This window comes from Amblyomma mixtum, chromosome 1 (genome assembly GCF_055824585.1).
Source record: "Amblyomma mixtum isolate Tamu chromosome 1, ASM5582458v1, whole genome shotgun sequence".
Classification (NCBI taxonomy): Eukaryota; Metazoa; Arthropoda; class Arachnida; order Ixodida; family Ixodidae; genus Amblyomma; species Amblyomma mixtum.
The window spans coordinates 90683914-90909204 of NC_143012.1; the positions used below are offsets into that span (position 1 = coordinate 90683914).

The 225291-nt window shown below is 49.9% G+C and overlaps 3 protein-coding genes across 3 annotated transcripts; 1 reads left to right on the forward strand and 2 right to left on the reverse strand.

Annotated features, from left to right (window-relative positions):
* Positions 1-9882: 9882 nt before the first annotated feature.
* Positions 9883-117295, forward strand: LOC149367177 (solute carrier family 4 member 11-like). The gene is made up of 14 exons (XM_089566730.1): positions 9883-10210; positions 76365-76405; positions 85701-85835; positions 89576-89645; positions 90989-91073; positions 93647-93971; positions 97662-97746; positions 100714-100836; positions 108707-108820; positions 109706-109838; positions 110498-110886; positions 111600-112091; positions 115137-115350; positions 116255-117295. The coding sequence occupies exons 1-14, from the start codon at positions 10048-10050 to the stop codon at positions 116319-116321; spliced, it is 2436 nt and encodes an 811-aa protein (XP_089422856.1). The 5' UTR covers positions 9883-10047; the 3' UTR covers positions 116322-117295.
* Positions 117296-124199: 6904 nt separating this feature from the next.
* Positions 124200-127461, reverse strand: LOC149367178 (endothelin-converting enzyme 2-like). The gene is made up of 2 exons (XM_089572995.1): positions 125671-127461; positions 124200-124667 (listed from the first exon to the last, which is right to left on the reverse strand). The coding sequence occupies exons 1-2, from the start codon at positions 127459-127461 to the stop codon at positions 124200-124202; spliced, it is 2259 nt and encodes a 752-aa protein (XP_089429121.1).
* A 64445-nt stretch (positions 127462-191906) lies between these two features.
* LOC149367179 (membrane metallo-endopeptidase-like 1) lies at positions 191907-203700 on the reverse strand. The gene is made up of 5 exons (XM_089573000.1): positions 203561-203700; positions 198862-199085; positions 196580-196644; positions 193380-195065; positions 191907-192374 (listed from the first exon to the last, which is right to left on the reverse strand). The coding sequence occupies exons 1-5, from the start codon at positions 203698-203700 to the stop codon at positions 191907-191909; spliced, it is 2583 nt and encodes an 860-aa protein (XP_089429126.1).
* Between the last annotated feature and the right edge of the window lie 21591 nt (positions 203701-225291).

The following is a 225291-nucleotide window of genomic DNA, read 5'->3' on the forward strand; positions in this document are numbered from 1 at the left end:
TTCTCTGTTAGCGTTGACCTTCTTGAAGGATTATTGGTTATGAGCAAACGAAAGCGAGAGTATTTTTTTCCTGATAGGGGTCCGCGAGGAATCAATAGCCAGTAGTAGAAAAGTGCTACCTGTACTTTTGGTCAAATGTTTAGGGGAATCCCTCAAGGTGGAGTAGATTTGTATTAAGGGAGTAATTACTCATTGGCATCCACCCAAGCGCAGTCATGCGGCTAACGCTCCGGTGTAGCGGTGGTCCCGGGTTCGGACCCCGGACCAGGACGAGTTTTTCTTTAACTGCGATGTTTCTGAGAAAGCTGTATAGCTTTTGTAGCCTCATGGCTGCGCTTGGGTGGATGACAATGAGTAATTACTCCCTTAATACCTGTACTTTTCTAGCTATGCATCTTTCAGTGCCAGCGCTCTAAGCTTGAACCTACGATAGTGTTCGCAACGAACTCCGCTTATTGGACGTTTCATTATATTCCCGCCTCATCGGCTCTCGCAGCTTGCGCGCACCATCAACGCGCTCACGGTTCTGCTCAGCGAAGACATGACCCAGACACCGTGGAATCCGACGTCGTCCGCTGTCGACCCTGGCGAAGGGAGCACCCACAACATCGGCTCTCCCGGGCGAGCTCTGTGGGAGCTGGGAAGGTGCTCGGCCAACGTCACTTCCGCCGGCAACGTCACGGCGCTCTTCCCCCTCCTTCCGGCGCTGAAGATTGCGCACGCGGCCTACCTCCACTTCCGCAGCGAAGATCGGGACCTGCGGCTTCGAGGCCTGGAGGAGTACAGCGCAGAACAGGTCTTCTTCCTCACGGCCTGTCACGTGACCTGCTGGGAGAGAAGCGACCGCCGCCGCATGTCGCCCGAATGCACCGAAGCCATGCGAAACTTCGAGCCGTTCGCCAAGGCCTTCAGCTGCCCCGCGGGGTCACCCATGAACCCGGAGCACAAGTGTGCCTTCCTGTGAGGGCGCGGCCGTTGATGTCAAGTGGGACACATACGTTACATTTTTGCAGTATCACTGATCCGACCCGCATTTCGTGTGCCTAACGTTTTCTCTACAGTGTATTATTTCGAGACTTTCGTGAAGCGAGCTTTGTTTGAGCAGCTTTCTTTTCCACAAACTCAGTGGTAGTCAGTCCCGTTTTCCTTAACTTGAAGAACAAAGCCCCTAGGGACTTTTGACCAAACTATTTGTTCAAAGGGGCTTGCAGATTATGGACGCGTTTGGAACTTTGGCGTCAGATTATTTGCGTCGTAATGCTTCAATTGCCTGCTATAGAGATTTGCCTACTGCTTATGTTGAAACCTTTGTTTATATTGTTTTTACTCTTTGTCGCAGACTTTAACGGCATACTGATATTTTTCATTGCTTATTTGTTTTGGTAATGAGCAATGCTACCAACACAGCGGGAGCCTTCTTTTCGCCGCTAGTGTTCCCGTTGCTAATTCAGATGCGCAAGAAAAGAACAGGCACCATCGTGTGAGTTGGCTTAGAAAAGGGTGCGGCGATGCTTTGTGTACCGCCTTTTAAAGCGTGCTCTAAACCTGACCCAGGTTTCACATCGATGCGTAGAATGGTGTTTATTTCATCGGCTGTGAAGACAGATTGCTTGAAGCTACCTAGGTTTATTTTCTTATTGAGCATGATTCCTTGTAATGGTGGCGTGGAGAATCCTGGATGTGGTTCAACTGTTTTTTTTCCTGTTATCAAGTTTGCCTGCACGTTCTTCCTGTCTTGGAGTCACTTGGAATGACAACTGAAGTATTATCTCCCTGTGAATAGGACTGCCCGCACAGAAATAATCAAGTTATCGAAAAAGGAAAATGAGTCCGGGTTCTGACATCATGTTCGCAGTTTTGTTGTCTGAGCGCAGTCCGTCAGTGTTCCGTTTGTAAGCTGGTCTACTCTTTACTCCGCACATTTCTGAGTAAGCGAATTGATGGAGCCAGCGCCCGAGTATGCAGAAAACGTTGAAAACATGCTGCCGGGTTACCCGGAGTTAAATGCCAGAAAAGACTGTGTTGTTAAATTCAGACGGTACAAATTTTGCGTGAGCGGGTTGCTAGCGTATCCTGCGTTCCTCGGCTTGATTGACAGTGATGACGTCATGCCCTATGAGCTGGCATGAGAGTGAGGGTGCGGAACACAATAACAGCAACAACATTGTATCTGTGGACAAAAGAGAGAGTAAAGGCTCAGGCGGAGAAGAGAACTGCAGCGTTGTGCACATACGCAGGCGTTATGCCACGGACTAATATCGGGGTTTAATCTGCGCGCATGTGATGAACTTTTGCGTGTTCGTTTCCACTGGACATTCTGCTGTGAGAACTGTGCTCGCCAAGGTAGCTGCAACTGTCTCGCTTTCATGTCTTGTTACTTTGCACCAGAATGAGTTTTATCATGGTTGAATTTTAGAGAATATAACGTTTAAGGTTTGCTGAATAGAAATTAGACTCATGATTTGTGCGCAGTGGAATGGAATTCCCTCACGTGAAACGACAGTTTGCCCGTGTGTGCTGTTGTAACGCGATTCAACCAAGCAGGTCTGGGTGCCGTAGCCTTCAACTCTTAGCTTCCACCCCAAATTTTTTAGACGTGCATTGATTGTGTTGTCTTCGTTTCCCTGCCAGGTAAAAGTGTACCGGATGTATTCAGAGATTAAGAGAATATATGCATGAGCTAATAAAATATCTTCAAACATATGCCGGCAGAATTTGTGAAGTGCGCCCTTTGAGGAAAGCATCTAAGCTTGTTTTCCCGCATGTGTTGCTAGGATCACTTGGCGACAGTGAGCGATTTCAGCGATCTGTGTGGTGTTCTCCTACGTTACAGAAACAAGAAATCGCAGAAAAATAAGTTCGACCGGTCGAATTTAAAGCCAAGAATTTCTCGTGGGAAGGAGGTAAGGAACCTCAGAGGTACGACGAGTTTTTTTATTTCCTGTCCACGGTCAAAAAGGTTAGAACAGCAACAGAGCGAAATAACAATACAATTATATTCGAAGTGTCATGCGCATCTGATGCTGCGCTGTGATTCAAAAGCGTTAAAAGTTTACCAGTCCACTCAACACTGGCATACATTCAAGTTGCTCACTCTAGCATTGTACAGTTCTTTTTGATAGGTCACCCTTTTTTTAAATACTCCCTTGCTCAGCGCGCATTCATATCAGCGTGTTTCATATAGTCACTCTTGTTTTCCATACTCTGTGGAAGCAGAGCAACAAGTCGTACTTCATGCTTAATGCTAAATACTTTCAAGCACTCTCTTCATTATCACCTTACACCTGATGGCGTGACTGGCCGGTCGTTTTTTAAAGTCCGCTCCAAGATGTCCTAGAGAAATTCGCGTCCCAGCAGTCAAGAAAAATGCGATCTATGGTTTCCAGTTTACGGCATAATAGGCAGTCAACCGACCATGGCACAATCAAGCCTTTTTCTCTCAACCATGGTTTATAACAGGACGAAGCGCTTCGTCCTGTCACCTACTATATGTCTTGTCTGTTTTTTGCGCTATAAAACTTTATTCATTTATTTTATTTATTTTGATGCTTCGTCCTGTCACCTACCTATTTGTCTTGTCTGTTTATTGCGCCGTAAAACTATTTAATTATGAACCAAAACCAACTAGCCCAGCAGCAAGTGCTCTTAAACCATGGTTTAATAGGAAATTTTCCGTCTGACAGACGGACTAGCATACTTTAACCCTGTTTTAAGACCACCATACCTTCCCCTCCACAGTATAAGGAACGATAAACGGAACCGGCAACATGACATCAGGGAAGTCTCTGCCGATTTGTTTTCGGGTCACAGAACTTAGGTTTTCCAGTGAGAATCTAACCTTTAAAATATTAAAAACCTCTACAACTTCGCGAATACACCTGCTAAGCCTTCTGCATTTGATGTTTACAGTCGCGGTACAACAAAATCAGGTAACTGATGACACAGTATACACCTGCTAAGCCTTCTGCATTTGATGTTTACAGTCGCGGTACAACAAAATCAGGTAACTGATGACACAGTCGAACTTCTTTTGAGAACTGTACGGAGAAAAGAATCACTTTGATAACGCAAGAACATGAAACTGGACATTATTTGCGGCAAAAATAAATGGGCCAACCTAGCCCTTCACCTTTCAAATAACGAAACACATTAGTTCGACTGGCTCCCAAACCGAACCCCACACAAATACCGCGAGTGAATGTGCATTTTTGTAGCAAAAGCAACATTGGCCACGAACTTGCGATTTCGCTGTGGCGGTGCTCCAAGGAGGCACAGAGACTGACCTTGAGCCGTTGCCTAGCAGCCGTCGCAGCTGGCGGACGCCGCGTGCTCGCCGTGCCATCTAGCGTGACGTCACACCGCGCGCCTCACCGCGGAGCCGCCGCCGCCGTTTGGTGTGACGTCACACCGCTTGCCTCGTCGTTGTGCTCGCCTCAGCTCGCTTCGCCAGCCGAAATGCGTCGTCAACTGGCACACTTCGCTGAAGGGCTGTATCTTACTCCTTGGCGCGTAGTGCTATCAGGTGTGTCTTCCTGCGAACGCTTAGGCTTAGCGACCGCATTTCCATTTGACACGTCCATGCGCTTGTGGTCTTCGTCAACATGAGACGTTGCATCAGCATTGCTCTTATCCACTGCCAGTATGGCAATGCTTCAAGTTCTGTTGTCAAGTCGGGCGGGGGGGGGGGGGGAGTGAGTAGGCTGAACTGCACAGCTTTTTCAGCAATGCGTGCTTGTGCCTGAGCCGCGTTCGACACCAGGGTCTACAGGCCTGGCGTGTCTGATTCTTCCGCGTCGGCCTCGTCAATGAAAAGCTCCGGCGAGTCATCGCCGCTCACGGGCCCTGTGATGCTTTCATAACTGCGTAACTGCCCGAAGCGGCGACAGTCCTTCTGAATGTGTTCGGTATTGCAGCTTCGCAGGCACAGCGGCACAACCATTAGGGGCAGCTCTCCAGCCACAAGGAGTGCCGTGTTACTTGATGGATAGAGGCGAACATAATCTGTGCACCAGGGCAGCAGCGGTGGCGGCGGAACATTACATGACGTCATCCTAGGTGGCGTGAGCGAACAGAATTTTGGTTAGGTATACAAAAGAACTGCAGATAGGGCGAGTTGGTAACAATTCATGATGATTCAATAGCGCAAACAAAAGAAGGTCCTTTCTGGGTGTGCCGTTCTGTGTGTACCTTCTTTTACTCTGTCCTGTTTGTTTCCGCTCTTGAATCATCATGAGGTATGCAAAATCCGCCTCTGTTGACGTCATGAAAAGCTACGGCGCGATCGCCTATACAAAACCTCCGCTTGTCGCCCAGTCGAATCGGCCTCCAGTCAAATACAGATCTGACAAAATGGGCAATGCCTTGAAGTGCCTTCAAAAGTGTTTTAAGCACGCCACTGTTGCGAACAAAAGCAACAACAGAAACACAGTGTTGCGGTGAGAACAACACGGTGGTCGCAGTAGTTCAGCAGAAGTTAGGAGGGAATAAAAGAAAGTGTTTTGCCATGGCCAACGAAAGTTATTCGCAGTGGTTTGAAAAATAGCCAAGCAGTCGTTAGTGTGGTCAACTGCCTGCTAGCGCATTCAACATTACCTTGCCTTTGCAGAGCATGAGTTCTCATTTTTTTGGCTAGCAGGTTGATGATATTAATAGAAATTTTTTAAAGAATACTGTAAAATCGTACAGCACACGCAAATCTTTTGGTTTTCGCCTGGATCAAAACCTCGGCCGAGATTGGTAATATAGTTATAGCATATCGATCGTTACTACTGTACATACGCTACCCTTTACCAGGTAAGGTTACACTTGCGCATGTTAGGCCATTACCGGGGTGCGAGCACATCACTGAAGGAGGAGGAAAATTTAATTTAAAAAGGGTGACTAGGAGATTGGTCCCCATGGGCTGGGTCCTCTGTCCACCGCCCAGGAGTCCAGGACTCCGATAGTTTTGGCTGTTCTGCAGGGCCGCGCAATCAGCCGCTCGCTGCTGATTGCCCAGACTACAGCTGGCTCGAGCAGTCTCCCATGAGGAGGCAGTGTGGTCGGGAATAGGTGGTTTCTGGCGGGGATGGGGAGCGGTATAAGGAAGCGTGGCATAATACAACTAATTTATTTATTTATTTATTTATTTACAGGATACTGCCAGCCTCAGTTTGAGGCCTTAGGCAGGAGTGGGCATATCAATAATACATCAGAAAACTAACATAACAAAAAAACAAAAAAAAACATCGCAAGAATTTAAGTGAGAATAAGAGACGAGATCCAGCAGTAATAATAGGAAAAGTAAAGCGCGACAAAAACAACAAGGCGTGTACACAGCAGCATGACACAACCACGCATGCTCAGTCACTTGAGCAAGAAACGAAATGTACAAACAATGAAAACAATCATGCATATGAAGCACTCAAGGCATTGCGCATAACGACACGATGGTAATTCTATTTTGATTCAATACTGTTAAGCATGCCGCAGAATGACTGGACCGTCGGGCATTCCACTGTACTCGAGGTGAGCGCATTCCACTCACTTACTGTCCGTGGAAAAAATGAGTTTTTAAACACGTTAGTCCTGCAAGAAAATTCTTTTAATTTTTTCGAATGATTAGATCGTGTTGGGCGCTTAGAAACTAAATTAATGTACACATCCTTATCTATTCCCAGCATATCATGATATAGTAGGTACATATATTTCAGTCTGTCCATATACCGTCTCAATTTTAATGGCTCTAAGAGTGTCTTTATGTAATTACATGAGTACAGCGGTGAGCAGCCTTGTCTAGAGCGCTCGGGCGGTGCACTTCCTTGCAAACAAATCCAGATTTTGTGGCAGCCTCTGGGGTCCAGCTGCAACGCTTGCACGGAAGTAGCGCCAGATAGCCTCGTAAATAAAGCAGGCACGAAAACTTTGCCCTGTAATGAGGGGCTGCTCTCTAATTTCGGTTTTTGTTACCAAGTGCGCACTGCTCAAGCGCTCTAGACAAGGCTGCTCACCACTGTACTTTGAAATAAAGCAAGCAAGAAAGAAAGAGATGAAAGAAAGAAAGAAGGTGAGCTTTTGGTGATGGTTCGGGAAGGAGTTCGTCTCGAGCTCATCTCTCTAAGCGTTGCGGAGAGTTAGCTCTAAGGCCGTTGTACGATCGTTCTTCGGCCGCATCCGCAAGCGTGCGGTTTGCACGTGACGTCCGCAGACGGGTGTGGGGCGAAGAAGAGCAAGTTGTGTTCTGTCCCAATTCGTCACATAGATATCTTCTGCAGACACAGGTTGGCCCAAGCCGGCAGGAAAAAAAGAAATGACGACGCTGCCAAACAGACATTCGCACTGCACACCAATTGTTCTACACAGGTTACACAACGCCACCGGCCTGTCATAATCCGAGCTCCCATTATCACAAAATATGCTGTATTGAGCGCCAAGGCACAAAGGTGAAGAAGGTGCTTTTTCCGCGGCAGAAGACAGTCCGGCAGACGTGCAGCCAAGACCGCGTCACATCGCACACACGGCAATTTTGAAGCACAGTGCCCCACACGAACAGCGGTGGAAATAAGTAACGGATACGTAACAGATACAATGTGTACGCGCTTCGGTCGGGATCACTGCACCCATCGCAACGAACGCTAACAGCTGCACAGCGCGAATTGTGTTTCAGAATTCGTAGGGCGTACGCAGCGAGCTTTCGCAGGAGCACATCTCGCCAGCGACCTTGACGATCGAAGCCCACGTTCCAACCGCAATCACTTTCACTAAGCGACACCTGCCACTGGGATGTGCAGCTTATGCACTCAAAGGAAAATCACCGTGGTCAGCTGTTAATCGCCGCTGGCCATGGTGACCATGGCAGGAATTAGGAGCGCTTGCAACCACCACAAACGGTTCCAAATAAACGCTTTGTGTCCCCGGCAGCGCGTAGCTCTTGTGTAGGTTTGAAGACCTTTATCGTAAAACTCTCAAGAGGCACAAAAATACCAAAAAATGTGAGAGGAAGCCTGGCACCAAACCAGAAGTTATCCCGGATGTGTAGCAGTTCATGGGTGTGCCAGTTTGCCCGGAATTGTTTGTCTGAAAAGCTGAACACTGAAACCACCTGAGTCAAAAAGAGCCATAGACGGATTGAACCTTGAGAGCCTGCGTAATTGACGCTGAAATTTGACATTATACATCGCTGACTAATCCTAATCTTCTTTGTTCTTTAAACGAACTGAGAACCGACCAGTAAAAGAAAGCGAATGCCATGGCTGAACGAAAACCTTTACGAAAATGCTCTGTTACGCTATAGTCACATCCGAAACACCCTAAAAGAACTTAAGCCCCCAGAACACCGTGATCTTTGATTTGACGACATGAACACGCTGCATGCCACGGTCTCAATTCACATTTCATCCCTCTATCCTAGTAGAAATCAACAGGAAGAAATGGGCTCGTGCGGAACATGTAATGCGAAGGCAAGATAACCGATCGATCTTCGATCTTCATTTTTCATTACTTCTGTGGTGTCGGCCGCCGCAGTGGCTCAGTGGTTACGACGCTCGGCTGCTGACCCGAAAGACGCGGGTTCGATCCCGGCCCCGACGGTCGAATTTCGATGGAGGCGAAATTCTAGAGGCCCGTGTACTGCGCGATGTCAGTGCACGCTAAAGAACCCCCAGGTGGTCGATATTTCCGCAGCCCTTCACTACGGCGTCCCTCATATACTGAGCCGCTTTGGTACGCTAAAGCCTCCATAAAACCATACTTTTGTGCTGTTGGTTAACAGCAGATTAATAGCGCAGTTATTTTATCGGTGACATATGTTTGATAATAAAATAAAAAAAAAGACACATGCCACCGGTGGGACCCGAACTCATGACCTCCGAGCACCGGACGTGACTTTCGGAGGTCGTGGATTCAAATCCCACCGTGTGGAGTGTGATTGTTAGTTCTTTTGCGCTCTAATCAGTTAACTTTTAGCAATAAAATAATTTCATGGTTAATATTCTGTGGATCAACGCCATACATTTTTAAAAATTCGACAGAGACACTTAGAACTTCTTACATATGGCAATGCGAAAGCACTGAAATGGCGCGCCACAGGCAGTGAGCTGTAATGTCTGCGCCGTTTCCGGTGGTGCGATGTATGACGCCACCCATAACGCTGTACGACGAGTGGCTGCATCACAGTTTTGACACAAAAGTTCTGGGATGGCTTACAGTTGAAGGTGCATATGTTGCTGATTCGAATCCCTGTCGCACTCTCAAGGAAGCCTCCATAATGTGCGTGTACACGTGTGCGTGTCCATGTGTGCGTGTACACGCACACACACGCACACACACACGCACGCACACGAACACACAGGCGAGCATGCATAGGATCTGAAGTGGCGGTGCTCGGCTGTCTGTGTACGTCATACGGCCGCTTGATGACGTCATCCTATTTCTCTTCCCATCGCTGGCATTTTCCGTACCATCTGCAATACACACACACAAGGACACGTACACACACACACATGCACAGCGCCAGCTTTTCTCGGAGTAGGACAAGTATTGCTTTCGCATTAAAAAAAAAGACACATTTTCCACTCAGCATCGTTCTTTGCATTGAATATGTGTGTGCTCCTGTTCTGTGTGAAGCCTGCGATTTGATGCTGCATGCAGCTAAGCCCCCGAACTTCAAACGTGCTGAGTCATTGAGCTGTTCTGTGACCCCTCGCAACTGCGCACAGTGCTATAGACGACGCTCAATCGCGACGTCAGCGACGCATCTTGAAGCGCGCATCGGAGCTCTCCCCCTTTTTCTAGCGTTGGCTTTCCGGCAACTAGATGTCAGCAAAGCGTCGTTACGCGCGCGGATCCAACAGCGCGCTTTGCTGTCGACATCTGCAGCTTGTGTTGCCGAGAGGAGTCGCTTAGCGTGAGCCGGCCGCGCCGCAGTCTGCTCGCTGCCTCGTTGTTGGCGTGAGGCGTGTTTGAAAACGCCTGTCCGTGAGTTGGGGAAGTGTTTCGGCAACGCGGATTGTTACTCCGTTGTTCCTGACTGCTAGCGTCGTTGGTGGCGTTAACAGCGACTGCAGCGTCATGAGCGTCCGCGGAGTGCGCTGGACTTTCCGTGAGTCGACGACTCCTCGCCGGGCCACTTTGGATGGCACTGTCGGTGTGGTTTCTCCGCCTTCAGAACCGGAGCCCGGGGAGCGTGCTTTCCGGTGGTGCTACCGCAGTGACCGATGGCACCTTGAAAACAGTGAGTTGATGCTTGCTTACTCAGCAGATGGGTCTGCAGTCTTGTTTTACGAATACTGTAAGCCTTGACATGCTCTTACAGGAGTCGGAACAAAACAAAAAAATAACTCCGGTACTCACCTATGGGGCAAAACGTGTAGGCTAACAGAGGGGGTTCATTAAGTTAAGGACAACGCAGTGAGCTATGGAAAGGAAAACGATGGGTGTAACGTTAAGAGATCGGAAGCGGGCGGAGTGGGTGAGGGGACAAACGCGGGTTAATGACATCCTAGTTGAGATCAAGAGGAAGAAGTGTGCTTGGGCAGGGCATGTTAGTCAAAGGCATGATAACCGCTGGTCCTTGAGGGTAACGGAGTGGGTTCCAAGAGATGGCAAGCGTAGCGGGGGCGGCAGAAAGTTAGATGGGCGGATGAGATTAAGAAGTTTGCGGGGATACGGTGGCCGCTACTGGCGAAGGAGAGGGTTAATTGGAGAGACATGGGAGAGGCCTTTGCCCTGCAGTGGGCGTAGTCAGGCTGCTGATGATGATGGTGACATACTATCAGGAAACCGTAAGCATCAGGCACGTCATGTTTGGAACATGAACTGAGAGCACCGCATGTATAAAAAAGGCAATCCGTGAAGTACAGCGGTTTTGTGCCGCCAGCCGTGAAGGACGTTTCCCGCAACGGCGCAACTTGTTGCTGAAAAACTTGTCCTCGTCTCGACTGCAAATGCGCCTGCAGGATGCGAGTTGACAAAGTCGCGTGACAGCTGATTCCATAGTTCTATGATTGACGGGAAGAGGAATAGTTCAGTCTGTTACAGCGGAAGGTAAATCTCCTCAAACTGTGGGTGGGTGTTTGGTCTGGCCGAGAGTTGGTATGTTGGTCTTGGGTACTCGAGTTTATTGATACGAGAGGCCTTATGATAAAGGAGGTAAAGAACCTTTAAGGAAGAAACGTGTCTCCGGATCGTCAAAGTTTGAATGTTTGCCCTTCTGCGTAGTGCGTTTATGCTGAAGTCACGTGAATACTGCAAATCTACATGCCGAAGAGCTTTATTTTGAGCCGCCGCGGTGGCTAAGTGGTTATGGTGCTCGACTGCTGGCCCAAAAGACGCGGGTTCGATCCCGGCCGCGGCGGCTAGAATTTCTTTGGAGGAGAAATTCTAGAGGCCCGTGTGCCGTGCGATGTCAGCGTACGTTAAAGAACCCCAGGTGGTCGAAATTTCCGGAGCCCTCCGAAATTTCCGGAGTCGCTTTGGGACGTTAAACCCCATAAACCAACCAAGCTTTATTTTGAATACCAATTGATTAACAAGGTAAGTTGGTTAACAAGGTAGTACGGCTGTGCTCAAGGACTGGTCGTACAAGGACCTTATAACTTGCTAGACTAATGTTGGCAGGTGTCAGTGCGTTTCTTGCGTAGGTATCCGAGCTGCCTATATGCCTTTGTGCACGTGTCATTGATGGCATTTGAGTATGTTTGGGAAGTATTTAACCGCTTCGGCTCCTAAGCTGCCGCGGTGGCTTAGTGTTTATGGTGCTTGGCTGCTGACCCGAAAGAGGGGGGCTTTGATCCCGGCCGCGCGGTCGAATTTCGATGGAGGCAAAATTCTAGGGGCCCGTGTGCTGTGCGATGTCAGGTGCACGTTAAAGAACTCCAGGTGGTCGAAATTTCCGGAGCCCTCAACTACGGCGTCCCTCATAGCCTGAGTCGCTTTGGGACGGTAAACTCCATAAACCGCAGCGAAAGAAAGCATTCTGTGTCATTCACACAACGCGTCTGCGACGGGCTGAAATGTACGCGCATATGCCCGAGGCTTATCCGCATGGGATCCCGCTCGCGTATTCTCTTTCGTTTTGGTTTCTAGTGCATTATCCGTTCGAAAAGTAAATGGACCGCAGCTCCTGTGGTTGGAGCGGCTGCTGGGCCGCATAGCGGCTCTTCGGTCCCGCAGCCGCTCCAACCGCCGGAACCGTGGTCCATTTACTTTTCCGGCTCTTAATACAGTCATCCATGAACGAAATTCCACAGTGCAATTGCATATCACGCGAGAAAGTAAGAAATAAAATACCTGCGCCGTGGGAGAGCGCACTTGCCCCCGGGGGAACTGCGTGAGCGGCGCATGCGTTGATAGACCTCTCAGTCGAGAACATCGGAAAGTAGCGTTTCGTTTGCTGGATGTAAATGCCTGACTCATAGGATACAAAGAACTGTAAGTCAGTCGCGCTAGGTGATCGATGCGGCAGATTTCTTAATCCCTTTAAAGAGAAACTGGATAGGTTTTAGAAATCAACTAGCTTAAGAGGGTCGAATGTGCGAAACTTGCAGGCAAAACATGCGAAATCTTTTTGGGCTAGGACTTGAAATAGTGAAGTAATCGCCGACTAAAATCCGGACGACCTTCAAGCTTTTCTTCAGCGCACAACGCCAAGCGGGGGGCGCATGATGACGTCATCGAAGGTATCGGTAGATTTCCAACGCACAAACGCCTGCTTTGAAGTAAAAAACCAACGCCACCGAATGCAAACCCTGCCGAGAGTTGTTTGACAGCGTCTAACGAGTCAGGGCAGGGTGTTGCTGACGACAGCGCTAATTTGAATTCATACCTTCCGTGACGTCACGCTGAACTTCCCTGCACTCCTCCGGTGCATTAAGGAGAAGCGCAAAATTCAATCGTCGATTACTGCAATGCCCCGCCGCGGTGGCTCAGTGGTTACGGCGCTCGGCTGCTGACCCGAAAGACGCGGGTTCGATCCCGGCCGCGGCGGTGAAATTTCGATGGAGGCGAGATTCTAGAGGCCCGTGTGCTGTGCGATGTTAGTGCACGTTAAAGAAACCCAGGTGGTCGAAATTTCCGGAGCCCTTCACTACGGCGTCCCTAATAGCCTTAGTTGCTTTGGGACGTTAAACCCCAATAAACCAACCAAACCAAACTAATTTAAGTGCTGGTGCAAAACAGTTTGCATGTTTTACCTACAGCCTATATAGATGTAAATCCTTGAATATTGCGAAATTCTCAAAAAAGTTCTGCAGTTGCCCTTTAACGCGACACCGTCAGTGCCTCCATGTCGGAAATGACTGTCCCGAATCGGCGTGGGCAGCCGTTTGAAGCCTGGCAGCCGGAGCTATCTGCCACTCCCGCAACCCAGGTGGGCCACCTTGGTCATGTGACCTCGTTGAGTCATTACGAACTGCCCACCGGATTGTGAGTGGGCTGACCAGTTACAGGTGGCAGTTAAATTAATGACTGGCCGTAAGAGGTTTCTCGGGAAGAGCAATCTAGGTCTCACAAGCACCATCGGTTGAAGCAAGTTCCTGAATAACAGCGCGAACTTGGACGAGGACTGAAGGAAGACACATGGACGGGCGCTGACTTTCAACTGAAATTTTTATTGCTTGGACAGTGAAAATAAATGGGTGGCCACCAAACAATGAAGAAAAACAACACACTCAATCGTACACACTCATCATGCATACACACTCAGTCATGATATTCAAGGAGCCATACGCTATATCACTTGCATGTCGTTAAAAAGTGCAATTCTTTAGATGAAAGGGCCAAAGAGGGGCTGCTGACACAAGATTCTGCTGACCGGGTGATTTGTTCGGCTTCAGTGATTTCACGCGTTAGCTGATTTTTGTGCTCACTTCTCACCTTGGTGTTCTTTAAGACTGGCTGGCAATTTCCGCTTTCACAATCTTTGCAATGAATGCCTAGATGCCCTTTCACGGTGTTATGCCCGTTGTTGTTATGTTCTTTGAGCCGTTCGTTTAGGCATCACACCGTGAAAGGGCATCTAGGCATTCACTTCAAAGATTGTGAGAGCGGAAATTGCCAGCCAGACTTCAAGAAAACCAAGGTGAGAAGTGAACACAAAAATCAGCTAACGCGTGAAATCACTGAAGCCGAAGAAACCACCCGGCTAGCAGAATCTTGTGTCAGCAGCTCCTCTTTGGCACCTTCATCTAAAGAATTGTGCTTTTTAACCACGCGCAAGTGACATAGCGATAGGCTGCTTCTATGTCATGATTGAATGTGTCTGTTGTTTCTTTTTGTTGTTTGGTGGCCACCTATTTATTTTCACAGTCCAAGCAATGAAAATTCCAGTTGCAAGTCAGCGCCCGTCTGCGTGTCTTAAGCCCCAACTCCAACGACACTTCCTGGGCGTATGCGCTCAACGTCGGCGCTCTTGGAGTACGCCGGAACGGGCGTCGAAAAGGGGAATGCATCTCCATGTCCCTGGTGCTGGCTCGCTCTCCCTCTCGAGTCGAGGGAAAGAACTAAAAGTCGTGAAGAAAAGGGGTTGGGTGGCGCTGAAAGGACCAATTAAACCGCGAAAAAAAGTTCAGGGAACCTGAAGGAGGCTCAAGTCATGAAGAGTCACCGAGACTACGGCGGTCTACCGATTGTTGTAAACCGGACCCCGCTTCCGACGAGTACGCGAGCGCCCGTGTGCTGGTGCCGATATCTAGCATGGACAGATATCGGCGCCTCACCGAGGTTCGCTGGCGTCTTCTGCAGTGCGCATGCGTAGACCGGTTCTGCAGTACGCCAAGGGCGCCGACGCTGGGCGCGCACGCCCAGGAAGGGCCCTTGGAGTTGGCTCTTTACTTCAGTCCTTGTCCAAGTTTGCGCTGTTATTCAGGAAAAAGTCTTACGTACTCGCCCAAGCTTCCGATTTAACGTCTTTGAAGCAAGTGCCATCGCAGGGCAGTGGCGCTTCGCTAAACCTCTGCACCCCTGCGCTGCAGGAGTGCTATGAAGACACCCGACGTTATAGGAATGTGAAGCAGAAAATTGTCAATTCCGCACATAAGGGCATTGACCCAATAACGCTATCGCTTCATACCCCTAAGGCGGAGCTTAATGGGGTCCTGAAACACATTTTCAGTGCATTGTTTTGCCTGCTGGTTGCATAGAATGAGTTATAGTTACGCTATTAGCATCGATCGTACGACGTATATTCTGGTTTACCATGCCAGCGCCTTGTGCCAAATACGCCAAATACGAGCATTCTCATCTTCGGCTTTTTCTTTTCTTTTTCAAAAAGTGTTGAAAAATCTGCTACGGTGGTCTCGTCCTGCGATCATATTTTTTCAAATCAATACTAATGTCGAGGATAGCTTGCAGCACATTAAAATAACAAAAAAAGCATTGCTTTGGCAGAAAAAAATGATGTAGAAATGCTTCCCTTTTTTCATCAGCGTCTAAAAAGTGAAAGTGCAGCAGATAAAACTATGCTGTGCAAACTATGCCCTGCAAACTATGCTGCGCTAAAGTATGCTGCTCGAAACGACTCTACGCTAGCTTAACGAGAACAGCAGCTTGGGCTTTTTGGTTATTCATCTTCAAGTAACAGCGCAAAAACACAGAAGGGACACATAGGACGAGAACACACACCGAGAGCTGACTTTCAACAAGTTTATTTCGAGGACTGCATTGCTTTATAAGCTGTTGCTAAAAAACGAGACACAGGAACGTGACTTCTGCCACACGTATCATCACTTCCACGAGAATCATCGTACATCCAACAGCTCCAGTTCTTTTTTGTCACAAGTACAGATGGTTTGCTGATGCAATGATCTCCAAGCTTTGCTATCTCGGTTGCCTCAACTATCTCGCGAGCCAGCTGCTAAGCGTGTTTTTTTGCGAAAGCAATACTACTCCCAAGACCAGCCTTTCGCGTAGCGGCGGTCACTTGGCATGGTTGACCTTTAGAATAACCCATGACGTCATACCATGCCTAGTGACGTCGCAGCGTGACGTCATACCAGGAGCGAGAGACGGGCTACCAACTCGGCTCGTCGGGTAACGGCGGCCGCTTGGCACGGCGCGCCGCGCTCTTCCCACTTCTGCGTATGCAGTATAAAGCACCTGCTTTCGCAACCTACCAGGCTTAACCAAAGCTAAGCCCCGCCAATTTTATTGATCACTTTACACGCCGAGCAGCTGGTTCGCGAGATATTTGATGCCGCCGAGATAGCGAAGCTTGGAGATGATTGCATAGCAAACCATCTGTACTTGTGACAAAAAAAGGACTGGAGCTGTTGAATGTACGATTATTCTCGTGGAAGTGATGATACGTGTGGCAGAAGTCACGTGTCTGTGTCTCGTTTTTTTCGCAACAGTGTATAAAGCAATGCATGCCTCGAAATAAACTTGTTGAAAGTCAGCGCTAGTTGTGTGTTCTCGTTCTAGCTTAGGTACCCTACTATGCTAGGCTCTGCTATGCAAGACAATGTACTGCGCAACGCTGCATTACACTAGGATGCAAACATTACTCTGGACAACAAGAAGGCATGTTTAGGGTACGTAGTACGAAGGCAAGGAAACTAAATACGAAGTTTCAGGGGCTTTAAAACTATTACATGGTTCTTTGAGGTAGTGGACTGGATTCCAAACGAGAGTAAGCATAAAAATAAACACCGCCGTCAGGTAAGGTCGATGAGAATAGGAACTTTCCGGGAATCTGGCAGCAGCTGGCACAAGACAGGCTAATTGGAGATTTTTTCGAGTGGCCGTTGTCCTGCAGCGCACGTAGTTTGGCTAAAGATAATGTTGACACTGCGATGCGCTGCACTACGCTGCACAATGCTACGCTGAACTACACTTCACTGCTCTGCGCTCCACTGCATGACAATACGCTACACTTAACTAAGCGTACTCTACGCTGTTAGCCGGTACTGCACTACACTACGCTGCACTACGCTACAAGGCACTATGCTACAGTGCACTATACTTCGCGGCGCTATGCCTCTCTACGCTGCACTTTACTTGCCTACTCTACGCTGGAAAATTCCACACTGCGCTGCGTCACTTTGCTAAGTGGCGGTACTGTGTGCATGCTGCGCAGCGCTGCTCTATGACATACTTGCTACACTATGCTAAACTCTGCTACATTCTGCTGTACTATGCTACGCTATACTTCAGTATACGACGCTATGATTGCAAATTGTGAGATGTAATATTTAGAAGTGAAACGCGAGCTATGAGAGACGCCGTAGTGGAGGGCTCCAGATAATTTTAGACCACCTGACGTTCTTTCAAATTCGCTCACATCACACAGCACACGGGAGTTTTTCAATCTCGCTTCCATCGAAATACAGCCACCGTGGCCGCAATTCAACGCGAGAACTTGGGACCAGCAGCCGAACGGCAAAGCCACTATGACTTTACAGCACACTACACTGCACGACACTATACTACACAGCACTACACCACGCTGCACCACGATTGAGGACACTACATTCACTTCAGTGTTTCCTCCTGTAGTAGGAATCTTCATTCATTGCTCAGGCGGGAAGGACCCTTTATTGTAAAACCGTACTTATTTGTGCAGTTAACTGATGTACAGCTTCAACCTGCAAGGTGTTTACAGCTATGATTTTGCTCGCATGAAGCCGGCAGCAACGCACGTGTCTGGGACAGAAGGTAATTGAAAAACAAACTGTAGCACACTACGGTAGGGCAAGATGATACAAGAAACACTCCGCTTGCAGACTAAACTGAGTTTCATTATTAGCGTTGGAAGGATGTTCTCGCGTAGCTTGAACCCCGCAACCGACAAAATAGCTTATCACGTACCTGTCCTGTCTGGCTGTCCCTAGGAATGACATGTATGCGACCATCAAATGAGGCAAGTTCAACGCATTCTCGGTAGATTATTTCCAGTAGGAAATCGGGTGCGTACACACAATGCGTTCTCGTCTGCCTAGCTGCCTCTTTGTACGGTTGTTCTGACGGCTGTGACGGATAGCGTCCGGTTTAGCGCACACACGTGCAAGAGCCAAAAAAAAAAAAAGAACGGTTGGGCACGTTGTACTCGGGTCGCTACATCCCCTGAGCGAAAGCAGATCAACTTGACATGGATTTCATTTTGACTGGCTATTCATGATTGCCGTCCGTGCACGCAGACTATGCGCATATTCTAGATGCACGGGTGCAGTGCATGTTCGGTGCGCTGTAGAGTGCAGTGGGGTGCGCTGTAAAGAATGCACCACATATAAGCTTAGCAAACAGATCAGAGCAGTGTACAGTGCACAGTAAAGCTCATTTGGCGTCCCTCAACAGCACACCGTATTAGTATACTTATCGGTTTGTTGGTGTTTAACGTCCCAAAGCAACTCAGGCTTTGAGGTACGCCGTAGTGAAGGGCTCCGGAGATTTCGACCACCTGGGGTTCTTTAACGTGCACTGACATCGCACAGTACACGGGCCTCTAGAATTTCGCCTCCAAAGAAATTCGGCCGCAGGCGGCCGGGATCGAACACGTGTCTTTCGGGTCAGCAGCCGAACGCTATAACCACTAAGCCACCGCGACGGCAGTATAGTATAGTATAGTATAGTATAGTATAGTATAGTATAGTATAGTATAGTATAGTATAGTATAGTATAGTATAGTATAGTATAGTATAGTGTACATTTAGCATAACGCGCAACGCTAGCGCTTATCGCGTACCACGCCCCGCCCTAGGCACGCGCTGATTGGTTACGACGCGCCAAGCTTTCACGCTATTGACAGGAATGTGGCGCCATCTGTCGCCCTAGTGCGATCTGCGCATGCTCATTGGCGGGGCGCGGTACGCGGTAAGCGCTAACGGTAGGCGCTATGCTAAAATTTTTGGTTTGGTTTGGTTTATGGGGTTTAACGTCCCAAAGCGACTAAGGCTATGAGAGACGCCGTAGTGGAGGGCTCCGGAAATTTCCACCACCTGGGGTTCTTTAACGTGCACTGACATCGCTATGCTAAAAGTATCTAATCACAAGGGGAAACGGCATATGGCAACCGCTAGTGCGCTACAGAGACAACGCTGTAGTGCAGTTCAGCGAGGTCTGCTGATAAGTCACAAAGACCCCTCGACGTTCAGGACATTTGGCCTCACATGCTCTCCTTTCCAGCGCCGCGCACTGCTCGTTCATCCGCAGAGAAGCGGCTGAAGCGGTTTCAGTGTACGGTAGGCTGTTTAATTTTTTTTTAATATCACAGTGGAAAACCTTGCGTGGATGCACACACGACTATGTGGAGTGCAAAAGGAGGTCAAATTCATAATCATGATTGGAGTCCGCTGCGGAATGCAGCCTTTCCCAAGGGCACGTCTCTCGTGAGCACTGTGTGGTGTCACTATTCCGCACAATTCGCTGGGAGCCCGTGGCTCTGTACATGACGCTGTGCTTGCTCGGTTGTTTCTCTTATTCATTCACAGAAGACTGCTGGCTTTATTGCAAAGCCTTAAGCAGGAGTGGGTTTTAAAGTACACTTTGTCAAAAAGAAAACCGCTTTGTAGTACACGCAACTCAGTACACAAAAATTCAAGGGGCGCTTTGTTGACCTAAAGTGCGGAGGGGCGAAAGCCTTAAGCGCGGTGTTGCTGCTAGTGTCACTGATGTGTGGTTACGATGTTAAGCTTCGCTCTGAGTGTGAAACGCAATAGCGTCTTGCAACGCTGCCAGGGAATCCACAGAATGCTGTCGCCCGTTCGGCTCTACGTCTTACTTGGTAAATTAGTTTTTGAGGAAAGGAAATGTTTGTGTCTGGCATATCTCGGTGGACACCTGAACGTCACCGTAAGGGAAGGGAGGAAGATGGGAGTGAACGAAGTCACCGTATTCACTAGACGCGCCTTTGTTCATTCCAAACCAACGAGCTGGCATGGAGGAGTGGTTACCGTGCTCGTCTCGCACTCCGGATACCGTGCTTCGATTCCCGAACTCGACGGAATTCCTTCTCGGTTTTATTTATTTATCTGGTCTGACTAGAAAGCTTAATTAGGCTAATTGGTTAATTAAGCAGTGAACTAAACTCAGTCCCACTTAGTTGGTTGCATGGTTACTAGCCAAAGTACAATTGGCCCCGTTTGAAACTCGCACACTGTGACGTCACGACCATTTCGACCAATTGAAAAGCGTGACATTTCTGTCGACAACTCCTGCTTACAACAATGAGGCATTAAAGGCTTCCGCCTTAATACCGAAGAAATGAACGAGGAAAAGAAACGACATTACACAATATTAGACGACACCTTGCGTCAGAATGAGCACTGCAGGCGGAAAGAAGAAGAAAAAAAAATGTTGAATGGTGCAAAAATTGTTATGAATTCTTAAGCAAAGCCGTAAACGACTCCACAGTAGAAGCCTCTACAATATTTGCTTTCAGGACATTCCATTCACGCACAGTACGGGGAAAAAAAAGAATTCTTATATGTTTCAGTGCGGCATGAGCACTCTTTCTCTTTTAAGGAATGATAGGGTTGTGTTGAACGACGCGGGATGAGCTCAATGTACTTGCAGCTGTTAATTCCCAACCTGTTGTGAACAATCATAAACATTTATTTAAGTTTCTCGTGGTATCTCCTGAGGTGCAAAGACTCCAAATTTCCTTTTTCAAGTAGCATGGTAGCATGCCAGCTGTATGAACTATAAATAAATCGCACTGACTTTCTTTGAATATTTTCGAGTGTTTTAATGTTTTCCTTAGAATAAGGGCCCCACGCAACAGAGGCGTATTCTAAAACAGGTCGGATAAAGTTTTGTATGCTAATAACTTAATTTCCTGCGTGGAGTACCGGAGAGACCTTCTTAAATAGCCAAGTTTTTTCATAGCTTTTTTTGAATACTAGAAATGTGTTTGTTCCACCGTAGATCAGAGCTAATCGCTAATCCCAAGTACTTGTAGCCGTCCATGGTAGATAGAGGACGACTATTAATAATATAGGCAAAACATAATGGCTGCTTCTTCCGCGTGATAGACATTGAAACTGTTTCTTTAGTATCTTTGCTGATCTGCCATGCTGAGCACCAATTATGAATTTAGCCAAGGCGTCATTAAGAAAGAGCTGGTCAGCAGGAGTTCGTATTTCATGATATAATACACAGTCGTCGGCAAACAGCTTGATTTTGACAGGAATTTCTTTAGGAATGTCATTTATAAAAATTAAAAAGAACAATGGCCCGAGTATTGAGCCTTGTGGGATACCGGAGCTTACCAAAGCTGGGCTCGTACATGCATTGCCGATTGATATGGACTGAGATCGAGACGATAGGTACGCTTTACCCACACCAACAGTAAATCGGTTTTCAAGATATTCTTTAGTTTTAGCAAGAACTTTATGTGAGAGACGCGGTCAAACGCTTTTTCAAAATCTAAAAAGACATCAATTTGACACTGATTATCAATGGCTGGGGCAAAGTCCTGAATCGTCTCCAAAAGTTGGGACACTGTAGAAAAGCTCTTGCAAAAAACCGTGTTGCCGGTCGTCAATTACGTTATTGGTTTACAGGAAAGATGATATATGCCCAAAAAGTATATGTTCAAGTATTTTTGAAGAAGTACACACTAAACATATTGACCTATATTAGCTAAGTAGAGATGAGTTTTCAGTTTTGGGAATGGGAATGGGAATAATTTTCACGTGCTTCCAGTCCTCTGGGAGCTCGGCGCTTAACAGAGACCTCTTAAATATGAGCGTTAGGTACTTGGAACGCCATTCGGCATATCTCACAGGAGGAGGAGGAGGAAAAACTTTTATTAAGCAACCCTTAAAAGGAAGCCAGTGAGGGTGGGGATAAGGATAAGGGGTTTGCAGGAACAGGTGGGCCCTCGCGGTCGCGCTATAGCCGAGGCAGAGGTTTGGGCAGCTTTACAGCAGCTCAGGACCACTTCAGCACCAGGTGCAGATCAAGTCACCAATAAGGCTCTGAGAAATCTGGATGGCAAAACTGTCGCGGCCTTCACAGAATTTATGAATCAGCATTGGGAAGCTGGCACGCTCCCAGAACAGTGGAAGCATGCCAGAATTACCTTTATACCTAAACCAGGCAAACCGCTAGACCTGCAAAATCTTCGGCCCATATCTCTAACTTCATGTGCGGGCAAGCTCATGGAGCATGTTGTCCTAAACCGTCTCATCCGACACATGGAAGAGAACAACATCTACCCCCATACCATGTTCGGTTTCAGATCCCACCTTTCAACACAGGATGTCATGCTACAGATCAAGGAAGACATACTTGATCCTTCGATTCCTCACCTCACCAAAGCACTTCTTGCTTTAGATTTAACCAAAGCATTCGATAATGTGCAACATTCAGCCATTTTACAAGCTTTGAGCTCCCTGCACGTGGGAGAACGCACCTATGCATATGTGAGAGCTTTCCTTACGGGCAGGACCGCGGAGTTCCAAATCGGATCACTCACATCTCCTACCTTCCCACTAGGCAGCCGTGGTACGCCACAAGGTGCAGTTCTCTCACCATTTTTGTTCAACATCACGCTCATCCCTCTTGCTCAAATCTTGTCTAAAATTCCCCACCTCTATCACTCCATCTATGCGGATGATATCACCGTCTGGACGAGCGCAGGAAACTGCGGTGAAATAGAGGAAACATTATAAAATGCAACAAACGCGGTCCAACAATATGCACAAAGTATAGGCCTGGCATGTTCCTCTGCCAAATCAGAACTCCTTCTAATCAGACCCCGATACCCGGATCCTGATCCGCCACAAATTGTTATCAAACTTGAAGACATTCCAATTCCAATTAAACCCGTCATTAGGGTTTTGGGTATGCTCATCACGAATGACGGCTTCAACACGACCACCATTAAATCACTCCGCCACACTGTACAGAATACGACTGCGATCATTCGTAGAATTAATAATAAACACCGAGGCATGAGGGAGGCAGACACGCGACGTCTCGTTCAAGCCTTCTGTATCAGCAAACTCATTTATACTCTCCCCTATCTGTATCTCACTCGGACAGAGCAGGAGCAGATAGATAGAATGATCAGGGGTATATATAAGGCTGCCCTTCACCTCCCGAATTCAACCCCCACCAGCAAATTCCTCAAACTAGGCGTGCATAACACCCTGGCAGAACTAATTGAAGCCCACCTCACGGGGCAATACTATCGCCTATCTCGAACACCTACCGGACAGAATCTTCTGAAAAGACTCAAAATCACCCTCAACGACCAAATTTCGGATCAGCATAACATTTCTCTAGACCTTGCAAAAAATCTTTATATTCCACCTCTGCCTAGAAACACTCATCCTGAGCATGACAAAGATCGTCGCACAGCTCGGGCAAGAGCCCTACATAAGCACTACGCTAGGGATCGAGCAGTCACATACGTAGATGCTGCAGAATATTCTACCACCTCAGCTTATGCAATCACGGTACTTAACTGCAATCATAATCCTTGCTCATCCCTTACTCTCAATCGCGTTCAACATCCCGTCGAGGCTGAAGAAGCAGCTATAGCCCTGGCCATTACTCAAACAAATGCCAAATACATATTCTCGGATTCTAAATCAGCCATACGAAATTTCGCCAAACAACGGGTTCACACGCCAGCACATCGCATTCTGAACAGTGTTGTACCACCGAGTCGGCTCATCACACTCATCTGGGTTCCTGCGCATTGCGGACACCTGGGGAATACGGCTGCACACAATCACGCCCGAGGACTCGTCAACCGGGCGGTGGACGGCCTCCCCTCCTTCCGCAGTGCTAGGGAACGCATGATGACGTACCATGAAGTCACGCTTCACTACCGGGGTTCCCGACTAGTTTACTCCCCTCCCCATAAATCGCTAAATAAGGCCGAGCAAGTCGTTTGGCGACGGATTCAGACAGACACTTTTCCGAACCCTTACCTGTATTCCCTCATGCACCCAGGGGACTACCATCCGTCCTGCAAATTATGCCAACACCCTAAGGCGGATGTTCATCACATACTTAGGGCTTGCCCTAATACTCCAACTCCCCCTTTTCTGAGACTCGACGACCAGGAGAGATGGGAGGCCGTGCTGCACAGCTCACAGCCGGAGGTTCAGCTCCGGATGGTGACCTGGGCCACAGAGGTCGCCAGGCATATCTCACAAAAAACGTATTTAGTGTGTCACCAATTTCCGGCGTCTTTTTTGCGTCACAACTAAGAAGCAGAGAGAAAACACCTTCTTCAGTTATAGAAACATCAATATTAGGTGGACAAGCCGAGTTAAAGTAAGGCTTTCTACCATGATCGTGCGTAAACACAGTACAAAAGAAACGGTTGAAAGACGGAGCAATTTGTGTCGCACCAGTAATCAGTTCACCGTCAACGACGACGCTGTACGCAGGTTTCTTTTTTTTTTTTTTGATAACTGCCGCCAGAACTTTGCAGGGGACGAAACAAGAAAGTTATTTATGGGTACGCTAAAGTGATGCTCTTTTGCTTTTTTGATGTTTTGTTTTAAGTTCAAGTACATATCAGACAGTTTAGCTGCATCAACTGCTGCCTGGCTTCGTCGCGTAGAATAATTACCCGGGTAGGCATGAAACATGAAATTCAATTCAGAACAATTCAGAACAGGATTCTTAAAGAAAACCTTGAGATTTTCTACTGAGCGGTCGCTCAGCCCGCTAGTGCAGGCCCAGGGCAGGCAACCGCTAAAGAGGACAAAAACGGTTGTGACTAATGCGCGAGACCTGTCTGTTGAACCGCCTTTTTGAACTAACTGGACGTCGTGCTGACGCTGCCTTGCCGCTGCTTTCTCGTCTTCGCCCGGATCCCCCTAGCCCCCTTACATTTGGTGGAGGTGCTGGGTGCCCAGTATCCAGTATGTCAGTCAAAGACGATAACTTCTCACTGCTGCGATAAATCTTTTATTCCTTCTTAATCCCGGGTAATGTCCTCCACTCGCGTCTCTAGTGTACCACAGGCTGTTCCAAAAGCAATTACACCTCTGGTAATGAGGACGATCAGCGTCAGCTGGTACTCATTGCGTTCTAAGATTGTTGCAATTTCCTTAATTCCCGCTGTCACGCATGAGTAAGCCCGTTGTATAAACCCAGTAACACTGGCTGGGACTCCTTTTTTTTTAAAATCTTTTTCTTAGTTCGAAAATAATTTTTTTTGGTCATGCATGAGTGTGTGACGATCGTATTTTTGTTTTGGGAGGATTGCAACGAGTGGTACTTGCAGGTGGACGTGTTGCTGATTATTCAGGAAAGACACATGAGAGCAAACATGCGAACACAGATGACAGCACTCGACCCGCCGCGGTGGCACAGTGGCTACTGCACTCGGCTACTGGCCCGAAAGACGCGGGTTTGATTTCGGCCGGGGTGGCTGAATTTCGATGGCGGCGAAATTCTTAAGGCATCTACCGAGCCGGAGTACCCGGGTTCAAACCCGACCACGGCGGCCGCGTTTCGTTAAAGGCGAAACTCAAAAGGCGCCCGTGTGCTGGGCGATGTCAGTGCACGTTAAAGATCCCCAGGTGGTGGAAATTATTCCGGAGGCCTCCACTACGGCACCTTCTCCCGGAAACGAGGCCGCCAACCGTTTAGCCCGAGGTTCTTTAAACCGGGCTCAGGTGGCCTCGGATCGGGGATTCACGAAGGAGCGCACGCACTGATTCAGCGAGCTGACGCAGGCCTACAGAGCCTCTCGCCAGCTCTACCCCCCGCCCCACCTCTCCCTAGATAACAAACACGCAACACTCTGGTGCAGACTACAGACACACACTCTCCCCTCATCCCTTAACCTAGCCCACTATCATCCCTCCTTGCCCACTCCGGCATGCACTCTATGCCCAGAACCCTTCGCCTCTTCCCTCCACATCCTTTCCCTCTGCCCGGCGGACCCTCCCCCGCGGGACCTAGAGAACCTCAAGACCTGGGAGGACTGGGAGACTCTGCTGCGCTCGGAGGACCCGGCCGTGCAGACCATCGCCTCCGGCCGGGCTGCCTGTGTTATGGACCTTAGGAACATAAACACTTGAGTGCAGTGGGGTCGTGCGGGTACCCTGGGGTGTGCCCCGAATTCCTGCTACAATAAAGTTTTTATGCGAAGCATACTACTTTAGCTACCACTTCAGCCCTTCACTGTGGTTATGCGCCTCCAAATCACGTGATACATGACGTCACACCACGTGACACGATGACGTCACGACAGTAGAGAAACGGGGGCCCACCGCGCGCCGTCGCTGTGGTTGTGCGCCTCCAAATTACGTGACACGATGATGCCACACCACGTGACACGATGACGTCACGACAGTGGAGAAACGGGGGCCCACCTCGCGCCGTCGCTGTGGTTGTGCGCCTCCAAATCACGTGATACATGACGTCACACCACGTGACACGATGACGTCACGACAGTGGAGAAACGTGGGCCCACCTCGCGCCGTCGCTGTGGTTGTGCGCCTCCAAATTACGCGACACGATGATGCTTCGCATTCTCCAGGCTTAACCAAGTTAAGCCTCAGCCATTTTTTTCTCTCTCTCTCACTATTTCTTCTTTCACTCCCACCTTCCTCCCTTCCCTTACGGCGCGGTTCAAGTGTCCGCCGATATATGTGAGACAGATATTGCGCCATTTCATTTCCTCAAAAACTATTTACCAAGTTACCAATTTTAAATTCTAGAGGCCCGTGCACTGTACGGTGTCAGTGCACGTTAAAGAACCCAAGGTGGTCCATATTTCCGTAGCCCTTCTTTATGACGTCCCTTATAGCCTGCGTCGCTTTGGGACGTTAAACCCCAATAAATAAAATCAGATGACAGCACTCCTCCCGTTCCCTCACTACATCCGTATCTGCACGTTTGTGCTCCTCTTTCTTTCCTGAATTTTGCAACGTGTGCTTCGTAGTGTTACAAATCTTTTGGCACGAGTTTTCTCTTCGTGCAGCGCGTTTGTAAGCAGCGCCGTGCGACCGTTAGTCCTCTGTTCGACCCGCCGCATGTTTGTGGTTGTAGCATTTCGCATACTCGCTGCGTTCAGAGCCCGGAGCAACCACTTGGGCTGGCTCCAAGGCGCTCCCGGTCCATGTTTCAAGCCGCCACTGGAGGCTTGATCACAACAGAGGCAGGTGCTACTGCGAACTCGTGCAAGATGCCACGTCATCTAGTAATTTCAGGATGTTTTCTTCAGTGGCGTTTCAAGGTGCAGTTAGAAGCCGCCGCGGTGGCTCAGCGGTTATGGTGCTCGGCTGCTGACCCAAAAGACGCGGGTTCGATCCCGGCCGCGGCGGCTAGAATTTCTTTGGAGGAGAAATTCTAGAGACCCGTGTACTGTGCGATGTCAGTGTACGTTAAAGAACCCCAGGTGGTCGAAATTTCCGGAGCCCTCCACTACGGCGTCTCTCATAGTCTTAGTCGCTTTGGGACGTTAAACCCCACAAACCAAACCAAACCAAGGTGCAGTTAGCGTGAGGCCGCGGACTGTAAGCATGGAGGGGTGAAGAGATCGGGGAAGCTTTGGCAACAACCTTCTTGCCCTCCAGAAACTACGGCTCGTGAGCGAGCAAGTCGCCAGGATGATCGCCAGGATAACGACGCGCAAATCGGGGATGCGAGAAGACGATACTCTGCGACTGGTGCAGGCTTTCGTTGTAAGCCGCGTCGTCTACGTAGCGCCCTACCTCCGCCTTAAGAAGCGTGACATCAAAAACCTCGACATCATAATCAGAACTGCCTACAAGAAGGCCCTGGGACTCCCTCTTGCGACATCGACGGACCGGCTCTTGCGACTGGGTGTGCACAACACGATCGATGAGCTGATAGAGGCACACCTTACGGCGCAGGTGGTACGGCTCTCCACAACTCGAACTGGCCGACAAGTCCTGAGTGATTTAAACATCAATTGCCCCCGACAGCTAGACACCAAAACCGACATCCCAGCCTCATGGAGAGGACAACTCAAGGCAGCTCCACTACCCAGGAATATGCACCCTGATTTTCACCAGTCAAGACGACAAGCACGAGCCGAAGCCATGAAAAGACACTACGGCGGGCGCGAGGGCGTGTTCTATAGTGTACTAGATTAGGTGTAGTGGGCCGAGGGAAGGCCCTGGTAGGCTGCGCGCGTGAAGCTCAAATCCCAGAAATCTCAAGCGGCCGCGAGGTGGCGCAGCTGCGCCTTTCACCTGGGGATTCCGGCGCGGCGCAGCGGCTGCTTGCCGGCTTGCCTGTCTCGACGTGCTTCTTGTGTGTTGACGCTTCGCTGTGCTCCGATGTTCGTGGTGTACTGTGTTTTTTCTTCACGATGAAGCCTCGACGCAGGAACTACTGCTTCGCCAAAACTTTCTTTGTTTGGAGTCCCCGATGACGAATGCAAGCGCCGGATTTGGGAGCGCAACCTTCATCGCGCTGACAAGGCTTTAGAAGTGACTGACGCTCTTTGTGAGTTGCACTTCGAGGATAAGTACATTTTGAGAGACTATGTGCATGTAATTGATGGAAAAGAGGTGCGCCTTCCGCGTGGAAAGCCATCGCTTTCACCGGACGCCGTGCCCACTATACTGCCGAACCTTCCGAAGTATCTTTCGAAGAAGCCCACTCGAGATCGACAGCCACCGAAGAGGCGGTGTGAAGAAGCAACGAAAGATGACGGAACAAAGAAATTCTGTGATGAAGACATACACGACTGCTGTGCAACGCCGCAACCCAGCGAACCGGACGAATGTGTGGAGCCAGCCATTCCATTTGACATTGAAAATGTTCCCAAACCGACCAATCAGTGGGCTATGCACAAATTTCCAAATTATGCTGGTGCTGCATACGTGCAGGCCTCGTACGACAGCGAAGCTCAGTCTGTCGTCATCGAGAAGACTGTTTTTGTGAACTGTGGTTGCAATCCGGGTGAAGTAATTTGTAGAACATATTGCCGGGGGACCCTTATCTCTGAGAAAGTCTGCCGCGATATGGATGAAGCGAAATGTGTGCTGGATGACGCCGAGTCCCTATACATCTGCAAGGGAGTGGGTAAACCAGCAGACTTCGTGGCTGTGTCCCTAACAAAAGGACTGGAGAAGCAATTGATTCATGCCGACGGACTCGTCCTTAGCACGAAATGCAGAGGAAGTGTGATATCAAAAGGTGAGAATCGGGGTTTTCATTCAGGTATCGTGAATTCTTCGATGTTTAATGACGAACTGCATTACTGCGTATTTTCTCCTATTGCGGTTTGCATGTTTTGAATGTGCTATTTATGAATTAATTTATCGTTGGTGAGAATAAAGTCCTGTACACAGATTTTCATTGAGTTTTTCTTGTTACAGCAACAGCCTGCATATCTTGCAAGTACCTGAGGAAGGCCTTGCTCACAAGGCTGAGTGAGGTGAAACGGAGAAGGCTACGCAGTACGCCTGCAGCCAAAGTGCGACTTCTTAGCCAAAAGAATCGTCGTGCTACCGACAGATTAGTCTCCCTGACTGGGCGACTTGAAGAAATGAGGAAGCAAAATGCAAGCATTGATAAAGAAGTATTAGAGAAAAATATTTCATGCTTGCCGCTCAAGCAACAGCTAAGTGTACGTCAGTGTTTTGCAGCATCAAAAAGGTCCAGCAGGAAAGGTATGCACTACAGTCAAGAGTGGATACTCGAGTGCATACTTATGAAGCTAAAGAGCCCTAGACTCTACCACCATATCAGGAAGCATGATATCTTAGTTTTGCCAAGCAAAACCACGCTCAAGAAGTACATGAGGTCGTACAAGTCATCATATGGCTTCAACTCTAAAGTTGTAGATATTTTAAAGAGGAAGACCTCCAGCATGTCAGTCTTCCAGAGGCACGGCGGACTTCTTGTGGACGAGATAAAGCTGTCCGAAAACTTCAGTGTGACATCATCGGGACAAATTCAAGGCTTTGTTGACCTCGGCACATTTACAAGACCAGAAGATAAACATCTGCAATGTGACCATGGCATGATTGTTATGTTTGTTCCATTTACTGGAAAGTGGAAACAAATAATTGGAGTTTTTGCTACCAAAGGTAACATAAAAGGTGACATTCTGTTCAAAATAATGATTGAAGCGGTCATCGTTGCTGAGAAAGCAGGTCTGTTTGTGGATCACATTACATGTGATGGAGCGGCATGGAACCGCAAGATGTGGAGATTGGCCGGAGTGTGTGCATCGGCAACTAATATTGTCTGCAAAATGGAGCACCCTGTGGACAATGAGAGAAACTTACATTTTATCTCAGATTTCCCCCACCTTATTAAGTGCCTGCGGAATTCCCTGCTGAAGACTGGCTTCACTACACCAGAGGGAAAAGTATGTCATTTGTTTGGTGAAGGTTGCATTTCTACTGAAACTAATATTTCCTCCTCTTTATGCTGTTGCTTCTAGGTATCTGTACGGCCACTCCGAGAGGCATTTCTCCGTGACAACAACGTGAGGACACTGAAGGTGATGCCTGGTTTGACAGAGGCACACCTTGATCCGAACTCATTTGAGAAAATGAGAGTGTCTTATGCCTTTCAACTTTTTGGATCAAATGTCTTGAGAGGAATGATGTTCTACAAACGTGATATTGAGAGAAAATGTGGCAGCATCACTGCAACTCAGGAGTTCTTTACGTGAGTAGGCATTTAGCAGTTTTTTCTGCATATTTGAAAGCATGATTTACATTTCTGCTGTTTGCTTTTGCAGAAGGATTGAGAAGCTGATTAATCTCATGACATCCCGGTATGCAGCTCAGGCATTGAGGCGGATGCAGCCGCCCTTATGGACTTCCTGGATTATTTAAAGAGATGGGAAGCATGTAAGGGTGGTTTTGTTAGTGAATCGACATCAACGGGACTCAGAGTCACTATCATGAGTACACTTTCGCTGTTGCAGTACCTGACTCAGACTATTGGGTTCAAATACATGATGACGTCACGGCTTAGCACTGACCCTCTTGAAAACCTCTTTGGCATTGTTCGTCAGTCAAGTGGCTGCAATGCCCACCCCTCACCAGAGCAGTTCTTGATTACAGTTAATTGCCTTTCCTTTTATAACCTAGCCAGAAGCGTTGATGGCGCTAATGCTGAGCCTGACATTGTTAGTGCACTGATTAGTGTTGATGACCGGGAATGCTCACAGCCTGGGCCAAAAAGGATTGATGAGATGCTTGCTCAAGGCAAACTCGAGGAAGCAGAAATTTCTTTAAAAACAATCCCTCGCAGCAGTGCTCAACACTTCTCACTTGTGATTGAGAGAAGCGATGCACGCCTTATATACTACACTGCTGGATATGTAGCACGAAAATGCGTGCTCAGCCTCAACTGTGCGTCGTGTAAGAAGATACTACTAGTTGAGCCAGCAGCAGCAGCTTCTGACCGCCTGCCTTCTAGCTTTACTGAGCAATGTGACTGGGGTGGACTGTTGTACCCATCAAAAGTGCTGTACAACTTCATGCTTGCACTCGAAAATATATTCACTAAATGTTTTAGTGTAACAGAGCTGCATGCCAACAGCATCTGTGATGTTGCGTCACAAGTAAAAGCGAACTTTTTGAGCTCTAACAGTGTTGGTTGCGATCAGCACAGGGAACAAGTGAGTGTAAAAATTGTTTCATTTTACATACTCACGCGCTTGCACTTCCTTATTAAGGGCCTGAATAGCTCAAATGCCACAAAACGGCAGCGAGCTAAACATCTTAAGCTCAGCAGGAGCACGTGAACTGCGGTTTCTCAGTACTTTTTCCTTCAGTGCTGTATATTTTTGAATAAAATAAATGCTGTTCTGTGTGTGGTAAAAGGTTCCTTGTTTTTATCGCAGTCTCCGCATAGCCCTACTTGTAAGCAGTATATGTAGTGTTGCATGCTTTCTTTCTTTTAAGCGTCCATAGAATTAGCGTTGAATCGACTTCATAAAATACATTCGATGCGCGCGCCAGAACGCCGCTTGAGTGGGAGCATGCGGGAGTGCGGACGATGACCCAGGTGAAAGGTACTGCAGCGCCACCTAAGCGTGTCTGGGATTATAGCTTCACAGCGTCTCCAGTCCTCGCCCCACTACACCTAATCTAGTACACTATAGCGTGTTCTATGTCGATGCTGCGGGTCCCGAGCAGGGAATGACGGCCGTCGCGGTAGTGCACCAAAATACAACAGTCGACGGACTAGTACTGGCTAGCCAGGACATACTGGCTGCGGAAGAAGTGGTGATTGCTCTAGCTGCAACACACACTAGCTCAATATACATTCTCACAGATTCACAGACAGCGTATCGCAATTACCTCAGGGGCAGCGTCGCACCGCTAGCAGCTAAAATCCTGCAAGATAGCTACATCCGTGGCTACCAACCCACACACAAACACTTAATATGGGTACCAGGTCACCAGGGCATCCCAGGGAACGAGAGCGCACATGCCTCAGCCCGAGCATTTCTCCCCCGGGCACCCAGTGCGGATGCCGTGGAACCTCCTACCCCACTACTAACTTACAATGACATACTTCAGCACTTAAGATTATCCCGTCGGGTCTACCCTCCGCCGGCTAAGACACTAGATAAAGGGGAGGAACAACACCTCCGAAAGCTACAGACCAACACTTACAACAACCCACGAAGACTACATGCCATAGACCCGGAGTCATTTGACTCACAATGCAAATTCTGCGGGGAGAAGGCGGACCTGTACTATATGATATGGGCCATGCCAACGAAATCAGGCGATCACTGTTAATAACCAGCCAACGCAGGAGGGGTGGGAGGCAGCTCTGTCCAGCTCGGACGAAAAGAGTCAAAAGCAACTCATCGAAAGAGCCCGGACAGCAGCCTACGCCAATGGGGTTCCGGACTGAGAGCTCCAACCACGGCTACAACCTCCTAAACCATTTCATTAAAATATTTTCACCACCACCACCGGGGAAGCTTTATTTAGTCTTTGTTGAAGGATTCCTGCAGCGCTTGAAAACATTATTGCTTAGGGGGACGTAAAACAAAATCAAGTATTACAAGTGCCGTAGATGGTGACAGTACTCGAACATCACATGGAGCAGACATAGACACAACAAAAACACGCATTCGCGTACATGGAATTATGCAGTCTTAGGGTAAAGTAAATTTATATACCTACGTATGTGCCCGAATAACACTATCTGCCGGGCTAGTTGGTTGCGATCAATATGTATCAGCAGCGCAATACATATGCGATATTCATTATGTACCAGCAGCGCTATATTCCACCTTCCTGTTTTCCATTCGCGCTGCTGATACATATGTCTGCACCAACCTTTTCTTTATTAACTGTACCGCTGTCGACAGCGAGAACTGCGCAAGTGTTCATTGAGTTTTAAGGCGAAAGCCTTTAATGCCTCATCGTTGCAAGCAGCAGTTGTCGACAGAAAATGTCCCGCTTTTCAATTGGTCGAAACGGCCGTGACGTCACAATTGTACTTCGCCTAGTAACCATGCAACCAATTGAAGGGATCGAATAGTGATGCTATAAGTAAGTGGGACTGAGCTTAGTTAAATGCTTACTTAACCAATTAGCCTAATTAACCTTTCTAGTCAGACCAGATAAACAAGTAAAAACGAGTAGGAAACTGGTAGAGCTCGGGAATCGAACCCCGGTCTTCGGCGTGCGAGACGAGCATGCTATCCACTCCGCCATGCCAGCTCGATGGTTTGGAATGAACTAAGGCGCGTCTAGAGAATACGGTGTGTTCGCTCACTCTCATCCTCCTCCCTTCCCTTCCGGCGAGGTTTAGGTGTCCACCAAGATATGAGAGAGAGATACATTTCCTTTCCTCAAAAACCAATTTACCGACGAGCGAGGCGTAGAATCGAATGCGCGATGGCGTTCTATGGACTCCCTGGCAGCGTTGCAAGACGCTGTCGCGTTCCACTCTTAGAGCCGAAGCTTAACATCTTAACCACACATCAGTGACCACAATTAAATTAAAAAAAGTGCCCCCTTGAATTTTGACGGGTGTCCACCGAGATATGTGAGACAGTTCTTTCCTCAAATACAATTTTCATTTCCTTCATTACGGGCCCTCTTTGTCTTCTTTCACTCCCACTTCCTCCCTTCCTCTACGGTGCTGTTCAGGTGTCCACCGAGATGACACAATTTCTGCGCCATTTCCTTTCCTCAAAAAGCGTTGCCTTCAAAGGGCAAGGCGCCGAACAGGTGGTGGCGTTCCGTGTACTCCCTGCCAGCGCTACAACACGCTGTCGCGTTCCACACCTAAAGGCGAAGCTTGAGCGTTATTAATTAGCACTTAATTAGTATTCAGGCATTAATCAGTAATTAACCATTAATTCGTGATTTGTAATCACAGTAATTAGTACTCAATTATATGTGACGCCACCAGTTCCACTGAAGCAGTCAAAGTGGTGCGGAAAACGCTTTCGCCTCTACGCACTTTAGACAGCCAAAGTGCCCCCTGAATTTTTTTATTGCAGTTGCAGTGTTTCATTAATTACTGCTGTTTTACTTGACGATGTAGGAGGTCCCAGTACAGTCACTGACTGCGGGACCTCCTTTTGTATAAATTTGTCTACATTGTATATTACATCATCATCATCATCATCATCAGCCTGACTACACCCACTGCAGGGCAAAGGCCTCTCCCATGTCTCTCCAATTATTATTAATAATAATAATAATAATAATAATAATATTAATAATGTTTATTTCCATCGGTATGATGGAGGAGATTGTATGATGATGGAGGTATGATGGAGGAGCTTGACAAAGGCCCACAGCCCCCCTCTACAGGGCAACAGCAGCAAGGCATGGAACAACATAAATATACACATCTAAACTCTTCGCGATTTAGCAGAGCCAAAATAAAATACAGTAGAAAGAAAAAAAGAAGAAAAAAACAACAACAATGCAATAAATACAGAGGGCACAAAGAGGTACAATAAACAAAAGATTAAATATACATATCATAGGAACACAGGTACAGTTTTTAGGAGTGTATGCAGTGAAGCTGCCGTAATTCGCGTTTAGATACATTAAACAGGTCAGTCCCGGATTTTTTATAGTTATTTAATAGTGTTGGAAGGGTGAAGGATAATTTTTCCATTGCATAGTTGGTTCTAGGAGTTGGTACAATCCACTCCTCTTCATGACGGGTAGGGTAACAAACAGTTCTTTTTTCCAGTAAAGACAACTCATGCAAAGATTCAAGATGATTTTTTAATTCGCGCTGGAATGCAAGTGTTAGCTTATAATTGTATAGATTGAATACTGGTATTATGTTTGCTTTTGGGAAAAGACCTTGCGAGTGACTGTTGTATGATTGATTGAAAAGTATTCTGATAAGTTTTTTTTGAAGTATGAAGATCTTTTGCAAATTTGTATACGTGGTTGTGCCCCAGATTAAAAAACAGTAATTAAGATGAGAGTAAAACAGGGAATTATAAAGCAGAATCTTTACTTGATACGGAAGAAAAGCTCTGTAACGGGAAATAATGCCAACTGCTCGAGATAACTTGGTTAAAACAGCATCAATGTGACCATCCCATAGCATACTCTGAGAAAATGTAACACCCAGAATTTTGATATTATTTATGATTTCTATTGGTGCTCCACTATAAATTAAGCTTACATGAAAATTTAACTGCCTACATTTAGGTCTAAATATTACAGCTTTCGTCTTACTAACATTTATGCTTAAATGGTTCGCTATTGACCACGTTTTAAGCTTGGTAAGGAGAGTGTTCGCGTCGCTGTGTAAGATGTGGCAACCTGGAGCAGAAAGAAATATGCTAGCGTCGTCGGCATATAAAACATACTTAGGCTCAGTAGAGAGGTTAGTGAGATCATTGATGTAAATGTTAAAAAGAAGCGGACCAAGAATGCTGCCCTGAGGAACACCTTTGATTATGGATTTTAATTCAGAACGATACTGTTCAATTTGGACGAACTGCTGCCGAAAACTGAGATATGATTTAATAAGTTCGAGAAAATGTCCTCGGATTCCATATATTTCCAGTTTCTTCAGCAAAGTTAAGTAATGAATACAATCGAATGCTTTAGAAAAGTCGACATAAATACCAAGTATAAAGTTCTTTTTTTCAAATTCGGACAAAATAAACTCTTTCTGTTCCAGCAAAGCTAATTCGGTCGATTTATTCTTCCTAAATCCATATTGAGCATCTGAAATTAGTTTGTGTACATCAAAGAACGAGCAGAGCTGATTATGGATAAGCTTCTCCAAGCCTTTCGAAAATATGGGTAAGACGGATATGGGTCGGTAATTATTCATATCATTGGGATCACCCTTTTTAAAGAGCATAGTTACTTTGGCGATTTGCATTCGTTTTGGAAAACATGCACTTGTCAAGCAAAGGTTAAAAATATGAGTTAAATATGGACATAAGACATCCAGCACATATTTCACCGGACGTGTCTGAACTCCTTCAGCATCGCAACTTGAACTATTATTTAAAGAAGAAAAAACTGATGTAACTTGATCTTCTGTTACAGGGCTTAGGAAAGCAGAGGAATTATTTCTAACTGGCATAAAATTGTAAATATCTTCAAGTATACCATGATCAGAATAATGAAGTAAATGCTCATTGAAAGATTCTGCTAGGGCGCAACCAGACACTTCACAGTCATTTAGTGACAACTTCTCGATCCTAGGTGACAGTTTCGTGCGTTTGAAAATAGTGTTAAACTTTTTCCATACGAGGTCACTTTTCTTTAGGCAACTCTGGAATTCAGAGTAAATGTAACTAGATCTGCTTATTTTAACCTCCTTGTTTAACTTATTTCGGTACGTCTTAAATTTCTTTAAGGTATCAGGATCTTTTGTTTTGATAAACTGGTGGTAAAGCCTATTTTTTTCGTTTATCTTTCGGCGCAGGGTGGGAGTTATCCAAGGCTTTCGGATTTTTTTACCTAGCTTAAAAGTTTTTATTGGAAAATGTCGCTTGTAAATTTCCAGGAATTGGTTCATAAACCTCTCGTACCCTTCATCGGCATTCTTTATCTCCATTACCCATGTAAAATCTGACTTCAGTACTTCAGTTTTGAAGCTGTCTAAATTTGACATAGTGATAGGCTGAAAAAAAAATGGTTGGTCGGCTTTTGCACCCTCCTAAATTCTGCTTCTTTACCATAACAAATATCGGAAGATGGTCGCTAAGACTGCATGATATAGCTCCCGCTGTGATGTTTGTGTTGTCAAAATTTGTCACAAAAAGGTCTAGTAGTGTTTTATTGTCTTTCGTAATTCGAGTTGGTAATGTGATTGCATTATCGAAACCGTTTGATGTAATAAGCATTTGCATGCTTTTTTGTTCGTTAGTGTTAGCCAACATATCTATATTAAAGTCGCCGGCCGAGGTGACAAAGTAACTATTTGCAGAAATAAAATCGAGAAACTGCCCGTAAAATGAGAAAAAGCTTGACACACTTCCATCTGGGGGCCGATAACAAACCGAAAACACGTGCTTATTTACACGAACTGATAATATTTCAAAATCATCACATAGCACACAAAAAGAAGGAAGCAGTTCACAGTTTACATTCGGTTTCATCAACAGCATGACTCCACCACCAGGACGATTTTTTCGATTTAAGCCGAAGGATTGATAACAGGAAAACCGAAAGTTGTCTTGATCGTCTTTACACCAAGTTTCAGTTAACATGACAGCGTCAAACAAAAAGGAAAAACTAGAGATAAAACAATCCATTTCTGCCTCTTTGTTGGAAAGTGAGCGAACGTTTAAATGAAGGCATTTTAGTGAACTTTGGTGGTGGTTCGTTGCAACTACGTTTACATCCTTTGGAAGAAAGTAACTATCATTAGCCATTTCCACTATCATTAACCCTGTCCTTTGTCAGTTGCCGCCACTGTATCCCCGCAAACTTCTTAATATCATCCGCCCACCTAACTTTCTGCCGTCCCCTGCTACGTTTGCTTTCTCTTGGAATCCACTCCGTTACCCTTAAGGACCAGCGGTTATCTTGCCTTCGCATTACATTACATTCCCTGCCCAAGCCCATTTCTTCCTCTTGATTTCAACTAAGATGTCATTAACCCGCGTTTGTTCCCTCACCCACTCCGCCCGCTTTCGATCTCTTAACGTTACACCTATCATTTTCCTTTCCATAGCTCGCTGCGTTGTCCTTAACTTAAGCTGAACCCTCTTTGTTAGCCTCCACGTTTCTGCCCCATAGGTGAGTACCAGTAGGATACAGCTGTTGTATGCTTTTCTCTTCAGGGATATTGGTAAGCTACCATTCATGATCTGAGAGAACCTCAGATCATGAATATTTCACAGATATTCCACAGATTGTATATTCCACAGATGTGCAATCAACCATGTTTTCAGGAAGTTTGTTCCACATAGATATGACATGCGGAAACAAGGAATTCTGATAAGCTTTAGTTCGACATCGGATTTCCTGCACCATGAAAGCGTGATCACGACGTGCAGATACAAAATGAGCAGGAGAACTTACAGATATATATCAATGACGGTTTTGTAGAAATAGATGGGGTAGAACATTTCCAATTTGCTGCCAGGCGCCTAGCACCAAGAAGTTCCCAACCAAATTACTACTTTATTCCTGAAACGCTGCGTTGAAAAAATTAGTCATTGGCGACAAAGCGGACTGCACGGATCAGTACACGTTCTAAAAGATCTTATAAGTCAGGCATACGTGGATCCCACACCACGCTGTCATATTCAAGAATGGGTCTAAGTGTACGAAAGAAGATGTGCAAGAAAAAAAGCACTTAGAGTCATCTATAACGCTTACGGTAGAAGCATGTTTCAAGCCTTAGAATACGAGCTGGGCTGCCGTCAATAAATGATTCCACCACCACCACCCGACACTCGAAGTGCGCTGTAAACTACACCACCTACAAATGATATACAACATTGTCAATAACCATGTGAAAATTAAATTTCACGCTTACTTGCATTTTAACGAATGCAGGAAAACGAGAGGCAAGCACAGCAGGACAATTATAAGGCCGCAGGTTAAAACTGACGCCTACCGCTTTTCATTCTTTCCGCCTCGCCGCGGTGGCTCAGTGGTTATGGCGCTCGACTGCTGACCCGAAAGACTTGGGTTCGATCCCGGCCGCGGCGGCCGAATTTCGATCGAGTCGAAATTCTAGAGGCCCCTGTACTGTGCGATATCAGTGCACGTTAGAGAACCCCAGGTGGTCGAAATTTCCGGAGCCCTTCACTGCAGCGTCCCTCATAGCCTGAGTTGCTTTGGGACGTTAAACCCCAATAAACCAAACCAGAACCACATCCGAGTGGAACGCCTTACTGAATGAAGTTGCTAACATGCCCTCTGTTGAATCTTTTGTAACAACCGTGTCACCTTATCTATGATGCAGCAAGTATTTCTTTGCGACGCTTTTTGCTTTGCGGTCGGCCTTTCTAAGCGCTGATCCTTTCTCTCTTTGTTGATTGTCCACATTCCCCGTTGCTTATTGTCAGTCACACGTTTTTTTTGTTTCCTTGCCGCTGTTAAATGAAACTCGGCAGTGTTTCAAAAACAATGTGTCCACTCCTGCTTTTACTGCCAAGAGGCAGTTGGCAGTAATAAATAAATAAATATGTGTGAGGTACAGCAGTTCTTTTACATTTGCCGCCGACACCATCGCTCAGCATGAAGACGGGGGAATTTCGCTTCATCAGCTAGAGCGGTAAAAATTTGCGAGGACACTTTGGCAACAAATCCGACGTTTTTCCGACCATTCTGTGAAAATTTTCACTATGCCGTGACGTCTTCTGGTGGATGTGACGTCACACCGTGGCCATGGCTATATCAACGTCTGCGCTATTTCGACGCAATTTCGACATTTTTACCTATAATTAATTAAATAATTAATCTACAGTCATGAAACCTGGCTTCTAGGTTCATTTTGTCCTCCTCTATCTGATGCAATATTTTCTTCTATCTTTTTTAGTTCCCGAGTTAAACGCGTGTGACCCGCTTTGTTAACGGACAGACGACAGTATACGCCATTGAAGGCTTTCGCTTTAATACTCGCTTTATACGGTTCTAGCTTTCAGAGCAATGTCGGGTGCAACCTTGTAGTCTGACGTCAAGTGAACCCGTACTCTTTTATGACGTCGACATCACGTGTCCCGAGGTTCGTGGTGCGCGGCTTGCGAACACGCCGTCACTCAGACGCTGGCTACCGTGACAGACAATATGTTTCGAGCAGCACTATACTCTATATGATGAACTTTGCGAACGTCACCGCGGCCGCAAGCGCATGCGACGGCAGCGTGAAAGTGAGGAGCGGAAGCGTCAACGGCGAGGGGATCTCCGTTGTGCCAACCCGGAATGCGGAGACGAGGAGAGAATGACGCAAGGGCCAGGAAGCGCGAGCCCGTGAAGCCGAAGTCGACGGAAGCGACAGGCAGGCGAACCCGGATGGTTCCACTCGGGCTTCTGAGCGTCAGTTCGATGTCAACCTGTTAGGTCTTCCGTGTTCGCTCAGTGACTGTCAATGAAGCTGGGGGTTTCACCGTTAGCTGTGTATACAACGGTTTTGTCGAACGGTTTTTTGTTCTGGCAACACTGCGATTTAGCCCAAGGACACTTTATTTATTTTATTTATTTATTTATTTATACATACTGCAGCCCTATTGGGCTATTGCAGGGGTGGGTGTGAACAACAGTTTAGGAAAACATGGAGCACAACAATGGCAAACATCCGAAACAGTATGAGTGAAAACAAGAAAAACGAAAAAACTATTCAATAGCCGCTAAAAACAGCTCTAAAGGAAGAGAGCGAGTAGAACCGGGTAAACAATTCCAATATTCGATTGCACGCGGAAAAAAACTGTATTTAAAGGTGTCCGTGCGGGCAGAATAAGGCGTGATGTTTAGGCTGTGGTGACTTCTAGTTTTAGATGGTATAGCAGGGGTTAGGTAATCATTTGCAGAGGTCCGGCAGAAAGAGTTAATAATGCAATACAAAAATTTTAAAGACTCAGTCCTTCGTCGAGATGAGAGTGGTTTGAACGAAAGCTGTTTCATTCAAACGAAAGCTGTTTGAACGAAACACTGCATGAAATTCTTCGCTTGCCCCTCTGCCTTGCCAAAACCAGCGATACACGCGTCGTCTGCATCAGCGCTTTTGAAGCGAAAAGCTTCACTAGGCTAGTCAACACCGGGTCTGGCGTGCGCCATCATCAATTTTAGCCACAGCTGCGCATGCGCCAGTTCGCCGCGTGACGTCACTGGAGAGGCGCAGATGGTCGGCGGAGCCGCCGCCGTGCGCGGCTCCACCGGTCGACCTTCACCGTCGTTCGCGCGCTCTGCGCGTGTTTACCGAGTGTGCATCGGCGCGCGCTCGGCTTCCTCGTTTGACGCTACTTGCAGCCGCGTGTTTACCACAGTTACTACGCATGTGGAAGGAGGGCTATATAACGCGCTTGCCTACACCGTTATCGCGGTGCTCCCAGTGTACTGTGCACGAACTGCTACAGCCATGACGTCAAACAAAGCATAACTGCAGCTTTTCGCTTGTACACCGAGGCTTAACCAGAGCTAAGTCACGGCCAATTTTTTCGACTGCTGCGCGACACGCGTCGTCTGCACCGGCGCAAACCTTTAAACATTTTAAAACGCCCCACCATTGATACCGGAAGCGCTTTGGGGATAGTATCACCATCAGCACTCACGTTTGTTTACAAAACAACAAAACCGTGTATACGCTAACTGCCGCGTCCATCAATAACATCACAGGGAGGTTGGGTTGCGACCAGCTGAGGCTATTGTAGTCGAGGGTTCTTCGGCATACCGTCTGGTTAGGAATCATGGCCTGATGAGATTCACTGTTCACTGGCCACGGTCAAATACAAATGACGTTTCGGGAGCGCTACGGCTCCCTTGTTCACAATCCTTGGGCTTAAAACAAGCACACTGAACTACGGAAAACAAATTAAAAGTTTCGACGTTAAGAGCATAGGCGACCATCAATAGCGTCAGCTCGATGAGATTCACTGGTCACTGGCCACGGTCAAACACAAATGACGCTTCGGGAGCGCTACGGCTCCCATGTTCACAATCCTTGTCCAAAAAGAAAAGGAGCGAAAGAATCCGACTCGAGGCATGCGAATATAGTACGGGATTCGAGAACTCAACAGATAAAAAATAAACAAAACAAATTGAATGAAGCAGAAAAATGTCACTATCCGACAGCGTTATTGGAACAAAAGAAGGTGTAAGCAATACACACAAAAAAACCGTCCACTAATTCTAAAAATGTAGGTGCACCGAAGGCAGGGAAGTAGGTACTGACCACTCTTTTCACGGGTGCTAAAATTATTTTGAAATAGCTTAACGTAGACTTAAAAAAAAAAACAATTGTTAAGAGACTGCTTAACGCAAAGAACTAAGGAAAAAGCTGTCTACGCGGCAACGTTCCCGCTGCTGTTTGACATGTCCAGTATTCTCGGGCAAAAATTTAGAAAATTGTAAAATTGTAAGCTATTCTTATGGAAATATTGAAGGTAATGGTGCATTCTTGCGATAAGCAGCAAAATATTTCTTTTAAAGTGCTTCGATCGATCGCATCGAAGAGTCAAAACTTCCATAGAAACTCAATAAAGAACGCTGTTCACGATAGCAAAAAAATCAATAAAAAATTTTAAGACTTCCATCGGTTGATATGCGGATATATTGAATGTTGTAATGAAAAAATTGCGTTCATAAAGGGTTTCCCACTCAAAACTGCTTTTGTCCAGAATTATTGGTTATGGACTGTTAGCACGCTGTTCAGCCATTTGCGCAAGTTTAGTTGGCAGCGAATCCTAGTTGAAATCAAGAGGAAGAAGTGGGCTTGGGCAGGGCATGTAATGCGAAGTCAAGATAACCGCTGGTCATTAGGGGTAACGGAGTGGATTCCAAGAGAAGGCATGCGTAGCAGGGGGTGGCAGAAAGTTAGGTGGGCGGATGAGATCAAGAAGTTTGCGGGGACACGGTGGCCGCAGCTGGCGAAGGACAGGGTTAATTGGAGAGACATAGGAGAGGCCTTTGCCCTGCAGTGGGCGTAGTCAAGCTGATGATGATATGAACATTATGATGATTCCGTCCACGATCCGGGCATGACCAAGGGGGCAGCTTGTCCCGATACTTCTCTCTTGTACTTTTGACACTCCGGAACATAAGCTGCGTCCACCTGGCAACGTTAATCGGTTCGACGGGGAAGCCTAGCAATTTCGCGTCCCGCTTCACGTACAGCTGTATCTTGTCGTTGCCGTTGCTTCCTCTCACGCGTATGCGAAATTTCGGCTGCTGACTGGGGCTGGTAGGATGGTCCCGCGTCTGCCATAGAAGGAGCTGCACGCCCTATGCGACCAAGCTTTGAACCGCAAAGCCAGGGAGGTCAACCCTTTGTTGAACACCGTGAGGTGCCCACACGGAATACCTGTCGACTTCAAAGCGGAGTTTCGTCACTGGCATTATCGAAGAGCTATGGGCTCAGCCCGCCACCTTGCATAGCATTAGCATCGGCCAGCAGGTGATGATGATGGAGTTTTTGGGCGCAATGGCAGTTATGACCAAAAAACTAAAATAAAAAAACGAGGTTGATGGTCGGCAGAAGATTTATTGCGATAGCATTATGAGGACCATAAAGACGAAAACTGTCCGGTGTCGGCGTCTGTTTGAAGCCTGCACCTTCTAACCGTGGCGGGTGTCAGGCGGTATTTAGAGGGATATCTCTGGCTACTACTCAAAACCATCTCCATCTGCACCTATCTCTTTTCAGGAGAGAGGACGGAGATACCGGACTAAGAATAACTCAGCAAAAATGAAAATGACTTAGAAGAAAATGACTCCGACAACGACCGGCTGCATGCCTAATGCATGCTCAACAGGCGAGCATGTCCAAAGCATGCTCGCCTCGCTGCCCAGCGCCAGGCGCTGCGAGTCGGAGCTTTCGGGTCTCCATCTTTCGAGCGAGCCCATCTCGGGAAGCCATTATGCTTTCGGCTGTAGTGGCGTACCTTCGTACTGACATGCAAATAGTGTACATAAAGCCTGCTTCGTTTTCTCTGACGCCATTTTGCTTCGCCTGGTCTTCCCCAATCGAAGATGCACCTCTCACAACAAGACCTCCGTGCGAAATATACAGCCTCCCCAAGAACTCTCTTCAAAAAGAAGGCTTAAGGTGTACGGGAGCTATGCCTTCTCCGCATTACTCGGAAAGAGCAACCTGAGTCTGATAAGTCCAACCGGCGGCTGTGTTCGAAACAGTCCCCTGCATCGCTTATGAAATGCCTCGGGACGGTGGAAAAGTTCATGTTTTACGCACAAACTGTATTTTTAGTTCAAGCAGCGACACGACACGTTAGTTGACCTTGCTAGGAAAGACCTATGCCTTATCTTAGCTTTCGACTAATCTCTGCGATTGCAGCGAAGGGAAAGAGAAAAGGTAAGGGACCTACGTAGGCTGGTTACCGGCACGCTTTTGCAGGGTAACCAAACCTCAATCAAACGCCGTGGTAGTTCAGTGGCTCTGAAATTCGGCAGCTAATGTCAAGGTTGAGGGTTCGATCCCGGCCGTTGAGGCCGCATTTTGGTGGACGCGAAATGCTGTAATGCCCGCGTACTGTGCTATGTCAAAGCACGGAAACAACTCTAGGTGATCAAAATTAATTTGAAACCTTCCAGTACGGCATCCCTCATAGCCAAGGCATCGCTTCAGGTTGTCAAGCCTCACAATTCTTTATTTGTTCAAGTTAATTATTATACCTCGAGGGTGCAAAGGGTAGGTCCCAAGGTGCGACTTAATCTAATACTCAAATTAACGATACCCCTTAAAAATGCTAAAAGGTAAAAATGCATGGGTGTGAGCAAGACGTGCCAGGTTTGTCCGGAGACCTCATTGCACACGGTTTTCAGAGCGGCGAGGTTCTGTGCGCACGTCAGGCTGAGGTGAAAGCTCGAGCTTCTGGTTATAAAATACTACGCCGACGACGTGTATCTACAGAGAAGCCGCTAATACATCTGTAGTTTCACGCCCTGAAGAAATCTGATCATCATCATCATCAGCCTGACTACCCTCACTGCAGGACCAAGGCCTCTTCCTGACCTTTGACAGCTGCAGACACCGTATCCCCGCAAACTTCTTAATCTTATCCGCCTCCCTAACTTTTTGGCGCCTCCTTCACTACGTCGTGCCTCATAGCTTGAATCGCTTTGGGACGTTAAACAGCCATAAACTAGACAGCTCGCGTAAATGATTCATAGGGCTGTGTGCCTCTATATCCGCAAGGACATAGTGCGTGAACAATTGACGGTGCGATTGCTGCTGGTAAAAGCATCAATCAAATTGAGTTGCTGAAATGATTCTCTTCCTTCTTTGCTATTACTTCATTTATGTACGCCGGAGGAACGCCGACTGAAATTCCCAAGCTGATCTATTTCTAGGGTCGGCATACTACGCAGCGTCTACTGCGGCTGGTGGTCGACACCGCGAGCAGGATTCCTAGGGCGCTGTGATGCATCTGGGGCTGTCACTTCGAAGCTGGGGAGGTTGAACGGTCTTGGAGTTTAGCGTTCGATGTAAGCGCGCGGAACCACATGCCGTTTCAATGCACATTGTGATGTCGGCCTGCTGGATGAGTGATTCGGCCCTTATAGACCTGGCGGTGGCGCTGGCGTTAACCCCGAAAGAGGCCTATATAGGCGCAGGCGCTCCGACAACGCGCCATTGAAATAAACGGCGTGGTGGGCTGTAAACTTTTGCAACAGACGGTACATGCGCTGCGACAAGTGAGGGTGGAAAGGCCGCCTGCATTCTTTCTGAACAGATGAGGTCAATGTACAGAGAACGTGCGTCACAGACGCAGCGAGAGTCACCGCCAAGTGGAATGAACGTTGCAATCTCTACATGCCTTTTCACGTGCTTTGACAAGGGCTTACCCAAAGGTCAAAATAAGATTTTTTAAGAGCGTTAGATCTTACATTTGTCAAGGACGTGTCAGTCTGCAATGAAGGTCAAATGGAGAGAAACTGTTAGCACGTGGCCATAGCTAGAGTGGGCGCGTAGTGCCTCGATATACACTTATACTTTCGATCATTATACAGGGTGGCCCCGCCGCGGTGGCTCAGGATTACGGCGCTCGGCTGCTGGCCCGAAAGACGCGGGTTCGATCCCGGCCGCGAAATTCTAGAGGCCGTGTGCTGTGCGGAGCCCTTCCGGAGCCCTTCACTACGGAGTCCCTCATAGCCTGAGTTGCTTCGGGACGTTAAACCCCATTAAACCATTATACAGGGCGTCCCAGCTAACTTGGACCAAGGTATAGAAAAAAAACCTAAGCGGTCTTCAAAACTGAAGTCGCGTGAATGATGTTAGGGTTTATCTAAAGTTACGGTACCATTTTTTCGCTCGTACTATTTGCATAATTAGTCGAGATAAATAAATTAACTTTTTAAATATAGCTTGAAACGTTCAGGCGTGAACTTATGAGATTGTCATCGTTCCTCCGGTTGCATTATGCTAACGTGAGGGCGCAATTATCGCCGCAGAAACGGAGCAGCGCCTTCTTTCAACTGCCGCCCGAACCTACTGGCGCCTATCTTGGAACCAAGCGCACCGCGAAGCTCTTTCTTGGGCAGCACGAAAGGCGCGAAGCGAGTGACGCTTTTTACAAAGCACGGATGGGAGCGCTGTAGTCGCGGCGCATCCAGGCGCACGGAGCGCGCTGTCATTTTTTACGGTCTATCTCGTTGGAAGTGCATGGGTTGGACAATATTTGTGGAGCTCCACAACATTCCTATTGACTCCTGAACGTTTCAAGCTATATTTAAAAAGTTAATTTATCTCGGCTAAGTATTCAAATAGGACGAGCGAAAAAAATGGTACTGCAACTTTAGATAAACCCTAACAACATCCACGTGATTTCAGTTCTGAAGAACGCTGAGGTTTTTTTTAAAATCTTCGTCCAAGTTAGCTGGGAATTCGTGTATAACTGCCAGTACAGCGGCCATCAAAGCCAAACACCCCCGGGACCACCCTTTGCATGAAGTTATGGGGCCACCCGTTTGACACAGAATGTTCCAAGTGGTGTCAAAAGAGTTGGCATGTTTCTGAGGATAAAATTACTAATTAAGATGAAGCCCAAAATTTATGTGGGATTCGCACCGACGACCTTTCCGTCCCCAAACCGTGCATTCCGAGGGCCTTTAGATGGCCATTACAGCCTGACCGTTTGTCGCAGGAGGTTCCGGATGGTGTCAAACGATTCGCCGTGTTGTGATGCCCACGTTTATAAAATATATTAGCTGATATAACGAAGGAATGTACCGGATATAGCGAAGGTGGCTGTAAATCTCAATAGTAGTGCAAAATCTGAGGTATATGGTGCTGCTTGTGTCTGAGAAGGGATGTTTCCGGTTAAGGAAACGTCCGCGGATGTTTGGATTTCGTCTTCTGCACGTTTGCTGAGCACAGTGATGTAAACACTTGGAGCTCCCGTAGCTGACGCTCTTAAGTCGAACACTGAGGCAATGTTGGCGGAGAATTTTTCTTTTGTGTAGCTCATGATTATGGGACTGTAGAGCAGGGCGTTTTGAAGCCGCTTATGGCTGAAAGCACTTTCCGGCTCTAATCTTAGCGTTGCTTGTTTCATTTTCTCATTTAATCCTCCTGTGGCTCTTCTGACTTCAGCGTATCGACTGAGAGGCCTCGGAATATAAAACCGATGCATTTAGGGCCCTCGGTGTGCGGTCATCTGTGCAACGTTTTCAAAACCTCGCATGGCTTTCAGGCATGAAGAAGGTGGCTGAAACGTTTATTGAAACACTGAAATGGTTTGGGCAAGGGAGATGAGGATGGTTGTTGCGCTGGATGGCCGTGTCTATTCCGGGACGCCATTGGTCGGCACCGGTACCCGAGCTCTCTGAATCAGGGGCTGCCGGGCCTCTAGGTCCGAGCTGGACAGGGCCGCCTCCCAACCATCTGCCTCTGTTTGTATTAACGCCTATATTTGCATTACACTGGAAGGCCCACACCATGCAGTGTATATATGTCAGCATACTACCCGCAAAATTTGCACCTGCCCGTGAATGTCGGGTCCACGTGCTCTAGTGTGGCGGGATTTAGGAAAGGCCAGGTTTGGAGCCGTCTAAGGTGGCACTCCTCGGTTCTGTCGAGACCCTTGGCGGGTCCCGGGAGTACCCTCCTGCAGACGCGTAAATGGTTTGTAATCTCTCCGCGTTGGAGATTAGCGGGATTGGAACGAGGGCCGCGGCAGAACCGGGAGTTGCGTGGAACTCCGGGGAAGGAATGATCGGGCTGCCGCATCAGCGGCCTCGTTCCGGGCACCTATATTGTCTGTTTTTATTGCGAAAGCAATACTACGCCAGGTCTAACCGCTCGTCGCGTGGTCCGTGGACCCCCAGCTCCTCGAGGAGTCTCCGCCGCACCTAACAGATGGTGAACAGATGGTGTGACGTCAGCCTCTCCGTTGCTATGGCGACGCGTGACGTCAGATTGCTCTCTCCACCGCAGCCAGGAGGAGCCGGTCGTGCCGCGCTCCTCGAGGAGTCTCGCCACGGAAGTCACCGACGAAGAGTCTATACCTGAATCTAGTTGCTCCACTGCTTCTGAACAGTTTAACTCTAAGGCGACAGCCAAGCAAGCTAGGAAGAATGCAAAAAAGAGGTTACAACGTGCTCAAGAGACGAAAGAACAACGAGAAGAACGACTGCCGAAACGACGAGAAGCCGAAGCAGCTAAACGAGCTGTATGGATTTCAGAAGCTGGGATTAGGCAAGCTAAACGGAATGAAGCCAAGCGGTTGTGACCAAGCATAACATTATATTGCTTTCGGAACCAACCAGGTTTAACCAGAGCTAAACCACACCAATTTCTTTTACTTATAGCCGAATCGGAATTGCTCCCATTTTCTAATTATATTCTGTTAGCATATTCTGTTAGCAATAATAATTCTATAAGCATAGACAGGGAAGACCATATTGCGTGATTAAGTGTTTATGTAAACACTAAACAATTTTTTCGCAATTATTTACCATTGTAAGGCACATCGTGCATGCATTAAATTGCATTCACTAAAATAATGATCCCTCTGTATTGCGTGAACAGTATGCACGAAATGATATGCTGAAAATGCCAGCTGCGCCGTTTGAGGTAAACTTACCACCTCTTCTGCGTCGACGCACATTATGTGTACTGTACGGAATGCTGCAATACAGACATATAGTGTACGTTGACAAATATCTCTCATATGCTGGAAGTAACGGGAAAGATATGTGTGAATAAAACCATAGAAAATATGGTCTCTATTCTGCATACATTTGCTCAGCGCTGCGGTCAACATTGCTGATCAGCAGCGCAATCAATTTTAACATTCCACAACAGCAAAGAAATGGTGTACGAAAACCCAAGTAAAGCGCAGCTCGCGACTGCGCACAAGGCAGGCGGACAATGGTACATCCACCCACCTCCCCTAGCGGGCCATATTTTGGACCAGACCGCGCGTAAAGCAGATGCCATGAGAACACCCCTCCTGTTCCCCCCCGCTCACGTCACATATTTCGGTCGTCCGTTGTCATGGAGACAACTCGTGCACCATTCGCTATGACCCTTAAAGGGTCAGTCTACTCACCGAGATGAGTGTATAAATAATGGCATATTCTGGTAGTTGGCACCCTATAACATCAATAACGAGGGATCTGCGCCCGGTTTAGGCAGGAATTTATATTTTATTTCGGCGTTAAAAGTCGCGTAAAAAAGCATGGTGGCGACCCCAAACGTTCATTTTGTTCAAGAAAGTGGTAGTCTTTTTTTGTAGAAGCATAAGTGAATATACTACGTACCATTTGTATGCCCCAATGTCAGAGAAACGCACGTTTTGTTCTAGTAAACTGTAGAAGGCGTACCGCTCGCTTTTTCTGTAAATCACATGAATATTTATAGTTACACGTACGCAAAACGCAGGCACATTCCCACTTTTAGTTCAGCGTATGCTAGCAGAGACGCAAAAATAAACTCAGCCTATAGTGGCGCCACCTGGTCGTCAGGACGGGAACCATTGCTGTAAACAAACCGACTCTCCACTTAAGCCTAGGAGCGGCAGAATCGTCACTCTAATTTTTAAAATAAAGCAAATTTATCTCTTATATGTTTTCTTATAGGCGAGATGAGACGAAGCGAAAGACAGGCGCCCCATTTATGGCCAGTGAACGCACTGAAAAAGGCAGCAACAACGAGAATTCAGTCCGAAGCGAGAGGTCCGGCTTCGACGGGCGCCGCCATGTTTGTCGCCGCGCGGCGGAAATCCAGATGGTTGCCAGATGAGACTACCATCTCATACAGATGTCTTCCCACATTAATAAATTCTATTTTAAAATGTTCTACCGCGCTCCTTGGCACCACAGCTGGCTAAACGGTAATTTGAGTAAAGAGCTATCGGTTGCCGCAAAGAAAATATGGTCGATAAAATTCAGTAGACTGACCCTTTAAATGAAGGAGGAACTGGCGCTACTATCTGTAATTCGTGGCTGCTGGGAGGTATAGGATGTTTCACCCACCTGTCGTTAGTCTCAAACCGCAGATTTTACAGCTGGCTGCAGTTGCTGTTGACAGCACCAGTTGTCAGGAAAGCCTTACAGAGGTAGGATACAGCTCGATCACATAGATAAAGAAACGAAACATACAGTATAAAAACAGACGTACCTGCCTGTGACATACCGGCGGCCTTCAGTTGATAACGAACAAAATGCAACAGAAAACCCTGACATCGTTTGTGAGGAATGCGTTGATGGAAAAATGCTACACGTGCCGAGGACGGCGGGATTTTTACGCGTCGTTCGTCAACGTTACGCAGGGACGCTCTCTGCTGTTTCGCACCGACCAGCGTTCACCCATGTGGGCTTTCCCCACACAGCTGTATGTAAAATTGCTTCTCGGAAAACAGCGGCTGCATCAACGTCGAGCTTATTGTGCTTGCTTTCATCGTATTGTACCATAGGTTATCGGTGCCTACGCTGTGAATAAGAGGGTTCGGCCTTGCTGTATCCCGCAAAGAACCAGAAGCCTGTAAAAAAAGCCCTTACTGTGCAATACCGGAAACCTGGAAAGCAGTCAGCACTCTTTAGTATAGTTATATGCCAATATCACTAACCAGCTGCCTCGCCACATAATTTGCACAGGTTAACCTCTTAGATCTGGGGAAAGGCATATGACATGACATGGAGGTTCGGGATCCTCCGCGACATAGGAGTCCTAGGCATCTTCCGCAGGATGTTGAAGTGTCTGAATGAATTCTTGTTGAACCACTTCTTTCATGAACGCCTGGCCTCAATCCGCTCAAGGAACTTCGTTCAGGAGAAAGGAGTTCCTCAGGGGGTATTTTGAAGCGCAACACTCTTTGTCATGAAAATAAATTCCATTAGCAAATAATCACAAACTCTATTACGTATTCAGTCTGTTTTGATGATATTCAGATAGCATGTATATCTAAAGCAGCCCTGGTGGCTCAGTGGTTACTATGCTCGGATGCTGACTCCTAAGGACGTGGATTCGACCCCGGCCGTGGCGGCCGGATTTCGATGGAGGCGAAATGCTAGAGGTCCGTGTACTGTGCGATATGAGTACACGTTAAAGAACACCAGGTAGTCGAAATTTCCGGAGTCCTTCACTACGGCGTCACTCATAGCCTGAGTCGCTTTGGGAGTTAAAACCACATAAACCTAAACCTAACCCTTAAATGTTCCAAAATATCAACGTGCGAGTGGTAAATAGAATTGGCAATAAATAAACTAGCGATATGGTTGGACAGAAATTAATTCCAATTCCTCGCAGACGAAATAGTGGCTGCTATGTTCTCCCTCAAACTAGGCTTACAGACTGATCGCGCACCACGCCTAAATGAAAGCGAGCTAGGAGTAAAAATAGAGCACGGATTTTTAGGTATAAGTTTCGACAAAATCACACACTCCTTCGACACGTAAACAACCTGAAGAAGAAAGCCTCTCGATCCTTAAATGTCCTAAAGGTGCTTTAACGAAAACGGTGGGGGTCCCAGAGGACACGCTTTCTGCACATTTATCAATCAATCAATCAATCAATCAATCAATCAATCAATCAATCAATCAATCAATCAATCAATCAATCAATCAATCAATCAATCAATCAATCAATCAATCAATCAATCAATCAATCAATCAATCAATCAATCAATCAATCAATCAATCAATCAATCAATCAATCAATCAATCAATCAATCAATCAATCATTTTTTATTCAAGACAATAATACAAAACTATTGTCTTGGGGGACGTGACAAAAGGCGGAAAAGTGCCTGACGAGGTCACGCCACCCTGTGGCAAGCAGCGGTTTGACACTCATGCAGAGTTTCAACAGAGTTTACATGCAGAGAAATGTCTTAGATGAAACTGTATCCCCCAACCCCCTTATTATATTTTTTTACAGTGCAAGAATATGTACAGGAAACGGAGTACAAGAATAAGTGCAGCAACTTCTACTAGCAATGCATGTTAACAAAACACTTCCAAACATAAAATACATGTAAACTATCGAACTTGAAGCACATGGAACATAAAATTGAAAACAAGAAGAAAAACATGAACATAACACACTAGTCTTCCTTTAAGAATAATCCCTTCAGTGTTTTCTTAAACCTGCTTAATGAAAGATTTTCGGTTAATAGGGCATGAATGACGGGATAGCTGTTTAATAAATCTGCTATCTGACAGCTTAATCTTTGATGTCCATAGTTTGTTCGAGCTCGGGGCTTGACTATGATGCTCTTTCTTAAATCGTACACACTTCTTTTCTCCTGGTATCTTGTTTCAAATGTAGATTTATCCAACCGGTATTGGCGGTAAACTTCCAGGCTTAGTCTGTATTTGTAGAACTGAGGCATTTGGAGTATTCCATGCGATCTATAGTAGGGCGCACAACTAGAGGACAGCTCTAAGTTACTGATAGCGCGTATTGCTCTTTTTTGTATTGATAGTAGGGAATCTAAATTTGTTTTCGTCGTGGTTTGCCACACAAGAGAGCAATAGCTAAAACGTGAATGTATAAGGGAATAGTACACCAGTCGTTTGATAGAAGCTGGGAGGTAACACCTCAGTCTGTTTAAGATGCCTAAGGCACGAGAGAGATCAGTTCTAAGGGTGTGGATGTGAGCATTCCATAAGAGATTTTCGTGGAATGTCACACCTAGAAATCTGGTAGTAGAAGACTGTTGTATGTCCAGGCCATTAAATTTTAAACATGGAATTGAATACATTTCAGTACCTTTGGAGCGAAAGAGTACATACTTTGTTTTGTTTATGTTTAATGCGAGCCGGTTACTTCCCAGCCATGAGGTTAAGCCCAACATCCAATTGTTTGCCTCCCTGAACAGCACATCTAAATCCCTACCCGAAAAGAACACATTGGTGTCGTCCGCATATAAAACCAAATTCGAGGCACCCGGTATATTTACAATATCATTGATATAGATGAGAAATAAGACTGGCCCTAGGATGGACCCTTGTGGTACACCATACAACAGAGTGTTTGTCTCTGAGCATACACCATTGATGACAGTATACTGCTCACGTGAAGTTAAATAACTCATGAGGAGAGTACCAGCTATACCCCTGACACCGTAATGCTGAAGCTTTTTTATTAGTATATCATGTTGTACACTGTCGAACGCTTTTCTAAAATCGAGGAATATACCCAGAGTTAGTGCCTTGTTTTCGATATTGTGCAGAATTTCATCTTTTATTCCAAGTAGTGCTGTTTCTGGCGATTTGTTTTTCTGGAAGCCGAACTGTTGCCTGACGATAATATTTTCCGAGGTTAGAAATCCAACAAGCCTTTTGTTTATGATATGCTCAGCTATTTTCGAAAATACAGAAAGCACAGCTATTTCCAGCTATGCTATTTCCTAGATTACGGGTTCATAGAGGATGATGCTGCTACGCCGTCCTGCCTAAAGAGATTAGACCCCGTGTATAACTCAGGTGGCGAAGTGGGGAATACAAGACATCTCCCATAACCAGTCTTCATGTAGAATGCAACGAACCACCCCTTGCAGGTAGAACTGTGCTGACATACTCATACATGTATGCCTTATAAAACCGCTCACTACCAAAGCATCTGCTGTTCTATCGTTGTGAAGCGCCCATCCGAACAGCTGTTCAACAAAAATTCGAAGTAATCAGACCCTCTTCCTACGCTTTGAAGAAAAAGGCAAGATTGCGGTATTCTGAACACAACTCCCGATTTTGGCCGGAGACCCTCTCCACTTCACTTTGGTCCACCTTGACTACAGTGTGCGCATTCACACCGAGACATATTCACAAAAAGCAAACACGACAAGAATATATACTAGGAGTTTTTGTAGTAAAGGAAAAGTATTAGAATTACAGATTTTTCTACAGGTGGTTCCAAAGCGGTACTCTACGTCGGGAGTGCGGTAATACAAGAGAAAAAAGGAAAAAATATCAGGCTACCTCAGTGCGCATCAGGTTTTACGGCAGAAAGTTGCGGCATTGCTGTAGCTGTAGAACAAATAATAAAGAAAAAGATTCAAAGCAGTGTTATCTACATTGACTCCGAGTGCAGTCACATTACTGCGCACCAGAAACGCATTTCAACCCTGTAATTGGGGACGTAAAGTATAATAAAATATCAGCTGAAGCGGAGCCGCGCTCGGCGGCGGCTCCGCCGACCACGTGCGACTCTCCAGTGACGTCGCGCGGTGAACTCGCGCATGCGCCGCTGTGGCTAAAATTGATCACGGCGCACGCCAGACCCGGTGTTGACTAGCCTATTGTAGCGTTTCGCTTTAAAAAAACTGGCTGTGGTTTAGCTCTGGTTAAACCTGGAGTCACGCGATAGATATAGCTGGCCGAGTTCGAATTGCAAAGTCAGTCTTACGCCGCTGCGTTTCGCTGGGCGTTCCTTAGGCGTTCCAGCAGCTGGGGCGGAGAAGTTTTATTGCGAAAGCAATACTACGCTAGGATTTGAGCCGTCAGCGTGGTCCCGGCGGTAACTACGCTTGACCTTTAGACGACCCCTGTAGTGACGTCACACCGAGCGGAGGAAAAACTGGAGTCTAGCTCGGCTCGTCGGCGCGGTCCCAGGGTAACCACGGCGCGCCGCGCACCTGTGCTGCTTGCCGCAGCCGCGAGGAGGCGGTCGCTGTGGTGACGTCACACCAAGCGGAGAGAAAACTGGAGACCAGCTCGGCTCGTCGGCGCGGTCCCAGGGTAACCACGCCGCTGCTGCTCTCTCTCTCTCCTTCCCTTCCTCTCCCTCAGAGAAGATTACGTGTGGATGTGTATATATAAGGTGTTTCGACCAAGGCCTCGTTTGCTTTCGCAACCTACCGGGCTTAACCAAGCTAAGCCTCTGCCAATTTTTTCGTTCCACCCCCTCCAAATTACGGAGATTGCAGCCGTGGGCAGGTTCGCCCGATTAGTCATAATTTCGGCGCCATCCAACCATTCCAGCTAGTCCCAATATCATGACAGCCGTGCAGTTTGTTTTTCTGGATACTGAACAGAGACAGTGTGGCCAGAGGTAGTCGTTAATTTCAAACATCAGATTTTACAGCTGTCTGCAGTTCCAGTTGAAAACACCACTTGTAACGGCAGCCTTACAGAGGCCAGGACACGGCTGGAACTCGTAAATAAAAAAAAGAAAAGCATGCAATGGAAAAACAGACGAACCTGCCTTTGACGTGCCTGCGGCCTTCGGCTGAAAGCGAAAAAAATTCAATAGGGCCGCGACATCGTTTGCGAAGAATGCGTTCATGAAAAAATAGCCCACGTGCCGAGGACAGCCGGCTTTTTACGCGTCGTATGTCAGTGTTAAGCGGGGACACTGACTGACGTTTCGTTCCGACAAACGTGAACCGATGTGTGTTTCACACTGACAGCTGCATGTAAAATTGCTTCTGGGGAAACGGCGGCCGCATCAGCGTCATGCTTATCTCCGTTGCTTTGACCACAAAGTACCGAACCATTGATTATCGGTGTCTAAGGTCGTGATTAAGACGGTATAGCATTACTGTATCGTGAAAAGTCGGCGGTATACTTTTAAATATCACAAATGCGCCTTTAACGGTTGTAACCGAGAATATCTGTCAGCAAAAACTTGAGGATGGATGTCTTGTCCGCTGAGTTCCGTGGATGAATTTTGCTCTGAATTTTTGTGTACAGATTCTTTTCCGTAATGGGTGCACTGGAGGAGCGAGGCTAGAGAGGGAGGCGGCGGGGGGGGGGGGGGGGGGGGGGGCAGCGTGTCTGATAGGCAGCAAATAAGTTGGTGCTCTGAAGCGATACAGCTTATATAGTGTCGTTGACATCAAAAATCTTTAGTAGTGTAAATCATCTGCTGAGCCGGAGTACCCTGGTTCGAACCCGAGCGGGGCAGCCGCTTTTCGATGGAGGCGAAACGCAGAATGGCGCCCGTGTGCTGTGAGATGTCAGTGCAGGTTGAAGATCCCCAGATCGCCGAAATTAATCCGAAGCTCTCCAGTACGGCACCCTTTTCTTTGTTTATTCTTTCACTCCCTTCTTCATCCCTTCCTTATGGCGCAGTTCGGGTGTTCATCGAGATATGTGATACAGTTACGACGTCATTTCCTTCCGACAAAACCAATCTTCAAAACATATTTTAGTGCAAATAAAAATAAATTGGCACTCTGCTTTTCTGTTGCTCAGTATGGACTTAATATGGAGCGTATAACCTGTCCACTAAGTTCCTGCTTAACAGGTTAAGCCCGATGTTGCGATTATTGATTTTAATGCTTTGCAACTAACGATTCAAAACCGATTCTCCGTTGCTCGTTGCATATACTATGATTTCGGTAAGTATTGTCGTCCAAAGAAACCAATTTTTGCACATCAAAAGTTTCCCCATAGGTTAACTTCGGAGAGAAGTGAATAAATGCTAGTAATGTTATGTCCGTGGTTGTGGTGAGGTCCTTTGTTGGTTGGATGACTCGGTGACTTTGCGGCACTTACGACTGGGAGTGCACAACACGATAGACCAGCTAATAGAGGCACACCTCACGGCGCAGGTGGTACGGCTTTCGACTAGTCGGACTGGCCGACAAGTCCTCACTGATTTAAACATCAATTGCCCCCGACAGCTAGACGCTGTTGTCCTGTCCACCTTTCTTTGGAAGCGCGTTGTCCTGTCCACCTTTCTTGTGAGTGTCGTGTTTTGCGCTAACTTTTGTACGAAGAATAATGCACCAACTAGCCCAGCAACAAGTGTTACGTGAGTATCGCAATTACCTCAGGGGCAGGATCGCACCACTAGCAGCTAAAATCCTGCTCAGTAGCTACACCCGTGGCTAGCTACCCCCACAAAAACATTTCATATGGGTACCAGGACATCCCAGGGAACGCGAGCGCACATGCCTCAGCCCGAGCATTTCTCCCCCGGGCGCCCAGTACGTATGCCGTGGAACCTCCTACCCCACTACTAACTTACACCGACATATTTCAGCACTTAAGAATACCCCGTGGGGTCTACCCTCTGCCGGCTAAGACGCTGGACGAATGGGAGGAACTACACCTCAGAAAGCTGCAGACCAACACTTACAACAACCCACGAAGACTACAGGCCATAGACCCAGAGTCATTTGACTCACAATGCAAATTCATCGGAGAGAAGGCGGACCTGAACCATATTGTATGGGCCTGCCAACGAAATCAGTAATAACCAGGCAACGCAGGAAGGGTTGGGAGGCAGCTCTGACCAGCTCGGACGAAACGAGTCAAAAAGAACTCATCAAAAGAGCCCGGACTGAAACTGAGATCTCCAACCGCCGCTACAACCTCCTAAACAATTTCATTAAAATATTTTCACCACCACCACCATACTTCGCGGCAAGTGGAGAGGGCGACACTTCATTTAAACTGTGCCCGTTTATTTACACTTATTTACTTACACTGGCCGCACCTGACGACCATATGAGAACTTTCAAGAGCTGGCGACATGTACAGACGTCCACACACTAGTGATGCAAAACTATCGATAGCACTATCGATACTATCGATAGTTGAGTCACTATCGAAATATCGGTGGTAAAAAAGACTATCGATAGTACTATCGACAGCGCGCTATCGATAGTACTATCGATAGTAGTATCGATAGTACCATCGATAGTACTATCGATACTCGTATCGATACTACTTGTTATATATAGTACTATCGATGCTATAAAATCAACTACGCATACCCACTGCATCCTAAACTTGGTTTCCCGAGTGTGTGGTATGGAGGTGATAGTATGAGTAACGGACAGGACTCGCCCGTTTTCGCTGCCTACGCGTCACCGAGCTGTGCAGACGTTCCCTACCTAAAGTTGCTGGATAAAATGTTAGCGTGCGAGTGTCCTAGTTGCGAAACATGTGTGCGAAAACCATTTCTGCAGCGGTGGCGTCAGCAAGTCAGCATAAGGGCTTTTGCATCATCGGATGCAGTTCCAGGTATTTTTCCTAACTCTCCTAGTGCTTAGTCTTTCATCGGATGTAGTTCCAGGTATTTTTCTTGCACGTTAAAGAACCACAGCTGGTCGAAATTTACCCGGAGACCTCTACTACGGCTTCAATCATAGCTTTAGTCTCTTTGGGACATTAAGCCACATGAGAACGTCAAACAAATCAGGTATCGCAAATCTTTTGGTTATATCGCTGGCCAACAAATGCATAATATCAGTATTGTATACTATCAATAATCTTGTCATCGACATTTTCACTATCGATAGTCTTGCTATCGATAGCGGTTCTATCGCTAGTAGTACTATCGATCGCGGTTATATCGCTAGTAGTACTATCGATAGCAACACTATCGATAGTATTATCGATAGTCTACTATCGACAGTATTCCCATCGATAGTAGAATCGGTAGTATTACTATCGATAGTTCTACTATCGATAGTAGACTATCGATAGTAGGCTATCGATCGATAGTAGACTATCGATAGTAGAACTATCGATAGTTTTTTACACTATCGATAGTTTCAAAAAAGCTATCGATACTATCGATAGTCAATTTTCCGATAGTTTTGCATCACTACCACACACCTGTCTGGAGCACTCGATTAGCGCAGCGGATATTACACCGGCGTCTTTACAAGTGGTATAGGGTTCGCAGCAACATATTATCGTGCACGCACATCCTTATGGAGTGTGCTTAACTTCGCATATGTTTCCAGCAGGTATATTTGGCCCGAACAAGGCGCGCCGGCGGCGTTTCTATGGAGCCGAAACTGAAAAGGCGCCTGTGTGCTGTGCGATATCAGTGCACGTTAGGTCCCTAGCTGGTCGCAATTATACAGGAGACTTCCACTATGGTACCTCTTTCTTCCTTTCTTCCTTTACTCCCTCCTTCATCTCTTCGCTTATGGCGCAGTTCGGGTCCCCATAGAGGTATGTGAGACAGTTACTGCGCCATTTCCTTTCCTCAAAATCAATTTTCATTTTCTTCTTTAAAAACAGATACCCAGTCCCCCTGAACCCAAGGAGGTCGAAATTATAGTAGCTAAAGCAGCATTTGTCACGAACTTGCGATTTCGCTGTGGCGGTGCTCCGAGGAGGCACAAAGACTTACCTTTGAGAGACAACAAGGCTCACGACCCGGTGTATACTATGTAGACGTAGCAGGGCCATCTCCCACGGGATTTTGCAAGGCCACTGTCGTTCACCAGGAAATGCACGTTGATGGACTCTCCTTTCGAGCCCCGAATTCAATGCGAGCCGAGGAAGTAGCGATAGCGCTTGCTGCCGCCCACGCCAATTCGAGAATCATCATCACGGACTCCCGAAAAGCATGTGATCATTACTTGGCAGGGGAGATCTCCCCCTTAGCTGCTTGCATTCTAAGACGGACTGCCACTGATCCAACACCGAAAATAATCATTTGGGCTCCTGGCCACCAGAGCTTATGAGGTAATGAGGCCGCTGACGCGGCTGCCCGAACGCTGACTCACCGGGCTCGTCGTCCCAGCTCTTCTGACTCGGAGACTAACCAGCCGCTGCTGCGATTCAGGGAAATAATAACGCATTATAGCGAGAACCGCCGCCTTTTCCCGGCCCCTGCAAAAGGGCTGAGTAAGACGGAGGAGCGAACTTTAAGGCGCCTGCAGACGGGTACTCTACTCTGTTCTGCAATAATAAAACATTACGATCCTAACACGGATGGGCGATGCCCACACTGTGGGGAGACCTGTGATATCTTCCACATGGTGTGGGCATGTACTCAAGAGAGGCATGGGAGGCTGCCCTCTTCAACTGCTCCTCGCTTGAGTCCCAAAGGGCTCTTGTGGAACGGGCGAGAGACGGGGCCTCGTCATGCGGTGTCCCGGACTAGGGACGCTGACCATGTAGCGGGGCCACTCTGTGGCTCCCAAACTCTCACCAAATAAAAGTTTCCACCACCACCACCTTGTGCCGTTGCCTAGCAACCGCCGCCGCTGGCAGACGCCGCGCGCCATCTGGCATGACGTCACACCACGCGCCTCGCCGCAGAGGGTATAACGTCACACCGCTTGCCTCGTCATAGCGCTCGCCTTCGCTCGCTTCGCCAGCTGTGTCGCATGCCTGATAACATGTCGGAAGATTGAAAAGGCAGAAGTTGTTTATGAGCTTCTGAGTCAGGAGAGCTGGGATGAGGAGCCCGGTGTGTGAGCGCTCGGGCGGCCGCATCAGCGGCCTCATTGCCTCGTAGACCCTGGTCGCCAGGAGATCAGATTACGTGAGTGGGAGTTGGATCGGCGGGAGCCCGTCTTAGAATTTGAGAAGCAAGAGGTGATATTTCCCCTGCAAGATAGTGTTCACAGAATGGGCGAGAGTCTGTGATAACCGTTCTCGAGTTTGGATCGGCGGCAGCGAGAGCTATTGAAACTTTCTCGGCTCGCGTTGAATTTGGGGCCCGAAAAGATAGCCCATCGACATTCATTCCCCGGTGGACTATGGCAGCCGTATAGAATCCCGCGGGCGACGGCCCTGTGATGTCGACGTAGTAGACGCCTTGTTTAGATCCAAATTGCCTCTCAAGCGTGCGAACCCGCGCGTGTCGTCTGCCTTCGTGGGAAGTCATGTCCATGTAACGCGGGAGTGGAGCGACCCAGAGCATATGGCGCCACAACCCTGGGATGCTCTCCCTCCCCTTTGGTATGCATATGTGTTGGTTGTGTAATCTACACTGACATCGCACAGTACACGAGCCTCTAGAATTTCGCCTGCATGGAATTTACCCGCAAGGGCACCTTGTGTAACGAGGTGTTGGTGCTTGGCGCCACCACGGACCCTTAGCCCCCATACCGAAGGTGTCATCCGTACCGTGGCGATAGGTTGAAAGGTGGAGGGAAGAAACCTTGAACGGTGGCGGTCGAGGAAGTGGTCAATCCTCGGCCGATGGGCTCCTCGTCTGTCTACCAGGCGGGGAGTCCCGGGACCTTCCTCTGTGTATAAGGGTGAATCAGAGGCGACAAAGTATTGGGAACCCTCAGTCAGTACATGCCGTATGGAAAAATCTGCAAAAAAATCTGATCGGCCCCCGAAAAGGGGTCGCACCGATGTGAAGAAACTAAGTCCACAGAAGCCAGAAGCGTTTGCGAAGTTTTTTATGCTTTACTCAAACACTGATGTACCGGTAGCCAACCTATCTGCATTTGTCATCGCCAACACCCTAAAAAGTTGTGTAGGCAAAGACTACAAAGCAAAAAAGCAACGAACCGGAGACCTCCTTGTAGAAGTAAACACAAAAGAACAAAGTATCAAACTGATGTCATTACAGAATCTTGGAGAAATGAGCGTACAGGTAACCCCGCACCGCACCCTGAACCACTCGAAGGGAGTCATATCTGAATATGAGCTCCTACAGAGTACCGATGCGGAAATGGAAGAAGAACTAGCTCAACAAGGAGTAATAGCAGCCCGAAGAATAACCATCCGGAGAAACAATGCAGAAATCAAGACAAAACACATTGTCTTAACCTTCAATACCACAACCCTGCCTGACTCAATCCACGCCGCATACCTCCATTGCAAAGTCCGCCCATACATACCAAATCCGAGACGATGTTTTAAGTGCCAGCGCTTTGGACACAGCATGTTGGCTTGCCGCGGTAAACCCACTTGTGTCACATGCGCAGAAGATGCACATACAGAAGAAAGATGCGAACGCACAGCAAAATGCGTCAACTGCAATGGCGCACATGGCGCGTACTCCAGGTCGTGCCCAGTCTGGAAAACAGAAAAACAAATTATAACTTTGAAGACCACAGAAAACCTGTCCTACCTTGAAGCAAAAAAACGCGTCTCTTTCCAACAGAAAGGGACATACTCTGAAGCGGTGACGCGGGGACGGCCGCCGCCTTCAGTTTCTGTCGGCACACAGGTCTATCCGGTGGACCTGGTGTCGACACCCAAGTCCCCACCACAGAAGTCGGTGGTACAGTCCACAGGGCTGAAACTTTCGCGAGAAGACCACGCGATCCTCGCTGGAGGCGCTCAGGCCCCACTTTCAGCAGCGGCATCCTCGGCGACAGACACCCAGAACAGCTCAGCTGAACTGGACCTGTCGCCCCACCCCTCTAAGAAGGCACCTGCTGGCCCAAAAGACTCTGCCGCTGGAGCAGGGCCTGGTTCAGCGGTGCCAACAAAAAAGACGAATGCGAAGGCCACAGGCCATCGCAACCAAGAAGCATCCCCCACGTCCACCGTGGAGGATATGGATGTCGGCGAAAGTCCGCCGACATCTAAAGCACACACATCCGCGGCGTCTCCGCGGAAATCCGGCGCCACGAAAGTGGCGATGGATACAACTCCTGGTTCGCCACCGCTGCAGCGGCGGCGAGACTCCCTAGAGAAGAAAGGGAAACCACGAATCACTGCTCCTGAGAATAAGTAACTTTCCCCAATCCCCAACTTATCACAATGGCGTATCTAGTACAATGGAACTGTAGAGGCCTACAGAGAAACTACACAGACATAACCGATATGCTCAAAACAATGGCACCTACAGCTGTGTGCCTGCAAGAAACGAACCTTGGGCCACAGCACACAAACATCTTTAAAAAATATAATATTTTCCGGAAAGACCGAGTACAAGCTAGCCGACTCTCAGGAGGCATCGCTATCATTACGCAAAGCGATGTCCCTGCAAGAGAGGTATCATTAAAGACGAACTTAGAAGCGGTCGCAGTAAACATCATTAGCCATAAAACAATAACAATATGTTCTGTGTACATACCACCACACAACACAATTACCATGCATGACCTAGAAGAACTTCTGGGACAGTTGCCTGAGCCGTATGTCATAATTGGGGATTTTAACGCACACTCCTCATTCTGGGGAAGTGAGCATACTGATTCCAGGGGTCAGCTCATCGAGGATTTTATTCTTTCACATAGCATATGTTTAATGAACACAGGAAAAGCAACGTACTGCTGCCCCAGCTCTGGAAAAATGACCTGCCTAGATTTAGCGTTTGCATCACCGTCGGTTTTTAATGATTTTATTTGGGATGTTTTAGACGACCCTCGGGGAAGTGATCACTTACCTACGGTTTTAAAGCTAACATCAGCTACCTCCATCCTCCCTACTAAGCCGCGGCGATGGAAAATTCACCTCGCCGATTGGGCACTTTTCAGAACGAAGGCCACACTAGAAAAAGAATATGCCGAAACCCTTACGATAGAAGAAATAAATGAAAAATTTTTGACATGCTTAACATCTGCAGCAATAGAAGCAATCCCACAAACATCTGAAATTGCACGAAAAACACATAAAGTCTGGTGGTCAAATGAATGCACATTAGCTAAAAAGCAGCAAAACAAGGCTTGGGGCAACCTTCGCAGATATCCCACTGCAGGGAACTTGCTCACCTTCAAAAGGGCTAGAGCCAAAGCACGATACATTAGACGCAACGCAGAAAGGACATCATGGCAACAGTACATATCCTCCATAAACAGCTCAATAACATCAAAAAAAAAAAATGTGGGAGCAGGTGCGGAAATTCACTGGAAATTTTACTCCTTTCACATTTCCAATGCTAACAACACCCGGTACTCAAACAACATTAGAAGAGCAGGCCAACATATTGGGTGAGCATTTTGCTACAGTATCAAGCTCATCCAACTACACACACTCCTTTCAAAAACACAAAACAATAGTAGAAAAACAAGAACTTCCCTTCAGAACATGCATACATGAAGACTACAATCACCTTATTACCATGCACGAACTAAACACAGTACTAACATCCGGTAAAAAGACAGCACCAGGCCCAGACAATATACAATATGCCATGCTTGCTCACCTCTCGGAGACTGCCAAGGAGGCTGTCTTAAAATTTTTCAATAAAATATGGATGAATGGAGAAATTCCCTATGCATGGAAAGAAGCAATCATAGTACCCTTCCTAAAACCTGGCAAACCACCAACTAGTCCCACTAGTTACAGGCCAATAGCACTCACTAGCTGCGTAGCAAAATCATTCGAAAGCATTCTAAACATCAGACTAACCTTCATACTTCAGTCCCAGCAACTTTTAGATATACACCAGTGCGGTTTTAAAAAGACATGTTCCACAACCGATCACCTTGTACGCTTTGAGAACACAGTGCGGGAAGCGTTCATCCACAACCAACACTGTATCGGGGTCTTCTTCGACCTGGAGAAGGCTTACGATACCACGTGGAGGTTCGGTATCCTCCGTGACCTAGCGGATCTAGGTATCCGCGGCAGGATGCTGAGCTGTTTGAGCGACTTCCTGACCAATCGAACGTTCAGAGTCCGCCTAGGCGCAACCTTCTCCAAGACTTTTATCCAAGAAACTGGTGTGCCCCAAGGGTGCATCCTCAGCACGACCTTATTTGTCATCAAAATGAACTCCATAGGAAAAGTAATCCCAAAATCCATAATGTACTCAGTTTACGTAGACGACCTCCAAATAGCATGCACGTCTTCCAGCATACCTACTTGTGAGCGGCAAATACAAATAACAATAAATAAACTGGCTACCTGGGCAGATAGAAACTGATTTAGATTTTCCCCTCAGAAAACAGTAGCGGTTCTGTTCTCTTTGAGACGAGGCCTACAGGCCGACCCCACACTATATTTAAACCAAACCCCATTACCGTTCAAACAAGAGCACAAATTTCTAGGGATAACTTTCAATAAAAAACTCACCTTCTTGCCACATATAAACAGCTTAAAGAAAAAAGCTGGCCAAGCCCTCAATGTGCTGAAAAAAAATTCAGGGGGCACTTTGACTGTCTAAAGTGGGTAGAGGCGGAAGCGTTTTCCGCACCACCTTCGCTGTTTCTGTGGCACTCGTGGCGTCACATATAATTGAGTACTAATTACTAAGTGATGGCAAATCACTAATTAATTGTTAATTACTGATTAATGCCTGGATACTAATTAACTGCTAATTAATGACGCTTAAGCTCCGCCTTTAGGAGTGGAACGCGACAGCGCGTTGTAGCGCTGCCAGGGAGTCCACGGAACGCCACCACCTGTTCGGCGCGATGCCTTGCCCTTTGAACGCAACGCTTTTTGAGGAAAGGAAATGGCGCAGTAATTCTCTGTCATCTCGGTGGATACCTGAACCGCACCGTAGAGGAAGGGAGGAAGTGGGAGTGAAAGATGATAGATAAAGAGGAGCCGTAATGAAGAAAATGAAAATTGTATTTGAGGAAAGGAAATTACGCAGTAACTGTCTCACATATCTCGGTGGACACCCATCAAAATTCAGGGGGCCACTTTTTTGACCTAAAGTGTGGTCACTGATGTGTGGTTAAGATGTTAAGCTTCGCCTCTGAGAGTGGAACGCGACAGCGTCTTGCAACGCTGCCAGGGAGTCCATAGAACGCCATCGCCCATTCGGTTCTACGCGTCGCTCGTCGGTAAATTGGGTTTTGAGGAAAGGAAATGTATCTGTCTCTCATTTGTCGGTGGACACCTAAACCTCGCCGGAAGGGAATGGAAGACGATGAGAGTGAGTGAAGACACCGTATTCACTAGACGCGCCTTTGTTCATTCCAAACCATCGAGGTGGCATGGCGGAATGGATAGCATGCTCGTCTCTCACGCCGAAGACCGGGGTTCGATTCTTGAGCTCGACCAATTTCTTAATCGGTTTTATTTATTTATATGGCCTGACTAGTAAAGCTAATTCGGCTAATTGGGTAATTAAGCAATTAACTAAGCTCAGTCCAACTTACTTGGAGCATCACTATACGATCCCTTCAATTGGTTGCATCGTTACTAGCCAAAGTGCAATTGGCCCCGTTTGAAATTCGCGCACTGTGACGTCACGACCGTTTCCACCAATTGAAAAGCGTGACATTTTCTGTCGACAACTGCTGCTTACAACGATGAGACATTAAAGGCTTCCGCCTTAATACTATCAAGAAAACGCTGGGGGTCTGATAGAGCTTCCCTGTTACATATATATCGTTTTCTGGTTCGCTCTAAGTTAGACTATGGGTCCATAGTATATGGCTCAGCAAGACCGTCCTACATAAAACGGCTCGATCCTGTCCACAATCTTGGTTTAAGGCTGTCTTCCGGTGCTTACAGAACTTCCCCAATAGCAAGTCTGTATGTGGAAACTAATGAACCTTCCTTAGGAGATCGAAGAACTGCACTAACTTGTACATACATCCTAAAAATCCTTTCACAGCCCAAACATCTCTGTTACCCAATTGTCACGAAATGCCCATCCCGAATACTCTTCAACAACAAGCCCCATGCGATTAAGCCGTTGCTCTCGCGCTTCGAAGAAAAATGTCAAACTCTGAACATACTAAATGAAATAAAACATATTGCCCCAAGACACGAAGCACTTCCACCGTGGTACACTCTCCCCACAGTGTGTGACGTCACACTAACACGCCTCAGTAAAACCTGTACGCCACACGACCATATAATAAAAGAATATCTAGCACTACAAGAAAAATACAGTAATTACACTGCATTTTATACTGACGGGTCAAAAACTCATGCTCATGTAGGAAGCGCAGTAATACAAGGAAAAAATGAAAATGCAGCACGACTGCCCTCATATGCTACAGTTTTCACCGCGGAGTGTTATGCCATTTGTGTTGCGGTACAGAAAATAGCAAATGAAAACATCAAAAATTCAGGGGCACTTTGACTGTCTAAAGTGCGTAGAGTCGAAAGCGTTTTCCGAACCACTTTCGCTGCTTCTGTGGCACTGGTGGCGTCACATATAATTGAGTACTAATTACTAAGTGATGACAAATCACTAGTTAATGGTTAATTACTGATTAATGCCTGAATACTAATTAACTGCTAATTATGACGCTTCAGCTTCGCCTTTAGGAGTGGAACGCGACAGCGTGTTGTAGCGCTGCCAGGGAGTCCACGGAACGCCACCACCCGTTCGGCGCGATGCCTTGCCCTTTGAACGCAACGCTTTTTGAGGAAAGGAAATGGCGCAGTAATTCTTTGTCATCTCGGTGGACACCTGAACCGCACCGTAGAGGAAGGGAGGAAGTGGGAGTGAAAGAAGACAGAGAGGGCCCGTAATGAAGGAAATGAAAATTGTATTTGAGGAAAGGAAATTACGCAGTAACTGTCTCACATATCTCCGTGAACACCCGTCAAAATTCAGGGGGGGGGGGGCACTTTTTTTACCTAAGTGTGGTCAGAGAGAGAGAGAGAGAAAACTTTATTTACAAAGGAATTCGGGGCACGCCCCAGGGTCCCCGCACGACCCCACTGCACTCAAGTGTTTATGTTCCTGAGGTCCATAACACTGGCAGCACGGCCGGTGGCGATGGTCTGCACGGCCGGGTCCTCCGAATGCAGCAGGGTCTCCCAGTCCTCCCAGGTCTTGAGGTTCTCTAGGTCCCGCGGGGGAGGGTCCGCCGGGCAGAGGGAAAGGATGTGGAGGGAAGAAGCGAAGGGTTCTGGGCATAGGGCGCAAGCAGGAGTGGGGAAGGAGGGATGATAGTGGGTTAGGGTAAGGGGCGAGGGGAGAGTATGTGTTTGTAATCTGCGCCAGAGTGTTGCGTGTCTGTTATCTAGGGAGGGGTGGGGCGGGGGGTAGAGCTGGCGAGAGGCTCTGTATGCCTGGGTCAGCTCACTGAATGAGTGCATGCGATCCTTCGTGAATCCCCGATCCGAGGCCACCTGAGCCCGGTTTAAAGAACCTCGGGCTAAAAGGTTGGCGGCCTCGTTTCCGGGATTCCCGGAGTGCGCAGGCACCCATATCAGCTCCACTTGGCGGGGCGGGGGTGCATCGGGCGAGTCCAGTATGCCAAAAGCAGGGACATGAACTCGGCCTCGAGCAAAATTTAGAATCGCAGTTTTAGAGTCAGTTAAAATATACCGGGCTTCCGTGCGGGTTATAGCAAGTGCAATGGCGGCTTCCTCTGCAGCCTCTGGGGACGTATCTGGAGGGAGAGGTAGTGTGAAGAGGGTGGATGAAGAGGAGTCCACCGCAGCTGCTGTCGCTTCATCACCCGTGCAGGCAGCGTCCACCCATACGGCGTCCGGCTGGGGGCCGTACGCTCGATGGAGTGCCTTCGCATGGGCTCTGCGGCGCTGCTCATGGTGGGACGGGTGCATATTCCTCGGGAGCGGCCTGATGAGAAGCTCTCGGTGAAGGGATCGTGGGATGGCGAGAAGGGTTGGGTCGTTGGCCGGTATTTTGATTCCCAGGGAGTCCAGGATATACCGACCTGTGGAAGTTTTTGTGAGCCTGATGTATTGGGCCTGTCGGTGGGCCTCCACCAGTTCCCCGATCGTGTTGTGGAGGCCCAGGCCTAGTAATCTGTCTGTGGGTGTGTTGAGGGGAAGATGAAGTGCTACCTTGAATGCCTTGCGAATCAAAGCATCCAAAGCGTTTATGTCATGTTTGGATAGTTGTAAGTATGGGGTAGTGTACAGTACACGGCTGAGGACAAAGGCATGAATGAGGCGACATAGGTCGCGCTCCTTCATGCCTCTATGATGTCCCGAAACCCTGCGGATGAGGTGCGATATCGCGCCTGCAACCTGCTTGAGTTTCTTGAGGGTAGTGGTGTTTTTGCCATCGTTCTGGATGTGCAAGCCCAATACACGGAGGGTGCCAACCTCAGGTACCGGGTAACCATTCAATTCAATGGCAATGGGGGAGCGGGGACAGCGGTGGTTCTTAGGCCGGATGAGGAGCAGTTCGGACTTCTCTGGGGAGCAAGACAGTCCGATGGTCCGTGCGTAATTTTGGGTGAGGGTGGCTGCTTCCTGTAAGGTGTTCTCTATGTCGCCGTCACTGCCGTGGGTGGTCCACAGGGTGATATCGTCGGCATAAAGAGTGTGCTTGAGGTGGGGAATAGTTGCCAATTTCCGGGCGAGGGGTATGAGGGTTATGTTAAAGAGAAAGGGGGAAAGGACGGACCCTTGAGGGGTGCCGATACTCTGAAGTGTGTAGGAGGTGGAAGACAGAGGCCCGAAGTGTATCTCAGCCGTGCGGTCAGTCAGGAATGCTTGAATGTAGGCATACGTGCGCACACCCACATTCAATGGGGATAGAGCAGTCATGATCGCCTGATGTTCAATGCGATCAAAAGCTTTGGAGAGATCCCTGATGTGTGGTTACGATGTTAAGCTTCGCCTCTAAGAGTGGAACGCGACAGCATCTTGCAACGCCGCCAGGGAGTCCATAGAACGCCATTGCCCATTCGGTTCTACGCCTCGCTCATCGGTAAATTGGTTTTTGAGGAAAGGAAATGTATCTGTCTCTCATATCTCGGTGGACACCTAAACCTCTCCGGAAGGGAAGGGAGGAGGATGAGAGTGAGCGAAGACACCGTATTCACTACACGCGCCTTTGTTCATTCCAAACCATCGAGCTGGCATGGCAGAATGGATAGCATGTTCGTCTCGCACGCCGAAGACCGGGGTTCGATTCCCGAGCTGGACCAATTTTCTATTTGGTTTTATTTGTTTATATGGCCTGACTAGAAAAGTTAATTAGGCTAATTGGGTAATTAAGCAATTAACTAAGCTCAGTCTCACTTGGAGCATCACTATACGATTCCTTCAATTGGTTGCATGGTTACTAGGCAAAGTACAATTGGCCCGTTTGAAATTCGCGCACTGTGACGTCACGGCCGTTTCGACCAATTGAAAAGCGTGACATTTTCTGTCGACAACTGCTGCTTACAACGATGAGGCATTAAAGGCTTTCGCCTTAAAAGAGCATCATTTATACAGATTCACTGAGCGTCCTTACAGCATTAAACTCTAAAAATGCCCCGGAGCCACTGATTGGAAGCATCATACACAATATAGTAAAGGTCACAGCACAAAAACATGTTATAAAATTCTGCTGGGTTCCCAGTCACGTTGGCATTAGGGATAATGAGAGAGCCGACAGGTGTGCTGCACAAGCCAGAGCCATGGAGGTGAAACATGTGGGCTTGCCTCCGAGGGATTACATGAAGTTAGTGCATAGCAAACTAAGAGCCAAATGGCAAGCTTCTTGGGAAAATGAAAGAAACAACAAGCTGCATACTGTAAAGCCTATTTTGAAAGAATGGAAATCATGCCGTCATAAAGAACGTTTTATCGAAGTAATTTTATGTCGTTTACGCATAGGCGACACACACATCACCCATAACTTCTTATTAACAAAAAAAGACAAACCTGTGTGTGAAATGTGTGGTGAGGAGCTCACTGTGAATCACATTTTAATCTCTTGTTCGCATCTCGAAGAACTTCGAAAAAATTTTTTTACGGTATTTTACAATGAACACATTCCATTTCATCCCGCATTGCTTTTAGGCGAGCAAACATTCGTCGAGTTTTCACTTGTTTGTAAGTTTCTAAAGAAAGCCAATGTTTTAAATTTAATATAATGTAACTTCTATACACTTAACATAACATCATCTAACCTTGTGTTTGGCGCATGATAGCCATAGTTGCTTATGCGCCATAAAACCCCATATAACTAACTAACTAACTAACAGCATGGAATTTAGACCACTGCGGCTAGGATTGAACTCGAACATTTCGGGTCATCAGTCGAGCGCCGCAACCACTGAGGCATCGCGGCGGCTACCCGGGCATCTTCGACGCGCATTTACGTGCACTGACATCGCACAGCACACTTTAAGGTTCGCCTCCATCGAAACGCGGCCGCCGCGGCCGAGTTCGAACCTCGGAACTCCTGCTCAATAGCCGGTTGCTAAGCACTGAGCCACCGCGGCGGGTGGCCCACAGTGGCTGAGTGGTTAGGTTCACACATTTTTTTGTCTTTATGAAATATGACAAGGGAGCAATTGTAAAACATCTTTGTCATCACTTCCTAATTCGACAGAAACATTATATAGAGCCATCATCTACAAACCTCGCGGCAGTGACCGAATGAATAGAGCATCTGCCAAGCTGCCAAGAAGCCTAGGTTCGAATCTCATTGTAGCATAAATATGTGTGGTTTATTTCCGCGAGTTTTACAGCGGCGTGGATGCTAGGCTTAGTGCTAATGTGACGTTCCCGCCTGTCGGGGGTCAGTCACAATGCAACACAGTTGTTTGTTGCTATCTACGGGTTCTGCTGAAGCGAGGAGAATTGAGCCAACACACAACGCCTCCGAGTCAACCTAATTTATTTACACTCCGCCTGAAGGTGAAACTGGGAGTTCCGCTCACCGCTGTCTTGTATCAGGTGTCGCGGTGCAGTCCGGCCAACAGGTGCCTCGCTCTCGGCTGCTCTGGCAGGGTGGCGCTCAGGCTGGTGGCGGTCCCACGTTTCGGTGACTATGACGGGTGGTGGCGTCAGGCTTCTTGAGCGTCTCAGCTGGCGGTACTCTGACGGGTTGTGGCGTCCGGCTTCTTGGGCGTCTCGGCTGGCGGTCAGTTTGCTGCGGATGCCCTCGGGTCCGGCCTCACCGACTACAGACCAGCGCGATCTGCTTCCGTCCACCTCGCCCGTCTCTGCCCGTTCTCTTCTTTTGTCTCATCTGTCCCTAACGCGTCTCTCTGAGGACTCTCTTTCTTTCCATCGGTGTCCTCCTCGCCTCCTCTGCTGGGAGCCCTCTTGGTGCTAACTTGCCGGCCTCCCCCGCCACCTCGAGCCGTTAGTAAGGCCGTCGCGTTGCAAGACAATGCAGGCCAGAGGGCCCGCGAACTCCGGGAAACTGTTTGTGCCGCGAGCGTTCCGGCCTACCCTCGGCGCCGCAGGGTGCCGGCCTCTTCGCGAACGCGGGCTCATGTTAAGCCGAAGACGCACTCCTCTCGAATTTGACATATTTATGAGGGTCACGGCTGTCCTCTCTCTTCTCGCATCGGAACTCGGGGTGGTCTATTCCAAGAACCGCGGCTTGGACACGCGACCACGGCATTCGAAAAGTTGGCCGTCAACGGACAAAGGGAGTCAGTCCTCCTTTAGCAGCGGAAGAGAGCAGCTGCCCGGGGAGACAGTCTGTTTTCCATGGGCCTGGGGCCCTCTTTTCTTTTGGGTTAACTTCCCTTAATAAAGACCCAACTCCTAGCCTTCTCCGAGTCCACAGCCCGTACCTCGCAACAAGGCAGTCTGCAGGCGCGCATGCGTGCACACACAGACGCACAAACGTGCCTGTCTCTGCGCCAAAGGGGGGGAAGTTGGGGACGCGCTGCAAAACGGGCCGCAGGGATGCGTGTGGTCGCGCAGGGCTCCCCGCGCGGCCTCTCCTCCTTAGCCCTCTGGCTACTTCGCACGTCTTTGTGTTGCGCCCGCCGCATTCCAAACAACCGCCTTCGCTGACGGGGCAGGGCGATAATTTTGAGCCAGACACAGTGTCTCTGGTGTTAGTCGGCGGAGAGAGTTCTTTTGGGCCATGACTAGGCCTCCCGTACACAGTCCTTCACAACCCCCTCTTCTTATAAAGAAATTTTCTAAGAAAAATTCGTGGTCACCTCACTTTCACAACCAACAGTACGTCGCAAAGTTCGCAACTCAATCTTGTGGCAGCAGTCATATTTCGAGTACGACAAAGCTGCTAAACATCGTCCTCGCGCACAAGCACTGGTTTCACAACACGGCACAATGTGGGCGGACCCTCAGTCCCCCCAGGCAGAGGAGTAAATTTCACGCGGCGGACAACTCCGCCCTCTATACGTAAAACACGCAACCGCAGAAATCATGAGCACAGTTCAATGGTCGTGGCAACTCCCAGACTTCCCCTAAGTCACACTAAGATCAGGAGGTGGTCCATGCAATTCGCTCACCCTCGGTTTCTTTCTCCACTGGCAGTTTCTGCAGTGTTCTGCAACATCTTGTCTCAGTCCATGCCAGAAATAGCCTTTGCTAACCGCCCGGCGGGTCTTTTGAAATCCTAAATGTCCTCCGCCTTCCATATCGTGGCATAACCTCACAACTTCACTCCTCATTAGCAAAGGGACAACCACTCGGTTTGAGGCACTGTGCGCTTTGTCTCTGAAACGCAGTAAACCACAAGAGTCTAAATGATACAATCTTGACTCTTTTCGTTCTGAGCTGTCGCACTCGTTTATCAATTTTAGCACAGACAAATCTTTCCTTTGCTCCTCGTACAGGCGGGTTTGCTCAATCACAGGGGGAACCTCGGTTAGCCTTGCGTCCGCCGCGCTGCTGAGCGCGTCTGAATGGCGATTGGTCTCCCTTGGCTCGCGAACTCCCTCTGCTTTGTCCGTGCATAGGGTCACTGCCGCTTCTGAACACCCTCGCTCGGCACGGCTCTCAGTAGATGTTTTATCTAGCTCCTTGATACCTTCAGGGCTGTCCTCGCCTTCCTTCTTACGCTGCTCGGAGCGGTCCAAGCGCCCTGAAATGTGCCCGTGCGATATCTGACGCAGACGACAAAAACGTGAGATGTGCCCTAGCCTGCCGCACGAGAAGCAGGCGATTGATTTGACGCGTCGATTCAATTCTCGCGCCTGCCCAGATGGAGGGCCCTCACGTATCCGAAGGACCTCTTCGAGCAGCTTCTCCAGCCGATCCAGACGTTCAACAAAATCACCCGTCTCCTCTCTGCTTTCTACAAGTAGGACCGTCGCGGTGCTCGTGCTCGTTACTTCCTCTAACTGCTCCTCTCTAGACGCTATCTCCACTGCCTCTTCGAATGTCTTGGGATCGTGTGACAGAGCAAATCTCCTTACCGGATCACGGAGCCCATTCAGAAAAATAGAGGCCAGCTGCTCCCTAAGGATTTCGCGCCTCGCTTCTCTCTTCGACGTGTCATCGCCATCAACGTCCTCAAAAGCCTCCGTTCCGAGCCTACGCAGCCGGCTCGCGAACGAGCGTACATTCTCACCAATGTTCTGCCTTGCTCTTAGAAACTTCTCAAACTTCCTGCACGCCGGCTCAGTATCATATCGTTTCAGCGCGAGCGCTTTAAACGATTTATACGAAGTCACGCCTGCCACCTCCTCATCCAACCATGCAAAGTCCAGAGCAGCCCCGACTATCTTACATCTCGCCATCCCGACTAACTGTTTCTCCTGCCATCCGCCCAGATTACCGACCTGCTCTAAAATTTTCAGAAAGTCTCTTATTTTGGGACCGTTAATATCCCCCGTGAATGATGGAATCACAGCTCCCAACAGCATCTGATTTGCTCCTATCACCCCCTCGGGAAGACTCGGTGATTCCTGTAGCGACATGTTGGCTCCCTTCTCCTTGGGTACGAGGGTTAATGGTCTCGCACCAAAACTTCAGCAAAATCCCACCGCTGCCTCCACTTGTGACGTTCCCGCCTGTCGGGGGTCAGTCACAATGCAACACAGTTGTTTGTTGCTATCTACGGGTTCTGCTGAAGCGAGGAGAATTGAGCCAACACACAACGCCTCCGAGTCAACCTAATTTATTTACACTCCGCCTGACGGTGAAACTGGGAGTTCCGCTCACCGCTGTCTTGTATCAGGTGTCGCGGTGCAGTCCGGCCAACAGGTGCCTCGCTCTCGGCTGCTCTGGCAGGGTGGCGCTCAGGCTGGTGGCGGTCCCACGTTTCGGTGACTATGACGGGTGGTGGCGTCAGGCTTCTTGGGCGTCTCAGCTGGCGGTACTCTGACGGGTTGTGGCGTCCGGCTTCTTGGGCGTCTCGGCTGGCGGTCAGTTTGCTGCGGATGCCCTCGGGTCCGGCCTCACCGACTACAAACCAGCGCGATCTGCTTCCGTCCACCTCGCCCGTCTCTGCCCGTTCTCTTCTTTTGTCTCATCTGTCCCTAACGCGTCTTTCTGAGGACTCTCTTTCTTTCCATCGGTGTCCTCCTCGCCTCCTCTGCTGGGAGCCCTCTTGGTGCTAACTTGCCGGCCTCCCCCGCCACCACGAGCCGTTAGTAAGGCCGTCGCGTTGCAAGACAATGCAGGCCAGAGGGCCCGCGAACTCCGGGAAACTGTTTGTGCCGCGAGCGTTCGGCCTACCCTCGGCGCCGCAGGGTGCCGGCCTCTTCGCGAACGCGGGCTCATGTTCAGCCGAAGACGCACTCCTCTCGAATTTGACATATTTATGAGGGTCATGGCTGTCCTCTCTCTTCTCGCATCGGAACTCGGGGTGGTCTCTTCCAAGAACCGCGGCTTGGAAACGCGACCACGGCATTCGAAAACTTGGCCGTCAACGGACAAAGGGAGTCAGTCCTCCTTTAGCAGCGGAAGAGAGCAGCTGCCCGGGGAGACAGTCTGTTTTCCATGGGCCTGGGGCCCTCTTTTCTTTTGGGTTAACTTCCCTTAATAAAGACCCAACTCCTAGCCTTCTCCGAGTCCACAGCCCGTACCTCGCAACAAGGCCGTCTGCAGGCGCGCATGCGTGCACACACAAACGCACAAACGTGCCTGTCTGCGCCAAAGGGGGGGAAGTTGGGGACGCGCTGCAAAACGGGCCGCAGGGATGCGTGTGGTCGCGCAGGGCTCCCCGCGCGGCCTCTCCTCCTTAGCCCTCTGGCTACTTCGCACGTCTTTGTGTTGCGCCCGCCGCATTCCAAACAACCGCCTTCGCTGACGGGGCAGGGCGATAATTTTGAGCCAGACACAGTGTCTCTGGTGTTAGTCGGCGGAGAGAGTTCTTTTGGGCCATGACTAGGCCTCCCGTACACAGTCCTTCACACTAATGCCAGCGCACTGGCATTTCTATCGCACCATCTAGGCCGGAGACTGGCCTTTCCAGAGAATGTGCTCTCTTGTGCAAAGGGGTACAATACAACCATAGTCGCAGAGTGAAACTGCGTTCCAGGTATGCCTGGTCTTACCTGCATCCTGTGGAACTGCGGTAAAGCTGGCTACCAGGATCCAGCAGAACAGGTCAAGTGATCGAGAACTGGATTAGAACTACCAGTAACGTTTCCTTGGGTTGGAAAACTAAAGTCAGAGCTTTTTCATTCGTTTTTAAATTTGCTGGTGCCGTACCGTTTGAGGGAGTGAATTTTACACCAAAATGCGAAAATATCCTGTGGCTTTTTTTTCTCCGTGCAGGCGAAGGGGGTGAGGTGTCCTTGATGTCCACGAAGTCGGAGGTGAGTTTACCCGAAGCGGGCATCATTCAGGATGCCGCAGTCTTTCGAGACATGGTCAGCCATATAACTTTTGCAACGAATCGATCACTCCTTTGCCGCTCTCGCTTTCTGCGGCGCTTCATAAAAGATAAATATTCTGATGCGCCGCACAGCGCTAGTCCAACACTTCCTTCTGATGTCACCCAACACGGCGGAACGCTTGATTTGAATGTTCAAGAGTTCAACTTTTTTGCGTGGGTCAGTGTGCAGAGCAAGCTGCATTCATAGCGATGGCTTCTGACGACGCTCTTCAGGGTAAATATTGTCGTAGCGTGTCGTCACTGAAAAGTTATCTGGCCATCTGCCATCGGTTGAAAATTCTGTCCAACTATAGAAGCAGAGAAACGGAAATAAAGGGACTGCATCTTAGTCGAAAAATACGACAGATCAGATCCCAAAATATAACGAACTTTTGCCGTCCTGTTGTTACGACAGATTTTTCTGTAGTATGGCGCTGTTGTCTGTTAGTGTGACAGAACAGGATCTGTCGTTACGACAGGAGACTGCTAAGCTCTGCAGAAAATCCTGTTGTATACTACAAGAATTTCTGTTGTCAAGTCGCAAAATGCTACTGGAAAGTCTGCTGTGCAACAAAAATTTTCTGTTGTGTTTTTCAATACAGCGCACAGAGGCTAATTAGGCAATGACCGGTTGGCTGCCCGACGCGAGGGTAGAGGTATGAAGGAATAAGGAAGTAATTAGTCATTGACATCCACCCAAGCGCAGCCATACGGCTACAAAGGAAAGCTCTACAGCTTTCTCAGAAACATCATAGTTAAAGAAAAATTCGTCCTCGTCCGGGGTTCGAACCCGGGACCACCGCTACACCGGAGCAGTCGCTCTACCAACTTTAACCGGGACGGCAAGCTTATGGTAGGGCGAGAGCGAATTCATCAATAACTCGAAGTGGGAACAGTGTTGGTCCAATGTTTTAGGGGAATCCCCCAAGGTGGAGTAGATTTGTAGTAAGGGAGTAATTACTCATTGTCATCCACCCGATGAGTAATTACTCCCTTATTACAAATCTCCTCCGCCTTGGGGGATTCCTCTAAACATTTGACCAGGTATGAAGGAAGCGAAAAATGAAGTGTAATTGCAAGTTCAGTTCACAGCATGAAACGTGCCCGTGTTGTCCATCGGTTCGTAGTCACAAACAACGGCCTCAGTGAGTCTATAAGAGCCTAACGCCCGAGGCCATCTAAATATTTCGGGAACGCCTTAATGGCTGACCAAGGTGTTTCTGACCAAGCTCCCAGAATCTTGGCCTCTCTCAAGGCTACGTCAATTCAAGCCGCGGAGGGCTGCCTCTGAAAGCACTTGTTGACTGTCATAGCGGCGGCAGTGATTAAATAGGTGTGAAATAGTACATTTTCACATAAATGCGCCCACTCTGGAGAGTCTGCCACACCCAGTTAGATGAAACAGTATCTTGTTAACGTCCCCCCCCCCCTCCCCCACCCCAGACAGAAGCGGCGCAAGAGAGTCCCATCGCAGCAAAGGGGGGTTGATGGGGGGCATCAATTCCTGATGGTTCTTGCTAAGGGTCGAAGTTGTGCTCGCATGAAAAGCAATGTAAACTGTGATGTGACTTCTCTCGGGGATGCACCATTCGCTTCGCCGGACACAAGTGGGTTTGTGAGTGGTCGCACCTTCTGCAGCTAGGGCTGGGCGACATGTGTTAGTCGTTACGCTTTGGTTGCGCAGGTATCTTCCCAGTGGATTGAAAGGGAAATGGGGCGTTTTCTTTTTCAAGGGTCATTAAGGACGTCTGCAGAAAGACGAGGAATATTTCTAGCAATAATATCCGTTTACAGATGGTGCCCGAACCACCTGTAATTTCTAACATTTGCGACTACGTCTTTCATCCACACACTACGAAATGCTGGTGTTCAATTGCTCATCGCTGTCGCAAGATAGCAGCTTTCTTGAAAAACCGGGAAGCTCTCTCACGGCATCGAAACTGCGTAGCTAGACTTCTTTTGTTTAGAAATCACCTATGTGGCGAATAAAAAATATCAGTATGCCAAAATTTGACCTTCATTTTGGAGCTAGTGAATACCATGCACAGCATGCTAGGTACAGGGTCAATCGCACTTAGCATGAACACGGCTCCGCGTGGCTGCGCACACACGGAGCACCATTGCGACCAAGTCGGTGGCAAACCCGTGCAATGGGGCAGACGACTAGCAGCACCAGTTTGAGGACCCTCTCTAGTGCGCCACTCTGCATGGATCCATGAACGAGTTAGATGCAATGACACTTCACAGATGCAATGGCACTCCGCGGGCTAAAAGAAACTGATACTTTGCATGTAGTCAAGGACCTAATGGTCAGCCGAATAATATACCACGCCCCGTGTCATCGCTTTCAACGGGCCTAAATGGAGTGACCCATTGTTCTTTTACGTGCAGCAGTCAAGACGGCACTCCGTCTCCCTCCGCAACAATCCACTCGAAGGCTTCTCCAGCTGGGTACACAGAGTTCGTTGGAGAAACTGAACGAAGCACAGAAAGTTCGACCTCTGATTGGCCCCCGGAACACGCGGGCTGGATGAGCCCTTCTGAACAGACTACGCTACCGCGTGCCAAAGACCCCTTACCCCTAGAAACCATACCACTGGCACCTACAATCCAGGCCAAGATGCAAGTAGCTTCAGTTATAAAACCTGGAGTGATGCGATAGCTATGGCTGGCAGAGTGGAACTCGCTCACTCAAACTGCAAAGTCAGTCTTTCGCCGCTCCGTTTCGCTGGGCGTTCCATCTTTGTCTTCGTCCTTGGACATGGATTCACTCTCACCCCTCTCTCCACTTCTCCACTTCAACCACGCGACTAACCAACAACTTGACCAGCCACGGCGCCGCCACGCTGAAGGCTCGAAATGCTAGCGTAATGTAGGCGCGTGGCGCGCACACCAGCTGCGTGCTCTGACGTAAATCCGCGCATGCGCACAGCTGGCGGAGTGGTGGTGTCACAGCTCAGCCCGCAGCCACGCTGGTCTCTCGAAGCGGCTGGCGTAGTGTAGCTATCGCTACAAAAGATGTACTCGGAAAATATGGCCAGCTGGCGTGCGCGAGTCCAAGCCCTCACTCGCAAATTAGGTGCGAACCCTCAAGTATTGTATACGGACTCGGCCATATACACACTCGGCACAAACAGCCGCCATGAGCATTCTGGCCACGGACGAAACAGGCATAATTCAAATCACGGGCTCCATTAGGGGTGTGACTTCGAGCAAAACGACGGAAGATGACAATACTGCACTTACGATAAAAACATCTTCACCATAATTACGCTACTGAAACGGATGAAGAAATATATATTGCAAGCGATGCCATAGAAACCGTCGCCACCGACTAGCAGGCAGTATGCCGAGCATATGCATCGGGCATCCTATCTGCACAAGCAAGTCACATTGTTCTACCGCACTGCCGCACCAGCAACCTTCCCCTTATTCGCACTGTTTGGGCCCCCAGACCATGCCTCTCTCCCTGGCAATGAGCACGCACGCGCGCCCGCCCGAGGTCTGACCCGCCGGGCACCAGGGGAGGAAGAGGCTAGAACACCATGCCTAGCCCAGGGTCTCCAAGCCCAGGTGCCGGGTGCCTGCGGGGTCTCCAAGCTCCGAGCTGCTCACTTACACGAACGCCCCGCCGCGGTGGCCAAGTGGTTATGGCGCTCGGCTGCTGACCCGAAAGACGCGGGTTCGATCCCGGCCCCGGCGGTAGAATTTCGATGAAGGCGAAATTCCAGAGGCCCGTGTGCTGTGCGATGTCAGTGCATGTTAAAGAACCCCAGGTGGTCGAAATTTCCGGAGCCCTTCACTACGGCGTCCCACATAGCCTGAGTCGCTTTGGTACGTTAAACCCCGATAATCCAAACCATACTTACACGAACATAGCTGAGCACCACAAAACACAGCGAAGAACGCTTCCACCACCCAGCAAAACGCTAAATAAAGTTGACGCCATCGCATGGCGCCTGCTCCAGACTCTCATGCACCCTTACATGTTTCAGAAATAAAATCGTCAGTAGCGAAAGTTAATTTTTCTAGGCGTATGAAATGACGGTAACAGAGTTATTACAATTTAGTCGTGTAGCGTGCTTCGCAGTGTTGTTGCCTCTTTCGACGGCTACAGCTTTAAACTTCACGTTTTGCGTGAATACCTTTTTATACGAATATATTAGCAGATGTAGCGAATAATCGTACAAATATTGGATTCGGTTTATAGCTAAATTATTGGATTTCGATTTGGCACCGAAGCAAGACTGTTTGTGTCAATCCGACATCGAATATTTTTTTTCATCCGAAATTAATGAATGTTGAGATGAATGATGACTGCTATTCTCACATTGTGTCACCCTGATCAAATAACTTGCCTACAAAGCACCATACTCCTCGTGATTTTCCAAGAAGTCATGAAAGCCTGCTGGTGAAGATCCGGTTTAATAATCAGTGGCAGTATCTGTCATAAACACTGAGCGTGTTTATTTTTTGGTGATGAGAACTGTTTTTAATGAAGAAGAAAGAAAATTATTGATAACTGGCAGATTCAGTTAAAATATTTTCCCACGCCTTGTTGTTCTGTAACAACATTACCACTAGCACATCTTTTTAAGGCGAAAACCTTTAATGCTTCATCGTTGTCGACAGAAGGCTGTCAGCAGAAGATTGTCAGCAGAGATGTCACGCTTTTGACGGGTGTCCACCAAGATATGCGAGACAGTTACTGCCTAATTTCCTTGCCTCAAATACAATTTTCATTTTCTTCATTAAGGCCCCTCTTTCTCTTTCTTCTTTACTTCAAGTTCCTCCCTTCCTGTACGGTGCGGTTCAGGTGCCCACCGAGATGACAGAGAATTACTGCGCCATTTCCTTTCCTCAAAAAGCGTTGCATTCACAGGGCAAGGCATCGCGCCGAACGGGTGGTGGCGTTCCGTGGACTCCCTGGCAGCGCTACAACACGCTGTCACGTTCCACTCCTAAAGGCGAAGCTTAGTGTCATTAATTAGCAGTTAATTAGTATTTAGTCATTAATAAGTGATTATCTATTAATTAGTATATGTCAGTACTTAGTAATTCGTCATTAATTATGTGTGACGTCACCCAGCGATGACGTCACCAGTGGCACAGAGGTAGCAAAGTGGTGCCGAAAACGCTTTCGCCTCTACGCACTTTAGATAGTCAAAGTGCCACCTGATTTTTTTAGCTTCGTTCATTGAAAGCTTCACCTTTTTTGGGCCGCATTGTCTTACCAATGGACTGTGCCGGGAGTGCATAATGGAGTCAAATCGGGCGCCTCGTAGCTGAAGCAAAGTGATGCACCATATTGCGGCGAACCTTAGTTCTTCTTTTCTCGAATAATTTATGCTGCGAGTGAAAGAAATTGCTGGAATATCACGGTCTTTGGGCTGCAGAACAATAACAATTAAACCACATTTACTACACATCGTAGTAACCCCTGCACGAGAAAAACATCTCAGCGAAACGCTATTCGATTGGTACAGTCGAAAGTAAATAATTAATAAAAGCAGTTCATCAGACTGGCTTCACTTTTTTTACGTCGCAGCAGGATGCAGAACACTACTCATCGTGGAAAAGTTTTTATGCGAAGGTCTGCGTCAGCGCATCAAGCGACATCACCAAAAAATGATATCATAGCTGATGTTCGTTTGGCGGATCTGCCTCAACGCTTTATATTTGTTGAGCTCAGCTTTATGCGCTACGAGGTTTCTGTTTTTGAACCGATTGGCCGGAAATGGTGCAATGTCCCCTTGTTTGCGTCCCAGGAAACAAGCGAAGCATCCCTCGCTGCTTCCTACAGCACTATCATTCCCGCATTCTTTCTTCGCTGGTTCAGGTGTTTCGAAAACGTCGCGGGCGCAACAAGGTCGGCCTACGCTGCAGCATTTCCAACGAACCGTTGCGGTTACTTGCTATTACCGCATTTAATCGCGTAACAGACGCTCTATCTTTTCCAAAAGAACCTATGAAAAGTTGGGAGGTGCGTTCATTACGCGGGGTAGAATATTCAGAAACAATTTGAAGCTGAAAAAAGTAGGAATGTAGGAGGCTAGTGTAAGAAAGACGTCACTCCGTATGAAGCGCCTTTTGAATTAAACAAACGCTCTTCCCCGCGGTTCTCTGCTCGAGAACATGGCAAACAACTTTTATCTTAAACCTGCATTTATCTTTCGTTTTTTAACTAAAGCCCGAGTGCAAAAAGTTGCTACAATGATTGATATGGCATATCCAGTAGAGAAGCCATTTGACACCAGGCATGGTTTCTATTTATTGTCAAATACTTCGCGGAACATTATGAGTGGTTATTATCATCTTAATACAGCGCGATACACAGGACGAGAGAAAGAAACAAGAGACGACACGCGCTCGTGTCGTCGCCGCGTGGGGCATCGCTCCTTCTTCGCGGTGTCCCCAGTGCGGTGCGACCGAGACCCTCGAGCACGCCATGTTCGAGTGCGTCGTGGCGCGCACTTTTTGGAGACTCATGTCTCGCATGTTTTTTGTTTCTTTAGACGCGCGCACTAGGCCGCGCGACTTTTTTGTGCGCCTCCTTCTTTGTGTGGGCGCCTTTGTTTTGTGGCGCCAGCGTGGCGTCGCTTCGTTGCAGGGTCGGCCTCAGCGCGCGATGTTCCCCCTGCTCCAGCGCGTACGAGCGCGCCTGTTCCAACAGGCGTGCTTGGACAGAATCCAACTACCAGAAGAGGAGTTTTTGCGGCGGTGGAGCACCCGCTTCATCGCCGCCGACAGGGGTCGCGTGACGGTGCGGCTCCTGCCCTATTAAGTGTGTGACGTGCGCGTTGGTGGTATGTACCGTAGTGCGTGCTTCCCCCGCGCGTTCTGGACATTTGAGGACAATCCGGACTCTCGTGGAGTTTGTTGGTGTTTGTGTTGGTTGTCGCCTTTTGTATCTTTTTTTTCGCGACTCGTGTTATTGAGCGACGAATGTCGCTGTATTGTTCATTTGCCTGTTCGAGGGACTGTGGTCCCTTTTATGTACTTGTGGGTCCAATAAATTTCTCTTTATCTCTTGTTTCTTTCTCTCGTCCTGTGTGTAGTGGTATCGCGCTGTATTAAGATGAATCCGTTCCAACTTGCCCAGTTTTCTGTTCTAGTTAGTGGTTATTAGTACGTAGCTTAAGGAACAGTATAGTCTTGACGGTTTATAGATGGCGCTTCGTAGCCTTGCATTCTTTAGAATACCGTGTAAAAAAAATACAAGGCAAATAAAACAGCCGCTTTAATTAGCAAGAAGTGGTGTCACTCGCTACTGTCCCCCTTCAAAAGGGAGGTAAGTTCTATCGAGCGATCTAGTTGTGACGGCGTTTATAAAAGAGGATTTACTAGCATTCACCAACGCTATTGCCAGACTGTGCAGCAAAAAAGAAAAGGTGCTTTAATTGCGAGAGAAAAAAATGGCTGAGGCTTAACTTGGTTAACCCTGGTCAGATGCGAAGCATATTGATGGCTAGGCTTGTTAATACATGGCTTTCCTTGGTTGAATACTTGATCATTTTAATACAACCACTAGAAGCCTTCGTCGTGGGGGAAGACAACGGTATGGCTACAGGGGAACGCCGACTAACCCCGAGACGCGCGTTGGGTGGGCGCCTGGATTGCCACGGAAGCCGCGTCCGCATGCCCGGTGGAGCGAGCGTTTCACCTACACCTAGTGTGAACGCGCGTTCGAAATGCGCGGGAATGCCGCTCGAGGACATTCCGGTGTCTGGGCGATGGCATCGTTCTCCCTCTCCCAGCGGGTGACGGAGATCTGTCGTGACATCATGTGTCACGTGTTATGTCACGTGGTGTGACGTCACTGCACCACGTGGTCTGCACGGCGTGCAACCACAGCGATGGCGCGAGGTGGACCCTCATTTTCCTCTGTCGTGACGTCATGTGTCACGTGGTGTGCACGGCGCGTAACCACGGCGAAGGGCTGTAGTGTACCTCTAGTAATATGCTTCGCATAAAATATTCTTTTTGAAAGGCAAGGTTGTGGTGCGCTCTTGATGCGAGTATATAGTTGCTTTGTTTGAGTCTGAGCATTAATTTCTACATTGGTCTCACTCGTCACCCACCAGCCCACTAAAGTTATCTTAAATTTCCAAATAACATCTAGGCTTTGCTAATAGTAGTAAAGTTTACACTTGGTTCCTGCTCTTTTTCTGACTGCTCTGCTTTCTGCTTTTCAGCTGGAGTATTATCCGTGCTTTTGATTACACTTAGTTTTGTTGTTCCTTAACCTCCTAACAGACAAGTTTTTTGTCAAAAATGGTACCAAAATGGTCATTTAGTATACGCGCTGCCATCTGTCGCCAAACCAAGAAATGTTTTGGACGAGCTTTACTCCTAAACCGGACAGAGGCTGCCGGAAAACAGACAAGCTCGACTCGTCAAAAGCCAGAAATGACAGTCGGCTTATGACGAGCCTGGCTCGTCCAAATCCATTAGGGGTTTAAGCTACCATGCCCTCTCTTTGGTGCATAACATAAGAGTAGCGCAACACCAGGACGACGGACAAAAGCGGAGAGAACACACACCAACAACACAGGCGCTCTTTGGTGGGTACGAAAGGTTGCGTCACTGTTCCCACGCTTGTTTTCGAATTGTTAAAAGAGGGAGTCAACTTTTAGTTTAATTGAGGTTATCACCTCAAACGAACATGTCATTCTGTAAACATGCGCTTGTGCCTTCAAGCCAGGTATTTGGTAACAAAAAGGAATGCGCAGCACACTTATATATAAAAAATGTGTATTTGCTGCGACCAATACATATTCCTGTATTAATTTCCCGTATGATGAAATGGGTGTGCTGAGTTCTGAAAGGTGGCGTTTACCTTGACCTAGTAGTAGTAGTAGTGGTTTTTATTTTGCATTGAATATGGAAGGTAAGATAATTTTTTCTACCTCGGCATCTGCTATCGCTGCTGGAAGCACCTGAGCTGGGGCAGCGGGAATAGAGGCATAGCAGGCAGGGTGTAGAAGTGAAAAGAAAGAGGGGAGCGGATAGTAGAAAGGACGGGGGGAGGAGTACACCGACAATAAATCTATTTACATATATACATGACAAATATAAATATATACAGGTCACACGCGCGTGAAGGTGTGGTAGGACACAGTACAAACACACGCGCACGACACAAAGCACAAAACAGCTGGAGTGGGAGCGTCCAGCTGTTCATCGTAAGACCTAAGCTCGTTCATGTTTTTGTTTTGTTATTTTCATTGCCGCAGCTGATTCCCATGAAGGACTTCAGCACCGAGGTTCGAGCCTCGATGGACGTTGACCAGTTTCTTCAGGAGGCCACCGTTTTGCTGGATGTGCCACAGACGACGCTGGAAGGCGTCCTGGACGCCGTGTTGGAACGGGTGAGGGCACTGCGGGAAGCTGTTTCGGAAGACCTTAAAATGAGACAAGGCAGCAGCTACGTCGGCTTTGGCTTCTTGGGTGGCGTTTCCTCATACGCGCTTCAGAATTAATGCACCTGGATGCAGGATGAGGTGGAAGTCGTGGCGTGATAAGCGGTGACGTAATAAGGAGAATGCCGCAGGAAGCCGGGTGACCATTTAGAGACAATGAGATATCATAAATTTATAGAAAATGGCGAACACTAAATGGCGCTGGACGCTTACGAAAAAGATATTAAACTGTAACTGCTTGACGTTCGCAAAAGGGACTCTCCATTTACCTTCTCTTCTGAAATCTAATTTAGGCACCAAATAGGCTATTTATTTATTTGGGATACTGCCAGTGTCTAGTTGAGACCATTGCAGGTGGGCATTACATGCATCAGATTTAACCAAGTGAATCCGATTACTCAAAGCAGCTTTTTGAAATTCAAAACAACAAGTAACAAGGAGCAAGTCATGCAATGCAGAAAACAAAACAAAGTTAACAAATCTATAGAAGCACTTTCACGAAAGGCAAGTTCAAAACAAGTCATTGGCACAACAGACCGCGCTCTGCAAGATATCGACAAATCTAATCCAAATAGTCAGTGCTTTTAAAACACAGTATCTAGTTCAGAGCAAAAAAACTGAAAGTGAATCCGCGTTAGTGATGGATGCATCAGGGCTATTCCATTCTCTTGCTACTAGCGGGAAGAAAGAGTTTTTAAATCTATCACTGTGATGTACATATTCAGTTAGTGTTTTTTTTCTATTTCTAACCTATCTGAAGCGGATACCGAGCTTGGTTCTGCTTCGATTTTCCTTCTTACCGGCCCTGCACCGCTTAGGATGTTATCGCGTCTTTACATTCCGTTCGGCCGTTCGTCAGTGGTTACATCTGCGCAGTGACAGTCCGCTTGCTGTGCTTTATGCTGCGCTAGCAGGCATGAGGTTGAGAGATCTCGTGCTTCCACACAGCATGATGTTGCATGGCAAAGCGGTGGCTGGAGTCACTCGGAGTGACTGAAAACCAGTCGTCGTGCCGCCATCTTTCTCGCTCTACCGTAGGCGTTCCAAAACATCGAGCGGTTCTGTGCACGTAAAATGCATGTGTTTAGAGCGGCGGGAGCTTGGGGTATCTGTTACAGCCGGCGTCGCCGCTTGGCCGGACACGGTTGCTGCGACGCGCATCTTTTCTTTCAATCTTTCCTCTCACATCTTTCAACTCTCTTCTGTCTGCACTTAGCAGCGAGTGTGGCTCAGCCCGAGCCAGTGGGCAGGCCCGTGCACTTTACTTTTCATCCTTTCTACAGTGGCAACAATAACCACAAAAATGCGTGTGAAATAACTTCCCCGCGACCCAATCCGCCACCTTGGCGCGAAGAGTTCGACTATAACACAATTAGGGTGGGCGCATAACAAGGGCGGCTAACGCACCCCAATATTTGGCTTGGGTGGTGTGGCGTACGCGGTTGTTGAGTAAAAGAAACTGAGAAAGGTGTAACTATTTTTAACGCACCGAAGCGGGTGGCCCAGTGGTTTGAGCATCCGCCTCGCATGCGGGAAGTGCGGGTTCGATCCCCAGGGGCCGCCGGACACCCACCGGCGATACAATGGGTACAAGCTCTCCCCTGGCCTGGTGCTCGGCTTATTTAGGGTGAAATGATTAAAAAATGGGTCATTGACCCCACCTTGAGCAGAAGACACATACCTTGTGCCATGGCGGTCTTTGGCCAGAGGTGCCCTTGCGCCGTAAAAATCATTCATCATCATCATTGTTTTTAATGCAATAGCGTTAAAAGCCCCACTACCCAGAAAATCCGGCGCCGGCGTTGTCGGCGTTGTGAGCGAAAATTAACGAGCATAACTGTGTCTGGTGGTGCCCAGAGAGCAACCTAGGAGGGCAACTTAGGAGAGCAACCTAGGCCGGCCTCCTAGGTCACGTGACCTTGCTGCGTCATCCCAACCTGACCACCGGTTTGTGAGCAAACACCGATTCGAAATCTAGTTTCTCGGAGTTTAAAATATTGCGGGGAGTTGACCGGCGATGTACTATTTATTCGTCATTACAAGCAAAGCAACAAAGGGCTTTGTTACTAAGCAGCAGTGCTTAGACTAACTTGGTGTATATTTATTTATTTATTTCGTTACTATCAGGGCCGTTGAGGTGCTACAGATAGGAGTGGTAAGTATACTTACACAGAATCAAATACAATAAGGAGAGTTCTTAACATGGGTGATGAAGAACCTCAGATTTGAAAGCTTCTGGTTCAGAGATGGAGACGATGCAGGCGGGCAGGTGGTTCCTGTCTGAGCTGGTCTTGGGCAGGAAAGAATAAAAGTATGGAATAGTTCTGCAACTTGGAACACTCACTTTGAGTCGGTGATCAATACGAGATGATGCATAACTTTGAACAGTGAAAAGACTTTGGTCTAGTGATTGTTTTGTGTAATACATTTTGTGGAAAGTGAAAAGTCTAGAAAGATGACGCCGCAGTGAAACATCTGGAAGGTCTAGAGTTCTCTTCATGAGTGTGACGCTGGACGAACGCGAGTAGTAAGACAAGACAAAACGGGCTGAACGATTCTGAATTGATTGTCAAGTATTAATCAGTGACTTAATGTTAGGGTCTGTAAGCGATCGTACGACGCAATTTCTCATCGGCGCGTACTCCCGTCGAGACGGCGCCAGTCGTGTCCTCGACTCAAGTGGAGCTCGCGTGAATCTGGCTCGGTGCGCCGGTCGGTCCAGAGTGCATACCGCATCGCCTGCCTCGAGTAGCGCTCACGTGAATGTGGCTCGGTGCGTTCGTCGGTCCGGAATGCATACCGCATCGCTTGCCTACCCTCTTCTATTCTTCCCGGCGCCGTCAGGACGCCGTTTGTGTTTGTGATGTTTTGTGTTTTCGCGAGTGCGGCGCGTCGACTCCTCAGCGTCGGCGGCAAGAAGCGCAGCGAGAGTGTGTGGTGCGCGAGCGATCTGAGCGGACGTGCGTGTAAGACAGTTCGAACCCTTTTGAAGTGCGCGAACTTGAATTGTAACCACAATATATTCGTTTTTATTCCCCCCAAAAATTGTGTGTGCGTGGAGTGTTCTTACTCGCTCCCCCTTCCCAATTTCGGCCATCACTAACAGGTCCCATACGGAAGACGCATATTCTATTTTAGATCGGACGACCGTTTTGTACAGAAGTAGTTTTAAACGAACCGGAGCAAGTGAAAAGTTACGGCGAAGAAAACCAAGCATGGGATTAGCATTGTTAGTCATGTGTTCGTTATGCGCTTTCCATGAGAGGTCATTGGTAATGTATACGCCAAGATACTTATATGCAGAAACAAAAGCTAAGGAGGAGCCAGTTAGTATATATGGATGCGGGTTAGCTTTGCAAGGTATTCGTGTTACTTTCATTGCTTTACATTTAGATACATTAAGCTTCATTAGCCAAGTGTCGCACCAAGCAGAAATGTTATTATGTCAGACTGAAGAACCAAGGTATCAGATGGGTTGGAAATTTCTCTGTATATTGCACATTTGTCAGCGAACAGCCCGATAGATGATGTTATGAGATGAGAAAGATCATTAATATAGATTAGGAAAACGAGGGGTCCTAGAACCGATCCTTGAGGTACGCCCGATGTTACTGTACACATAAGAACAGTACAGAGTGAACATTAGTGAACAGGGAAGTTCGCGAGGATAATAGTGTGCCTCCTTCCAGGTTCTTGGATCTAGTGAGCCAACAGCGAGTGTTGCCGAAGCTAAGCAAGACATACTTATGTCGGAACAAGGTACGCAGCACACTGTGCTTTTGTCGCCTTCACCTGACCTACACAACAGATGGAGGTAACTGTTTTGTAAATGAGCAGAAACTATAGCTTATAGCCACAGCGTGTTTTTGAGAAATGTAAGCATGGGATTAGGGCGAAGCGCAGGGACGGCAACTGCCACCAATATACGCGTGGCGAAAACAGTTGCTAGTTTTTAGTCCTGCACAGGATGAAATAGGCATTTCCTTTGTCCAGTACTTGGCCGTGCGCATGTCCACTACTCGTTTAGTGCATATGGACAGGTTTTTCAGGATGCACCGAGAAGTAAAACCGCATTTCAAGCCAGGCTTAACTTATTTTGCAGTACTCATGAAGACAAGACCACTTAAATTGAAGCCGACAGTGTGACAAATTTGTCTGCTTCAGACATGACTTTGAACAAAATTGCAATGTCCAAATCAAAGGTAAGTTTACGAGACATTCTGAAGCAGTTCAGCACAAAGCAGCGAAATACAACACAACACAATTGAATGCCATGCAGTGTAGCGCAGTGTGATACAACGCAATAACTTTAATAAGACTAGAGCGGTGGTGATCGAGGCACGTAGGTGCTTGTTAACCATGGTGTACAACTGGAACTGACAATGTCGCGCTGTCCGTATACGCTGATCTATACAAAATAACAGAAATACTACGAAACATACGGGAATAATGGGCTAGGAGAAACACACCACACAAAACCAGAAACATGGGGGGGGGGGGGGCGTATTAACAGTAGCAACGATAGAAAATAAGGAGGCTGGTTAAAACGCAACCGCAAGCGCACATGAGCACAAACACTAAATCAGCACTCACAAAAAGAGCATAAACAGCACAGGGGCAAAGTTCGACACCATCAAACATCCAGAATGCAGCGAAAAGCCCGCAAACGTTGTCCCTGTGGGCCCTGAAGTAACAAGTAATGAAAAAAGTATAACTGGAGAAGATGGCCAGACCCGAACGCTGAATCAATTAAATTACCCTTCCTGCTGACTTGGCGGTAGGGAGCAAGGCACAGCATGAAGCAGCATGTCTTTAAATACCCGAGAAGGAGTGTCCGTAGTTGTGGTCAGTTAGAGATGTGGAAACGTGAACTCAACTCAGTCCTGGGGTCAAAAGGCCTGCGCTCTGTACAGATATGGATGGTGTCTAGTAATATGTTCCTGTGTGCCGTCGTTTACGGGGACGTGGAAATACAGCGCGTGCATCGAGGAGGTTGTAGTGCTTCGCGATCGTGGACGGCGCAAATTCTCCTTCATTCTTGTTATCATTCAGTTCGCCCTTACTGCTTACGCTGTCACTAACGTTAACGGTGTGCTTTCCAGTTCTCATGCCGGCACGGACAATACAGGGTGTGTGCACCTACGACAATGGCGATTTCGAGTACGACCAGAGCTGGGTTTGTGTCACGTGAGTCTCGCGCCCTTCGGCTTCGTTACGTATCTCTCTGGATGTATTTGCCGAATTTTATGCTAGCCATTGTGCTGCCCATGGACCGTGGGAATTGCTGGGCATTTCTCATGGTACTAGAGTCGCGGCTAGAGAGCCTGAAACGGGCTTTTGTTTATCTTGTTACTTAGCAAGATGCGTGAAATGCTTTCATGGGAACTGTTTTTACCACTTTTCAAGGAAACAGAACTGATCCTACTATACACAATAACAGTTGGCGTGCTACGGTTTTGCCAGAGTGCGGTCGGTTTCCTGTCAGGCGCGGAAGCTTCAAAAGGACGGCGTGTTATGCACACAATTTCTGTACAATGTTTGCAATATTTTATAGACTGTACAAACCCCTACTATTCCGGGATACCAATAGCACACTGATGGTACTAATTTTGAACGAGGATGTCTTGGTTAGAAAATACATAGTTTACTTACTACCGCAGCTGGCACTCCATAGTTTATCTACTACCATAGTTTATAGTATAAAGATAAACTCCAAAGTATATTAAATTCCATAGTTTATCTACTTCCGCAGTGGCCGTACTCAGGCCAATGATGATGATGATATCAGTTTTTTGCGTTTTGTGGAGGACAATCTACGATGAATGCATTAGGCGTGAACAATGTACCTGTGTTTAAAGCGCTTGTTTTTACTGCGCAAGAATATACGGCAACTAGCCACTAATCTGCCAAGTATAGCGGATGAGGGGCCCTCGAAGCGAACGCAGGCCTTGAAGTCATGCGGCACGTTTCCTTGCCCAATTTGCAAGGAACAAAGATTACAGATATGAGCACAGGAAGCGAACTGCCAATTCGCATAATGCGCAGCCCGCAATTGCAGTGCCAACAGCTACTGTTGTCCCGTGCCCACCCATGTTTTTCTCTTTTTTGGAACGCTGCCTGACAGAGTAGAAAATACTGCTGCGCTTACTAAGAGGTGCAGGGGCCCTTACGTGATTCTATGCAGAGGTCTCGGATATTAAGGCGAAAGCCTTTAATGACTCATACCGTCGTCCGTTAGCACAGGGTGTCGCACACATTTAACTCGGGAACTAAAAAAGATAGAAGAAAGGCAGTGGTTGCTTCAGATAGAGGAAGAAAAAATGAACCTAGAAGCCAAGGTTGATGACTGTAGATTAATTAGTTAATTAGTTATAGGCAAAAATGTCTAAATTGCGTCGAAACAGCGCGGACGTCGATATAGCCACGGGAACGATGTGACGTCACATCCACCGGAAGTCGTCACGACAGAGTAAAAATTGTCACAGAATGATGAGAAAAAACGTCGGATTTGAGTCAAACTAGATGAAAAAATTATAATTAAGCGTAATTAACACATAGGATTCCCGAAATATGTATAATTTCGGTATCGATATAGCCACGGGAACGGTGTGGCGTCACATCCACCGGAAGTCGCCATGGCATAGTGTCCTCTCCTTTCACCTCTGAGTACTTTAGTTGCCGAAATGTCCTCGCAATTTTTTGTTTGGCATCTGAGTGCCCCCATAATACTGCCATAGTTCTGTTAAATTGCAGGGTTATCAATCATTGAGATGCGCCTTGGAGACTGTAGGGCGCCGTTAGGGCGGTCACATCTCAAATGACTTATTTGTTCAAGCGCTCAGCGGAACAGAATAAATTAGATATGCAATGTTTAGTTTCAGTTGATGTGCTCAACTCGCTCTGATTCCTCCACACTATCTTGACCTGCGTCACTAGAAATTACCCTGTTGCCCATGGCAACGCAGTGCCCACCATATCTCTGAGCGGCGACACCAGTGGCGATGTTAGTTACATCGGTGGTTGTTGACTATCCAGCCGTCCGGTGTATCGCGATCGAGGGAAGCTTACTTTCGCTTCCCTGTTTGCGAGTGATCAGCCGCGGTGGCTCAGTGGCATTGTGTTCGGGTGTTGTCCATAAGGTCTGGGGTTCGAATCTCAACAGTGGCGGCCGCATTTCGAAAAAGACTAAATGCAAAAACGTCCATGTGCTGTGCGGCGCCAGCGCACGTCAACGAATCCCAGTTGGTCGAAATTAACCCGAAGCTCTCCACTAAGGCATTCCACCTAGCCCCTGTGTCGCTTTAGGACCTTAAACTTCACGTGCCATGTATGTACCTATTAACAGTGCCGCCGCGGTGGCTCAGTGGTTCGGGTTCGAACCCGAAAGACCGATACCGGCCGCGGCGGTCGACTTTCGATGGAGGCGAAATTGTAGAGGCCCGTGCACTGTGCGATGTCAGTGCACGTTGAACAACCCCAGGAGGTCGAAATTTCCGGAGCCCTTCACTACGGTGTTCCTCACAGCCTGAGTTGCTTTGGGGCGTTAAACCCCATAAAACAACTAAAAACCTGTTCGTCTTTTCTGGGTTTCCTCTCGCATTTATCGGCCAGTCCGACTAACATGTTCCGCTTGAGCCATACACACCATTACACAAGATATTTCTCGACTGCAAGGGTAGCAGTGACTGAGGGCGTAGTAAAAGTGCAAACCGGACGTGCCCGAAATCGCGCACCACGAATGACAACTCTGCCACACGCAGGGGCTCCATGCCGACGCTACAGAGGAAGCGTGTGGCCATCGCGAGGCTCAAGCACCCGGCTAACATGGGGCAGACGTGCGGAGACGTCCGGTTCCTGGTGCTGGTGCTGACTCCCAACAGGGAGAAAGGCACCAAGAACGCCCTGGAGACGGGCCGCACATTCGCCACGCTTTTCGCCGAGTCCGAGTTCCGCCAGCGGCTGTGGGATGCTCGCACCGCCGTCCAGTTCGCCGACGAGCTCGCTGTGCGAGCGCACAACCTCGCCGCTGACCAGAGGAAGGTACTCGCGCTGCACGGCTGCACACCGGGCAAGCTGGACGAGGATGTAAGTGAATGTAGACTCTGGAATCTCCTTATGTTGACTTGGTATGTTTGGTTGAAAAAAATTGGCAGCGGCTTAGCTCTGGTTAAGTCTGGATATACAATCGAAAAGCTGCAGTTATGCTTTGTTTGACGTCATGGCTGTCGCAGTTAGCGCACAGTGCACTGGGAGCACCGCGATAACGGTTTAGGCAAGCGCGTTATACAGCCCTCCTTCCGCATGCGTAGTAACTGTGGTAAACACGAGGCTGCAAGTAGCGTCATACGAGGAAGCCGAGCGCGCGCCGATGAACACTCGGTAAACTCGCGCAGAACTCGCAAACGACGGCGAAGGTCGACCGGCGGAGTCGCCGCGCTCGGCGGCGGCTCCGCCGACCACCTGCGCCTCCCCAGTGACGTCACGCGGCGAACTCCCGCATGCGCAGCTGTGGTCAAAATTGATAACGGCGCACGCGAGACCCGGTGTTGACTAGCCTAGTGAAGCTTTTCGCTTCAAAAATACTCAGAGGGCAGTTACCAGCCGCGATGGCTCAGTGGTTAGGGCGCTGGGTTACTGAGCCACAGTTGTCGGGTTCGAACCCGGCCGCGGCGGCTGCGTTTCAGTGGGGGCGACATGCAAAAGGCGCCCGGTGCTGTGCGATATCAGTGCACGTTAAAGATCCCCAGGTGGTCGAAATATATCCGGAGACCTCCACTACGGCACCTCTATCTCTCTTTCTTTTTTCACTCCCACCTTCCTTCCTTCCCTTACGGCGCGGTTCGGGTGTCCGCCGAGATATGTGAGACATATACTGCGCCATTTCTTTTCCTGAAAAACCAATTTAGCAATTTATTTTAAAAGGTGCCCTGAGCTATGCGATGTCATTGCTGGTTAACGATCCCCAGGTGGTGGAATTATTCTTTCCACTACGGCACCTCTTTCTCTTTCTTCTTTAGCTACCACCTTTCTCACTTCCCTTACGGCGCGGTTCAGGTGTCCAACGAGATATGTAAGGCAGATAATGCGCGATTTCCTTTCCGCCCCGCCGCGGTGGCTCAGTGGCTACGGCACTCGGCTGCTGGCCCGAAAGACGCGGGTTCGATCCCGGCCGCGGCGGCCGAATTTCGATGAAGGCGAAATTCTAGAGGCCCGTGTGCTGTGCGATGTCAGTGCACGTTAAAGAACCCCAGGTGGTCGAAATTTCCGGAGCCCTTCACTACGGCGTCCCTCATAGCCTCAGTTGCTTTGGGACGTTAAACCCCAATAAACCAAACCAAACCATTTCCTTTCCATCAATACCAAACAAAAAATAAACAGTTACCACTGCGTAACTAGAGATTATGCAATATCTGTTATCGATAGTGAACGTATTATTTTTACGCAGTTGTTTTTAATCCTGTCTAACACAGTGCGTGTGACGTCCCTATTAGTGCCATTCAGCGAGGCGCGTTGCAGTGACGTCATACATGACATCAAAGCTTGTTCACAAAACAGCATGAACCATGGCTTCTCTCTCCTTCCATCTCCCTTTTCCTCCTCGAACTTCTTGGGGTTGTCCCAATGTCGCAGAACCGGAAAATGTGCTCTTTATAGCTATTAGTGTGAAAATTATTCCTCATTGAACAAAATTTGCTGACACGGCTTGACATGAATGTCGCCGGGTGAGAATTAAAAGTCAGTAGCCTTAACGCGAAATCATTCTCAATGAACAAATGCAATAAAAGCATACCGTCATGAGGACTAGATGCATAAATTTTTTTAGTCGAATGTCTTCCGGAGTGTTCTCGCCAGCTCTGTCGTTGCTAGATTTTCGCCTTAAAGCAATTAAAGAAGAAACTAACTAGATACTCACCGTAAAGAAGCTATAAAAAACCTCTTCAGGGCTCAAATTGTCAAGTTCAGGTCTCAAAATGTCAAAGAAAAAACAAGGCTTAGCTCCTGTCGCGGTTGAGGTTAAAATTAGGAGCTTTCCAAGGTCCTTATGAGGTGGTGATTCGTACCAGTAGCTTTTATTAGGCCTCACACCTTTCGCTACTCCGCCTCAGATTGGGGCACGCAAAAACGTAGCCATTGATAGCAACTAAGTTAAAACTATATTTAACAAACCGAAAAGACACCAGGAGCTAGTTAAATTGGGATATACACAAAATCGAGGAAGGCATTTTTCCGCCTTTCATAGCATAAAATTGTATCGTAGCGGCATCCGAAAGCTACCTCGGCATAGCATTTGCCGGCAACCCGTGCCTGTGCGTGCGAAAAGTTCAAGAAAGCAGCCCGAATTGCTTTTGCGTGAAAGCACCATACTGCAAAACAGATTCGAAGTCAAGGTGGGAAGCGCCCGAGTGCTTTGCTCCATGCTGCGGCGCAGCTTGTAGCCCCATCAAAACAAAACCACAGCCTATCTTCGGCGCCTAGATGTTAGAGGTAGCACGCTGCCAGCAAGCTGCGAGATATCGGGGGCAAAAATAGTAAGAAATCACCTTTTTTTGCTCATTTACTCCCGGATAAAGTTTGCTAAATCGGGCTGACTGTTCGTTTGTTTCGTTATATCCGGTTATTGAGCACATTGAACTCTATGTGCAGTTGCCAGGGGATCAAAAAATCTTCGTTAGATTAGGAGCTTCGTAAAACCTGGTTTCGTTAAATCGAGTTTTAACTGCATTACATGTTGGCGTAAATGACGTAGTAGAACCCAGGTCCTGGGCGTCATGATTTTTCTCGTCTGCAATGATGAACGCAATAGTACGCCTCGTAGCGTCAACTCTGGTGCAGTGCTTAGAATGTGTTGCACAGAGTATAGTTCTTGTTTCAATTTACTGTTAGCAAGCTCGCAGCGCAGTGCAAACGAAAAGTGGAACACAATGAAAGAGCATGTCACGTCAAGTATAGTGAGAATTTACTGTGCGGGCTCCTCTTCCTTGGTCGCCACTTCTGCTTTTGGTTGCGTAAGGTGCTCTGGAGGCATGATGGTTTTCAAAGGCAGCCACCGAAACCAAGGAGCATAAGGGATACCCTTTTTTAATTTTGTAATTTTCATCAACGGAAGATCAATAAAAACAGAAGAAACAGCCATATGCGGTCGTTAGGATCCGAATCCACGACCTCCGAATTTCGCGTCCGGTGCTGTACCAAGTGAGCTACGCGACGCCTTTCCAGTCTTCTGCTTTCGGGGGTATTTATATGTAGTGCAACCGAGCCTTGAGATTGTTCACCAGTTCCACCCTCGTCCGTACGCAGTACGTCCTGAGTTACCGCAAGTGCCACGTAGGAACGTGGTGAAACGGTGAGGGCGGAAGCAGTGCGAGAACCCTCTATGGCATCAAGGCTGCGAGAACCGACGCCCTCGAAACATTCAGCAGACGAGGGGGTGGATGTATGCCATAACAAGCACTTCTTTTCATCCCCTTGTCTGTTGAAAGGGAGTAGGTTCTTAAGCATATACTCTAGGTTGAGACCGATAGAAGAGACCGCGCCCGTACCACTCATGTGTCGCGGGCAGTTTCTTTGACAGTTGATACGCATCGTCCTCGTCTGTACGTTTCTTCGACATCCTTGTTTCATTTCTGCTGCTCCGTTATACGATCATGAACCAACTAGCTCACCAATCTTATTAACGTTACTGATTGCGACACTGATCGGCGTATCTACCTGCCATAGTTTTAGCTGATGGCGGGTAACTTTTCGCCAGGTAACATATGGCTAATGCATTTTCAGAAAGCCTCCAAGTGCACCATCGCCAGAGGTCTGAGGGACGATTTCCGACGACGACTGTCATATTACATTAGCGACTACGTAGATGGTAAGTCCCCACGCAGTTCGATATTTTATTTGTTTTCACTGGCACTTTTAAAGACACTAACAGGACTGACCTATCGTTTTTCGCTCTCCCTGTCTCAAAGTACAAAAGCCATTCGAGAAATTCGCACCCTTCCTTGCCGTTACGCTCTTGTAATTTTTGCCAATATACCTACAAAGAAAGAACAGTGAAGCACCAAAATTTCTAAAAGGGGCCGATTCTGAGCCGTCAGTGATGTGACGGACATTTCCAAGCCAGGAGCCCGGAAAACGTGACCGCTACTCAGTTCAACTCAGCTTTTCGCCTTACGTGACGACCGTAACTTCTCCCTGACATTGACGACCATCCAGCTGTGATTGCAGGGCTCATCTGATTATATCAAGTTTGCTTATGTATATGGTGCCCACAAGAAAAATGCAAAAATGAGAGAAGGCGGAAAAGGAAGAGTAAAATGAAAACGTTATTTCATCTTTAGCAGAATTCATACATAGCCGGGATGATAAGCGTTGCGATGTTCTCGCTGTCTTATTGTCCACCCCTTTTTCGCAGCCTCAGGGGCGTCTTTCACACCGCGCCATGTCAGTATATACAACTGCGGTAATATAAGCACCTTAGCAAACACGTGAATGCCCTCCGCCTTCTGAAAGTTCGGTGCACGCGTACCGCGCTAAGACCCAAGCAAGTTTATCTGGAATTCCGTCGCGAAGCACGAACAGGCTGGAATAAAACCGAACCTTCCATCGGTGACGTTCTCATGAAATCTAAAACTTTAGACATGACACAAGTTTTAGAATGGGGATATACACGGCTATACGGATAATGGAATAGGGGGGCGCAAGTGCGCATGCTCAGAACAACGACCCTCGTGTTATTGTCCAGCGCATGCGAATTGACGCCACGCTATTCTCGCTCCCTAACAGATATGGTCCGCCATTTTAAAACATGCTAATGCTTAGTGCGTGCTCTATTGGAAATGCAATAAAGGGAAATGGGTCGTCTTCAGACGAGAAATTTTTGTTTCAGGCCTTCGTTTCCTTTCCGTAAGGCTGGCGAGCTCTGAACTGCAGGAATGGGAAAGAAGGGCAACGCATAAATTAGCTGGCACGTAATGCGTCGTCATATCGCTCTGTTCTTTCGTTTAGTGTCTCGCGCCATTGAGTAGTGAAAGTTATCAGCTAGTATATTCCAAGCTGCAACCCCCCACTTGGATTATTGCGTTAAAAGGTACAGGTGCGCCCAAAAGTTTTCGGAACACGAAGATTACAACAATGCCTAATTACGGGGCAGCCTAAGCATGCAGCCATGAAGTGAAGTGTATGCTTTGTAGTTCCCAGCGCGACCTGCAGAATGCACCCCTCAGTGCCTGGCTGCGCTTGTAGTCAGCGAGAAAATTGACATTCTCCGTGATTTCGGCGTTCGGAAAACTTTTGTGAGCACCTGTACGTTTGTACCGTCTAGAGAGGAGACGTAAGTGGTTAAAAGGATTTGGAAGAATTACTAAGATTTGCAACTAAGTGCTTCAGGGCACATTGAAAATTATTTGTGAGTTGTTTTTTTTTTAGTTCTTAAAAGGTCTCCCGTGGTTTCAGTGTTCACTGTCGCGTGCACTTTTCATGCAAAGATACACACACACAGAAAAAAATAAGACTTCTTCGGGGGTTAGTATCGGTTTTTTCGAAAGGGGTAGAAGCTATAGTCCCGCCCGGCGCTATAGGCTTCGTAGGGTTGCATGGCTCGGAAAGGCAGCCTGTGCCTTCAAATCCCGTATGGTGGGTTTGAACAGGCACTCCGAAAAAGGGTAACACTGGGCTTTACTGCACGAAAGAAGGGGGGGGGGGTGCATTTTGCTCCCTCGCGGATAGATCCAGAGAGGGTGAGGTCTCCGAAGGGCCTTTTCCAAGCATTTCACCCACAAGAGGGCAAATACGGGCTGGTTGGTACATGTTTTACGAATTGGAAATTGCGCTTGCGAATTCATTGCGCTGTTTTTCCAATTCGTAAAACGTTTCACCTACCAGAGCCGAACATCAGGCCGGGGGAAAATCTTGTACCCCTCAGAAATCCGCTTGGTACTAGGTGGCCCAGGGAATTGAACCCAGCACCTTGACAATGCGAGGCGGATGCTCTACCGCAAGGCACTGTTTCTTCGATTTCTTTTTTTTTTTTGAAGGAATGGCTAATAGGCTAACATTTCGTTCCTCACATTGCTCTTAGATTCCGTTAGCATCTGCTTATGAAGTTCTCCGTCGTCAAATTTCATGACTCCCATTTTTTTTAACATAATATTTTCTGCCCTTTCTCTTCCTTGCGCGTTCTGCTCTCCAATAATGCAATGAGAGCAAACTAGCATATGTCCGGTGGTCTCCCTTGGTTCTTGTTCTGGCCACATTGATCGCTCTCCAAGTTCCCTCCTCAATGCAGAGTTGTATGCCAGGGGTTTCTGCACGCTTCGGTTTCTGGAAAAATGTTCGCTGCCCATTCGGGACCTTTGTATTTCACTGTCTAAAACGCTTTTGGGTAAAAAAAAAAATGGAACGACGATTTTTTCTCACCGTCTTGCTCTAACAAAATGTGCGAACGGAGTGTTACAGAACGGCAGCTTTGATTGCCTAGTGCCTTTCGCGGATATTTATTTAATAGAAGCATTTTTTTTTCAGCAAAATTAAGTGCGATTGCGTTAGAGTTGGCGGCTTGGCATCCTTAACTTTCGGGGATGTGGACTAAAAGGAGTGAAATTGGAGAAGCGTCAAGTTTTGTAGCAATGCAAATACGTTAAGATATCTAGAATAAGCAAACTTTAACAAATTGTCCTTTCTTAGCTGCATAACTAAATGTACGTGCAAATCCCATTCCTAGCCGCGAGGTTTAAGAAGGGGTATTCAAAACTCTAGTTGTTTACTTAGAAGCATTATAGAGCAGCGTGTGGCATTTGAATATGAATTTTTCACCGCTTTTTCTTGTGATGTTCAGGTGTTGTTGGCCCGCGGACGTTGTACAAGACAATATCTACCGTATTCTTCCTCTACTTCGGCTGCCTGCTGCCTACAATAGCATTTGGGGCCCTAAATGACACCAATACACGCGGGAAAATTGGTAAGTGAACTATGCGGTACATTTATGTATGCTGAGGCATAAGAACTACAACGAGTGTTCAGTAAGCTTAATATTTGATGCAAGTTTTTTGGATTAAAAGTCTGGAGTTTTAGTGCTATGCTGAGGTCTTTTACCAGGTTGACCCTACAGGTACTGACGCTGAAGAAGAAACCTGAAAATGGGAGGATTACCTGAACGCATGGTTAAAGTGGTGCCGTGATAGAATTTCTGAATTCCTTAAATTTCTGAGTCAACAGCCCGTACCTCACTCCCTGAAAGGTATGGCTTTATTTTTTTAGTGGTAGTGGTAGAGGCGTATCATATCTGCACAGAAGGTGACTCTTGTGTGAGCAGCACTTCGATAGCCTTGTCTAAGCGCGAGATATATCTGTTGGAAAAGCGTTGGGAGCCTGTAGGTGCTTACCTTTCGCCAATGGTTTTCCTTTCTTTTTATGTTAGTGGTTTGCGATGACGACGTGAGCCTGTGACGCCGCGATTAGAGATATGTGGTTTATATTTATATGTGGTTTTCCGATTAAAACAGTCAGTTGTAAGTCAGCGCGTGTTCGTGTCTCTCTTTTTCTTGGTCCTTCGTTTTAGTTGCGCTGTTTCGTTCCTTAAAGATGCAATACCAACTCGCCCACTATGCTATGCTGCTGCAAGGTATGGCTTGTTCTCAGGATGAACAAACGTCTGACACACATTTCATATTCGGGAAAGCCATTGATGCAAGAAGCCATTTATTTTGTAAGCCACAAATTATTTTCCCACTGCGGCATATCGAAACTTGTGTGACACTAGCGGTAGTGTTTAAACGCTTTGAATATTGCCATCAAGAAATGACGTTTTTCCTTTAAAGGACATCCAATAATTTAATTTGAATATAACGGCTATAGGTTGCATTATATTATTCAAATAATTTAATTTGAACATGGTTACATCATATTACTAAAAAGTGCAGGTCGGAAACTAGAACTTACTGACCCCTGTTAATAGTTATTTCACTAGTAACGATTAGCTAGCACGAAAGCCGAATTAACTCTTTTCTTACCGCACCCTTTGACCATCATTAGTTCGCTAACGGTGGATGCGAACGCCAATTTTAAACGTTTCATAGCATTCATATATTTTAAGAAAGCTACGTACTATCGGGGACAAAAGTGGTATAATCCATGCGGCGGGAGCCGGAGCAATGGAAAACTAGAGTCACTGGAAAACAGTGACTCTACGAAAAACTGCATTGCAACGCCATCTACAGGCGACATCTGGGATCGAGACAGGCAATGCGTGACCTTTATTATCAGCAGGCATGTCTCGATCCCAGATGCCGCCTGTAGATGGCGTTGCAATGCAGTTTTCCGTTGCTCCGGCTCCCGCCGCGTGGAGCATACCATTTTTGTCGCCGATAGTACATAACAAGGGGCAAGCGCGGTGAGAGGCAAGCGGAGGCGGAAGTTTGCTGCTGAAATGGCTGATGCGTTACGAGTATTGAACCAGAGCAGCGCATTGAAATAAACATGTTTCAACTATAAGTGTAAATGGCTTCACCAATCATTGGGACGCACCAGAGCAATGCAGTTTGCGAATGCTGTCAGTCCAAGCGGCTCATAACTGACCTAGTTTAACCCACACCGGTAAGCTATCTTAAAAGCAACGTTCGTTGTGAACATTATGGAACTAGTCTGGCCTAATAGCACTGTAGAGGGCTAGCATGCGCCATGTGTGTTTATTCTCCCTACCCCTCCTTTCTTGACGGCTAAGGAAGGGGGGCTTCGTCCGTGAGCGGGCCCCAGGGAGATATGGGGATGCGCGCGGTCTCATTAGGAGCGCCCATCTTTCTGTCGCCTTTGGTGTCGCCACTGCAGAACCCGGAGAGCCCCCGGCGGGGGGGGGGAGGCTGCGAGGAGAGCAGCAAAGCGGGCTCACCCAAGCCTCCCGTTGTCCCCTTTTTGGGAAGGACGTGTGTTCGTCGCTTCGTCGCCTTTGTGCAAGTGCACAAAGAACCAAGAGCATAAAAAGGTCAAGCCGCCGTTTCATCTTACGCCGACAGCTCACCGCGGCTCCACAAACACCATTTGCGGCCCAATTAAGTTTCGGACGCTTCGTTCGGAGGTTCGACCGCTTTTCTTTTGAGAAGAGAACACTGCCGAACGAAGCGGGGTCCGGTGCGTCCGGATGAATGGGAGCTGTGGGCGGCGGTGCAGCTGGCTGGCGTCCGGGATAGCCCCGAGGCTCGACGACAACGCGGGCTCAAGAAACGGGCCGCGCGCAGAAGACGCCGCCGCACAGGGCGAGCACTGCCACCTGCTTAATTGGGGACAGTGGCGGCCGCTTGACTGATGTCGCCGCCCCGACCCCGGAGGACAACTGGCGGCTTCGGCAGTCCATTGTGATCCGACTCTTATCGGAAAGTGGATCTGCGCTCCCTGGCGATGTTTGCGACAGTCGCAGCTGGGTTGGGGCCGACAATTGCCCTAGTGCCGGGAAGCGTCAAGGTCACGGGGACTGGGGAGACAAACGGACCCGTGGCAGTGTTTTGACATGTTGTTCTTATGTGTTTTGCTTTTTCTTTCCATAGGGGAGAGAGTTTGTTTACTACGGTGGAAGTGTGGGGCGGGGCACGTAACCCGGGGGGCCAATCCGCATGTGTGTGAATTCTCGGAATGTACGGTGTTTTAAGGGAAAATGATGCCCTTTTTACAATATGCACATTTGAGAGAGAGTTATGTGCCTTAAGGAAGTTGGAGGGCGGACCACGCGGCTAAAAACCAATCGTGTTAAGGGTTTGACACGATTGGATGCTGATGAATGTGGGCCGGGCCCATGTGTGTTTAAAACTGGGTCCCGGAGCCCGGAAGAGAGGTTCTGGGCTACGGAGACAGATGTAACGCATCTTCGGCTATGCCGAGTAGGGGCCTCCCCTAAATGTTAGCCAGTTCCATGTTGTTGTTGTGCTCACTGCTCAACTTGTATATATATGTAAACTATTGTATATAAAGCTTCAAGTTATATCCCCTGCAAGTTCTCTGTTGTTTGCAAGTATCATCTCCTATAGACCTTCAGCCTTCAAGTAATAACAAGCCGTCTCCGACGGGGCACCCCTGGTGCAGAAGAAAGAAAAGAAAAAGAACCTATTCGCTTTTGCTATCAGAAGGAAGCAAGCGCGAAACTTTACTGGCGCAGTCGACAGGATCCTGTTGCTGTCAGGAACGAAGCACAGGAAAGGGGGAAGGCAAGAGAGTGGAGACGTCCAGGCATCAACAAGTCGAACATCGGCGGTTTGGGAGGACGAGGCGCAGGCGGAGAGTGGCTGCAGCGGTCGAGGAAGCCAGGTCCCGTCATCGGAAGTCAACTGCCATCGTCTCCAGTGGAACGGCGACAGTCGAGGACACCGACGGCAAGTGGCAGCTGATCGCAGGCGGACAGCTTCAGGAGCAAGAGCGAGCAAGTGAGCGGCAAGGACCTCAGCGATCGTCCAGCGGCGCGTAAGGGCTTCCGGTCAGGAAAGCAGCACGTCGAGGCGGAGACTCGACGATCACCTGTGGTTCAAAGCAAGGTGACGGCGACGGGCACCGGTAAAGCGGCGTGCGACAGCTCATCGCAGCGTGCGGAAAGTGGCTGTGGACGCGACCCCAAGGAGCTGGCCATGCGGAACGACGCATCGAAACTGTGAGTTTCCTTGGTCGCATTGTCCACGTCCCTGTTCGTGTGTTTCGAGCCGTTAGGACAGTCGAGGGGTACGGAAGCGGTATGGAGGGCCATCTATGCCGACCCACACTCAATGTGAGGGACCAATTGGAATTATGGAAGGCGCGCTTAGCGGACCTGCAGGCGCAAATTGCAGAGCAAAATGCTGGAAAGGCGCTGCCTCAGGATTGGGAGGTGGTAACAGCGAAGCTTGAGCAGCTAGGGCTCGAAGTGGCTAAGCTCAGGGAGTCTAGAAGAGCTAGTCAACTAGCCATACAGAACTGCTCCGAGTCCCGAGAGGTGAGGCCGTCTGCGCTGGAGGGCAAATTGATATGCTTGTCCAGCACAGGCCAAGAAAGAAGCAGGCAGGACGCTGTAAGCAGTCGGCCGGTAGGCAGAAACACCTCTTTTTCCGAAAAGACCGCAAAAAGCGCAGGAAGTGAGGACGAGGTTCCTGAGGGGCGCGACGGTATCACAGATTTCCCGCCACTGCGGGCGGCTCGTAACGAAGGGGAGGAGCCAAATTCTGATGATCTGGGGGTAAGCGAGACCAAATTGACCGATAACAAACGGGACAGCGGTCAAATTGTTGCAGGCTTGATGGCGGAGGTTGTGACCTCCGACATATCAAAAGAACGAGACGAAAACGGCCAGGCAGAAGCAAGAAGGGAGTCAGCTTATCGGGAAACTGAAATTTCAAGTGAAGGAAGCACCCTGATGGAACTGAGCGCCGCGGTATTAGAGGCAGTGATCGCGCACTCCGACGAGGAATCCGCTCAGATCAGCTCTACCCCAGATGAGGCCAGGGACGAGGGCACGAGTTCGGGAAGAAAAACCCGGTCGCAGGCAAGCTGCGAAAAAGAGGAGTCCGTTCGGCATGAAACGGCCAGCAACGAAAGACGGAAGGTTGGCGAGCTAACACCAGGAGGAGAGCTACCGCTGCGGCAACGGCACACTGTGCAGGGCATAGGGCAGGAAGTGCCCAGGAGCGTTACTGATGGCAAGAGCCTTTCTTCGGAGGCAGAGAATGGAGGTGGGCCTGCTGGGCCGACCAGGGGAAGTACCGCGCAGTTGTCGAACGCACCCAATGGGTGTCTGATCAGGTCAGGTGAGGACAGGGAGATGCGTAGGGACTGGCCGAAGGGCAAATTCGGGTCAGGTGACTGCGAGGAAGCTCATGCCGTCTCAGACGAAGCCACGAAACCGGCAGGAGTAGATCAATCAGGGAGCGGCAATTTTAGGGTTTGCCCGTGCATTAAAGGTGCAGATGGCTCCAAGCGAGGCATAGTACCAGGAGGCAGGTGCGTGGCTTTCACGCCGAAAGTCGGCGCGTGGAGCAATACGTTCCGTGCGGCAGTACGCCAAAGCAAGTGCAGCAAAACCGGCCGCAGGGGTATGGTTACTAGGCCGACCAGGGGCTATGCTCCTTACGCTTCGCGCGGTTTGTACTGGCACGCCGGAGAAAGCGTACCCTCAGGGGCATCACGTGCGCGGGGATTCGGACCCATCGCGGACCAGGATGTTTTCGATCCTGGAGGGCAGCAGCTTTTGAATTCTCGCCCCGTGGCGGCACCAGGCGCATGAGCTGAGTGACCGTTAGCCGTTAGCCGTGTTCGTTGATAACACATCACGGCTCGAATGCACACAGGGACACTCGGTGCGACCAAGGAGGCTCACGCGGCCACTTGCGGACCTCATACGAGTGCTTCAGTTGCAAGTGTCTGTGTGTATGTGTGCTCATTCGCGAGCAGGACGGGGCTGTGCATGCAGGTTTAACTGGTCGCGGCGCGACAGCGTGGACTTCTGTCAAGGCGCTGTATGTGAATGTGTGAAACGCGTACGCACGTGTGTGGCGCTGACTGTAAGCACAGCCAATGGACCGGGACACCCGTACTACGACCACAGCATGCATGAAACGTTTTTACTTTTGAAGTGCGTGCTTAGTTTCGTTTTTGGGTTCGTTGTAGGTAAGCCACTAGCCCTCTTTTTGTGTTTGTTTTTATTCGTCTAAGCGTGCTGCAACCCTTAGATGAATTTTGAGGGGGGCGTGTAGAGGGCTAGCATGCGCCATGTGTGTTTATTCTCCCTACCCCTCCTTTCTTGACGGCTAAGGAAGGGGGGCTTCGTCCGTGAGCGGGCCCCAGGGAGATATGGGGATGCGCGCGGTCTCATTAGGAGCGCCCATCTTTCTGTCGCCTTTGGTGTCGCCGCTGCAGAACCCGGAGAGCCCCCGGCGGGGGGGGGGAGGCTGCGAGGAGAGCAGCAAAGCGGGCTCACCCAAGCCTCCCGTTGTCCCCTTTTTGGGAAGGACGTGTGTTCGTCGCTTCGTCGCCTTTGTGCAAGTGCACAAAGAACCAAGAGCATAAAAAGGTCAAGCCGCCGTTTCATCTTACGCCGACAGCTCACCGCGGCTCCACAAACACCATTTGCGGCCCAATTAAGTTTCGGACGCTTCGTTCGGAGGTTCGACCGCTTTTCTTTTGAGAAGAGAACACTGCCGAACGAAGCGGGGTCCGGTGCGTCCGGATGAATGGGAGCTGTGGGCGGCGGTGCAGCTGGCTGGCGTCCGGGATAGCCCCGAGGCTCGACGACAACGCGGGCTCAAGAAACGGGCCGCGCGCAGAAGACGCCGCCGCACAGGGCGAGCACTGCCACCTGCTTAATTGGGGACAGTGGCGGCCGCTTGACTGATGTCGCCGCCCCGACCCCGGAGGACAACTGGCGGCTTCGGCAGTCCATTGTGATCCGACTCTTATCGGAAAGTGGATCTGCGCTCCCTGGCGATGTTTGCGACAGTCGCAGCTGGGTTGGGGCCGACAATTGCCCTAGTGCCGGGAAGCGTCAAGGTCACGGGGACTGGGGAGACAAACGGACCCGTGGCAGTGTTTTGACATGTTGTTCTTATGTGTTTTGCTTTTTCTTTCCATAGGGGAGAGAGTTTGTTTACTACGGTGGAAGTGTGGGGCGGGGCACGTAACCCGGGGGGCCAATCCGCATGTGTGTGAATTCTCGGAATGTACGGTGTTTTAAGGGAAAATGATGCCCTTTTTACAATATGCACATTTGAGAGAGAGTTATGTGCCTTAAGGAAGTTGGAGGGCGGACCACGCGGCTAAAAACCAATCGTGTTAAGGGTTTGACACGATTGGATGCTGATGAATGTGGGCCGGGCCCATGTGTGTTTAAAACTGGGTCCCGGAGCCCGGAAGAGAGGTTCTGGGCTACGGAGACAGATGTAACGCATCTTCGGCTATGCCGAGTAGGGGCCTCCCCTAAATGTTAGCCAGTTCCATGTTGTTGTTGTGCTCACTGCTCAACTTGTATATATATGTAAACTATTGTATATAAAGCTTCAAGTTATATCCCCTGCAAGTTCTCTGTTGTTTGCAAGTATCATCTCCTATAGACCTTCAGCCTTCAAGTAATAACAAGCCGTCTCCGACGGGGCACCCCTGGTGCAGAAGAAAGAAAAGAAAAAGAACCTATTCGCTTTTGCTATCAGAAGGAAGCAAGCGCGAAACTTTACTAGCACATGAACAGAAACCAAAATCATGAAGTGAGGGTTTACTGGTCATCTGTGGGCTATAATAAACACAGTTCTTACACACCACCCAAGCTCATATTGTGGGCAGGTCTATATTACTAAAAAGGGTGCTTGGCACAAAACCAGGTGCAAATCCTAAGTGCATGCCCATACTTTCCAGCACTCACTGACAATGTAAGCGAGAAGGTATAAAAGGCATTGTGGAAGCTTAAATGAAAACGTCGCTTAAAAACGATTTTGAACAGCCGCTTTAGAATGGCGTCAGGATTTACGCTTTGCCGCATGAAGATCTTGCTACGTTCTGTTTGTTTCACTTCCTAATCTTCATTCTCATTTTTTATATTTCCCAGATATTCATGGCGCCGCGGAAGAGCGCGCATTTATATTTCTGGTTAATCATTACCTATTCTAGCATTCAGCTCCTCATAACACCGGCTTTAATAATTAGGCGCGCCAGCTGAGAGGTCAAGGTTTTGCTTCCTCAGAGTGAAATATCAAATTAACAGTGCTTTCAAGGGAGAAAGAGCGATCCACTACGTTTGTCAGTACGCCCGTATTTTCAGCCAAATGTCTCGGCATTGTCTCAACACAAAACTTCAAAGTGTGCATGCACACCTGACTGGTTTACGTATATCGCAGATGTCAAGAGGTGCATGATCAGCCAGACCATCGGAGGTCTGGGCTTCGCGCTCCTGGGCGGGCAGCCACTCGTCATACTGATGACCACCGCTCCTCTCAGTCTTTACATAAAAGGTGAGCGTGCCTTCTTAGCTATACGTTGGAATTTTTCGCGAACGTTTTTGTACTTTTAGATTGTATGGCGTCTTGTCTTCTGGGTCTTCTAGCTTCAGTGTTTGAAAAATGCATTTCAATAGGGACTTAATCAAATCAACAATGCTTACGACAGAGCTCAGTGCTCCGCACTCAATCGCAATACCGCTCCCGCAGTGCCCTAATCTTTCTTTATCAGCAGCCCTGTTGTGTGTCTGCCTCCAGCGATCGCATCTAAAGGAACATTTCCTAAGGGCTGATCTATCCGGTAATGTTAGTTAAATTTACCACATTTAAGTACAGAGGGGCTATATCCAGAGCCTGGAAATGCTTTTTTTTTTGTGCAGATTACATCCCAACGGACCTGCTGCGGCCCTTCGCGTGAAGTTGTTTTGTCCGTGATACTTGAAAGTGTATTTGTTGACTGAGATTGCATGCCAGGCTTAGCAAAAAGCCGCTTCCGTTTGTAAGTAAGGTGCTGACGCTTCTTGTACGACAGTTAACATCTCAAGCTGAGCAGGCATCATCTTGACACCACGTAATCATATCTCTTTATAACATATCCATTATGAAATGATCCAGATGCTTTCTGTAGATTTCATATAGACTCTACTGCCTTCATATAAGTATTTCCTGTAATTCATACTAAAGAGACTGTTTGTTTGTTTACGCGTATAGATAAATCCACCCAAAATGTATGACCATAATTCCATTGATTGTCGATAGATGATGCATACGATTTCCAACATCTGCAGGCTGGTCAATAGAAGTTGTCCATAGAAAGCCTATAAAATTACTGATAAGTTTTTGGAGAGTCTATGAACTGTCCAAAAAAAAAAGTTTTTTAAGGGTTGTCTCTCCTCGCAGTGATCTTCGACATCTGCGAGGATTTCGGCTTCGACTTCACCGCCATGTATGCCTGCGTCGGCCTCTGGAACAGCTTCTTCCTCTTCCTATACGTGGTGTTCGACGTGAGCAAGGTTATGAAATGGTGCACGAGGTGAGTATTCCGACTGGGTCTGCCTAAATGTTCCGGACGGGCACGCAACAGAGCAAGGAGACAATACTTTGGACTGGCATGATATGAGCTCTAATGGGAGAACTCTTAGCTGCTGATCGCTACGCCAGTTTAGGAGGCACTTAAAAGTAGCATGTGAGAAAGTAGCTGGATCTGAAGAAATTCGACACTAATAAACAAAAGTTGACGGCTTTGTGTAGCCCAGTTTAGCAGAACAAGAGTCGGGTGCCCTTGCCACGACCAGTGAACATACAAGCCGTTTTACAAGTACGGTACAAAATATCACTCGGGCCGGTCGGTACAGCAGGACCGTACGCTGTTGTGTGCAAAGAAAGTAATGAAATCCGTTGCTAAAAATTCAAGTATGATTAAGGGATGTGACTGGTGTGGAAGAAAACGCGCTTTTATGTGTTTTCGCATTTCATGAGGACTTTGTGTGCTGTACCTGAGTCCACTCACGCCAGTGGCAGCGGTAGTTCTTTGTTTAAGTTCTGCGGTGGTTCAAATATCCCGCCATTCCGGCTTCTTGCTCGTCAGATGTCGTTCTAACTTTTGGTGGCTTGTGCAATTGCCCGCGTACTCTTACGTTCGGAAACTTGTACGTTCCATTCGCGATAGTCCGCGCTTTACTTCCGCCGCAGGTCTACTGAGGAGATCTTCTCACTGTTCATCACGATAACTTTCTGCGTGGACGCCGGACGTGACGTGTACAAAGACTTCCGGCGCCACTATATGGCCCCAGAATGTAAGGATCCAAGCCTGGCGGCGGGTAATCACCCTGCGTCTGTAGCCGGCAACATGACCACTGTTGCCAGCGCCGCCTTCGAGCTCGTGCCATGCCAGCGAGACGCAAGCATGCTCTTTCTGCTTCTCACGTTTGGAACTGTCATGCTGGGCGTGTTCCTGTACAACTTCAACAAGACGCCATACCTGCTGCCCTATCTGCGCGAGATGCTGGCTGACTACGCGCTGCCCGTGGCTGTGGTGGCGTTTAGCTTCATTGGCTCCTTCGTGTTCTCAGACATCCAAAGTGAGTGCCTTTAGACAAGTCGCACGTCTTGCCTTACATAAAATAAACTGCGCTGTAGGAGATCAACTAAGGAACTAATGTTTAGAAGCTAATAAAGCATTTGGCAATAATGAAGTACCAGCTGAAGCCCGCACTCAGCTTGAGCTGCAAGTACTAACTACAGCGGACGCTCTAGAAACAATCATGGATAGGATTAGTCTAGACATGAAGAATTACAAAATATTTCTGCGAAAATATAGTTGGAAAAAAAGAATCTGGCAATGAAAAAGTAAACGGAAATATGTACAGTTTGAAAAAACTGCTGATGGGCAAAATGCTCGAAAAATGATGCCTAAATGGCCCCAAGATATAATGGTTGTGAGTCAGTCGCCTGAACACAAATCTTTGACCTTAGAGTACAAAAACGAGTTGTCGAGGATTTATGGCGGCGAAGTGTTGCTATTGATGCAGGTGGGCACCAGCAAGAACCGACATTTAGGTTTATAACTTTGCTTCTTTCAGGCTGCGTACAACGTATTTCGAGAACGAATAATTCTACTACTTTTTGAAAACTTCACATACAGCTTTTGGCTGTTGGAGTCAACATCGGACAACTTGTGGGATATACAGTGAGCTTTATGAAGTCAATATATAGGATAGACGGTGCTCGGAAAGTGATGCAGAGCTATCGGTTACTATGCACGTGGCGTAAAAGAAGACTCTTGTTATCCCAGGCGAACAGTTTCAGTACTCGGACGGCATCTCCTTGGAACGGGCCCGCGTCGAAGTCCTTCCCGTGTACGGGATCCTGGGTGCGCTGGGCCTGGGATTCGCCCTGTCCTTGCTGTTCTTCATGGACCAGAACATCTCGGCTGCCATGGTCAACAACCCCAGCAACAAGCTCAAGAAGGGCACCGCCTACCACCTGGACCTTCTGGTCGTTGGCCTGCTCAACGCCGGACTGTCTCTTTTCGGGTTGCCGTGGATGCACGGCGTACTACCGCATTCGCCGCTACACGCCCGCTGTCTGGCTGACCTGGAGGAACGTGTGGACCAGGGACACGTCCACGAGGTCGTCGTGCGCTCCCGTGAGACGCGTCTGACGGGAATCCTGTCGCACGTGCTCATCGGACTGTCGCTGCTTATGCTGCCCTACCCGTTATCCTACATTCCCACCGCCGTCCTGAACGGCCTGTTCCTCTACATGGCGGTCACGTCCCTCATAGGTACGTGCCTATCCAGTGCTTGCAAATGTGCTCGTAAACCGCGGCCCACATGTGGACATAATGGCGATGCAAGATACGGGCGCTGCAATAGGCTCTGAGAAAAGCGTTTTTAAGGCGAAGGAATGCACTGCATAGTCGGATACAACTTAAGCCTGAAGTGAAGCTGCGCCCACGTTCAGCATCGCCGCACAGAATTCCTCCGCGAAAAAAATCTAGTCCTGTTGTTAAAACCTTATTACCTAACCAAGAAGATAGAAGAAAAAAACTATAAGCTCGAGAATTTTCACTCCTGGCTTGTTTAATATAGTAAAACATTAAAAAGCTGATTTCATTTACTGCTTTGATTGGCCAGCGCAGTAACAAAGGACGCCGCGGACCATGGCCCAGTGTTGCCAACTGCTGTTTTTTTTAATGTTGTACGCTACTATACTCAGCTGTAAAAAAAAAGAAAGAATAGCCACGAGTGGTATACCCTGGTGACCAGTTACACGGCTATCTCCCACGATCACTGAACTCGATGTGAGCAGCTCGAAAATCGAGTTCTTTATGGCTGAGGTGAATCAAGGCAATGCAGAGGCACTTTTCAGATAACTTTTATATTTCAAATGAATCTCTTCCTAATCTTATAGCATCTGAAGCCCCACCGGGAAAAAAAAATGCGCCGTTGGTCGTATAATTCCCTGGAGCAAAAGCCAGGTCACCAGACCGGAAATGACTCGTCTTGTGTAGGCAGGTGCATAGGGCTCCACAAAAACATCAATGACAGAATGACGTAAAAGTTGCTGTAAAGCGTGAATACTTTCGAGTGTTATCGCATTACCAACTCATAATGTTAATTAGCTGTCTTTGTGAATTATTTTCTAGTGGTTTTATCCCTGTGCTTGCAACAGAGCAGTCGTACTGTTTTTCGTCCGTCAAGCGCATACCGGACTGCATCCGTAGTTATACAGTGGATGCCTTGGTGTATTTTCACATCAAACTGGTGTACTCCCAAAGTAATAGTATCATTAATTAATTGGCGCAGTACAGGAAAACTTATTAATGATGTTGGTGGTACGAAATTCCGGAACTGGATTTCGACGTATACGAGCAACGCGAAAAAATTTTGGCGATAAGTAGAACTAGAAAGGACGGTCGCTACTTGTGCGCCTTTTTTGAGCTGTTTTTAGACGCTAGCATTCAATAGTTGGCATGAGCCGCCTTTTGCTGCGAGAAATTTCTTGCCTTCCAGGAGGCGAAGATGCAAGAGTGATAGTTGTACCCTATCCCCGCTCCCTTACCTTCTTCGCTACTACGCTGATGCTCAGAACCACCTAGACTATATGTCCACAGCAATTTATCGAGAGCGGTCGCATTGTGGTACACTCATGACATCAGCTCAGGCCTACGAGGCAGGAGTTTTGTAGCGAAAGCTACATTGGCCACGAACTTGCGATTTCGCTGTGGCAGTGCTCCGAGGAGGCACAGAGACCGACCTTGAGCCGTTGCCTAGCAACCGCCACCGCCGCGCCAGCTGGCGTGACATCACACCGCACGCCTCGCCGCTGAGCCGCCGTTCGGTATGACGTCACACCGCTTGCCTCGTCGTTGCGCTCGCCTCCGCTCGCTTCGCCAGCTGAAATGCGATGTCAATACCAAAATATCATCAGACGAAACTGCTTTCGCTTAGTATACCCTGGCTTAGCTGAGCTAAGCCACTGCCATTTTTTTGGTCTCAACACAAGGCACCAAAATGCCTAGAACGACATTCCTTTTTCCATGTAAAAAGACCAAAACAGCTACCATTAAAAGACCCTGGGAAGGATAGAGAGGCAAGTGCCATTCAGGCTATCGTTTTCAGTATTTCATTCTGTGCCTTTTTATATCGTGTGCTCCGTATCAAACATGAAAGGCTTTTAGCTCCTGTTTTTGGCAAATTCAGATGAACATCGTGCGGGAAACGCGGCGGGCGAATATCAGGCCGAACCGGAAGAACATTAAGCGAACTTTCCGAAAGTTTTCTTCCGAGTTGTATACAGCTTTATGCACGCGGTAAGAAGTGGCACGCCGCTAGAGGAAGAGCGTTGTGTGGGCCTTAGAAGTTTCTGCAGTCATGGCGAAACTCGTGTCAGTGGAAGCAGCACTCAGTGTTGTTTACCTACAGTAAGCGATTGCATCCCAACATCGCATGCCAGCAGATTGCATATGTGTGCGCCCCAGCTTGTAGCTACACAATAGACGTGGGGCGTGTATAAAGAGAAGTGAGTGCGGCGGGAAGGAGGCGGTCCCAGCAAGTGGCACGGTTTGTGCTTGTCAGCCGCCTGCAGACAGGTATTCTACTCTGTCCTGCAATTATAAAACATTACGATCCTAACACGGATGGGCGATGCCCACACTGTGGGGAGACCTGTGATATCTTCCACATGGTGTGGGCATGTACTCAAAAATCCCCATCTCCCCCCTTCCCCTACACCTTCCAGAGAGGCATGGGAGAGTGCCCCCCTCAACTGCTCCTCGCTTGAGTCCCAAAGGGCGCTGGTGAAACGGGCGAGAGACGGGGCCTCGTCATGCGGTGTCCCGGACTAGGGACGTTGACCATGTAGCGGGGCCACTCTGTGGCTCCCAAACTCTATTTCACAAAATAAAATGCCACGGTCGGGTTCGAACCCGACCGTGGCGGCCGTGTTTCGATGGAGGCGAAACGTGAGAGGCGCCCGTGTGCTGGGCGATGTCAGTGCACGTTAAAGATCCCCAAGTGGTCGAAATTATTCCGGAGACCTCCACTACGGCACCTCTTTCTCTCTTTCTTCTTTCACTCCCACCTTCCTACCTTCCCTTTCAGCGCGGTTCAGGTGTCCGCCGAGATATGTGAGACAGATACTGCGCCATTTCGTTTCCTCAAAACCAATTTACCAATTTAATTTTCTTACCTAGCTCTGAGACCTCTGCGTCTCGTACAATATTTATAGCACATGTCGTCGCTTCTGATTTCTAGGCGCTGTTACGTAAAAAATCTTCTCCTGACACTGGGTTCATACTCTTTCGTGTTACTTTGTGACATCGCAGGCAACCAGATGTTCGAGCGAGTTACGCTGCTGTTTATGGAACAGGCGGCCTACCCTCCGAACCACTACATCCGGCGTTGCCCGCAGCGCAAGATACACCTCTTCACCTCCTGCCAGCTGGCACAGCTGGCCTTGCTCTGCTTCTTTGGTTTCGCTCCGTGGCCCTATGTGCAGATGGTGTTTCCCGTCATCATTCTTTTGCTCCTGCCTCTGAGGTGAGTGTAAGGCAGTTGTACATCAGTAAATACCTGCAATCGTTGGGTTCGCAAACGCCCAAAAAGTGATGCGAAAGGATGTAAAGTGATTTCCGAAATTGGTCAAGCTGTTTATATGGGCAATTGTACCAGCCACCAAGTCGTGGAGTGGGCCTGCTGTAGCAATCCTAGAGCGGCGAAGGCTTCATGTGGTTAAAATTTCCCGCTTTGAAAGATAAGCCAATTAGAGCGCAGATCTCGCTTCTTGTTGTCCACAGCACGGTTAGCGATTAATTCGAGCGACAGCTGTATGGGATCGAGACAAACGTGGCGGTGCCCCATTTTATCGACAAGCATTTCTGACAGCTCGACTTGATGCGTCGCGTTCCATATCGCCTAAACGCTCTGGCGCGATATCAGTCTCACTCCGGAGCAAGCGCCGGCCCTCCGTAGTATCTTGATCTCTGAAAAGAAAAAAAAATAAATAAAAAGGGCGCCATAGGTACGGTTGTGCTGCGGCATCGCTAGGCATTTCACCGAGGGGTAGCGCGACACACTGAAAGGATTCAACTTACATGCCTGCAGATAAGATGGGTCCCCTTTGAGCTGTCGCGACCCCTGTCGCTGTGGCTAGATGGCGTTTCGATGCAGTTTTCCCGAGCTGTACCACTGGCTGCGTGCTGTATACCACTTTTGCTCACGACTGTACATTTATTTAACAGAATATGTTTCGTGTAGACGTTTTCGTGATGTCGCCATGTTTGTATATTGCATTGACTGTGCTCAGTAGCAAACTAGATATGCTTTGATCTGCTTGTGCTAACAGGCATGCTTGCATTCTGCTCATCAGAATGTACATGTATTTTTCTGTAAAGTAGCTGCGTTTTTTTCGGTGCAGTAATCATCACTTATTTCTTTATGACAGGCATAAAGTCATCACCCTGTTCGTGGACCCAAAGTACCTGGCTGCTCTGGACGGCAAACATCAGTAGTATATAACCTGTCCCGATTGCGTCAAGCTTACTGCAGTTGGACGCGGCATCTCAATCGGTCACCAAAGAGTTTAGCACGTTCAATGACTGACCCATATGATTTCAAAACCGTTTACTGGGTCTGCGCCGCCTGAACCTGCTGAGAAGCGCTTGACACTTCTGGCCATACTGCAGCTTTGACGCTTCACTGCAAAACACGTTATCTTTAAGTAAGGGGCCAGTTTTAAGAGTGCTTCCTTTCACTGAAAGTATTCCGCTGCAGAACACCTCGTTGAAGGTCCTTGGAGGTAACATCGACACTATGCTCAAATTCCCACCGAACGATTGACCACGCCTCTGGAACTCGAAAACTTGTATGGGCCTTATTATACTTTGCAACACGACTTAAAATTCTGTTGACGATGAAGTGGTTTGACCTTCGTTTATGAGGAGCGCATCATGTGTACCAAATTTTTGTAAAAAAAGTTACTTGAATTTCCATACCCTTTCGCAGTGCGTTTCAGAAACGGGCGCAAGGATGGCGGAATTTTCATCCTTCGTACAAGGCGCCCTCTTTCATACAAGCTTGGCGGCTCTTTCCTGCTTTTTCATTATTTAATATTCAGCAAGGCGCTGTTAGTATTACATAGCGTAAGCTCCTAATTACCCAAGAGGTAGTACATGCGTAAGAGGTAGTATATGCCTTCAACTCGACCGGTAGTTTATTGCTCTTTAAGGGAACAGTGACAGTGTACACAGTGTAGCGACTACCTTATTGTTTCATAGCCTGAGTCGCTTTGGGACATTAAACCCCGCAAACCAAACCAAACTTATTGTTCCACGCACAGATTGGCAAAGCCAGGCCATTCCCATCTTGAATTCTATCCTTCACCCCAAACATGTCTTCAGGGAGGAGAGGTTGACTGACCCCAAGGCCGGCGACCAGAAATGACTTCTGCAACGGGCTGAGGCAACATGTAAGGCCCCAGACTAGGGTCCAGCCATCACCTCCTAAGTGAAAATAAAGATTTTTTCATGCACCCACTAGCTCAATCCACATCATTTTGATTTCTTTGTTGACATGAGTACTTCCGAGTTTAAGGCAGCGTTTGTACTTCTAATAAAGTAATCATGTTAAAAAAAACCACACCTGTGTACCGCTTTGCTGATACGGTAATTTGTTTCATGGTTTCACTTTCAGCTCACGTTTTCCTCGCCTCTGGCCGCACGTTAAACGCACGCATTGGCAACAGTGTGAGCAGAAATACCGGGCCAGGGCTTACTTTTACTAAAAACTAGGGGTGTGCGAATATTCGAAATTTTCGAATATAATTCGAATATTGTATTTTTAGTATTCGTATTCGATTCGAAATCCACGTATTCGTGTTGTTTCGAATATTCGACGCGACGCGAATATTCGTATCTAGCCGAATATTCTATTGCGAGTACTGGCGTTCATTGCGGTCCGCAAGTCTTATCGACAGAGACATAACAACATGGCGGCACCCGTAGCAATGCGTAACGTTGGGCCACGCAGTAGCTGACTGCACTGGTGAGCTTCTTTGTGGCTATACCTGCGAGCTGGTATAGTCAGAGCTGTGCACGAAATATCTCGCAATACGTGCCAGTTCAGTGTCCAGTGAGAGGGCATTTTCTGTGGCTGGAGGAGTCGTTTCAGCTAGAAGGGAACTACTTCTGCCTGATCATGTGGAGCAGCCGGTTTTCCTTCACGACAACCTTTTATCTTCATCCCAGCAACGTGCTTTTGTGCTTATGGCAAGCTAGCCTTGATCAATGCTGTGTACTAGCCATCTTCTCTGATATTTCCACTCTTGTAAGAACAATGTTCGAGACTTTGATACTTTTTGCGCAGCCACACACACCTTTTGTGTTCATTTCAGCACTGATAGTTGAACTGTGATGTTCTTAGGTGCTCAAATACATGTTTTGTAGTGGTTAAATGCGTCTGTCCTCGATTATTCGATATTCGATTCGATATTCGGAACCAAGTATTCGTATTCGATTCGTATTCGAAAAATTTGATATTCGCACACCCCTACTAAAAACGTCTGATAAGCTAATTGAACTAATACTGGAGTCAACCTCGGCAGCGATCATTGGATCCTAACAAGTACGCTATCGTGTGCCAGTTTAAACGCGCAGTTCCACCTTAAAGGCCCGTTCACACTTGCGAGTCGCAGAGGTCGCGCGACTGTTTTGGTCGAAAAGCGACAGTCGCAAACGGTCGCCCTGGTCGAAAAGCGACAGTCGCGGGCCAGTCGCTCGGTGCTCGATTTTTCAGCCTCGCGACTGCGAGTCGCAAACCTCTGAACCAATCAGCGAGCGAGCCAAGCTTCCGGCAACGACACCGCTCGCGGGCGCGCCGGGCGACGACCTGCGCTGCTCCCAGCGGGCTGCCGTAGTCGTCGCTAAGCCTAGCCGGTTTCATATCGATGTCGCAACTGAGGGCGCTTCGGATCCTGGCCAGCGCTAGTAATTAAGATGCTGCTTTCGTCACCACTTTATTGTGGACCTTGTATCATAATAATATCAAGACATGCTCGACTTCCGCGACGCCTTCAGCAGCGGAGCTAGCAGACAACAGTCGAGCCGCATGGAGCAGCAGCAGCAAAGCGGCTCTGGGAAGAAATTTGCTTTTGTCGCTGTTATCCCTTCTACCAGAAACTCGGTACTGGCCAGCGATCTTCAAAAATGATTCATTTCTAACATTCCTGTACCCAAGGGCTTGGTATGAACGCGAACAAGCAATATTTGCGCATTTTTGTGACGCCGCGGCGGCCGGCATACTGCAGGCTGGTAGGCCGGCCCTACAGAGAAGCGCGCCTCTGTCATCGTGACGCTTGTACGACCTCGGTGCACATCAAAACCGTCACGACAACCTAATCTTCGCTCGGGTAGTTGTATTACATTGCGAATAGCAGTTTAGACTATCGAGCGCGAGTACAGGAGGCGCGGCCAAAACAGGCGAAACTCTCGAAAGCGCGCGAACAACGTCATTCCCGAGAGTTTTCGCTTCAAACGAGAATCTAACGAGAAGGCGACCCGCTGGTCGCGCTTGCAAGTGTGAACAACGGTGTTGTCGAGCTGCTGCTTGGTCGCAAGCGACTGCGAGTCGCACGCCCTTTGCGACTCGCAAGTGTGAATGAGCCTTAAACCTATTGTAGACTGGGACAAGTTCTGGAGAATCGGAGACCAAAACCCGACTAATCAAAACTCGGGATTACAAAGACTGGGCTTCTAAGCTGAACGGGACGTAGCTCGTAGCCAAAAAGTGACCCCCGCAGAACAAATTGGCGATCTGGTAGATATCAGGCTACTACACCAATGGGAGGTCTATCATAATTCGGGAGGACGATGGCTCAGACAAAAATCGTAATCGCAAATTAAAACTGAAATGGCGCAAACGATCCAGCTCGTCACCGAACACTCGGCCGAGCTTTCGTTACAACACTGCAATAAGTTACTCAACTGCTCCGCCATACGTTAAACGCGCGTTCTTCTACCTCGCAAAATAATAAACAAATAACAAAAGTCCTGCACGGGGTAGAGAAACAAAGGTAAGTCCTTGGAGAAGCTCTTAAAGCCCCATACTTCTCCGACGTAAAGCATGAACCATCACCAGCCTACAAGGAACCCCCATTTACGGCATCGTCGCTCCCATCACAGAGGCTGAGGTATGGGCTGCACTGTAGATGCTTTGCATCACATCTCCACAAGGTCTAGATGTAATTGCTAATAGTCTTCCGAAATTTAGACGCCAATTCATTCGCTGCTCTCACTACATGAGTCAGCATTGGGAGGAGGGCATGCTGCCCCCTGAATGTAAATCAGCCTGGGTAACTTTCATCCCTAAGCCTAACAGGCCTTTCGACCTTAAGAATATCAGGCCCATCGCTCTTAATTTGTGCACCGGCAATCTTATGGAGCATTTGATCCTAATTGTCTAGACCGTTACATGGAGACAGCACTCTGTTCCCCTTCTATGCTTGGCTTCCGAGTGGGACTCTGAACTCAAGAGGCCATGTTACAGCTTAAGGAGGATTTGCTGAATCCCGTTGTGTAGCGAGAGCTACAGTGGCCGTATTCTCGCCGTTTTGCTGTGGCTGGTGGCCACACCGCGAGCTGAGCCGTTGCCATGGAGGAAGGAAAACTAAGGAGAGGCCCTTCGTATTCCCAATGCATTAGCAAGAATGTGGCGGAAGTGACGTCAAAATTTAGGCTTAAAAAGTCGGACCACTAGCAACGTTGTCGTTGTTGCTAAGAAAACTCGGGCCACTAGCAACGGCGTACGGCGCCTTAGCGTCGTTGTTGCTAGGGGCCCGAGTGTTTCTCGGTGGCGGTGGACGGGCTTTCGGCACGGTGTGTTCGGCCTTGCGTGTTAAAGTCTACATGCCTGGTGTCGTGACGTTACGCACGCATCTAAGATTGCTTTTAAATGCAGCAAATAACCGCTCATTTGATATTTTGTTCGTCAAACTTGGTGTCGTTACGCGGAGCGATCGATGCATTGAAATGAATCTCGCGAAAAGGTGGCACTCCGGAACCGCGCTTCGACACGCGAAGAAGCGTTGATTGTTTTGATCAGCGAACTTTCGCACCTCACCAAACAGCACAGAAACATGAAGCCGCTCTCGGCGATGCTGAGCTGCGTTTCGAAGGCCACACGGCGGGTGTACGGTAGCCCGAGGAGGAGGGTGAGCTGAGCTATAAGCGGCGCGCAATGTCGTCGTTCTTCGCCTGGCGTCGGAAAAGGTTCACCGCACCTGTGCGCCGGTCTGTGTCTAGGTGCGTGTTTTCGGGGAGGGAGGTGTAGGAGTGTAGCGGCGAGCGGCGCGGTTTTTTTTATACCTTTCTTTTACGAAGCGCTTGCGAGCCGCGCGCGGCACCCGCCCCGTAGCTCGGTGGAGAAAGAAGATAGTGAGGAAAGCCGAGCCAACTTCCGGTTGCGGGTCGGCTTCACAAAAAGTGACGCCAGGGCCTCTCCTTAGTTCTTTCCTTCCTCCATGGCCGTTGCATAGCAACCGCCGCAGCTGGCAGCGCCGCTCGCCGCGCCATCTGGCATGACGTCTGAGGAGGAGCCGGTGAAACCGCGTTGCAACAACAGAGGAGGAGCCGGCATTGCATCGTACATGTAGAAGGGGCGAATCGGTGGGATTCGTCGGCAGATATGGAAAGTGAGTCGGAGAGGCTGAAAGAAGCCAGGCTTCGTCGTCGGGACGAAACCACGAGGAGGCAGCAAGCCGAGGAAACGGAGAAAGAACGAGCCGCGCGCCACGAGAAGGGTCGTAAGTATGAAGCGGCCAGGCGAGTGGATTCAGATGAGTATGGTTCGTCGTCTAGCTCGGCATCTCGTGCCAGGGCCGCGGATCAACGACGGAATGAAACGAGGAGGAGGCGACGAGCTGCATAACTTAACGAGAGGTGACAACAAAACCTAAACACTGAGACGTACCAAGCTAAATGATAAAGATGCAACCGTAAAGATAACCAAGCTAAAGAATAAGATTAACCGTACCTCTCACTGCGCACATCCAGACATAACTCTCATGATTCGGATCAGCTGTCACTACCTGCCTTAAATATTCTCTTACTACTTCCAGCACCGCGCCGTCAGTAGCGATCTGCTGTTTTCTTGCTAGACTGTTGAATATTACTTTGGTTTTCTGTACGTTAATTTTTAGCCACACCGTTCTGCTCTCCCTGTCTAATTCATTGATCAAGCTTTGCAGTTCATGTCGTGAGTGACTTAGTAAGGCAATGCCATCAGCGAATCGCAAATTACTCAGGTATTCTCCATTAACTCTTATCTCCAACTGTTCCCATTTCAGGCCCAAGAATACCTCCTGTAAACAGGCAGTGAATAGCATAGGCGAGATCGTGTCTCCCTGCCGGACACCTTTCCTCATTGGAATTTTATTGCTCACTTTATGACTTTATGGTCGGCACAATGGCGACCTCCAAGATTGGCCTGGGTGATTTAAAAAATGCTATCTCTGGACTTTTGGGCACAGCCGTGGTTAAGCAATGTCTCCCCTTTTGATGCAGACTACTTCCGTAGTTTTCACAGAGTTGCACGCTTTGTATGAAACAGAGTGTACTGTTTCCGAATATATACGCTTACCTCAACACTTTGTATGACCTCAACGGCAAAGGCGAAAAACAAGACTGAAAGGTTTGCAAAAGAGGGGATTCTTAACACAGTACTTTAAAAAAGATGTTTGGCACATTACGTTCATTACCGACAGATTTCTGTTGCAGTTTAAAACGAATGCTCTAAATGCAATCTACGCTAGGCAACATCTCAGTGGTCACAGCTTTCGGCTCTTTCTCGTGGTTTGTGCATATTTGTCCTTTTTGCACAGATGAAACCTTTGCCTATATCTGGAAAGATTTCGGCGAGACCACAAAAACCACTTCTAGCATTTCAAACAGCAAACACACGCTATGCTATTAGAACCAAAACGCGCTTCAGCATGGAGACAAAATAGCCACGACAAAGTTAAAGCGACTATGATTAGCGTGGTTCGCACAGCAATTCGTCCATGGCATTCATTGCAGAATGTTCACTGTAAGCAGCACACAGTGTCAGTATATACAAGCAACTTAACAGCAAATACAGTTTACAGGGCGGGGCAAGTTGCTGATACCTACCAACGCACATTTGTTTTTGGTGCACTTGAAAGGCACGAATACAGATCAGGAATGTCCGCATTAGCGTTTGCAGTATCTCTCGCTTGCAGGCATAGTCTGCTGTTCTTGGCAGAGATTCGCTCACTGAGGCTCTTCTGTCACGCCGATTAATCGAACACCAATCCATTTCTTTCATTGAAACCAAAGCTTTTATGGCGTTGTGTAGCACGAACACATCTCCAGCGGCAAACAAGAAGTACAAAGCATCCTTATCTGGATCCCCGGGTATGTGCTCTAGGAATGCACTATCCCCTAATATCAGGAACACGGCAAAACATGCGCAACAGGCATGCCAAAGGAACGGCTATGCACTGCGCTCAAAAAGTGCCTCATGAAGCTCAGAGCTACATCCTCAAAAATCCTCGTGTGAGAGCCTGCAGTTCGTTGAAGCAAGGAGAGGAAAGATGCGCACGCGACGTTGTTACAATTACATCGGGCTAATGAAGTCCATCTCGATCGTTGCACTGGGTGTGGTCTCAGGCATAGGGAGCTAATACTACAGCTGACTTCTGCCGAACTCCTCGAGAAAACGAACGAAAAAAAAAAAACCTTTTTGGCAAAGTACATCCGGGCTATTAGTGCCGCCAGCATCATTAAGAGATTGTCTCCAACAAGGAGCCAACCAAGATACCTTAGTTCCATTAGTCTCTCTTCACAGCGACAAAACAATCTCCGAAGCACGCAGGTAGTAAGCATTACATCGGGCGGTTAGGAGGAGATTCACAAAGTTTCAAAAGTAATCAGTTCTGAATGAGCGTATAGAGTGGTGCCTTGTTCCTCCACGCTTAACCTCCGAAATATTAGTAGCACTACCACAAAAACAACAAGACGATCGCTTTAAAAACGGGGAACAATAGATTCACCGTCAAGCTGCGACCAAACGCTGCAGGAAACGTTCCACAGCCACAAAAGAAACAAAACATTACGAAGAAATGCAGCGTTTCAAGCATGCTCCTAATGAGAAAGTATACCGGAAGTAGCGGTTTTGTCCTCGAATAACCTAGTATTACTGACTGGCACTCAAAAAAGGATAAAATAAATGTGGTAAAGTGACACACCGCCGCGAGGGGATAAATATGGTACAACAGAAAAAAAAAATAAATTTGGTGCACGAACTACACATCGTATCAAAAACCCTTGGCTAGAAATCTCCGTGATACGCCCCATGAGACATCTACGGCCCCGCCCTCACAGGAAGGCGCACTTGTGCTCCGGGTTCATGGGTGACCCCACGGGGCAGCTGAAGGCCTTGGCGAATGGCTCGAAGTTGCGCATGGCTTCGGTGCATTCGGGCGACACGCGGCGGTAGTCGCTTCCCTCCCAGCAGGTCACGTGACAGGCCGTGAGGAAGAAGATCTGCTCCGCGCTGTACTCCTCCAGGCCTCGAAGACGCAGGTCCCGATCTTCGCTGCGGAAGCGGAGGTAGGCCGCGTGCGCGATCTTCAGCGCCGGAAGGAGGGGGAAGAGCGCCGTCACGTTGCCATCGGAAGTGACGTCAGCCGAGCACCTGCCCAGCTCCCACAGGGCTCGCCCCGGTGAGCCGATGTTGTGGGTGCTCCCTTCGCTAGGGTTGACGGCGGACGAAGCCGGATTCCACGGTGTCTGTGTCATGTCTTCGCTGAGCAGAACCGTGAGCGCGTTGATGGTGCGCGCGAGCTGCGAGAGCCGACGAGGCGTTCACTTCACTTAATGAAGTGAACAAGAAGCGCTCACAACTTACGCCGCCTCTATCATTTTGAGTACAAATAGGAGGTTCGAGCGGCCACATTCTTTCTACGATGCGTTCCTTTGCCTATTTGCCATAGTGCAGTTCTGCAAACGATAAGGAATGCGGCAAATCAAACTGCCTCCCTTCTCTATGCTGTCACTTCACAAGCAGTATTTCACAGTGGAATACGGTGAAAACACAAAAATATCCACAAAATTATCGTTATAAAATGTAGCTCCAAAATAGCTAAACGCCCTCCTTGACTAGTATATTTAAGAAGTTTGCAGACCTTCGTTTTTCTTTTGGCGTGGTCTTAACGAAAATTGCTTCGTTTAGTAACCGTATTAACCAGACCACGGTCCGAGGACAAAATGATTCAGATTGAAAGCTTCCCCTGCCGGCTTCGCACCGTCCTTTGGTTGCAGAAACGCATGCTTCCAAGTCACTTAGTACATTCCTGCAACTGGGACGGATACGAAGACCGGAGAGGACGAAGTTGAGTCGTCCTGTCTATTCATACCATCTCAGACCCAACAATTGTGAACAATACCATTTTTCGCGAGAAACCGCTCATGAACACACTTTTTCATACAATGTAAGATTTTACTTTATCAATCAATATATCCGTACATAACCCAGTAGCAGCTTTGAATTTTTTTTCTTTTGAGGTTTTTGCTGTCATCAAAAGCGTACCCCATTGCTTTTCTACGGCAGCCTTAACTGTTCGATGAGATCTATGTAAACGCTTTAGAAGATAGATTTTTCTACATATCAGAGAAATGGATCATTACCTTCAATATTATAAAGGTATCTGACAATTTTCCAACTTTCAAAAATTTCTCCGAGAATACTGGACAAGAGGTTCCTTCGGCTGGCAGTTTTGTTTGCTCGTCTTATGTCAAAGATATGGTGTTTTCTCAGTGTAGATAATGGCGTAAGGACGTATTTTACCTGCATGGCGTACATGAATCCGAGGCCCCCGTAGGCCATGGCGTCCGTGCCTTCGTCAGTGTAGTAGGGAGCGGCGAGCGCTGCCACTGCGACGGAAATCACATTCGTCACGGGGCAGTACGCAGCCAGGTGGGCGGACTGCAAGCGAAACAACCGCAGGCTCGCCTGGTACTCTTCACTGCCTAGTGACTTCCGCAGCTGCTCGCGACTCATGCGCCAGTGGCCGAAGAAGCTCTGCTCCATTTTGTAGTCGCGTCCGTACAGGATTTCCAGGCTCGTGCTTGTCATGTACTCTTGTGGGGACCATATCACCGTGCTGGTGTTCTGCAGACGTGTGGTGACAGCGCGAACCATTTTGGTGTCCAGTGTGGACCAGGAGCCGACCTCCGATAGCGCCGTCTTGTGCACATTGGTCAAGAGACCAGAAACGACGAGCCTTTGAGCTTCGGTCATTGTGCTGTCATCGGTGCCTGAGAAAAGAACCGTGTACACGAGGGCAGCGTGTATACCGCAACCCATCGGGTACACGTACTCGGACAGCGGGTGTTTCATGAAGAGGTCTCGCACCGAGGTAGTAGTGATAGGGGCGAGGAGCTGGATGAACCACCACGCCGTATGGAAGGTCACCTCTCGGGCCGAGTAAGAAGCGAAGATGATCCGCATAGCATCCAGCAGGTTTGCGTTTGTGGCGATGAGTGTATCCTCTTCACTCAGAGGCGGCTTTGCGTTGAAGGCGGATTGTAGGGCCTCGACCCAGTCACGAGCTCGGAGTTTAGGCACCAGAGGTGGTAACCGACGAATCAACAGAAAAGCAGGCCTCGGGTGTGCGGCGTCGAAAAAGTGCGACAGGTTTCCGAGGATCGAGCGCTGGATGTCATTGCTAGTCTTTGCGAATTCAACAAATGCTGGCAAGGCGGCTCTTTCTCCAAAGACGCTGGATAAGAACCAGCCGGCGACTGTTTCATAGAAGCCACTGTATTTAACAACCTCCGCATAGACCGTCTCCAAAATGTACGCCACACCCGATGGGCTCATGGATATCGACCGCCGATGAGCGGTGCCATGCCATGGCTCTATGAAGTCAACAAAGAACCACAATGGCACTGCCCACAGGACGGACAGGTTCACCAGAGTCCGCAAGGGTACTGAATAATCGTCGATGTCTCCAAGCCGAGCATCCGTGGGGTCAAGCAGCCAGGGGAACAGCTCTTTGCTCATGAATTCGATGAGGCTTTTCGAGTCGTCCATGTCTGCAGCGGGGCCTTCCCGGCGAAGGCAGGCGTCCATCATCACCCTCACTCTTTCCATTAGGGGCCGACTAGGGTCCTCGCGAAGCTGTGCTTGTCCCAGCAGCCAGTGCGCCAAGCGAAAGACTGGCGCGGACACACTAGGCCGGGTGTCGTCGCGCAGCCATCCGGAGCACACAAGCTGGCCGAAATCTTCGCACGCTTCCGAGCTCCTCTCTGGTTTCAGGCCCAGCGCCTGCGCGTGATCCAGGCAAGCCCGTGTGGTGCAAACCGCGTGTTCTATGCGAGGCCTCGGCGTGGTGTTTACAATGTGGAGGACGACCGTGACGACGACGGCGGCTACGAACAGCACAAACATGATAGTTGCCGTCTTTTTGAGGATTTCTTTTGTTCCATGCGATTCGGCGGGCGGTGATGAAAACGGAGACCCCGCGCTGGCCTGCGGAAGGACATTCCATGTGTGAACTCTGCAGAGGCAGTAATGGATAAGCTTGAAGATATGCCGAAATTGCTCACAGGCGATGTCATCCAGCTGCGATTGCATATCGGCAAAACCTCATCATCATCATCAACTTTACTACGCCCACTGCAGGGCAAAAGCCTCTCCCATGTACTTCATTTGTTTTTTGCACCTCATAGTGCCCTATGTTTCATTATCCCGGCACCTCTTTGCCCTTTTGCCCTTAGAGACTGGTCATACTTTTCCGTGTACATCGTCCCTTCGTTTATCCATATCCCGAGATATTTGTTTACGGCCACTCTGGGTATTTATTTTCCTTGTATTGTAAGCATCTGATCTGTTGTATCCTTGAGAATCATCACATCTGACCTAGTTGCACTAAAACTGTAACATAGAGCGTGTCCGTCTCCACAACGATTAACATAGACTTTGCAACCATTCCTGGCTATCTGATTACAGTACATTATCGTCCACATACATTAAACCGGGAGCCGTTGCTCAACGATATTTCCGCCCAACTTGTGTGACAGATTATAACCTAGATTACTTCCTTGTAGACTTCATTCCATATTTATCACATAAAGCATGAACAGCACCGGTGATAGAGGAGAACCTTGCCTTAATCTTTTGCGTACCGCCACAGTTGTGGTACTTTTTATCCCTTCTCATGCAATTTGAACTTTATTATCTCGGTAGATTTCGTGTAGAAAATCAGTTGCCTCATGACCGATATCTTCATCTTTTAATATGTTCCACAGGAGTTCCCTGTTTTCCGCCTTAGCTATTTCTATGCATTCGGTAGTAGTAGTAGTAGAAGACGTTTATTCGGCCAAAATTTACAGGCCGAGCATGTCGACCGCCTGGGCGACCAGAAGTCGCTGTTCTTCCTCCCCTTCAGCGCCAAGCCAGTCGAGCCAGGTGGTGATGGATAAAGAAGGTGGGGGGTAGGAACCCGACTGCTGAGCAGCCGGTCAATAGAAGAGGCAATGGGCAAGGTCCGCATAGATACAGGGGCAGTTGGGACAGGAAGGGTCCGATCGATAGCGATAGAGAAAGAGGCGAGACGGGGTGATGATTGCATTCATTTGAACGTGCCGAAGAAGGCGAGCCTCCGGCACTGTGAGTGATGGATGAGGGGGAGGGTAAAGGCGTTTGTCGAGGCGGAGCTCGAGGTAGACCTCTTTTATGGTGCGGCGAAGGGTGAGTCTCCCACCGTCCTCCGAGGGCTTGGGCCAGGGGATCAACGGTGCCCGGAAAAGTGTGTCACGGGCGAGCTGATGAGCCAGCTCATTGCCGTCAATCCCTGAATGCCCAGGGACCCAGCGGAGGAAAACGATGGAAGGCTGCAATGCGGAGACCGCTCGTTCGACCTCCTGTTGAAGAGAAGGGGTTAGGGTGCGTTTCTGTATGTGGTGTATAGCGGCTTGTGAGTCTGAATAGACTGTGTACTCTTGAAGAGAGGGAAGGAGGGCAAATGACTGGAGTGCATGCGCAATGGCGAGGACCTCGAGGGACAATGCATCTGGAGGGCGTAGAAACGGCCCGCTGGTGTGAGTTTCAGGAGCGGGGAGGTGGGGGTGGTACAGGGCGTAGCCGCAGGAACCTCGAGGAGCCACGAAGGAGGCATCCGTGTAAGCTACACCCTGGGTATCAAAGAGAGGGGAATGGTGCTGTGCGGCCGCATGACGACGGCCGGCGTGGAGAACGGGGGACATGTTGGACGGAAGGGGGAGGATGCGAAGATTGGGAGCCGGGGTGGGAATAGGAGAGGTAATCGGGGCGCAGGGAAGGGGCGAGATACCCGCTTGAGTCAGTAACCACTGACCCTGACGGGTAAGGGAAAGCCGGGCAATCTGCGAGTCATGATGGAGAGAGAGCAGAGAACGGAGAGGATGAAAGAGGCCTGTTGCAAAGATCTTTGCAGTAGAGGTAGTGATAGGGAGGTTGAGAGCTGCCTTGTAGAGGCCCACAAGTGCAGTCTCAAGAGCGTTAAGTTGAGTCTGATTGAAGGAAACGTAGGGTGCAAAGTATAAGACCTTGTTGAGGGCCAGTGCGTGGGCAACTCGGCACTCATGAGCCTCGTGGAGACCTGAGCGCCGAGTGACCACGCGCCGCAGGAGGTGAGTTACGGAGTGGCAGGTAGTGACAGCACGGTGGAGGGCTTGCACGTTCTTGGCTGCATGCAAAGGAAAGCCAAGAACTTTGCACTGCTTGACGACAGGAATGGGAGAGCCAGAAAGGTAGAGAGAGACGAATTGGTTGTGTGAGCGCTGGTATGAGGAATGGTTGAGGAGAAGGAGCTCGGATTTTTCAGGAGCAGGAGAGAGGCCAGCAGTGGTGAGAAAGGAGTCGATGAGATCTAGGCCACGTTGCAGGGTGTCCTGTACGTGACCGGGAGAGCCAGACGAACACCAGAGAGTGATGTCATCGGCGTAAAATATATGATGCAGGTCGGGAATTTCAGCTAGCTGGGAGGCGAGAGGGGCCATAGCAAGATTGAAAAGGGTAGGAGAGAGAACAGCACCTTGAGGAGTGCCTCGGGTGAGGTTATGGGGGTCGGACAGATAGGTGTCGACTCGAAAGCGAGCGACACGTTTAGAGAGGAATGAGCGGATATAACAGTACATGCGGGAGCCACAGTCTAGGGAGGCGAGTTGGGAAAGGATGTGGTCATGGCAAACACCGTCGAAGGCCTTGCGAACATCGACGGTCACAAGTGCGTGAATTTGAGTGGGGGTAGGTGACAGAAACGTGTGCTGGAGAACCAGAAACATGTCCTGTGCACAGACGTGGCGTCGGAAGCCGATGAGAGAATGAGGAAAGAACTCCCTCGTCTCGAGAAAATTAGAGAGGCGAGTCAGGGCCATTCGCTCAAGGGTCTGCATTCGGTAAGCATGAACAAGCTATCATCTCAGCGCCTACCCCTTTTGAACCCGTTCTGAAGTTCTCCGAGTATCGTTCTACTTTCTACCCGTGACTGCATTTTTAATTTCACCACCTGCATTGCCAGCCTGTATGTAAAACATGTCATCTTAATCGGTCTTAAGGATTTTATGTTCATCTTATCTGCTTTCCCTTCATCAATAAAATACATTTTCATTTTTCCCCAGCTGTGTGGAATTCGCTTAATTGTTGTGACCGTCTACAATGCTTTTATCAGTGTTTCCTTGCTTCTTGGGCCAAGTTCATTTATCAGCTTAACTGGAATTACGTCTATGCCTGCGGATGTGGATTTTGGAGTATTTGCTTCCGCCTTTTTGCAGTTAATATTAGTCAGTTCTAAGCTGTTCTCTTTGGGGCTGTCCAGTGTTGCTCCCTCACTTGGGGAGATTACCCTATCATCGTTCCTAAATCACGCAGCTATAACTGACGTAATCTAGTTCATAGCGTCGTCTCTCTAAACATTTTCTCACAGCATCTTTAATCTGTTCCTGCTTTCTTTGGTTCGTATCACCCAGCCAGGTTATATGGTTCCAGAATTTTCTTGCCCGCCTTTATTTGCATTGCGAACTTCAGCCAGCCATTGATCACAGGACTGCTTTATTCTAGCCTGGACGAGGACCTGAACTTGGTGTTCAAATCGCGCACTAGCGTCTACTACCAGCCTGCACATACCAAAGCTGCAAGTTTAAATTATATAACGCGTGAAAAGCGTTCGGATGAAATCGTGTGCTTTTTTTTATTTTTGCCCGCGCCTGTACGTCGCAAGTTTCACCACTTCACAGCCCACGCAATTCCATCTTCACCTCTGTACAAACACTGCAGAGCAAAACTAACAGGGACCCGTAAGGAAGCCTTAAACCGCTAGAAAACGTTTCGACAAGAAGGACAAGTTCCCTTACCGAAACGCTGTCTGCGCCTTCTCTCTCACCCGTTGTTCATTGAGTGCTGCCCGGATTGCACCTTTCCTGCCCTCACTCTGCCTTTTATGAACAGGTGAGACGTTCATTGTGCAGTTTTCACCTAGTAGGCGATAACGTTTTCATTAGGTTAAGGAAACTAGAAGCGTTGCATTCAAGTTACTATTTGAAATGCCCGAGTTCCCGTGAAGCGTGTCACTTCACGATATTGTAGCAGCTGCTAGCTGCGACGTACTTTTCTCACATCTACATCAGTGGTCTGTATACCACTGCGGAATATTTCGGTACTTTTCCAACACAACAGACGCAGTTTTCCGTTTCTACTGCAATGCCAATGCCGTCGGCGTCAGCTCATCGAGCATTGAGCGGGACCCCGGAGCGTGTTTAAGGGCCACATTAAGCGCAGCCACTGACCTTGAAGGTTTTCATTTTTTCATGTCTTCGCGTTCCCAGTGTCACAGGAAGCTAACCCAAAGGCTACCAATTAACAAATAGAGATTGTATATTGGCTCGACTCATTGTGAGAAATTTCTGAACGAACGGGAACGAGACAATGGATCAGAGATATGAGCCTCAGGGTTGCCACAGACCCTATACCGACCGTACAGATGTATTCAAGGTGTTTACGGCTATCGCTGTCACATTTCGTCAGCTGGCTGTTTAACGCTTCCTGCGCGGAAATCATGTTGTTTGCACGAAAGAATTCACCGTCACGTGAAGACCAGGTCTCGCATTTGTATTTATGCAAGTCAACCATATGATCGGCAAGACAACATATGGGCGTTAAAGGCAACGAACAAGACACCAAGAGAAGGCAAGCGCAGCATGACCGGCACAAAGTTAGGTGGGCGTGTAAGCTTTAGAAGTTTGACGGTTTGGTTTGGTTTATAGTGCCACGTATCATTGCAGTGTTTGTTCGTTCACGCTCAAGACAGCAGGAAAGGGTCGTTATCACTTTTGTTCGTGGCGCGAGAAGCGACCAGACTAATCTCGATTGTTCGCAGCCTTGAAAGGCTGCATCTAGGTTTTTCCAGATTACCGTAGATGATCTTGACCTGTTATCTGGAAGTTTCCTTGCCGGCTTTAAATTGAGCGATGCCGCGAGCGGCGGACATTCGTAGTTCGACGACCGACGAGCACGCCTGTTGCTGCCCGAGCTCGTCCAGAACCAGCGAAGTTTTTTTCGGCGCTGGCTTCGTGAGAAGTTTCGACAAGTGCAGGCGGGCCCCGGATCCACTGCGGCCCGGAGGTTCCGCAACCAGCCTCCCCGCCCAGGCGCCGTGCCTTTGCCGGTGCTCGGGCAAACTGTGTGAAGTTCGTGCAAGCAGCAGCCCAGCCGGCCACCCGTGACGTCATGGGAGGCCCGGGACCTGCTGCACCTCCGGTGTTCCGTGCGCCGCCCCCAAAGGCGCACTGTTTCCAGTTCGTAGTTACTTCCGACGCGACGGCTGACGACATCGTCGACGGCATCGAGTCGGTTGTCGGCCCGAAAGGGCTAGAGAGCCTCCAACACCATGGAGGCATGAAGTTCTGCGTCGCCATGGCCTCGGCTGCGGCGGCAGAGAAGATGCTAGTGGAAGGCGCCTTCAACGTGAATGGCACTTCCGTCCCAGTAGCCTGCGTGGGACCCGCCGTGGTCCACGTGACGGCTTTTCGTGTGCCGCTGTTCGTGGGAGACGCGGCGCTGGCGGCAGCACTGTCCTCTTACGGAAAGGTGCTGGACATCACCCACCCCGTCCTCAAGGGCCGTCGTCACGTCGGCAACGGGACGCGCGTGGTCCGGATCGAGATGAAGCAGGCGGTGCCGAACTTCTTGACCGTCCAGGGCCACCGCGTCATGTTTGACTACCGAGGCGTCCGGAAGGTGTGTTCCCGCTGCGGGCAGGACGGCCACATCGGCGCGGCGTGTCGAACGCCGCGGTGCGCTCGCTGCGAGGTGTTCGGCCACGACACGGCAGGATGCGGAGCGGCTTGCAGGCGCTGCGGTGGAAGCCACGCCACAGCGGACTGCCTGCGGCCACGGTCGTATGCGGCGGCCGCCGCCTCGAGGAAAGCCCCGAGCAAAGACAACGTGGCCACGGAAACACGGAGCACACCAACCCTCCGGACGCCTGTTGCCGACGTGGTCCCTACGACCAGCAGCCCGAGGGAGCCCGAGCCCACCCCCGCGACGGAAGTGCCCGTGAAGGAGCAGCTCGAGGGGTCGCTTTCAAACGAGGTGGAGCCGTTCGGTGCTGTTTTCTCGGAACCCTTGCCGCCGCTACCCCGCACAGCTTCCTTCAACACCGAGAGCAGCAGCGGCGATGAGTCGAGCGTGGCGTCGGGCGACCTGGTGGACGTACCGGACAAAGTCACGCCGCTTCGCCTGACAGGCGACTTGACGTGCGGCCAGGTGTCAGGACCGACGACTCCTGGAGGTGCGGACGACGCGCGCTTCCCGTCACCAGCCAGCCACACCCTCCCATCGGCGACCCTGGCGTCGGCATCGGCTTCAGCTGCGAGCGTCGCCAAGACCACGCAGCAACCGGTGAGCGAGGCCACAAGCGCCGACGGCCCCGAAAACATGGACTTTTCCCGACCAGACTTCAAACGTGCCCACCCCCAATCATCGGAATCCGAAGGGACTGTTAACGAACGTTCTAGCAAAAAAGTGCCGCGCGCGCCAAGCGCCGCCCATGGCAGCGCTCTTTAGGTTGTATGCTATGAAGTCGGTGCTCTTGGCAGTCATGGCGGTTGTGCATCTCCTCTCCCTGAATGTTCGGGGATTTCAATCCGTAGACAGACAGAGAGAGGTGATGCACTTTGCCAGGGCTAGGGGCGTCGACATCCTGTTTTTACAGGAATGCAACTTCCGTACTTCACTTGATGTGCTGAATTTCACCACCCGGTTTTCTGTTTTTGCTTATTTTTCGTTGACTGATTTTCATATGTGCGGTGTTGGTGTCGTTTTTGTAAACCCCTGCCTGCGCGCGGGTGCTCATTGCACTTTCGGGCTGGACGGCCGCACTCTTGCGGTCGACTTCACACTAAACCAGCGGCGGGTACGTGCGTTGGTTGTATATGCGCCAGCACGGCGGACTAGTAGTTCTGATTTTTTTGAGCGCCTCGACTCATTCCTCCTTGATCCCTACCCCACTTTCATCGTCGGTGACTTCAATTGTGTACTTAACATCGACCGCGACGTCCGCGGACAGGGTCACGGTCGCCGTTATTGCGGTGCCCCCGCGCTCCGCGATCTCGTGACTCACCGCTTGTCTGACGCGTGGGTGCAGCTTCACGGGGATGCCTTTGGAGCGACGTTTGAGAGAGCACAGTCAGCGAGTCGGATAGACAAATTCTATTTTCCACCAGAGCTCGCTTCTTTTGTCGTTAGCTGCGAAGTTCTCGCGTTCCCTGCAGGCACGCCGGTGATTTCCGATCACCACCCCTTGTCAGTCAGGCTCGACTTTGGTGATGACACCCCACGTACTGTTACGTGGCGCATGGACACGAGCCTACTGGCGGACCCGGAAAGCGTGGCGTCGTTACGTACGGCGTTGGCAGCATCGTGCAAGAGCTTCGTTGCGACTGATTCATGGGACACACTTAAGGCTCGTTGGCAGGCAACTCTGGTGGTGGCCGGTCAAGACCGCAGACGGCGGGTAACTCATGCACTGAATGACACCCTCAAGCGCATCCGTATAGTGCAAAGGGGAGCACCCTTAACCTTTGCCATGAGCGATTACCTGAGTCTACTTAAAGCACGTTACCACGTGTTGCTCTGCCAGTCATCACGGGCAGCTAGTCGTGCACACCAGCTCGGGCAGCCGATATCAGACCCGGCTGTGCTACGACACGTACGCGCAGGCACGGCAGAGGAATTCGCTGCCGCTACTGTGCCTTTCGTGACACTCCCAGACGGCACCCAAAGCAAAACCACGGCCGATATCTGCACGATCTTCGCAAGCCACTTTTCGAACCTGTTCTCTACGGACAGTTGGCTACATCTTCAGGATGGCTATGACGGGCTTCTACAAAGTTTTTTTGGAAACTTGCCACGAGTAGCTGAAGAGTTGCATGAAAACCTTTGCGCACCAGCCACAAGCCAAGAGCTACACGCCATCCTGCAGAGTATGAATGCAGCCTCTGCCCCCGGTCCAGACGGCATTCCAACAAGTTTTTATTCAAACTTTTTTTACGAGATCCAAGGAGCACTCCTGAAGATGGTCAACGGCTTCCTCGCGGATGGGTTACGTCCAAACTCTTTCCGCGAATGTCGCATCATACTCATTCCGAAAGCGGGCGGTGACCCCTCCGACCCGCAAGCATGGCGGCCCATAAGCCTCTTAAACGCAGATTACAAAATAGTCACATCTTTACTGAACACAAGAATGCGGACGATCCTACCTCACCTAATCCACCGGGCTCAAACCAGCAGTGTCCCTGACCGCTCTGTGTTTGATGCATTGGCACTCACTAGAGACCTGTTCACATTTGCCAGCAGGACGGGCTTCAGCGGGTGCTTTGTTTCACTAGACCAGGCGAAAGCATTCGATCGGGTGGAACACTCGTATCTGTTCGGAGTCCTTGAAGCCTTCGGATTCCCTCCGCAAATTGTCAGCAGGCTGCGCTTACTTTACGCAGACCTGAATGCTCGCCTCTCCGTAAACGGCCACCAGAGCGCTCCCTTCTCAGTCACCAGGGGCATAAGGCAAGGATGCCCTCTCTCCCCAACATTCTTCGTGTTATGCCTGGATCCACTCATCCGGCGCATTAACGACAGCCCATCCATACGCGGCTTCCCTCTGCCTGGCCAGGGCCAAATCAAGGTATCGGCCTACGCCGATGACGTGTCGCTTTTCCTCAAGGACGAGGATAGCTACGCCGCTTTTTGGCGGCTGTTTCTCGAGTACAGCGAGATATCTGGGGCCCTATTGAACAGGGGAAAAAGCAAGGCACTAAGGTTTGGCACCTTCACACCGAACTTTGCGGGCGAGGTGGAGTGGGTGCAGGGAGTGAAAGTCCTGGGAGTAGTATTCCTCGCCAGCGGAGAAGTAGCCCGCGAAACCTGGACTAACCTCCGCACGAACGCTGAGAAACGCCTCTCGGTGGCGTCAACTTTCCGCCTTTCAATGGCAGAGCGCTGCTATATAGTTAAGTCCACAATCCTAGCCGCATGTTTTTTTGTCGCCCGCGTCGCAAACCCACCGCGCACGTTTGCGCGCAGGCTAACCTCGGCCTGTGGCTCTTTCGTTTGGGCGGGCAAAACCGAACTTGTGTCACGAATGTTCATGCGCCTTCCATCGTACATGGGTGGGTTTTGTATACCTTGTATCCGCACCATGTGCAATGTGCTCGCCTTGCGAGGAGTACGAGATCTTGTACGCAACCCAGACTATCCCGGGAGAACACTCCTCACATACTTTCTGGGTACAGCGCGTAACGAGTTTTTTTCACAACACGTGGTTGGCCCTACAGCCGAGCAGCCCCCGGCATTTTTCGTTAATGTGCGTCGCACACTGACGTCGTTGACTGCCAGCGTGCCCGATCTGGATGTTGATGAAACCCCGCCCTCCAGGATGTGTGAAGCACTAACGGTCGCTGCGCTGACCCGCGAACAACTCCAGAAAACGAGACGGGCACGCTGGCGCCAACTGACCTCAGCTACGCTTCCTGCAGATGTCAGGGACTTCGGCTGGCTGCGAGGCTGGCCGGTCCTGCCCACAAGAGACCGCCTTGCGGCTTGGGGCGTGGCGCCCTCCGCCCGATGCCCGCAGTGCGGTCTGCTTGAAACTTTGCAGCACGCAATGTTTGAGTGTGTAGTTGCGCGCACATTTTGGACATTAGTGTCACGCATGTTTTTAACCCGCCTGGAAGCGCGCACTAGTTCTCCCGAAGTGTTTCAAAATATGCTCTTGTGTGTCGGCATGTTCGTTTTGTGGCGGCAGCGTGGAGTGGCATCCTTAAATTGGCGTCCGCAAAGAACAATGTTCCCAATGTTGCAGCGCCTGCGCACGCGCCTCTTTGAACAAGCATGCATGGACGCTCTGTCAATGAGCGAGGCTGAGTTCTTGCGCAAATGGTCGACATACTTTATCGTCCTGCGCGGCGGTCGAGTATCGGCATTTCTACTGCATTACTGACGTGCTCAGTGCTGCGTCACTGAGCATGTGCTTGACAGATCAGAGCATTAAGTTCATCTGTTTTGTTTTGTATTTTCTATGTTAAAACAGAAAAAATAAACTTCTCTTTCTACGCCGCCGCCGAGTGATTCAGTTATTTTGTGGGCGTAAGTCAGCCCAAATAAAGAGCTTCGTTTCCAAGACTGGCTGGTGTCTTCCTGACCACTGGACTGCTGTCACTACAATGTGACATCTGGTGGAGGTGCTGGGTAGCCTTTCATGTTCCGGACACCGCCTACAAGCCGTGACGCCAGCCCTCTGAGTCATCAACCGCAGGACCTGAGTCCAGTCCACCGCGCTAGCCGACGCCTGCAAGGGGACGCACCAGAGTTCGGGAATCTGCCGGACCCTACCCGGAAGCGAAAGCCAGCAGCAACGTCCACCATGAGCTTGCCCCAGACGACGACTCCAATCATTCTGCAGCAGCCCCGGGTGCCACCAACCTTCGACGCTTCGCCTGGCGCCGACCCCGAAGAATGGCTGGAGCAGTTCGACCGAGTGGCTGTCTTTAACAACTGGGACGATGCCATGAAATTTAGGTACGTCTTCTTTGCCCTGGAGGGACCAGCAAGAGTCTGGTTTGAGAATGAGGAAGCCAGCCTCGCGAATTGGACAACCTTCAAAGAGCAGCTTCTCAAGACTTTCACAAACGTCGTGAGAAAGGAGAGAGCCCAGCAGCTGCTACAGTCTCGCATACAACACCCAAACGAGACCGTTGCAGTGTACACTGAGGAGATGAAGCGTCTCTTCCGGCGTGCCGACTCGAACATGAAGGAAGAAGAAAAGGTCAAGCTGCTTATGCGAGGAGTTAAAGAACAACTCTTTGCCGGCCTCGTACGGAACCCACCGAAAACCGTGGTGGAATTCATAGAAGAGGCCTCCACGATGGAAAAAACACTTGACGCCCGAGCCCGCCAATATGAGCGCCAGCAGCGCGTTTTTTCAGCAAACTGCCTGGAAGCCGCTAACAACGATAACCTGCGGGAGGTTATACGCCAAGTAGTACGAGAAGAGGATCCGACGATTGCTGCCAAATGGAACGCAGCCGCAGGTTTCACCACTTACTGACGTAATCCGGGACGAAGTTCAACAGGCCTTGGGTGTGACGCCGACACCCACGCAGCCTCTGCAGCCCCCAGCCATGACTTACGCCGCAGCTGTGCGCCGTCCTGCACCTCGACGACGGGACCCAAGCCCCTATCGCCCTCAGCCAGCTGCGTTGGACCGCCGCCCACTCGCCCCAACCCGCCCATCCTACGAGCGACGCGCGCAGCCGAGGAAATGCGACGAGTGGAGAACTCCCGACCAGCGCCGCCCACTATGCTTCCACTGTGGCGAAGCCGGTCACGTCCTCCGGCACTGCCCATACAGGAGACTGGGCATCCGAGGGTTCTCTTACGACGCTCCACGACCCCGACCCGGCCAGCGACCAGCCGAAATCGAGGAGTTTTTGCGTCGGGAAGAATACTCATCGCCGAGCCGCCTATCACGTTCCCCGTCGCCATCGTCCCCGCGCTTTGTCTCTCCTAGCCGAGGCTACGCCGTGCGTGGACGCTCCCCCAGCCCCCGAAGGTTAAACTAAATAAAGCAGCCTCTGGAGGTGAGGTTGCTTCTAAGCGCAATGACAAAGATCCTCCATCGACGAGTACTCAAGACCATGCCGCCACTACGACGACAACACCGACGACGACAACACCGACGACGACAACACCGACGACGACAACACCGACGACGACAACACCGACGACGACGACGACACCGACGACGACGCGGCCAGACTTGAAGCTTTTACCGCTGCCCAGTGAAGTAACGTCGCAGTACGCCCACCGCAGCCTCACTACTCGACGAAGCCGAGATCGGACACCGAAGACAACGTACAATACCAGAACGCGAACATGTGACCTTGAAGTTACGGTCGACGGTCACGCGGTTACTGCCTTGGTGGACACGGGAGCTGACTACTCTGTCATGAGTGGCCCACTCGCTGTCCTACTCAGGAAGGTAACAACAACCTGGGATGGCCCTTTGATCCGCACCGCAGGTGGCAACCTAATTACGCCGTCAGGACGCTGCACCGCAAGAGTTACTGTACATGGGGGAACCTATGCGACAATCTTCCTGATCCTACAGCAATGCTCGAGAGATGTGATTTTGGGAATGGACTTCCTGAACGAACATCGCGCGATCATCGACCTTCGATCTAAGTCGATCAAGCTTTCCACGGAAAAAGCCATACCTGCTGCGACGAGCGCGACTCATCACGTTGCCTTAAACGTCCTCGATGAAGCATTGAGCGTGCCGCCCCGATCAAGTGTTCTCGTCGGCATAGGTACTGGAGACATCGAAAATGCCGAAGGCGTTATCGAGGGGAACACCCAGTTACTCCTGGATCGAGTATTGGGCGTCGCGAGGGGAATCGCCGAAATCCGAAATGGCCAAGCCCAGGTGTTGCTAACCAACTTCACGGAAGAATACCGGCATCTAAACAAAGGTACGACGATCGCTTTCCTCGACGAGCTGGCAGACATCAGAGGCGTATTTGCCCTACCCGACCAACCCGCAGAACCATCTCACCAAGGCCATCAACCCACGTTCGACATCAACCCGGCATTACCCCGAAGCAGACAAGACCAAATACGCAGTCTTCTTCAAAGGTACACCGATTGCTTCTCATCAGCATCGAATGTGCGACGAACCCGGCTTGCCAAGCACCGCATTGTCACAGACGAACACGCACGACCACTGCGACAGAGCCCCTACCGCGTATCGCCGCTAGAACGCCAAGCTATCCGCAAGCAAGTTGAGGAAATGCTTCGTGACGACGTCATACAGCCATCGAGGAGCCCCTGGGCAGCACCGGTCGTTCTAGTGAAAAAGAAAGACGGCACCCTTCGCTTTTGCGTCGATTACCGCCGCCTGAACAACATTACGAAGAAGGATGTCTACCCCCTCCCCCGCATCGACGATACACTGGACCGGCTGTGCCACGCTAAGTACTTCTCATCGATGGACCTGAAGAGCGGCTACTGGCAAATTGAAGTCGACGAAAGAGATCGCGAGAAGACTGCGTTCATCACGCCAGACGGACTCTTCGAGTTCAAGGTGATGCCATTCGGCCTCTGCTCTGCCCCAGCGACGTTCCAGCGAGTAATGGATACGGTGCTCGCAGGCTTGAAGTGGCAGATTTGCCTAGTCTACTTAGATGACGTTGTTATCTTCTCCTCAAGCTTTGAAGACCACCTCAGAAGGCTTCGGATAGTGCTGGAAACTATCAAGTCTTCAGGCCTGACACTGAAACCAGAGAAGTGCCACTTCGCCTACGAGGAACTGCTGTTCCTTGGTCATGTCGTAAGCAAGGATGGAGTTCGCCCAGACTCCCAGAAGACGGCTGCGATCGCAGAGTTTCCACAGCCTAATGACAAGAAGGCTATACGCAGATTCCTTGGATTGTGCGCTTATTACCGACGATTCGTCAAGAACTTTTCGCGCATCGCTGAACCTTTAACTCAACTTACCAAGGCTGACGTGCCTTTTAAATGGGAAAGGCCACAAGAGGAAGCTTTCAACGAGCTGAAGCGCCGCTTACAGTCCCCTCCTGTGCTCGGGCACTGATGAAAATGCCGAAACCGAAGTTCATACCGATGCAAGCGGGGTGGGCTTAGGAGCGGTCCTCGTTCAGAAAAATGGCAGACAGGAGAAAGTTATCGCGTACGCTAGCCGTTCACTGTCAAGAGCCGAAGCCAACTATTCGACGACAGAGAAAGAATGTCTCGCCATTATTTGGGCCACGTCCAAATTTCGCCCCTACCTATACGGACGACCATTCAAGGTTGTGAGTGATCACCATGCTCTGTGCTGGCTGGCGAATTTGAAAGATCCCTCCGGCCGCCTTGCTCGTTGGAGCCTGCGTCTTCAAGAATTCGACATAACTGTAGTCTACAAATCTGGCCGCAAGCATTCCGATGCAGACTGCTTGTCACGAGCTCCTGTCGACGCAGCACCCGAAGAGGAAGACGACGACGCTTTCTTAGGACCGGTAAGCGCCAGCAGTTTCGCGCAGCAGCAGCACTCGGATCCTGACTTGCAAAGCCTAGTTGATTATCTGAAAGGCAAAACCGCATCGCCTCCCCGAGGGTTCAAGCGGCAACTGTCGTCCTTCGTCCTTCACAATAATGTCCTCCTGAAGAAGAACTTCGCGCCGAACAGGACAGTGCATCTTCTTGTCGTGCCCAAAAATCTCAGGCAAGAAATTATGCAGGCATGCCATGATGAGCCGACTGCAGGACATCTCGGGATTGCTCGCACGTTGCACCGCATCCAGGAGAAGTACTATTGGCCACTTCTAGCTACCGACGTTTCCCATTACGTGAAAACGTGCCGTGAGTGTCAGCGACGCAAAACGCCTCCGACTAGACCAGCCGGACTCCTGAACCCCATACCACCGCCAACTAAGCCCTTTCAGCAAATAGGGATGGACCTCCTCGGCCCCTTTCCGACCTCTTCATCAGGAAACAAGTGGATCATCGTGGCCACCGACTACATGACCCGCTACGCAGAAGCAAAAGCGTTGCCTAGTGGTACCGCAACAGAAGTCGCAAAATTTTTTGTCGAACAAATTCTCCTGCGACACGGCGCCCCGGAAGTGCTCATCACAGACAGAGGAACGGCGTTTACAGCGGAGCTGACGCAAGCCATTTTAAACTACAGCCAGACAAGCCATCGGAGAACCACTGCCTATCATCCACAAACCAACGGACTCACAGAGCGTCTGAACAAGACCATCGCAGACATGCTCTCCATGTACATCGACGCCGAACACAAGACGTGCGACTCCATTCTGCCCTACGTGATCTTCGCTTATAATACTGCCGTCCAGGAGACAACCAGGTTTACCCCATTCCAGCTGGTATACGGCAGGAAGCCCACGACACCACTCGACGCAATGCTCCCGCACGTTTCCGACGAAGACAACCTCGACGTCGCCGCCTACCTTCATCGCGCCGAGGAAGCCCGAAGACTTGCGCGGCTTCGCATTCAAGACCAGCAGCACACCGACGCCCGACGCTACAATCTGCGCCGACGAGACACGCATTACAAGCCAGGTGATCGTGTTTGGATATGGACGCCAGTTCGCCGCCGTGGATTGAGTGAAAAGTTGCTGCGACGCTACTTTGGCCCGTACAAGTTTCTCCGTCGCATCGGCGACCTCGACTACGAAGTCATCCCCGACGGCACGACAGCATCTCAGCGACGCCGCACACGCCCGGAAGTCGTACATGTCGTACGCCTGAAGCCATATTATGAACGCTAAAGGACTGGAAGTTTTCATTGTCCGTGTTTATTTTCATTTTAAAGCATTGAGACGATGCTTCTTTGGAAGGGGGGTAATGCCACGTATCATTGCAGTGTTTGTTCGTTCACGCTCAAGACAGCAGGAAAGGGTCGTTATCACTTTTGTTCGTGGCGCGAGAAGCGACCAGACTAATCTCGATTGTTCGCAGCCTTGAAAGGCTGCATCTAGGTTTTTCCAGATTACCGTAGATCATCTTGACCTGTTATCTGGAAGTTTCCTTGCCGGCTTTAAATTGAGCGATGCCGCGAGCGGCGGACATTCGTAGTTCGACGACCGACGAGCACGTTTGTTGCTTACGCCGCCGCCGAGTGATTCAGTTATTTTGTGGGCGCAAGTCAGCCCAAATAAAGAGCTTCGTTTCCAAGACTGGCTGGTGTCTTCCTGACCACTGGACTGCTGTCACTACAACGTGACAATAGGAGTTTAACGTTCCAAAGCGACTTAAGCTATGAGAGACGCCGTAGTGAAGTGCTCCGGAAATTTGGACCCCGTGGGGTCCTTTAACGAGGACTGACATCGCACAGTACACGGGCCTCTAGAGCTTCGCCTCCATCGAAATTCAACCGCCGCGGCCGAGATCGAACCCGCGTCTTTCGGGTCAGCAGCCGAGCACCATAACCACTGAGGAACCACGGCGGTCCCTTTCGAAGTTTGCGGGCATAAGGTGGCCGCAGCTGGCACTGGACAGAGTTAATTGGAGGAATATCGGAGATGCTCTTGTCCTGCAGTGGGCGTAGTCAGAACAATCATGACAACATGATTTATTTAAACCGGTGAAGTAATGTCCTGCGACGCATTAATTGGCGAATAGCCACGTGCCCAAATGACCCACTTAAGCAATACCATGATCCCCTAAGGGCACACAATCGCTATGACCCCATTACTCGACATGATCCTTCCTTGGAATCAATACGACCCCCGTGACCCAATAAACGCGAACCCGCCCACAGCTGACGATGAATCGAATAGGATTACGTGAACGACCTTTGTAACTATTTGCTTGGTTAGACTGAACACTGCCGGGGCGCTGGAAGGTCCGACACGTCTTAGCAGCACGAGCCGCTGCAAGCTGCTTTGTAATTTTTTCAACTGTGCTGCTTGAAAGCGCTGAGTTTGACAACAATGAACCACCGTACATAGAGCATTCTGTACACTTGCAGCGAGAAGGCCAGGAGGGCTACAGAAATGAAAAGGCCGTACCATTTCCTGTAGTCTGTTGAGTGCTTCCGCCGCATCAGCTGTGCTCTGCTTCGCCTTGAGTGATCCTAGTGGAATACATTATGGCACAAGATGGAAACGCCGTAAATGTTTTTTTTTTCATTCAAACGAAATCTTTTTTTTCATTAATTTTTTTTATTAGCGTTATTAAGGTGTTATAGATTTTTGTTATGCAAGGGTAGATATACTTTTTCTTTTTATTCAAAAGAATTATGGCTGTGCAAAAAGTGGTGCGCTGCATTTTGCTCCCCTTTGTTGCACATCTCATAGCGTGTATGAATGCGAGGACACCCGAAATAGCGAGAGTTCTCTCCCTTTTTCTCCGAAAGCACCGCACCAGCCGTACCAATCCCGAGCAGGAATCTTGTCTTGGGCACGAGAGCACCCTGCTATTGCCGCAGTTGATCACGCATCGTGTTAGACTGCAAAACACTCGCGCGCTGTGCATTGCACACCGTCGTCTTGATCAAGTTCAATCTGCGGCGGAAACAGGTCAGATCAGCTGAACCTCGATCAGTGCTTAACATGAGTCTAATATATATACATACATTTCACTTATTTTTTAGTTCCAGAAAAAAATTCTGGTGGGACACCTGAACTAAAAGCTGCTTTTGTCAGCTTGACGAGGCCAAGGTCCCAGCGTATTACAAAACAGGGCAAGTCATACAAATATTGAAAACAGAAAAATAAAGCAACATAAAAATATCAATACTTAAACACAGAGCACAGATAGACGTGTACAATGTGGTTACAAAGAGAACTTGTATTCAATTTTTCGGTAATCTAAAACTGAAAATGAACATGCATAGAGATGATTGAAAACATATTCAAAATCAATATAAATGACATGAGTCCAACACGATGTAGAAAAACGGCGCAAAAGAAAATAACAAAAAGTTTTAGAATGTGGTTAGAATGGTAGTGGGATGAAAAAGTATATAAAAAATACTTGGAACAATGGAAATCAGTTATTCACCAGAACAATATTCTTCGCCCGATGTGCAGACGACCCACCAAAGCGTAGTCAACGGCCAATCGGGCTAAACACATGCTTTCGTACGTCTGCTCGGTTTAACTATATTAAAACCATACCATTTTCCATGATTTTCACCTTCGGGTATCCTAACGTAATTTTTCTCTCTTACTTACTGGGTTTTTTCAGTTGAGGATATTATTGTTCAATTGGACCTTGAACAGTATTCTGCCCGTAAGTGCCCATGTCAATTCGGAACTCGATCATAAGTCAGGAGTGTCCCATAGAATTTTGTTCGGCTGGAGCGAATTTAGGGCGGTCAAAATTAACCCCGAGGCATTATGAAACAACAGCGCAGATAAGGACGGTGACGTGTTATTGTTGCGTTATTCAACACAGCAGTCGTGTTGAGAGGTGGCGAAATCATTCTATATCGCAAAACACCGGGGCACGTGCATCGGAAAGCCAGAACAGTTTTTACAGATAATGAGCTCGCATTCCTGGACACGGGCTCGGGGCTCAGCGGATTGTATGTCGTTTCTTATGTGTGAATGTATTCTTTCTTCTGTTTGCCTACACGCAATTTTTAATGCGAAAGCCTTTATGCCTCTTCGTTGTCGACAGAAGGTTGTCAGCAGAGGTATCGCGCGTTTCGGTTGGTCGAAATGGTTATGACGTCAGAGTGAGCAGATTCGAAGTATTAAGTCCACCCACTAAAGTCACTGGAACTCTGAAAGTAACGCAGCTGTTTTTTCTTTACCGCCGCGCCACCTATTGGCCAGTTGCGATCACGTGATTAGGCGCCGCCGTAGATGATCCACTCGCTCTAGTAGCCGACCGGGCGCAGTGCTTCCGAGGTGGTTGGACGGCGTGTTTTACGAAGTAGCACGTTCAGTATCGCGTCTGTGTGTATGTTTGTCTGTCTGTGTGCGTGCGTGTGTATGTGTGCGTATGCGCGCGAGTGTCCATGCCTCTATCTGAGCGTGAGTATGTCTGCGTGCGTATGCGTGTCTCTGTGCGCGCGCCTGTCTCTGTGTACGCGCATGTGTGCTGTGCGCGCGCGTGTCTGTGTGCGTGTGTGTGTCTGTGTATGCGTGTGTCTGTGCATGCGTGTGTCTGCTTGCGTATCTGGGTGCGCGCGTGTCTTTGTGCACCGCGTGTCTGTGTGCGTGCGTTGGCGTGTGTCTGTGCGTCGTGGGTCTGTGTTTGTGTGAGTGTGAGAGCTATAAATGTCTTCGGAGACGTTGCTTTACGACATTTATTTTCCATGTTGGTCATCAATATTGGCTAAAGAGTCTCAAATAAAAAATAATAAAATAAAGAGTCTCAATTAAAAAATAATAAGTTATGAGGGGTGCCAAAGTGGAGTGCAGTTGGGGAATTAATGCCACCTGGAGTTATTTAACGCGTACTTACATAGCACTGCACACGGGAGTTTTTGTATTTCGCCTCCATCGAAATACAGCCACAGCGTGTCCGCATGCTATCTGGCTATCTGGCCGCACAGTTAGAGCGTTGGCCACCTCGTAGACCTTGGGGTCAACCAACTACCTCCCATAAGCCTCCGACCGGAGACTGACCACACGGAGCGAAGAACCGGCGGCAGGAAGCAGCAAGCGTAAAGGGAACTTTTTATACGCATCACACATCCAAGTGAACCCATTTAATAAACGTTTTGCTATATCCCGCCGGGATATACGCAGCCTGCTGGCTTTAAAGTTTTCCGGGTCCCGAAAGCATGCATTTGCGAGCCTCTCACGGAAGCGATAGGAGAAGCCTGCTTCTTGCGTTGTTAGCGCACACCCGTGGGCTCAAGAATACGAGAGGCTGCGCAGCTGTCGCTTTCAAGGTTTTCGAAACCCTCACCTCATCTAAACTCTCAATCATGAATACTTTCATTGATTAATTTTTGCGCAAAGCCGATGAACAAGGCGGCCGCAAGGGAGACTTTCTTCGCCTAGCAGACGACGCGCTCGCCGCGCTGGACCACCTCTGGCAACAACACCCCAATGTTGCCCGCGCGCCGCCCGCTGGTTGCGTTACTTTCAGAGTTCCAGTGACTTTATCACCCACGCATGCCTAATGCCCCCTTTTGGAACAGACGACAATTAATAAAATAGTTATCTTCCGCATCGAAAGGGGGCGGTAGGCGTCCGGGGTTGACCACATTACATACCTCATCACTGCGAACAGAGCCATGGATACAACCGAACCCATCGAAGCAGAGGGAGACTCGTACTACAGAAGAGTCAAAGTCGGCAGTCAAAGTGTGTAGTTGTAATGTGTAGTCAGATAAAGCACTAGTACAGCACAGTCTCGCAGTCACTGCAAAACATTGTGCCAGGAAAGGCTTTCGCCTTGCAGCACTCTAGAGAGCCAAAGTACCCTCTGAATTTTTTTCAGAAGCTCATGGAGATATTAACTTTCATTTCAAGTCGAATAAAGTTACTTGAGGCTCAGCGCTCGTTGTGCCGTTTTTACTTTCGTACCCGCTCTTATTAGCGCTGTTGTTTCATTTTGGACCGATACCAACTTGCACAACTCATTCTTCTTCTATCACCCCGAGGCCTTCCCCGACGCCGCCTCTCCTAGGCCATGTAAATCTTGGGGACGTTATAAACCCCACATATACCCTGCCATACCCTAACCATTAGCGCAGCACTCACTGGAACTGACGTGACCTGGTGGGGACCGCGCCTTGAGCTTCGTGGCAGCCGGGGAGGAAGCGAGCTGATCCGGCATTGGCGGCACGGTGACCGCGACCTGCGGTGCTGGCGATGGCGCAGGCGAGACAGCCTTGCTGGAAATGTCCCGAGGGAGGGCGTCGGTGTCGTGCTCCTTGCTCTTACGGGCACACGGCAAGGGGTGCGATGCTTCGCTGGTGGGTGACCTGCCGAGCAAGAAATAATGAACAGGGATTCTGCCCTGCTCCGGCGGCTCAGTGGTTGAGGCGCTCGACTACTGAGCCGTAGTACCCAGGTTAGAACCCGACCGCGGCGGCCGTACTTCGATGGAGGCGATATGCAAAAGGCACCCGTGTGCTGTGCGATGTCAGTGCACGTAAGAGATCCCCAGGTGGTCGAAATTATTCCGGAGACCTCCACTACGGCACCTCTTTCTCTCTTTCTTCTTTCACTCCCATCGTTATCCCTTCCCTTAAGTTGCGGTTCGGGTGTCCACCAAGATATATGTGAGACAGCTACTGGTTATTTCCTTTCCTCGAAACAAATTTTCAAAACAAATTTTCAGGGTTTTTCCGACCAAGCACTGTACTGCTCTGGAAGACTGAGGAGACTGGCCGACTGCGCTCGGAGCGAGCGGACGCATCTTATATGCGGTCCGCGATTTTCCGGCGATTTCATCAGTTTCCGGCTATTTACAGCCACCAATTTTTCACAGCGACCAGCTGTAGCTATCGCGCCACTCCAGGTCTAACCAGAGCTAAACAACAGCCAATTTTTTTTCGCCCCTGCTTATCAGGTTGCCGCAGCTTGGTTTGTGCAGACGCTGAACGCATGTTTAATAGAAGATCTACTATTCCGTAGCTGCGAGCCTTTCCATAGCACCTTGATTCCCGCCGTAGGTAGCTAAATGAATATGTTTTGAAAAATACTGCCTGCAATACGGATGAAACAGATCACAGTGGAAGTAACTTTTCTTAATCGTAATGCCGATTTCATGTGACCTCAAATATTGCTCTCGCAAGACCTCGAGTTGCACGCAAAGAACTTTGTGCTCGCAGCAACAGGCAACACTTAAACTGTTCACGCTCCAAATGGTCGACTTGGTTTCCGAAAAAAAAAATGAATTTTGGCTGGTGCGTTTTGACCCTGTCGTCTACAGCACACAGCGTGTACAGTTTAAGACGTCAGTTCACACGTGTCACAGGATAGAATATGGCCTCGATACGGTCATCACCAGTCACCTAGCTATGAGGCACATACCTAACTTACCCAGTAAGCGCCCATTACATTTCTAGTATCGCCAAGAACACCAGGCCGGTGTACGTGGGCCACGGATGGTTTGTTGTTATTCCCAGTGTCTTGATTAACAGTCTGATTTGATTTCCTTTTTGCTACCAAGTGCCAACTGAGCTTATAAGCTTTTCTGTTGCCTGTCTTCGTTCTGACTTACGCGAGGCGTCAGAAAGAGATGGCCTGAGGCAAGACCGTGGTCTCCGCCACAGTAAATCTGGTCAAGCAATCGCTTCAGTATGCGTAAACAGCTCAACGCTTCATCAGTTTCTGATCGATGGCTGCCGACTCAGGTGTCACCTTATTTGGCAGAGGTTCGATACCGAATTCGTTTAGTACTGATGAGTGAACAAAATAACTGATTCGGCTTTGATCAGCTCTCGCTCGACGGTCTCTAGGACAGCCCTCTTAGTGAAAATTCTACTGCAGCAAATTTTTGCCTCGGAAAATGGCTTCACTGGTCGTGTTGTTGCTGTGAAGGTGAAGGTTGCGCAAACACGGGGCAAACCATAAAGGAGATACACAGAGGCACACACAGGTTCTTCTTTTTGCGTGTCCTATCTTTCTTCTTCCATCATCCACGTATGACTCAGCCACACCATCCATGCTACGTGCAAAAAAAGCGCCTGTGTGTGTGTCTGTGTCACTTCTTTGTGGTGCGTGCTAACTTGGCCCAACCGAAGTTTTATTGGTCGTGTTGTGCCAGAACCAAAACTCTGGATTTAACCTCTTGGAAAACAATAATTTCAGGCAGGTCACCAGAAAAGTGCACACTCGCGAGTTTATGTAATAACGCTGCTGGCCAGTTTCGTACGCATTGAGATCATGTAGAGAACGTACGAGTGAACATGAGCACGCAAACACAAGAACGGAGTCCAGGGCTACTTTGCGTCAATGGCCTCTCTCTCTCTCTCTCTGTGTGCGTCCTCGCGTTCGCTCGTACCTTCTTCACTATTCGAGAGTAATCTGTTTGCAGGTCACGTGGTTTCGGGCGGCGTGGCCGATATGGGATGGCCAGTGGCATGCAGCGGCCAATGTCACTACCTCAGAAAGGCGGAATAAATTGTCAGGTGGCCGTGAAAGATGTTGCGGATTTGGGCACTGTAGCTGCGAACGGTTGATAAGGGGGTTACACGGATTTGTTTCCGAGAGGTCTTTTTGTTCGCCTGGACCATCGAAGCATTCTTTGAATACGCTGTCTGTGTTCAGGTTATCTAGGGAAACATACGAACAGCTGAAAATGGTCAGATTGTCCTACAAACTCCCTGGGACTTCCCCTAGGCACTCGTGATAACATGTTGATGAGCAGTCGTGCGATCGATTGCTGTCCCATGTCAGAACAGGAAGTTAATTAGAGGGTGGTATTATGGCGCTAGGTCAGACCATCGCACCTGTGATATATAAAAGGGGGAGCGGTAGACAGGAACACCTGTGCTTATCGCAAAGCACAGCACACAGTCGCAAAGCGCCTGTGTACAGGTTTGCTCAAAAGTTCCCAGGCCACATGGTCTGCTTTGCTTCTGTATATCCTGGCACTTAAAATGCCGATAGAGCTATCAAGATTGGTGAAATGTTTAGGGGAATCCCCCAAGGCGGAGTAGATTTCTAATAAGGGAGTAATTACTCATTGGCATCCACCTGAGCGCAGCCATACGGCTACAAAGGAAAGCTATACAGCTTTCTCAGAGACTTCGTAGTTAAAGAAAAATTCGTCCTGGTCCGGGGTTCGAACCCAGGACCACCGCTACACCGGAGCAGTCAAGATTGTCAGCTATCAAGATTGTCAGAGGTTAGAACCATACCTCTGTTACCGAGTACAGATATTTCGAGCTTCACGGGTGTAATAACTGCCTTACTATACTGCTAAAAAGCAGACCGTGTGGCCTTGAAACTTTTGACTACTACTGTATCTGCGCAGACGAGAAATATCGTGAAACCGATCCGACGTCCCCTATGCCGGTTGGCGCCGTAAGATATAAGACGTTCCTCCCTCAGAGGTTCAAGGCGTTCGTTTCTTGGAGCGATTCGCTGCGTAATCAACCGCTTTGTCGCGTGCTTTGAGGTAAGAAGATTAGGGTTGGCTTGAGCAGAGACGCGCTGCTCACTTAGCCATTGGAAGCGCTGCAAAACCCAAGTCTGCTCTCTCCGGGCACAGCGGCATGCCCAGCGGCTTAGTGCATACGACAGCTACGGCCTCTTTCGCGAAATGAGAAATATTCACAGATGAAATCCCTTGTTTAATCTCTTCACACGAGAGCACAGGTTCTAGTTGTCAGCGCTAATAAAAATACATTTCTCAAGCCATGGTGCCCCCATGTACGTATAGAAAAAATTCGAAGGGCACTTTGTTGACCTAAAGTGTGGCGAGGCGAAAGCCTTAAGCGCGGTGAGCAATTGCTGCTTGTGTCACTGAAGCGTTGTTAAGATGTTAGACTTCGCCTCTACGGGGACGAAGCAGAGAGAGGGACACGACAGCGTTAAGAGTGAAACGCGACAGCGTCTTGCAACGCTGCCAGGGAGTCCACCGAACGTCATCACCCGTTCGGCTGCACACCTTCCTCGACGGTAAACTGGTATTTGTGGAAAGGAAATGCATCTGTCTCGCGCATATCGGTGGACACCTGAACCTCGCCGTAAGGGAAGGGAGGAACATGGGAGTGAACTAAGCGCCTTTGTCCATCGAGCTGGCATGGCGGAGTGGTAGCGTGCTCGTCTCGCACTCTGGAGACCCAAGTTCGATTCCCCAACTCGAACAATTTCCTACTCGATTTTATTTGTTTCTCTGGTCTGACTTGAAAGGTTAATTATGCTAATTGGTTATTTAATTAATTAACCAATGTCAGTACCATTTAAGGCGGGGACACATGTCAGGCGGGCGCTCCGAATCCGGTCCGGCTCGCCGCGTCCGGCGGCGCCGCTCCGGCCAGGCGGCGACCGCCGGACGCGTCAAACCGCGTAGACATGTCCGGTGCACCGCGTCCGGCGAATGTCCGGCACGCTGCTCCGGCGGGCAGTGGCAGCCAATGCGAGCGCGCAGAGCGCCAACGTCACAGGTGAGCACGACAGAGGTACATTGCGCTAGGCGACTACCTGCAACGGGAGTCTCGGGGGTGGCGTCTAACTTTTGCGTGAATGCCTGGACATACTGTTTCAGCTCTGTCATCCATGTGTGGAGGTCAAGGGGGGATTCTAATGTTTTGGCGTCTCTGTGCTTTCGAAGATTATCCCAGCTGGTAATCCGGACACGGTAGTTTTTAGCTTTTTTGGCGAAGTCAAGCTGTATAGATATGATTTAATGATCACTGCCCAGGGCCTCATTTGAGTTCGTCCAGACCGGTGTGGGAAGGTTGCGACCAAAAGTAAGATCTGGGCTAGTGTCGGCAGTGACACTATTGCCGATTCTTGTAGGTGTGCTCAGATCATTATATATGGACAGGCCGTGCATCTGAAGGGTGTTGCGCAATTCCGGGCCTCTCTTGTTGGTGCGTGTGTACCCCCAGTCTACATGTGCGCAGTTGAAGTCACCTAATATAATGAGGGGGTCCTTTTTTGGAGCGTTGGAGGCGGTTTTAATTAGAGATATTAAATCTGAGACCGGCTGCCGCGGAAGGAGGTAACAGTTGAGGATGAAGAGGGGTTGAAATCTGTGAGTGGAGGGGATTAATTCTAGGAATGTGTCAGCTACCGGCGAAGTTAGTACATGGCAAGTGTATGGTACAAAATGTCGGAGGTAGGTGGTAACCCTGGGGTGTGGAGTGGTGTCAGAGGGTACCAGAGCGTATCCTGGCTGCGATAAATTTGCGTCTGCATCCTGAAGTGATACTATATCAGGTGGTGTGAAGGAAGCAGAGAGGATCTGCTGCACGGGGTCTCGTTTGCGGCGAAACCCCCTGAAGTTCCATTGTAGGATGCTTAATTGGAGATTATTGCCCGTCAACTGGGCCATGCTGGAGGGAGGGGGGCGAAGGATGGGAGTAGCTATGGGGTTGCTAGCTGGGATATGTGAAGACATTCCAGATTTATTTGTGGAATTTGTTGCAAAGTGGAAGTGGTTACCTCACTGATAATCGTTTCTGGCGGCTTCATTGTAATTTTGAGTCTGAGCCAGAATACTGGCTTCTGAGCAAAGTTTTTCAATTTAGAATCCATGTCTGGAATCTCGTGTGGTCTGCGTTTCTTTTGTGGAGGGGGTATGGGGGGTACGGGTGTTGGTCAAGGGGTTTGGGGTGTTGGTGAAGACGTGGGTGGAGAAACGGTAGGAGGGATAGAACTGATGGCTGCCCTAAGGTGCCTTACTTCTTCCCGCAGGAGAGCTATCTCTTCCTCCCGCTGTGAGGTTTGGGGTGTACTGGTGGGTGTGGTCCAGGCTCGCTGGCGATCCCGATGAGGCACTAGCGGTGGAAAGTCCTTTGGCGTGGGCACTAGTTGCTTGGGTTTCGGCGCGGTCTGTCTACGGGGTGGAGGGGTCCTGGCTTTGCACTAGCCTGTGCCGGTAAGGTGGGAACCACCACACAGAATGCAGCTTGGCGTGCATGGGGTCTCTTGAGGGGTGTGCTTCTCGCCACACCGCGGGCAGAGTCCAGCCTTCGGGAGAGGGCACACGTCGTACCTGTGTCCAGGTTTCCTGCAGTTTGTGCAGGCGTCGGGGCTACCCTTGTATTTGTTGCAGCGGCGTACCACAAACATATATTTAATTGTGTGCGGCACGGGACCTGAGGCCAAGGTTATTAGGATGGACGCTGTTTTTCCCATGCGTCGGGCTGTTGTCAAAGCCGTGGGAGGCGTTACGAGCGAGAGGAACGGGATGTGTTCTTCATAGGTGGTAACAAATTCCCGTTTCTCTTTATGTGTGATTTAAAGTCCCCACTCACCATGCCACCCTGGCAGGTTGCAGTTAATGGTTGATCGCGAGAGTTCGCTCACCGTTCTCAGCGCTAACGCATGCAGTCTACATCTCTCTCTGATCACCCCACCGCGATTCAGGCGTCCGCTGACCCATGGGGCCAGTAAAGCGCACTTACATTCCTTAAAGTGATCGGAGTGTAAAACGCTATCAACGCCAACGCCAATGAACACAACGAACGCCGACGGCCTATAGCTTTCAGCGCCGCGAGGCCGCCCGCGCACTCTCTCCCCGGGCTATCTCCCTGTCCTTGGAAGGGTACTCCCAATCAGAAAATCTGGCCATTACATTCAAACAAATCACCGATTACTACAAGGAGGAGCACCGGCGCTACCCGGCCCCTTGTAAGGGTCTGGATCGCGCTGACGAGCGCCTCCTCATCAAAATTCTTACCAACACTGTACTGTGCCCGGCGGTGCTTAAACATTTCAATCCATCCTTTGATGGCGCGTGCCAGTTCTGTGGGGAGGTGGCTGACACCTTCCACATGGTTTGGGCGTGTCAGTCAAACCCATCTATCCCCCCCAACCCCAACCCCACCAGAGAGGACTGCGAGGCGGCCCTGCTCGGCTGTCAGGACCTAAAGACCCAAAAGGCCTTGGTTCACCGGACGCGGGCGGCGTTGCTTGCCAATGGGTCCCCGGAATAGGGGCTCCACCTAGTATTGTTAGGGGAAAGGGCCAATAGGGCCTACCCCAATCACCTCTCTGTAAATATTTATTGCATTATAAATGTTTTTCACCACCACCGCGTTTCTGGAACAACGTTGTCAGTGCCACCGCATGCAGCGCACATATGTCACTACCGCCACGTAGCTTAAAGCACTATTGAGGTGCCCACTATTCCAAGAGGGCAGTTATCCCTTTCCTCTTTCACTCCCACCTCCTCCCTTCATTTACGGTGTGGTTCAGGTGTCCACCGGGACATGTGAGGCAGACACCACGCCATTTCCTTTCCTGAAAAACCAATTTACGAATTTATAGCCTTCCCTCTGGTTTTCAAGCTCCCACTCCATAGGTTGGTTTGGTTGGTTTATGGGGTTCCCGTCTATGGGGTTCCGTGTTTCCGTCTTTTTTGGCTGGTTTTCTCCCTTGACATGGGGTTTAACGTCCCAGAGCGACTAAGGCTATGAGAGACGCCGTAGTGAAGGGCTCCGGAAATTTCGACCACCTGGGGTTCTTTAACGTGCACCGACATCGCACAGTACACTGTCCTTTAGAATTTGTCCTCCAAAGAAATTCAACCGCCGCGGCCGGGATCGAACCCGCGTCTTTCGGGTGGTGGTGGTGGTGGTGAAAACATTTATTAAGAACGAACAGGAGGTATGTTTGGATGAGCACGTAAGGGACCGATCCGTACAAACTCTAGGTGGAGGTCCCTAGTATGGGACCCCAGAGGCGGTTACGGGTCAGCAGCCGAGCACCATAACCACTGAGCCACCACGGCGGCAAAATAGGTTTCTCAGCTTAAAGCCCGATTAAGGTGTCCACTGCTGGTTACAACGGCAACGGAGGTGGTAGTGGTGAAAACATTTATTAAGAAGGGTTTGGTTTGGTTTATTGGGGTTTAACGTCCCAAAGCAACTCAGGCCATGAGAGACGCCGTAGCGAAGGTCTCCGGAAATTTCGACCACCTGGGGTTCTTTAACGCGCACTCACATCGCACAGTACACGGGCCTCGATAATTTCGCCCTCATCGAAATTCGCCTGGTGGTGGTGGTGGTGAAAACTTTTAATTTCTGAAATAGAGTTTGGGAGCCACAGAGTGGCCACGCTACATGGTCGGCGTCCCTAGTCCGGGACACCGCATGACAATGCCCCGTCTCTAGCCCGTTTCACCAGAGCCCTTTGGGACTCAAGCGAGGAGCAGTTGAGAAGGGCAGTCTCCCATGCCTCTCTGGAAGGGATAGGGGAAGGGGGAGGTGGGGATTTTGAGTACATGCCCACACCATGTGGAAGATATCACAGGTCTCCCCACAGTGTGGGCATCGCCCATCCGTGTTAGGATCGTAATGCTTTAAGATTGGAGGACAGAGTAGAGTACCTGTCTGCAGGCGCCTTAAAGTTCGCTCCTCCGTCTTACTCAGCCCCTTTGCAGGGGCCGGGAAAAGGCGGTGGATGTCGCTATAATGCGTTATAATTTCCTTGAATCGCAGCAGCGGCTGGTTAGTCTCCGAGCCAGAAGAGCTGGGATGAGGAGCCCGGTGAGTAAGCGCTCGGGCAGCCGCGTCAGCGGCCTCATTACCTCGTAAGCCCTGGTTGCCAGGAGCCCAAATGATTCTTTTGGGTGTTGGATCAGTGGCAGTCCGTCTTAGAATGCAAGCAGCTAAGGGGGAGATCTCCCCTGCCAAGTAATGATCACATGCTTTTCGGGAGTCCGTAATGATGATTCTCGAATTGGCGTGGGCGGCAGCAAGCGCTATCGCTACTTCCTCGGCTCGCATTGAATTCGGGGCTCGAAAAGAGAGTCCATCAACGTGCATTTCGTGGTGAACGACAGCGGCCGTGTAAAATCCCGTGGGCGATGGGCCTGCTACGTCTACATAATATACACCGGGTCGGGAGCCGTGTTGTCTCTCAAGAGCCCGAGCCCGCGCTTGTCGCCTGTTTACGTGCATGTCGGTGTCCATGTTACGTGGGAGCGGGGAGACCCAGAGCATATGGCGCCACAGTATTGGGATACGCTCCGCCTCCTCTGGAGTGCAGTCGTGTTGGATGTGTAAGCGGTTTAGCAGGCGGCGCCCAGGGGCCGTCTGCATGAGCCGCGTGTATTGGTTCACGAGGTGGGCCTCCCGCAGCTCCTGGTAGGAGTTTAGCACCCCCAATGCCTTGAGTTTCGCATTAGAGGTAGCCACCGGGAGATCCAGGGCTCGCTTAGTTGCCTTGCGGATGACGGCGTCTATTCGCGCCTCGTCTTGCTTAGTAGTGCGGAGATATGGCACGGCGTAGAGGATCCGGCTAGTCACGAAGGCATAGACGAGCCGAAGAGCGTCCCTGCCCCGCAGACCGCCCCGCTTGTTGGAAACGCGGCGGATCATGCGCCCTACCTGTTCGCCTACTCTCTTGAGTTTCAGAATGGTGGAGTCCGGTCTGAGTCTGTGGTGAATGAAAAGGCCCAGAATACGGAGCTCCTCCACCTCTCTAATAGGACCTCCTGACAGAGAGATGTGAATTGCTGTCCTATCCTTTGGGTTCGCTCTGACATGCAAAAGCTCTGATTTCGCTGGAGCACATTGGAGCCCACAGTCAATGGCATACGCATCGACTATGGAAGCGGCCTGCTGAAGGCGGGCCTCCATGTCCCCAAGGCTCCCCTCAGTGGTCCAAATTGTAATGTCATCTGCATACAACGCGTGTTGAATGCCTTCCACCCGGGCCAGTTGGCTTGGGAGGTGCATCATAGCTATGTTGAACAGGAGCGGTGATAACACCGCTCCCTGAGGGGTACCCCGTGTTCCCATCATGTAAGGGCCGTATTCCTCGCCCTCAATCCGAAGAAAGGCCTGGCGATTAGTCAAGAAATCTCTTACATACGCGTAGGCCCTAGCCCCACAATCGGTAGAACTCAAGTTGGCCAGGATGCTTCCGTGTTTAACATTGTCGAAAGCTCCTTTCAGATCAAGGGCGAGGATGGCTTTGTCATTGTGTTGCATAGTTGTGGGTCGTATTACATCCCTGTGCAGCTGGAGAAGGACATCCTGTGCAGACATGTGGGGGCGAAACCCGAACATGGTAACTGCAAAGAAGCCCTTACTCTCCAGGTATGGAGAGAGGCGATCCCGAACCATCGTCTCCATAAGCTTGCCCGCACATGAGGTCAGTGATATTGGCCTCAGGTTGTCCGTATTCACGGCCTTACCTGTTTTAGGGATAAACGTCACAAGTGACGTTTTCCACTCGGGAGGGAGTGGACGCCCGTCCCAGATCTGGTTGATGTATTCTAATAAATGGAGGTAGGCTGAGTCCGGTAGGTTCGCCAACAGGTTCACTGTTATGTGATCCCGTCCCGGAGCCGTACCCCGGCGCATTTTTGCTAAGGCCGCCTTAAGGTCGTGCAACTCAAAAGGGGCATCAAGTGTTTCATTAGGCCTGCCAGAGTACATGTACTCGGGCCCAGGCGGGTCCTCCGTACGACAAAGATATCTGTCGCACAGAGTGTCCGCAAGTTGCGCCGTCGTACCTTGATACCTGTGAGGACTCTGTGAGATTGCAGGTCTTATTTTAAACAAACACAAAAGTACAAACAATAAACGAGGCGGCTTTTATCGGGAAGGAGACCAATTTCAATATGAGCGAGAAAAAAGGAAAGGAACAAGAGAGCAAGGCAGGAACGCACGGGAAAAATACACGGGGGAACAGAACAAAGTGCTTACGACAAATGCAGAAAAAAGAAAGTCAAAGAGGAAAGTCACACTACTTGTTTCTTATTCGAGCAACGAGCGGAGAGGACTGGCTGGGTGTCGGGCAGTCAAGGAGTCTCTTGGCGTTCCAACGTCGATGCAACGCTACCGCAGCGTTCGTGGGCTCCCGGCACGGTTCCCAGGTCTGGTATCCCGGAAAAGGTCACGCTGGCGCCAGAGGCGGCCTGTGTGGAGCAGCTGACGGATGGACGGAGAAGAGTAGCGCCTGGGCCTGGTGGTTGAGGCTCTCGACGATGGATGTCCAGGTCTGGTGGCCCGGACGTCTGCGGCTAAGGCCCAAGCCCGGAACTCGGGGAGCCAGCAGAACTCGTCCACGTCCGTCGCCCACCGCGCTCTTCTCTTCTCTGCCACGCAATCCTCTTCGACCTGTCCCGCGTTCCCCTCCGCACGCGCTCCTCGTGCTTTGTCTTCTTCTCCTCACGAACGCCGCTGGGTGGCGCTATCTCCTTACAATACCCTTGCAGAGCCCGCCGGAGCTGCTTTTGCGTCTCCCCTCTCGTTTGAGAGGGGTCGATTAGACTGCGAAAGAGACGCCACGTCCCCTTCGAGCTCATCTGATGAGCTGCGGCGTCGCAGCGTGCTATCCAATTTGAATCTGAGAGTTCGGCAGCATACGCTGCAGCTTGCTCTGTGAGTTTGACTATGCGGTCGCGTAATTTGCGATTAGTTTTCTGCTTTTTCCACCGTTTAGTTAAGCTCCGGCGCGCCTGCCACAAATGCAGGAGGTGGGTGTCCACTGCGGGGATCTCTTCGGTTGTTTGTAGTGTTGTGACGTGTTGTTTCTGAATGTTGTATATGTGGTTAGCCCACTCCGCGTAGCCGCCGGAAAATAGTACGGGAGGGATAGTGTGATTTCGGAATTTGTGCCAATCGGTCAGCTTGGCCTGACCCCATTTTTTGCGCGCTGCCTTCGCCATGAGTGTAATCCGGAGAAGGAGGTGATCGCTGCCTAGAGAATCTCCCAAGTTCTCCCAAGCAGCCGCTCTAGCATTTTTGACGAGAGAAAGGTCTGGACACGTGTCGCGGGTTACCGAATTCCCCACTCGGGTGGGAGACGCCGGGTCCGTGAGCAACGTGAGGCTGAGGGTGGAGATGAGCTCCGCCAGCTTACGTCCTCTTGCCTGTTCGAAGTGGTAGCCCCAATGAAGGCTGGGAGCATTGAAGTCTCCAACGATCACTAGAGGCTCTTTGGCTGCCATTTTTATCGCGCGAAGGAAGATTTCATTAAAAGTTACGCGCGGCTTACGCGGAGGGCAGTATATGTTGAGGATATGTATTGACGGGTCGCGGCGTCTGAGAGGCAGTACCCGGACCATTGTATATTCTTGCTCGGTACTCAAGTCTAAGTCGACCTGAACCCCGGTGTAAGCCTTATTCACCAGGATGCACGTAGAGGGGCCACCCTGAAAGGTGCTGTAGCCTGATAATTTAGCGTCTATGCCGGGCTCCTGCAGGGCAACGAGTGCCGGCATGTCACCTAGGGACTGCAGGTAGAGCTGGAGGTGTGACCGTTTTTAGAGCGCAGCTCTTTGGCGTCCGTTCCTGGGTTTCGCGTCGGCGTCGGCGTCGGCCTCGTAACCAGCTCCGCCCCCAATGTCACGCCTTTCAATTGGTCGAAATGCTCGTGACGTCACAGTGCGCGAATTTCAAATCGGGCCAATTGTACTATGGCTAGTAACCATGCAACCAATCAAAGGGATCGTATAGTGATGCTGCAACTAAGTTGGACAGAGTTCAGTTAATTGCTTAATTAATCAATTAGCCTAATTAATGTAGAGGAGAATGAAGAGGTCAGAAGAAAAGAAAAGAAAGCCGCGCGCCGCAGCGACAACAGCGTCCGCGGAAGGAGACGCTGCTGAAAAAAACATAAGTACGAAGCCGCGTTCCCTCCACCACCACGCACTTCCCCACTCAGTAAGACGTTGCTCGTTTCATATACGTTGTGTCGAACATCCTAGACAGTTCCAACAATTGACAGGTTAATGACAGAACACGATGGATAGAAATACAATAATATAAATATGAAATACCCTAATTAACCTTTCTAGTTAGACGGCATAAATCAATAAAACCGAGAACGAAATTGGTCGAGTTGGGGAATCGAACCAGGGTCTCCGGAGTGCGATACGAGCACGCTAGCCACTCCGTAATGCCAGCTGAATGGTTTGGAATGAACAAAGGCGCGTCTAGCTAATACGGCGTCTTCGTTCACTCCCATCTTCCCCCTTCCCCTTACGGCGAGGTGCAGGTGTCCACCCAGATATGCGAGAGAGATACATTTCCTTTCCTCAAAAAATAAATTTACCGTCCAGCAAGGCGTACAGCAGAATTGGCGATGGCGTTCTGTGGACTCCCTGGCAGCGTTGCAAGACGCTGTCGCGTTCCACTCTTACAGGCGAAGCTTAATATGTTAACCATACATCAGTAACACCCGCAGACAGCCGATGGACGCGTCATTCGCTGGCAGCACTTGATTCATCATTCACAACCACATTCTTAACGTACGCTCCCTTGCCGCACATGCCACGGACGTACACCACGATCACATTCTGCGCCATTCCTCTGTACTTTGCTTTGCTGAAACCTGGATGGATCCCGAAGAGCCTCTCGAAATCATAGATTTCCTATACTGCTGTGGTGCTCGCAGAGACCACAACAGAGCGGCGGGAGTCGCTATCTACTTGCGCACAGGTCTCTCTGCAATACCAGTCGAAATGTCTGGCACGTCACATGAAGTTGGCGAACTGTGCGCCGCAAAGTTGCCCAACGGCTTGCTGGTAGTAGCTGCCTACTTCGCCCCTACCGCACTCACGAAAGACGTCGTGCACTTCCTGCAACTCGCATTAACCGTCCATCGATCCACACCGATGTTAGTAGTGGGGGACTTTAATGTTGACATAAAGACAAACAGCAATTTCCTAACCCTTATGCGGGAGAACATCCCGTTCCTCTCGCTCGTAACGCGTCCCACGGCTGTGACAACCTCGCGAGGCACTTGTATAGATCTCGTTTTTGAGAATCAAGCATTGGTGTACCAAGTCGAACATATATCAGTCTATTTCTCCGACCACAAAGCTTCCTTCATGACTAGCCGCCGCGGTGGCTCAGTGGCTATGGTGCTAGGCTGCTGACCCGAAAGACGCGGGTTCGATCCCGGCCGCGGCGGTTGAATTTCTTTGGAGGAGAAAGTTTAGAGCCCCGTGTGCTGTGCGATGTCAGTGCACGTTAAAGAACCCCAGGTGGTCGAAATTTCCGGAGTCCTCCACTACGGCGTCTCTCATAGCCTTAGTCGCTTTGGGACGTTAAACCCCATAAACCAAACCAAACCAAACCAAACCAAAGCTTCCTTCATGACTGTCAAGAACTGTTAGTGGAGTCTTTGTTAAAGGAATACGTGTGAAAAATAAAAAAAAATTCTGTGATAGCGCATACATGTGTTGCTCGATTTCTTTGCCTCAATCTATCGAAAAGGTGAAACAGCTTATTTGCTGCGCTCAAATTTCGCATTAGGAAGTAACGTAATCGTCGGTAATTTTTTTTCCAAGCCCTGAAACCCCTACAGTTCCATTGAATGATTTGGAATTTTTCAAGGTTTTTATCATTCCTATTAGATGTGCTAGCCATGTTGTTCTATTTATTTACGGGGGAGCGGTCTAGCTCTGGCCGGGAGCCAGCGCAACCCCAGCGAGAGGCCTCACCGACCCAACAGCTGCCGAGCCTGAACCGTGTTCCTTCGCTGCCTGGCGGGAGGCTGTCTTACGTTTGAGGTGAGGGGAATCGGAGCTAGTGGCGTTCTGAATTTGGGTGCTGACCCAGGGCTGCACGGCTTTAAGGACCGAGTCAGTGACCTGGGCCATAAGGTCGGGAAGTGCTTGCGTTAAAGCTGCCTTGAACATGTCCTGGAAGGACTCGCGGACTGCTGACATGATTTGATTCGGGAGGGCCGCCACTTGCTCCTCCAGTTGCTCGGTTTGGCGCTGCAGTGCCTCTAGGCCGGCGACGCGACCAGCTGATCCAACTACCGTGTCCCCGCTCTGCCGCGAGACGCTAGTGAGGCAAGATGTTACGGATGATCCGTCATCCTCGTCATCTGGCTCAGCTTCTTGCATTGGTTCGGATGACCCGGCCTGTTTGGCCTCTAATTCCTGAATTTTGCGCGCTAGAATTTGGTTCTGGCGCCTGAGCTCCTCTACCTGCTGCTGTAGGGCGGTTTCGGTAGGGGAGGGACGGGTAGGTGAGGGACGGGTAGGGGGCCCAGAGACTGCCCTACTCCAACTGCTCACCTGTGATTGGACGGGTGCCAAGGGCGGGAAGTCCCTGGCGTTGAGGACCGGGGGCACCACCTGGGTCGCGGACTTGACAGGTTTCGATGTGCCGGGTTTGGCCTTGATTTCCTGATCGGCTGGCGCTTTCTTGGCCTTGGGCGGAGGAGCCTGTTTGGGCCCCGTCTTTGTCTTCGGTTTCGATCCGGATGGGGAGCTCGGTTTGATGGCTTTCCGGAACCGCCCAGCACAGCCAGGAGCTCCGGTAGGGTGGCCGCCTCCGCAGATGAGGCAGCTCGGAACACAGTCATGTTCCGCCAGGCCGTCAGGAGTGGCATCGGGAACCTGGACTCCACAGCGTTTGCAGCGTCCCGGCTGCGGTCGCGGGCACGCATCGGCCCGATGGCCCACTGTGCCACAGCGGTGGCATGCTGGCACTGTTTTCTTGTACAGGCGAACAGGGAGCCGTTCGTAGCTGTACAACACCGTCCGTGGCACCTTGGTCCCCGCGAAGGTGATCACCGCAACCGGGGTTCCCCCTAGCTTGCGCACAGACACCACATTTTGTTCCGCACTGAGTTTTCTTTTAACGCTTTCGGACGTTTCGTCTGGCGAAACAGTCACGACGCCTCGACAGAACGCACCGGAGAGTTTAGGGTGTCCCCGGAAAGGTAGCTCGCGTTCCCCTACCGGCAGCACAATATCCCGGAGTAGCTTCTCCGCGGCGTCGACTGATTTCAGTGCACATACAAGGACGTTTTGGTCCCAAACGGGCCACACCGCAAGTCCAGCATTTGCGTCGTCCCCGAGGATGCTGCGGACTGCAGCGCCGGCTTGTCCAGGACCAAACGTTGCCTTGAGGTCGACCGTGATTCTTGGTTTCAGCACAACAACGATGTCATCTTTTTCAATGCGCGGCGTGTTCTGCGGCCGCCACCGGAGTTGCTTGGAGCTCTTCGAGGCTGCGTTCAGCGCACTCCCGCCCTGCGTATGCGCAGAGCTAGCCGGTGCCTGTTGCTGGGTGGCACCAGTACCAGCGTCCCTCGATGCCGCTGCCGCGTTCTTCTTTCCGCGCCAGACGCGGATCATATCTTGTAGGTAGTCGTCCTCCGTTGGTAGAGGATCTTCGCCTTCAGTCGTATCCTCGGATTGATGGGTATCCATTGTTACGATCTGCAAGGACTGCGGGTCGTATCCGGTGACTTGATTTGGAGCCGCCAGAGCCGAGGGATCCCCGACCGGGGCCATCGCAGGCCCCGGCGCCGTTAGGCTTAGCACCACCGCGGCGTGACGAAAGCTTCAAATGACCGAAAAGTGGTCGAAAATTGGCCCCACCTTAACAAATGTGGTGTAGACGGGTGCCGCTGAGGTTCCTGGAGACGATAATACCAGGCTTGGAGGGGAAAAAGTTGGTGTATCGCAATTGATTGCGATTTGTCACGGAGCCGACGCGGTATGCGACCGCTCCCGTCACCGACGCTAGCGCCCCCCAAATTCGCCTGCCACGGCCGGGACCGTACCCGCGTCTTTCGAGCCAGCAGCCGAGCGTCGTAACCACTGAGCCACCGCGGCGGGTATTTATTAAAAAGGGACAGGAGGTATGTTTGGATCAGCCCGTAAGGGGCCGATCCTTACAACCACTAGGTGGAGGTCCCTAGATTGAGACCCCCGTGGCGGTGGCCGCCGCCCGGGCGCGCCCGACTAAGGCTTGTTGGGCCTGTAAGTGGTGGCAGCCGAACAGGGTCGCCTGTTGTTGTTGCGACTGAGAGAAGGATGAAATTAAATTGCACGGGCCTGCCAACTGGCTCCAGAGCCACCACCGCTGCCACGTGCAGATAGAGGAGAGTTCAAAGATCAGAGGAAAGTGAAAAAGGAAAGAAAAGACGCGCGCCACCGCAACAACCGCGTCCGCGGAAGGTGGTGGTGGTGAAAACATTTATTCAGAACAGGAGGTGTTTGGATCGGCCCGTAAGGGACCGAACCTTACAAACACTATGTGGAGGTCCCTAGTTTGGGACCCCAGTGGCGGTAGCCGCCGCCCGGGCGCGCCCGACTAAGGCTTGTTGGGCCTGTAAGTCGCGGCAGCCGAGCAGGGTCGCCTCCCAGTCCTCCCGGGTTGGGTTGGGGATAGGGGGAATGGCCGGGTTGGAGGGGCAGGCCCACACCATGTGATAGGTGTCCGAAGACACCGCACCACAGTGCGGGCAGTTGCCGCTAAAGGAGGGGTCAAAATGTTTTAGTGCTGCCGGGCACAGCAATGTATTGGTGAAGAGGCGGAGAAGAAGCCGCTCATCCGCCTTCTTGAGGCCTTTACATGGGCTAGGAAGCGGACGCTGGCTGAAAAAATAGATAAGCGGCCATAGCCGCGATTCGTCCCAGTTCTCCCGGGTTGGGTTGGGGATGGGGGTAATAGCCGGGTTGGAGAGGCAGGCCCACACCATGTGATAGGTGTCAGAAGACACCGCACTACAGTGTCGGCAGCTGCCGGTAAAGGAGCCGCTCATCCGCCTTCTTCAGGCCTTTACATGGACGAGGGTGAAGGCGATGACTGTCTTGATAATAGGTTGTAATATCTTTGAAGGTATAGATTGGATTAGTATCGGTTTCCTGGTCGGGTGGGGAGGAGAAAACAGCTCGGTGAGAGAGCGCGCGGAGACGGCGGCGTCGCGAAACGCAGAAACGGGCGCCAAAGAGCTTCGCTCTGAAACACAGATCGACGTACCAGCGCTGTTTTATGCGCCAAACAAGCTAGCCACCCTATGTAAACCGGTCAACGCTGACACGACTAAGAAGACGGTGTGCAACAAGAATCATCAGCAGCCATTCATTGCATGCAAGTCAACTGTAGTTTATGAGATTCCGCTTTCATGCGGCAGGCACTACATAGGACAAACCGGAAATTTGTTCACGCTGAGAGTTAAATGTAACTTACACAACCAAATTTCCAGGACATTGAGGTAGGTTTGCAATAACTGGTACAGTGAACGAATATTTTTAACAGATGCGAAAAAAGCTGCCATCCGCACCGTCGGACGGGACCCATTAGGGACGTATCCCGCACTTAAAAATTCAACCGTCTGATTATTGATTCGGACAATGAGGACAGCTTCCCCGCTCCTTCCGTCATCACCCCCTTGATGGCGCAAGTAGCTGGCTCTGAGGCAGCCAATGCCTCCTCCTCCCCCCCAAGAATTTTAAATCATGGCGAGACACCTTAATCAAAGGAGTTCCGCCAACTCCAATTCGGCCATGTCAACTTCAATAACACAGTGGAACTGTAGAGGCTATAAGGACCGGACTAAGAGGGCCAATTTCCGCCTCTACCTTGAAACTTTCGAGTGCTTACCAGCCGTGGTTGCCCTCCAAGAGCCAGGCCTGGGCGCCACAATTTCAAATTACACGACGTTCCAACAGGATCCCGCGTCTTGTCTTCTCGTTCACAAAGACTACACAGCCAACCTAGTGGATCTCGACCTCAAACTAGAGTACTCTTATGTAATGGTGACCCTCCTACCAGTCCGCCGCAGTGACTAACTGTTGCATATACTTAACGTGTACTGCTCTCCCAAACTAAAGCGAGTGACTTTTGCGGACCTCTTAAGCAGCGCGCTAAGAGTAGCGGGCCGCGATCCCCTGTTGACTGTGGGCGACTTTAACGCTCCCAGTTAGCAGTGGGGGTATCGCAAGGAGGAGTCGCGCGGGCGTAAGCTGGCGGAGCTTGCGTCCACGTTGGGCCTCACCCTCCACACGGACCCTGTCCACCCAACCCGGCTAGGAAATTCCGTGACACGGGATACGTGTCCGGACTTAACCTTCACTCGCAACATACGACACGCAGACTGGCTCAACACCGAGGAGACCCTCGGTAGCGACCACTGCATCATTAACACTACACTACGCACACTCCCCCTCAAGCGTCCCAGAACACAAGCCCATATCCCAGATTGGACGAAATTCAGGCAAAATTTTAACTCACTTGATGATACACCCATTTCTGCGCAAGGCTACACAGCATGGTCCCAACAGCTGCTGGCACACCTTTCCTCACATGAAACACACATCCAGCTCTCAGAGGCGGTCACGGACGTGGATACCACCTTCTACACCTCTGGGAAGCCCGTCGCATCCTCGTCCGCCGTTGGCGACGCCAGAAACACAATAGAAAGCTTAAAGCTCGAATTTCCGAGCTTATCCAGGAAGCGGCACAGTACGCGGCCCAACTCGCCGACTCCAACTGGGTAGATAGATGCAACACGGCCGCGAGACAAATGTCCAGCCGAAACACGTGGCGTCTCTTTCGAGCGCTAATCGACCCAACCCAAACACGAACCGAAACACAAAAACATTTGCAGCGGGCCATGCACGCTTTTCCTGGCAACACGACTCAACTGGCACAGAAACTTCGGGACCAGTATCTGTGTACAGCCCAAGATCCCCGTGGATCTGCGTACTCTTATGCAGGCAGAGAGAACACGGAGCTGAATCAACCTTTCCAGCTCCATGATCTGCGGGCGGCCCTCGCCAAAATGAAACGGGGCACTGCGCCAGGACGGGATAAGGTCACCGTCAAGCTTTTGACGAACCTGCCCGACTTGGCATACCAGTCCCTCCTGGAATACGTCAATGCGATTTGGCGCGGGGACACCCCCCTGCCAATCGAATGGAAAACGGCTTTGGTCACTTTTATTCCTAAAGCTGGCAAACCAATTGGCACAGATAACCTCCGCCCCATCTCTCTCACCTCATATGTGGGCAAACTAATGGAGACGATTGTGCGGGATCGGTTATCTACATATCTTGAACACAAACAAGTCTTTGCGAGCACCATGTTCGGATTCCGCCTACACAGATCCGCATAGGATGTCCTCCTGCAACTCAATCAGGAAGTCCATGACCCTCTCGAATGCCCCCATAATGACCGGGTAGAACTCGCCTTGGATCTTAAAGGGGCATTTGACAATGTAACACATGAGATCATACTCACTAACCTAAGTCACACCGACTGTGGCCTCAACACATTCCAATACATAAGCCAATATTTAATGGATCGTCAATCCTACATTCGAATTCAAGATAGAGACCATGGTCCTTACCTACTCGGCACGCGGGGAACCCCTCAAGACGCGGTACTTTCCCCGATGCTCTTCAGTCTGGCCATGATGCACCTGCCGGCCCTGCTGAGTGGTCTCGCCGGCGTGCATCACGCCCTGTACGCCGATGACATCACTCTGTGGCCCACGCAGGACAGCACAGGAGACATTGAAACCAGCCTGCAAACAGCGGCGGCGATAGTACACCGCTACGCCCGCCGCTGCGGTCTTCAATGTTCCCCTCAAAAATCGGAATTTGTGCACCTCCGCCCCTCACAGAAGTGCACAACTAAAATATTTCTCTCTCTTGAGAGGGGTCACATACGCGAAAGTGATGAGATACGGGCACTCGGACTCTACATCCACAAACACAGGCCGCCAGACACTACATTGGCCAAACTCCGTAAGGTGGGGGACCAGGTGGGCCGCATAATCCGCCGGGTTTTGAACAAACGTGGAGGGTTACGAAGTAAGGATGCCTTGCGGCTGGCAAACGCCTTCGTAACTAGTCGAATTCTCTATTCGACTCCTTATCTCCACCTACGGAAACAAGAGGAGGACGCCCTTGAGGTCATCCTTCGCAAAATTCTTAAACGTGCCCTTGACCTCCCCATAACTACTTCAAACAGCCGGCTTATGGCTCTTGGGGTGGTGAATACTTTCCGGGAGCTCCGGGAGGCGCACCTTACAAACCAGTACACGCGCTTGTCGCTAACGGAGTCGGGTCGCCGCCTTCTTGCTCGACTCCATATCCAACACACCCCTCTAATGGAAGACAGGTTTCGCATCCCGGAACTGTGGAGACGTGCCCTCCACGTGCGGCCTCTTCCAGCAAACGTGTCACATGAAGACCATAATGGTCGGCGCCTGGCACGAGCGGAAGCGCTAGGCCGATATTATGGCAACAAAACAGGTGTATACTACGTGGACGCCTCCGGCCCTCACCACGAGGGATGGTACACGGCGGCGGTAGTTCACAACAGCAACACAGTTAACGGCCTCACCTTCACAGCGCGTAGTGCAACACAAGGAGAAGAGGTCGCGATTGCTCTCGCGGCCTCACATTCCAATTCAAAATACATAATCACCGACTCACGAGGGGCCTCTCGGAACGTCGAACAAGCCTGCACTCCCTTCCTAGCCTAACGAATATACCAAAACTGCATACGGGATACGGACCCCGCACACCGTTACCTCATATGGGCCCCTGCTCATCAGGAGTTGGCAGGAAACGAGGCAGCAGACGCACCCGCCCGCGCGCTCTCTCACCGGGCTGTTTTCTCCTCCCCATCCGATCAGGAACCCGATTTTAATCCGGTCTATACATTCAAAGATATTACAACATATTATCAAAATTGTCATCGCCTTTACCCTAGCCCATGTAAAGGCCTGAAGAAGGCCGATGAGCGGCTCCTTCTCCGCCTTCTCACCAATACATTGCTGTGCCCGGCAGAGCTAAAACATTTTGACCCCTGCTTTAGCGGCAGCTGCCCACACTGTAGTGCTGTGTCTTCTGACACCTATCACATGGTCTGAGCCTGCCCCTCCAACCCCGCTATTCCCCCCATCCCCAACCCAACCCGGGAGGACTGGGAGGCGACCCTGCTCGGCTGCCACGACTTACAGGCCCAACAAGCCTTACTCGGGCGCGCCCGGGCGGCGGCAACCGCCACTGGGGTCCCATACTACGGACCTCCACCTAGTGTTTGTAAGGATCGGTCCCTTACGGGCTGATCCAAACATACCTCCTGTTCATTCGTAATAAATGTTTTCACCACCACCACCACCATGCACATGCAGTTTCATGTCACCCTGAATAGGTATATTGCGCATGAGTATGTCGAAAAATAATGGCCTAGCTCTTGTTAAGCCTGGATATACAAGCGAAAAGCTGCAGTTGTGCTTGAAGTCATGGCTGTGGCAGTTGGCGCACAATGCACTGGGAGAACCACGATAACGGTGGTGGTGGTGGTGAAAACGTTTATTAAGAATGGACAGGAGGTATGTTTGGATTAGCCAGTAAGGGACCAATCCTTACAAACATCAGGTGGAGGTCCCTAGTATGGGATCCCAGTGGCAGTCGCCGCCGCCTGGGCGCGCCCGACTAAGGCTTGTTGGGCCTGTAAGTCGCGGTAGCCGAGCAGGGTCGCCTGCCAGCCCTCCCGGGGAGGCATTCGGCCGTCCCTACACTGCCTGTACGGAGACGGAAGAGGAGCCGCACGTGTAGTGAATAAGGTGCTGTCTTAGAAGGTTGCTTTAGAGACATTACTGTGGTGTCCATTCCTTTCGGGTGTACTAGACTTTCCTTAGTAGTAGGCATTTACAGGCAGGGTGTAGTAGGCATTTACTTTCCTTAAAACGAATTTTCATTTCATTTCATTTTGCTTAAGGCCCTTACGGCGCAGTTAGGGTATCGACCGATATATGAGAATTTCCTGACGCCCTGTTCGTATTTTATTTATTTTTTATTTGTGCCGCGTGGGACGTCACTCGGTTTCGCGCATGCGCAGCTGTTCTCAAATCTTGGCTCCAACGGCTCACGCGTAGCGCGGCTGTGGTGCGGGTAGTGAAGCTTTTTGCTTCAAAAGTAAAGGTGACGGGACCGATCCCTGAGGCACACCACTGGTCTGGATGGATGGAAACAACTTTATTACACCAAAAAAAATAAAAATCTTCCAGGGTGGTCCCCTACTGGTCCAGGAGTCCACGGGCTTGCGCTTCACGTAAAGCCCGATCCACTAGCCATTTCTGGCCGGCGGGCTGAGCGGTCCGTAAAGCAGCCTCCCAGGAAGAATGAGTGGGATTGGGGATGGGGAGTACTGCCTTTGGGGAAGGACATTCCCAAAGGTAGTGGAAAAGTGTAGATCTGGGCATGCCACAGGTGGTACAATCAGGAGGAAAGGTGGGGTGAAAGCATGAGAGACGGTGGGGGAAAATAAAACAGCCTGTCTGTAATTGCCGCCATGTGGCGCTGGATGAGGGCGACAAGGTACTGTGGGGTGGTGGCAGTGTCATGCGGCTGAGTTTGTAGAATGTTATAATTTGATGATATGTATACAGGACCGATGTAGCCTCGTTCGCAGGGTTGGGTGCCTGATCATCCGGGGTCCGGGAGGAGAGTTCTCGGGCCAGCGCATGAACGCGCTCATTACCGGAGATCGAGGCATGCCCAGGGACCCACGACAGAGTAGCCGTTCGGTCGAGAGAGGTGACTGTGGCAAGAATACGATGTGTTGCCGGCGTCGCCACGCCCTTTAGGTAGTGGCGGTACGCGGCCTGGGAATCTGTGCAAATTTCGGTTACGTTTTTGTCTATGGTGGAGTGGGCCAAAGCAAGTGCGATGGCGGCTCCTTCCGCTTCTGCAGGCGAATTAGTCCGGATAGTGGCGGCGGCCCCCACTGTGCCGTCTTCATAGGCTGCGACTGCCGTGAAATATCCTGGTTTCGAATTTTGTGCCCCGTCGACATAAAGGATATCGGAGCGGTTGCTGTATGTTTTCGTGTAATAGCTCGCTCGTGCCTGCCGCCTACCCTGATGTAAACTAGCGCTCATATTGCGCGCTAGGGGCTTCTGATATGCAGGGTGTTTCACCTAAGACTTTCTGCAATTTTTAAAAATAAGCTATTTGAATTAGATGCGCGCTTTTTCTGGCATAGCATTGTCAGTGGTGTAGTACATCATAATTCAACTAAGACGTGCTAACTAGCAGGCTTGTTAACCAATATTTAATAGTTAACTTTTAAACTATTACCGTTGGGCTCCTTAATTATTGAGAGGCATGCAGCCCACCGTAAGTAATGTCCATATCCGTTTTTAGAATTTCGAGAACGCGATTATCCTCGGCGCTTTGGCCCAACAAATTGCGCCTACATCGCGCCAAAATACATGCGGTTTGAGAAGCTTGCAGGCAAAGCAACCTCTCCAGTGAACCTAACTCGTCGAAATAGCCAAAATTTGTTGGGCCACAGCGCCGAGGATAATCGCGTTCTCGAAATTCTAAAAACGAATATGGACATTACTTACAGTGGGCTACATGCCTTTCAATAATTAAGGAGCCCAACGGTAATAGTTTAAAAGTTAACTATTAAATATTGGTAACAAGCCTGCTAGTTAGCACGTCTTAGCTGCATTATGGTTTGGTTTTGTGGGGTTTAACGTCCCAAAGCGACTAAGGCTATGAGAGACGCCGTAGTGAAGGGCTCCGGAAATTTCGACCACCTGGGGTTCTTTAACGTGCACTGACATCGCACAGCACACGGGCCTCTAGAATTTCTCCTCCAAAGAAATTCTAGCCGCCGCGGCCGGGATCGAACCCGCGTCTTTTGGGCCAGCAGCCGAGCACCATAGCCACTGAGCCACCGCGGCGGCTTTAGCTGCATTATGATGTACTAGACCACTGACAATGCTATGCCAGAAAAAGCGCGCATCTAATTGAAATAACTTATTTTTTAAAATTGCAGAAAATCTTAGGTGAAACACCCTGTATGTGATCCTGAGTGCGCAGAGAGATCATGTAAGGTGTAGGACTTGTTGGGGTGGGAATGGGTGGATTGAGACGTAGCTGTCGCAGTAGGCGTTGTCCTGTTTCTGTGCGACTCAGGCGGACTAATTGGTTGGTGCGTTGAGCCTCTATTAATTCGGTCACTGTATTGTGGGTACCAGTGGCCAGGAGACGTTTCGTGCTAACCGTCCGTGGAAGCCGTAGGGCGGAGGTGACAGCCGTGCGTATTAGGATGTCTGCCTGTTGTGTTTGCCGCTGAGTATGTGGTATGGGAGGTGGTATATAATGCGGCTAATGATTAGTGCATTTGTCATATTGAGGGTCTCCCGTTCAGACAGCCCATGATTGCGCTCCCCCTGGTGGATCCTCCCACTAGTCTGAGAAAAGGTTTCGGAAGTAAAGGAACGATCGGAAGAGAAGAAACGTCTATCTCTTAGGAATTCCTGTACCCATGCAAGAATCTTAAAAGGCGGCCAAATCTCCTCAAGCTTGTTCAATGGTACTGAGTGCTCTGCGTTGTCGTATTGTCACGTTGTAGTGACGGCAGTCCAGCGGTCAGGAAGATACCAGAAATACTTGCAAAGGAAGCTCTTTATTTGGGCTGACTTGCGCACGCAAAAGAACTGAATCACTCGGTGGCGGCGTAAGCAACAAGCGTGCTCGTCAATCGTCGAACTACGAAATCCCGCTGCTCGCGGCATCGTTCAATTTAAAGCCGGCAAGGAAACTTCAAGATAACAGGTCGAGATCATCTAGAGTAATCTAGAAACAAGTAGATGCAGCTGTACATGGCTGTGAACAATCGAGATTAGTCCGGTCGCTTCTCGCGTCAGGAACAAAAAAATGGCTGAGGCTTAACTTGGTTAACCCTGGTCAGATGCGAAGCATATTGATGGCTAGGCTTGTTAATACATGGCTTTCCTTGGTTGAATACTTGACTATTTTAATACAACCACTAGAAGCCTTCGTCGTGGGGGAAGACAACGGCATGGCTACAGCGGAACGCCGACTAACCCCGAGACGCGCGTTGGGTGGGCGCCTGGATTGCCACGGAAGCCGCGTCCGCCTGCCCGGTGGAGCGAGCGTTTCACCTGCACCGAGTGTGAACGCGCGTTCGAAATGCGCGGGAATGCCGCTCGAGGACATTCCAGTGTCTGGGCGATGGCATCGTTCTCCCTCTCTCAGCGCGTGACGGCAATCTGTCTTGACGTCATGTGTCACGTGGTATGTCACGTGGCGTGTCGTCACTGTACCACGTGGTCTGCACGGCGTGCAACCACAGCGACGGTGCGAGGTGGACCCTCATCTTCCTCTGTCGTGACGTCATATGTCACGTGGTGTGCACGGCGCGTAACCACGGCGAAGGGCTGTAGTGTACCTCTAGTAATATGCTTCGCATAAAATGATAACACCCCTTTTGCGCGGCCTTGCGCGAACGAACGGACGCTACAATGATGCGTGGCATTACCCCCCTCCCAAAGAAGCATCGTCTCGATGCTTTAAAATGAAAATAAACACGGAGAATGCAAACTTCGAGTCCTTTAGCGTCCACAATATGGTTTAAGGGCAGCCGTAAAAGCTTCAAGTCTGGCCGTGTTGTCGTCGTCGTCGTAGTTGTCGTCGTCGTCATAGTTGTCGTGGGGGTGGTGAAAACTTTTATTTTGGGAAAAAGAGTTTGTGAGCCACAGAGTGGCCCCGCTACATGGTCGGCGTCCCTAGTCCGGGACACCGCACGACGAGGCCCCGTCTCTCGCCCGTTTCACCAGAGCCCTTTGGGACTCAAGCGAGGAGCAGTTGAGGAGGGCAGTCTCCCATGCCTCTCTGGAAGGGGTAGGGGAAGGGGGGAGGTGGGAATTTTGAGTACATGCCCACACCATGTGGAAGATATCACAGGTCTCCCCACAGTGTGGGCATCGCCCATCCGTGTTAGGATCGTAATGTTTTATTATTGCAGAACAGAGTAGAGTACCTGTCTGCAGGCGCCTTAAAGTGCGCTCCTCCGTCTTACACAGCCCTTTTGCAGGGGCCGGGAAAAGGCGGTGGTTGTCGCTATAATGTGTTAATATTTCCCTGAATCGCAGCAGCGGCTGGTTAGTCTCCGAGCCAGAAGAGCTGGGATGAGGAGCCCGGTGAGTAAGCGCTCGGGCAGCCGCGTCAGCGGCCTCATTACCTCGTAAGCCCTGGTGGCCAGGAGCCCAAATGATTCGTTTGGGTGTTGGATCATTGGCAGTCCGTCGTAGAATACAAGCAGCTAAGGGGGGGATCTCCCCTGCCAAGTAATGTTCACATGGTTTTCGGGAGTCCGTGATGATTATTCTCGAATTGGCGTGGGCGGCAGCAAGCGCTATCGCTACTTCCTCGGCCCGCATTGAATTCGGGGCTTGAAAGGAGAGTCCATCAACGTGCATTTCCTGGTGAACGACAGCGGCCGAGTAAAATCCCGTGGGCGATGGTCCTGCTACGTCAACATAATATACACCGGGTCGGGAGCCGTGTTGTCTCTCAAGAGCCCAAGCCCGCGCTTGTCGTCTGTTTTCATGCATGTCGGTGTCCATGTTACGGGGGAGCGTGGAGACCCAGAACATATGGCGCCATAGTACTGGGTTACGCTCCGCCTCCTCTGGAGTGCAGTCCTGTTGGATGTGTAAAGGCCCATCTCCATGGACACATCCGAGGCGCACCAGCGCAGCGCCTACGCGTACCAGCGTACGCCGGAGCCGGACTGCGCATGCGCGACGCGCCGACGCGAGCCGGCGCTGGCGCTTGGCAAATATCTGTCCATGTCAGATATTCGCGCCTCGCTCGCGCCTCGCTCGCGCCGGCGCCGGAAGTGACTCGCTGGTTTGCGGTCGGTGTAGCCAATCAGAGAACGTAGTTCTCTCGGCATCCGGTACGGCCCTTCGCGCCGTTTGCTTCGCCGAGCCGAGCTGAACGCGGTAGCCGCGACAGGCCATCGAGTTGCATGTGTTTTTCGACGCTTGTCGCGGTGCGGCGCTGGGCGCGTAAGCGCTGCGCTGGTGCGCCTCCGATGTGTCCATGGAGATGGGCCTTAAGCGGTTTAGCAGGCGGCGCCCAGGAGCCGTCTGCGTGAGCCGCGTGTATTGGTTCACGAGGTGGGCCTCCCGCAGCTCCTGGTAGGAGTTTAGCACCCCCAACGCCTTGAGTTTGGCATTAGAGGTAGCCACCGGGAGATCCAGGGCTCGCTTAGTTGCCTTGCGGATGATGGCGTCTATTCGCGCCTCGTCTTGCTTAGTAGTGCGGAGATATGGCACGGCGTAGAGGATCCGGCTAGTCACGAAGGCATAGACGAGCCGAAGGGCGTCCCTGCCCCGCAGACCACCCCGCTTGTTGGAAACGCGGCGGATCATGCGCCCTACCTGTTCGCCTACTCTCTTGAGTTTCGCAATAGTGGAGTTCGGTCTGAGTCTCTGGTGAATTAAAAGGCCCAGAATACGGAGCTCCTCCACCTCTCTAATAGAACCTCCTGACAGAGAGATGTGTATTGCTGTCCTATCCTTTGGGTTCGCTCTGACATGCAGAAGCTCTGATTTCGCTGGAGCACATTGGAGCCAACAGTCATTAGCATACGCATCGACTATGGAAGCAGCCTGCTGAAGGCGGTCTTCCATGTCCCCAAGGCTCCCCTGAATGGTCCAAATTGTAATATCATCTGCATATAACGCGTGTTGAATGCCTTCCACCCGGGCCAATTGGCTTGGGAGGCGCATCATAGCAATGTTGAACAGGAGCGGTGATAACACTGCTCCCTGAGGGGTACCCCGTGTTCCCATCATGTAAGGGCCGTATTCCTCGCCCTCAATCCGAAGAAAGGCCTGGCGATTAGACAAGAAATCTCTTACATACGCGTAGGTCCTAGCCCCACAATCGGTAGAACTCAAGTTGGCCAAGATGCTTCCGTGTTTCGCATTGTCGAAAGCCCCTTTCAGATCAAGGGCGAGGATGGCTTTGTCATTGTGTTGCATAGTTGTGGGTCGTATTACATCCCTGTGCAGCTGGAGAAGGACATCCTGTGCAGACATGTGAGGGCGAAACCCGAACATGGTGACTGCAAAGAAGCCCTTACTCTCCAGGTATGGAGAGAGGCGATCCCGTACCATCGTCTCCATAAGCTTGCCCGCACATGAGGTCAGTGATATGGGCCTCAGGTTGTCCGTATTCACGGCCTTACCTGTTTTAGGGATAAACGTCACAAGTGACGTTTTCCACTCGGGAGGGAGTGGACGCCCGTCCCAGATCTGGTTGATGTATTCTAATAAATGAAGGTAGGCTGAGTCCGGTAGGTTCGCCAACAGGTTTACTGTTATGTGGTCCCGTCCCGGAGCCGTACCCCGGCGCATTTTTGCTAAGGCCGCCTTGAGGTCGTGCAACTCAAAAGGGGCATCGAGTGTTTCATTAGGCCTGCCAGAGTACATGTACTGTGGCCCAGGCGGGTCCTCCATACGACAGAGTTATCTGTCGTACAGAGTGTCCGCAAGTTGCGCCGTCGTACCTTGGAACCCTTGCAGAGCTCGCCGGAGCTGCTTTTGCGTCTCCCCTCTCGTTTGGGAGGGGTCGATTAGACTGCGAAAGAGACGCCACGTCCCCTTCGAGCTCATCTGATGAGCTGCGGCGTCGCAGCGTGCTATCCAATTTGAATCTGAGAGCTCGGTAGCATACGCTGCAGCCTGCTCTGTGAGTTTGGCTATGCGGTCGCGTAATTTGCGATTAGTTTTCTGCTTTTTCCACCGTTTAGTTAAGCTCCGGCGCGCCTCCCACAAATGCAGGAGGTGGGTGTCCTCTGCGGGGATCTCTTCGGTGGTTTGTAGTGTTGTGACGTGTTGTTTCTGAATGTTGTATATGTGGTTAGCCCATTCCGCGTAGCCGCCGGAAAATAGTACGGGAGGGATAGTGTGATTCCGGAATTTGTGCCAATCGGTCAGCTTGGCCTGACCCCATTTTTTGCGCGCTGCCTTTGCCTCGAGTGTAATCCGGAGAAGGAGGTGATCGCTGCCTAGAGAATCTCCCAAGTTCTCCCATGCAGCCGCTCTAGCATTTTTAACGAGAGAAAGGTCTGGACACGTGTCGCGGGTTACCGAATTCCCTACTCGAGTGGGATACGCCGGGTCCGTGAGCAACGTGAGGCTGAGGGTGGAGATGAGCTCCGCCAGCTTACGTCCTCTTGCCTGTTCGAAGTGGTAGCCCCAATGAAGGCTGGGAGCATTGAAGTCTCCAACGATCACTAGAGGCTCTTTGGCTGCCAATTTTATCGCGCGAAGGACGATTTCATTGAAAGTTACGCGCGGCTTACGCGGAGGGCAGTATATGTTGAGGATATGTATTGACGGGTCGCGGCGTCTGAGAGGCAGTACTCGGACCATTGTATATTCTTGCTCGGTACTCAAGTCTAAGTCGACCTGAACCACGGTGTAAGCCTTATTCACCAGGATGCACGTAGAGGGGCCCCCCTGAAAGGTGCTGTAGCCTGATAATTTAGCGTCTATGCCGGGCTCCTGTAGGGCAATGAGCGCCGGCATGTCACCTAGGGACTGCAGGTAAAGCTGGAGGTGTGACCGCTTTTTCCAAGATCTGAAACCCCTGCAGTTCCATTGGATGATCTGGAATTTTTCAAAATTTTTAGCATTCCTATTACATCTGCTAGCCATCTTGTCGTATTTATTTAAGGGTGATCGGAATAGCTCTGGCCGGGAGGCGGCGAAACCCCAGTGAGGCGCCGCGCCGACCCACCAGCTGCCGTGCCTGAACCATGTTCCTCCGCTGCCTGACTTACGAAGGCTGTCTTACGTTTGAGGTGAGGGGATTCGCAGCTTGTGGCGTTCTTAATTTGGGTGCTGACCCAGGGCTGCACGGCTTTAAGGACCGAGTCAGTGACCTGGGCCATAAGGTCGGGAAGTGCTTGCGTTAAAGCTGCCTTGAACATGTCCTGGAAGGACTCGCGGACTGCTGACATGATTTGGTTCGGGAGGGCCGCCACTTGCTCCTCCAGTTGCTCGGTTTGGCGCTGCAGTGCCTCTAGGCCGGCGACGCGACCAGCTGATCCAACTTCCGTGTCCCCGCTCTGCCGCGAGGCGCTAGTGAGGCAAGATGTTACGGATGATCCGTCATCCTCGTCATCTGGCTCAGCTTCTTGCACTGGTTCAGATGACCCGGCCTGTTTGGCCTCTATTTCCTGAATTTTGCGCGCTAGAATTTGGTTCTGGCGCCTGAGCTCCTCTACCTGCTGCTGTAGGGCGGTTTCGGTAGGGGAGGGACGGGTAGGGGAGGGACGGGTAGGGGGCCCGGAGACTGCCCTACTCCAACTGCTCACCTGTGGATGGACGGGTGCCAAGGGCGGGAAGTCCCTGGCATTGAGGACCGGGGGCGCCGCCTGGGTCGCGGACTTGACAGGTTTCGATGGCCCGGTTTTGGCCTTGGTTTCCTGATAGGCTGACGCTTTCTTGGCCTTGGGCGGAGGAGCCTGCTTGGCCCCGTCTTTGTCTTCGGTTTGGATGCTGATGGGGAGCTGGGTTTGATGGGTTTCCGGAACCGCCCGGCACAGCCAGGAGCTCCGGTAGGGTGGCCGCCTCCGCAGATGAGGCAGCTCGGAACGCTGTCATGTTCCGCCGGGCCGTCAGGAGTGGCATCGGGAACCTGGACTCCGCAGCGTTTGCAGCGCCCCGGCTGCGGTCGCGGGCACGCATCGGCCCCATGGCCCACTGTGCCACAGCGGTGGCATGCAGGCACTGTTTTCTTGTACAGGCGAACAGGGAGCCGTTCGTAGCTGTACAACACCGTTCGTGGCACCTTAGTCCCCGCGAAGGTGATCACCGCAACCGGGGTTCCCCCAGCTTGCGCACAGACACCACATTTGGTTCCGCACAGAGTTTTCTTTTAACGGTTTCAGACGTTTCGTCAGGCGAAACACTCACGACGCCGCGACAGAACGCACCGGAGAGTTTGAGGTGTCCCCGGAACGGTAGCTCGCGTTCCCCAACCCGCAGCACAACATCCCGGAGTAGCTTGGGTGGTGGTGGTGGTGGTGGTGGTGAAAACATTTATTACGAATGAACAGGAGGTATGTTTGGATCAGCCCGTACGGGACCGATCCTCACAAACACTAGGTGGAGGTCCCTAGTATGGGACCCCAGTGGCGGTTGCCGCCGCTCGGGCGCGCCCGACTAAGGCTTGTTGGGCCTGTAAGTCGTGGCAGCCGAGCAGGGTCGCCTCCCAGTCCTCCCGGGTTGGGTTGGGGATGGGGGGAATAGCGGGGTTGGAGGGGCAGGCCCACACCATGTGATAGGTGTCAGAAGACACTGCACTACAGTGTGGGCAGCTGCCGCTAAAGGAGGGGTCAAAATGTTTTAGCGCTGCCGGGCACAGCAAAGTATTGGTGAGAAGGCGGAGAAGGAGCCGCTCATCCGCCTTCTTCAAGCCTTTACATGGGCTAGGGTAAAGGCGATGACAATTTTGATAATATGTTGTGATATCTTTGAATGTATAGACCGGATTAAAATCGGGTTCCTGATCGGATGGGGAGGAGAAAACAGCCCGGTGAGAGAGTGCGCGGGCGGCTGCGTCTGCTGCCTCGTTTCCTGCCAACCCCTGGTGAGCAGGGGCCCATATGAGGTAACGGTGTGCGGGGTCCGTATCCCGTATGCAATTTTGGTATATTCGATAGGCTAGGAAGGGAGTGCAGCCTTGTTCGACGTTCCGACAGGCCCCTCGCGAGTCGGTGATTATGTATTTTGAATTGGAATGTGAGGCCGCGAGAGCAATCGCGACCTCTTCTGCTTGTGTTGCACTGCGGGCTCTGAAAGTTAGGCCGTTAACTGTGTTGCTGTTGTGAACTACCGCGGCCGTGTACCATCCCCCGTGGTGAGGGCCGGAGGCGTCCACGTAGTATACACCTGTTTTGTTGCCATAATATCGGGCTAGCGCTTCCGCTCGTGCCAGGCGCCGACCATTATGGTCTTCATGTGACATGTTTGCTGGAAGAGGCCGCACGTGGAGGGCACGTCTCCACAGTTCCGGGATGCGAAACCTGTCTTCCATTGGAGGGGTGTGTTGGATATGGAGTCGAGCAAGAAGGCGGCGACCCGACTCCGTTAGCGACAAGCGCGTGTACTGGTTTGTAAGGTGCGCCTCCCGAAGCTCCCGGAAAGTATTCACCACCCCAAGAGCCATAAGCCGGCTGTTTGACGTAGTGATAGGGAGGTCAAGGGCACGTTTAACAATTTTGCGAAGGATGACCTCAAGGGCGTCCTCCTCTTGTTTCCGTAGGTGGAGATAAGGAGTCGAATAGAGAATTCGACTAGTTACGAAGGCGTTTGCCAGCCGCAAGGCATCCTTACTTCGTAACCCTCCGCGTTTGTTGGAAACCCGGCGGACCATGCGGCCCACCTGGTCCCCCACCTTACGGAGTTTGGCCAATGTAGTGTCTGGCCGCCTGTGTTTGTGGATGTAGAGTCCGAGTACCCGTATCTCATCACTTTCGCGTATGGGACCACTCTCAAGAGAGAGAGATATTTTAGTTGTGCACTTCTGTGAGGGGCGGAGGTGCACAAATTCCGATTTTTGAGGGGAACATTGAAGACCGCAGCGGCGGGCGTAGCGGTCTACTATCGCCGCCGCTGTTTGCAGGCTGGTTTCAATGTCTCCTGTGCTGCCCTGCGTGGCCCACAGAGTGATGTCATCGGCGTACAGGGCGTGCTGCACGCCGGCGACACCACTCAGCTGGGCCGGCAGGTGCATCATGGCCAGATTGAAGAGCAGCGGGGAAAGTACCGCGCCTTGAGGGGTTCCCCGCGTGCCGAGTAGGTAAGGACCATGGTCTCTATCTTGAATTCGAATGTAGGATTGACGATCTATTAAAAATTGGCTTATGTATTGGAATGTGTTGAGGCCACAGTCGGTGTGACTTAGGTTAGTGAGTATGATCTCATGTGTTACATTGTCAAATGCCCCTTTAAGATCCAAGGCGAGTACTACCCGGTCATTATGGGGGCATTCGACGGGGTCAAGGACTTCCCGATTGAGTTGCAGGAGGACATCCTGTGCGGATCTGTGTGGGCGGAATCCGAACATGGTGCTCGCAAAGACTTGTTTGTGTTCAAGATATGTAGATAACCGATCCCGCACCATCGTCTCCATTAGTTTGCCCACACATGAGGTGAGAGAGATGGGGCGAAGGTTATCTGTGTCAATTGGTTTGCCAGCTTTAGGAATAAAAGTGACCAAAGCCGTTTTCCATTCGATTGGCAGGGGGGTGTCCCCGCGCCAAATCGCATTGACGTATTCCAGGAGGGACTGGTATGCCAAGTCGGGCAGGTTCGTCAAAAGCTTGACGGTGACCTTATCCCGTCCTGGCGCAGTGCCCCGTTTCATTTTGGCGAGAGCCGCCCGCAGATCATGGAGCTGGAAAGGTTGATCCAGCTCCGTGTTCTCTCTGCCTGCATAAGAGTACGCAGATCCACGGGGGTCTTGGGCTGTACACAGATACTGGTCCCGAAGTTTCTGTGCCAGTTGAGTCGTGTTGCCAGAAAAAGCGTGCAGGGCTCGGTGCAAATGTTTTTGTGTTTCGGTTCGTGTTTGTGTTGGGTCGATTAGGGCTCGAAAGAGACGCCACGTGTTTCGGCTGGACATTTGTCGCGCGGCCGTGTTGCATCTATCTACCCAGTTGGAGTCGGCGAGTTGGGCCGCGTACTCTGCCGCTTTCTGGGTAAGCTCGGCAATTCGAGCTTTAAGCTTTCTATTGTGTTTCTGGCGTCGCCAACGGCGGACGAGGCTGCGACGGGCTTCCCAGAGGTGTAGAAGGTGGTTATCCACGTCCGTGACCGCCTCTGAGAGCTGGATGTGTGTTTCATGCGAGGAAAGGTGTGCCAGCAGCTGTTGGGACCATGCTGTGTAGCCTTGCTCGGAAATGGGTGTATTATCAAGTGAGTTAAAATTTTGCCTGAATTTTGTCCAATCTGGGATATGGGCTTGTGTTCTGGGACGCTTGAGGGGTCGTGTGCGTAGTGTAGTGTTAATGATGCAGTGGTCGCTACCGAGGGTCTCCTCGGTGTTGAGCCAGTCTGCGTGTCGTATGTTGCGAGTGAAGGTTAAGTCCGGACACGTATCCCGTGTCACGGAATTTCCTAGCCGGGTTGGGTGGACAGGGTCCGTGTGGAGGGTGAGGCCCAACGTGGACGCAAGCTCCGCCAGCTTACGCCCGCGCGACTCCTCCTTGCGATACCCCCAATGCTGACTGGGAGCGTTAAAGTCGCCCACAATCAGCAGGGGATCGCGGCCCGCTACTCTTAGCGCGCGGCTAAAGAGGTCCGCAAAAGTCACTCGCTTTAGTTTGGGAGAGCAGTACACGTTGAGTATATGCAACGGTGGGTCCCTGCGGCGGACTGGTAGGAGGGTCACCATTACATAAGAGTACTCTAGTTGGAGGTCGAGATCCACTAGGTTGGCTGTGTAGTCTTTGTGAACGAGAAGACAAGACGCGGGGTCCTGTTGGAACGTCGTGTAATTTGAAATTGTGGCGCCCAGGCCTGGCTCTTGGAGGGCAACCACGGCTGGTAAGGACTCGAAAGTTTCAAGGTAGAGGCGGAAATTGGCCCGCTTAGTGCGGTCCTTAAAGCCTCTACAGTTCCACTGTGTTATTGAAGTTGACATGGCCGAATTGGAGATGGCGGAACTCCTTTGATTAAGGTGTCTCGCCATGATTTAAAATTCTTGGGGGGGAGGAGGAGGGATTGGCTGCCTCAGAGCCAGCTACTTGCGCCATCAAGGGGGTGATGACGGAAGGAGCGGGGCAGCTGTCCTCATTGTCCGAATCAATAATCAGACGGTTGAATTTTGAAGGACGGGATACGTCCCTAATGGGCCCCGTCCGACGGAGGAGGCGGGGGTTGTCCAAGATTTGTTTTGATACTACCGCGGGGATGGCAGATTTGACCTTGGTCAAGATTTGGTCCATGGCGGTCTCGATCATAGATCGTAATTTAGAGGTTAAGCGCTCCTCCATCGCGGAGATGGCTGTCACGAGGGCAGGCGAGATCTCCGCGTCGCTCTCCATTGCGTCCGAGTTCTGCGGGCTCGGAGCGGCGGACGCCAATTTTGATTCTAAATTTTGAATTTTGTTGAGCAAAAGCTCATTTTGTGCCCGGAGCACGTCGATCTGTTTTTTGTATTCCGCATCGAGTGCGGAGACGGTAACTGGGGAGGAGGGGGAATGGGAGGAGGAGGAGGAGGCGATCTCAGCCCAGCTGCTCACCTGTTGTTTGCCGTGTTGAGACGCTGATGCCCGGGCGCCGGCAGCGCCATTTGTCTTGAGCGCCGGGAAGTGGCCAGCGTCCCTGCCGCTGGGCGGTGGCGGTGGGGGCGTAGTCTTGTTCCCGGGTGGTGACTTCACCGAGGATGATGATGATGACGTTTTGTTGTCGATGCCGTCAGCTCCACGCGGCGTTCTGCCACCGGCACCTGAATTGGAATGACTTGCCTGCCGGCCAGGTCGCTGTTTTCCAGGGAGCTCTGGGCGCCTAGCCTTGCGGCCGGGCACCTTGAACTGCCTGAATTTCCCCGTGCAGTCCCGGGAGTTGGTGGCGTGGGCTTGCCCACAGACTGCACAGGACGGTGTGCACTCATGCGGTGTCTTCACCCCGTCGACGGTCGACACCGCACTGCCACAAAGGCCACACTTTTGATCCGGGCAGGGGCATGTGTCCGCTCGGTGTCCCACGGTACCGCACCGCACGCAGGCCGGGATCGTTTTCTTATATACACGCACAAGGGTGACTTCTGAGTTGTAATGAACGTATCGCGGCACCACTCTGCCCACGAAGGTGAGCACCGCGACGTCTGATTTTCCAAGCTTGCGGATATCGGCAAGCTCTCCAGCACGCCACTGGATCTTGTTTTGCAGGGACTCACTGGTCTCGTGCTTGGCCACGGTGATGACGCCACGGCACACGTCACCAGTGAGCTTCAACTGGCCGTACATAGAGAGCTGGCCTTTCGGTGTTGTTAGTTGGAAGTCCCGCAATAGCTTGTCTGCGACGTGCGGCTCTCGGGTGCCTGCCACGATCAGGTTTTGCTCCCATGTGGGGAGCAGGCTGAGCGATGCTGCGGCCTTGGCGCCCAGGTAGGCCGCGAACGCTGCTCCCAGCTCACCATGTTGAAAGACATCCTTCAGAGCGACGGTCACCCGGGGCTTCAGGATGATAACGATGTCTTCGGGATGAAGCCGCGGCAGCGGCTTTGGTTTCCAAGCAGGTCCCTGGGGCCCACCGTGAAGCGCTGCAGCGCGCGCAGCAGCGTTGTGCCGTGTTGAGCGGCCTGGCGACGTGGCGTCCGCTTTCTTGGAAGCGTTCCGCTTGCGGGAGCGGCGTTCCACTAGCTTGAATAACTTCAAGTTCTCGATGGGCGCAGAGGCCGGGCTATCAGGCGCTGGATTTGCTGGAACCTCGGACCAGGCCATGGCGTCCGGGTCGTAGCCACGTTGCAGGTTTGGCGAAGCCATCTTGCCGCGGGTGGGCGACTCACTCACGGCCGGGCGCCGCCGTAGGCGTTAGGCCTAGCGCCGCCGCCACGATACCCAAGTGAAGATCGGCCCTAAAAGGCCTAAATTTTGCCCCACCTGTGTGCGAGAGGTATGCACAGGTAGCTGACGACTTCGGGAAGCCAGACGCGGCTGTGTTGACGGGGTTGCGGTCGAAGATTCGTGGCTCCAGCCGAAACTTGGCGGACCCGATGCACTGACGTTCTCTCGCTTCGCGCGCTCCACTTATCGGGCCAGTAGCTTCTCCGCGGCGTCGACTGATTTCAACGCACATACTAGCACGTTTTGGTCCCAAACAGGCCACACCGCAAGTGCTGCATTTGCGTCGTCCCCGAGGATGCTGCGGATTGCAGCGCCGGCTTGTCCGGGGCCAAAAGTTGCTCTGAGGTCGACCGTGTTTCGCGGTTTCAGCACCACGACGATGTCGTCTTTTTCGATACGCGGCGTGTTCTGCGGCCGCCACCGGAGTTGCCTGGAGCGCTTCGAGGTTGCGTTCAGCGCACTCCCGCCCTGCGTATGCGTAGAGCTAGCCGGCGCTTGTTGCTGGGTGGCACCAGCACCAGCGTCTCTCGATGCCGCCGCCGCGTTCTTCTTTCCGCGCCAGACGCGGACCATATCTTCAAGGTAATCGTCCTCGGTTGGTAGAGGATCCTCGCCTTGAGTAGTATCCTCGGATTGGTTTGTATCCATTGTTACGATCCGCAAGGACTGTGGGTCGTACCCGGTGACTTGATTTGGAGCCGCCGAGGCCGAGGGATCGCCGACCGGGGCCATCGCAGGCCCCGGCGCCGTTAGGCTTAGCACCACCGCGGCGTGACGAAGACTTCAAATGCCCGAAAAGTGGTCAAAAATTGGCCCCACCTTTACAAACGTGGTGTAGACGGGTGCCGCTGAGGTTCCTGGAGACGATGGTACCAGGTTTACAGGGGGAAAACTTGATGTATCGCAATTGATTGCGAGCTATCACGGAGCCGACGCGGCATGCGACCGCTCCCGTCACCGACGCGACGCTCTCTCTCCCTAGTTGTCGTAGTTCTCGTCGTGGTTGAGGCATAGTCTGGTGTTTTCGTCGATGGACGATGTTAGTTCTTGCCCTCAGAAGCAACCTCACCTCCAGAGGCTGCTTTATTTAGTTTAACCTTCGGGGGCTGGGGGAGCGTCCACGCACTGTGTAGCCTCAGCTAGGAGATACAAAGCGCGGTGACGATGGCGACGGGGAACGTGATAGGCGGCTGGGCGGTGAGCATTCTTCCCGGCGCAAAAACTCTTCGATATCGGCTGGTCGTTGGCCGGGTCGGGGTCGTGGGGCGTCGTAAGAAAACCCTCGAATACCCCTTCTCCTGTATGGGCAGTACCGTAGAATATGACCGGCTTCGCCGCAGTGGAAGCATAGTGTACGGCGCTGGTCGGGAGTTCTCCACTCGTCGCATTTCCTCGTCTGTTTGCGGCGCTCGTAGGACGGGCGGGTTGGGGCGAGAGGGCGGCGGTCCAACGCAGCTGGCTGTGAGCGATAGGGGCTTGGGTCCCGTCGTCGAGGTGCAGGACGGCGCAGAGCTGCGGCGTAAGTCATGGCTGGGGGCTCCATAGGCTGCGTGGCGGTCGGCGTCACACCCAAGGCCTGTTGAACTTCATCCCGGATGGCGTCTGTGAGCGATGAAAGCTGTGGCTGCGTTCCCGTTGGCAGCAATCGGCGGAGCTCCTCTCGCACAACTTAACGGATAACCTCCCGCAGGTTATCGTTGTTAGCGGCGTCCAGGCAGTTTGCTGAGAAAATGCGCTGCTAGCGGTCATACTGGCGGGCTCGGGCATCAAGAGTTTTTTCCATAGTGGATGCCTCTTCTACGAATTCCGCGACGGTTTTCGTTGGGTTCCGTACGAGGCCCACAAAGAGTTGCTCTTTAACTCCTCGCATAAGAAGCTTTACTTTTTCTTCTTCTTTCATGTCTGCGTCGGCACGCCGGAAGAGACGCTTCATCTCCTGAGTGTACATTGCAACTTTCTCGTTTGGATGTTGTATGCGAGACTGTAGCAGCTGGTGGGCTATCTCCTTTCTCACGACGTTTGTGAAGGTCCTGAGAAGCTGTTTTTTAAAGGTTTCCCAATTCGCGAGGCTGGCTTCCTCATTCTGAAACCAGACCCTTGCTGGTCCCTCCAGGGCAAAGAAGACGTACCTAAATTTCATCGCATCGTCCCAGTTGTTAAAGACAGCCACACGGTCGAACTTCTCCAGCCATTCTTCGGGGTCAGCGCCAGGCGAAGCGTCGAAGGTTGGTGGCACCCGGGGCTGCTGCAGAATGATTGGAGTCGTCGTCTGGGGCAAGCTCATGGTGGACGTTGCTGCTGGCTTTCGCTTCCGGGCAGGGTCCGGCAGAGTCCCGAACTCAGATGCGTCCCCTAGCAGACGTCGGCTTGCGCGGTGGACTGTCCTCCGGTGAATGAGTCGTGGCTGGCGTCACGACTTGCTGGGGGTGTCCCGTACATAGAAGGCTACCCCGCACCTCCACCAGATGTAACGTTGTAGTGACGGGAGATCATTCTGGAAAAGGCAGATCAGGAAAGAATTTTTCTATGATAACTCAAGAGTCAGTGCCCTACTTTTTGAAGCTAGATCAGGGTGTCTTAGAACGCGCAGCTACAAAAAGAAATTTAACGAAGAAGATGACACATGTGCAGTGTGTGGTAGATCTGTGGAAACAATTGAACACCTCATAATCAAATGTGATGGTATCCATCCGGATGTCGATGCAGGCACAGTCACTCTTTCTGAGGCCCTAGGGTTTAAAGATAACAATGGTCATGTAAATAAATCTGCAGTGGAAGTCAGCAAAAAGCGATTGGAGGATTGGTGGCTGAAAAGCAGAGATGTGGCATAAGGTTAGAATAGTAGGAAACCGTAGGCAAAGGTGATGGAGAATCTTAATGAGAATTGCCAACACAGGAAACAAAAAAAAATAAATAAAGAAAAGCTGAGCATGGTGGCAATTGCCGCCACCCCGTTTCAAAGGGGGCGCTCCTATCCATCCATCCATCCATCCATCCATCCATCCATCCATCCATCCATCCATCCATCCATCCATCCATCCATCCATCCATCCATCCATCCATCCATCCATCCATCCATCCATCCATCCATCCACCCATCCACCCACCCACCCACCCCCCCATCCATCCATCCATCCATCCATCCATCCATCCATCCATCCATCCATCCATCCATCCATCCATCCATCCATCCATCCATCCATCCATCCATCCATCCATCCATCCATCCATCCATCCATCCATCCATCCATCCATCCATCCATCCATCCATCCATCCATCCATCCATCCATCCATCCATCCATCCATCCATCCATCCATCCATCCATCCATCCATCCATCCATCCATCCATCCATCCATCCATCCATCCAGTCCAGTCCAGTCCAGTCCAGTCCAGTCCAGTCCAGTCCAGTCCAGTCCAGTCCAGTCCAGTCCAGCGGTCAGGAAGACAGCAGAAATACTTGCAAACGAAGCTCTCTATTTGAGCTGAATTGCGCCCACAAAAGAACTGAATCACTCGGTGGCGGCGAAAGCAACAAGCCTGCTCGTCAATCGTCGAACTACGAAATCCCGCTGCTCGCGGCATCGTTCAATTTAAAGCCGGCAAGGAAACTTCGAGATAACAGGTCGAGATCATCTAGAGTAATCTAGAAACAAGTAGATGCAGCTGTTCATGGCTGTGAACAATCGAGATTAGTCCGGTCGCTTCTCGCGTCACGAACAAAAATGATAACACCCCTTTTGTGCGGCCTTGCGCGAACGAACGGACGCTACAATGATACGTGGCAATATGCTTTGGCGATATCCAAACGACTAAAGCCGCGTTCTTTCTTTTGGTTTGGTTGGTTTATGGGGTTTAACGTCCCAAAGCGACTGAGGCTATGAGAGACGCCGTAGTGAAGGGCTCCGGAAATTTCGACCACCTGGGTTTCTTTAACGTGCACTGACATCGCACAGTACACGGGCCTCTAGAATTTCTCCTCCAAAGAAATTCCAGCCGCCGCGGCCGGGATCGAACCCGCGTCTTTTGGGACAGCAGCCGAGCACCATAGCCACTGAGCCACCGCGGCGGCTCTTTCTTTTCCATTGCAGCCCGAATTCTGCTTTCCAAATCTAAGCAGTCCAGACCGAGCACCATCGACGCAACCCTATCTAAGAAGCACTGAAGGCTTGTAATGCGCTCACGTGATCTGCAAGACGGCTGTGAACAATGCGTTAAATAGATTTTGCTAAAGTAGGCAAGATGAAAATTGGCCAAATGTTATGGGTTACAAAACTCTCCGTAGGATCTCGGAGAAGTAAGATTGTCTGCTGAATTCTCCATTCGGGAGGGAGCAAAGCCGTCTCAAAGGACACGATAACAATAAGTAAAATATCAAGGGTACATCAAAAGGTATATCAAAATATCAAAAGTCTTGTACAAGAAATTTCAACATCCCGATAGTGACCCCGTCGCATCCAGCCGCAAAAATTTGCATATAATCTGGCACCCGGACGCGTGTTCGCCAAATGCAGCCGGTACAGCCAGCGATGACAGCGCCGCCCACCGGCAGGTAGCAGCCACCATTAAGGCTGGTTATAAATATTCATTCAGAACGACGGCTTGACATCGCCGTTATGGCGCAGTGGATTAGAGGCACGTGTTGCGCATGGAAGGTCGGCCGTTCGACTCCGCTCGCTGCACTGTAAATTTATTGTTTTTTTGTTTCATTTTTTAATTCCTTTCCCTTTTAGGTCGCAAATCATGATGCTTAGTGGTATATAACGTCGTTTAAGATTTTCAAAACATTTTCAGCATACTTTCACACAGATTATTCACAGCGCTGGAATATCAGTTCTGAATTTAAACTAAATATTACATGGTTAGTAACAATAGGATGGTATAGACTTTTAAGCATTATTTAGGGAATAATTATCCCTTTTAGGTAAGCCGTTGAGACAATCTTCATTCACCGTGATCAATTCATCGTGGTTTCAAGCCTTGTGGCTGTACAGGCTGCAGTTGGCGAATACGCCACCCGGACAGATGGGGCAGAGAGCAGTCTTCATCAACTTCTATCTGCTCCGTCCAGCGGCATTGACCCCGCATCGTCGTCGTCTGCACAAATCCACGTTTTCGCCCCGACTCGAATGTAGCAAACATTATCTCTAGTTCCAACATTTGGCCCGGCCCAACTCCAAAATTTGACCTTGGCCGATTAGGACCATAACATTTGTCCAACCATAACTAAGCGTGCTCGACACAATGGAGACCTCAGAGCTTGGCCCGGGCCATTGAAAAAATTCTATCTCTGGACTTTTGGATATAGCCGTGGTTAAGCAATGTCTCACCTCTTGATGCGGACTACTTCCGTAGTTTTCACCGCGTTGCACGCTATGTATGAAAAACAGTATACTGTTGCCGAATATATACTCGTACCTTAACACCTTGTATGACCTTAACGGCAAAGGCGAAAAACAAGACTGAAAGGTTTGAAAAAGAGTGGATTCTTCACACAGTACTTTAAAAAAGATGTTCGGCACATCAAGTTTATTACCGACAGAATTTTTCTTTTATATCGGGAGCTCGAAATGCAATCTACGCTAGGCAACATCTCAGTGGTCACAGCTTTCGGCTCTCTATTCTCGTGGTTTGGGCGCATTTGTCGTTTTTGCACGCCTCAAACCTTTGCCTGCGTCTAGAAAGATTTCGGTGCGACTAAAGAAACCGCATCTAGCATTGCAAACATCAACACACACGCTATGCTATTAGAACCAAAACGCGCTTCAGCATGGAGAAAAAATAGCCACGACAAAGTTCCAGCGACTATGATTAGCGTGGTTCGCACAGCAGATTCGTCCATTGCATTCATTGCAGAATGTTCACTGTAAGCAGCACACAGTGTCAGTACATACAAGCAACGTAACAGCAAATACAGTTTACAGGGCGGGGCAAGTTGCTGATACCTACCAACGCACATTTGTTATTGGTGCACTTGAAAGGCACGAATACAAATTAGGAATGTCCGCATCAGCGTTTGCAGTATCTCTCGCTTGCAGGCATAGTCTGCTGTTCTTGGCAGAGATTCGCGCACTGAGGCTCTTCTGTCACGCCGATTAATCGAACACGAATTCATGTCTTTCAGTGAAGCCAAAGCTCTTATGGCGTTGCGTAGCACGAACACATCTCCAGCGGCAAACAGCAGTAGGGAGCACTCTTAACGTTTAACTGTGTAACACCGGTTCATAAACCAAGAAGTACAAAGCATCCTTATCTGGATCCCCGGGAACGTGCTCTAAGAATGCACTATCCTCTAATATCAGCAGTACGGCAAAACATGCGCAAGAGGCATGCCAAAGGAACAGCTATGCACTGCGCTCAACAAGTGCGTCATGTAGCTCAAAGCTAGATGCTCATAAAGCTTCGTGTCAGAGCCTGCAGTTTGCTGAAACAAGGACAGGAAAAATGCGCACGCGGCGTTGTTACGATTACATCGGGCTAATGAAGGCCATCTGGATCGTTGCACTGGGTGTGGTCTCAGGCATAGGGCGCTAATACTGCAGCTGACTTCTGCAGAACTCCTCGAGAAAACAAACAACAAAAAAAAAACCTTTTTGGCAAAGTACATCCGGGCTATTAGTGCCGCCAGCATCATTAAGAGATTCTCTCCAACAAGGAGCCATCCAAGATAACTTAGTTCCATTTGTCTCTCTTCACAGCGACAAAACAATCTCCGAAGCACGCAGGTAGGTAAGCATTACATCGGGCGGTTAGGAGGAGATTCACAAAGTTTGACAAGTAATCAGTTCTGAATGAGCGTATAGAGTGGTGCCTTGTTCCTCCACGCTAAACCTCCGAAATATTAGTAGCACTACCACAAAAACAGCAAGACAATCTCCTTAAAAACGGGGAACAATAGATTCACCGTCAAGCTGCAACCAAACGCTGCAGGAAACGTTCCATTGCCACAAAAGAAACAAAACATTGCGAAGAAATGCAGCGTTTCAAGCATGTTCCTAATGGTAAAGTATACCGGAAGTAGCGGGTTTGTCCTCGAATAACCTAGTATTACTGACTGGCACTCAAAATAGGATAAAAGAAATGTGGTAAAGTGACACACCGCCGCGAGGGGATAAATATGGTACAACAGAAAAAATAAATAAATTTGGTGCACGAACTACACATCGTATCAAAACCCTTGGCTACAAGTGTCCGTGATACGCCCCACGAGACATCTACGGCCCCGCCCTCACAGGAAGGCGCACTTGTGCTCCGGGTTCATGGGTGACCCCACGGGGCAGCTGAAGGCCTTGGCGAATGGCTCGAAGTTGCGCATGGCTTCGGTGCATTCGGGCGACACGCGGCGGTAGTCGCTTCCCTCCCAGCAGGTCACGTGACAGGCCGTGAGGAAGAAGACCTGCTCTGCGCTGTACTCCTCCAGGCTTGGCAGACGCAGGTCCCGATCTTCGCTGCGGAAGCGGAGGTAGGCCGCGTGCGCGATCTTCAGCGCCGGAAGCAAGGGGAAGAGCGCCGTGACGTTGCCATCGGAAGTGACGTCACCCGAGCACCTGCCCAGCTCCCAAAGGGCTCGCCCCGGTGAGCCGATGTTGTGGGTGCTCCCTTCGCCAGGGTCGACGGCGGACGACGCCGGATTCCACGGTGTCTGTGTCATGTCCTCGCTGAGCAGAACCGTGAGCGCGTTGATGGTGCGCGCGAGCTGCGAGATCCGACGAGGCGTTCACTTCACTTAGTGAAGTGAACAAGAAGCGCTCACAACTTTCGGCGCCTCTATCATTTTGAGTACAAATAGGAGGTTCGAGCGGCCACATTCTTTCTACGATGCGTTCCTTTGCCTATCTGCCATAGTGCAGTTCTGCAAACGATAAGGAATACGGCAAATCAAACTGCCTCCCTTCTCTATGCTGTCACTTCACAAGCAGTATTTCACAGTGGAATACGGTGAAAACACAAAAATATTCACAAAATTATCGTTATAAAATGTAGCTCCAAAATACCTAAACGCCCTCCTTGACTAGTACATTCAAGAAGTATGCAGACCTTCGTTTTTCTTTTGGCGTGGTCTTAACGAAAATTGCTTCGTTTAGTAACCGTATTAACCAGACCACGGTCCGAGGACAAAATGACTCAGATTGAAAGCTTCCCCTGCCGGCTTCGCACCGTCCTTTCGTTGCAGAAACGCTTGCTTCCAAGTCACTTAGTACATGCCTGCAACTGGGACGGATACGACGAGCGGAGAGGACGAAGTTGAGTCGTCCTGTCTATTCATACAATCTCAGACCCAACAATTGTGAGCAGTACCATTTTTCGCGAGAAACCGCTCATGAACACACTTTTTCATACAATGTAAGATTTTACTTTATCAATCAATATATCCGTACATAACCCGATAGCAGCTTTGAATTTTTTTCTATCGAGGTTTTTGCTGTCATCAAAAGCGTACCCCATTCCTTTTCTGCGGCAGCCTTAGCTGTTCGATGACATCTATGGAAACGCTTTAGAAGATAGATTTTTCTACATATGAGAGGAATGAATGATTACCTTCAATATCTCTATAAAAGTATCTGACAATTTTCCAACTTTCAAAAATTTCTCCGCGAATACTGGACAAGAGGTTCCTTCGGCTGGCAGTTTTGTTTGCTCGCCTTATGTCAAAGATATGGTGTTTTCTCAGTGTAGATAATGGCGTAAGGACGTATTTTACCTGCATGGCGTACATGAATCCGAGGCCCCCGTAGGCCATGGCGTCCGTGCCTTCGTCAGTGTAGTACGGAGCGGCGAGCGCTGCCACGGCGACGGAAATCACATTTGTCACGGGGCTGTACGCAGCCAGGTGGGCGGACTGCAAGCGAAACAACCGCAGGCTCGCCTGGTACTCTTCACTGCCCAGCGACTTTTGCAGCTGCTCACGACTCATGAGCCAGTGGCCGAAGAAGCTCTGCTCCATTTTGTAGTTGCGACCGTACAGGATTTCGAGGCTGCGGTTTGTCATGTACTCTTCCGGGGTCCATATCACGGTGCTGGTGTTCTGCAGCCGCGTGCCGACAGCACGGACCGCTTTGGTGTCCAGGGTGGACCAGGAGCCAACCTCCGTTAGCGCCATCTTGTGCACATTGGTCAAGAGACCAGAAACGATGAGCCTTTGACCTTTGGTCATTAGGCTGTCATCGGCGCCTGAAAAAAGAACCGTGTACACGAGGGCAGCGTATATACCGCAACCCATCGGGTACACGTACTCGGACAGCGGGTGTTTCATGAAGAGGGCTCGCACCGAGCTGCTAGTGATAGGGGCGAGGAACTGGATGAACCACCACGCCGTATGGAAGGTCACCTCTCGGGCCGAGTAAGAAGCGAAGATGATCCGCATAGCATTCAGCAGGTTTCCGTTTGTGGCGATGAGTGTATCCTCTTCATTCAGACGTGGTTTTGCGTTGAAGGCGGATTGTAGGGCCTCGACCCAGTCACGAGCTCGGAGTTTAGGCACCAGAGGTGGTAACTGACGAATCAACAGAAAAGCAGGCCTCGGGTGTGCGGCGTCGAAAAAGTGGGACAGGCTTCCGATGATCGAGCTCTGGATGTCATTGCTAGTCTTTGCGAATTCAACAAATGCCGGCAAGGCAGCTCTTTCTCCAAAAACGCTGGATAAGAACCAGCCGGCGACTGTTTCATAGAAGCCTCTATATTTATCAACCTCCGCATTGATCGTTTCCAAAATGTACGCCACACCCGATGGGCTCATGGATATCGACCGCCGATGGGCGGTGCCATGCCATGGCTCTATGAAGTCAACAAAGAACCACAACGGCATTGCCCACAGGACGGACAGGTTCACCAGAGTCCGCAAGGGTACTGAATAATCGTCGATGTCTCCAAGCCGAGCATCCGTGGGGTCCAGCAGCCAGGGGAACAACTCTTTGCTCATGAATTCGATGAGGCTTTTCGAGTCGTCCATGTCGGCTGCGGTGCCTTCCCGGAGAAGGCAGGCGTCCATCATCACCCTCACCCTTTTCGTTAGGGGCCGACTAGGGTCCTCGCGAAGCTGTGCTTGTCCCTGCAGCCAGTGCGCCAAGCGAAAGACTGGCGCGGACACACTAGGCCGGGTGTCGTCGCGCAGCCATCCGGAGCACACAAGCTGGCCGAAATCTTCGCACGCTTCCGAGCTCCTCCCTGGTTTCAGGCCCAGCGCCTGCGCGTGATCCATGCAAGCCCGTGTGGTGCAAACCGCGTGTTCTATGCGAGGCCTCGCCGTGGTGTTTACAAAGTGGAGGACGACCGTGACGACGACGCCGGCTACGAAGAGCACAAACATCATAGTGGCCGTCTTTTTGAGGATTTCTTTTGTTCCATGCGATTCGGCGGGCGGTGATGAAAACGGAGACCCCGCGCTGGCCTGCGGAAGGACATTCCATGTGTGAACTCTGCAGAGCCAGTAATGGATAAACTTGAAGAAATGCAGATATTGCTCACAGGCGATGTCATGCAGCTGCGATTGCATATCGGCAAAAACTCATCATCATCATCATCATCATCAGCCTTACTACGCCCACTGCAGGGCAAAAGCCTCTCCCATGTACTTCATTTGTTTTTTTCACCTCATAGTGCCCTATGTTTCATATCCCGGCACCTCTTTGCCCTTTTGCCCTTAGAGACTGTTCATGCTTTTCCGTGTACATCTTCCCTTCGTTTAGCCATATCCCGAGATATTTGTTTACGGCCACTCTGGGTATTTATTTTCCTTGTATTGTAAGCATCTGATCTCTTGTATCCTTGAGAATCGTCACATCTGACCTAGTTGCACTAAAACTGTAACATAGAGCGTCTCCGTCTCCACAACGATTAACACAGACTTTGCAACCATTCCTGGCTATCTGATTACAGTACATTATCGTCCGCATACATTAAACCGGGAGCCGTTGCTCAACGATATTTCCGCCCAACTTGTGTGACAGATTATAACCTAGATTACTTCCTTGTTGCAAGTCCACCATATGATCGGCAAGAAAACCTATGGGCGTTAAAGGCAACGAACAAGACACCAAGAGAAGACAAGCGCAGCATGAGCGGCACAAAGTTAGATAGGCGTGTAAGCTTTAGAAGTTTTGAGGGTTTGGTTTGGTTTATCGGAGTTTAACGTCCCAAAGCGACTTAAGCTATGAGAGACGCCGTAGTGAAGTGCTCCGGAAATTTGGACCACCTGGGGTTCTTTAACGAGCACTGACATCGCACAGTACACGGGCCTCTAGAGCTTCGCCTCCATCGAAATTCAACCGCCGCGGCCGAGATCGAACCCGCGTCTTTCGGGTCAGAAGCCGAGCACCATAACCACTGAGCCACCACGGCGTTCCCTTTCGAAGTTTGAGGTCATAAGGTGGCCGCAGCTGGCACTGGACAGAGTTAATTGGAGGAAAATGGGAGATGCTCTTGTCTTGCAGTGGGCGTAGTCAGAACAATCATGACAACATGATTTATTGAAACCAGTGAAGTAATGTCCTGCGACGCATTAATTGGCGAATAACGACGTGGTCAAATGACCGACTTAAGCAATACCATGATCCCCTAAGGGCATACAATCGCTATGACCCCATTACTCGACATGATCTTTCCTTGGAATGAATACGACCCCCGTGACCCAATAAACGCGAACCCGCCAACAGGTGACGATGAATCGAATATCATTACGTGAACGACCTTTGTAACTCTTTGCTTGATTAGATTGTACATTGCCGGCGCGCTGGAAGGTCCGACACTTCTTAGCAGCATGAGCCGCTGCAAGCTCATTTGTAATTTTTTCAACAGTGCTGCTTGACAGCGCTGAGTTTGACAACAATGAACCACCGTACATAGAGCATTCTGTACACAGGCAGCGACAAGGCCAGGAGGGCTACAGAAATGAAAAGGCCGTACCATTTCCTGGAGTCTGTTGAGTGCTTCCGCCGCATCAGCTGTGCTCTGCTTCGCCTTGAGTGATCCTAGTGGAATAAATTATGGCACAAGATAGAAACGCCGTAAATTTTTTTTTCATTCAAATGAAATCTTTTTTTTATTCATTTTTTCATTAACGTTATTAAGGTGTTATAGATTTTTGTTATGCAAGGGTAAATACACTTTTTCTTTTTATTCAAAAGAATTATGGCTGTGCAAAAAGTGGTGCGCTGCATTTTGCTCCCCTTTGTTACACATCTCATAGCGTGTATGAATGCGAGGACACCCGAAATAGCGAGAGTTCTCTCCCTCTTTCTTGCGAAAGCACCGCACCAACCGTACCAATCCCGAGCAGGAATCTTGTCTTGGGCACGAGAGGACTCTGCCATTGCCGCAGTTGATCATGCATCGTGTTAGACTGCAAAACACTGTCGCGATGTGCATTGCACACCATCGTCTTGATCAAGTTCAATCTGCGGCGCAAACAGGTCAGATCAGCTGAACCTCGATCAGTGCTTAACATGAGTCTAATATATATACATACATTTCACTTATTTTTTATTTGCAGAAAAAAATTCTGGTGGGACACCTGAACTAAAAGCTGCTTTTGTCATCTTGACGAGGCCCAGGTCGCAGCGTATTACAAGGCAGGGCTAGCCATACAAATTTTGAGAACAGAAAAATAAAGGAACATAAAAATATAAACACACAAAGCTCAGATAGACGTGTAACATGCGGTTACAAGTAGAACGTGCAGGTATACAGTTTTCTGGTAATGTAAAACTGAAAATAAACATGCGTATGGATGATTTAAAACACATTGAATATCAAAATGGACATGAGTCCAACACGAGGTAGAAAAACAGTGGAAAAGAAAACGACAAAAAGTTTATAGAATGTGGTTACAATGGTTGTGTGAGGAAAAAAAAATATCTAAAGAAAAATGATTGGAACAATGGAAAACAGTTATTCACCAGAACGTTATTCGTCGCCCGATGTGCGGACGACCCAGCAAATCGGGCTAATCACCGGCCAATCGGGCTGAACACATGCTTTCGTACGTGTGCTCGGTATAACTACTTTGAAACCCTACCATATTCCTTGATTGCCACCTTCGGGTGTCCTAAATCTCTTTCTCTTACTGTAATGGATTTTTTCAGTTAAGGATATTATTGTTCAATTCTACCTTGAACAGTATTCTGCCCGTAAGTGCCCATGTCAATTCAGAACTCGACCATAAGTCAGGAGTGTCGAATAGAGTATTGTACGGCTGCAGCGAATGTAGGGTGGTCAAAATTAACCCCGAGGCAGTATGAAGCAAGAGCGCGAATAAGGACGGTGACGTGTTATAGTTGCGTTATTCAACACAGCAATCGTGTCACACAAACACAGGGATAAGACCAAGCGAGGGGTTGTGGACTCATACTCAAAAAACCGGGGCACGTGCATCATTAAGGCCACAGTAGTTCATACAGATATTGAGTTCGTATTCCTGGACACGGGCTGAAGGCTCAGTGGATTGTATGTTGCTTTTTATGTGCGAATATACTGTTTCTTTTTTCTTACAAGCAATTTTTAAGGCTAAAGCCTTTAATGCCTCATCGTTGTCGCACAGGTGTCACGCTTTTCGGTTGGTCGAAATGGTTATGACGTCAGAGTGCGCGGATTCGCAGTAATGATGTCACCCACGGATTCCAAATGCCCCCTTTTGGAACAGACGACAATTAATAAAATAGTTGTCTTCCGCACCGACAGGGGGCGTTAGGCGTCCGTGGTTGACCACATTACATACCTCATCACTGCGAACAGAGCCATGGATACAACCGAACCCATCGAAGCAGAGAGAGTCGTACTAAAGAAGCAGTCAAAGTCGGCACTCAAAGTGTGTAGTTGTAATGTGGAGACAAATAAAGCACTAGTACAGCACAAATAGTCTCGCAGTCAGTGCAAAACAGTGTGGCAGTAAAGGTTTTCGCCTTGCAGCACTTTAGAGAGCCAAAGTGCCCCCAAAATTTTTTCCAGAAGCTCATTAAGTTTCATTTCAAGTACTTGAGACGGCGTTCGTTGTGTCGTCTTTTGTTTCGTGGCCGTCCTTATTAGCGCTGTTGTTTCATAACGGACCGATACCAACTTGCCAAACTCACTCTTCATCTAGCACCCCGAGGCGTTCGACGACGACGCCTCTTCTAGGCCACTTAAACCTTCGGGACGTTATAAACCACACATATACCCTGCCATACGCTAACCAGCAGCGCAGCACTCACTGGGACTGACGGGACCTGGTGGGGACCGTGCCTTGAGCTTCGAGGGAGCCGGGGAGGAAGCGGGCTGATCCGGCACTGACGGCACGGTGACCGGCACCTGTGGTGCTGGCGATGGCGCCGGCGAGACGGCCTTGCTGGAAATGGCCCGAGGGAGGGCGTCGGTGTCGTGCTCCTCGCTCTTACCGGCGCATGGCAAGGGGTGCGATGCGTCGCTGGTGGGTGGCCTGCCGAGGAAGAAATAATGAACAGATGTTCTACCTTGCCGCGGTGGCTCAGTGGTTAAGGCGCTCGTCTACAGAGCCGGAGTACATGGGTTCCGACCGCGGCGGCCGACGCTCTTCGATGGAGACGAAATGAAAAAAGCGCCCGTGTACTGTGCGATGTCAGTGCACGTTAAAGATAACCAAGTGCTCGAAATTATTTCGGAGCCCTCCACTACGGCACCTCTTTCTTTCGTTTTTCACTCCCACCTTCCTCCTTTCCCTTACGGCGTTGTTCAGGTGTCCACAACGTTATATGTGAGACAGTTACTCGTTATTTCCTTTCCTCGAAACCAATTTTAAAGACAAATCTTCAGGGTGTCTCTGATCAAACACTGTACTGCTCTGGAATACGGAATTTTGGTGCCTTGTGCTATGGTATGTCTGGTCAAGATTCTGGTTTGGTTTGGTTTATGAGGTATAACGTCCCAAAGCGACTAAGGCTATGAGAGACGCTGTAGTGGAGGGCTCCGGAAGATTCTGAAGCGATGGATTCACTACGCCAGCCACTTCGCCTCGTCAAGCATGGTCGCACCTCGGCCGTATGCCCGTGGCTGCAGTCGACACCCGTCATCCGTTTGTAGAAGGGAGGAAATGGGAGTGAAAGAAGAAACAGAAAGAGGGGCCATGACGAAGAAAGTGAATTTGAGGAAACGAAATTACGCAGTAACTGAATCCACGTCGAGGGACGAATACGAAGAAGGAATGCCCAGCGAAACGCAGCGGCAAAAGACTGACTTTCCAGTTCGACTCTACGAGTTCCACTCGGCCAGCTGTAGCTATCGCATCACTCCAGGTTTAACCAGAGCTAAACCACAGCCATTTTTTTTCGCCCCTGCTTATCAGGTTGCCGCAGCTTGGTTTGTGCAGACGCTGAATGCGTGATTAATAAAAGATCTACTATTGCGTAGCTGTGAGCCTTTCCATAGAAACTTGATTCCTGCTGTAGGTAGCTAAATGAATATGTTTTGAAAAATACTGCTTGCAATACGGATGAAACTGATAACAGTGGAACTAACATTTATATTTATATTTATGGATTTATACAAAATACAAAAGCATCCCCACTCGGGCATTGTTGTAGGCCGATTTCATGTGACCTCAAATATTGCCCTCGCATGACCTCTAGTTGCACGCAAGGAACTTTGTGCTCGCAACAACAGACAACATTTAAACTGTTCACGCTCCAAATGGTCGACTTGGTTGCGGAAAAAAAATGAATTTTGGCTGGTACGTTTTGCCCCTGTCGTCTACAGTTTAAGATGCGTGTGCAGTTTAAGACGTCAATTCACACGTCTCAGAGGATAGAAGATGGCCTCGACATGGTTATCACCAGTCACCTAGCTATGAGGTCCATACCTAACCTACCTAGTAAGTGCTCATTACATTTCTAGTACCTCCAAGAAAACCAGGCCGGTGTGCGTGAGCCAGGGATGGTTTGCTGTTATTCCTAGTGTCTTGATTATCAGTCTGATTCGATTTCCTTTTTGCTACGAAGTGCAACTCAGCTTATAAGCTGCTCTGTTGCCCATCTTCGTTCTGACTTACGTGAGGCGTCATTAAAAGATGGCCTGAGGCAAGATCCGTGGTCTCCGCCAAAGTAAATCTGGTCAAGCAATCGCTTCACTATGCGTAAGCAGCTCAACGCCCCATCAGGTTCTGATCGATGGCTGGCGACTCAACTGTCCCCTTATTTGGCAGCGGTTCGATACCTAATGCGTTTAGTACTGATGAGTGAAAAAACAAAATTAGGAGTCACTTTGGCGACTAAAGTGGTGCAAGGCGAAAGCCTGAGTACAGCATTCTGCCACGAATGTGGTTGTGAATGATGATTCAAGTGCTGCCAGCGAATGACGCGTCCATTGGCTGTCTGCGTGTGTTACTGATGTGTGGTTAACATGTTAAGCTGTGCCTGTAAGAGTGGAACGCGACAGCGTCTTGCAACGCTGCCAGGCAGTCCACAGAACGCCATCGCCAATTCGGCTGTACGCCTTGCTGGACGGTAAATTTATTTTTTGAGGAAAGGAAATGTATCTCTCTCGAATATCTGGGTGGACACCTGCACCTCGCCGTAAGGGAAAGGGGGAAGATGGGAGTGAACGAAGACGCCGTATTAGCTAGACGCGCCTTTGTTCATTCCAAAACCATTCAGCTGGCATTACGGAGTGGCTAGCGTGCTCGTATCGCACTCCGGAGACCCTGGTTCGATTCCCCAACTCGACCAATTTCGTTCTCGGTTTTATTGATTTATGCGGTCTAACTAGAAAGGTTAATTAGGCTATTTCATATTTATGCTATTGTATTTCTATCCATCTTGTTCTGTCATTCACCTGTCAAATGTTGGAACTGTCTAGGATGTTCGACACAACGTATATGAAACGAGCAACGTCGAACTGAGTGGGGAAGTGCGTGGTGGTGGAGCGAACGCGGCTTCGTATCTGTTTTTTCAGCAGCGTCTCCTTCCGCGGACGCTGTTGTCGCTGCGACGCGCGTCCTTCTTTTCTTTTCCTCTTTCTTCTGACCTCTTCGTTCTCCTCTATCTCAATTAGGCTACTTGATTAATTAAGCAATTAACTAAACTCAGTCCCACTTACTTGGAGTATCACTGTACGATCCCTTTGTTTGGTTGCATGGTTACTAGCCAAAGTACAATTGGCCCCATTTGAAATTCGCGCACTGTGACGTCGCGAGCATTTCGACCAATTGAAAAGCGTGACATTTTCTGTCGACAACTCCTGCTTACAACGACGAGGCATTAAAGGCTTCCGCCTTAATAAAATATGTTTCGGCTTTGATCACCTCTCGCTCGAGGGTCTCTTGGACAGCCATCTTAGTGAAAATTGTACAGCAAATTTTCTACTCGGAAAATGGCGTCACTGGTCGTGTTGTTGCTGTGAAGGTGAAGGTTGCGCAAACACGGGACAAACCAGAAAGGAGAGACACAGACAAACACAGGCGCTTCTTTTTGTGTGTCCTACCTTTCTTCCATCATCAACGCATTAGTGAGCCACACCATCCATGCTACGTGCCAAAAAAGCGCCTGTGTGCGGCTCTGTGTCTCTTCTTTGTGGTTCGTCCCGTGTTTGCTCAACCTTCGCCTTCACAGCAACATGTACCAACTAGGCACAACCGAAGTTTTATTGGGTGCCATAATAAAACTGTGGATTTCACCTCTTGGAAAATAATAATTTCAGGCAAGGTCACCAGAAATGTGTACGTTCGCGAGTTTATGTAATAATGCTGCTGGCCAATTTCGTACGCACTGAGATGGTGTAGAGAACGTACGAGTGAACATGAGCACGCAAACAAGGGAACGGAGTCCAGGGCTACTTCGCGTCAACGGCCTCTCTCTGTGTGTGCGTCCTCGCGTTCCCTGGTACCTTCTGCACCTTTCGATAGTAATCCACTTGCAGGTCACGTGGTTTCGGTGGGCGTGGCCGATGTGGGATGGCCGGTGGATGGAGCGGCCAACGTCACTACCTGAGAAAGGCGAAATTATCAGGTGGCTTTGAAAGATAACGCGTATTTGGCCACTGTAGCTGTGCCTAACGGTTGATAAGAGGCTTACAGGGATTCGATTCCGAGTAGATTTTTGGTTCGCCTGGACCATCGAAGTATTATTTGAATACGCTGTCTGTGTTCAAGTAACCCAGGAAAACATTCCAACAGCTGAAAATGGCCAGATTGTCCAACATACTCCCTAGAAGTTCCCCTGGGCACTCATGATAACATGTTGATGAGCGGTCGTGCGATCGATTGTTGTCCCATGTCAGAATAGGAAGTAGACTAGAGGGTGGTATTATGGCGCTAGGTCACACCATCGCACCTGTGAAATATAAAAGGGGGAGTGGTAGACAGGAACACCTGTGCTTATCGCAAAGCACAGCACACAGTGGCAAAGCCGCCTGTGTACAGGTTTGCCGGAAAGTTCCCAGGCCACATGGCCTGTTTTGCTTCTGTATATCCTGGCACTTAAAATGCCGATAGAGCTGTCAATAATGTCAGAGGTTAGAACTATACCTCTGTTGCCCTCTACAGATATTTCGAGCTTCACGGGTGTAATAACTGCGTTACTATACTGCTAAAAAGCAGTCCCTGTGGCCTGGGAACTTTTGACCGACGCTGTATCTGGGCAGACGAAAAATATCCTTAAACCGATCCGTCGTCCCCTATGCAGGTTGGTGCCGTAAGATATAAGACGTTCCCCTCTCAGAGGTTCGAGGCTTTCGTTTATGGGAGCGATTCGCTGCGTAATCAACCGCTTTGTCACGTGCTTTGAGGTAAAAAGATTAGGGTTGGCTTGAGCAGACGCGCTGGTCACTTAGCCACTGGAAGCGCAGAAATCTCCCCAAGTCTGCTCTCTCCGGGCACAGCGGCATGCCCAGCCCCTTAGTGCATGCGACAGCTACGGCCTCTTTGGCGAGATGCGCAATATTCACCTTTGAGGGGCGGTTGGTGCCGTCGCGACCGGTGTCGTGGATGGCGTCGTGCCGCGGTCCTGGCCGGATGGCAGGGTCTTGTCCTTCGGCAACCTGCGGCGAATGTGGCCAGGACGGCTGCCCGGCGCTGGTGAAGACATGGCGGCTGGAGGAGCTATTCGCGTTGCGTGCAGCCGGCTCTCGGGGAGGTCTTCTTCTGCCTTCTCTGTCGCGCGCAGACCAACCCACGCGCACGGAAATGGGATGCTTTCCTCCTCTTTCTTTATTTTAACAGTTCTAGCACCATGTGCTTTACTTCCGAAGGAATCTCATCCGGCGCTGGAATCCTATTTTCTCACAGATGAAATCCCTTGTTTAATCTCTTCACACGCTAATAAAAATACATTTCTCAAGCCATGGTGCCTCCATGAACGTATACAAAATATTTTGCGGCCATAGCAGCAGTAGTTCTTTCTTTTTTTGTGAGTTGTGCTATGGATCTCCATACCTGTTGTAGCCGCGGCGAGCGAAGCGGAGGCAGTACGACTCAGCAACATGTTTATTCGGCATGCTGAGCCGCAGAGGTGAAGACTCGCACACGAGCGATCTCCCCGCTCCCCTTCTTAACAAGAGAGCAACGCTCCCCCTCTCGGCATTGCATCATCACACACGTCACAGTCGATTACGTGACACTACATTCCAGTCACGCACAATGCGATCACATGACAGTTCAATACCTACAGAAGTATTTGCGGTATTTTGCGATGCAAATTTAGTTCCATACATACGCATTAGAACCATCATCACCAGGGTGACTACGCATACTGCAGGACAAAGACCTCTCCCACATTTCGCCAGTAGACTGATTACACCAGCAGCTGGATTACGCCATCGCCGCCGCGATGCACTCTGGGAGTTGGGGTACTCCGGCCGACGGCCGCGTCGGCGCGGAGCGTGGCGCACGCGCGAGAAGCAGTCCTGTTTGCGTCGCCACACGACGTTGATCTACATGAATGCTTGATTTGAGAGAAAAGTGTGTTCACCTGAGGGGTGTCATGAGCTCCTACAATTTCGCGATACAGTGGGCCCGGATTTTTTGTTTTCTCGAAAAGGTCTCGGAGCGTAGAAGGCAGTCAGGAGAGGCTGCTGAAGACGTCCTGTTCAACACACTTAGCCATCTTGTCACTGTTCATCAGTACTCTTTGACAAATGGTAAATTTTTGAGGTCTGAAGCTTTGATATGCCTTTTACTCGCCGCTCAGCTTTGAGGCAGTCCATTGAAACTGCCAACAAGTAGGGTGTCGGATTCACCTTCGCGCTGCTGCGAAATGTTATTGTAACATTAGGGAACCCGCAGTACCTATGTGGAGCTGGGAGTCCTCTTCTATCGACTGATTCAATGTCTGTCATATTAAGGAATCCATTAATGAACATACTTACTCCTGATACCTTAAGCGGCCGTGGTAGCGATAATGCTTTCCCTATTTTAAGAATAAGAAGCCTTGGCTATAAAACGCTGGCAATGTTGAAAAATTCAGGGGACACTTTGTTGACCTAAAGTGCGGTCAACACCTAAAGTGCGCTAAAGCCTTAAGTGCAGTGTTGCTGCTTGTGTCACTGATGTGTGGTTAAAATGTTAAGCTTTGCCTCTAAGAGTGGAACGCAACAGCGTCATGCAACGCTGCCAGGGATTCCACAGACGCCATCGCCCGTTCGCTTCTACGCCTTGCTCGTCGGTAAATTGGTTTTTGAGGAAAGGAAATGCATCTGTCTCGCATATCTCGGTGGACACCTGACTGAATCTTGCCGTAACGGGCAGGGAAGAAGATGGGAGTGAACGAAGACACCCTATTCACAACACGCGCCTTTGTTCATTCCAAACCATCGAGCTGCACGCGAAGAACCTCCAGAGAGAGAGAGAGAGAAACAACTTTATTGCCATAGATTGGCGGGATTTAGGGCAGGTGGGCTTGGTGTGGCCCCCAGGTGGGGGCGACTTCCTGGGCCCACGAAATGAGTGCCAGTTGGATGCTCTTGTCTGGCCTTCTGAGGAGTTGGTTCCATCCGTCTTCGGAGGGAGCTGGCGGTAAGGTTCGAGGGGGCGGATTTCCCGCGCAACCCCAGATGATGTGAGCCTGAGTGGCGATTTCTCCCTGGTAACAATTTTGGCAGACGGGGTCGTATTCGCCGTCTGTGATGAGTGAAAGTCTAGAATGGCTAAGGATAGAGCGTGTCTGCAACCTGCGGAGCAAGGTGGCTTGCGCTCGATTCAGATTCAAGTCGGGGTGTGGAGGCGGGAACTGGCGTCTCATCTCTCTGTAGAGGTTGGTAATTTCGGCAAAGGTCTGGGGAGCCTCGGCAAGAGCGTCTGTGTCCGTGAGGCCGGCCGCCCGGTTGGTTAGTCCTCGGGCTAGTCGGTCGACCCCTTCGTTTCCAGAGTTTCCCGCGTGGGCGGGTACCCAGACCAGGTTGATCTTATGGTCGGGAGTGCAGCCGCGAAGGATGCGTGCAGCGGGGTGGCAGATAAAACCTGCCGAGTAATTTTGTATTGCTCTTTTGGAGTCGCTGAGGACTGTGCGCGTACATGGGTCAGCGATGGCCAGCGCGATGGCGGTTTCTTCTGCCGCTGTCGGAGAGTGAGCTAGTACTGTGGCGGCGGTGACGAGAGTAGACTGTGGCGTGGTTGCACAAGCCACGTATGTGTTTGCACTTTGCCGTGCAGCATCTACGTATATTGCGTGTTCGTCGGCAGGTATGTGGCATCTAGTGCTTGGGCTTTCAGCTGACGGCGCGTATCATGGCGGCCAGGTAGCATGTTTTTGGGGATTGGTTTTATAACTAGGCGGCTATAGACCCCTATCGGAATGGGCGTCGTGGGGTGGACGTCACCTATGGGGTTGATGTTGAGACGGTCAAGTATGAGCCGCCCGTGTTTAGTGCGGGAGAGGCGGTGGATTTGGGCGGTCTTGTGTGCCTCTATGAGTTCTGTGAGCGTGTTGTAGATGCCGGGTTGGAGGAGGTGCTGTGTGCTGGCGTACTGAGGTAGCCCCAGTGCCGCTTTGTACGCTGAACGTATAATGCTGTTAACAGCTTCCTCGTCCTTCCGGCGGAGGTGATAGTAGGGGTAGGAGTAGACTATCCTGCTAATGAGGAAAGCTTGCGTGAGCCGACAGAGGTCATCCTCCTTCATACCTCTGCGGCGGGTGCTGATGCGGCGGATAAAGCCGTTGATCTCATTGTCTGTGGTGCGGAGGCGCTGAATGGCCTCCGAGTTTTGCGTGTTGTTCTGTATTAACATACCCAGAATGCGGATGGTGCGGACCAGAGGTATGGGATGTGTGTCGACTTGAAGCACAATAGGTTCTTGCGGGTCGGGGACGGGCAGGCGAGCTCGTCTGTCCCTGATGACTAGTAATTCGGACTTCGTGGAGGAGCATGTGAGCCCGTTCGCCTGTACAAAGGAGTGTACTTTATCGATTGCTGTTTGGAGGGAGTTTTGGATTTCCCCGTCAGAGCCAGAATTGGTCCACAGGGTAATGTCATCGCCATATATTGAGTGTTTAATGTGAGGTATCTCTTCCAGGAGCGGAGGGAGGCCTCTCATTGTAGTGTTGAAAAGGAACGGAGATAGGACTGCTCCTTGTGGTGTTCCTCGGGTGCCTAGTGTGATCTTCTCGCTGTGGAGGTCTGCAATGTGAAGTTCTGCTGTACGGTTATGAAGAAAGTCGGCGATGTAGTTGTAAGTGCGAGTGCCGACATTCATTTGTGAGCGGTTTGCCAGGATGGAAGCATGTGACACGTTGTCGAAAGCCTTGCTGACATCTAGGCTTAGGATGGTTCGTGTAGCTCGGATGGGTCTCGGATCGAGGATGTCGTGTTGGATTTGCCACATAATGTCTTGAGTGGAGAGGCCGGTTCTGAAGCCGATCATAGTGGGGGAAAAAAGGTCCTCTTGGTCTACGTGAGTGTGGAGTCTATTGAGTATGACGTGTTCCATGACCTTTTCTAGGCAGGACGTGAGCGAGATGGGCCGAAGGTTGCCCAGCTCGAGTCGTTTGCCTGGCTTTGGTATGAAAATAACTTTGGCATGCTTCCAAGTGTCTGGAAGGCGACCCTCATGCCAGTGTTGGTTGAAGAGGTCCGTGAGTGCCTCGACGGACTGATCTTCGAGGTTACGAAGCATTTTGTTGGTTATGTGGTCGTCGCCAGCGGCCGCGATGGTTTTAATATGGTTGAGGGCGGCGCGGACTTCTGCCGTGATGTCGGCGTCCATGTTGGTGTTCTGAGCACCCGTGTATCCTGAAGGGGTGGGGATTTGAGTGGAAGTATTGATGCATTTGTCTTTCAGGGTAGCGAGCAGTTCCTCATTTGTTCCCTAAAAAGCGTGTATGACACGGGTGAGGTTCTTGTGAGATGTGGATTTGGTGTGAGTTGGGTCCAGTAGATGTCTGAGCAAGAACCACGAGTTTTTGCATCCCAACTGGCCGTTAAGACGGTCGCAGGTTTGATGCCATTGCTCCTGACTCAGTTTGACGGAGTAAGCTTCGATCTCTCGCAGCTTACTCCGTCAAACTGAGTCAGGAGCAATGGCATCAAACCTGCGACCGTCTTAACAGCCAGTTAGGATGCAAGAACTCGTGGTTCTTGCTCAGAACCACGAGTTTTTGCATCCTAACTGGCCGTTAAGAACCTCCAAGCTGGCTGCCGTGCCTAGATGCATGTGTGTGCCTCCCTGAATTTTGATGTTTTGATGGGGATTTAGGTTTGAGTTAGGGCTATGGCGGGCTCCTATTAAGCAGCCTGGTAACTTGAGACGCGAGCCAGTCTGATTGAAGTTTTCCTCTTTTCTACGGAATTCTTCCATGCAATAAAGAAAAAAAAGAAAGAGCTGGCATGGCGGAGTGGTAGCATGCTCGTCTCGCACTCCGGAGACCGGGATTCGATTCCCAAACTCGACTAATTTCCTACACGGTTTTATTTATTTATCTTGCCTGATTAGAAATGTTAATTAGGCTTATTGGGTAAATTAAGCAATTAACTAACCTCATTCCGACTTACTTGGAGCATCACTATACGATCCCTTTAATTGGTGTCATGGCTACTAGCGAAAGTACAATTGGCCCCGTTTGAAATGCGCGCACTGTGACGTCACGACCGTTTCGACCAATTAACTGAAAAGCGTGACATTTCTGCCGACAACTCCTGCTTACAACGATGAGGCATTAAATGCTTCCACCTTAATAATCCCAGATATTTTGTTGCTCATGCACCCTTGACCATACGTAATTAAAATTTAGAATCATGCCATTTGGCCGGAATATCAGCCCCGTTTTACTCACTATTTCCGGGGAAAAAGAAACGGCTAAAAGCAATCCAGCCCTAAAACCTCCCAGATTGGCTACTCCTTTGCTCATTTTTCACGAAACACATGCATCTGTCAGCCATATTTAGGAAATGGCATGGTTCGCTCGTACTGCTCAGCCTTCCTGCTGGTAAACCACTCAGCATATCCTGAATATATGTATACGTTTATATCAATAAAAAAACTACAACATGACCAGTTTTAGACAAGAATAATGATGAAGAAAAAAAAAGGAAAACACACTTACTGTGACACGGCTGCGTTTCTGGATGGAGGCAGCGTATATTAACACGGTTTTAACGTCCGAAACCGACTAAGGCTATGAGAGACGCCGTAGTGGAGGGCTCCGGAAATTTCGACCACCTGTGGTTCTTTAGCGTGCACTGACATTCGCACAGTACACGGGCCTCTAAAATTTCTCCTCCAAAGAAATTCAACCGCCGCGGCCGGGATCGAACCCGCGTATTTCGGGTCAGCAGCCGAGCACCATAACCACTGAGCCACCGCGGCGGCACAACGGCAAAACGAGGTGGCAAGAATCGTAAACACTGACCGAAGACTCTGAAACACGTCTGCTGGCAAAATAAGAAAAAGTGAGGGTCAAGCGCGTTTTCATTGTCACCTGGAACATTTTTAACAAGGCTCGAGTAACATGCACAGCAGGGGATCAGGGGAGATTTATTAGTAGAGTTCGTAGACAGAACTGATTTACGGATTACGAATACCTTGTTCCACAAAGTAGAAAACAGGAAGTAGACGTGGAAGAGCCCTAATGGTGAGGCTATAAATGAAATAGACATCATTCTATGAGCTCACCCTGCCATCTTAGAGTATGTGGAGGTCCTCAGAAAGGTCCGTTGTAGCGACCACAGAATGGTAAGGTCTCGAATTAGACTATACTTGAAGAGGGAACGGCAGAATCTAGTGAAGCTGAAGCCTTAGCGGTAAGAGGGAAAGCAGAGGAATTCAGCATTTCGCTGCAGAAATGATATTCTGCTTTAACTGAGGAAGACATCCGTAATGTAGAAACAACGATAATCGCACAGCTATCGCTACGGAGCGCGCCGTAGAAATAGGTGGCAAGATGTAAATCACCGTCACATACCTTCGCTTAACTTCTCCACGATACGTTCTTGGAGGTGCAAGCTCCAGCGAATGAGGCCGCCCTACTGGTCTTTCAGGTTAGCAAGCCAGCTGAACGCGTAATGGTCACTTAGAACTTTCAGTAGCCTTACGTAGAAGTCTCTGAGATAGGCAAGCGCCAGAAAAAGACGAACACAAGGCGAGAGGACGACGACACAACACAGAAGAGTGCTATGGCAACTAAAAGTGCGGCTTCAGGGACGGAATAAAGCAAATCTTCAACATCAACGGAAAATGCGTAACCTACCTGACCATTGTCCTGAAGATAATCTGACACATTTTGGGACTTCTTTGTCTCGAAGGGATCATCTATAGTGATCAACGTGAGCTTCTTTAATAGGAACAATGGGTCCGATAACCGGGACTTAAGCGAAACCGAAATGCCATAGCACGTAATTTGCATTTGGCTGAACTACGCAAATCGACCGTCATTTTTTTCTTTTCATTTTGCTGCTCTTAACGCCGACCATGTGCTAACTGCTCCTCCAAGAGTAAATTAGAAGCTTCTGAAGCAGTAATTTTCACGACATGGACAAACAAAGGTGTCAGAGCTGAAGTCGCCTACTTCGGGAATCCCCCGTGCCGCTGGAGCTGTTAAAAAAAGGAAGAGGATCGCCATTTCCGTGCGCGTGGTTTCCGTTGCGCGCGAGAGATAAGGCAGAAGAAGATCTCCCTGAGTGCTGGCTGCACGCCACCCGACGAGCTCCTCCAGCCGCTATGTCTTCGATCGGCACCAGAAGCCGTTCCACTCGCGTTGGCCGCAAGTCTTCGAAGGCCACGGACCGGCCACCCGACCAGGGCCACAGCACGACGCGGTCCAGGCCTGTCGCGGCACCACCAGCCACGCTTCAAGGGTAAGTATATCGCATTTCGTGGAAGGGACTGCAGCGTTTCGCAACCGAAGGGGCTCCCGGCTATCGCATGTACGGCGAAGTAACCAGGGGCTAAATGACTGCGGCCGCTGTTCCTCGTTGCTTTGGATACCCGCTCTCGAGTGAACCCCTAACCAACCCTAAACAGGTCGTCCTACACCATCCGCCAAGCTGCGAATTTGTGTAACGAATTCAGTCCCGGAACACGCGTTCCTAGCCTCAGAGCGACAAACATTCCTGTTTTTAAAGCTTCTTAGCCCCCTTTCAGAAGCACGGACGAGGCGGGCTCGTCAGAAGCTCGCGGTCATGTCTGGCTCATGACAAGTGCAGCTTGTCATGTGTTTCCTGGCAGCGGCTTAACTCGGAAGAAGGAAGTATAGGACTCGTAATCCGAAGCATTTCTTGGTTTCCCAACAGATGGCCACCAGAGTGCTAAATGACCATTTTGATGCCCTTGAGGGGACTTGAGCTCCTCCTAAGGGTACGACGCGATAGCGTAATGGGTTAATTCTAATACATGCAGAAGGTCATTTTCTACTTTACATTCGTAGATCTCTGGGTGTCCCCCTACCACTCCTGGGGCAATGGTGCGGCAAATAAGCGACGCACCTGTGCCCTGCTATGGCATGTGCTCCCAGCGGTGGCACTTTACTCTTCCCTAGCGACCATTCATTAACTGCTGCTTCCACGGTGACCAGGTTGCTCGCTATACGGTGGGCAAGTTGTGATGACGCCACAAGGTCACGTGAGCTAGATAGTCCCCCTGCCTCCTAGGTTGCTCTCTGGGGACCATTTGCCAGAGAATACCAGTGATATTTCTCTCACGACGCCGACACCGGATTTCATGGAGAACGAGGCCTTTAACGCTATTGCGTTAACATGTGTCCGTTAGGAGGTTAAGGGACGTCTGATCGGTTTCGCGATGCTCTAAGTCCGTTAAGGTTTGAGTGCTTTGCTCATTTCACAGGTGCGATAAAATGATAGATCCCATGGTTTCACAGTCGATCTTACGGCGGCACGTGAGCGGCCCCTTATAGTGTGCCGGGTGAATTAATCAAGTGTCTATAGCGCCCAGCGCGAACAGTACATTTGTGATCTAACCAAGAAAGAATTCCTGTTAGAAAGAAACCCCTCTACATACGCAGTATGTATAATGGCTGCATGGCCGCCGCGGTGATCAGTGGTTATGGTGCTCGGCTGCTGACGCGAAAGACGCGGGTAGGGTCCCGGCCGGGGCAGTCGAATTTCGATGAAGGCGAAATTCTAGAGGCCCGTGTGGTTTGCGATGTCAGTGCACGTTAAAGAACCCAACTGGTTGAAATTTCCGGAGGCCTTCACTACGGTGTCCCTCATAGCCTGAGTCACTCTTTGGGACGTTAAACCCCATAAACCAAACCTGATGGATGCCTGTAAATAATGCGATAGCGTTAAAGGTCCCATACTCCAGAAAATTCGGAGTCGGCGTTGCGACCGTTTAATAGCGACATGACTCTGGCAATGTGGTTCCCAGGTAGCACCTGGGATGCAGGCGGGGCCACATAGGTCGCGTGAGCTTGCGGCTTCATCACAATCTGTCAAAGCGAGCTTACTGCCCACCATGGCAGGAGGAAGCAAAATTAATGATTGGTCATTCGGGAAGAGCAACCAGCGCCGCGTAAGGCACAACGCTGGAAGCATCTGCCATCGTAAGGCAGTGGCGCATCGCTTAACAGCTGCTCCACTGCACCAGGAGGGTGTGAGAACTCCCAGAATCTATGAATGCACAGTAGAGAATGACCTTCTGCATATATGGGCATTAACCCATTACGCTATGGCGTCATGCCCTTAAGGCCGAGTTTAAGTCCCCTGCATTTTTTTCTGTTCCTAACTTATGCAGTGGTATGGTATCCTATTGTATGATATGGCATGGCAGGTTCAGCTCACAGAAGCTCCATATGGACTATGACAGACGCCATAGGAAAGGTTTCTGAAGGAATCCGACCACCTACCGTTGTGTATCGTGCGCTCATAACGCGCTGCATGCGGGTTTCTTCTGCATTTCGCCTCCATCGAAACTCTGCTGCCGTTGATGACATTGTATGGCGCCTCGGCCTCTACAGCCGAATACATAGCCATTAATTAGGACACCACTGCGGGTGCCTGGTAGTGGCATACCTATGCGTGCAGTGCATGTGGGACCCATCCTGTTCCATTTCATTTCATTTCCTTAAAGGACCCTCGGGGGATGATACATAAGGTGTGGAGTCAGGAAAAAAAAATGAAAAATAACAATGCCTCATGTGTTCAGATACATGCGATGTTTGGCAAAATTTGAGCGAGGAGAGAGAGAAACCGTTTAATGAAAATGTTGAGACCTTAACCGACAAGAAAAAGTTTCAGCCAACAGTGACTCGCAGCTGATTGGACGATATGCTTTGATCATATACGCCGTATGAATTTATAAGAACGTCAATTTGGGCTAGATGGTGCATTATTTGCATTATTTGGGAATGAAGCGCACGCTTCATACCCCACGCGCTGCACGCTCACGTAAAGCATCTTCCGTGCACAGGTCGTACTCTTCACGATGCAACCTTTTGCGGCCCGTTTGGATAGTGTTCTTCTATATTCCAGAAAGCGATAACTATAAAACTGTTTGCTGCAGTGCACTACGGCGACTGACAGCGTTTGCCCAGGGCAACATTCCAAGCATAGCCTTCAGGGCCAAATGATCAGATATTCCGATGTAGCCAGAGCGGGTAGTAGTAGTAAGAGGATGAAAGAAAAGGAAAGAAAATTAGCACGGGCCTGTGACTGGCGAGTTGTCACCCCCACCACTGCCGGCCTGCTGATAGGGAGGAGAATAGGTAGAGGGGGAGATGAAGGGTATAAAGGGAGAGAAAGTGTAGCGTCTCAAGAGGCGCCGTCGCTGTCATCAGCCGCCGTGGATCAGGAGTAGCTATCCAGGCCCGTGTCCTCCAGGAAGGCAAGGAGGGACCGAAGGGCCTTGGGGGCAGTGGGTCCAGAAGGAAACAGCAGGGCACTTGCCGTGTCAGCCGGGAGTCCCAAGGCCCAGTAGCCAGCAGCAAGCTTCGCCTGATGTGCGGCGAAGGCAGGGCATCCGCACAGGATGTGTTCGATCGTCTCCTCCTGGTGGCCATAGCAGGGGCAGTCGGCGCAGGGGGCCAAACCCTTGCGGTAGAGCCTTGCCCCAGTCCAAGAACGGCCCACTCGGATCCGGAGGAGGAGGGACCTCTGCCGCCTTGTGATACCCTAATCCGGCAGGAGCTGGGGGGGGGGGGGGGGGGGTGTCCCTTGGGCGACCCGGAGGTCGGGGTGTTCCATGACAAGTTGCCGCTCCGTGATGGAACGGGCAGCATCCAGGGGTACCACTGATGTGCAACAGGGAGTGGATCCCCCATGAGCTGTTTTGGCCACGGCATCGGCAGCTTCGTTGCCCTGGACGCCAACGTGGCTGGGGACCCAGGCCAGGGATATCGAGCAGCCGCAGGAGCAGAGCGGGCTCAGGGGCAGTTGATGTATAGTGAATTAGCTGACTCGTCAAGCAATCAAATGCCAGGTGATTTGATGATCAATTCGAACCCGGCCGAGCGTAACGCTGCATTAACAAATAATCAGCAAACAGCCGTGGTGGCTCAGTGGATATGACGTTCGGCTGGTGAACGCATGGACGCTGGTTTGAAGTTTGAAGTTTGTTTATTTACATCATAGATGTGGGTAGGTCCGAAAAAACAGGAGTCTACAAGGCTCTCACACAAAAGAAACTTGTTTTAAGAGATGCTGGAAATAACAGCAGGATATGGGTTTCAAATTAATGCACGTGAATAACAGCTGCTCCAAAAGCGATCAAAAATTATGGGCAGGCCGGAAAAGCTAAAGGTAAACGTGCGGAAAGGAAAAGTAATACCGTAAAAAATTCAAACATAACAAAATTGTCGCGTAAGGAAAATGTCTACAAGAAAAAGAAAGCTGAACCTGTGGCCACATATAAAGCCGAATCTGAGGAGGAACCTTTCCGAAATTTTCCGTCCGGTCGTACCGGGCATGAAAATACTGCCGTATTCGCAGCCCCTAGCGGAATTTCAACCTGGGCTCACACTAATATCGCAGATTCGTTTTCCGGTGCCTTAATAGATAACTTGGCCGCAGCAGCAGCGTCACGTGATGCATGTTCTGATAGGCTCTCCCTCTTAGTGCTTTGTTTCATTCGTCTTTATCCGTTTTACTATTTTTACTGCGTTTCCGAATGCTCCACAGCAATGCAGATAGGACCGTGGAGTCGAACGGGGTCAATGAATAGGTGGAAAGGCTTGCATATGTCACCGACGGCAGCTTGATATAGTCATATGCGAATGTGTGAGCGTTTGCCAAGCGAAGCGATGTAGCAACCCGCCACTGGCGAATAATGGCTGGAAGGGAAGCGGCTGGTTGTGGTGGCTCCCCCGAGAGAAGTCACGGAGACAATGTGCACTCCTTGGGCCGAAGAGAAGCAACCAAGGCACCGGCACGTCCCGCAACTAAAAGACCTGACCAATACGCGGTTTCTGCTACCGCCATCTACAAAACGTCCTAGAATGTGCTGTCCCTTTCGAGCAATGCATTTAATGCTTGCACTTACTCTCGGCTGCGAGACAGTACCCAAGACAGGAAATCAAGGCCTCTAATGGGACTCAAGGTCCCGTGAGAGAAATAATTGAGATGACGTAAGCGTGACGTTAGAGCGTCATGAGGACTTCCCGCTTCGGTTCCTGTGGTATTTTTGTTTTTATCGTTTTAATTCGTACAAGACGGCAAATTCTTCTACAAGAACGGCCCCTACAGCTGGCAACAAGGAGGGCTTGGTTAGTAGTTGATCATTTAGTAAACAGCCTGTCAGCGCAGCGATAGATCGCCTTGCAGAAAACTGCCGAAGGAAGCGGAGAGAATGTCGCTCGCGCCGAAATTTCATAATGAGCACCAGAACAGAGCTTTGTCGGACGACCTCTGCTCTTTCTTTCATCCTCACAGCCCACCCACCAGTGACGTAACGTCCACGTTGCCATGCGCAAGCGCGAACAAGAAGCACGACACCAACGTCCAGCCTGAGACCATTTCCAACGTGGCCGCCTCCCCTGTGGCCGTGTCGCCGCCAGAGACCGTGGTCTGCGCGTCGCCGGTGCCGGACGAGAACGCCGCATCTTTCCAGGATCCCTCGAAGCTGAGCGCACGGTCTCCAACGGGTCAAGGCGGCTCCAGTGAGTGTTGTGCTGTTGTGTATGTTGTGCACTATAAGTCATTACCATCTTCGTCGTCCATAGAGTTTCTTACTATTACCTAAAGGGTAAGCTGGCACCCCGTCTATGGCAGTTTGCGTGGAGCTTCCTGAAGACAACTTCAGCCACCATGGGCGCTCTAAGCATCATGGGGAGGTGAGCTATCGATTGCAGAACTACGACTTCTGGCCAAAAAATAATGCAAAAATAAAAGCTGTTGGATAATAAAGAATGCCCTAACACTCAATATCCTGTCTATAAATTGCAACAAACGAGCAGAAAAGCATGAAAATGCAAAGTTTGCCCAAAATGAGAGATGGCTAGTTCTCCTGTTGGCCAAGTAGTGAACACTACAAAAACTAATACCTCGTGCTTAACAGGTGCACTTTTAAAGAAAATATGTTTTCAAAAAAATTTTTGTTGCTTAAACATTTTAAAAGGTTTTTAATGGCATTTCGGAAAAGAAAAGCCTTTTATAGGCATCGTGTGCTGTTGCAGTATCGCTACTATGGCTTTTTCACACTGCGTTCGCGCCAAATTCGTCTGCGCAAACACGAAACTAACATCTCAGTAGGGACACTCCGTGTTCCCGAAGAGGTACGACTATACCGCACCAAGTATCTCACCGGCCCATGATGCTTTGAGCGTCCATGTTGGCTGAAGTGCAGCGCCGCTATCTTTCCCTATAGGTAATAATAAGAAATTTTATGTCGTCAGCATATGTCCTGCAGGACAAATGGCGCACTCATACCCTTCCAGTTAAGGCTGTCTTCTGCCAGCTGCGGCCACCTCAGTACTGCAACTTCCTAATCTCACCCGTCCACATGACTCACTTTACCCTGATGCGCATCCCCTTAACGGCCATTGGCCATCTCGGCTTCGCATGCATGCCCCTCCCGCGATCATTTCTTCTTCTCGATTTCGTCCATTATGTCATTAACTCGCGTTTGCTCCCAGGCCAACTCTCCTCTCTTCATGTCTCTTAACCTAAGATTTACCAATTTTTTTTTCAATAGGTCGCTGCGCTCTCCTCAACTTATATTTAACCGTTTTCGTCAGCCTTCATGTTTCTCCCAATACACTAGAACATATAAAATAGGGCTGTTATACACTTTCCTTTTGTATAATAATAGCAAACTGCCATTCATTATCTGAGAGCACCTGCCAAATGCACTCCGCCCTGAATTCATTCCCCTAACATCATTGACTCGTACGTTTGCGCGCGCGGCCTAGCCTGAAGCCTTTCCAAATCAGAACCCTTCCTCTACAGGCCCGGCCCGCACGAGCCTGCCAACCCTCCTTTCTCACGTACGCTAGGGAACCGCCCCATACCCCTCGTCTCAAAGATTCGCATCCTGGGCCTCTTTCCTCACTCCGACGGCGCGCATGGCGAAACCATCCGAGCATTCTAGACCCAAACCCAGCAAGTCATCCGTCCAATCTGGCGCTTGGCGAACCGGCGCGGAGGTCTGCGAGAGCGGAACATTCTCCAACAACACTCTCACCCAAGCATACATCACGAGCCGCATGGCGTACTCATTCCCCTACCTCTCCCTAAAGCAGAAGGAGCGGGACCGCATCAACGCGCTCCTCAGGAGTTGCACAAAGGTCGCCCTCCGCCTCCCCCGCAACACCTCTACTGCCCGGCTCCTAAACCTCGGTACCCACAACACGTTAGAGGAGCTCGCAGAAGCCACCCTAACAGCACAGCTGACTCGCCTGTCGGGTACCGCGACAGGCCGCACGCAGGGCAGCCCGCGACAAAGCCCTGTACCAGCTGTGCGGGGACAGTTCCAAGGTAGCCTACTCGGACGTGGCAGCGTACTCGTCGGGCTTTCTGCATGGTCCTCGCCGTCTCAAAAATCAGGCCCCATTATTTGCATCAGGCGCCATCCCCACAGACTCATCAGAAATTGCAGAGCAAGCAGCCACTGAACTCGCTCTCATCTCCACATCTGCCACCAAAATTGTCTCCTACTTAAAATCCGCCCTATCCAATTTCGCTAAAGGCCTGATATCCCGCTCCGCGGCTCGGCTTCTACGCTTCTGGCACCTCGCACGCCCCGTAACCATTATCTTGACCCCCGCTCATGCAGGCCTCCCGTGTAACGAGGAGGTCCACTCCCTCGCCCGAAGTCTCGCTTTCCGGACTGGCGATGGACTCCCTCCACCATCCCAAGAGCGCCTGCTTACCTTCGGAGATATCCGTACCCACTACCGAGATACCCGGCGCGTTTACGCACCGCCGGCTCCCTCTCTAACCCTAACCCAGGACTCCCACTGGCGCCGACTCCAGACACGTACTGCTCCCTACCTTATTCTTCTTCATTCCCGCTACCTGGATCAGTTCTTTTCCTCCTTTAAGCTCTGTGGGAAACCGGGAGACTTTATTGGCATCCTCCTCACATGCCCTACATTCCCACACCCTCCATCCCAAACCACGGCGGAGTCATACTCAGAGACCCTCCTGGCCAGCTCCGGTTTTGCTGAACCGCGCCGGATAATTACCGACGCCTTGGAGCAGATAGCCCTCCAAGGACTGTCCTTTGCCCTTTAAGGGCAGCCCCCTAAAGGTTGCCTCGGGCCACGTAAGGGGGGAGGGGGCAGGGCTTGCCCCCTCTGCATTGCTTGGCAATGAATTATTCCAACATCACCAACATAGTTTGACGGTTGCCGTCTCGCGCTAGTTTCCACTCTGACATTCATTTCCTTTCTATTTCAACCTTTTCATTAAATACCTCAAGGCCTACGGGCTCAGGTGTCCGCCTTTAGTGAGGGAGTTTTGTTGCGCCGTTAGTTTCTCCACCGCGCCCCAACTCCTGCAATTTTTATATGTTTACTGCATTCGATCTTTCAGTGCCCTCGCTACCATTTAGCTTTGCCGTATTGAAATTTATTGAGGGCTATTCTTTTCGTCTTCTCTCACATGCTAGTCGTGTTAAAGAAGGCATTGCTGCGCCTTGATTACTTTTAAGTCTGACATGGTCACAATAAAAAGAAAAAAGTACTGTTAAAATCTTCACCGTCGCATTGAGCAAGGCACACTGATTAAATAATGCTTTCCCACACCACTATCTGCTCAAGTTAGTGCTTGAGATTCTGAATTGTTGACAAACTTGATGAGTCAGTCGACGAAAGGTCGTTTTCACATTTAGCCTCTATGTAATGCGGCTGCCGCAGCCAGCACCGAAAGCTTAAAAAGCATCTGAGCTTCTTACTCCTGTGGCTGCTTACTCAATTCGGCGTGCATTGCTCCTTGCGTCTTGGCGGCTGTATAATGTTTCTACACCAACTGCTGCACTTTGTTAGGCCCAAACTTCCGGAAGTTCTTTGCAGCGCAAAAAACATTCAGGGGCCACTTTGACTGTCTAAAGTGCGTAGAGGCGAAAGCGTTTTCCACACCCCTTTGATTGCCTCTGTGGCACTGGTGGCGTCACATGTAATTGAGTACTAATTACTAAGTGATGACAAATCACTAATTAATGGTTAATTACTGATTAATGCCTGAATACTAATTAACTGCTGATTAATGACGCTTAAGCTTAGCCTTTAGGAGTGAAACGCGACAGCGTGTTGTAGCGCTGCCAGGGAGTCCACGGAACGCCACCACCCGTTCGGCGCGATGCCTTGCCCTTTGAACGCAACGCTTTTTGAGGAAAGGAAATGGCGGAGTAAATCTCTATCATCTCGGTGGACACCTGAACCGCACCGTAGAGGAAGGGAGGAAGTGGGAGTGAAAGAAGAAAGACAAAGATGGCACGTAATGAAGAAACTGAACATTGTACTTGAGGAAAGGTAATTACGCAGTAACTGTCTCACATATCTCGGTGGACACCCGTCAAAATTCCGGGGGGGGGGGGGGGGTGCACTTTTTGACCTAAAGTGGGGTCACTGATGTGTGGTTAAGACGTTAAGCTTCGCCTATAAGAGTGGAACGCGACAACGTCTTGCAACGCTACCAGGGAGTCCATAAAACGCCATCGCCCATTCGGTTCTACGCCTCGCTCGTCGGTAAATTGGTTTTTGAGGAAAGGAAATGTATCTGTCTCCCATATCTCGGTGGACCCCTAAACCTCGCTGGAAGGGAATGGAGGAGGATGGGAGTGAGCGAAGACACCGTATTCACTAGACGCGCCTTTGTTCATTCCAAACCATCGAGCTGGCATGACGGAGTGGATAGCATGCTCCTCTCGCACTCCGAAGACTGGGGTTCGATTCCCGAGCTCGACCAATTTCCTACTCGGTTTTATTTATTTATATAGCCTGACTAGAAAAGTTAATTAGGCTAATTTAGTAATTAAGCAATTAACTAAGCTCAGTCTCACTTACTTGTAGCATCACTATATGATCCCTTCAATTGGTTGCATGGTTACTAGCGAAAGTACAATTGGCCCCGTTTGAAATTCACGCACTGTGACGTCACGACCGTTTCGACCAATTGAAAAGCGTGACATTTCTGTCGACAACTACTGCTTACAACGATGAGACATTAAAGGCTTTCGCCTTAAAATATGACACCTTATAAACGTGCACTCGGAGGAAACCGCTCCCGGCTTCTCGCTCAGTATCCCCTTTGTATCGCCTTCTAGTTCAGTGTCGCAAAAACCCCGTAGGTCCCGACGATGTCCGAAGGAAGGAAGGAAGGAAAAACTTTATTTTACTCTAGTCCTTTTTCCTGCGGTTTGGGAGCATCTTCAGAGACGTTTTCTCCTTGATTTTACCCCCAGGAGTCTTCTCTGTCGAAGTCGTCCGCCTCTAATCAGTGGTCGGTTGCCCTCAGTCCAGGGCTCCGCTGGCCACTGCCGCCCGTTGAGCTCGCTGTACCAGACCTTCTTCGTCTTCACAGCGGTCGCTGGACAGCAGAGTCTCCCACTGCTCCGCACTCGGGTTTTGTATTTTGGGGACCACGTCTATCTTTTGGCAGGCCCATGTGATGTCATAGAGAGTAGGTTTTCCGTCGCACCAGGGACATTTGTCCGCGTATATGGTAGGGTGCATTTTGTTTAGTATATGTAGGTTTGGGAAAGAGCCTGTTTGTAATTGTCTCCAAGTGACAGCTTCCTCTCTGCTGAGAGATTTGTGCGGTGGGGGATACCGCAATCTTCTGCCTCTGTAGTTTTGTAGTATGGCCGAGTAATCCCTGGGTGCTGGCGCGAGTTCCGCGGGCTCATCGGATGCTCGGAAAGTAATGTATCCTCGAGCTATCCTGTCGGCCTCTTGGTTCCCTGCCACCCCCGTGTGCCCCGGTACCCACACAATTTTGTGTGGGATCTTGTCGCTTTGTTCTTCCTGGTTTTTAATTCTGTCGCTCGCTGCGAGGAGTATACGGAGCGCGTGACGACCTATCCTGCCATTCATGTAATTTCGGCAGGCTGTTTGAGAGTCGGTGAGTATTGTTAGCGACCGCCCGGTTCTATAGCCCTCCGCCACCGCTAGAGCAACGGCTACTTCCTCGGACTCTGCAGCTGTGCAGCCTCGGAGAGACGCGCTGGTCATTTCGCGTAAAGACGAATCGACCACCGCCGATACAGCGCTACAGCAAGACGCGTCTGCATACACGGTCGTGGCTTGAGGAGCGTATGTTCTTTCGATGAAGTCGGCCCTCGCTTCTCTTCTGCCTCGATGGAGGTTGGGATCCATGTTTTTTGGTATTGGCGCTACCTTGAGGGTCTTGCGAAGCTCGTCGGGGATCGTTGCCGTCCTCGTCATTTCTCGCATCTGCTCGCGGTATCCGAGCCTCTGCAGGAGCGCTCTTCCAGTCGTTGTCTGCAACAGCCTGAGTTTTTGCGACTCAAGCTGCGCCTCTCGTAGCTCCTCAAAGGTGTTATGTAATCCCAGGGCCATGAGTTTTTCTGTTGACGTGTTGCGCGGAAGTCGGAGCGCTGTCTTATACGCTTTGCGTAGCAGGGCATCCGCTTGTTGTATTTCGTTTTTGTTGAGGCACTGGTAGGGTAGGCTGTACGTGATTCTACTAACTACAAGGCTTCTGACTAGTTCCGAGACGCAATTCGCGGATAGTTTGAGAGAGTTCACTCGACCTCGAGACGCAATTCGCGGATAGTTTGAGAGAGTTCACTCGACCTCGTGAGGTCATCGCAACCAGCCATGATTAGCCCCTTTCTACTGGTACACACACCCGACATTTGTAGCGCCACGGCCGGTGTGCACAGCGAGGTGTGCGCTTTGCATCGAGCGGCCGTGGTAGCGCCATCAGCATCCTGGCCACCGTGGCAGATCCCAATCCGAGCACCGGATTGTGAGAAATTCGTCTGCTGTACGTGGCAGACAGCATTAAGAAATTCAGGGGGCACTTTGACTGTCTAAAGTGCGTAGAGGCGAAAGCGTTTTCCGCACCACTTTTACTGCTTCTGTGGCAGTGGAGGCGTCACATGTAATTGAGTGCTAATGACTAAGTGACGACAAATCACTAATTAATGGTTAATTACTGATTTGTGCCTGAATACTACTTAACTGCTAATTAATGACGCTTAAGCTTAAGACATTAAAGGATTTCGCCTTAAAACAGAATTCATCTTGAACCTCATTTTTTTTGCAACACCAGAGCCACCACAAAACCCAAATCCCCTTCTGCACATGACAATAAGAGAACCAAAAGCAAAAACAAATTACGGGTTCAAAGCGACTAGATACCAAATAATTACGTTTTTAAATGAAAACAGAAAATTTCATGACCACCTCTATCAATGCAGACGTCGAAAAATATACAAGAGAAAAGTGATTGCACTGTAGACTGCATGACTATCCGGTACATACTGTGACATACTGGAAATTAATAACAGTTAACATGATTACATATATATTTTTTTCCGTTTATACCTCCCTGTAATCCAACAGCATGCATTTCAACAACTTTGAAGCTACTGTGAGATTGCTGTATAGTTTGTTTGGTTTTAACATGCTAACAAGTTTTGACATGCTAACTTTGGGTGTATGTCCTGAATGCAATTTGCTTACCCCAGGGAGGAAGGCCCTCGTCAGGCAACACGTATTTTGGCCTCCTTTGTGATGTGCATGTAAAGACACGTCTAATAATTACTTTTCAAGCTTTTGAAATTTATCAAAATTGATGCTTGTCTATAGAGGTCCCGCGGCTGTGTGACGTCATCAGAGCTTGCCTACCGTGGTCGGTGGCTACCTGCTACCGGGTTGACGACAGAGGGCAGTATAGTAAGGTAAAGAACGAATAATTCTGCACGTGGACGGAACCTGGGCAAAAGAGAAGGGGCTGCGGCGCGGAAGGAATCTGTAGTGCTATCGCATGGCACTGCTAAGGCTAGGTTAAGCGTCGTCCAAGATTTCTTCTTCTACTCTATCTTCACGGAGTGCCAAAATAGCCACTTAACCCATTCGTAACAGCGGATGATTTTGGTGTTACATAAAGCGAGTCCGTTGGGCAGCAACACCTGTTTATCGCGTTCTCATCTTCTGCCGTCGTCTCTTTTCACTAGGAGCCCCCAAGACGGTGACCAGGCGGAGGTCTGCTGAAGAGGCGGAAGCCCTCAAAGGACTCCAGGAAATGGTATGCGGCGGCTTCCTTCAGGGAAATGCTCGCTGAGCAGTGTCACATTGTTTTGAAGCTCAGCTTCGTCGGGGTGCAGTGCGGCAAAACACAGAGCCTCCAGTAACCCTGGCTAGCGAGCCGTGCGCGGAATTGCAATCGTCAGAGGATTGAGACACAGGCCATTTGCCTAATAACGTGTACACGATTTTCAGTCATCTTTGCAAAAGGTCACAGGTTGCGGAGTCATGGGGCCTATAATCATACGGATGAAGGGTCATTGTTGAGTAATGGGGTCACTGGGATCCTGCATTGAAAATGGGATGACTGTCTTTATAAATAGGTTATTGGATCACGTGACTCCTCCAAAATTGATAGGTTGCATGAGAATACTTAACAGAACGATTTAAACATGTTATGTGGCCAATTTATATAAGAGGCCAGGTTTCGTCATCGTGTCTTAACTCTTCTCATTCTTTGCAAACGATACCATCTCTGCACCCTTGCCGAGCTGAGAAAAAATTGACAATGAAACTCGCTGAATTGAATAGCACGCTCTGTCGAGTCATTGTTGTAAGTAAAGGATACTTTCTCTGATTCCTTGCTTTCTTTCGCGTAAAGTTTTTTTTTTCTTGATAACACACGGGTATTATTCTTCAGGGTTTACACTTCTAAATTTGCTTCACTATGACAGAATGATCTGTTTTGAAGTTGTGTGTGATCCTTTCGGTACTTTCTCCGCTACCGGGGATCCGGAGACATGTTAAAATCACTTTTTCAAATTTGAACAGCTCTGCCTGGATTGGACATAGAAACGTACACCCGCCCAAATCTTTAACTAGCTCGGGGTTGCATCGCTAAATGCGCCTTGAAAAAGGTTCTTTTCGGCTACACCGATGGCATATTCATGCTCTAATTTGACGCGTGAAATGGCATTTTGTGGTTCCTTTTCGTCACATACTGTTTTTGTGGAGTACTCGCCTGTTTAGATCAAAGTTATCAGAAATATTCATCGTCTGCCACTACCAAGACCGAAACAAGCGGAATACGCAACAATTGTTCTGGTCCATATGGCCTCCTCCTCTGTGTAAACTACCACTCCTCTCATGGCGGAAAGTCGTTTACCCATAGCATGCGGGAATGCGCCACCAGAACCATTGCTGTGTATTCCGCTTGTTTCGGCTCTTCGCAGTGGCAGACGGTGAATATTTCTGATAACTTTGATCTAAACAGGCAAGTACTACACTCAAACATTCTGTGACCAAAAAGGAACCACGAAATGCCATCTCACGCGTCAAATTAGAGCATCTATATGCCAGCTTTGTAGCCGAAGCTTTTACAAGGCGCATTTAGCGGTGCCACACCCGAGCCAGTTAAAGAGTTGGCCGTGTGTACCTGGGTTAACCTCTAGGCTCGATTTATAGTAGGCAGCAACCCAACCAACCAGCAATGTTCTAGAACGGCTTCAAAACCACTGGTGCGGTGGTAACTGAAGACCGTCGACGCTAGCAGCTATACCACAATACCAGAAACTGGCGTGCTAAACGGAAACGTAGCATTCCGAAGATGAATATGAGCGTAACTTTTTCAGTTGCCTTAAAGAA

Excerpts from the sequence above, each read along its gene's own strand:
- LOC149367177 (XM_089566730.1), top strand. The coding sequence starts at position 10,048 with ATGAGCGTCCGCGGAGTGCGCTGGACTTTCCGTGAGTCGACGACTCCT. Across the intron at positions 10,211-76,364 it reads CCGATGGCACCTTGAAAACA|GCGAAGGGGGTGAGGTGTCC; the intron begins GTGAGTTGATGC and ends TTCTCCGTGCAG. Across the intron at positions 89,646-90,988 it reads CATACTTATGTCGGAACAAG|TTCTCATGCCGGCACGGACA; the intron begins GTACGCAGCACA and ends TGTGCTTTCCAG.
- LOC149367179 (XM_089573000.1), bottom strand. The coding sequence starts at position 203,700 with ATGTCTTCACCAGCGCCGGGCAGCCGTCCTGGCCACATTCGCCGCAGG. Across the intron at positions 195,066-196,579 it reads TCAACAGACTCCAGGAAATG|GCCAGCGCGGGGTCTCCGTT; the intron begins GTACGGCCTTTT and ends GTCCTTCCGCAG. Across the intron at positions 192,375-193,379 it reads GATTCATGTACGCCATGCAG|CTCGCGCGCACCATCAACGC; the intron begins GTAAAATACGTC and ends CGGATCTCGCAG.
- LOC149367178 (XM_089572995.1), bottom strand. The coding sequence starts at position 127,461 with ATGCAATCGCAGCTGGATGACATCGCCTGTGAGCAATTTCGGCATATC. Across the intron at positions 124,668-125,670 it reads GATTCATGTACGCCATGCAG|CTCGCGCGCACCATCAACGC; the intron begins GTAAAATACGTC and ends CGGCTCTCGCAG.